Source organism: Anopheles merus, chromosome 2L (assembly GCF_017562075.2).
Source record: "Anopheles merus strain MAF chromosome 2L, AmerM5.1, whole genome shotgun sequence".
Lineage (NCBI taxonomy): Eukaryota > Metazoa > Arthropoda > Insecta > Diptera > Culicidae > Anopheles > Anopheles merus.
Window position 1 is genome coordinate 49,966,588 of NC_054083.1, and position 261,929 is coordinate 50,228,516.

Here is a 261,929-nt window from a genome sequence, read left to right on the forward strand (position 1 = left end):
TTAGATTCCCATTTTCCCTAAACCACCCTTTTCCGGCTCCGTCTGTGGCTGTGGCAGGTGGTAGTAAAAGCAATTCTGGGAAAGCTCCCGTTTTTACAACGGCACAGCTGACAGATTCCCACTCTCGGAAGCGGCAGCCAGCCAGAGACTGACGAAGAGAAATTGCATTACAACAAACAACGCAAAGCGGAGGGGAGGAAACCTTACGGGGATTACGGCTGGCAGGATGAGATTGAGCTTTGGGCGATGCTTTCGGGGGTCGTCGTCGTCGTCGTCGGTTCCAGGAATTAAATGCATAATTTCATAATCCATTGGATTGGATGCAGGCCTGTGAGAGCGAGCACAGGAAGAGCTTTGTGTCCGGTTTGTGCAATTACTGGAACAGATAAAATGCCTTTTAAGTTTTGTTTTGAATTAGAAGCTTTTGCAGAGAGTGGGATGGAATGGAAGGACTTTGGAGGATAAAAATAACCCGTACCATTGACGGTTTGCAGGTGGCCAAACGGGAAATGGGCTCTTAAATGAAATTTAGGCGAAATCTCATCACAATCTTCTTGTCGTCTTTTGTGGAGAAGAGACAGAGAGTGAGCAAAGGACAGGATAACAAGCGATGGGAGCTTCGTTTGATAGAAATACTTTTTGACTGTTTTATCGAGCCCCTTCTATCAAATCAACGAACGGAAGAGTTGATATAAAGTTTGCACTCTCTCTCCCTTTCTCTCTACAGCAAACATTGTTGTTTATTTTCATAATAGATAATTTGTGGCAAAGAATAATGAGAACTGCTAGCATCAGACTTCTGGCTCTCCTCCTTTTACCCTTGCGAAACGAGCCCGCAATGAGAATAGTTCCACCACTTCAGCAAAGCAAACGAAATCTCAAGAGTTGGGATCAAAATTCCATAAGTTTCATAAACAACAATGCGCGCTTCCTTCCATGTCTCCCACCGTGTCGTAGGCTTCCCAAGCCGCTGCCTCCATTGTACAGAAAAGTTGCGATGAAAAACGATGGAATATGAAAGTTTGCAGGAAACTTTTGCCACCGTGGAAGGGACCGATCCCTTTTTCCAGGCGGATACGGGATAGTTCTCCTTGGACGGGTAGATGGAGATGCATGATTTGCCAGGAGATTTAAAGCGATTGTACTCGCTGGAATGCTGGACGAAAAATATGTTGCTCCATGCAAAGGGATATCACAATGGCACTGCCACTATTCCGCTGGTAGGTAGTTGTTCCATTCCGTGGCATTCCTATTAAACAGCTTCTGAGATGGCTTGGTGGTGGAGTTGTTTTATGACTTGTCAGTCGCAGCGCACTCCGCTACTCTCGGGAGTATTCGGTGCATCAAAACTGCTGACAAGCGTGACAATCGTGGCTGCATTCCGAGCAGTTTTGATGCCGTTTGGTGCGGCGCTTCAGGCGACAACTATTATTAATACGATCAAGATGGTAAGCAAACCGGCAAACGTTTGCCTTCGTTCGCTGCTGACGAGATATTGAAGGTAGCATTTTTGAGGGCGACGAACGTCCTTTGTTTGTCGAGGGCGGTGACGATGCACCCTCGAACAGCAAACAGCTCCGAGAGGATGGTTCTCGGTGGATGGTTGGATCGTGCGGAAATTCAAAAGTTTAACTATCTGGTGGAGTGGTTTTCAGCTAGTGAAATGATAATGATTGGCAGGGAAGGGTGCCACGAGATTTAGAGCTGAACGGTGACGGTTTAAGAACATCTTCTTTCATTCACTTCAGTGACGGTGACGTTCAAGTGTTCGTTTGTTCGGATAAAACACGCTGATGTTCGCTTTGAAGAACTGCCAAACGACAGAGCTGCTAAACTTGGTTAACCCGTCTACAGTTTTCCAATTTTCTCCTTTTGCTTTTCTTTCTTAAAGCAATAAAGCGATATAAAACAGCTGGCAACAATAACCGGGGGTTTGATATTGTTAGTGGTAAATGATGAAAGTGTCCCTTTTTTCTCTCAAAGGGACGCTCCTTTTGCTCCTCTCATTGTGTCTGGTTTCGGTTGATTGATGCTCTACTGGCACACTGAATTCCTAATCAAGTGGATACATCGTTTTTTTGGTGTTGGGAAATCTCTTTTTTCCTTCGGAGCTTATCAGACGAGGCACATCGGGGCAGAGAGGACAGAGAGGATGAGGATTGTAATTTAACTTTTTTAAGTTCATCTCGATGAATGTGCCTAGAATTTGAGGATGCTGCCAACAAGACGACATCAACCTGTAGAATGTGATGTTTGGAGATTTTGTGGCTAGAGAGAGGACTTTCTTTTTTTTTTGCTGAAGCTAAAAAAGGGGCAATTTAAGTTTGCAGTAATATTCAATGGAGTTAATTTTAATTGCTTCAGAATATCTCAATAAGGTGTCCTTTTCTGTGTATTTTAGTAAAGGAAGGCATTTTATTATGTACAACCTTTTTTATTTATATGTATGAAATAACAAGATAAGACGATCAAGATTTTTTTAAATATTTCCATTATATTTTATGTATACTAAAGCCGAGAATATTGCAAAGTTACAATAACGAATGAATTGTTACGCGAATTGCATAAATTTAGGCGCATTGCTTGATTTATTTCATCAACACGATTGGTTAAGAGGTATCAGTAAGCGCAAACGCCTAAATGTATGCAATAAAATGCTCTTTTTTTAACAACGCTACTGAACAGCTTCTTCAGTTCACCACTAACTGTCAGCCTAGGTCATCATGCCTTCAAAAAACGTGACATTTTGATAATCTTCAAACTCACCAGTAAACTAGGTCATGCGAACGTTTGTACAAAATGATAAGAACCTATTGCCATCGCGAGCAAAAGTGAAAATTTATCCTCCCAAACAGCACCGACGGCACGTGAAAACGTGAAAATGAAGTAACAGATTAACAATGAGAGTGCCTCCATACCACTCCTGGACGCCGTGGCAAGGATAAATCCAAACCACCAAACCCCTAAAACCCCCTCCCCCCTCCCCACCTAGACCGCAGTCAGCAGGTGTTGTGTTAGTAAAATCAATAAAGACAGCAAAGCACTTTTAAATCCTGCCAACGTTGTGCTCTGTGGGATGTTGTTAACGCTTCCCCGCTTCTTTGTTGCTGCGGGAAAACGGACTCTCACCGCACGCTCGCTGCTACGTCATCATCGGGCTGACGAGCCCTTGCTCGTCGCTTAAAAGCATTGTTGCTTTTGCGAGGTGTGAGACGGTTTTACTTTGTTGTAAAGTTGCCGTTTTCTCGGTGTGTGTATGTGTTTATAGTGGATGTAAATGTGTGTCGCAAGCTTAGTGCCGTGGGAGACTCAAGGATGTTGAGCTATTGTAGTGTGCGTCCATGGTCAAGGTGTATGAATGTTTTATCCACATTTCCTTCAGACATACACACATATATCTTCAGTACGTTCCACTTCCTGTTCCAAAGCCGTTTTAACGTTTTAGATCATGCTTTTGAGGGTTCCATTCTAGCATCAGCTCTAGCAGTCGACTTCCCCATTCGAATATGCCCCATGTTTTCCGAAACGACTTCCCACCGTTTAGTAGCACATTATTTCCTCACCAAACAAGCGCCCGGAACGCTATCGTCAGAAATAGGGATCGGGAAGACAAAACACCTCACTCGGCAACGTCTTTCGATTGTTTGGTTGATTATTTATTTAAAGCATAATGATTTCCTGCGGTACAGCTGGCCACCGAGAGGGGGGGGCCAAGAAAGCAGAACTCTGGTGGATGATGATGAAGGTAACTTTTGTTATGAAGAATTAATCCCTCACAGTGCTTTGTTTCTCGGTGTCTTCCCTGTCCTGTGCTGCCTGTCTGTTTTTGTTTGAGTGTGGTGGCAAGAGCCAAGCATACCTGACGCTGAAGTGTTGGGTGTTAATGGGTGGAGGGAGGCATGCGGCTGCTGCCACCACCTTGTCAATCTTTGGTTGTGTAGGACACTCGCCAAGTTGATGACGTTTGTTTTGTCCTTGCTTACAGCTGACGGAATGTTTTGCAGAGCGAAGCCAGCAGATTAGCACAAGATATGGAGAATGGAGGATGGGTTTCTAGGTAACTGCGAATTCTCAGAACCAAAGTGGACAAGTGGTGAGGTGTGGTGTGTTACAATGAATACGGTGTACATAAGACAAGTATTGGATACAACTGTGTCTTGAAAGGAATTCTCAGTAAAAGCCCAAAACATGCTGTTTCCTTACTTAAAGCTTCATTTTGATTACCAATTAGATTCGAATTGGTACTTTACCTACAAACAATAATTGAATCCCCACATACACCTCAAAATCCATTTTGATTGCTACACCAAAAGCTAGGGAAACCGAGTACTCCAACTCTACGCCGTGCAGAAACGGGTTGAATGAGCTGGTTCGTGATGGATTTCACCTGTAGCTGGAGCCGGATGGTTCGCTCACGACCTAGAATTCTTCTTCGGGAGAGGCTACTGTGCCAGCATTACTTCAGCCACCGGTGGGAGAGTGAGTGTCATGTAATGAGTGTGCCTTCCGGAAGTAGACACAGAAGGATTCCTCAGGCACAGTGGTGCCGTCGAAAGTCAAATTAGAAATATAATTCAAAATTTTAAGCCACTTTTTCTTATATGAAGTAGGAAGTAATGGACTTCATTAAATGAACAGATTAAACTGGGTTTAAAGCTTTGCGAATTCTTTTAAGTCTTTTAAAGGGAATATTATGTTGCACAGATTGCATACTTTCAGGCAAATTTACTAAACAGGATTAGTTGACGAGATGTACTGCCTAAATTTATGCAAGTTATGATATATTCTTCAATTTCTTACGATTTTTTCGTATCAAATTTCTTTCCCAGGAACTTTAAAATATATTTCTCCCCTTCAGTTATCACTACTTTGTTATCAATCCTTGCTAGGCATTATAATCGCTTTCCCTCTCTAGACCAACATGTAAACTCCGCGCTCTCTCGCACGCAAGTCACTCACTCTCCCGCTAAGCACCAACTAGATCCCGTTTGCCCCCAAAAGCAAAGCGAACGCGCGTTCCAGACACGCTTTGTTTTGCAATCCTGTTGAATGTACGGCAGCCCCGTGCAGCCCCAGGAATCGTGCGGCAACCACTCGGGCAGCATCAGGGTTTCGCCAGTCCTTCACGTATCGGGATAAACCTTATCAAAAAGACGACCACGACGTCGTCTGCTTCGGGGCCTTCGGGTGTGCGCGCGCTCACGCTCGCTGGCGGAGCTTTTCGAAGCTCGCGCGACCCGAACGAATCCCGCGCCTACTGCGTGTTGCTGCAACCCGGGCGACGGTGGGTCCGGCTGGTTGCTGCTGCTGCTGCTGCTGCTGCTGCAGACGCTCGCAAGCTAGCAGCACCGTCACCTTGCTCTCAGTTGAATCTGAACGCGCGCCCGGTGCAGACCGATACGCGGGCCGCCCCAGAAAGCTTTGCGCTGCTCCGTTTGCTTCGGTTTGGCCCGTTACATTTGCGGTGCGTTACGGTGCGTTACTGGCGCGGGATCAGCAACTGCGGTGCTGTCCGTGCGGTACCTTGTGGGTGTTGAAATTCGTAGCAAACGTTTTTAACAGCTAGGTGAGTGTGTCGAGCTGGCGTGCTTTTGGTAATTTTAATGAAGTTTTAATTCGTTTCCGGGTGCACCGTAGCACCACTTCCGGCTACGTAGGGGTTTTGCGTGTGCGCTCCTGTGTCTGTGTTTGATTGTGAAGGTTGGTCAAACTTCCCCAGCATCTTGAACAGGAAAGGTCAGTTTTATGGTTAAACAGTGTTGTGCGTGCATGTGTGTGTTTGTGCGGGTGTGTGCGCTAACGACATCAATGCTCTCTCGCTTGGTCACCTTGCGTGGTGGTTAAGGTTAAACGATGGAGCGCCCGCGTGTCCCACCTTCCGTCCAGATCCGTGCGCGTACAACATTCGATCTAATTGAAGCAGTAAATCAAAGTTATTAAACGTAGCCTCAGACTTCGGGTGCAGGACACAAACACACACATACACAACATCGGTGTCAATGTTTGAAGTAGTGTCCGAGAGTAAAAGGGAGAAAATAGAAAGGATTGGTTCTTGCAGTGTTGGTGTTTGAACACAAACGCTCTGTTGTTCGTTTAGTGTTATCTGAGGTTCCGAAAAAAAAGAGTGTACAAAGTGTGTGCAAAAATATCAACCAAAAATGTGAAACAAATAATCAATTTGTGAGTTTTCCTGATAACCCGATAAAAAAAACAGCTCAATTTTATGCTAAACATTTTGGGTGACAAATCTTTCTTCTCCAACGAAAGAAACGGCCCATAAACCATTGCCCAAGCCTACTGCTTGCTTCTCGCAACACAGCGTTCGTTGACAGCGTGATTCATAATTAACACGCTGCTGCTTACCTGTTGTGTCCCTTTTTGTGCCATCGTCTGCCACGTGCCAACGAAAACGAGCCACCGCATTCCCCATCCGCACCTGTCCAGTGCAGGGATCGCTTCTTCGTTTCGGCGGCATTTCAACCATTTTTTGTTGATCCTGCATTTGTGTTTTGGGTAAGTTTGACGAAAAGTAGTTTCTTTCACCCTGGGTGGGTGTGTGTGTGTGTGCGTTTGTGTCTAAATTAGAGCGGCCCGAGCAGCATCAGATTCAGCTAGATTCCCATCCATATCAATTACCGTCCCCCTGGTTTAGCGGTGAATAATGTAGTAAAGCTCCAGTGGGGAAGTATCGCCTTTTTATCGTCATTTGTGGGCGACCATCATTCCAATTTAATAGCGTTTCCGTTTGCGTCTACGTGTTCTAGCGTGTGTGTGTGTGTTAAAAGGGTTCCCTGCTCTTGTGGAGCCATTTTTTGCATACTTTGCTTAAAGCAGCATAAAAGATATGGTAGGTGATATAAAATGCACCACCAGTTGGGTTTAAACCAAGAAAAAAGCGTCTCGTGTCTGTTTTGTGATCGAATCGATTTGTCTGACCGTCGGCTACGGTCGGAAGTTAATGCCAAGGTTCTTCTAGGTGTTCTGTACGCTCCGGCTTCATGCTGCGAACAACACGCCAGCAATACAAGTCACCAGAGCTGAGTGAGTAGGTGAACCTGTTTCAACCACATACCGTGTACCACGCTTTAATGCGTTCCGGTGCAACAGTGCCCACCCTGTACGAGCGGTTTGCATCCGGCGACGACACACGACACGGGGATTTGGGTTGCATTTTTGCAAGATTAAGAGCGATAAGAAGTTGTGGCACAGCATCTTAATTTTCGGATCAAGAAAGTAGAAATTTGTCCGTGGCAAAGGAACTTCGGTCCTTCTGTGCCTCCCTAAAGATGCTTCTGTTAGTATGCGGATGAGCTTAATGTGCACTGACTTCCACGAAGGACTGTGACTGGCTGGCTGTGGCTGTGTGCGTGAGAGAGCTTGGGCGACGTTTAATATTGATGAGATTGACTCGTATTTGGCAAGAGATTATTTAAAGCCTCGAGAACCAGCATCTCGAGCGAAGCCACACGACGTCACACGCCTGTTTGGGTGAGTCAACCAATGCAGAAAAACAGGAAGGCTAAGAAAAGGTTCCTTTATTTCCCCTGTTTGATTTGCCCATCGCCATTGGCCTTTTTGCTTTATGATGATAAATGAGCAGCGGTCAAAGCGGGGAAAAGGAAGAAGCTTTCGCTTGGGATACTTGGGGTTGCCTATGGTATTTTGAACCAAAGGTTCTTGTTCGATTAATAAATCAGATAAGAAGAAAGGTAAATCTGTTGATTTGATTGCAACAATAGAGTGAAAGTGATAAATGTATCAAAAAAAAAAAGATGAAGTAGTTAAACACCTCCATAAAAACGTCAGGTTTTAGCTCCAAAAATGTTTATGAATATAAAGAATGATTAGAACATCATTTCATTTTTTGGGCAGACTTTTTCGCTAGAACCCTACGCTGCTGCTTGCCGAGTTTTTCACTCACCTGTTTCTTTTTCCTTCCATCGTGTCCATAATTTATTCACCATCTGCCACGGTTCCTTTGCTTCAAGGCTTGTCCGCACTCCCGGTGAATATCTAATCATTACAGCTTACCTTTTTTTTTGTTTGTTTGGCCCACCATCTACCATTCTAAGATGGAAAAGCTCCTTTTCCTTTTGTTTGTTGTTTGTCGTTTTTCCCTTTTTCATTCCTATCTCTCTCTAGAGAAGGTTTAACGAAAGAGGAAAGAGTTTCATTTTCGCAGGGCAGTGCTTGCTCGTGATGAATAATTTGGACTCATTAATCTGAATCAAGAACTGGCGGTACAATTGCAATAAACGTTTTACACAATGTTAATTATTTCGACACCACAACTGGTCTGTTTGTGATCGTTTTTTTTAAGTTGAATTTGGCGTTGAAAATAATATTAAATTTGAATTAAAGTGGCTATAAAACACACGCACACCAAAATGCAAGGAAGTAAAGTGGTTAGGGAGAACAATAATTCCCACAAACCACTTGACCACGCTAAAATATTGGGAGACTAAATATTGATCTAACTACCATTTCTACACCTCTCTGATGGCAAAATCTTTAAATATTCGCTTTTGCTGCTTGTCCGTCGAGCCAACCCCCGGCAGGTCATTATCATAAAGAATCCAATCAAACGGCTTCGGCTGTGTTTCGCTACACTCGGAAACGCCAGAATCGGCCAGATAGAGACCCAAGCCGGTGAGGGAAGAAGCTGCGCTCACCGTTTTGTTGACAGTGTGTCGCGGTGTCGCGGTGCGGTTATGATGTCATTAAGGTCATCCGCGTTGGATTAACGCGCCACGGCACGGCACGCGCACAACCACCGCGTACACACAAACATCGAATGCTTCGGTTTATGAGATGCTTGCCGCCGTATGTTGCCTTCGATTCCACTGCGTGCGTGTGTGTGTGTGTGTGTGTGTGTGTGTGTGCTGAGCGCGGGGGTGTAAGCAGTCGAGCGGGTTCCATTCGCGAGCTGGTGACCCGCCTTCGCATAAAACAGCCTGAAAAAACCTGCTTTGCAAACAAAACTCTCCCCACGCGTTGTTGTTGTGGCTCTCTCGGCGCGCGGCTGAGATATGGGGTAAAATGCGTCCAACTTCCCGTTCTCGATGTGTAGTGTCTCGGTCAAACCCCCCAAGCGCCGATGGCCGTAGGTTGCATTGCGTAGCCGTCTCGCCGTGCGCGAACGTGTATGTGGTTCAAGAAATATTCACCAACTGTTACGAAAAACCACTTTTTCGACGCGGTCCAGCACTGGAAGGTTAGGTACAGTCTGTGCAAAACGTTCGGCAAAGCTAATAAAAAAAGGATGCAAACACCACTTGGTGGGTGAAAAATCCATCCGGAAAGTGCTGGCGCACGATATTTACCGTGGAAGATTGATTTTGAAGTGATTCTCGCCGGTCATTTTTTCTTCATTGACCCCTTTTTATCATCCTCTTGCTTGGAGGGATGAGTTTGGTGCGATTTAGGCACGGGCGTGAGATTACGACCGGGAAACGGGAAAGGAGTCAAGTTTGCATAGTGCTCCACGCACTCTGGCACGAGAAAATCACGCTTCACGCCAGCCAGCCAGCCAGCTCGAAGTTCAATGGCGACCATCACCCGTTTCATTAACTCGTTTAGCTTTAATTGCTTTCGCTTTAATTAAATTTTTGCGTCCAAAAGCCGTCCGAAGCGCGCTACCCTGTCAGCTGAAAGAGGGTGTCGGGTTGAGGGTGTGATTTTTTTGTTTTCCAGGAGACAGACCATTCCGGGAAAGCTGGCCAGGAGTCTGGCTTTTTTTCTTTTAATGAAGTGCTTTGGTGGTGAAGTTTTTGCTCCGATTCTGTTCACTATCGACGACGCCAAATGCCCCTTTTGATGGCTCGCTAACGGATGAACGATGGGGGCGAAAATGATGTTGCGGATAATTCATTTTCCCGCCTGATCCGGGCCAGAGCCTAATGAAATATGATCGTAAAATGTTACAAAAGAGCGTGCACTGAAGCGTGGCGATGAAGGTCAAAAGGAGAAAAGCAAAGGAAAGTAAGGGGATTAAGGTTGGTCAATTGTTTAAATAGGCAATAGATTGATGTGATTAAAAGAAAGGAGCGCTGTTTTATTAATAAATCGCCAGACAACTCGGCGGAATGATTTATTATCCACAAAAAAAAAAATACTTATTACCGAGGAATTGTCTCGCGGATTGCATATTTTAAGGCTGATAATTCAAAAACACGCAATCCTAGGAACAAATATTTCTAAAGCGTCTAAAAACGACCATGTTATGACTGGAAAACTGCAGTCCATCAGTGAATCTAAACATTGTTGCAAATGCCATTGTTATTGATTGACATTTTCACATCCATATTCATGCTCCATTAAACCCTCATGAATGGCAAATACTACTCCTACTACAAAATTATACGTCCTGTATGCGTCCTTAATTGATCTGACGTGGTGAATAAAAAATTCACCAGCCCCCTTCTCTTTGTCGGAAAAATGGCTTCTTACCTGTTGCATTCCGTAATCAAGAGTCTTCAGCACCATGGCCACCAACACGAACAAAACAAAAAGCTGCAAAAAAGCCAGAACTGTTTTCCCCTTGGGCGAATCCATTTCCATCCACTTTGCCTTGCACTGGCATTATCAGCATAGCGCACAGTGCTCGTATCGCCGCTTGCCTAAACGCGGGAATGCTATGCAAAATGGTTGCGCTGCTCCCATTTACAACTCGCTGCTCTACTACTTTTCCAACACTCTCAGTCCGTCCGTTTTCGCCTGCTCTTTCAAACCTGCTTCAAAAGGTGCACGAATGTGAGAGACAAAGAAAAAAGTGGTGGGCAAAGCCTCGGACGAGCCCGTCGATCGTATCATGGCATTAGTCTGTAGAATGGATGATTTTTCCACTGTACAATTAATTCACTGGCGCGTACTGGCGGCCCAGGGTGTCAGGAGAGATAAAAATAAAAGTGGAACGAAATAAAGCACAAATGGGAGAAAGGTTTTGTGCCATTTCTTTCATTCAGTATCCGTTTTCGGACTCAAAAGGGGTTTTTTGCCTGTTGCTTTTTGTTCCCGGAATGATATCGATTGCCGCCCCCGTGTGGCATAACGCCAGTGATGGAGTGCAGTTGTACTACCCCTTGGTTGAGTTTGTTCTGCCAGATTTGCACAAAAACTGTCATTGCCCATTGCGCTCGAACTGTCAAACGTGAACGCGCGCCCAAGCTGACATGATGCGCTTAATGCGAGCAAATTCAATCAACGAATCTCAACTCGGCGCTCGGGCTGTGATCGATCGTGGCATTGAGCATAGCTGACGATAGCTGACAGCCGGGTAATCGAGTGAAGTGAGCAATCGCAGCTTCACAGTTCAATGCAGAGTACCATTTTTGTGAATAAAAGCTGAAGCCTATGAAGCTTTACACGTGGGAGAGTTACTCGCTCAACCTAGAATTGAAGCGGGAACATTGTAATGTTTCCTTTCTCTTAACACACAAGCCGTTTTTCTATCACACAATTTCTATAATTTAGCTGTTTGGCTCAACAATACCGTTCTCTGCTTTATACCTTTGCAAAAAAAACCCACCTTTTAGTGGAAAAGCCTCCAAAAGTCCCGGAGCAAAATTGAATTAGCGTTACCCCTTGAGATTGGCTCAAATGCTGGGCTTTACCTCTGCCGGGCTTCATCAACGCCACCGCGTCTTTTGAGCCGCCGTCTTCTTTGATAGTGCCGGTAGGGCCAGCTTAGTGCCGCTATTAGGGGCCGCATTCTTTTGGCCACCCGAGTTTGCGTCGTCCGCCTTCCAAGAACTCATCTTCACTTGCTCGCACCATTTCCAAAAGGACATGATGATTCTTGGTCTTTTTGGATAAGAGCGGAAAGAGAATGAAGGGATGAAATTCCACACCAGTCGTGCGGGATGGGCGCCCGGGAAGGAATTCCGACGGCATCATGATGACGTTCGAAATTTTGGCCGGAAGTGAACGGTTTGGAGGGTGTTTGGTTGGGGTGTGAAGCATTTTGCAAACTGTTCCATGTTTTTTTTCCCTTAGTGGTCTGTGTGGCAAAGGGCCCAGATGCTCACCATTGACACCATCCTAGGGGGAGGGAGTTGGTTTGTGGCCAAATTATGGCATTTTGAGGGTAAATTGAGTTGAGCATGGAGTCGGAAAACGTGGCCAAAACGTCTAGATTGGATGTGAAAGGAAAGGATACGGTGATGAAGACATATCGACTCGGGACATTCATGGAATAGTTGTCGAATCGATGGCATGCATGCTTTTAATGTGCGACTAGACGCTTTTAGGTGGATCAGAGTGAGAATAAATGATTGAGATTGTAGAATTGTAAAATGAGAGGCAATTTCAACCTTAAATGTATGTCAAATGGATTTAAAACTCATCGTTTGCTATACCGATTGCATAATTTTAGGCGAAAATGTTGCACAGATCTTCCCAGTGATCTTACAAACAAAATTGAAGACTTTAATACGTACATGATTCGAACCTGAAACATCAAACCCGATTGAACAAGGCCAAAGCAAAGGTGTTCATGCTTTGAAAGCGAAAACGAATAATGAGACCAAAATAGAACTCTTCCGGTGTAAAGACCTCCAGGTGTGAGGCGAAAATAGGAGAAAAAAGGCGTCACCGAAAACCGAAACGAGCAAACGAACCACTCAAAATGAGGTAAGCAGACGGAAGCCAGCGTACTTTATACGTTTTTATTTTCGTCCGGATTCAAAGCTTTTCATCTCCAAACGCTCCTCTGTGTGTGTGTGTATATATGTGTGTGTGATGCGTAATATCGCCCGTTTGCCAGGACCGAATCAAAGCCGAAACGAAGTCAAATTTATTCAGGATTACGATGAAATTGAAAACGAACAAATGTAAATGGCTTTACCTTGCCCGGTTCCTTCCATTCATTCGTTCGCTTTTGGCCCTGTGAATTCCCTGTTTGATAAGAGTTGGGTAGTCGTTTTTTCTTCTTCTTATTTTCGATTTGTGCAACATCAAAACTATGAACCAGCAGCAGCGTGTGTAGAACTCTTGGGTTCATTAGAGTGGATGCCCCCCCCGCCGAAATCGAAGGGTCGTCCCCGAATGTGTACATTTTTATTTGGCCGGGCTGAAAATGAGCTTCGCAATGGGACCATTCTTATTCACTCTTAATACTGCAAGGAAGGGACAAACATCAGACACGGGGTAGGATGGCAGGATCAAGAAGCTTTTGTGCTGAGTTGGAAGGATGTGCACGCGCACACGTGGGATCCCCTTGCCGGATGGGACAATTCGATCGAGAAAAGGGTTGTGCGGTCTTTATTGCTTCCGTGTTGTTTCTTTTTTCCTCCATTTCGTCAGGTAATTGAGACCTTTACTGATTGTTAGTAGAAGCCATTGGTGGCGCTTTTGGTGACAATTAGGATTTGGAAAATGGAAAGTATTCCAATCTAGCTCGAGGGAAAGTGCCACACATAATTAAAGTAGGATTAAAAGGTAAAGGAAATGTGATTTCAAAAATGAATTGAAATGAAAAGAAACGAAAGCTTTTAGTGGTTATTTAAATGAATCTAAGCTTCTGCTTTACTAGCAACACACACCGGTGTGCAAAACAATTCTCCGAAAAAAACACTTCTACATTCCATTGCTTAAATAGCAAAACGAGTCAAACATCCTGCCCACTGGCCTCTGTGTGGCAAACTGTGTGTGTATCCTTACTCAAAAACAATTCTCCATGTCACATGCAGCGAAGATGATGAAAAAAGTTCCACTTTATATCCTGCCAGCTTTCCGGAAGCTTCGGGCCTCTCCCCCCTTTGCTCAAGCTCAATGTGTATTGCCGGAAATGTTGATCCAGGGACGGACTATAAATTTTAAATTTCTTTCCACCCTGCCGGACCCAGACCCGGCAATGCCAGGGATGAATAGGGCCCAAGCATACGCAAGCATGTAAGCATACGTTTAATGGGTCTCACCATGCTGCCCCTTCCCGGACGGTCCAGAGTGTGTGGATGTGGGGAGGGCTATCGTTTGTTTGGGTTCGGTTTTTTGACAGTTTAACATGCAAACGATACTGCGCCAGCCGGTGTACCTTTGCCGGGATATAAAGTTATAAATTTTGAAACCGTCAACCCCGAATGGAGGCACCTGGTGGTTTGTAGAAATGAAGTAACCGCAGGTGGTTGATTACGAAAACGGGATACTAATGGAACGTGGGAAGGGGCCGAAAGCAGTGGTTGATGGTGTTTACGATGTTCTGGGCAGCCCGAGGTAGATTCTGCATAGTAGGTAGGGAAGATAAAAAATGTATAAATTTATATTGCTTTCGATGCAACTTGCATCATTGCAGAACGCTTGCCTAAGGTCTGCATAATATCGCTTACTGCACTTGCTTGCTTCAAAGCGATCATCTAAATAGCAAAACAAGACGTCCGTGCCGTTTTCAAAACGGCAAACATCTTGTACGTTGACCTTTAACATATCGATCGTATAAGACCGTAAAAGGCTTCGAGTGCCTAATAGGATATGATAGCGCAAACAGGTAGTCCCCGAAGCACACGCCACATCTTACGTGTTCCGGGCAGAAGAAGTGAGCTCGATTTTTTCCCTCACACTCCCTCTCCAACTAAAAGACTTTAACCATTTTCGGCACACCGCCATCGTCCCGCAGCGGCTTTTGATGGACTTTATTTATGGACGGGCCTAACCCAATTTCAACTTTTCCCCGATGGAAGACAAACAAGTTTTCTCTCCCATTCGTCGACTCGCTTTGGCAGGACATTTTTAGGTGACGGTGAAGGTGCATCGTACGAAAAGGAAAGCAGACACCGGACACGGGCGAACGTTAACCCTGGGGGGAACTAACCGCCCCCATATGGTGACATTCTTGCAGCGCATCCCGAAAATAGCCATCGTTTTGCGAACCACAGCCCGGATATGGTTCCGGGAAGCGATTCATTACGGCTTGGGTCCTGGGGCGGGTCCTGTTTGTGACCAGCATGGGAGAGTAGTGGCCCGCAGGATACCCCGCAGCAGGATTGGATGGGCAAGGTTCATCAAGGTTTATTTGATACTTTTCTGCAAGTTTCATGGTCCCACCCAATGTCGAATTCGTTTAGCAGTGTGATGAGTGTGAAATTTAATAGGAGAAATTCCTAAAAAAAATCCTCAAAATATAGAGTAATTCAATGCTTCTCGAAGGTTTTGATGAACCAATTGAATAGTTTTCGAAAAAACTATCGTTTTTTTACTAATTTATGAAAGATTTTCAACAACGGAAAGTTCCACCAACACTGTAAAGCTACGAGATGTATTGCCCGCTTTCCACGTCGACTGGGTACACCTGCAACCACCGACGGGAGCGCTTCAATCAGCAGCAACGACCGCCTATTTCATCCGGAAGTTATGCCTCATAGGCTTCATTAGATACTGCCGCCCGCCCGAATCGCAAAGGAACGGGACGTTGAAATAGCCTCGTTCGCTTTCGGTACGACCGGCTCGGCCATAAAGATCGTTACATCGTATCGCGGGCTTGGGCCATCCGTGAACGTGCATGAAAAGCCTCGAAACCAGCGCGAACCGACGGCCAATGCAATGTGCAGCATATGTAGGTCGCAATGACTGCAGGTGACACTAACGCGGGTCCTGGGTATGCATGCATGCGATGGTGTGCCACTAGAACGTTGTAACCGTGCGGCATAGCATAAACATGAAAGTAGTCGCTGTGGTTGTGTGTGTATGTGTCTAATGGTACGTGAGGGAAACATATTTTTGAAGCTGGCTCGTTTGCATTATGCACATGTGGTGGCTGGCATGTTCGCGGTAATAATGTACTTTTGCCACTTTGTAGCGATTTTAACCGACATGCATATTTTGAAAAGACGCAGAGAGGGTGCACGATGTATTTTTTTTTAGGGAGACATGTTTATTTGCATGAGAAAGGAATAGTTTCCTCTTCACAGAGCATTTTTTTGTTGTTTATTGCTTCTAATGAAGGTAATTATGTCACAAAGGGTGCATAACTTTAGGCGCTTTGTGTTGGAAGTTGCATACACCGTGGGCTATTAGAACAAAATTTGCCTAAAAGTATGCAATTTGCGGGCAACAGAGAGAGTTTGCTTTAAAATTAGCGTCATTAAACTTTATGTTCTCAGCTTGAGGCTACGATTTTTATATTCTATAGAGTTTTTATCTGAATTTTTATTGACCCTTATTAACGTAAAGATAAGATGGGCGAAAGATAAAGCTTCATTGCTTCCCTGGGGCTAATCTATCTCCCGAATCAAATCTTAAAGCTTGATCCCAGCTGTCTTTTCCCAAATCAAACTTCCGTCAACAACTATTAAAACGCTTGTCGAGCGCTGGCTCTTAATTTTATCTCCACAATTAATTGCTATCGTGTTCTAATTAGTAATTTCATACCAAACTCGAGCACATATGGCCCTCGTCTTACGCGTAAGCGGAAATAATTATTTGACATTAGCTCACGCGAAACCGGCCTGTGAGAATGGGACTCGGTATTTCTCCCCCCAAAAACCAACCCCCAGTCAGCACCCCCGACGTCGACGTGTAATCACAGCATCATTAATTAATCTCTTCAAGCGATGAAATGACATTGGAACGAAACCAGCCCTCCCAAAAACCATCCCTCCATTTCCCGAAGGAGATCGTTTAATCTACGGTCTTGATTTGAGAGCGAACAGCGGTACAGCAACGGGTCAGGAAATGAAACAGTTATCGGATTGATGAGTCGCGGGCACTGCTGGGTCCTTCCTCTTCGTTGCTGGAAGGACAACACACTGCTGTGGTGGCGAACCGCAACATCATGCTGTTTGGATCCTTTCGTGGGCCATATCGTTATGGTCTAATAAAATCCAGCAAGACTTCATACTCCGTCAGCTGGAACGCAGCAGACCGTGGAGCGCAGGGAGTTGCAGACGAGTTCCTTTTTCATAAAGCTGCATGAAGATCGGCGGTGACCGGTGGGAGGATGTTTAATTAAGCAAGCGATCGATGTGACGTACCGTCGGTTTCGTTAACTCATTGGCCATCCCACCCAGACGTCGGATGGTTGTAGTATAATGAGATTGAATCATCGCCAGTTTTCATCCGGGCTGGTGAGTGGCAGTGACATTTTAATGGACGTTTCGTGCCATGTTTGTGTATCGCATGTAACATGAAACGAGAGACGTGTTTTATTTTTGCATATCATTCTAAAATACAGCGTGAATTCTCAAAACCCGATTTTTGATGTTAGCTTCTTTCTAACCATACATCAGAGAAGGTTCTTCAAAGCAAATGTTGTGTCTTGAAGACAATCTTGAATTCAAAATTCATTCGTTTGCTCTTCCGCGGTATACTCATGTCAAGCTCAAAAGCAGACGCATCAGCTTGTGGTCAGGAGAGCCGCCTCTTGCTCAGCCTATGCGAATGAAATATTCAACTCGACAGTAGACACGTTCTTCCCTGTGCCGTATGCTTGGAGCTTGGTTAAAGAGTTTGTATTTTTTTTTATTGAACAAGAAGAAACAGAACGAATGATAAAAAATAGACGCGCATGATGCGTGTTTGGCGAATATATCATGGCCTAATATTTAGCATACAAGCCGCCGTCTTCAAAACCGATCAACGTCAGACGATTAAGATGCGCCCGCACCTCAGTCTGCCGTTGTGTGTTAGGCGCCACCACTTAAATATTCAAAGCGGCCGTGAAGATTAATTTATGCAAATAAAAAGAACAGCCCGCAAAAAAAGAAGTATCAAGTTTGGTGCTTGGTTTTTAAGCGTAAAGTGCCATTCCCATCCCGTTACTCGTCATCGCCCACAGCAGAAATTATTATTTTTTTTTGTGAATGCTAAACAAAACACAACTTTCCAATACGGCAGTGTGTGCGTGTGTAAAGCTATTTTTGATGCAAGATTTATGGCCGGGGCTGGTCTCCTCAGTTGGTTGACGGTGCACTACTCCTCCACAAACCGGTACTGGCATGAATCTTTCCCATGTGTTCGATTATTCAATGCTGCAGTTTTGTGCTCAGCAGAGGATACCAGCAATATAAATCAATGGCTGTATGAGTTTGGGAATTTTGCGTTTTACAGAAATAGCTTTTAGCAACTCTTTACGCGAGCGTGTATTTTGCACATTGATAGCTGTTTCCTGAATGGTGGCGTTTTGTTTATTTCTGAGCATTTTAAAGCTCAAGTGTGAAGTTTGGAATTGCCATAATATTGTTGTGAAACAAATTATGCCAATTTTGAATTGCAAATTGCATAAATAGAGGCGGTTTGTGGTGAAAATGACCTTACCTTCATCCTTCATGGAAAATACGCGCCCAAAGGTATGCAATCCGCGTTTCAAAACTGTGGAAATGGGATTATTGTGAAGCGATATCGTTAATTAGGTTCCCTTTTTTCCCCCATAATAGCTTATAAAGCGTCTCTTCTCCGAACCAGAATGGCCATTAAATGATAGATAAAGATGGTTCAGTAATCCCAAAGCTCATTCCCACCGCCATGCGTGTGTAGTAATGATCCGTTTTCGTTTGATTATGCTGCGGAGCAGCTAATTGAATTAGTTGCGCTGGTGAAGAAATATCCCTAAAGAAAATGCCCCAAACGCGAACGGTTCGCAGGAGCAACAGCAGCGTTGCTCCCTTCTCAACGAAATGTCCATTCGGTTAAAGGTTGTGTGCTTTGTTTGGTTGTTGTTGCCGTTGCCGTGCGGCCTTTCCTCGGGGTGTGTTGCGAAAAAGGGCAGAAAGCAAGCAGCAATCCTAAACCCAACCGCCAGCACTGAGCAAATACGCTCCGTTTGCTGTTACACGTTTTGCGGTAAGAAAGCTGCAGCATCCAGGGGCATCGTCGACAAGGGTGCAGGAGGCGCGTTGGCAAACGAATGGCAGCATTCGGAATTGTTTTTCCACTGCTGTGTTTCCTTTTAATTTGGGCACCCCCGAGGGCACACCAGTTGATTAATCAGCGTCAGTATCAATGGCGTGAAAGGCACGAGATACAGCTCGTAAACAAGCGCGATGGCGATGTCAATGGGGACGACGGGAAAATGGGGGACGAATTGCAACAATTTTCCACTCACCAAACGCTTGTTTACCGTGTTTACTCACCGCCGAATGCAGGCGAGAGCTTTTGGGAGGAAGGGAAATCACTTGGCATGCTGAGTCGAACAAGTTTGCAATATTTTCTCGATTGAAAATGGATTTCTGGTACGAATTTGCTTTGTTAAATGTTAAGTTGTACTGAATGTTGTGAATATTGCGAAATTGTAGTGAAACAAGCTCGCTTCGTACCGTCACACAAGCAAAAGTTTTCCTCCCAACGATGCCAAACGCATCGTCAATAAATATTTAAGCTCAGCAGCAACAACAGCAGCACCATCAGCGTCAGCAACAGCTGACAACATCGCCGTACATCGTATACGGTTTTACGCTTAGCTTAAAAGCTTTCCAACTCCCCTCCCTCCCCGCCACCTACCCGAAAGTAGGATCAGTCCATTTTCTGCTACATCCTTACTACCTAAATGCGGTAATATGACGCTCAACACACACACACAGTGGCGGCGGTGGTTTGGAGTTGGCAAAGGTCGCGCACGTGGTTTTCGTTTGCTTTCAGCAGCTTTCGCGGCTTGCTGAACGCGCGTATCGATCCGGGTGACAGTGGTGTTGTGTGGCAGCCTGCTTGGATGGGAGTTTTCCACCTGCTTCTTCGAGGCTTCGACTACAACAACACCAACCGCGGCTGAGCTGGGGGTACGTGTGCATGGCATGTTGCCGGTGCCTTACAGCGAAGGTGCGTTCCTCAAGTCCAACAAGCGAGGGAAGAAAGTTTGCGTAAACTCCTCCAGGCAAAAAGACCGAGCCCCCGGCGTGTGTACGTGTGTGTATCCGCTTGTCTGCGTGTGCTTGTATTTCGTTGTGCAGCAGCCTTGCGGGGCAAATCCTGAGCGAAGGGTAGATATTCACGTAGTTTATTAAATTTTCTTTATTATTTATGGCTTTCCGTTTGCGCGCTTGCTTGCTTTCGGGCGAGAATGAAGAACGCTGCGCGTTACCACATCCTTCCTTCAATTTGTCCGCCCCGCAAAACGCGTGTCTGGAGGCAGCAGCAGCAGCAGGTGGGGCTGCATTGTATTGCCTCCCAGCTGGGTTGGTGCGTTTTCTTACGTGCCACAGCGGTGAATTAACCGTAAAACCGTGTTCACTTGTTTAACTTTTGCGTCCTGGTGCTCCTTCACCCCCTTGTTCCCGGGTGTGGTCATGATGATTCAAAGATCGCGAAGTTTAAGCATCGGAGCAACCTGGACCACCTTGGGACCTCTGGGAACTTCTAGGTCCGTGCCCCACTTCCCAGACAATTTTCACACTTCCGCAAAGAAACTTCCATTGTGTGCGCGAACCAGGCACATCCTTCGGCTGTCCCTGATCGGAAGATGTACGACCGTGGAGTTAGCGAGCGTTCTTGAAAATTCCTGGAAACTTAACTCCTCAAGCCACAGCCCCAAGAATCAGCTTGATCAGTCGCGGAGTGCCAGGCGCCACAGTCGTCGCCAGGGCTTTCGGAAAAAGCTTCCTCTCCGGACATCCACCGGATATAACTTTGGCTTTGTGGTGCAGGTTTGCACGGGCAGGTAGCGCGGTAGAAGTTTGCACGGAAATCAGGAGATCGAGTTTAAAATGGAAATCATAATGGAGCACCCAGCACACCCCTGTCCGAGAACGGGCACCCCAGCCCTAGGGTGTGGGAGTTTTCCCATTATTTATTCAATTTCAATTAGGCAATGGATCACGCGGAGAGCGGTCTCTGATGTGCCCGAGGGTTTTAAGTAAGATTGAGTCGAACGAGTCGAGTTGGACGCCGGGTTTTACATTCCTGCGGATCGCGTGCATTAACGAAAACTGCCACGACAAGGTACACGCTGATGATGGACAAAAGTCTTCAATGCTTCCATTGAACCTTCCCTTGTGGTGTGATCCCTGTGCGGTCAGTGACGCGTATCGAAAAACTGTGGAGGTGATGATTTTAAATCTCAAAGTAATATTTCCATCCGGTCAAACCACCGGGTTTTGGGTCCGGTGGATGAGATTGGTAGAATACTAATTTTGTGTTTGCATAAATTTCACTTGACACTTCATTTTTCCACTGACCCGGGGAACACTAGCTAAGCTAAGCTCCTCACTGCGTTACGCTTCGTTACAAATGAGAGGACAGGGACAGAGTTTTCCCTCGCCGCTGTTGAGGTCTCACACAGGTCTTGTCCTTTCACCTTACATTTTTTTATGGAATGCTCTACGTAGACATCGAGTCATACTTTCTCTCTTTTTGGAGAGAGTTCACACAGGTAGACAGGTTAGAACGTCCCGGCGTGCATACGAAATTCATCGGAGCTTTAAGAGCATTATAAGTATTTTGCCGCGGCTGTCGGGACAGCCGACGGCCCCGAGGGTTGGAACATTTTTCACATGCTGCTTTATCTGCTTAGCTAGCGAGTCCAAGCGAAGACCGTGCATGCTTGCGTCGGGGTTACAGAGAAGCGCCACGCTCGGTGCGATGAAGTATGCATGCGAGAGATGGCTCGCCGGCTGCCTTTCGTCCGCAAATCGTTACGGTTGACCATCCAGTGGAAAATAAAGTTCTTAACGTACTCGTCTGACCGTCATTCGTGCATGTGTGTCTGCATTGAAGATGAAGTATCATAAGGTCGCAGATTTTAACCTCTTTATTCTGGTTTTCTGACGCTTTTTGTTTTGCTGCTGGAACGTAAAGGTTTAAACGTAAAGCCCGATTTTTTACAGAGATTGAAGAATTCGCTCAAAAAGGTTCATTTGAACTTTGCTGTCTTCATAGTTAATTTGTCTCTGTTTATAGTACTTGATTATTCTTCATTATTTCCTTGTGAATGAAGTATGAATCCATTTGATGCGAACTTCGCCTAAATGAATGCAATCTGCTTAACAATTCATGTGTTTTAAACGAAACAAAAGCTCTTCAAAAGACCAAGTTCGATCTCAACGACCATTTCGCTGAATCATCACGGTTTTCCCGAACGTATCGCATTGCATTCTATCAAATTGAGCAATCTAATGATCTGAGACTTCTTGAACTACTTGAACCTCTGTGCTGACACAGCTCACTTTCTGCAGGAATAAATCTTCGCTGTAGATGACAGGGTGAAATGATTGAACTGTGACAAGGCTAACTAAAGAAATCCCACCCTCATCATCCTTTATCCTCCGAGATCGAGCTCCGTACCGCGCGGTGTGGAGTGTCAATTTTCATCCCTTCTCTTCCAGGAATGCCACATTGTCTTTTCCTTCCTTTTCCCGTCGCTCTTATCGCAGAGTCTCATCGGCCCAGAAGTTAGCAACTTATCTGGAAACCATAAATCATTAAGCACCATCACGCGACGCTCTAATGCATCGCCAGCCGAGCGCAACGGCAACGGGCTGAAGATATGCTTCAAAATGACTTGCTCTGGCAACAGCATCGTGACAGCTTCCTGTGAGGCGCTTCCGCACAGCGTTGTGTCATAAAGGATAATTAATATTTTGGCCATCAGCTCCGCGGGAAATATGAAGCAGTTTGCTCTCACACTCATCCTTGCTTAGTCTCTCGCTCTCGAGAGAAAACTGGCTTGTCGTTTGACAGCGTATCAGCAATTTTAGGGGGCAAAGTGTTTGGGAAAATGTTGAACCCTTCTTCCCTGCTCTAGATCGAGGATAAAAGGTCAGCGGCACTGTAATCGTTTGATTGGAGGATGATACCTGCCAATTTTGAAGCTAAGGATAGGCTTTAACTTTAGGAAAGAGGACACTTTCGAGTTTATTGGTGGTTGTGTAGCAAAATGTGTATGAAGAACAACAAATCGGAATTTTATTTGCATTTCGCAACACAAGGATGATGAGCTCTTGGGACCCCTTTTGTCACGGAGCAATTTATGGATTGCTCGTCCTGTCAGCGTAAAAGCGATTCGAATTGGAGCACGATTTAGTTGAGGCACAATCGGTCAATATTTGACGCACGATTTGTGCAGGTTATGATTAATGTGCTTACACATTTGCCATGACCATAGTATCAACCATTATTCGATCGCTTTCCTTTCACCAAGCGAATGTGCCTACTGCGCTCCCTCTTTCTATTCGTTGCTATTATTAAACGCACCTAACCTCACCAATGTGCGACAAACAGCCACACAAACACACACATTTTAGCACCGGCAAACATTGGGCACGCCACACTAAACGCTGTAAATAGACGCAGCACGCAACATTAGCTGACCAGCGTGTGGGCGGATGGGCTGTGCGTGGTGTACTGCGTGGTCCTTAAAACAAATCAATCATCCCGTAGCCGGAAGGCTTTGCCCTTTGATACGTCGGACAAATTGATGATGGTCATTGAGGCTTTCAGTGACCAAATAAATCAAACCTCAAAGACATTTGCACCTACCCTAGCAGGGCTGATCTGCCCCGGTCCTGTTCAACAAAACGCAAATGAATTGTTCGATGTTTTGCGAATGTGTTACATCAAGCGTCAAACGCTGTGGGCATCCCACGTGCGGGTTGCCCTGTGAAAGCTTTCGAAACTTTTCAACCCCTTCGATGTTCCGACGAGCATTTGGGGGTGGCACCAAAGAGCAGAGCCATTGCGGTGGAGTGGAAAATTGCTATTCAATTATCCCAGCAGGAGGAAGGAGGATAAGCGCAACTGGTTGAGCTACTGCTTATTGGTGGAATGAATTTACCCCACGCAGGGTAAATTGATTTACTTGTTATTTGGGGCGGTTGGTGGCGAGTCAATCTGAGCGAGGGAGATTTTGGTTGGATTTTGGGAGGGTTTATTGTAAAACGGTTGCTACTAATGCAAACCAAATGAAATCCGGCAACAGAATTGTAATTGATTCCGGAATCAAAGCTAGTTGGTATAAATGCTTTAGGTTATGTTGTGATTAAACCGTACTGAATTATTATTGTGCATAAATATTTATCGAAAATAATTGCTGAACACATCGTAAAATAATGGAATTAATTATTGTTGGTATTCACTGCAACCGTGCACATGTCGTATTGATTAATCATTCCCAAGCCAATTTTATCTACAGAATCTACCCCCCTTTGTAAAACCACACTGATCGCCATGAACTTTTTGCTATCACTATCAAAAGCTGAAATCGAACACCAACAACAGGTATTCCAAACTTACATTTGATTGCATCGAACTTTTATGACCGGAAAACAGCTTTAAGCGCTACCGGAAGCTAATTAATTGATGCTGCAAATTAATCATTTTCAATGTGGTCATTAAGGGAAATTATTTTCCAAACCTACCACTGCGCAGCAAAAAACCACAACCCGTCCAGAACAACCCGTGTTTGGCGCGGGGGTGAGTAATTGAAGGGAAAATAAATCATTGCAATCTGGTCGACTGTATGAATGCATGTTGGTAAAATCAATTTGGTTGCATTTCAACATGTTGGTTTTAAAACGTAATCTATAACACTAATATTTATTCTGAAATAAGTGTGGAATGTATGGGTAGAGGCATGGATTGCATACTTTAAGGCTCAGATGATTAAAGCAGCCTAAAAGTATGCAATTTTCTGTATACTTTTCACCATTTTAGAGCACAAAATGAGCCTTTTCGTTGTTTCTTCCTGCACATCTGCATTGCAAAATCTGCCTTCAAATCTATGTAAAATCAAAAACTCAATTTGTAGAATGAGCTTTGGCTGTTTTTGTACAGGATTTAATTCGTTTGATTAAAACGAACCACCAGCGTCAAACATGTTTATAATATTTATTGCGACGCTCATTCTAATCCCCTTTCAAAGACTTTCTGCGTACACTGAAAGAGATGGAGCACATGATAAGCTTCAGCTTCTTCCTCCGGGAGACGCCGCCAAGCATGTGTAAAAGTTGCTTAATTAATTCATCCAACTTCTATCCGGATAGTCGAAAAATAATTTCAACTCCGAATGCAAATGAAGACGAAATGTTTGGCAAAAGGCCAAGCCAAAGGACATCCTTCTCGATGTTGCTGGATGGGTGTTGCTGCTCGGCAATGGAGCAAAAAAAAAGGGCAAGCAATACCGTTTGTAATAATCATCACGCCACAGTACGGTTCGTGCATATATTTTGAGACTTTCATTTAGTGCCGGGTGCCCCTAATGCCTGTCAATACTGAACGCTCAGTGTGTGTGCGTGTGTGTGTGTGGGAGGAAGCTGTTTTCCGTGTACGGTAAGGCGACCGAGAGTTTGTTCATCTAAACCACAGAGGACGGCTCAGCAAAAAGTTGCTGTCTGCTTGGAATAAATAAAAAAGTACCTCCTCAAAAAAAAAAAAAAAGTAAAAGTACAAACGCCACACAAGCGTAACCGGAATTGAAACGAAATTTACTAATCAAACTTTTCTCTTTCGTTTCGTTGCAGGAAGGACGAGGGTTGAAATTACGAGCGGTTCTCTTTTTTCAGCCCCCGCTTAGCTCGATTCAATACACAGCTTGTAATAGGTTATGGGTCGGTTGGGCCGTCGGTGAGGAAAACAAACATTAAAAGAAATTTAATAACATTGAAAACCATTGCAACCACGATCCAATGCATGCCACGTGTTGGTGGAAAAAAATGGGAACGAACGACTGTTTGAATGTTTAGCTGAAGGCTGTAGGCACTGCCACCGCCCGGAAGTATGCAAACACGCGTATCACAAACAAAACCTCGCCATGGTGGTGTTTTCGGGTAATATGTGGCGTGCGGGTACGTGGAAAATTGTGATTTGGTGTTATCTCGAAGAAAAATACCCAAAATAGGAACGAAGCTTACAGTGTGTGTCTGATCATGTTCGCATTAATTTGTATTTATGTTTTTCATTTCAAATAGGTTATAAACACATTTCGTTATACGCTCATCATATTTACTGAATAATTGATGCACATTTTGATACTTTGCTGTTGTACACATTTTGTCACTCACTGTTATGTTGCTTGCTTTGAATCGCCCTTTGCCAACATATCCTTGTTTTACAACACTGTTTTCCTCCTTCCATTATTTCTGATTTAAAAAAAGCTTGCATACGCTTTTTCACACTTTTCATTTTCTTTTGAACCCGACAACAACAGTGTGTGTGTGTGTGTGTGCGTGTGCTAACGTCAACGTACAAACTGCGGCAACTGGTAGCGTGTGCCAGCCGCCAACATTCAGGGGAAACTCAGTTATCCTATCAAGACCGGGGCTATTGTTGATATTAGACGGTGACTGATTTTACACCAGAATGCGTTTGAAGTGAAATAAGAATATTGAGTCACTCGCAAGCGTTGAGATGGGTGAGAGTGTGCCTATTCCACCGTCATAAGATTTGTTTGAGACTGCTGCTGCTGCTGCTGCTGCTTGATGTTTACCTTTCCCTAACGCTTTTCACCTTCATCCCACAGTGAGCGCTTGAGAATCAAAGGTGGAGGAGTAAAAGCGAATGAAAACCTGTGTTGATTGGGTGTGTTTGTGTGTGTTTGTGATGTGAAAAAGTGTCAAAGAAAGTTTGCGGACTTGTTTTCAGCTTGGAAGCTTGGTGGGTAGTGTGCGACACAGGGTTTGGAGGCTATTGTAGCATTCATTCCTTTTGGCACGAGAATACAGCTTGTTTACTTGGTGAGGTGGCATTGTGACACATTCAGTGTGTGTGTGTGTGTAAAGTGGTGTTGAAGAGTATGCGAATCGGTATTAGTGCACGTTCGTGGTTTGTTTGTATTTGCTGCCCGCAGGTGAATGAAGGCGCTTAAGCCCGTTTAATAGGACCCTGACGCGACCGGCTCACACCATCAATAACGTCCTTCATCATGGCGATGGAATGGATTACGGCAATAGATAAACGGTAAGTCGCTGTTTGATTGATTAGCGTTATTTTTGAGGCATTAGGAGTGAGGGCGAGCGCAAACACTGTTCCTTCTGAGTGTTGAAGCATTTTTGTGAAACATTGAACTCGAACCATCTAGCTGTCTAAACGTTTTGGCCCCTAAATGTATGCTATACATGCTCAAGATTGACTGTGTAGACTATGACAAAATGAACGATGTTTATCTGATGATTATGTTACTGATTTTGATTATTTTATCATTATTTAACCCATTAAAGCTTGTTGTTAAAGCATACATTCAATTGAGATCCGTTTTAAAGCAAAAAAAAACATCAAGTTATTTGCCTAAAAGTATGCAATACTCCTGACAACACTGTTTTGTTACATCCACATGAAATAGTACTGCTAAAAAGCTAATCGAGCAAAACGCAACAGTGAGTTTATGGGTTTAATTTTCACATTCTACGAAATTAAATTAACAAAAGGGAACGAAAACAATACAACAGCAGTGCGGTATTAACATCGCCACACCGTTCTACTCAGCGGAAAAACAATCGAAACAAAAACAGCACACTGCGTATGCTCAATTCCCGTTCACTTTATGATTTAATTCAAACGCAACAAGGCAACGTTAAAGCAAATTCCGTGCCACTGCCTGGTTAGCACCGTTCGTTTTTCACCAAGCGCAAAAATGCATGCTTCCGAGGATTTCCTGAATTGACCGTAAATTAATGCGAAATGAATAAGTTATCTGCTGAATGTGCCAAACCGTATCGGGGTGTGCATGCATGTGCCGAAGGGTTTTTTTTTGTACTCAATGGTCAAGCTGTTAAGTTTATGGTGGTATAAAAAGTAAAATTTAAACGAAAACAAAAAAGCCCTAGCACCACAAAAAATGAATTTCATTCGTTCTTTGTTGGTTGCATGAAATTGGGCTTTTTGTTCCTCCCGTTCGGCACAGAAAGAGGCAGTGAAAGGGATATAATTTGATTTTCAGCTTCCGTTTTCTTCATGCCATTTGGATTTATGTTTTGTTCTCTTGAAGGCTGTTAGCTATATGCTGTCGGGTTTAAATCCCTTTTTCTGATTCATTTGCCTTTAATGTACTTTCTAGATGGGTTTAAAGTGTTATAATTATCACTGATTATGTGTTAACTTTCTTCGCCATTCCATTGTAGTAATGTTGAAGATTTATTTTACTCATAAATCACCACTAGAGTAAAACAGTCCTGCAACAGCCTGAAACTGTCACTAAATGGCTTCATTTGTGATCATTTGCCAGCTGGACGTTTTTCGCGGAAATATGGCACGCTCAAAAATCAATATCCGAATTGCTACTCTTTTCCACCCGCATCGCCCGAAAGTGTAAGTGAAAATAGACCACAATCAACGCAGTAATAAAAAAAAAGCAACATCTCAATCCGCAGCTGAATCAATATTGACTTTGCGGCAAAGTTAATCGAAATTTGTGGCTACACTCTCGACGATGTGTCTTCGCGTTGATTCCGGCGAAAAGATTTAAGCACACGATGGGCGTCGCATTTGATTGTCGAACTCCTCTCTATTGCTGGCTGTGATTGGGGAAGGCGGACGGAGAGGATTTAACACTGTTGCCGTTCAATTGGAGAACTGAACTGAAAAGTAAATGGCAAGAAGTAAAAAAAGGATACGTTTTTTCCTTGTGGTTCGATGACACAAAGCACACCCGTACCGGCAAGTACTCCCATCGAGCGGGCGCGCGTGTGTGAGTAAATACAAGTGAAAATCGATTTTAAATCCCAACTCAATCCCAACCGGCGTGCGCGCGCCTTTTGTTCGATTCGGTGCGGGCAGAAGCGTATTCTTTTAAATATACTTTTTAGCCGCCTGTGACAGCATAATCTTCTGATCGGTACGGTAGCATCACCCAGCAGCAGCAGCAGCAGCAGCATCATCAGCCTCATCGCAAGTAGCAATGAGCGTGTCGCGCGTATTTGCTGAACGATTTTTCAACCTGTTTGCCTAAACGATTGGCGTGTTTGTGGAGAGGAAGCGAGCGGGAGAACGAGACCAAGGTAAAAATAGCAAGAAATGGAAGCTTTACGGCGAGCGAAGGAAAACGGATAATATTGACTGTTTGCTAATTTCTTCGTCCCATCCGCCTATTATAGACGAGAATGGAGAGTGAAACTGCTGTGTGTAGCAAAAAGCTTTTCCGAGCTTTTTGTTTTTCCTGGAACTGACTTTTACTTTAAAGCTGGCGTAAAATTAAAAACAATTCGTAGAAAAAGTTGTAATGTTAAAGGAGAATCAAATAAACTAAATTGCTTCTCTCGAGTACAACCACTCTGCCAGAGTTCACTAAAAACATCGTCCCCTCTGTGGTTCTTGTTGTGTGATGCAGCCAATCAGGTTTGTTCATACTTTGTGGTAAATTGTGGTAAAAGATCTTCCAACTTCCTTGAGTGTTTTACACAACACTGGCAGCACGAAATGAAGAAGGTGCTCCAGTTTGGTACATTGTGTAGAGAGCCACAATCATCTGCACGAAGAAAGACAAACTGTGGACGGTTTCCTGGAAATAATAATATGATTGCAAAGTCTGGCTTATTGCTTATTCATTTTGTTGAAAAATTTCAATATAATTTCGATGTCGGAAAGCAAGGTTTGCCTGATTGCTGGCAGCAGGGGTTTCGCTGTTGTTCGAGCGAAAGGGGGAAAGGGTCACTTCAGTACCGTGACCATGGAAATTCTTAGCGAATCCGGTTGTGAATACTTAACGGTTGGAAATGGTTTCCTTGGCGGATGGCCAGAAATTGAATTTACAATTAGATGAATTTATTCGGTTGCGTTGATGCCGAAGCTTTGATTTTGTGTTTCATTTGATGTTTTGATGGAATGGATGATTGTTTCCCGCCTGAGCAGGGTTTGAGCTCTAAAAAGCTTTAAGAAGTGCCTTAAAACAATCACTTTGGTGTGTGTTGATTGCATACTTTACAGTGCGCGCTTGCAAAAGTGCCTAAAAGTATGCAATCGGTAGCAAGCGTGCCTGCATAAAGTCGTGTAAATAAAATCAAATTACCATGACGCTGTCGAACGCTTAATTATTTCTGTTTTAATTAAGCTACCAATGGCGATGATGTTGTTGAAATCCAGTTCACGTTGAAAAGAGCTTAAGAGCTCGCTTCTAAACAGTTAAAGCGAGCCTGCAGATGTGTGAAAATGTATGAAAAAACAGTAAAGGAACTTCATGCTACTCACATCCCCTTTCGGAACAGTATCATTCATTCGCCGTGCCTGGAAGTTCAATTTAACTCCGGATGCTGGCGGCATGCTACGACCATTTTGCTTCCATTTTTTTTTGTTCGTTCGTTGTCGCTTCCTCGCGTTCTCGCGCAAGCTGCGCCACACGCGACAGGGCCGAGGGAATTCAGTCGGAATTCACACAACATCGTTTTCCAATTTGCACCGTACCGTGACGTTCCGGGCACTGCGACAGATAACAACCACCGTGTGCCGCACCTGTCAAAACACTCCCGCACGCACCTACCTCTTCTATGGGGTGAAGTGGTGTTGGGGACGGGGGGGGGGGGGGGAGTGAAAAGGGGACATGTGAAGTGGGAACATCACGGCTGCTTTGCCAACAAGCCAGCGTGTCGATTTGTTTCTCGTGAGGCAAAACGGCAACGGCAAAAGTAGCAAGGCGACAAAAGCCGGGTGTTTGGGCGCTTGGGGACACGCGGAGTAGCGCCACCTGGCGGTGACAGCGAAACGGCAATCCATACTAGCCCCCCGTCGGAGGTCCGGAGTAAACACAGCTGTCGTAGGCGCGCTTAGCTTTTTTTGTTCCTCAACAGTCGCCCGCAGCGATCGAAGGGCGATCGATATGCTCCGGCTTGGTGCCGGAAATGGTTCAACGTTCGCGGCGTGCCGTTTGGCGTGTTCTGTAAGTACGCCGTGGTGCTTGTAAAGGAACGGTTGAATAGAAGTTTTTTTTTTCTGGCTGGATGCAGTGCATTATGGGTGATGTATTTCGGGCCGCGGTAGTTACAGGGAATTTTCTCTTGTTTGTGTCCCTATGCGTGTGAGACTTACAAGTTTTGAAAGAGTACATGTGCTGCTGTACTTCCAATAGTAGTTAAACGATTAAGTCATTTTAAGTAGAGTATGAGCTAAACAGTCTCAACTAACCAGTCGAAATTCTGTATGTTTTATCTGAAAAATAAATAGTCTCTAAAATCATGGACAAAGGTGGAAAAAGCTCCTGAAAAGAGTGCTTTAAAAAGTGAAATTAGCAAAACAACGTGCAACAACCCTGAAATGAGCTTTTATCTACTATAATTTGCTTGCTAAAGTCCCTCAAACTACAGAAAAAACAGCCCGCAGTTATACCTGTGACATCTTTTCAAAAACATTAACCTCTCTTCATCTTTCATCTCACACAAGCCTGATGTACTTACGACAAACACTCACACACATACAACGAACCAAATAGTAACTGTAGAGGTCATTACATCAAAGACTAAGCAGCAGCAGCAACAACAAAAAACACGCACACACAAATGCAAATGTACACCCACAAAATTAACAGCAAATACCGGGACAATGGGAGCGAAGGACAACACCAAACATGAGTGAAAGAAAACTTTACCCCTGGTAGTGCTTTACACGCCTCCCTGGTACGCATACCGAGAAAAAAACAACAGTCCCAAACCTCCAAACAACAACCGACACGAGAGACGAAAGGAAGAAACGAAAAAGAATCACAAAATAGCGCAACAGGGTTGTCTCGTTACAAAACGAGGACGAGCCGCTGCCATCGACGTCCAAAGTCCCGGCGTCAGCATTATCGTCACCATCATCATCGCCATTTATGGTACGACCGTGATGGGTGGGTTGGGTGGGTGAACTAAGCGCAGGACACATACACGCGTACCAAGCAGCGCCGAACGAATGGTCCTGGCTTTCGTCCGCCCCATTTGGCCGATGGATGGATGTATGGTTCGTTGGTGTTGGTTGGTTGGAGCTGGTAGTAGTGCCAAGGGTAATAAAAACACTGCCAGCAGCTGGGAGGCGAGAAGTTGCTAGATGGGGCACAATAATGGGGGGAAAGGGAAAAAAGCCGTGGAAAAATGACCCGACCCGTGTGTGCCGAAGTGAAGCAACATGTAGCTTGCAAATAAAACTTCTTGCTTCCTGATCTTGCTCTCTATGGGTGTGTGTGTGTGTCGTGATAGAGAGTGAGTGAGAGAGTGAGCACACTTACGAGTGAAAGCCGGAACGGGAAACGGGTAGCACCATTCGTCATGCCCGAATGTGAGTTGGCTGATGATGGGTGGGGACGATTATGATGGCGAATAAGGGTGTGTTCTGGGGTGAGCTTTTGCCGCATTGAGGAACGGTTTCTACAGCTGTGTGGGATTGGCGGTGACTAGAGGAGCAAGACGGTGCAGAAAGGGCAGCTGTAATGTTGAGACTGATCGATGGAGTCACAGGTTCATAAATAGTTATGTGCCTCCATCATATTTGTTCCCACGGAGCTAGCACCACACATCGTCAGCATCAGCAGCTTGCTAATGCATGAGAATAGATGTGTTTTTTATATGTGTATTGAGAGCAAACATACCCTTTGATGTACTGTAGGAAGCATGAAAAGATGGTTTAGAAGTTGATAAAATAGATTGAAAATTGAATGTTACTTGTAGGATTGTGGTGGTAGTGATTATAAGATTCGACAAATCACCAATAGAAGTATTAATCCTCAAAAGCTTTGCTACCATCATTCGCTGAAGATGCTAAAGCTTTTTAGTTTTTCTTCGCAACCAGGCAATAGCTACGTTGCAGAGGATCGTATCGCAGAGCCTTTTAAGAACAGTGACAACAGTTTCAAAAGCACACTCGTCGCTCCAATATCCAACGATTCCTTCAATGATTTCTATAAGCTGGATGTAGCTGGTTGTCAAGGCTACTGCTATGGTTTCCTCGATTTTTTACCGCTTTCCGTACACAGGATGTGAGCTTTTCCTGAAGGAAAGGTATGCCTTGAAGGACACACTTACACACCGACACAGCCACACATCCACACCATTGCTGGGTGACCGAACTTTGGAAGCCACAGAAGCATCTAACCTTTACTCCGCAGTGTGTGGTTGCCCGAGGTGTGTAAACTTCAACGTACGCCTCGTCGTTGTTGGTGTTGGAAGACCTCCACTGGCTTGGTGGTGGTTGTGGTAGGTCGTTCCCTTTACCCAGACGACCCAGCCAGCTCCCCCTGTTGTCTGTGTATGAATAGCCCCAACTTGTTCGGAAGACGCCGCTTTTCCAAAATGGACAGATATTCCTTATAAAAAGGTCCACCAGATCCTTCCGGGCATACAAGCGCTGTGCCAGTGGTTCCGTGAACCTTTGCCTCTGGAGGCAACATCTGGGGACCTGCTTAAGGGTGTAGGTTTATCTTTCAAGCAGACATAGCCCTCCGCTAGCCCCGCTCCTATGCTCTTCCAGTGGGCACGTTTTATCTGTTCGATTATTAATTTTTGTACCAAACCGTCATATTTTCATGCGCTTCCAACTTGCAATTCCTGTTCGGCACAGTCCAAGGTTTTCTTTCCAGCCGAGAGATGGCGCAAGAAAGAGAGAAAGATGGTTTTGTTCGATCAGTGGAGTGGTATCCCAGGGTCGAGCTCTGGAGCATTCAGTGGAAATGCCGGAAGGAAAAAGTATAATTTCGTTAACGAGAAAGGGGACGAGCTCTCTGGGCTGTTTGTCCCATCTTCGATGGGCTTCCGAGCTTGTGCGCCCCATTTAAAACATGTATGGGAAATGTTCTACAATATCCGTGTCGTCCAGTGGCTTCCAGGGAAACAATTTACCGCCCATAAGTATGGTCGGCAGATGGTCGATTAGTAAGCGATGCCCCTGTTCTTGGCAGTTTGCCATATTGCATGTTAGACCCGCCAGCGGTATTAACGTGGAGGAGGTTATTTAGAGATGAAATTTATTAAAGATGTTGTAATGAAAATATGTTGCACTTGGCTTGTTTTATTAGTAACTGGAAAGGTAATTTAATATAGCTCCAATTTTCAAAAACAAAACCACACCATAAGGTTCCTTGCTGTGTTTACCTTTCTGTACGAGGTGAGCTAGCTTATGGGACCAAACAAATGAGCTACCGTTTGATGTTCAGATCACTTTGGATGTTGTTGTTGGCGTTTGATGTTGCGACGAGCTGCAGCTGAGTGGAAAATGTGATTCTTCACTTTCCCGGAAGCTGTTACTTGTTTTTGAAGGTGTGCGTTACGCTGGCAACGAATCTACACAGTCATAACCTTTACGATGTTTACGGGAAAGGAATCAGCCGGAGGACCTAAGGAGTGTGCATTGGGTTAAAGCTTTGGGCAAAGCGCAATGAGTATGTTTTTCGCGATAGCTCTATGGAAGAAACAAGTGGAAAAATGTAGTAGATTTAAATTAATTTATCATTTCAGAAAGATATATTTCGATACACTAAACACACCGCCTAAAGTTATGCAAACCGCTAAACAAAATCTTTGTTTTATGGCACTTTTTGTTTATTTTCCACCGTTTGGTATAGCTGAAAAATCAATGAGGCAACAATAAGATAATCAATCCCCCTGATCAGTTGCGCTCATTTGTTCACTGTCACCTAGCCGAACCAAAACTGTCAGCGTAAAAATAACTGCTATCGATCAATAATGGCCATAATTGTAATGATCTAGATGAAAAATGTCTATTGTCTATTGTAACGGCATCAAATTTACGACCGATGCTTAACGAGCCGGGAGTGAAGAGGGAGGTAAAGAAAAAGTCAGAGCAAATGGCAGATGAACGTTAACTTTATTCCTTCCTTTTTTAACCAGAAAAACCAATTTATCACTTATCTGTATTTTAGGGAAGCTAAGGGTGCATCCGTCTGCAAAGAGAAACCGCACGAAACTTGCTAATAAATTGAGAATGATGAATTGTCTTCTTCGATGCTAAATTTTGTTCAAAATTGTTCTAACTAAGAAAACAAATCAGTAGAGTTGAAATACTTTTTGGAATGAAGAGTTTCAACCCCAAATGCCCCAAAAGCTGTCACCGGTGCAAATATGCTTTTGACTCGTCCTTACAAAACCAAACCCCGTGTGCTAATGAGCAGCAGCTCACCGACCAACCAACGTTACCACAAAGTCTAAGCAGGGCCCGGGTCCATTAACGCTCACCTTTGCGGGCCACCTTCATCCATTAGTTCCGCCTATCACGAACCTTTCACCGAATCAAACCAAAGGAAGAAAAAAAATGAACGAACCTTTTCCACCGTTGACTGAATAATCGATAATTTGTTGCATTCGGCGTAATGATGAAGCTCCATGGAGCCATGGCCGGAGACAGCGCGGTCAAGGTCCTCGTTCCACGTTCGTCCTTTCGGCATCGGTTTGATTGACAGATTGGTAGCATTCCTTCTGGCCGGGCTTTGTCAGTTGCGGTGTACGATCCTGTTAGCGGGAAAACCCCCGTTGCCGTGTTCGGGCGAAGGATCGAGCAAACTCGACCCTGAAACCGAAACATAATATTTATCAACCGGCGTTGACGTGGTCTCGTGGAAGGTTTTGCTACTCGCTCTTTGTTGCCTCTCCCTGCTACTCGGAAGGTAGTTGAGATTCATAGAAAAGGGTTTTGGCATAATGGATAGTTAGGTAGTAACAATGTATTTTGCTTCTCCACTCAATGCCTCGATGAACGTTAAGAAGATTTGCATAGAATAATGATAGACAAGACAAAAAACACACACCTCCGGTGACAGTCATTTGAAATGGATACGTTTATCGTTTACGCCGCAAAGTATGCTATGCGCATTACAAAACGCCACTAAACCAAAACGAAACCCGAAATGATAAAAAGCGCTCCTTTCAACACAATTAAATTTCTCCTCCGCCCTCTCTGCGTTTAAAACGTGCAACAACAAACTGTTTCCGATGGGCACAGTACGTTTACATAAAAATCACTCGACTTAACTACTTCCGATAAAGTGCGCACCTAACAAATGCTACCCACGGCTTGAAGCCAATGTCTGGCGGCAACATAAAAGCAGTACGTTTACAATCTTCCTTTCAACAGAGACAGTTACTACCTCCGTTTACTTGACACACACACACACGGTGGGAAATGGGCAATTTTCCGCACGGTTCGCATCAAAAGCATAATCATCATTTTGATCCTCTCGCTTGCTGGTGCTCCCGTCCCTCCCGGTCACCTTCCATCCAAACCCGTTCGATGATATTATTCTCAATCATGGTGATCACCTTCAACGATGATCCCAGAATCTGAGTGAGATCTTTCCCTCCCGCTTCGCATCTTCTCGGGTTGCGTAGCGAGCCTCTTTATTGAAGCTGTTCGGAGGGAAGGCTTCGATAGCATGACAATTTTTCCGGCCTTTCCTTCAAGTGAGTTTTCCGCAAAGCGCAAAGCATTCAAGTTGCGCTATAGTGGGATGGCGTAGTGGGTGTGTCGACGCTTGAAAGTGAAATGAAGCATTGATTGCATCGGGAAAACGGTACGAGCTTGCCGGGAAATTGGAAGCACTCTGTGCGTTGAGGGGAGAGAGAGTAAAAAAGGGGAAGGATCATCATTTCTTATGGTCGCCAATAATTTCCAATGCGCTCACAATAATCCACCTGAAACAACCGTTCCCTGCGCCCTTGTAATAACCAGGTCGTGTAACTCTTTCCCCATTCCACCTCGGAATGCTTTCCCAATTCCGATCCCGGCTGTGGGATTGCCACGAGAGGGTGAAAAATCTATTTCTTATGTACAGAGTTGCGATGGGAGGGTTGGGAAACTTTTCCCAACATTCCGGACCGTTGTTTCGGTGTTTTATCACTGCCGGGGTACGCAACACTTGACACAGCAGCAGGTCGGTGGAAAATTGAGATTTATTGTTATGTTTTCCCCACCCAGCACGAACTGCTGGGTGTCATTTTTTTCTTTACAGGAGAAAAAAAACCCTAACCGTTACAAGTTGCTGGTCCTTTCGTGGAGTGGCCGGGTGAACTGGCCCGGGAAGAAGCATAACAATTTCCCCACCGTTTTTCCGGCGTGAGTCAGCGGAATGTGAGGATTTGGGACTATGATTTCCGCATGGGTACGCGTTAGCCTGGGGGAGACCAGATGGCGTGCACAGGAAATTGTCCGCTTAGCAGTTTTCGTATTCCATAGCAACATACGCATACAAACACACATGGGTGTGTGTGTGTCTGTAATAATTCAGCTCTCCTAACCTATCCTAATGCGCCGGAACGCGACGGTCAAGGTGCCAACGCAAGCCTTGTTCGGTAGCTAAAGTTCACTTTCACCGTTGACCGGGAAGTTATCTGAAAGTAATTGACAATTTAGCACATAATTGTGATTTGTTTTCGGGCGTAATATTTCCGCCTTTGCAAATGTGGCTGGACAGTGTTGGGAAGTGGTTTCTTTGGGCATTAAAGTCCGAAGGATTAATGGAAAAGAGCTGTAAAAAGACGCTCTCATCACTAGGATATTTTTACTTTTTCAATAGTAACATAGTTGCAACGATGATTGTGATGAAAATGTAAAAACCTGACAAGATGGATGTTATAACATTAAGTTCACTAGCAAAAACCGTTGACAGCTTATTTCGCTAAACGGATTACATGCATTTGGGCGGTTTGTCATTTGTGTCATGCTAACGAAAACGCCAACAAGTATGCAACCTGCATGACAAATTGCCGTAAGTCATGCAAATAGTGTACAATAAATAGCTTTATAAGCTTTAGCTAATGCCGTTCCAGAAATTATTCCAGGGCTCACAGTTGTAGATAATTTATCAACGTGGCGACATTATTTACTTTTATTACCACTGTCCAAATTTAAGGACATTATCAGGTACCGCGAAAAAAGGATTACAACAAACGAGAACATTTCCCCTTGTAGTAGGCGCGTATCACGAATCAAACCGTGGGCGTGAGCAGCTTTCCCCAGACAATTGGTCAAACTTCTCGCTGAAAGTAAAGACACGATTGTTTGCGTAAATTGGCTCCTATTTTTAGAGCAACATTCGCCGGTCACTGCTGACAGCGTAAAGCCAGTCGAGTGAACCCTTGAGCACGGGACATGGTTTTGGAGGAGACAGAAAAACAGATACTATATATAACCTAAAATAAATACCACCAGCAGGCAGGAAAGACTTTCGGACGCAGGAACGGAATCTCGGACCGCATGTTACCATGCCCGGTGCCAACTGGTTGAAGCAGCTGAAATTGTTCCGGGACGGCACCCGTTACTAGGGGCTTAGGGAACGAGTTTTCGTTTTCCGCAACGAAGAGGCTTATGTCGTTGCTTTTTTTTCGTTTATGGATTACAAGATCGTTATGGACTTCGTTTTGGAGGATTCTTCGAGAGAAACAAAATGACAATAAAGTATTGCTTCTAAATTTGTCCCAAAAAAGGTTAGTTTCGGTAATAATATCATCGAACAGGCTTTGGCGTTTACATAGAAACGCCAAAATTGCTGCAATCCGCACTGCATTCCGCACAGTACACGAAATAGCGTTTGAATTATAACAACAGCCTCGTGAAGCAACATGTACCGTGTATGATTTAAAACATTGTTTTTGACGACTCACATGAATTTCCGCCTTTTCTTGGTACGATAAAAAAGAAAGAAAGAAAAGGGAAATACTATCTCATCCAAACTCCCCCGTGCCTGTCAATTGCTTGACACAAAATGAAGTTTATTAGATTACGTTCGCATGTGCTGCTTTTAGCTGTGTGGCCTTCAAGAGTCCTCTGCTTCCTATTGGTGCGGGAATGCGAGAATCTGTGTGGGAAAACAAAATTCGGTTTCCTGTGGGCGAGGAACTACTACTGCTGCTGCTGCTGCCTCTGCCGATGCTGCTTGCTTGCTGTACGTGGATCGATCGAGTGAAATGTGTTAGTTCAACCGACCGAAAAGTGATTATCCTTTCACATGAGTGCCCCACTCGGTATGTGAGCATCGGGCGTCTTTCAGCGGTGGCAGATTTTGAGTGGCACGAGTGTGGCACGTTTGAGCAAGAGATTCCTTGGCTAGGCTTATGCTGTTCTTATTTTTTTCCCTTTTTTTTTAGGGGGGGCACGATAAACTCTACAGAGACGACACATAGCTCATACGCCCAAACGGTGTGCCGCTGGTTGCGCAAATGATTGTGTTTCGCTTTGGAACATTCTTAGAATGATTGTTTGGAATTCCGAGCTCATTCCGTTCATTGAAGAGCCGAGAGTTGCGTTTCGTGAAAAAAAAAGAAGGTACGAGCCTCAAAGAAAGATTCTATTTCAAAGCAGACACAATAAGCGAAATTGGCTCTCTGGCGGAAATTAATTCAATAAACATACCATCAAAAAGCTTCGCCGCTAGAGCTGGGGGAGCTTATTTTAACGACAAAAACATTGCCAACGTGCCTTGGAAAGTAGAGCGATAGAACAAAATTTAAACACAGCCTCGTAGCGGCGGTGAAAGCGTTGTTTGACGGAGACGCGCTTCCTTTTCCAAACATTCATTATAGAGGAGATACTTTGCGGAGCAAAAAACGAAAGCTTTCTTGGCTAAGTCAAACCCACATCTGGGCATGTTTTAGGTGAGCAATAAAAGAAGGAAATGAAAACGCTCACATCGCTCGTATTCTTTGCTTTATGTGTAGGTTGGCTTTGTGCCACGGGGTTGATAAAAGATGTTTAGCTAGGGAAGTTTTCCCCTACAAAACCTGGAATGCATTGTCATGTCAATTTCAAGAAACGAATGAGCACTTTTTGTTTTCGTTTGAAATGTATTTTTTCATGACTGTGTGTACCACGAAACTGTCAGCTTTTTGAGAGTTATTTTGAACCTCAATACCTCATTGTTTTTCACGCCTGAATGTTTGCTTTCCACGATACGTATGCAGCTTAATATAATAGAAAGTATTAAGATTTTATGATTTCCAAAGTTTAAACTTGATAGACGCTTCTAAAGAATCTTGTCTTCTTGGGCATTTTAATGTAATTAAAAATATAAATACCAATAAAATCACTTCCCGTTAAATTACACGTTCAAGCAACATTTTATGACATTATTTTTCAATATGATACTCTCCTGAACTTTGAACTTTCTCTCGACCATCTTTCATCCACCATGCCATCACCTACCTTTAACCGCATGTTGCTGCAGACCGATTAAGAATTTAATAATGTGGTTAAACTCATAAAAAAGCCATCGACTTCATCAGTTAAGCTGATCAAACAGTCCATCAACAGCACCATCGCATCAAGCCCAAGCATCAAAAGTGTTCCGTTTTTTTTTTCAAGCTGTTCATTTTCCCCCCGCAATTTCCACTGATTTAGCCTGGCACGAAGCAAGACAGGGAAGCAATTTACCGCATTTCGCAAATGCGGCACAGGCACGCTTTACTTGAAGGCCGTGTTCGGGCCGTTCGGGGCCGTGTGGTAGCGTGTGAGTGGTTTTTTCGGCGTTCGTTTTAGGATAGTCAAACCGTGCCACACGGTTTGTGTACCGCACCGCAACGGCCTATGATGGTGTGCTGGTGTGAATGGACGTCATTAAAAATGGTGTGCCGTATGAGTGACAAAATTTTACGACTTTTTGAGTGTGCCAACATTACCGGGGCACAGCTGTTCGGTAGTTTGACACGACCATTTTCCATACCTTTTTAGGGAGAGGGCATTATAAATTGGTTGCTTTACGAGGTACTGGGCGTCGGTAGTCGGGCGATTTGTAGATTTGAAGTTAATCGCATTTACTCTTTACTCTCAATTCAATGCACGTGCCGTGCGTGTCAATTGAGCTTTACTGTTGTTTGTGATTTCAAAATTTAATTACCTTGTCGTATTGAATCAATAAATTTGTCAAACACAATTCTCCAGATTCGCGTGAAAAACCATCCCACAAAACACAATTAAGAATCTCAGCTGCTGCTGCCATGCAGAGATTGAAAACGGATCCTCCAAAAAGAAAAGCGTAAAAATAAATCCCTTCGCTATTCCGTAGCTTCAACTGGTGGTTTGTGTTCGCATTTTTTGCACTCTCAATATGAACTGCTTCCCTGCTCTATCTGTGTACGATCTGCATGCTACCGACGACGGAGTCTCATCGTGTGCATTGCATTCATTTCCGCTTCCAGTTTGGCGTATAAAAATATCCTGAATAGGTCCTTCCTAGACCCGCTGGTTGCTGCTTGCGAGCTTTTATGCGGAAAGTAGGAAGTTTTTCGTCGGCTTCCGGCTTTCGGTCGTTGCATGGCGATGGAGTTGGCCTCGATAGTGGATTTTCGCCTCCCACTATATCAGTGCAGAGTCCGGGGTTTTTTTGTGGGCTCTGCATCGTTGTGCATCCTTTTTTGCAGTGCCGGGGCTCAGGTCAAGCATAATTTTTATTCTTTCACCTCATCGCTGCCGGCACCGGCATCGCACGCCCGAGCTCTATTTCCGGGCGTGAGGAAAAGAAAAGCGTCATAAGTTGCTGTGAAATTGAAATAATGCTCATAATGGTGTCGGACAATAGGGAGAAGCTTTTTCCTATTTGAATGGTATAGAAATGCGCTCGGAGCGTCCCGGCATTGTGTGCTGTGAATGGGGAGTGGGTTTTTTTTTCTGTCTGCCAGTTTCTATGGGGGCGTGTTAATGGGCCATTGATGTTAATACGTTTATTTGATTATTGTTATTTCTCTTTACCCATTAGTACTTTAAACTAGCTCAAGGACTACTACCAGCAAATAAAGTTGCTTACATAATAAACAATGTTTTAATATTTTTGTATCATATTGGAAAATATTGGTATGTTTATTCCACAAAATTGTATATAAAATAAGAAATAAGGCGCCTAAAAGTATACTAATTCCCTTAAACAAGCCTTGAACAAGCCTAAATTTAGGCGCCTTTTATAAGAACCATATGACTCATTCAAAAACAGCTTTACAAAACGATACTAACCAGCTGTGAGCTGCTATTCCTCAAAAAGCACACTTCCATAAACTCTTTTGGCTTGTTTTTTCCAATGCCTGTAAGTAAAATTGAACACATTTCACACCATTAATCATGCACCAGCCGCTTCAAACTCTCCAACCCTCTTCCCACCGCTATCGGTAGCGAACCGATTGGCGTAAATAAAACTGATTTTTATCGTCTCACCTGTCGCCCCCGAAATTTGTCCACCATTTTTATCACCACACATTACTTACCCCGATTTTTGTTGTTGCTGGTATGCGCGCGAGGACAACCGATCCTGCCACTATAACGGGAAGCAAGTGTGGGGCACTGTTCTGCGATTGATCTCGGATTGGCTGCGTGGCCCGAGATTTTGCGACAGCTTCACGCCGTCGAAAAAGCAGCCACTGAACCGTCGCACGAAACACGCGTGCTGTGAAATATTCATTTATGATAATGCGAGGATACATTTCTTCCATAAAATCCTACCCCCCGTTGCCCGGTGCCTCCCTATCGTTCGCGGTGATACACGCACCGCCGCGCCCGCCGTTGTATCAAGAGTGGATTTGGGCTTTGAAAGTCAACCGTAGCGAAATGGTGGTGAATTTAACGGATCAGTTATACCTCCTTGCGAAGGCTTTGATGGGGAGCTTTTCTTTGTAGCGTACACACACTCGCACCCACGTAATGCGGCTTATACTGGCGAATGGTAGAGCTTCTTTCACCCGGTGAACGACTTCACAATCGATTAATGTGTACGATACCGCGACTGATGTGTACACATGTTCGATTAGCATACAAAATGGTCCCAACCCACTGTCTGTAAGCTGCTCTTTTCGTGAAAGCTTTTATGCATACGTGCGAGGGTATTGTGGGAGTAGTATGCCGCTGTCTGGTGGTGAGATGAATAATACGCTTTGGAAAACTTTTCAAACGTAATGGAATATTTTGACGAAAAGTAATCGGGGTAAGCCTCAAATTGCACAATATTGATAAATAACAAATTGGCAGGGAGTTCCTCTACAAAACGATACCTGGGGAGTCATTTCAAACAGGGAGAGAGAGAGAGAAAGGCAATTAGCCTTGCCTGTGCTTAGCGCGCTCGTTACTCATGTGTGGAGGGGAATGATAAATTTCAACCGATTCCGTTATCCCAGCTGGGGCGTGGGGCAAACTCATATTTCAATGTTTTCCCCTGCCGATCGTGTATTTATTGTTCCGATGGACGACCTGCTCCAACTCCCGGGGGAGCACTTGTTTAGTGAAAACAGAAACAAATCTCCCTATCTGCTCACCCCATCCTCTTTCCTGTTCCTGTTGATGCGTGGAAAACCTCGGCAAGAGGATATGCGGCGTTTATAATCGTGACAGGGAATCGTGGGCTTGGGAAATTTATGTTATGCTTCCTATTCCGCGTTTTCTGCCCCGGCAGTGGCGATTGATTGATTTCACGTGCTACCGAAAGCGATGGTGTAGAATGGTGGCTAGCGAGCGAAACAAGGAAGAAATATCGACTGGCTGATTGGGGTATCGGGTGATGGTAACGGACCACGCAATGCGGGCAGGCCACCCGGCACATGTGTGAAAGAGTAAATCTGAATTATGAGTTTCATAAATCATCGATGAACAGCGATACACTGGTAGGGGAGGAGAGGAGAGAGAGAGAGAGAGAGCGAAAATATTGAAATTGAAAAATAAGCTTCTAACACTATAAAACATTCTGAAGTGATGCAATCTGCAGCTCAAAGCGCCCGAAGTCATGCAATCCGCATATTAAAGCCATCCTTTCAAACCCCTTGTCTCTAGGGGAAACCGCGTCTGGGTAGATTGATACACTTTACACCCAGCACAGTGGACAGCTTTAAATTTAATTTTAATATCATCCCCAATGTCATTCTGGTAGGCGCCCTTTTCCACACAACCACCAATCCACCGTCTCACTCACACAAACACACATCAGCAGTAAGCTAGCTCAACCATAATTTCATCCGTCTCGGTCTCGGGTGCTCGGTTGAGCTCGTAAAAATAAACCCCCCCCCCCCCCCCTGAAAAGGTTGGCGGTGCCGTGTTCTAAGAACTTGCAACGTGCAAAACATCAACACACAGACGCCTTCGTCCCGAAGCTCGAAACTCACGTTACTCCTCCACGGCAAAAGAGCAATACATCACACGGAGGATGCCTGCCTGTTGACTTCAGCGACTGTCAAGCGTTATCCTTTGCACTGTGCCAGGGGAACGTTTCTCCCTCGCTCATGTTGCTCTGAAGGAGGGTTTTAGAGTTTGGAGCTTTTGCTGTGTTTTTTTTAGTTTGATTTTTGGAGAGAACACTTTACTGCGCTGGGAGCACCGAAATGAGCATATAAGAGTCTGTTTTAAGTCTTATTTTTTAATAATGTGATACGGGGCACTGCTGTCGAGTGCTGGTACTTGTCGAGCTTGTCTGTGAGAAGCTATTGCTTGTCCTGGGTCGTATGAAGTTCGAAGGAAAACAGATTTTATTTTGGGATTGAGTAAAGTTGGTTGTTATTGGTAAAAAGAACCGATCTGGGATTCAGCTCTGAAGCAAAATGGGCAAAAAAGCACAATTTGTAATGCGAGTTGCATAACTTTTGACATCAAAATATCAATACCACAGATCCTTCTTAAACTTCATACATAGCTAATGTTGAATTCATTCTTTCCTTCCACAGGCCTTGTGACCGGAATCTGCGCGACTGTGAGCTAATATCATGCCGTTTGCGACGAGTCGAGCCGCTGTGCCGACTGCCCGGCTCGGCGCTGCAGCAGTTGGCGATGTGCGGCTTCTACGAGGATCTGGAAAAGGGAGTCACGCGTAAGTTTCATTCTGCAGCATGCCTATGCCATATTTATTGAAATGTACAATGAGTTACGTTTTGCTGTTGTGTTTCAGTATTCCGTGCCGGTGAGCAGGGACGCTACTGGTACGCAGTGCTCGGTGGCCAGCTCGAGGTCCGATACCACGCGGCTGACACAAAAGATGGAAAGGTAGGTGGATCGTCACGTGGGGAAATGGGTTTATTTTTCAATAATATTTCAAATAGGACAACCTAATAAAGTATGAAGGTTCATAGACAAGCACGGGAATTGACCTTCTGCGCGATTAAGCCCTCTCATCAAAATATTTGGATTATCGGCATGGTATGATGCGTCAGTTTACATTTCCATTGTGAGGATGAAAGAATTGCAAACGCCCACGGGAGATTATGATCGAAAAATCCCGCAACACACAAAAGTCTGATAGGATTAGCGGGAGGACTAGCGATATATTTCATTTTATCCCCGGAACGGAACGAACCTACTTGCGACCTGATTTGAAATTCATGAGCTCATCCAGATTGCTTCCGGAGAGCATAGGTAATCTGAGCGATTTTTCTGCTTTGCAGCTTAAGTATTATGGATGTGGGGTGCTACTTTTGTATCCCTTCCAGAGCCGGAAGAAACAACAAAAACCCAGTAGCAGCTATCGCAACAATTCATTGCTGCTGTTTGATGGCTCTATTTAGCCCCCAAACCCAGCTACTACTTGTACGACGTCACTTGATGTCAAAGCATTATAGTTACCGAATGGCTGTATTTATTTCACTTGCGTTTCAATTTCAGCCTTTCACACATAATACACAAGCACACGTTCGGGCCGCCGTCAATCAATACGGCTTGTTTGTTTATGCTGAACCAGAGCGCAAGCATGAAACGAGCTGATTGTGGTTGTGTGCTGCTCCCGTCCCGTCTTCGGGTTGATGTAAAACAAACGACATCACAACAAAGGTATCGTCTTACAGTGTGCTGGCTGTGGAAGGACCAACGCACGTACACGACTCCACACGGCGTAGTGGCATATGTTTGTGTGTGAATAGCTGGTGCTGGAGCTGGCAAAGTGGTTACTTCGCCGGAGGATCCAATTTCACTTCACCGATACTGCCCATGATGTCATACGCTCGATGACGATGACACAATAAATGATGGTCGTGCTCGAAGAGCAACAAAGAGAAAGAGAGAGAAAGAAGAGAGGCGGCTGGTGGTTGTGGTCCGCTTTGTCGAGCAGGATGCCCCTCGAGAAGGCTCACAATTAATTAAGGTCTTAAAAACGCTTAAGCGAGAAGTGCCATTACATTCCATCGAAATACCACAAAGCATGCCAAACGCTCTCCATGTTTTGGATTCGATTGAAGTTTATTACCGTGCTTGGGTCACGCGTTCCAATTACATTGCCGTGGGGTCAACCAGTGTGGTGTCTGGGTGGTTGAATTGAAATGGTTAAGATACGGCGCAAAAATCCCTCCCAAGAAATGCACGCTAATCAAGCTCAATCAATAAACCCGCCGCACACATGGCACAGTGGGTCCGGCCACTTTAGTGAATGGGTCGATTGGAACACTCCATTCTGTTTGGAGCTAGGGGACTAATTGCAGACAGCGGAATTTGTCTGGGGAATCTTCATCCGCAAGGCCTCCGTTTTTTGGGGGACACATCTTTCGGTTGCCGTAAGAAACGAAACTAATGCGCACAAACTTTCCTTTTGGGCTAGCAGGTGAATTGTTCGTTCAGGAGAGCGCGTCTTCATAATACGCTGTCAGCTCCGGTAACACAACCGGAAAAAGAGATTACATACGGCCGGACGTGACCTCACGTAACCGAGGCACTTCCGATGGGCAGCGCAGAGCTGGTCTCCTGCTGCGTGCTGCATTGCTCTGCGCCGGTGAAAGAGAATGGCACGTGCCTGGATGAAGATGCGTGAAAGTGTTTGAAAGGGCGCCGCCTGGTGACTTTGATGTATGGATACTCGGTCCAGTTTTTTGGAGTGTGTTTTGATTGGCTTTCTTTGATTGAAATAAAACATTTCAAAGGGTGCTGGTGATCTTCACACATTTTCTAGGTATTGTCTGTAATAAAAGGAGGGATTGTTAAGTTGTTTGGGCACTGTTTGTTTAAAGTAGAACAAAAACATTGCCCTCCAGGAACGTATCTATTCCATTCGTCAACTTTTTGAGTTGAATTTATCGAAAACGTTTTCAAATGAACGAAAAGAGGGAAGCAAAACGCCTAAATGTATGCAAATTTCAAAACAAAACGTATTTTTTAAGCTACTTTTTAATGTATTTCTTCATTGTCGCCAGTTTTAATTGAAATTTTGATTACAGTTGAACAGAGGAGCAAACCGTTTAGTCATGTTTGCTTCAATTCGCATCAAGCTGCTACCATGATCTTCACACAACAATACATACACATTGCTCGAAACGTGTTAAAACACTGCATCAGCAACATTGTTTACACCACAGGAGGACATCCCTCTCTGTGAGCTGGACCTGACGAGCTGGTTGACTTCTTGCTATCCCCAAAAAAAAAAACCCAAAAACCCAAAGGCCACCATCCCGCACTGCCGACCGTTTTCGGTTATTACTGGCTTTGTTTATTTGTCAAACAACATTCTTCTCCCCGTTGGGCAGTGCACGTTCGCCCAGGCTGCTGTGCTGCACACACTGTTTCACGAGGTGTAATTTCCTTTTTCACTTCCGTAATTTCCTTCTCGTTCGTGCGCTGTTCCTCCGGGTGCCCCAGCGGAAGCAGGCGTCGGTTTTGGAGGTTGGAGGATGTGCGTCTTTTTTCTAATGCTGCTTCTGCTTCTGTGCTCTGTTCCTACCGTTAGGACGGAAAATTTTGGTCTTCGCTTGCAAATCCCGAAACGGTGCGCTGGAACAGCAAGGGGATTGGGGGAAAATCCCCCCGAGGAAGGTTCAAGATTTGAGCGTTTAATATTTTGTTGTTTACGCAAATGTATCACTTTACCGACCGTGGCCCGTCGTCAGCCGCTGTCGTCACGGTTGTCGTTACGACTTGGTGGTGTTTATATTGTGTGTACACGCTGGCAGAAGGAGACTGTGTTGCCTTCGCGTGGTGAGTGGTGACAGGGCAACAGGGGCGTGCTTTTAAAAATGTATTTGCCTCTGTCTGGCTCGTGGGCTGCTGGCACTGATTGAGTCATCCAGAAAGGCAAAGGACAATTTTAAGCGAGAAAAATAACCGTCATATTTTAAACTCTATCCACAACTCGCCAAATGATCCAAAATGGGGTGGGAAAAGTGGGCAATAATTTCTGTTTCCAAATGAAACATAACTTTTCTATCCAAACGGAGTGAAATGTGTTTGCCTTTTCTAAACAAACTGTTGCCCAGTTTTCGAAAGCGCGATTTATTTTACGTTCTTTCCCCCGAAGCGTGCATTGCTTCTCTGTCTGGTATGATGAATTTTATGTGCAATGAAGCAAAGGAATTCCCTATCGAACTATGTTGCACCTAGTTCTGGAGAATCGGTACGATTTTTTTATATTACACACACACACACTGCCAACCGTTACCGTACGCCAATGTTTGCACAACTCGCAGCGTGTAAATCTAGGAGCACACACAAACGCGGAAGGGAGAAGAATAAAGGTTGAAATTTAATGTAAACTTTGCAACTGCACCGTACACAAAGGAATCCGTTCGCGGTGGAACCTACGCAACGGTATGTCTGTGTGTGTGTGTCGAGTGTTTGAAATTGGATGCTCTCGGGTTAGTAAATTTCAATTTCAACCAAGTCTCTCCGGAGATCTCTTCTGGCCCGGCTTCTGCTGCAACAAAACATTTCCCATTTCCTTTACACCGAGTGTGTAAAATGTGTAAAATGTTGCACAAATCCTCGGCTGAGCTCTCCAGAGACACACTACCACCACCGTTCTATTTTCACGCCATTGATGGTTCAGTTAGCTAGCATCGATTGTAGCTTGTTCGGGCAATGTTGTGGCGTTCCGGTTTTCCAAACACCTTAACCACTGCTCGGTAGGAGGGAAGGATTGTACGCCCGACGCGGGTTGTATTGTCGAAGTATTGTACAATTTCTTCCACCTCGGTGAGTCGAGCCAATAATCGACATGATGAAAGTGGTAGCGACCATCCTTCCGTGTTCCGTACAGGTCCTCCTTGTACGGTTGATCATTACACCACAAACACACACCATGCCCGGGGAGTTCTATCAACAAGTTGCAAAACAGCTGAGATGGTGTGGTTGCTGGCAGGTTGATTTTAGCAGCGCCTGAACGTAGGCTACGCTTTCTCCATTATCACTCGTTTGCTCCGACCCGGTGAACGGTGATGTTTGTGCTGATATAAATTCAATTATGAAATTAATTCGTTCCTATTAAGTAATCAACAGTACATTATTTTCCTTTCGCCCTCGCAATTTCCTCAATGAGTTTGTGTGGATGGTGGGCGGTGGTTGCTGATGTGCGGTTTGTTGTACGGTCGATACACACAGGCATGAGGCCCTCAGAAGCTCGTGCTGCGTCGTAGCAGCGGTCCGGCACAATTGTCTCTGAATTATGCTGATTTGATTCAGTCTCCATGTTTCGGGCCGTTTTGCGGACTGATTTTGCTCCGGACGTTCGGTTGTTTTGTCAACGAGTTTGTTACGAGCTTTTGCACACCACAGCTCCCTAAATGGACCGACAATCTGCAGCATGAATAATGGAAAATTGCTACCCATGTTTTTGGAGGTTTTGCGCGCAATTTTCCCCGGCACTCCGCCCCATATGAAGCCACGTGTAACATTAGCTAACTATCGCAAGACCCCAGCATACGGCTGCCTGTTCGGATGTCGTTTATGTTTTGAAGCGAAAGCATATCTAATGCCATTTATGATGCGGTTGCTTTTCGATGCTAGCGACGATAATGATGATGATTATGATGATGCTCATGATGGTGGTGATGATGGTGGCAATGGTGTTGACTTTAGGCAGCCAAAGGTTTGAGATAATTTATTCCATTAAACATACTAAACGCTGCGAGGAGAGTCGCGAAACGGTTACAGTGATGTTTGAAGGTGGTTGCGGATTTCAATGGATCACATGTCGAAATGCTAATGTGTGGTATGCATGTGTGTGTAAGTGTGTGAATATTGAACAGCTTGACACGCGTGTCTACGTCTCGATCGAAAGGTGTGTGCCTCATGGCGAAGGATAATCTTGCGTCGATGTGAAAAATCAACCACAAATAATTAGAAATCATTTGCGTTTGATCTTGTGGGCTGAATGGCACATGAATGGTATACTTGGGAGTGTTATGACAGCATTGGAATGTATTTAATTGATTAAATGATCCACAATCAAAAGGTGTGCTCACGAAACAAAACGCTTATTATGGCAGATTTGCATCGCAAATTGCATGACTTTAGGCGTTCCATTAAACGTCTCTTTGTCATGTACCCATCGAACACATTTGTGCTTTATGGGTTTCGGTGCTTTTCATTAATTAGTGTAAATTAACCATCAAAGCACGAGCATAAATCATTAATCAATAACACATCGCCACATTAGATAACGCTTCACTAGAAACGATCGCAGAAATGAAAGGAATAAATACCAACCTGTTGTTACCTACACACGTCCGCTGTCGTCGTGCCTTACATCACACACCTGCAGAAACTGCAATGGTGCTGGGACATGCTGCCGTTCGCCAAAAACCGCATGTTGGTCTGTCAATTTATGCAACCATTTCCTCTCGAAACCGTTCCAAAACGGTTCGGCCATGTGCGGCTCTCCCCCGTGCATCGATACGATGTGCGTGTGTGCGAGATAAATCCCACCCAAACGTGGTAGGCTTGCAGTGGAATGTGCACACACACGCATGGGAGTATGTGAAAACAGCAGCAGCAGCAGCAGCAGCAACTTGCGAACGGCACCGGCTCAACGTCGCCTTCGTCACAGAGACACCCAGCGGAGGGCATCCAGGGGGAGCTGCTGTTTCGGTTGCGTTGACGCATTGGTTTGTTTGCCTGATGTGTTTGCCTGACGCGGTGGGTTGGTTTGGGGGTTGATGTGTTGTGGTCGTTTGCACTAAAGCACCAAGCGCGACGATCGACACAACGGACGGCAATGTTATGCTCTTGGGAGAGGAATTTTGTACTACCTTCCCGAATGAACATTTTAGATATTTTTACTTAACTTCTCTTTTTTAAATGTATTAGTTGCAACTCTAAATCCAATTATTACTTTTTAAATTATTAGCACAAAATTGCGGTAAACCCCTATCATTATAAAGCTGTGTCGCGCAACTGCGCCACTTTCCACATTCCAACCTCAACGCGCTGCATCCGCACCACGCAACGGGGTGGTGCTTTCCTCTAATTACCCTATTTAGCTCACCAGCGCCGCCACTCGCGTCTCGGGTGCCCTGCGGACAAATGTTGTCCTCTTCTCTTCTGCTTCTTTCCGGTCCAAACAGCGCTCCAGCGGCAGTTTGTTTGCTTTGCGTATCTTTGTGTGTCTTTCCGCGTGTCTGTAACACTGGGCCGCGCGTGGTGCAGGCCGCCTTTCAACACATTCCAGCGATCGTCAGTGTTTCGTTCCGAGTCGCACGTAGGAGTGCTGTTCGTCGATGATCGTTCTACCCCAGCCACCGTTGTCTTAGGTCATCTTGGCCGGTCTGGGGGGAAAGGGATTCCCGGTGCGGCAAGGGAAAAAGCCAAAACAAAAGATTTCACCAATGAAGATGTCTTTTCTGTAGTGAGAGCTCTTTGTGTTACTGGTTAATGCATGTTTGTAAATAAATTGAGTAAATTTCCTAGCAATGGGTCTTGCTAGGAGTTGCTTAGCAGTGAAAAGATAGATGAAAAAAAAGTGTCTTAAAGTACCTTACCAAATTCAAAATAAACCTGCTCATATAAGTCAAAGCTTATCGAAGGCATTAAATAATAAAAAATAATTATGGCTGTCATCAAACATAGCTCCCCAACCGTATAAGCCAAAGCTAATTCCCGTTTCCAAACGCATTAAAAGCCATTCCAAAAGCCCAGCTGGTCGTGATTTCCTACTGTTTGTTTTCGGTGGCTCCAACTGTTACGGTCAGCGTTCCACTTGCACTAATTTCATCGTGATAGGCCTTCTGTAATCGATTACGATCAGCTAAAGCGTGCTCGGCGGAGCGCGGTTTCCTTCGCGCTCATTTATTTCATCTTTGCCGCATGCTGTCTCCATTTTAACGCTTTCCCCCAGTCCATCAATGATCGTTGCTGTCTTTGGAAAGAGATAGAAGGATTGAGAGCCATAAAGAGAGAGCAAGAGTAAAGGGCCAGCGATCGCAAATCGCCAGGCAAAAGGGAACGTGTCTCGCTCATGTAAATGCATCTCGTCGGCATGGCCTGACACAGAGAGAGAGAGTCAGCATCTCTACTCACGCTCGCCGTGTTAATAACGCGCGTTTATCTTGCTCCCTCACTCGTTGGCTCTCTACCGCTGTCTCTCTTTCTTGCCTTTGGCTGCGTAGAAGGCTGTGCTTTTTTTTCGGGGGGAACCAACCATGCGCGATGAAGGTTGTACGCACGGCGCTAGCGCCGTCAGTTCAACCGTAGATGCCGTGTTGACAGTGTGTGCGAGCGCGCTCGTTTGCCCTTTTTTCACCTTTGCAGCACAATCGAAAACGCGTACCGGTGTGTTTATTTTCTGCTCCGTTCACAATCGTCCACGCGTCCACGTGCGTTGTTTGTGTTGCGTATCTATTATTGCGCGAATGCATTTCGGTGTGTTTGCATGATCGATTTGTGTCCATCGACCCGAGTGTACTTGCTGGCCGGCCAAACACACAAGTGCGCTGTTTGAATTTATATTTGTCCCAGTTGGATTGCAATACATCGACTGTACAAATATCTGTTGCATCGACTAGTGTGGGCCGTACGGTGGTGAGTGTGCTTCTACCGTTTATTGTGACCTCTGTGGTTTGGTTTGCTGGTACAAAACCCCCTCCTACCGTATGGTAATAAAGCGTTGGTGGCGAAAGAAAAAAGATCCAGTGCAATCGATATCAGCTGCCGTTTGGCGTTTGCTCTTGCGTGTAATTTCCGCGTGTGCAATTTTCTGACGCGCGGTCGCGCGCCTGTGTGTGTGTTTGTGTCAATAGTGTTGCCGGTAGAAAGGTTGCACGCAGGAAGCGGAAAGGGGGCTTTCGGGAGGGGTAAATAGTGTTTGCATAGTCACCATCAAATCAGCTAAACAGCTGGCCCGTTGGGCGTTCAACCCACGCCCGAAAGGTGATAAGCTGCGCGCTGGGGGAGGTTGTTTACATACACCGGTTGCCACTAATAAATCCGGCAGCGTGATAAGATAAGGCGTGCGCGGGAGGAGCGAGCATCCAACCGGTGTGCACTGTGATAAAACTATATGCTCGCTGTCCGGTTGGCGACATTTGGCCCTTCAGTGTGTGTAAGCTCGCGGTGACTTTTGGGGCGTATTAAGTGCTGCTTGATTGGTGGAAAGAGTTGGAACTGTAGAAATATTCAGCTGAAGAGATCGGCAGAACTCCCTCAAGGATATATTGGTGATCTTTCAACCGTGAGTATAAACTAAGAAGTAGTTGTAACGAATCATTCCAACACTAAAACAAACACCAGACATGTATTAGCTCAGCGTCAAAATCCATTTCTTGGGCAAACAATCGATCGCAATGTTTACATCTCTTCGACGGCTTCTGAGTTGAACCTTGAAGCTTGATCATTCAAACCCCCCCCCCCCACACCCCCCCTTTCTTACTCGAATTCGGTAGCAAACGATTTGTTTCACTATTGATCAACTTCCTCCAAACCCCTCGTGCCGAATCGGAACCGATCACCGTATCGATTCGAAACGGAAAGTGATCATTCGCTACCGTGAGAGATTGAAACCCTCGTCCAACTTGGTCGCAATGGCCGAACTGGTACTGGTTGCGGTGTGATTAAAATGTGCACCAGCACAACGACACTACGCAATACGGTGACGGATACGGTGAAGGTTTAAGGTGGTCACTGCTGCACAATTGCTGCCAACAACACCCCTCCCAGTCCCATAAAGGGCAAACGTCAAGGTGTATCGAGTGTTTGCGGAGGGGGAAGGGATATTTTGAGGAAGCGACAACGTGAATAAATTAGTGAAAATAAACGACTCCGCGCGTGTATGCGCACAAGTGTGTGTACGTGTGCGTGTGTATGTACGCATCGCCATCAATTGTGTTGATATTGGGTTGCAATAAACAAATGTGACATTGATCGAAAAGCGGGTCAAGTTTCACAACTTTTCCCAGGGGGAGGGGGAAAAGAGGGGCGCATAGAGTGTCCTTTGTTGGCGTGGGTTGTGCCGGCAAGTGTCGTCGCAGCGGTACCAATTACCCGCTCGGCGGTGGCATTGCGAATTAGCGGTTCAATTGCATGTGGTCATCTCGTAGCTCGTAGACCATGCTCGTAGACAAATGATACACTCAGTTGGGGGTAAAAATGAAGTAGAACGCAAACACGATCACACTGCTCATCATAGTTTGTAGATTTGTTTTAGACTGCGACTCCTCCGCACATCAGACATCATCGGACCGTGTATGGTAGCAACTGCTATTGATTGTTAGGACTGTGGCATGAGCATTGTGATCGCACAGGCCTTCAAGACGCCTACACAACCCCCAGAATGTCTCCAGAGCACCAGCAGGCAATCGCAATTAGCGGCCAATGCCAATCGATTGGTTTGATTTAATGTAATTCTAATATCAGTCCACCGATCGTGAGAAATTGGAAGCAATGATCTTCTTGTAAGCTCCCCGCCACATTCTGTACAGTTTCCAAAGAAATTTGCATTAACGATCTTATGATTTGCTACTTCGGGTGGGTGATCTAAAGCCTCCACCCCATATCCCTCACCGATCGTTGGGACCTATTAGTGTGGGTAGTGCGGTGATCACCACCCGAAATTCATTGTTTCGTTGTTTTTTTTTTTGCGGAGAAAAAAAAACAAACAAATCCAACAGCGAGCAAACCCACCCTACCCAACGCATGTGTGGCCATAAAACATGGCCAACTCGGTGGTGCCTAATTTGGCGACCAACTGCAACCCACGGTGGTGAAATCCAGCCAACAACCCACCTACACACTGCTGCGCCGCCAGGTTGTGTTGGCGGCTCGCTGTTTTTGGGATAATCCCCGTTTGTACGGGAACATGGACCCCTGTGTGCGGGTTGGTGGTCAGCCTGACCCTAAGCCGCAAACAAACGGTGACATTTATCGTGCAAGTGTCGCATATCGTTTTGGGGGAGGGTATGTTGGGGGTTTGGTTTTTGTTGAAAGTGAAACCATATCTTAAGCGGTTCCAACTGGACGCTTTCATACGGTGGGGAGTTAACCTTGTTTTGTTTTTTTTTTTTTTTTTGGGGGTTTAATGCGACAGTTTCAAGATCGAAACAGTTAATTTTTATGCTCTCGTTTGCCTTATGCGCTATCGGCAGGAATAACTACGTCTTAGCGTCATGCGTCTCGATATCATCAACATTGGCACATCGATCGGATCGGGAGAAGGTTTCACTTTGCAAAAGCGCCCCGTCATGAAGTGGTGAACAAAATCTTCGAGATATTATTCCCCAACCGTTCTTTTTGCCTTCCGACGTACGCAATGATCACCGGATCGGATGGTAATGTTTACATCATTAGCCCGACGGGTCGGGCAAGAAGGTCGTTCGCACGACTAGTGCAGAAATGTCAATAGCTTAATTCGACGTAATTACATTACGGCGTGACTGCAGACTGCAGTGCCTGAGCTCCAATAATTTCAAGTCATGATCGATCGTCCTCTCGTCCGCTGGTGGATATTGTAATAAGCAAATTCTTTCCTACTGCCTGCTGGCTTGTCGGGTTGTGGGAGTTATTGAATATCAGAGAATATCATGACTTGCAATATACGAGCGATTCTTTAGAAACGGTGACCTCTGCCAATAGCAGGTCCGAGACGAGACACCTTTTGAAGTTCGAAGCAATAACACTTAATTGAACCGTAATGAGCTATTGTCTGATCGGTGAGGCTTTGCAAAAGGTTGATAAAAAGGCGATCAATTACATCTGATATTATAATGAAGGGTATAATTCCTTCTGCTTTTCTTTATCGATTCAGAGGATTCTAGCAGTTTTTTCTAGTACAGGATACAAGTCTTAAAAACAAGTAATCTATCCTCAGACAGATACTCTTTCGATTACATCAGACGTAGATCATTACGTTAAAAGTTTCAATCAAACCCCTAGCAAGATAAAAATGCTTTCTCGCTAAAGACGCACACCAATCACCGCGAAACAGTCCAGTGTTTTGCTTCGGTAGCATCCACACATTCCCACCGGAAGTAATGTTTGCGTTCTTTCTTTTTTTGCATATCTAGGCCGCATATCTTAACGAGTGCTGTCGTTGAGTGTTAAAGTCCCATCAATCAAGATACACTCTCCTTCGAAGACGGGAGCACGGTGGTGGTGGTGGTGTGTGGCGTGGCCTCCAAGTCTTTCTCCATGAATCGCTAGACAGATGAAGATGACGACGATGTGGATGATGATGATGAGAAACGTTTAGCCGGAGCATAAGACGCATCGGTGAATGATTGTGTGCTTTTTCTTATTTGTTTGGCTCTACTCGCGGGCAAGTGCGTGTACACTTCGGCAAACAGCAGCAACTACAACAAAGCCCCATTAGAAGGCACTCGGCTCAAAGCTTCCATAGGCCCTCGACTATGGAGACAAACTGTAGTTTTTTGAGGTGGTCGCAGCAGAAGCCGGAATGTTGACGTCTATGTTATATCTAATTAATCGCGCCCACCTCTTCAACCCAACCCACAAACATCGCTACGATCTCACTCCAGCTGGTTCAGCAGCATCTGTTTCAGCTGAGCCACTTCCGCTTCGCCGACTCCAAAACAACTGCGCTGTTATATGCAAACCGATAAGTGTGTGTGTATGTGTGTGTGTGGGTTCCATTCCCGGCAAGAATGTAGAAGGTGCAAAAACGTTCCCCTGCCCTTTCTCAATGCCACGGTCCATGGCAGGCGCAGCGATAACGACCTAAACCGGCTTCAGCAAGAAGCCTGAGCTTTGGATTCTTGAGCGCTTGTGGCACCCAGTCCCCCCACTACTCCCGCATTTCCGAGTGATTTCTTGCTCTACTCTCTGATGTACGTGCGAAAACTGACTTCGGGCGGTGGGCACGACGTTCATAAACATAGCGGTACCGTGGAGCAACGAAAGAAAAAAATAAGCTTCTGTGCCGTTGCACTCACCTGAGGTTTGTTGAGGATCTTTTTGCTCTGCTTTCCTGCGCTGGTTATGCTTTATTATTGCCCCATTGCGTACCTCTGCCCCACTGTCTGCGGCAGCCCTTCCGCCGAAGGTCAACCGAGGTGTAGCCGGTCAAGGTGCCGGCCTGGGTGGTTGTGTGTTTTTGATAGAGAGGTTGGAATTCGTCTTCGCGATGAATTATTTAACACCGTTGCTAATTTTGAGCAGTTTTTTTCTTCTCTCCCCCCCAATGCCCGACCTTTCTAGTGTGGGGCTCTTAACTTCTCGCGGGAATGCTGCTTCGCGCGAGCCGTGGTCATAATTCATAATTTCCGAGCCTCTTTCCTCGCTCGATCCAATCTTATCGCGCATTAGAAACACGCAAGTACCATTGGCGAGTGTTCTAATTTCGATCGCGAAACAAGCGCACAAACGGCAGAAGATGCCAGTGCTTGGCGTAGCTGGTGCTCTCGTTCCATTGGAATCGTCGCTTTAGAGAATCCCCAGATTGCAGATGAAAGCCACGCCATGCTTTGGTTCCCAATAAAAAGCGACTCTTTTGTGACAGAACCGCTCGCTCACCGCCTCATTAGAAGCGCTTCTCGGGCGTTGTACAAATTGGCTTCCGGGGGTTCATGAAGGTAGCTCACACAAATACACACAAAAAAAAGTTACATTGCGGAATGTTAATTCAATTTGATATTAAAGCGGAATGGAATGGCAAGAATGGAATGCAAAACTGGCGCGTATGAATGCGAATGCGTTCCCTTTGTGTCGGCGCTTTGCACACAATGTTGGTGGTAATGGGCAGCAATACTGCTGGGCTTGTAAGAGATGGGTCATAAAATTGAGTGAAATTTGTGTCAGGCGGGCACATTAGCTGTGTGTTTTCTACGTTCTACTGCTCTGAAGTTAGTAAAACGCCCAAGAGATTATTTATGCAATTTTCCCCGAGGTTTGATGGCATGCCATCCTATGATTTCGCTCTAAAAATGAGGATGAACAAAGCAAATAAATGTTAATTAAGCCAATTAAGTCATACACATTGCATAACTGTAGGCGTTTTGTGTGTGTGCTGATTGATAACTGTGTGGTAATTAAACAGCTTTCGTCGTTGATGAAAGCTTAATTCTAATATGTACTCCATCTTCTATTTTAAATTCAAAAGGGCAACAAATCCCCCGGTTTTCCGCAGTTTGAAATATATTGACTCCAATGGTTTTTTTGTGTGCCTCAGTGTCCACAAATCACTAGCCGAAATGTGCTAATTAAATCACGACCCTTCATCATTATGAACACACAAACACAGTACTGCGACAATATTTATTCTGCGGTAGGTTTATTTGCTCGCCAAATTATCATCGACAGTCAATCGATGTTTACCAGAATCCTTTAATCATCCCATCTCGGGTCGCTCGTGCATAATGTACTCGTGGAGCTGTCTACAGTTTCGCAGAGCTATGTAAATGTATCTGTTTGAGTGCATCGAAAATGCCGGTCACAGCTGTTGGTTGGAAAATAGAAACATTAAGATGGTGCTGTGGAAAATTTCTATGACGAGGTGGTGATATGAATAAATAAACATTTCGAGCACACCAGCTCTCACGCCAAATCCAAGCAATGGACATTGGGATGTAACTTAAACCGGAAATGTACTTAAAAAGTAAACATAAACTTAACGTTGCGATACAGAGTTGAAGTTAAGGCAATTGATAATCTTAAATAATCGTTAAAGTATCTTCATTTCTCTGCCTGATGATTTTGAGACATTGAACGTATCATCATCGTAAGGCCATGGTTACTATTAAAGCGATTGGTTGACAATAGTTCTGAAAGTATGATTAGTTTCTCTTTTGTTCATGACCATGTTTTACTATCTCCGGCTCTACGTATAGAGCATTATTCGCATCTGCATGTGAACTCTAACTTGACCATGCCCCATGAGGATTTGTGTGTCTTCCGTAGTTAGCCACCGTTGAAGCAACATTATTCCTGCCCTTATTTACACTTTATCGTGTGCTGTTGGCTTTCATCGAATCCCCTTCCCACACTTCCATGGTGGTCGTGTTCAGCAGGACACGGCCGAGTATGTGCGTGTTTGTGTGCATTGATTGACTCCTGTGAGTGGGAAATTGCATTGCCATTTACATGCATGACCGGCATCGGTTGACAGACGTGCAGTGGCTACGCGGCACTCGCCACAAAACCGTCCCAAAGCCAAGGGAAACAAACGTCCCTGCTAGCACTAACAACAACACTAACGCGACCCTCCCCGTCATTAGGGCTTTGGACGTTGCGTGCTCTGGTCGATCGATTTATTCATTTAAGTTAAGCAAGTACAAATGCCTCGGTGACAATCATGAAGAGCATGGTGGTGGTTTCGGTGGTTGGTGGCTGGCAGGGAAGTGTACTTCAGGGCATTTGTAGCTGGTTCGGACAACATGAGTAAATGTCCACCAAAGGATAATTTCATGGCGCTCGCGTGCGTTTTGCCGCTGGGAAGGATTAAGACGGACAGTAATACATTGTGCAACATCAATCTGAGACGGTAATGATGTTATTTGGTGAGGGAATTTATGAACGGCACTGGAAGGCTGCCCAGATAATGAGCTTTTGAATAATGAAGTGTGTTGCTTGCGCAGATTAAATTGAGCTTATTGTAAGGATTTAATTATATTATTTGCACAACACTGTACACCTGTAATATCCGTGACTCGTTTGATCATTAACCGGGCTCTGTACCATGTTTTGATAAGGTGATATTGTCATTTTGATTAATTAACTTGGTTTTGCACTGCGTATTGCATACTGTAAGGCGAATCAAACTCATCAAATTTACCCTAGCCATCAGCTATTTAGCATGTATTGTTTAATGTAGCAAAAAACAACACAGCTAACTGTTCACTTTTGTGTTAATTCCAGACATTCAAGAGTGAACTGAGCACATTCACCGATTTCCACAAAATTGCAACCAACTGCACTTTGGCGTTCCATTCATCGCTCGACAATTTCTCAACTTTTGTCTCGCTCGTGTCTGCCCCAAAGCTCGTTGCGACCAAGCCCGTAAGTGGCTCATACAATGCAGCACATTTCATCCATCGATGGGTACCATTTTCGCTTCCCAATGCACCCGGCAAGCGGTAGAGACAAACAATAGAGGCAGCTCTGGCTGCTGGGCAGGCGGATAAACTGTCACGGCGGGTTTCTGTGCTGTGTAATGACGGGTCGAGACAGTTTACGAATAAACAACGACTGCTCACGATTAGTCCCGTCTCGATTGCTAAGAACAACGCGGGAAGCATTCCTTTCAAACGACACGATGCAATTCCGCAATCAAAAAAGCTTTGTTTGTCGCGGGCTTTTGTCACAAAAACCGTTTGCCCGCGCGGTGTGATGGGGAAAGATTTCAATTGATAAAAATCGTATTTCTATTAATCTGAATTACTTTTTTCAACTTTATGTAATTGAATGTTGAAATCTTATAAGTTTTGGAGTTATCAAAGTTGTACTGAATAGTTATGCAAAAGTATACCAAAAAAGCTTTTAAAAACTCGAATGGCGTTTTCGAACGCTGGTAGTTGATATCTTTTTACTTATATGATATTATCAACCTTTTTTTTTGCTCTCACAGTGTTTTCAACATTCTCAGTCGAGCATGTAAGCTTTATAAAGCAAACAAAGCCACAATCAAGGGACCCATTCTGCACGCAACGTCGAGCAGTATGCCCATGCAAAGAGGCGGAGAGAAAAAAGAGTAACGCTAAACTGAAAAGCAGGTAGCATAATTTTTCAATGCATCATTTTCTGAAAGCCTCCATTTCCACAGCCTCCCGCACATCTTTGCAACAATCTCCCGGTGTGGAAGATTGCAGAAAAATTGCAACAAATTTTCCACCCGTCTGCACGCGTCTGAAAAGCGGGAAAGAAGAAAAAAAGGGAAACAGTAGGCTCACTCGCCCCGTTTTTTCTGGTGCATTCAGGTGATTACCCCCGCGAGCGCCCTACCGTTGACAGTTGCCTCTCGGTGGTGGGATGAGTTCTTTGCCGTCGTGCCATCGCTGCCGGTGGGCTTGTACTTTGTAGTGTGAGCATTAGGCGTGAGATCGTCGCCAGTCCAGTACAGAAGATCCGTTTGTTGTTTTATTTTCATTTTAAATCCGTGCTTCTTTTTCTTCTGTTGCGGATGGCGAACAGTGGTTCTGCAGCTTTGAGCATAAATCTCAACACCCCCACACAGCCAGACACACACACACATGAACACACGAACGGTACAGTGACTGTTGTTGGCGTGTTTGTGGGTGGTTATGATGATTGTTTTATGATTTTCTCATCGCTCATGGCTTGCTGTGATTTTGTGCAGAGCGTCGCGCGTTGAGTGTCGTCGATGCGATAATTGTGTGTGTGGTTGTGTTGCCGTCGAAACCAATTAGAGACGTCAAGATTGAGGTGGGGGGGGGGGCAGGGTGCCGCGTGGGTGAGTTGACGCGTCGCTCGTACAACGGCAATGACCTCACGACCAAAAACATAAACCACTCGGTTGCGCATGGTTTATTGCAGCATCAGCCACAGCACTTCGATCACGACCTGCCGACGCATTTCCTCCCAAAAAAAAACATTAACCAAAGAGCATCGTCCCGGGACTTTTTGCTGTGAAGAGGAATAATTTAACCATTACTTCTGTGGGCGTATGTTTTCTTGTCTTTACTTACATTATCTTCTATTTTGCCTTATTTGTGTGTGTGTCTGTGCAAACCGTCTAATTAGCGGAAACTGCTTTGATGGCGCCGTTTTCGAACGTTGTTGTAGCTTGCTTGCTGTGGTTTTTATCGTCTTTATTGACAGCACTTCTCTAAACCCCGTCGAAAGCGACCGCAAAGTTCACGGACACTCAAGTGCGCACAGTAAGATATATGGGGGGGGGGGGGGGAAACGGTGCATCGTGTTGGCATGAACTACTCACCCCGGCCGCGGTTCGATGAGCCGGAAAACAGTGCTGCGAATCGGTTTTTCTTTATCGCGCTTTTTACTTTCAGAAAATTTGTGTTCAATTGTTTGAGCGAGTTTGTGAGCATCAAATGGCCGCTGCGAGATGATTGTTTTGCACGCTTTGGCGCAGGAGGAAAGTGGATTGTTGTTTGTGCATTTCGAGGCTGTGTTTGGGTAAGGGATGATTTCTCACGGGTTTATCAACCTCCCAGAGGCTTCTGGGAGGTATTAAAAGTGCATTCCGGTTTTTAGTAAATGTGGCGTTTAGATGATGGGTTCATAATTGAATAAGTGTTGTTTAGAAATTTGAGTGATTTGGTAACAATTAAGTTAATTTTGTAGTGGTTGTATAGTAACGCTTTATTGAGCAATTCATAAAAAAAGCAAGTAGATCAACTAAATGATCATTCTGTTCATCGATAACTGTGTTTTATCATAACAAATAAATAGAGAGTTGGAGAAAAACAAACACAAAATTATGACAAAATAAGCTTAAATAGATATACATCACTAATAAGTTATTTGTCTTTTCGTTACAGGTAATACGTTAAAATACGGCAACGTAAGTAGCCTCAACAAATTATGAAATCCTGCAACGTGTTGCATAAAATACATTACTGTTGCCAAAATAATGAAACTTTCATTTCTAACGATAAGTTGCGTAAAATCTGGCAATGCTTAATTTTGAGTTTTGAGACCTTATTCCACAATTTCAACTCATTTTTATCTACAATCTCAATCTAATCTTTCAATCATCACTACCAAAAATGGCATACGAAGACAATCACATAAATCTGTCACCGTCATGTTGCCTCACTTTTAGCCTCCGGCGGCCTGTGCCTTGCAGCGTGCAGATGATCAACGCTGTAAAGATCTTGATTAGCTCTCTCGGCCGGCTTATCAGCCTGCTTTCCCGCGATTCTCCCATCCCCCATCACTGATGTCACACAAAGCCTTTTGGGGCCCGGGGGACCAAAAACCGAGGACCATCGGTCAATCTACTGAACTTTCGCTGAATTCGAAACGAACTCTCCCCCATTGGACAGGTCGTCACTTTCCCGCTTAATCTTCTGCTAATTAGTGAACGTAAAAGCGTCGACCAGGTCGTTAGATATTGGCGGCCTGTTTTTTTTTTTTTTTTGGCGGGGACGGCCGTCGTTTGGGAGATAATCCAGTGACCAGTTAGGTGGAGCTTTGCCATTTTTAGTGTGGTGGCGCAGCGTTGTGAATGCGAAGCGAAGAGCATTCACTTCGCATGCTGGCGCACTACTACTGTGCAAACGACAGCCCGCGGAAGGCACAGGAAGGCTTTACCGATCGAGAGAGGTTCGTTAATTATTTATCAAACGAACCTTTGTGCCTGGTGGTACCGGGCGGAAAGGCGTTAGTAGGTTCCCGTTGCGTTTTGCTCGCTGCGGTAGCTCCCGGTAGCGTTTCCGGTTCCCGTTGACGGGGCGCAACGGAGGGCAATGAAGAAGATTAGCTTTATCACAACGACAGCCACTAGATGTGTTCTTGGCCGTCCCCGGGAGTGGTCCGGAAAACGGAAGTGTGCGTCTTAAGAATCAACACACACACACACACACACACTACCACACTTGGTTGATGATGTGACGGGCATGTCGGTACCGTTGAAGGAAGCCAATTACGCAAACGGTAAACAAGGGCAAATACTTGTTGATTGTTCGCGATCGGGCAGAAGGAACTGACAACAGCCAGCGTTCAGGTAGAACGGCATGTGATAGTTGTACCGACCGTTAAGAAGGAGGACTTGAGATATAGAGCGTTTCTAGTATAACGAGCGCATCGATTGGCTGTTTTATTGGCAGCCGTCTTGTTATCGGTGTTGGTATGCATGTAATATTTGTGCTTTCCGTTCGGTATCGGTGCAGGCGGTCAGGAAATGATTATCGAGCTGAAATATGCCAATCTACCGCCAACAACAGCCAACAACGCCTGCGGGAGAAGCCAATGACTGGGGAGTTTGTTGGGCGTTTGTTGGGATGTAATTTATTGCTTCCTGAGATTCTGACCGGGGGGTGGTGGTCGTAAATGATGGGCATCTCGGTGCGCTTTTACAACGGTTGAAAACGATAGCATTAAAGAGAATTCAAAAACATCTTTTAGAGCAGAAAGCAATACAATAGCTTTAGATTCAAACTTAATATAATAGACTATTATTAAACCATGCACAATCTTGCTTTCATAGGATTCGTATGTGTTTTGTAAGGCCTGGCGCTTTCTTAGTATCGGAACAACACGCTCGTATTTACCAACCTATTTCCAACAAATTTGTTTGCACAGCAAGTCATCTTTCGATGCACAGTTTCTACGAATCAACCATTGCAAACAACAGCATCGAACGTTCATGCTCTTGCAAGACAGTTTTCATTGCAATGTCATTGCTGGTTGAATGTTGACCAGCTGAATGTGTGCACGCAAAGCACAGCATAAAGTTCAGCATTCAACTTTCCGAACGATGATGCACTTCGGTCAGCTTTCAGTGTGTAGTCAGGATGTGCTGCAAAACATCCTTGCATCATTTCAGCGCCCGAGCGGACATTCTATTATCGAGACTACAACTGTTGTACGTGTGCCTATGCAGCTCTGAGCAGTGCAAGCAGTGGAGCTTAATCACAGAGGTATAGAAAGGCTGATTCTATTCAAAACCGTCCAAGCGGCGAAAGCTGGATGGACATCGGTATTTATGAGACACACATCGAGGTACACACATCCTGCCCTCCCGAGAGAGATTGTGAGAGATGACCTGTTGGCTCGTGTATTTGCCAGGAAAGCGCATGCAAACCGGGCTGCAGGTGCATGTGTGCGCTACCAGTTGCACGTAGTTGCCTTTCACCCAACGCAAGTCACGAAGGCTGAACTTTCCCACCAGTGAGTGCAGTTGGTAGTGCAAAATGGAGCATTGGAGATGGAAGCAAATAAAAGGTAATCGATTTGTATATCGGTGCCGTATCTCGGATCGAGTGCAAATTTGATGCAAAATGTGAAGCTTTAGCATTTAGTAGATGTGGCTGTGTGAGTGAAACCATTCAAGCGCAAAAAGGCTCATCGTCAACACCTCATTATGGCACCATGGCACCTTCGATGGTGCGATATGCAGGTGAAGCGGTGCACCGGAACACAGGTGTGCTATAGAAAGGACCTTTTTGTCCACGGGGCAGTAAAAAGAGCTACGAATGAAGTTTAGGTCCCGTCCCCGAATGAAGCAGAAATGAAACTAATCTTCCCACGGATGTGGCATTGCTTAGTTCATCCATGCTTTACTTACATCCCTTTTTGGGGCGATGAGTTTGAAGGCATCGTTTCTGTATGCATTGAAGCGCCCACTATTTCGTCCCAAAAATAGTCTAGAAATGTAGACGACACCCAGTGGAGGGGAGGTTTCCAGGTTGGCAGGACCCGCAGTTGCACGTTTATTTGAGCAGTGAAGTGAAGTTTGTGAAGAGCTACGCAAACTCATAATGAATGCAGGCGCAGTACGAAGTAATGATATTTTGGGGAGGCACTAGGAATCATCCAGCACTGTCCGGAAGCGTTGGAAATGATGGGGTTTTCGTCGGTGGGGAACGATGCAGCAGCTTGTTGAGTTTGGATGAATGCCAGTAGCTGCAGGGGAGATGTTCTCGTTTGGCCGAAGGGAGTAGGAAACGATTCGGAAAGGCTTTGTCAGATTCAGAACTTGGACAGATGACAAATTTGTGAATTGCACCCAAGGGAAATGAGCCTTTCTATATACGATGCGCAGAATAAGTGCAGGCTTTTGATAGGAGTTCCCTTAGATCCCTTGGAGACCTTTGATTTTGTGAGAAATGTTCAGAGTATAGATGATAAGCTTTTGGATCAATAGGCAAGGATTGCTTGGATGAGTTTTTTGGCTTAAAGTTTAATGTCAGAATATGCAAAGCTTTCATGTCTAACTTCACCAATGACAGGTCCAAATGATGGACCAAACTACCAAACACAAGCTTGAATATTCCCATTCCCAATAGCCCCCAACGCCCAATCTTGCCTCCATTATCATCGTCCACCATTTGTTCCATCTATCTTCTCCGTTTTGGTAATCGTTTTTTGCGTTTTTTGTTATTATTTCTCCCACGCTGTCTCGTGCAGGCATATAATCTGCTTACATACCTGTAGCTTAGTCACCATACCGCATGCTAAGGTATCGTCGCGCTCGCCTCCTGCAGGTGTAGGGTTTCATGTTGTTATTTGTACTTTTTTGTTGTTGCTGTTATCATCCGCTTTGCCCCCCAAAAACCCTCGATCTCATGTGCGTCACCCAACGCAGACAGGCCCACGGTGCTGCACGGCGATGAAAAGTTTGTGTTTGAAAATATAAAAAAGGCGCAGTAACAAAACACACAAACCATCATTGTTTAATGCAGCATAATGAAGGTATTATGAAGGGATTAATGATGCCTGGATGCTTTTGATCGGATCGGGTGGAGCTGTTGTTTTTTTTTTTTGTATATTTTGTGAGCACAAAATTGTGACAAAATAATCGCTTAAATTTGAATGATGTCATTTCATCTTTACATTGTTTGATGGACGCAGTTTGCGTTTCATAATCGGGTGGGTAAATCTAAATCATTCGTCTCGCGTGTCTTATTCATCACGATGTTTCGTTGCTGGAAGAGTGTGCGCTTGCTGCATGCTGGAGATTTGCTCTTTCTCTCTTATTTCCTCATCCCACATCACCACCAGCATACCCGCACATACACACGAACACAAATGCGACCCTCAACCACAGCGCAGCAAAGCACCTTTCCGGATGCAAAATTGCCCGGCCTTGGTGCGCTACAATTTCCGCTGCTCTCGAAAGCGATGAATAATTTATAATTACTTATCCTCCCCGTTTGCCTCGTGCGTCGGATCGTAAACCATACGCGCGGCACCCGCAGCCCGAGGCTTTTGCATCCCATATTTACATAACAATCGATTGCAGCTCGCGCGCACCCGAATTGTCACCCCGCGAATCACAATTCTCGCCTTGGTTGCGTTCATTTGCGCGGCTTAACCAACTGAGGCCCCGAAGGCGTGGAATAGGGAATGCGCCGCTTGCGACGAGATTTGCATACGCGCGCCCGTCCACCAAGCGACCATTCCGCTTTTGTTGCAATTTTGCATTGTTTGCAATACGTCCGTTGTTATGGTCGAAAAATAGCACCGGAGAGCGGTATTTGGGGAGCGCGTGTGTGTGATGTTTCCAGCACCCAAATTAATAATGCACACTCACGCACACGCCATGTTTCTGTTTTGGCAAGCTTATTCAAAATGTTGTGCAAAGAAAAGTAATGGATGTGTAATTAATAGCTGGTTGGTACAGTTGCGGAGGGAAATTTGTTAAACTGGATTAAGTTTATCACTCTTCGTGCGGTTTCCAAACGCTACCGTTTAGTGCGCGGTAATCGTTTACCCAAACCGCTTAAATCACGTGCGAAACTATCTGTTTGCGCAACACACAACACGGTGCGCAAATGCGTAGCGTAGCGATCGAAACAAGATCAACGTGAGGACGCGGTTGTGGCAGTTTCCTTCCGTTCAGCTTCTCGGGCAGGTCCTGCAAACAACACTCCACTAAACCACAACAAACAGCGCACCGCTCTAATGTGCTCGCCCTGTAAGATAAGGTGTATCTCTACAGGTCGCCACACAAACTCTCGCAGGTGTTGATGTGTGTGTTAAGGGAGAGAGTAGTAAAAAAAACTCACCCTGAACGAGATGTGAAACGCGTGCGAGAGGTGTGGAGATCCACGAGCTTAGGGGCAATGATAACGCGACACTGTCACGTCACGCCATTAGTCAGTGTCAACTGTGCGATCCGGTCGGTGTAACGTTGGCTAGCGTGCGCGCGTTGTTTCAGGTGTTTCGCTCGAAGCTCGGAATTGCGTCCGATGCGGTACTGTCTGCGTTGTGTACGTTCTAACGCCGATGTAGAAGCGCTTGTTTTTTTGCGAATGGGATTAGATATTTATTTGTAAACGAAACCTGAAGACAATTCCCGTTGACAGGTTGGCACGCAAAAGTGAAGACAAAAACACCCAAACGCTGGTACAATAACGGTTCAGTGTATTGGAAAAAACCTGGCCAGATTAAACTGCCAGAATTGTCGTGTTCCCAACATGGCACCAACATGGCAATCAAAGTTCCGTCGTCGTCCAGTCCGTTTTACAGCGTTGCTGGACAGAGCAGAGCACGAGGCGCTAATAAAAAATGAAAGTGTCTAGGCTTGGCGTGTAAAATGTGATTGTGATTCTGTGCCGGGCCATTTTTTTTCTTCTCCTTGCGCGTGAACAGTGAAGGTGAAGGCCAATTGTCCAGTACAGCAGCACACACCGTCAACCTGTTTTCGTTGCAAATCGTAGCTGTCAGGCCATCCTGTCTGTTGTCACCAGCGCGGCGTGACATCGAGTGACCAACCTAAGCCTCGTTGTAATTTTCCCACATCTTTGGCCTCTGCATCTCTTCAACCAGCTTCAGGCTCAGGGCGCGTACTTGAATCTGTGGCCCCCGCGTACTGTTACTTCTATTGCGGAAGGTTTCCTCTCCCAGTGTGGTACTACTACTCCGAGGGGGCGCTTATCTGTAGCGCACGTGTGCGTACGGTAGTGTGTTTGGTTGTATTTGTGTGATGTGATGGAACGTGCGGGCGACACAACAAAACGTGCTAATTATTCGTGCGCCTCTCGCGTGGGTCGTGTTGATGAAAACCTGTGTGGATGCTACTATTCGTTTTCTGTGTATTTCTCTAATGTTTTTGTGCCCTGCCGGAGTACGATTCTGTGTTCGACAAGCCGAAGAGTTTGTACCAAAGTGCAGTTGTTCAGTTCGAGGTGTGGAAAGTTTGTGATTAGTGTTCTAAATTCATTGGATTTTCTAGTTTTTACATATTTTGAGTGACGTTTCTTATTAAAGCTCATATTTTTTAGAGATCTGTAACCATTAACTAAATAAAGCATTATTTTTACAAGGATTTTTATATGATTTGAAGAAGTTGGTATATAGCTTTCTGGGCTCTGTAGGACATCAAGTGATACATTACTCCATTATTTGTGATGTGACAGACGTCACGAAGTGTTCAGAAAGTATGCGTTAAGTATCAGAACTGCTGGAAACCCCTGTATCAACAGTATTAATACAACGCTATCTAAATTCTTAGTAATATAACACTACTTCCCTTTTGCAAGAGTAACTCGAGCGACAAACTGATATGAAGCTCGTAAATGAACACTATCACTATGCTAGAAATATTCATACCTTTCCTAGAAGCTCCCGGAGCTTTATGAATGCAACTTTTAAGCCACTAATAACTCACAAAATAGGGGTAGAAACTTTCCCAGCGCCCTCGGTGCTGGCACACTCGGTACTTCCAACTTAAATTGGCATCAGCAGCCCGTCCGACAACTCCGGACCGGGATGCTGTAAAAATGTCAAGTTCTAACCCCACTTTTTGCAACCCAACAGAACGCACACCGCACAGCTGACCCTACTGACGCACTCGCTACACAGGGGGCGCCACTTTACATTATCATTCCCTGTCCATGGGGTTGTGTCCCGAAAGCTTGTAGCCTTTGTATGCTGGTTTTATCGATATTCTCTGCGGACCAGCAAGCACAATGAAAGCTACGGAAAAAATAATCACCCAGGTGGACGGTTTCCGGGAAGGGCTGTGTGTTCTAACTTTTTCGCCTAGGTAAGGCTAAGTCCGGCGAGCTTTGTGTTCGGTTTCAATTTCCCTTTAATGTTTCCTTGCATGCCAGTGTCTATTTTGCAAATGGACCGGTGGGCAGCGTAGAGAAGGACAACAGCAATAACACAGCAACAAAAAAACACCATTCCCATAAAAGTAATGGATGGGTGAACATTATAAACACCATCAATTTTGTCTTTCGGTTTGCCGGGAAGGAAAATAATATCCTGCCGTTTTCCATTTTTCGGAAATCATGAAGACTTGGCGCTTGGACACTCGGTACCTAGAGTGGGAACTCTGTGGATCTTGCGTTTCATTTCCAAAGAAAAGACGAGAAGACGACAGTGAGGAATCACTTTATTGAGGTAACGATGAACCTGACCCAGTGGGAAACAGAACTCTCACCTCCATCTCAGCCATGTAAATTGATGGAATTCGTAGAATCACCGGAAGGAATGGCTGCTGGAAAGATGAGAATATTTTAAATCTCCCCCCCCCCCCCCCCACTTCAGCTAACCTGCTGTGACGTGATACGCTTCCGAGTGCAAGCAAGAGAGACGCGCAATCCAAATGCAAACACCGTTAATCAGTCATGAAGGAAAGCAGTAGTACGCAAGGTGGGAGTAGGGGGAATACCTTGCCAACTAGCTTTGGAAGCTTTTCCATCTCCATCCGCAGATGGATGTGGAAAGATCACCCCGAATGCCGGCACGTCCCCAACCCCATCAGTTTCTGTGCGCTTATTGGGGTTGCGTTACACTTGTGGCGCTTGATTGATTCTGATTGAAGTTGCCGGGCGAAGTGCATCGGGCGTCGTGAAGTGCATGCACATCGGCACCGTGCAGCTTTGCTGGCTTCGTTAAAGGAGGGTGCACGCTTCGAGCTAACGGCAAAAGGCACCGACTTTAATATGTCCACTCGTATCATCTTTCCATCCTACACACGTTTTGCATTGCCTGCCGCTGATTGAATCGTTAAAAACGCCATGTGAATTTGTGTTATCCAGGGTAATCCCGTTCTTATTACACACTCCGCAGTACGTTTCGCAGAAGATTCACTCCTACTGTTGGGCAGATGTAGAGCGGGCACCAAATGACAAAACCACTGCATAATCACAGCAGTCCACCCGGAGTTTTGGCTGCCCGTTGCAGTACAATAATCTGCTTCGCTACGATCCTTGCAGGGTCCAGCGAAAGTAACAGGCTGGTCGAAAGCACTCGTGCCCGGCCCGGGAAAGCCCATCAATATAATGTCCGGCCCGGTGACGGTGCCGCCTGTTGACGGTGACATAATGCCATTTTATGTAGATCGGCCTGGGTGCTTTTTTATGGAACCATCATTCGGTACTAAGTGACTCTCTGCTTTCTAAGTATCGAGCAGAAGCCCAGCCTTGTCGGGGGACGTATGGGCAACGCTGAAGCTATCCACCTATTTGACCGGCCAAGGGAAAAAGCTGCAAAATGGATGGATGGATCGTATTTTACGATAAAAATCTTGATGTCTGCTGCTGTCGTCATGCTGCTGGTGACGGCACGACTGGTGCTCGACGCGACGCTTGGACTGTCAGGCATGTCTCAACGTTTTCACTGACCTGGGGAGAGCTTTCTGGGCTACGCTTGTTGCTTCACTCGATTCGCCGTCGGTTCTCGGTTTCCCAACCGAACGTAACGGGTGAGAATTAATCAGTAGGTTTCACAGCAGCTCCTTCTGGGATATTGAGCTTCGCACTTGCTTGCCATTCCCTTGCCATTGGGGAGAGGAGAGAAGGGATCATTGGAGGATGGTGCAGAATTAATCCATTTCATCTTCGTCGTGGGTCGTGCTGGGCGATCCTTTGTGAGTTCGTTTTGCACTGCGGTATTACTATCGCCATCGGCAAAGGTGTTTGATCTTACCTGCTTTACTGTGGCCCCTGGCCCAGTGTCCCTGAAGCACTCTCCCTTTCCAAGTAGCTCTCCAGGGTGTGGGTATGGTTGGGTGCTGTATCATACTGTTGCTTGGTTCTGAGGATGAGATTAAAATGATATACACTTACGAACGACGTCGCTATTTCTGTCCCACTTGTTCCGTGTGGGACGATCGTATTAGATTGGAAATAGGAAGTTGATGAGCGTATTTTGGGCCACCGTTTCCATTGATCAGTGCAAAATCATGAATGAAGCTGTGGGTTGCATGCTTTGCTGTGGAATACAGGAATAGCGACAACGTCATCGCAAAACTGTCGATGGCTTCATCAAATTTCAAACCTAGCGACTATATTTAGACATTCTCAAGAAGTCTGGAGCCGGCTGACTGAAATCTGTGAAGGTGCAGCTATTTTCAGCAGCATTTGTAGCAGTGCGGATTGTATAAATTCAGGCTTTTGCAGAGTGTTAATCCCAAGGCTTTAGCAATATATTTCCTTTTTGTATTTCGAAAAGAAAGAGTCTTCAAATAATTATTAAAACGATTCAGTAGTCATACAAAATCATCTCACACAACTAGTTCGATCAGATTTTTCAGCGCAGTCAATCCGCCCATCCTTTCAACTTCATTTCCACGCACGACCTAGCAACAAGTATGCAAAAATCGCCCCAAAACCTTTGCACAACTTTACCTTGGCCTTGCATCCCGACCATACCTGTAGCTATAAAGTGGCAAGAAAAACTTTTTCCGAAGCTTTTTTTCCCCTACGGCGGCGCCAATGAAGGATGAAGAATGAAGCATTTGTTTGGGAGTGAGATAGAGAAGAATGGAAACGCAGCCTCTCGTAGCTTTTGTGTTTCGTTGCACGCAAAGTGTTTTAAGGCAGAGAGAAAAGAATTGAGCGAAAAGAAAAGTGGAGATGAAAAACAACAAATATTTAAACTTTTGACAACTTTACCTCCCCCCCCTCCCCGGTGGCAATGGTATGGTGTTGGCTGCAGCACGGTGCGTCGTCATCGTTGGCTTTCAGCAAGATTAACGGTGTGCGCGAAGGAAAATAAAGAAAAGATACACAGAACAAGATAAGGATGCCGACAGGAGCATAAAAAGGAACGACAGCGGAAAACCTGGAGCTGGAAAGCCTTCCCAAAAGCAGCGCGACTTTCGAGCATATTTTTTGTTGTTTCCCATCTGTTGTGCGGATGCAGATAAAAGGAGACAGAGAGAGAGAGAGAGAGTGAGAAAAGTGCCCCCCCGAAACGATGGAGTGGAAAATTATCTTCCGACGCCGGAGGTGTAGCAGAGCAGGACGATGCCGGTTTGTCTCGATTTTGAAGTGCAGAACACAAATGAGCGTTTTTCGTCCGCAGGGAGGAGGACGCACTTTTCCTCACCGTTCATCATGCGGTGCGTATCTGGTTGTGCTCGGAGGAAGAGAGAGCATATTGTGCCGGCGGTTCCAACCATTCCCTCAAATCGTTATCGAACCGATCTGGCGAAACTTACGGTACGGTTGGAAGTTTTTGAACCGATCGACAATCGTACCGCGGTCGAGGGTTGGCGGGAAAATTGTTTTCTTTTTTGTTGCGTTTTTGTGTTTTTTAGCTTGGGTTGTTGGTCAGTCGGGTCTTGTTTTCCCACCTGGCCCGAACGCACCGGAAACTTTTGCATTAACGATAATTTCACCTTTCACGATAACTGCCGCTGGGAGTGAGCAGGTTGATGGACGGACGAACGGGACCAGCCGACCTTGGTGCCGTTGGCTATCTTGGAAGTAAGCGAACACTGGCCGAACACACATACACACAAAAAACAACATGAATACATAAAAATTGTCAGTTTCAATGGCTTCAGGAGCTGCGCAAGGATGGGTTTGATGGGTTCGTCCTGTTGGAAAGAAATGCAAAATATCTTGTAGAATCTGTCAGACAAAACTGAACAGAAGTTTTATCAACCATATTACACACTTTTTCTAGCTGGGTTTGTGTTTATGTTTGAAATTCTACATCTTCCAAAGACGTTGTGCAACATACAATGTGTTACAAAATGTCACAAAAACGTCCGCAGTGATATACCCTGTACCCTAGTTCATATTCATCGTAGAGTTCTATTCTTACGGCTCAGCTGAACGAACGAAGGCTGAAAACCAGCTGCTTACCGACATGATACCGCGAATATAACCACCAAGCGCGATTGGACCTAACAAACACTCGACATTCGCGCCTTGTGGGACACCAGGAATGTCCTTATTGTTAAGCATTCCTGCACGGTGCCCGATATATGTGCACACGTCTGTGTCAGATAAGATGATATTTTTGATCGCCCTCAACGCGTATCGCTTCCTTCCGGACAGGTTGGGCGGGAGTATTTTCTCCGGCTTTTCGTAGCGCTCGTTGCTGCTTGTGGAAGGATGCTACTACTACTACCGCCACACGAGAGCTGAGGGCAAAAGAATGAAGCACAGAAAAAGTACGTGACAATGGTGCGATATTTTTACGAGTGTTCGCATGTGTTGCACACTGAATACAAGAGGGCGGGGGCTGTGTCCCTGCGGGAGTCCGCGAAGGGAGATGAAGTCTCCGGGTATCGATTTTCTGTCCCCCGCGCGGGGTATCTCTTTGCTATGGTCTGAAGGTCTTTTGTGTTCTTGTTGTTGTTGTCGCTCACTGGGCCAGCTGGGACCCGGCTGCTGGGTTGCTGCTGCTGCTGCTATTTTGGGTGAAGTTTATCAAAGCAGAGAATTGGGCAGCCCGATCCGATGGTGTGCTGGTACCACTCGAGAGTTGGAATGGCAACTCGTGCTTCTTTTGCTGTGTGTGGTTCAAGGTGTCGGTCTTTGTGGGAAGTTTTGGTTGTTGGGCAAAGTTGACACAATTTTTGGTATAGGGTGAGGGGCAAGAGCGATTGGCTCTTTTATTGGTACAATATGATGCACTTTAGTTTTTGTTCCGATTGTAAGTGGCTACCTCGAATTTCGATGGGTTTTGGAGACGAGAAAGCTTGGAGAAGGGAGTTTTGAGGAAATAGAAGAAGCATAAAATGAATAAAATAAACAGATGAATTCGCTTTTTAAGGACCTATTTTTGAGCTAATATATTCTGAGATAAAATTCAATTCAACTATCATAAAAGTTTTGCTGGGCACATCAAGATATTCAATTATTAGTACATCACAATTCCATCAGAGGGCGCCACTGTAAATCTTAGTATACCATGCTTGATAAGGCTAAAAAGCGCCCTTAAAGCATCTAGGTATTTCAAATTGTTCCAGTGTAGTTCACAGATGATTCTCAAAACATTTCATCGACCGTATGGTAAAAGTGATAAGAAAACTGGTAAAAAGTGGCATCAGAAAAGCACAAACGCACAATAACAATTCAAGCTGTACGTGAAAGGTGTGTCGCGAAAGTGAAGACAGTAGCAGAAACAAAAACTCTTTTCCAAAAGCCTCAAGGATGTGGCTCAAGCGACACCGGCGGTACAGCGTCACATCGAACCGGCGTCGCCGTAATAAGGTAAATTCCACTTCACTACCAGTTCTCCTAGTACACGTGCAGGCGCACCAAAACGGGCAGAAAGGCAGCACAGCAAAAAAGAGCCCCCCGAAGGCGACAACTCGTCCTGCTATCTGTTGTAACTTTCCCGAAATTCAGTGGGTACGCTTCAAGGGCAAAATGTGATTGATTTTGGCGCCCGTCACCGTTCCCCGTTCTCGCTCGCTGGCAGCAGCAGCAAAACTTCCCCGTGGCCAAAGGGGCCGAGTGGAAGCTGCCACCGATAGAGGCGGATGGGAATGCCGACGCGCAGAGTGGCTGCCGCCGGGCGAGGGAAAATGGAAATTGTTTTACAGATGAGTGGAACAAATTGTGCCGGAAAACCACACGGAAAGTGGGCAAACACCAAAACGGCGGGTTGGTCTGTGTTTGTGTGTGTGTGTGTTAGAAGGGGCATGGTTCGAGAAAGGGAGACTTGAATTGAAGGGGACCCTGTCAAAGCGCATGGGCGACCGTGAGCGAGATACAAGTCAGCGAAGAGCGGGGATCAATTTTATGCCGGGGATTTGGCTGAGAATCGTCGGCACAGGAGTGTTGAACCCCGGCGCCCCTGCCCCCAAAAACAATCCCGACAGCCCCGATGGATTTGTTCAGTCTTCAGTCGGAATTGATTTGCGGCCGTTTCGTCCTGCCTCGTTGTCGATCCGTTCCGTTCGATGCTGAGCGCCGATCACCCGAAGTGCCGGTGACGAAAAGTGCATTTCTGCCTTTGCAAGTTTTCAATCCGATTGAATCGGAGAGCGTTCTGGAACTGTTTTATATTTGCGCTCCTCCCATCCTCGCCGCTGTTGTGTTGGGTTGGTTAGATTTTTGCATTTTCTTTGCAATTTCCTGCAGGATCAAACGAAACAGACGTTTACAATGGGACAATGGCGGGTAGTAGCAGACAACAGAGAACAAAAACCCCCAAATGCAACTGTAACCCAAAATCAATTGTGAACGTCGGTCGATTTGGTTGTGTTGTGCACAATTACTTTGTCAATTTCGTTCCATCCCGTGCGCCTTCGTGGTGAGGGTGGGTGAGTGATTGGGTTATTTTTTCTTGTTGGTGGTGTATCGGCAAATTGTGTTTTCCCAACTAACGAAAGCAAATCGTAAAACAATTGCGACGAAAATGGATTGTTGAAAAACTTCTGATCTGTGGATGTATTGTGTGCAATTAGACGGATTGGAAGGGTTAAAATTGGATTAGATTGGTTGTTTTTTTGTACATTTTTTCGAATATTAATAGTTTTAATAGAGCCACTCTGGAGTAGACAGTTTGAAAACATTTAATTGTATACTTTAAATATACTGTCTCTTGAAACAGAAAAGGTTGTAAAGATTGGCAAACGATGCATTAGCATGCTCACCCTACCATCAACCTTTCCAAGATGGTAATGTACTTCGTTAAGAGCAAAGTAAATTTAGTTCCAACACGCAAAGAATGGAACAAACTATTTTCATCATTTTACGTTTTTGTCCACGCTGCATCCCGCATACTGTACACCATTTTACGGAAATGAATTCCTCTTCATTATTGCCACCATTTCTGCTCACCGCTACGAAAGTGAAAGCAAAGAATAGCGAAAGAATGAGACTCTCTGCGCAGCACTAATAAGACTTCCGCCGAAAAGGGGCTTTTCACGGTGCTGCAACCCAAGAGCTGCATCCCGCCGCTGCACTTAAATGTGCACAGAGCTAAGTTTGTCGCTAAATGAACGCAAAACATTTACAGTTCCTCCGGAGCGTAACGACGGAAAAGAAGAGGAAGAACTTGGCAGCATCGCGGCGGTAAAAGCGTCACCAAACGGGTTTCCAAACGAGTAAATGAGCGACCCCACTTTTGGTCCGTCCGCTTGGCTCTGAAACAGGCACCAAGTTTTTTTTTTTCGGTGCTCTGCCATCCCACCAAGAAGCATAATTTTGCGTTGTTCTGGCGGTGCTGCTTGCATGGAGCAAGTTAAAATGAGTACGGGCCACTGGGAAAACCGTCACATGCAGCCACGTCCATAATCCTTTTCCATGACGTGACGCTGCAACAAACGGCACTTTGCTAACGAACGTGTGGAGCAACTTTTCCTCGTTCCCAGGCGGTTATACGCCTCTATGAAATGAGTGGAAACCTGTGTTAATAAGGTCATTTAATGGCAATTTTGCATAACTTTAGGCGGGTGCGTTACATGTATTGCATACAGTTTGTGTACTGGCTGAAATTCTGCCTAAAAGTATGCAATCCGCATAACTTAACGTGGGCTATGCTTCTCGAGCTACAAAATCGTGTTTTTCATGTATAATTACAATAGTACAACGGTCTACAGGGAATATTTGTTCGTTGTTTAGACAGAAGAGTCCATATTGAAACGTCAAGTTGAAGTTGTGTGTTTTTGGCCGCCCTAAAGTATCTGCTCGCCCAAGCAGATGATCCTATAATCACCGCTGTTAAGCGATACCCTTGTTCTACTTTAATTCTATCCCGATGGTCTCATAAATCTGTACCCGGCAGGGTATGCCAGAAATAATTGGTTTCGAGCCCTGCGTGTATGATGGCCTTTCCCTTCGGGCTAATCGTATCGGATCTCACCGCTCGTAGGTCATCCATTCAAGCAAGCAGCCGACATCGATACCTGTGCTTCGTTTTTCTTACACTCCCTCTGTGTTCTTTTCTTTCTCGGTTTCATTTACAGCTGTCAGTAACACTATGTAATTTGGGCGTCGGGGCCACCTTCGGCGAGTCCATCCTGCACGATCTGCCCCGGGACAGTACGGTAGTGACGAAAACAACCTGCGAGCTGCTGCGCGTGGAGCAGCAAGATTTCAGACTGATTTTTGAGGTAAGTGTAAGTGTGTAAGAGCGTGGTTGCGCAGCCATTAATGAGTTTGGGGGAGCGGATGTCCTGGGGGGTGATGTTGTAATGAGAAGAGATCATGCTGCTGCAGTGGAATTCTTTCGGTCATTCGGTACGGAAAGAAAACACCAAAACAAAGTACATGGTTTGGGGGATTTCTGTTATTTCGGTTGGATTTGGCAGCTATTAATAATGGACCGCTGGTGTCAGATTACGTGTTCTGGTAATTATGGTTTAGTTTCACCTGAATGAAATCTTCATTGAAGAGGACTTTCGGCTTCCTTTCAGCTCATAATGTAGCGAGAATGCCATCTCAAGGGAAATCATTAGCGTTAGTAAGCAGAAAAAATGCTTCTCCTGGTTGCAAATTGCAATTATTATTACTGTGAGGAATTTAAAGCTCGCTCGCGATATAAATAGTCTTAGTATTTCTACTTACGCACGCTCCACATTCTTCCCCAAAACTTTGTTGTCCCTTACAAAAGCTACTTTTTTCCATAAAACCAAATTACCGCTTCTGCCGCTAAAGATAGCGCCAATAAGCCCCGGGGCTAAAAATAACTCACTATCATCACCATCGCGTTCCCCTTCGGGGCGGTAGTTGATAAGAATGTTTTGATATCACTCACCGGCGGATACTACGTCATTGCCTTCCATGTTGTTGTCACCGTCGCCAAGGCAAAAAGCCAGCGTAAATAAATACCAATTAATGGATGAGCTGCTCGGATGCTGTATTCACGCCCGGTTCCATCATTAGGCCGATCATAAATAGTGCCGACACACGGTCGTTACGTGCTTTGCGTGGACTCGTTTCCCCGTTGAAATGTAATTATTTTTACCACTCTCTCTCTGTGACCTAGTGTCGCTACATTAGCAACAGTGGATTGATACTGGCAAAGATCATTAAACGAATGACGTAGTTTGACGAAACTTTTGCTGTGGCATTATTTCAATTGAGAGAAGTCGTTCTCTGCTATAACGATTCACTTTCACGGGAAATATTATGACCAAAAAAGGGCGAGCGAAATTTAAATCCTTTTCGATTTAAATATTATTTGCTCCACTACGTGGAACGATAGAAAACTGGACAAACAATTCCAAGCCAGTTGCAAAGCATCTACACTTTCCATTTATGGTTGAAATAAAAATATCTCTTTTCGTGGAAAATGAAGAAATAATCTTTTACATTTCACAAGTGCCTAAAAACAAGAGAAATCGTAATAATACTGAAAGCTGTACTTTGGAACTTTTAAATTGTGTGGAGGTGTTTAAGCCTACGTTAGATTGCATGGAAACAGTGCCTATGCCACTTTAATCCCCAACAACTGTCATACTCTCCAAAGCATCGGAACACAATGGAGCAGCCTGGTGTTTGGTACCGGTCCAATTGGAAAATGAAAAATTTCTCCACATTTCCACCAAACTTGAGGTTAAATTTGGAACGGTTTCGCAGTAACATTTCATCTTCATCTTCCTCCCGGGTGTCTCTTTCTCTCTCTCTCTCTCTCTCTCTCTCGTACAACCACGACACACATTGTTTGTGGTTTTGTCTGCGGATGAACCATTCACAGGTTGAAAAGGCGCAAATTGACGTCACCGGCAAACGAACCCACAAAATGGCCGAGAGCCCTTGACCATTGGTCTCTGGCCGGGCAGGCCAGTTTTGTGGTTTTGGCTTTGGTTGTACCAAACCTGACGTTCGGCTAACAGTGGCGAGAGATGGTTGGTGAAGAACATTCTGCCTCAACGGTTGAGTTAGGAGCCGTTGAATGGTAGTGACAACAGTTCTACGCGGGCTGCGGTGTAAGATGCCAGAAGGGTGTAAAAGCTATTTATAGCATCCAGCTACTAATGGTACGATGGGAAATAGTGACGCTGAACAGATTAGTAGTAGTAGTGCTGGCACAGCAGGATACCAGAGCTCGACGGTGTTAGCCCGTTGATTAACGGAAGGTCGTGTGCTGCATCCCTGATTGGTCGTTGATGTGGAGATGTAAACAGAGCGTGTTTGTGATTTGAGATTTTGCTCTATTCAATGAAAGAAAGATAGAAAGTACCATTGAAATATGTTTAAATGAAAAATCCCTGAAATTATGGAGTAATTTAATGGTGCTATGGAAATATGGAGCCTAAAAGTATGCAATCTACAATACAAAAAAGTCAAATTTTGAAGGAAAATTGCTTAATTGAGCGCAAATCGCAACAATGTTGTTCCAGTGTGAAGCACTCCGTCTTGATTGTACTTAATGAGCGAGAACAGCCACGGCAAAGCGTTGCTGAAGCAATTTATGACAGATTGCATACCGAAAGCAGCCGCTTGCTGTCGCATTCGCAAATAGTAGCTGTCTTTAATTCAACCCATCCAATGTACTTCTGCTTCTTGGGGTAGTCGTCTGCTTCATTTTAATCTCGCTCCCAGCATCAACCCAAGTGTCGCTCTTACGCGCTTCCATCTGAAGCGCTTCAATTCATTTCAACATCCCTGGGATCCCGGGGAGAAAACGGCGAAAGAACGCCACCCGCCATCACGACACCCTGACTGTCGATTGTTTTCAAAGTAACATCCTCGAACAGAAGCTTGATTTCATGTTTGCACAGAATCAAACAGCTCACCTTACACACACATACACACTGCCAACATTTACGCGCACGCATTCAACACGGCTGCTTAGGCAGTCGTCGCTTTCTCAGGGCAACAGTTGATGATGGATTATTCTTCCCGCGGGCGCTTTAGCATGCACTCGGTTTCGGCGTTTTGTCCGTTTGCTTTGCGTTTATCTCCGGCCCGTGCCACAAACCGCCCCCTCGCTGCCAAGACAGCTTTCCATCCCATTCAAATGTGTGGAAGTAATCCGACGGGTAAACTGTGCTGCCTCTCCTTCCCCTGGATGTGTCTGGAGTGTTTTCGCCGTCGAGAACTAGATTGAATGCAAAAATGCCTTCCGTACTGTTTGTGCTTCTGCTTCTCCCCCACGGGCTAAGAATAGACTGTGCGCCCGGTTGCAGTTGCTTCTCGGTTTTCGCTCTTGAAACCATTGAAAATGCGAAATGGAGTTGCAATGGCGGCATGGAGTGGAAATGTGATATAAAATACAAGAGCAAATGATTTATATGTATCGCCCGAACCTTCATCATTTGCTTGGTGTTTTATCGTACCTTTTTCTTCTTTTCTGCTTGCTGGTTTAGGTATAAAATCACTTATCTGTTCGTTCGTGCAAAGCCATACAGAAAACGGGTGCGTACACCCGTCATTGTTCCTTCTGCCAGTGTGATATTTCCAGCAGATTGATTCTATATTTTGTTCCGTCTGATTGCTTGCATCATACACTAGACGCCCTCCTTCGCCGCATTCCGTGTCAAGTGTTCTATTTTCGTACAATATTTGCACAGCCCTAGCTGTGTGGCAGCGCTAGGATCGAATGGCACTCTTGCTGATTTATTCATGACCATGTACGATCCTCATGAAGCTCATGATGCTCCACTATTCTGCTGCTGCTGCTGCCAAAGATGAGTGCTTCCCTGTTTGTCGCTTATCTTCATGACTGGCTGTCTAGCATTCGGACTGATCGAATTAGGAGTAGATTTATGAGCGCACAGCATGAGTTTACTTCCAAACGGTGTGTAATTGCAGCTCGCTCGATGTTGCAGAGCTTTCTCCGGGTACACGGGAGCACAGTTCCGGGACAAGTTATCGTTTGCCAATTGGGTGTCTTTTATGCTTGACATTTGTTTACACATGTCGCAGCTCATGTTCATTGGAGGGGAGCAACACGGGCTGCTCCATTGGCCGGTACACGTTCGAGGTACTTATTTCGAGCAAAAATAGTAAACTCGTCCAACATGAAACGAGCTCAGCTGATATGTGAAACTGGTATCAATTTTTCACAATTCCTTGCAATCAATCTCGTCCCCGGACGGGACGGTAGTCATGTCTGTGTGTGTGTGGGATGGAGTTTCGATTGGATCTGAATGTGATTGAATTATGTGACATCAGCTCATTGCGCCGCTGGGAGGGGAATTTGTGCTCCCATTCGAATGTCAGGTTATTTCGGGCTATGGGAGGTTACATTCTCGGAAGGTTTTTTTTTATTGCGAGCTCATCAATTTACCACTTCATTGAAGCAACAGTACAACTGCAGTGGGTTCAGCTTACTGGGCACGTGTGGCTTGTAGGCTAAAAAAAACACCCGGACCCTGGTATAAATATTGACATCAACCTTCAGCAAGAAAAATGTGTTCATGTATTGCTTACACAAAAATGTAAAAAAGAAGCACCGACTCCTGTATGTCGTAATTAAATATATGCTCATTGGGGGTTATTATATTTCCACTACTGTGTCCTGATGAAAGGGCACATCCGACGAAGCAGATGAAGCAAATAAGGTTGTGGCGCTGTGTCAGCAAATACATTTCTTGTAATTAAATTGCCCTTCGAGCCGCTTTTGCTACACTGGAAGAGTTCAAGTTGTACACGCTGGTGGATAAATTAAAAGTAAACATTCAATGTTTCTCTCTGCTTTTATTCTCGTTACAGAAAAATAAAGAATTAATGAACGACATAATCACAAACTGTAGGCTAAAAAATGGTAAGTATGCAATCTGCTGCACAACAGCGCCTGTAGCTATGCAGCACGCGCATCAAAATTGTTCTTGTGTCGTTTAAAAATCGACCCAATCGACCTGTGCTGCAGCTTCGTTTGTAATCATTTTCGACCCGTTAATGGAATTCCAATTTTCGACAGCCCGAGTCAATCTGCGTAATTACGTACGTACGATTTTGTAAACCGCGGCTGCATTTCCGAACGCTAATGACGTTTCCACCCCCCCAAAAGCTAATGCTTTCGCCTCATAGTGCGCTCAGAGATGCAAACCAACTAATATGGGTCGAGTGTAGGCTAAAGCGGGATTAGCGTCGTTGTTTAGGCAATCTCATTTGCGGGTGCGAGAAAACTCATTTCCCGTACCATTTGTGCCAAGCGTGTGGCTAGATTGGATGAGCAGCGGTTGCGATTTGAGCGTGACAGGAAATAAAGTGACATTTATTGAAAATGATGGACAAGTTCAGCAAAATTTGAAATGCACCAGATTGATTGGGTTTTAGATTTTGAAGCATGTTATTTAAAGATTTTAAATTAATTTAAGTCATCTCTAAAAAAAAGTGTACCATTATTCTTGAAAAGTGTATCTCCAACGTAATCAAACCGTTACATGAGCATACCGGAAGCAAGATCCGCAACGCAGAGGAGCACACATTTATTAATCCTACGGGAGCACTATTTTTCTACCACATGCTTTTATTCGCTTTATTTTACTCGCTTTTTTTCTTCTCTCCCTCTCTTTCGCAAACAGGATTTGGTCAGAGCATGCAGACGACCAGCACGGTACAGACGAACGTGCAGCAGCAACCGTCGCCAACGAAAAAGCAGCTCAGCCCGGATCATCCAAATCCTGCCGCACCAATTACGGAGGTAAGCTTGTACGTGCGTTCACTTGTGCGATTGTCCCTGCGCTTGGGTACACCGTGCTGCAAATGGCGTTTTGCGGCCATTAAAAAAGCACGTTGTGCCGCAGCAACAGTTGTTACGCGGGATTGAAGGATTTCTATCCATCCAGGAAGGAGAACGGTTGGGAGAAAGTAATGCAATGGATAAACAAACAACTTGTGAATGGCAAAAACAAGAGTTTACTCACAGCATGCACCTGTTATATGCGTTTCTAATGCGTCTAATGGGGTCTACAGTTTGCTGTGGCCGTTAGGTTAGGATTAGGAATTGCACGTGGAAGAACCACTCGAGTCGCTATTTCATCAGATGTTCAAACTATTCTTTTGATTTCAAATCAAAATGACAATTAATATTGATTAAAGCACTTTTAATCAAGCTAATTGCATAATTTAAGGCGCTTCATCGCCTAAATGTATGCTATTGACAGAGCAAAAAGCACTTAAACTGTGTCCGTGTCTTAACCTTGTTCAAACCCATTTTGAGCTGTTCATTTGCCTTGCTTAGCCGCAATCATAAGACGCAGCATAATAATCCTCCGAGCACTCAAATGCTTACCGCGCGAACTGAAACGATTCCGCAAATGGGCACAACGAAATCGCATAAATTCCATCGATTGCCGCCGCCGCCGCCGCCGTTGTTCAACGTGACGTAAAACACAATCCGCACACACGCACACCTGGCCGAAAGCTGTTGCCCGTTTTAGGCGCGGAAAACCGTTATCCACAACGCGCACACCGTTCCAGCCATAATGGTGCCATAAATCTTGGTTACACGGATTACGCTGATACGGGGTGTGTGCGTTTTAAGAAAGAGAACCACGGTGACGCGATGGTGGCCGAAAGCATTTGCAAGGCAAAAACAAACGCTTCCACTCCGGTGTTCATTTTAAATGCGGTTGGCTCCCTATCGGTGGAAATCAAATCATCCCCTTCCCTACTACACGGAAAAACATCATCCAGCCAGATAAGCCCCTGACGAACCGCAATCATTGTCAACTGCAGGTTTGGGCCAAAGTTTCCAAAACCGTCGCCCCATCCCGTTATCCGTCGGACCGATCGAAGCTATTAAAGGGCGAAGGACCATTCCTCATCGTTTTCCCCCACCAACCAACCACCGCAGTGGGCGTTGCTGTGGGTGTGGACAATGAAATCAACGAAGCAGCTTAGGATTTGCTTTACAGACAGGCTTCCAGAGGGTGTTTTTTGTGTGTGTGTGTTGTTGCCTCTTCTGAATTGTTCGTTTATCTTCAATTTCCTTGCCCAGACGCCTTATCCGGCCGTTAAACGTGGCACATCGCTTGTCTGCCTTTCTCGCCATCCGGAAGCCTTAGGCAACGGCCAAAAATACAGTCAGCCCGGAACAAGCTTCGCAGGAGCAGCTCTTAACGCCAATAAAACCAAAACACCAGAGCGTAGAGCGGATACGTACGAATGCTAATTATTGTTCCCAGCGTCCGTTATCGTCGTCGGATTGTTTTATTGGTTCCCTTTGCCCGAAGCCGTCGCTGTCGTCTTCAGCGTCGGCTGCGGTGGGCGAAGAGGACCTCCATCCGCCCACATTATTATCATCATCATCATCAGCGTCATGATTCGCTGCGCTGCGGCGAGACGTCGCTTGGTTGCCGATGAAAACCTTCGTGTGGCCATTTGCGCCCGCCGGACACGCCATTTAAGCCACGGTTGCAATTTTGCAAAACCAACGCCGCCACACCGCTACGGTGGTTTGCGGTTTGTTGCTTTCTGCTAAACCGTCTCACCTCACTTTTCACTGTCCGGTTTTTGTTCCTCTGTGCTCTGTGCGTGTGCTCGATTTTACAATTTGACGCTATATTACATCGGAATAAAATCCCTCCCGAGCTTTCAGAGCGTTGGAGTTTGGGGAGATTTGGGTGCGCCAATAAGTGGGAGAGCATACGAAATGGGAAACGTTTAGTTCGCGTTCGTGCGGGTCACGTTCTGCTCATTGGGGTGAACGAAATGTGTCACGTAATTATCACTTTGTCATTAAGCAAAACCACTGCGAGGCTTTAATTATTTTTACAAATTTGTATTAGCGTGATAGAGACGAGGTGCAGGTACACCGTCGCGGGTGTGGAACAGCGAAACCGCGAAGCACAATTCAGCAGCGTCCAGCTTTGTTTGCGTGGTGGTAGATTAGATTGGCGATGAGATTAATCACAGCTGAACGTTTTGGATTGACCTTAAGGATGACTTTAAACTGAGCCATAAACATTGTGCAGAAATGATTATTTTCAATCTGGCTCAGGTCTAATCTCTTTTTTATTGTTATGAGCAAGAAAAGGAGCTAGACAAAACTAAGGTTCCGTCACTCGTGGTTAATTAAAATATGGACACGCTGTTGATGAACTTGTTGGCAGAGTTTTTTTTCCATATTAGCTATATAATTATTATTCTTGATTTTGAAAATCAATATCATCTTGTTTTGCACTGTGGATGCTACTCGCTTAATGTAGTATTTTTGTCATGCAGATTGCATAAATTTAGGCTATTTTAATTCCAGCATTGAGCTTTGAATAGGTGCCTTTCCAATCGTGTTGCTAATAACCAATATTCCATATGATCCTTTTTTATCCAAATACACTAAATATGTAATGCTACGGTGATTCAAACCCAATTAGAGATCGTACACTCAAACTCTTTTCCCTCTGTCTTAATCCTGCTCTGCGCTAGAGACGGTGCTCCGGAATGGTATGGCATAAATAAACGATGCAGCTCCTTTTCCTCCACACCCATGAAAATTCCATCGGACGAAGAATTCTTCTCCCGAATGCAGTTATCAATTGAGTGCAATCGAAAACCAATTAAAATGATAAAATCTCATCGACCACAACGCAGCAGCATCAGCAGGCAAGGGTGGCGATGGGTTTTTCTTTGCTTGGGGAAAGGTTTACGAGGTGCTGCTGATGGGTTCATCCGAGCTGTAGGAATGAAAAACGCACTACCGAGGAGGATGTTATTACAGACAGTGTGCTTTGGTAGCAGCCGGTATTATTATCCGTCGCTCTATCCGAGCTTTCTCCCAGTGACATGTTGCGACTAGCATAACGAGCATGCAGCATGGAGGACACTGCAAGAACGAGCCAACCACAAATACCCGTTCCGGAGGTTTTCCGATCGAGTGGACTGATTGACAGAGCGAAAGGTAAAAAAGCGTTCGTTTGGAGTTAGTAAGGTTGGTAGCGCACATCTCACGGCTGGCGGTTGTGTGACCGAGGAGAAGAGGTCCTTAAGGACATTCTACCGTGATTGTGGACGGGTTTGCACATTGCTGCACCGCTCACTGCAGGACGGTTCTACTCAAAACTGCCCCGTAATGGATGTAGATCAATATTTAATCGTTTAGATTTGCATTTTACCCAGCATATCCCGGGCAGGATGTGTCGGCTAGGAATGAAGAAATCTTCATGCAGAGATAGCATCCAATCAACGATGCTTGCTGGGAAGCCAAACCCGGATGTGGAGTGGATGTGAAGCGAGGGACCAAAGTTTGTCTTCACCCAGTACGCAATCGCCCCGTGAGTGCCATATTCCTAGGAAAAAGCTGAGCCAAATCCTCGGATAAACGCTGGGCAAATATTCGCATCATAAAGGAAAGGAAATTGATAAAATATAGCTTTCCTCGCGCGCTCGCGCTCCAACTTTTACTTCATTTCATTGACGCTGCGTGATTGAAATTTCAATTAATCCACTTCACAAACGGGCTTCCGCGGGCGGCCGCTAAGGTGCATTGTGCGTGTATTAATCCTCTCCACTGAAGCCTCCATTAAATACCGCAAAAAGGCGCCGATGAAGGAGATTGTGAAGGAGCAGCAGAGTGCGAAGCGTAAGCGTGTTCTAGCGAAAGACTCTTTGCCGAAAGTTATCGAAGGGAAAGTTTTCCCCTTTATCAAGCCTTGGCTTACTCGTGAGCGTAAGCATGTGAGGAGGGTGGGCCATTGACTTGTTGCCGGAAAGTTAGCAACCAACCGCAGACCCCCGGGCCCCGTCGGCGCTTGGTCAAACTTTCCCGTGCGCGCTACGAAGCCCGTTCGTAACAAAGACCGAGTCGGCGATTTCCCTGCCACTGGTGTCACTGGCCGGAACGTGATTTTGAGGAAAAGGCAAAAGTTTAAAACCAACGCGTCAGCTTTAAGCGTGAGCCTGTGTGGTGATTCTTGTCTCGCATTAGCGATAGCATAATTCAATTTTTAGTTTTATCTTTGGTGTAGAATGGGATGTATTGAAATACTCAGATATTCTAGTGAGATTGATGTTTTAATTAAAATTTAAAATTGTATCAACTAATTGCTTAGTTTATTTCCTATTTTTGAGCAAACATTGAATAATCGCTTTTTAATCTACTTTTAGTACACAAATTGTTACCAAATTGCATACTATTAGGCGTTTAGAAGCTCATGCTGAAATAAACACAAAAGCTCTTGTTTAAAGTTGTGCTTGTTTGATGTGAATCCACGTGCGTTTGATTTGGGTTTTGGTTCTGCAAACCAGTTCGTCTGACCACTTGGGTTGACCAACAAATCCGGCCCCTATCTCACATACCACCGCAATCCAGTCTCCCTTCCCCTCCAGAAATCCTTCAAATTGTTTTCCAAATCTCAAAGTAAATTATGGGCTTTGTTGTACGGAAAAACTCTCCCATCTCCAAAAAAAAAAACCACAGAGTGTGTGGCCTGTACCTTCTCAATCCTCACAAACCAACCCAACCCGCAGCAACAAAAACGCAGACCAGAGCGTCCCATAAAACAAAACTTGGTGGTAAAACTTTTGCACACCACATTAAACACAATTAACGTTCATTTCGGTCCTTTTATGGCCGTCTCGTAAAAACCGTAACGATCAGCCGGGTTGCCGTTGCAGCGGGCCGGAAGTAAGCAAACCCCTTTTGTTGTGGTGGGGTGTTTGGGGCGGTAAGCGAGTTGCCCTGCTTTGAGGGGGAGATGTTTCCTTTGGATCACTTCAGTTGCGGTTTTGATTGCTTACCCGTTTCCATCCCATATCGCTCTAGTGCACTCTAGTGTGCCGTATGCATTTGTTTGTACGCTTGTTTAAACACACATTTACCTCCATTCCGACCTTAAAATATGCAAATGTATTTCCCTGCTGGCTTCTTCAGAAAAACAGTAGATAACAACGGCATTCCCATCTCAATCATATGGGTGAAGCAAAATGTAAACGATATTGTTTTAGCGATCGTTGTGGAATGTCTTTCTCCAATTCGAAATGGGGTAGCAGTAACTTCTTCCCCAACCACGGCACGGATCCTTTTGGTCTACTAAAATGGGCTTCAAACCGTCCCACAGAGTCCAGTTAGGCCGGTAATAAAAGGTCCCAGCTCTCTCCCAGTCTTTGGAAGGCATTCAGAGATAGGGATTTGAAAAAGCATAAAATGAAAAATATTCATCGATATGATTAATTTTACTCACACATTCTATTGCAAAATAGAGTGATAGAAGATAAACTTAAATAGCTTTTCGTCAAGCAATGCCTATACTCAAGGGGTAATAAATGCCCTTAGGAGGGATTAAACTTCGATCAACAATACGTAATTTGACGTAATATTGTATGCGGAAATGTCCTGCGCCCGAATGTATGCAATTTGCGACACTTTATCCTCTCATGTCGTCAGATGCTTTGTTCCCAACAAACGTTATTGAGGCGTGTCAAACTGATTGCATACATGCGTTTTGTGTAAACATCATTCTTATTCCAAATGAACGTTTCTGTTAAATGTTACCAAACATCCTTAATAAATTACCACCTTCCTTCCACCCCATTGCAGATACCAAGCCCCGCAATGTCCCGCATGGGCTGGGCCCTCCGTACTCTCCTAGTGTCAGACAATACAAGCTGTTTAAAGGACCGAAAGGTAAGTAAGGCGCAAAACCCTCACCACTGCCGGCCACATTCACCTCCCAAAATAACATACATACACACATCCCAGGAGGCCAATCTGTTATGCCGTTGTGGTGGTGCTGTGTTGCTGTGTGATATGATCCAAACACGCAACACACTTAACGGCCCCCAACACCTCGGTCAAAAACAAAAAAAAAACACGCTCCCAAACACTTGTGGCATTCGGTGTGTAATGAAGAACAGAAAAACAAAACAAAACCGACAACACAACCGAATTCGTTATCGTTACTTATGGCACCTCGGTTTGTTGTTGTTTTCTCGCTCCTTAGGTGGGTGGAAAATTCATAAGGAAATGCGCTCCCGGCACGGAGCTGGTCGAATGGTTGCTGAATCTCTCGCCGATCGTGCACACGCGAACGCAGGCCGCCGGCATGTGGCAGGCGCTGCTGGAGGAAGGCGTCCTGTGTCACGGTAAGCATTTCCTTGCGGTTACGTTAAACTGTCCCTGCGCGGCAAAACGCGGCTCCTTTGTGCTCCTGCCCTAACCTACTTACCATCCCCAAAAAAGCAAAAAAGCACACGAAATCCTCATTACTGTGCATTACCTGCATGCTCGTTCGTGGATAGCGATATCCGGTATCCGTTGCAAAAAGGGGGTTTTGTTGAACATCCACTTCCGGTCCGTTCCGATCCAACGATGTCAGCAAGCGCCATGCTCAAGCATTCCGCTCGTCCACTTTTCTGTTACTTCAGCAGTTTTCGTATGCTTTTTGTTGCTGTTGGTGCGCTCCCGAGCGGTGTCCTTTTTTGTGAGCTTTCCTCTTCATTTTACGGGCGATTTCTGTGAACCTGCGAGCTGAAGTGTAGTCTATTTTACCTATTTCTTTCACTCACTGCTGGCTCTTCTTTTTTTTTTCCTCCCCTACTTCTACTACAACAGTGGCAAAAGAGCAACCGTTCAAAGACAAGTGCTTTCTGTATCGCTTCAAGTCGGACGAGGACGGTACGGCCGGCGGTGCGCCCACGTCCGACGATGTTAACCACGCGAACGAACACATCCGGGAGGCACTTCCGGCGCTGCTGCATCGCGGCCCGGATGCAACGCTCCGTATGATCCTGCGGAAACCGTAAGTACCTTTATCCTTTCCCCCCCCCCCCCCCCCTGTATGTGTAAGTGTTCACAGTCCCTCAGCTGCTGCTGTTTACCATACTTTTCGGACATTTTAACACCATTGCAGCAGTTTTATCGCCGTGTCCAACGAACATGGGTCCGTTGTTTATTGTTGCATTTGAAATTATAATGTAGCACTTTGTGTGTGTGTGTGTGTACAGAAGATCGCTTCGGTTTTCCTTTAACCTAACCAAACTGTTTATTTATTTACGTATATTTATCCACTCAATCGTGTTTGATACTTCCGGAAAAAAGTAAATGGGAGCAACTGACTCCAACGCTGACTTTAACATCTCGCCTGGCGCGCATTTTCGGTGTTACTTTATCGCGCTGTTGATGGCAATTTTATTACAGCACGTACGACTGGCGACCAAACCGTGTAAAACTAGTCTCCTTTCCGGGTTTCATCCTTTTGAGTTTTATAACTCAATTTTCGACCACTACTTTTGCACCGTAAACTCTTCCGGGAATGCATTTTCACTTCCCCCCCTGCCAAACGACGGCCACCGGGCGTGGGAAAATGCGCGTAAAATGGCGAATGGTGCAAGACTCAATTTAGCCGCCCCGTGTTTTGTATGGGGTCGATTGAGAAATGGATCTGCTAGCTGAGTGTGTGCAAGGGAGAAGCCTGGTGGATAGTGTTTTTACAACGCTCCGCTTCCTGATAGCTTTATCGAACGTTATATTATGTTATGCCATCGAGGGATGAGCTGCCATGACGTTAGACTGTAGCGAAGTGTATATTTCTTCCGCTGAAGCACCATCGTAAAGGGTCCAAGTGGAGCAGTGCTGAGAGCAGAGAGAGAGAGAGCGAGATATGGTGTGTACGGTTTAATGCATCACTGGAAATATGTGCCATCATTTCGTTTGCAAAAAGATATGGCTTCTTGTTGGAGTTATAGTTTCTACTGGCTGTAAATTATGAGCATGAGCTCTTCTAGCAAAAGAGGTTTTAACAGACTACGTGAAGAACTTCTAAGAATATTTTATGGTAAAATGTCTGAAGAAGAATAAGAATATTTTATGGTAAAATGTCTGAAAGGACGACGCATTATACTTAAATTGTCAAATATTGTTGCAAGTGTCGTTTTGCCATGCACATTGCATAACGAAAGGCGTTCAATAATTTTATTTTATTTTTAAAGTGCCAGTAAATAAAACTCCCAACAAAGCTAGCCAATTAGGAAATGAAATTTCAGCATGAAATGCACACCCACTTTCATGCTCTTTGCTTTCAGTGTAATTTAAAAATAATTTCCTACGAAAACTTGCCCTACCGTTCATCCACCGAACGCGTCCAATTAAATTTAATAAATTGCCTTCCCGCTTTGATTTCAAACTTTTGCTCGCACACAAATCGCTAATTGGCACGAGTTGAATGTTGACCCAAAGTTTGCTGCCTGTTTACCTTTCATTCGCCCGTTCCCTCCTCCTCCGTTGATCGTGTGACCAGACCAACCGACCGACCAGAGCTGTAAGTGCGAACCGGTGTTAATAGTGCAAATATTGTATTGAAATTAAAACTCCCACTTTGAGAGCAAGTGGCTTAGCATGCGGGAACAAGATGCCTTTGATTTTGCAAAGTAAAGTGCCCGCCTTCGCATTCCGGGAACAATTTAGCTGGCGAGACCTGTTGGCGTGAATCCTTTTGAAGAGTTTGAGGGCACTAGAAGATTGACATGTGGGACGCTTGTGGGACGGAGCGGGGCGGCCTGAAAGGTGCTCGAATAAATTTGTTGAATTGTTAATGGCAGCTGTCCTTAATTAGAGAATTATACATCTTCACTGTTCCCTGTTGAGCGCGTGTGAGTCAGCTCTCTCTCTCTCCCTGCTTCCTAGGATAGTGCCTTCGGTAGACATCGGCGCTCGTATGCGTAAATTACACTTTCAAATGAACCAAACGTTTACACATTCTTTGTTACATTTCGGCACACATAATCAAGCCCACTTCAGCTTTCAAAACTAACTTCCTCCCGTCCGCAGATCGCACGAACGAACGCAGGAAGAGCTGGAGCTCGTGTACGAGGAGCTGCTACATATCGCCGCCCTATCGCACCTGTCAACCTCCATCAAGCGTGAGCTGGCCTCCATTATCGTCTTCGAAGCGCACGCACATGCCGGCACCGTATGTAAGTATTAGTACCTGTGTATAAGTTTAGCTTCCGAGAAACTTTTGCTTCCTTCTTCCAAAAAGGAGCAGGCCCCGTGTTCGTTCGTCTGCAGTTATTTGCGCTCGACTAATGACATTGTTCTATGCTGCCGGTTCGTAAGACACTAAAGACCGTCTTCCGTCTGTTCGTTTGCTACACCCCAAATCAGACACACACACGCGCGCGCAAACGTGACACATCTACCCGTGGTGGGACTGATATTTTAATTTTCCACCTCATTAGATGGCCCATTCGGGTTGTTCGCCAATTTTCCAGAAGTGTTCCGTTACGTGCGGAGACGATACTATTGACATCGGGAGTTCTTTTGCGACGTTTATTCGCCTTTCCTATCCACATATGCCTCAAATACGATCAAAACAAAGCAACAAAAAAGCAGCCTATAGCATACAACCTGTGTTTCTAGATAATTGACAATTCTGATTAACACACGACCCCGTACAAGCTAACGAACGCGCGGTGCAGGGCAGATTCAACCTTTTTGGACAAAACATATCACCATTTTAAAAAAAAAAAAACCGGTTTAAAAAAAAACCGGCTTTTACTTCTACAACATCCATCAATCATCATGCCGGCGTATCCGATCTCTTCCCCATTTCGACCCCCCCAAGGGACCGTGTTTGACTTGTAACCCCCGGGTAGGCAACGAAGCGGTTTAACGTTTTTACACGACGCAAGCAAGGATCTAGAAGATCGGGAATAGGTCGCCCGTGAGGTTAAGGGTAGCGGAGAGCGCTCATCATTATTCATTGGCTGTTTTTCTAGGGTTCGACCTTGTTAAAACTTTCACACTGCTGCAGGAAAACTCCTGGACACGTACATGTAGATTGGACAAACCCAAAAAAACGATCGTAGGGATCAAACTCACAGCTGCAGGTTGCTAGACACACTGCTGACTGTAGCTAGAAACTAATAGAGGCCGACAAAAAGTGCTTTCCATACTGTTTTATTTGTTCTTTTGGTTCATTTTTTGCTTTCCGAGTGAAATTTGTTCAAAAATAGAATGAGAAAAAGTGGAAGTAACGTTCAAATTAGCATCGAAGGCTGGGAAGGTTGCTTTGTAACATGTTTTGCAGGCTGTTTTCCTTACAAACATCAAGACCATATGTGTAGACGTTCATAAACAAGAACTTTTAGCCGGAATATTCACATAAATCCTTTTGCGTTTTTTGAAGTTAAATTTAGTGCCTGAAAACTAATAAAAACTGTTTGTAGCGATACCAACAAGCTCATAATAAACAGGGTTTGCCATGCAACATTGCCATGCAGTGTTGCATACATTTAGGCGCTTCTTTTAAAGATACTATGCTGAAGAACGTTTGATCTCATCAACCATACTACATATTTCTTCAACCTGTTTCGAAATATAAGCTACTACCTAGTATTCTCTCCACCGGAAAGCCGGAATCTCCACGGCAAAAGTCACACATCAGAGTCTGCACGTGCGAGGCAAGTGAATAAATTTAATAGTTCACATGAAAACATTCCCCATTAATTAAAACCTCCCGACGTGTACGCATTCGTCCCCGGGTTGGCACAGATCGCTCAACGAAGGAAACTCGAGCAGCATTTATTATCGCTCTCGTGTCCCGTTGCTCGTTTCCCTCTTTTGCACCGGAAGCTCGGGCCTGACGATCCCCCACTTTTGCCGGGCTTATGAAACTATAAATTATTCTACTCCAAGGAATGTCATAAATTTCTTCTTGCTTCGCCAAACTCAACCACGGTTCTTGGCAACTGCAACCGTCAACGCGACCAGTGCCCCGTCAATCAGTTGAGGGCGCACACGGAAAGGAAAGCAATGATGATGGTCTTTCCTTGCATGTTGAAATGAACGTATGATATTTGAGATATCATATGGAGGTAGCTGAATTGCATGAAATGGAGAGCCAAGTTTAACTAAAGTTACAGAGACAACAGACCACAAAGAACTGTTCTTATTGCAGAAACATACAAATGGAAGGTTAATGATGTTGACTTGTGGCTATTTGCATCATTAGCTAGGCATTTAGTGTAAAGCAATATGAGATCATTAGTAGAAACACATCCCGTTCTTATTGAGCATTAACTCAATTAGGAAGAATCCGTTTGCGTACATTCCACACATCGGGAAACACTTATCACCTTCCGGTGATCACCTCACGGTGGCCAATGTCTTGAGTGTGAGCCGGCAAGAATTCGACACCTTTTCCTATGACTTATTGCTTTGCTGTTCCACATTTCAGTATTCAACCAAGGTGATGAGGGACGATCGTGGTACATCCTGCTGAAAGGTTCCGTTGACGTAGTTATCCACGGCAAGGGCACGGTCGCGACGCTCAAGGAAGGGGACGACTTTGGCAAGCTGGCCCTCATCAACGATGCACCCAGGTGAGTGGAAATTGATGACCATTCCTTATTTAGCCCTTCTTCTTGATTGTAGGCGCGTAACAGCACTCTCCTTTGCCTCTCGGAAAGACATAAAAGCTAACCTTCGCTAATCGTACCGGTTCTCCACACCACATAACCTTAGCATTAACGCCACTAATTCGCATTGCTAATGATGTTGACGCAATACTTTATCTCTTATCTTTCTACCGCTTTCCCCTTACGGCTGGAATTCGCAATAAAACACACACACATATATACTTACCACCACTGTGGCGGAAACACGGCTCGGCAACCTTAATATTTATCGGCACCTCACGCAAACAACAAAAAAAAACCATGGGTCTAATTACTTTGGGTGCACACGTGTAAAAACCAACTACCAACCAACCTAGGGCGGCCACGATCGTGCTGAAGGAGAACAACTGTCATCTGCTGCGCGTGGACAAGGAGCACTTCAATCGCATCTTGCGCGATGTGGAAGCGAACACGCTGCGGCTGCAGGAGCACGGCAAGGACGTACTAATACTGGAGCGGGTTGCCAAACAGCGCGGATATTCGGCATTCAAGTATGGCTTTTATGTTTTTCTAGGTTTTAATTGTTTTTTTCCGGCATTTCAAAAGGGTTATTATATACTAAAAACTTGTAAAAAATCGGAAAACCGATGATTGTTAGGTAAATTGCACAACTTTAGGCGCATCTAAATAAGGTGTATGACTTTTTGCCTAAAAGTATGCAATCATCTTGACAAGACATGATCTTTTTATGGCTTTTTAACGATACAGTAGCTGTGTTAAGGGCTAAAAATAACGATAACATAAGCTGGTAGTAGATATTTTAAAGTGTATTTAGCGGGAGTAGAGTTGAAATGATGTCAAAATTGCACAAATCTAACTTCATGCCAAAATGCTTTACTGTAGGAAGAAGTATTGGGCATTTCAATACATACAGTTTTTATCAAGAGAAGGCAAACATATCGCTATAATCTCATAACGGGAGACTGTTTGCCAAATATTGACACAACCCCAAAAAGATCCTTTACACCTTAACTATGGCTAGCCATCTGCTCATTTCCTTCACTTGTTGGTCCCAAAACATAACAAAAAACCCAACAAAAATGTACATAGATCCCAACCCTACTGTAAAATGAACCCCCGGACAAAAAAAAACGCAAGAGATGAGTCTTGGGTTCTTGTGAATGGCCACAATCCTTGGGGAACTAATTATCCTTTTACCGAGTAGCCTTCCATCTTTTTTTTACCGAAGCGTAGATAGCACACAGAGCAAACATTTAGCTAATTAAGCTTTTTAGAGAAGGGCGGCCTTGGCTCTCTATCGCTCCACTTAACTACAGCTCGTTTGCCAGCAATCTGGTTTATCTTGAAGCTACAGCTTCTTGTCGGGTGACGCTTGCTATTTCCACAAACTCGCGCAGCGAAACTCTGCGAAGGTCCCTTGCAGCCAAAAAGAAACTCGATTTTTGGCATCTTGCTTTACGTCTGGCTTTGCTTAACCCGGTGCTCTAGTTTAAACATCCTCGTCCATGGTGCCTCGATCGCCCCGCGCCCACCATGGACATGTTTAATTAAGAAAATTTGTTTACTGCCAAGACTGCTAGTGCTTTTTTTCGTATCGCTTCCGGTGCCAGCGGCGATAACCGTGCCGGGGGGGACGGAAACAAATCGAATACAATTTAGACAACGGTCACATCCGATCCGGTATGTTGATGGTGCATGTTTTCTGTCCTTCCATGTCTTCGTGCCGCGCCTCAGATACACGGTCATGTCCGGCACGCCCCAGAAAATGCTCGAGCACCTGCTGGAAACGCGGCTCGGCGGGCAGGCGGGACCGAACGATCCGTTCCTGGACGATTTCCTGCTCACGCACATCGTCTTCATGCCGACGCCGCTGCTAATCGACGAGCTGGCCGCCAACTACCATGCCGATGCGGACATTGACCTGCGGCAGGCGAGCGAGGAGGACCAGGAGTACTTCCTGACCAGCAAGCGGCGCGTGGTGCAGTTCATACAGCGATGGGTGCTGGCCGTCCGGCACGCCGTGTTCGACGACCCGCTAGCAGTGGAGTTTATTGAGGTGAGTGTGTAGTGCGCGTTGCATAGCTTTAGGCGTTTTTTTCATCGTTTCACCACAAGGTGCTACCACACTACCAATTTTTCTTATGATATTTTCCACCACAATTCACACACAATCAAACCTAATGAACAGTATAATCTACCTGATTGATTGACACTTTATCCCGCAACGAGTCTCATACGTAACGAACCCAATCACGTATCACACCGACCGGCTTTGATACTTTAACAAGGCATAGCTAAAGAACAACAAATATTTCACGCTCCAATAATGTGCCGGGTAGAAAGACTTTCCCCGAAGGACAAAAAGCAACACGATGAAGCTCGAGGAACTCCGGGTTCGCTTCGAACGCTCCGGGCCATCAGGAGGTTGGTCGCTGATGGATTGCCCGGAAGTGCTGTCATCTCCCGTAGCATGAGCCATGTCCGGTTGGCGACGATCGTCTCCCCATGTCTGTGAGGCCTGTGACATACCGCCTTGCTTCTAATTTCCTATCATTCTTCCCTTCCTGACTCTTACCTCTTCCCTCGTACGCTCTCGGTGGATAAAATTGCATTATTTTCTCATCATTACGATGGCACTGATTTGCCTTACCGTTTTTTACCCCCCTGTGTTGTTGTTGTCGCGTTTGACGCTTTGCAGGAGCTGGCGACGGACGTTGAGGCGGAACCGGCACTGCAAGAGGAGGCGAGCATCATACATCACGTGCTAACGCAATTATCCCGATATCAGGTAAGAACGTGTGTGGGTGTGAGAGACCTTGTACGAGTCAGGAGGACATACCGCTTTAAAATAAATCTTCATCTTCATGTCGCATTTTCCCTTCTTTCGTCCTTCTTTTTTTCGCCCGGTTCCCTTGCATATGTGGATAAATCGATGCCGCCTTCGAACAGGAGGACCGCCAGATGAACGCGACCCAGAAATGGAAACTTCCACCGAACGGACAGCCGATCTGCCTGTTCAGTGGCAACACACACTCAAAGACTGTTATACGCCCGGATGACGATAGTAATTAATTTTCTTACCTTTAACCCTTCTCCAAACACATGCAATTATTTCCTTTCCACTGCCCATTTTCCCTTACCTGTCAAGTAGCTAAATCCAAATCCCTCAAAAAAATGGTTGAAAATGATCAATCGCTCCTAGTGATTTTCCCATCCAACTAATGCGCGTTTCCTTCTTCATCGCAGTAATTTTCCGTGTGTACTGCGCCGATCATACGTACTGCACGCTGCGCTTCCCGATGGCCACCACGGCCGAGGTTATTAAAGCGTGTGCCGCCGACAAGCTGCAGATCGCCCGGCTACCCGAAGATCTGCTCCTGGTGGAGGTTAAATCGAGCGGCGAGCGCGTCGTGTTCAAGGACAACGACGTGAGCGTACCGACGGCGCTCAGCCTGAATGGACGGATCTTTGTCTCGCCCAAGGACCATCTGGACGCGCTGGTAATGGCACGGCTCATCATTAGCTAGAACTCGTTAGAACCTCATTTAATTGTCATTGTCTTATGCTCGTTGCTTTTTGCGACTTGGCAGACCCCCCTGCCCGAGCAGGAAGTACCGACGGAGGCACCGGACGTGGACTTTGAAGCACTGTCGACCAAGGACGTCGCCTATCACATGACACTGTTCGACTGGGATCTGTTCTGGGCTGTGCACGAGTACGAGCTGCTATACCATACCTTTGGAAGACATCATTTCAATAAGGTAAGGTTACACTACCTGCTCATCAGGCTGTTCTACTCTGCCACTGGCCTGAACTCGATAGTAGTAGGATATCATTTTTCAAACAGTTTCCGTTAGTGGTGCGCTTCCATTGCGCTTCTCAGTTCTCACACTCACAAGATCTCTCGCAGACAGCTTAACCTACTTCTGTTCGTACGGCGAGCAGAGCATGAGTTGGAGCTTGAAAAATGATACCCGGAGAAGAAAATCATGCAGTGCAGCAGTGGGAGAGGGGGAGAGTTGCTCTTGCTTGGCTTTCGGTTAAGCTGCAAATAAATGTACAGATATATGTTTTAGTCCGAGTTGTACTCCAGAAGAATTCTTCCTGGTTGTTTTTTTTCCTTCTCTCCTGTTGCGCAAAAAGCAAACATGACTCTTGCTGGGGCTGCATCGTATGCACACACTGCCACTGACAGACGGGCGTGAATTGCACTTGGAGGTGAATTATTGCTTTTCTTTTACCGTGCTGCCTAATGCACACACGACGAATGAAGGAACATTTGCATGGTTTGAAGGAGAAAGGGGCATGTGAACGTTACCACTTTTGAATTTATTGCTTTTGCTTTAGTGACGTGAAGGCATTAAGGCAATCAAACCAAAACGATAGAGAAGCAGTCGATTGAACCTCAAGTTGTCCTTTCTTAAAGTCTTACTCTGGAAACCAGAGAATTGAACGTAGAAATTGCAAATAGAATAGCAAAGCGTCATTGCTTTTCTATGTATGCACGAGTCCGCAATGCATTACATTGAGTGCACCAATAACCGTTCTGTGCTCTAAGAGAGCACAAAAAAGCTTTCACAGCACAATATGGAAACACTCCGTACCTATTAAGCTAATGAAAATGACCGTACAGAACCTTCTAAGGAGGAAAGCCGGCTGAAGGGCGTGTCGGTTGTATCACTAATTGTATCCTTTCCATTTGAAGTTGCTTTCGTGTCAGTACAAAGGATTTGTGAACAGCTGTTGCACGAGACGGATTAAAGCGGTTAAGACATTTCTCTGCTGCTGCTGCATTCCATACCGAGCGGCGGCTAATTTAAGCTTCCATTCATCATTTGCACTTGGAGCTCTTGTTGGGGGACTTATGACGCTCTTTTGAACGCTGTTTTTCATCATTTTGATTACTCTCAATACCTCAGAAGAAAGAAATCGTTGCGTCTGAGCTATACAATATAATCTGCAATTTAAAAAAACGCCTAACAGTATGCAATACGAATGTCACAACTGTCTTCATAACCTTTCGAATGTAACACCTCAGTAACGCACTCAATAACGGGCCTTGTTCTTTATCAATATTTATTATTTAAGTGTTGTACCCACAATGTTAAAAAAAACAACAACAGCAACATAGAACGCATTAACATCTATCATAGCAAAAAACGGGTGTATAAATTAAGAATGAGATTCTGTTCCCAACTTCCTACAAAACGATGCCTTATTGTACCGTGGTAATGCCTGCAGCTGTGTCTTACATATCGAACCTTTTTTTATTTTTGCCTGTTCACCTGTGTTTCTAACTGTTATTGCTGGCATGCAATTGGATAAGCGGAATTGCAAAAGGGAATTGCCGAACGGGTTGCGTGTGTAGGAAAGGGTAGGATGAAGGTGCGTATTAGGTAGAATAATGTTAAAAACTAACGTCATAAGTGCGTTTTGTGGGTGTGTGTTTTTCTTCTTCTCTGTTGTTCTGGATATTTCCTATCTGCCTAAATACCATATGCCCTGGTGGTGGTGGCGCTCATCTTCAAAAGATGGCGCACCAGTGGAATGATTAAACTACTAAAGCGCATTCAAACTGGTAACACGGATGCGTTCACTCGCTTCACACACAGTGTATGCTGGGTGGTACGACAACAAAATGATTCCAACGTCGAACGCCGGGGGCCTTTCCCCACCCCCGTCCTGGAAGGCTACATTGGGACGGAATTCGGCTATTCGGTGGGGTCGTTAAGTGGGGTGCGGGATGGGGAAGGGAAAGGCCTGGGTGGATGCGTAGCAGCAGAGGAAGTCACTCAAACATCACATTTCACATTTCACGGTTGCTTGCAATGGCCAAGTGGTGGCGGTTGGGGCCCAGCGGGAAAATTCCCAAAAGCACAGGCGCACAAGTTGGAAAATTCAGCGTTCAGCCGAGCGAAATGAGCATATTCGCCGAATTGATTGCTCGTGGAGTAGGAAGCTTCACTCAGCTCGTCTTACCCCCGGAAACTCCGTCAGGGAAGTCAGCCGGACGTCTACGGTTCATGTAATCGGTGTCTCGTCGCTGGACGTCGTTGAACTTGACACTGGCAGAAGCGAAAGCAATATAAGAACCGCACGCGCAAGAGCTTTACATCCAATAAGGTAAATTTGGTAATGTAAGGAGAGCAAAAACACACACATACACTTTCAACCACTCCGTGCCGTTTCAACACACTTCAGACGAGCTCTCTGTTCTGTGATGCCCTTTCGTTGGAAGTCCGAAAAACGATCCTTTGATTGTGTGCCGTCACTAGCTTTTTACTGGTGCGCTTTTGTTGTATATACCTGTGTCCTTTCTTGCTTCCTTGGGACAATAATCTGGTTACGTCTGGTCTTCCGCCGTTCTCTCCCCCCTTTTTGTGCTAGCCTCTTGTATCAGCAACGACGAGGATTAAAGGATTACACTCGCTAGAGCCTCGTACAAGCGAACCTATATTAAACATCCATCAATCGCTTTTCCTCCTTGACACACACTACTTGTCGGTAATCTGCATCAGTGCGATGTACTTGTTGTACTTGGTGTAGTTCCTTCGCCCCGTCTCGTCGTTCATCAGGACGCCCGCATTCTTGTGGCTTGGGTCGCGTATCGTCTTCAGGCGGATGTGCTTCGTAATGTCCCAGCGCCAGTTCGACCGGTACGCGCACAGCGAACACTCGAACGGCTTCTTGTTCAGGTGGCCGACGATGTGCACGTGAAAGCGGGACGCCGTCGACGCCCAGAACGAGCAGTGCGGACACTTGAAGACTTTCTTCATCAGTCCGGAACCACCGGAGCTGCCGCCGGAGCCAGCCCTACCGACGGCTGCTGGATCGATCGTTGGCAGCCGGTTCGTCACCTCACCGTACCCGGGTGCCGTCTCGACCCCGCAAAATGTCTGCGACTGATGCGACTCCTCCCGGTTGTCATCGTCCGTGTCCGTGTCGTTCGAGAGGTCTTTTGCACTACCACTGCTACCGCCTGCTTCGTACTTCCGCGGCGTTTGTACCGCAGATTCGGCACTGCGCTCCAGCAAACGTTTCCATATTTCGTTGACCGTGGTGCGTTCCGTGGGCTCAGCTGGCTGCTGTAGGACCGGTTTGTCCGCTGCGTCCGTTGCGCTGTCGAAGGAGTTGGCGAGCAGGAACGCTATCAGGTCATTCTTGTGCGCTAGCTTGATGTGATTGGCCAGCGCTTCGACCGGCTTGAACGACAGCTCGCAGTACATACACTTGGTCATGATGTCGTCGGGGTGGGTGGCCACGGGTTGCTGGTGCTTGGTCAGGCTGAGCGGGTAATCTTCCGGCGTTCGATCACTTTCGCCATTCTCTGCCTTTAGGGCGGCGATTGGAATTGGTTTGACGAACTTTTGGGGCGTCGTCTTGGGTGTCCCCGATGACCCGGACGTGGACATGTTCAGTGGGATAAGATTAGGCACTGGGCGGGATCGCTTTTTAGGCTCTTCCGAAGGTTTGCTGTCTATTCTGTCACCTTCGCTAGCCTCTTGGACGGTCTAGGAAATGAAAGGAAATGTTTCAGAATTGAGCAAAGAGAACTTCTTGCAAGAACTCATCTTACCTCATCCGCTGAATATGGCATTGATTGTTTTAGTTGATCCAATTCCACCTTGATCGTGGAGGCTTCCCGGGCAAAGTTAGCTGTCAAAGAAAGACACATCATCATACACCAGCATATCTAGGAAGATCCACACATTCGCGTTCCAACTCACCCGCCAGTGCTGCTCCAGACTTTTCCATCTCCTCCAGCAACTTCGGCAACCCGGACGCCACCAACTGCTGCACGTACGCCGTCGTCAGTGCCTCACTGTCCGACAGCTTGGGCACCGCAGCCGGCATAACCTGCCCCAGATGCATCTGCCCCGCGTAGCTCTTCTGCACCCGGCGCCGGCTCGCACCGAACGCCGACTTCCGAATGCCATCCACCGACCCGTGCACCATCTTCATGTGCCGTACCAGCTTCTGGTAGTGGCGCGACGCGTACAGACACCGTTTGCACTCATTGATCACGATCTTTTCGCCGTGCGTGTCCCGCAGATGGGTTAGATATTTGCGCGGGTTCTGCGTGAAGTAAGTACAGCGGCCGCACGAGTAGTTGCGCTTGATTTTGCACTGCGGCAGCTGCTGCTGCTGCTGCTGCTGTTGATCGTGATCGTTCGCCCCTTGGGACGATGGCCCCGGTTGGGTTCCTTCCCCATCGGTTAGCGGCTCGTCGTAGTTGGCCGACGCGTCGGTGGAAAAGCGTCGCCAACGGTCGAGCAGCAGCTGCTGGTCGGTGGACTCCCCATCGTCCGACTGGACGGGCGGGTTCTGGTCGCTCAGGTGTACCTGCTCGCCGCTTACCACCCGGCGCACTATCAGCTTGTCGCCGGACCGTTGCACCATCGACGGTGCCACATCCATAGTTGGTGGTTGTGGGTTAGAGAAGAGAAAAAATAGCAACTGTCACAGTAGCTTGGGCCGGTTGTTCTAGATCGAGCATGGAAACATTACACCTAGAAAAGGAGAGCTTTAGCTGACACACACACACATGGAAAAGGATGATCTAGATCACGGCTACACACGAAAGGATGTTCCACTTTCTTCTTCGCTTCCTTCAGCGGGCCAATGCTGCCGGAGTCGGAGTCACTTAGTATTCTTCGATCATTCACTATCTCGCGCCAATGATCATGCGCTGCGGCGGCGGCGGCGGCAGCGGTGATCGGTACGCGCAAGTGTTGTACGCACAGAGCGCACCGACACGCGCTCACACACTCGCGGCACTGTACGCGTTGGCTTCACCATTTGCGGCCGAAAGAATGCCTTGACATAGTTCTTGGCTAGCAAACTAAGCACCGACACACAAGCGGCTCGCCTGTTCTGTCATCGCAAGTTGTCGCCTTCGTCGTCGTCGTCGTCGCCATCGCCGTCGGTAAACCAGAAAGAGGAGGCTGTGTTGTGGTGCGGTTTTGTCGCGGCTACCGCGCTACCATGTCGAGAACAAGAACAAGAACGCTGCTTCCATGCGCTCGTCTTGACCGTGAGGAGAAGTGGAGGGGGAGGGGTGGGGGAAGGGTGGCTTATGTAATCGGCGCTCTCGCAGCGTTCGGCTCCGCGGGAATGAAATTGCTCGAATCGAAGGGAGGGGGAGGGGAATTGGAGGTTGCGCACACCCGTACCCGCTTCTTATCAGATAGTGCACATCTCAAGAAGCCACCTCTTAACCTAACACGCACACGCGAATGGGGCGAAACGCGCCACACAGGCAGGGCGGAAAAGGGCGCATCAAATGGATTGTGTTAGCGTTTCCCCCCTTCTCTCTCTCTCTCCTCTCCCTATTGGGAAGCTCCACAAAGCTCCAGTAACCGATATCTTGGGAAAAGTCACATGGTCACGCACACACACACACAAAGAAAGACTGCACACAGCGGCAGGTATCGATGGGAACAAAAGTGCAACAACAAACAAAAAAAAAGCTCGCTGCTATGGGAAGGTTCTAAGTTCCCCGTGGCAAAACATGGGAGAGGGGGGTTGGGGGAAGCGCTACAACGCAGGGACACGTGCCATTTTTACCTTCGCATTCGCGCCCTTCTTGCCTTGCGTCTTCTGTGTGCACTGTGTTGCGGGTGAGGGCGAGGGCTAATTATTCTTACAAGATTCTCTTTGCGGCGCGTTAGAATCGAATTGAATTCCAAACGAGATGAGACCTCTAATGGGGCAAGGGAGAGTGGGGGGAGGAGCCTGCGGTTGGTAGGTTCGTGCAGCAGTTTAGTAGTTTGCGTAGAGAATTGATGACGGCGACGACGGCGACGGCAACGACGAAGAGCTTCTGCACCCGAACGACCATATGTGCCGTTCAGCCTTGATCGCTTTCGCGATTGATTTTGCACTCTTCAACGCGAAGAATAGCTTGTTGCTTTTCTTGTCAAACTTGTCAACCGTGTGTTCAACCGCGGAACTGCTGATAAGGGGCTCCCTGGGCTCCCTAAGAACACTCACTAGCACACAGGCGCAACACGCGCAGCTTGCAGCAACTGCACTCCCGTTCGCGCACTGCACTGACCTTGCCAAAGGGAGGGAGGGGAGCTGCACATGCAAGCCAAGTGCACAGCCTTGAACGGAACCTAAATTACACAAATTCTTCTTTCTTCCACACACACACACACTGGATCACTCACACATTTTCGGGGGCTCGCAATACCCGCTCTGTGCGTTTGGAGCCACCCGGATCGTTATAATATTATCGCTTTGCAGAATTCTTTCTTCACACACGCACGCACACACACACACACGTGTACACACGCACGGAGTGTCCTCTTCTTCTTCGCAGCGAGTCGTGCACAATAATGGGGCAAGTGATTCGCGGCGACCAACGCTAAACACTAACTCCAGCAGCACCAGCCATCCATCCATCCACACACACGATAGTCGGAATCGATCATCTCATCATCTCTCCGGCGCACTACAGAGCCAGAGAGAGAGAGAGAGAGCGAGAGAGCGTTGCGTGCTTAGGAGAGCTTCGCGGGTGCAGTTTGCGCATGCAGTGCACGAGAATGTGTGTGTGTGTGCGCGTTCTAAGCACACTGCGATGCGATATCTTCTCCAGCGAGTGGTGTGCACTAGTAGATGATTACTACCACCACCACTACCACGAAACGAGGGTCTAATACACGGTGATGCATCGCACTAGAATCAACTAGCATCTCACACACACACCTTTAAGGGAGTGGGATGGAGATTAGAAGAAGGGTGAGGAGGGTGTGTGCCTGTGTGAGTGTGTGTGTGTGTGCAACTAAACATCTCATCGGTGCCGTGACACTGCAACAAACTCACCACCAGCACCGCACCGTAACGGGCTGACCTTGACAGAGTGCACCAGTGCACACTACACCGCCCACTTCTCCCCCCCCCCCTCCCCGCTCCCATTCTGTGTGCGTGTTTGTGTGTGTGCTGCGCAGCCCCTTTTCTTACATGGAAATGTCGGTGCTGAGATGCTGCGCGATGCGACGAGCGCGCCAGCGCGAAACGTGTTCTGTGTGATGCATTTCCCACCCCACAATCTCGCTCTGCCACAAACCACCTCCCGCCCCACGAATTGTTTTTTGCATCCAATTTTGGGGTGGCGCGGTGACGCTGAGTCACGCTCGGCGGTAAGCGGTAACGCGCTGCGGGGCCGGCGGGTGCATCGTTTTGTGTGCTCGGGCAACGTGACCGCGCGCGGACCCGTTTGCCGTTTGGGGCGGTTCGGCCATGTTTGAAAAGCTCGCGCGGGTGCGATCGTCAAGGGGGGAATCGTGTGCAGCAGCAGCAGCAAAGCTCTTGTGCACGAGATCGAGATAAGAAGTCGGCGCGGGAATGAGCGGGTTTTTAATTGTGAAAATTTTGCTATGGATTTGAAGTGAGGATGAGAGTGAGACCTTTCGTGCTGCAGCTTTTTTCTTTATTTATTTTTTTTTTTTATTTTTTGTGCTCATTCTATGACATTAGTCATCTAATTATATACTCCTTTGAGAGGTATTTCCTCTAGCAGTGAGTCATTCTCAGCCATGTAGGAAGCAATAAGGTAATTGTAACAATTTGCACCTCTCTTTCAACTCATCTCAGCGCCACCAGGCGCACCCTTTAACTTGTTTTTATTTATTATTTCTTTTCCTTAGAACTTTGCAATGATTTCAAATCACAATCTACAAGAAGCGCTTGCAAAAAAAACACAAAACAATTCCTATGAAAAGTCAACTTTACGACTTCCAGATGCGTTTTGGGCATCCTTTTCATCAACTTTTGTGCTTGGCTTGGTTGCTTGGCGATAAATTTGTTTATCTTTTCGCTTCCCCTCTCTCTCTCACACACACACACACACATGCGCTCGGTATTCTGTGGAAAAGAGGGTAAGAGGGTGTATAAATTCCTTCATACCCTTCCCCAGCACCAGTGCAAAAGGCGTGAAAATAAGCGGCTTTACCGACAAAACTTTGCCATTTATATTAACTCTCGAAATTCCACTCGCGGAGGAAACGGAACCAACACACACACATATACACTCAGAGGTGGGCTCAGAACGCCCCGGACGAAAAGCAGGTTGATAAAAAAAAGAAGGGATAAGCTTTTCGCGGTGGTTTTCCACCGAGTCGAGTACGAGTCGAAGAAGAAGACTTCTTTTGGGATCGTTTTGCAAACGCCACAAGTGTTAGCAGCAGAAGCTGGTGGGTTTTGGGTGGCTTTTGTTGTTGTGTTTTGTGGTTTTAAGCGAAAAAGCTTCGGGTGAATGAGAGCAAGAACGTGCAGAACTGTTTGGCATATGAAACAATTCAAGTTATCTACAACCATCCTCTGATGGAATCTTGTGGTTGTGAGTGTGGATGATTATGCTGACGGGGTAAATTACTTACAGTAATTATTATGTGGTTCTTCTTGGCGGTGGCTGTAAGCTTCGTTTTTGCAAGTTTGTGGTGCAAGAAATCGATTGAATGATTATCACTTCTTTCTAAATTAATTTGATTAAAATAAACGACTAATGTTTTCTCTTTAAAAACATTCACACGTTGATGCACACGCAATCATCTGCAGTTAGGTGTCGAAAAATACCGAGTCCTATCATTTAGTAGAGATCGCGAGCCTTCTCGGTACAGCTACAACATTGACGGAATTAGCATTGAAACTGTTTATCTCATTAGGGATCTTGGAATCATCCTTGAAGCGAAACTAACCTTTAACCAATACGCAGAGGAAATTATAAACCGTGATGGCAACCAACTTCTTGGATTGGTTCAACGTGTGGTTAGAGATTTTGGGGACCCAATATGTGTGTAAAGGCTGTGTATTGCAGTATCCGTCCGTTCAGTGATTGAACCTGCGCATAGTTGTTTGGAAGCCATCTTCTCAGCGCTTATCTGACCACATCGCGTCAATGCAGCGCAAGCTCACCCGTCATGCTTTGCGTCTGCTCCCATGGCAACCAGGCAGTCAATATCCATCCTAACGAAGCACGCCGAAAGCTTCTTGGGTTGCGACAAATGTTTGTTGGAGGTCTCCTAACGGGGAACATCGACTGTCCATCCCTACTCCAACGACTGGAATATCTATGTTCCAACGGCCCTCCTCTACGCACGCGACCTCTGTTTGATGTCCTTCGTCGTCCAACGAATTATGGCTCAGGAGACCTTATAATCTCTATATGTGCAGGGCTTTTAACGAAGTCTACCAATTTTCCGATTTTTATACGTCCCTAAAGCCGTTTAAAGACTACATTTACGCCAGGATGTAGTCGATCAGTAAAGTTCGTAACCTAAGTTAAGTCGACGCCTAAGAAAATTCATCAGGACTGTAACTGTCCATTGCATAAAGATTTAAAAATAATAATAATAATAATAACAATAATAATAATAATAATAATAATAATAATAATAATAATAATAATAATAATAATAATAATAATAATAATAATAATAATAATAATAATAATAATAATAATAATAATAATAATAATAATAATAATAATAATAATAATAATAATAATAATAATAATAATAATAAAAAAATAATAATAATAATAATTATGATAATGATCCATTTTTTCACACAATAACAAAACATTAAGATTGGTTCCCACATCCCACAACATGTTGTCACTGTTCAATCGACTTATCAAATTCCAATGCTACTAACGCCCCCCAACGCCCTTCATCCTTAACCTAATGAAGCCAATAAAAGCATCATTACAATCATTATTGCGCTTTTCGATTCGCGTGTAATAAGCAGACGGTTTTGTTGCGATTTTTCCCTACAATTCAGCACTTTCCCGAAAAGCTGACTTGTAGCGCGTAGCATTCTTTTAGAAGAAAGCCTGAAGTCGAACGGCCCGTTTTTCTCCCCCCCAATTCTCTTCTTGTTGGCTTCCGAATTTAATTGGACCAAAGCTCAATGACCTTCCTCACCGGTGGTCGTGTTTACAATCGCTGAAGAAACAGATTTACTTCCTACGTCCTTCGGCGAAGGGACGGCCTGAAGAACCACCCAGCACACAATGCAGGATTGGAAAAATTGACTGCGAATCGAAATACGTGGAAGGACTTGGCTTGGAATGGGAACAAAATGGCAATTGTTAGTTTGGGCGTTCGTCACTGATTGGGAGCCGATCGTTGGGTGACTTCCCGATCCGGGGCTTCCCTGCGGGCGGACTTCTAATTGGAAGTGGGCGTGAGTGATTGAGAAATCGATTCCTGACCCACAAGAAAACCCCTGCGTAATATAAATTTGTTTATTTATTAGTTTAATTTACAATTTCTCTCGCTCTCTCTCTCTTTCTTTGCAGATCACTTCAAATTTGGACGTTTTTATCAGACGGTTTAACGAAATACAGTATTGGGTAGTGACGGAGATCGTCTCGACGACGAATCTCACCAAGCGGATGTCACTGGTGAAAAAGTTCATCAAGCTGGCCGCATTGTAAGTAGCTCCCCGTTTGGTATTGCTAAATAAAACCTCACCTCTTAACGCCCCTCTCTCCTTTTCCCGGCAGCTGCAAAGAGTACCAGAACCTGAACGCATTCTTTGCCATCGTGATGGGACTGTCGAACACGGCCGTCTCGCGGCTATCGATGACGTGGGACAAACTGCCGTCCAAGTTCCGGAAGCTGTTCACCGAGTACGAGGCACTGATTGATCCGAGCCGGAACCATCGCGCCTATCGGTAAGTGCCCACCGGCTTGGTAAGAATCATGCCCACATCACATGGCCCACGCTTTCCAACTTAAATTCCCACGCACGCACGCACGTGGGTTGATTGGGATTGATTTAAGCATTGCGTTGCTTGGGCCTCCTCCGTCGAAGTGTCTCTAAACTGTCTTAGTTCAAATTAGTTTAATTCCGATAGCGATCTCTGTTTCTGGTCCCGAAGATACGTCCTTGAAAGTTCAAACCCTAACCCTTACCCAACAAACATCCATCTCAAATGACCGGAATCGGAAGGATTTCGTTGGACGTCCTCCACGGAGCCTGACACGGAGCGACCTTGGCGATGTTGCGTGGCGTTGGAAATCAATTCAATCTTGTTTACGTGCTTTTTTTCGCACAACAAGCTATCACCGCCATCAATCTCGCCCACCGAACGCCGCGCTTCCTTCAGCTGGCTGCTTTTACCCAACAGAGTGTCAGTTTGATGAATTGAACCGCCAGCTCGAAGCTGTGGGACATGTCTTCTTTCCGATGGAGACGTGCCCGGCACGTGTGTGTGTGTGTGGCATGTGAAGACATATTTGAATCGTCTCTGGAGTTCCTACTAGCGAGAGCGAGAGAGAGAGAGAGAGAGAGCGCGCGCGCACGAGAACTTTCTTCTTAGAAGCCCCCTAGCATGGGTGGAAGTGAAAGATTGAAAATCAAATTAAATCCTCCAGTTAAATCCCCCCCCCCCCCACTCTCCTGCTGCTATTCTGTGCTGCATTCGACTGGACTGGTAAAGAATGTATCGCGAAACATCCCAGAAGAGAGGAAGGTTTAGAAGCTCGCTGTGCTTCGAAAGGAAGGGCACACCTGACACCACGACGGGGACCAGATCATGCGATAATAGCTTAATCTTGCCGACCGAACTCGTCTCGTAAAAAGGTGTCTCATCAGAAGTTTAAATAACACTTCGGTTAGGAGGGGGGATTTACAGCTCCTTCTTCCTTTCCCTCAGGCTGACAGTGACAGGCAGTTTCGAGTGTGGAGTGGAAGTTTGAACCATATCCACCAGACCGTAGCACACACGCCTTCTTTTCAGCACCCAGAGTGGGAAATTGATCACAATCATCACACTCCATTACAGGGAACCGGGAGGGGGTGGGGGGGAAAATAGAGAGCTCTGCAAAAGTTAAGCTCCTCAAGCACAAGACAGCCGCTTGCAGGAAAGCAGAAGCTCTACTGCCTGGACGGATTGACTTCCGATGGTTATTAAAGCACCACACACACACACACTGTTTCGTGTAGGAAGGAGGGAAAGAGGGAGAATTCTCGGTACAATCGATACCTTCATTTTTTTTGGAGGATTGGAAATTGGAAAAAGTTCGTTAAGGCAAAAGTTTCGGCCGCCTGCACGCGTGACACGCGCTGTTTGACTTTGAAGCTTAAAATAAGCGAAGGAAGATGAATTGGTCGTCGATCGGCAAGAGGAAAGAGCGCAAAAAAAAGTCATCAAAATCATCGTAAGACTCGTCAAACAGGTTAACACACAGTGGCCAGGGTTACCGTTATTTGGGAATTGGTTCTTGGTACTCGTTTGGAAAGCGAGTACGTGTGGTGAACACATAATAAAATCAAACGCCTTTTTCTGCTCCCTCGCTTTGTCTCACTTTGCCAGGATGTCAGTGGGCAAGCTACAGCCTCCAGTGATTCCCTTCATGCCGCTGCTGCTCAAGGACATGACGTTCGCCCACGAGGGCAACAAGACCAGCCTGGACGGGTTGGTAAACTTCGAGAAGATGCACATGATGGCGCAAACGATGCGTGCGGTACGCTTCTGTCGATCACGCCATCTTGGTAAGGGCCGCTTTGTTGTAGTATTTCCTTTAAAAAACACACACACACGCACATTCTTACGCACGTTTTGTTTCCTCTTTTTGTTTTTAGTACTTGATCCTCCCTCGCCGAAGAACGAGAACGAAATCCGCAACTACATCCGCTGCTTCCGGACGATCGATAACCAAAGAGTGCTCAACTCGATGTCGCAGAAGGTGGAACCGCGTCGATCTTAAGGATGCTTCACAGCGCAAAAAAAAAACGCATCGCAACACCACCCCACCAATTCCGACCACCAGTTGCGCATATGAAAGGTCAAGCTGGTACCGAGAGACCAAAAACCCGCCCAATCCTACAATTGCCCGGTTGTTCCGGGTAACGTTTTTTTTTTCTTTTCGTGAGAACAGAATCCCAGCGCGCACACGGTACTTTTGATGGTTTTTACCATTTACAAACCGAACATACCTTTGTTGTAAGATAACATTTTTTGAAAAGGTAAGCACAGCCACTGACACACAGAGTCCGATAGTGCTTGGTACTTTGTCTCTTGTTGTGAGAGTATTTATTAACGTCATTCCCAACCCTGTGTGTGGTTTACTTCTCATCGATTTTGTCCACGGTTTGTTTGTGATGTTAAGATCTGGATCAGTTATACAGCAGCAACCCTTCTCAGTTTCGTTTCCTCTTTTAATCCTACAAATATTGAATAACTTCTATCACCCTTTACCTTTCCACTGTTGGTTTTGTAAATTAGTTTGTATGAACATATTTAAGTTGTATTTTGTTCTAAGCACTTTGGTCTTGAATAAACAGCTCGACGATTAAAGTACTGTAATCTTTGTTTTTTTTTATCTTTTTTTTCCACAAAAATACACTCAGAAGTTTTATACAAAACCTTGCACTTATTAAACTCGAAGCACCATCACAAAAACTTCCCTCAGTAAGAGAAATAACTGCTTCATCTTTCTAGCGTTTATTTCGTTCGCCTTTTTAGAACATTGCTTTACCCCTGAAGGTATGCAATGTTTTAAAGCGTCTCTCCTTTTGAGAAGGATGCGAACGCTTTCTTGTACTAACAATGAAACAAATACGACCACCGAATGGTTTATTGCTTGTTTTGAGTGAAAATTTTGTTTTTATATTAAAAGGTCCCTAGTTTTTACCATATTTTTTTTGAGAATTTGCTAAACCTGCAAGTATAGAAAAGCAGACAAAACATAAAATACACACTCATAAACACAAAATGTTCGCCAATGTCAATATCAAGTGCATGTTAAACTAAGTCACAAGACAAAACGCTATCAAGCTAAGCATATTTTTCAAACTAACCAAACAAACAGAACAAACAATACGCTATTTACAAACAGAGGTGCATAACGGCAAACTTATACGTATATTTACACAGCGCTATAGCAACGTTTATCAAAACAAAAGCATAATAAACCCAATTCCTTATTGCTCCTGTTCACATTCTTCACTCACTCATCCAATGGATATCTTTGGCTGGACCAAAGCTGGAAATCCATTTTCCTTTCTATTATCCTTTCCTTAATCACTCTACCTTTCGCAACCGCTTCTGCTCCGATCTGTTCTTCTGTCCAACTGCTCCGGCATAAAAGGGAGACTTTTAATCCGCACATAGTTGTTATGTTATATGCTACAGCAACAAAGTCCCCATATCATTGTTCCCATTGTTAGCGTAAATGTGTTGTTTAGCGTGTAAGAGAATGCGATAAAAAAAACGATCATACGGACAGCTACGGTGTACGCAGTCGTTTTAGTTTGAAACCAAAGGAAAAACCACACACGCATGTCAATGTGATTAGCCGACAATCTTTCCATCAAACCAAATATACCTAACATAGGACAACCGTATTAACCATTAAACACAAACATTACTCCGTCGATGTGCAACAAAATAGAAACAAGGAGGTAAAAATAACAGTAAAATGAAATCGTAGATCGTTTACCTCTCTTTCTCTCACACCTTACCGTCTGGGTTTCAGCTACTTCACCAACACTTCACCGAAAACCTCTCTCTCTGGGTCCTTTTTGATAAAAATCTGTCTATTTCGTCTATGCCCATTTTAAACGGCAGAAGCGCCAATCAAGATCGTTTCAAATGTGAATGTGATCCTGCGCAACAAGCTATAGTGTAGTGTAGAGAGAAAAAAAGATAACTGATCGTTGAAAGTGTAATAATAAAAAAAGGTACTAAAACACTGGTTAGATGTAAAGATATGTAAAGAGAGATGATAAGAAATGAAAGAAAAGGAGAGTGAGAAAGAGAGACCTAATAAAGTAAATATAACAAAAAAGAAAGCCAGTTTAAACGTTCTAAAGTAAAAGTGGAACTCAAATATCATAGGAATTTCCTTACAACCCTAGACAAAAACAGTATTTTGTAAGCAAAAACTGATCACTTTCGTTTGATGTTGTTTAGTACAGCCATAAAAAGACAATCATGTGTATGATGAAGCATTGTATCCCAATTTTGGTTCCATTTCACTTCACAAGAAAGTGAACCTCCCCCCCCCCCCCCCCCCCCTCGCAAAGTAGGTGTAAGAAAATGGGTGGACCATCGATGTACACGATCAATGTTTGTCGATGAATGTTTCTTCTGAGCATACACCACTGATCATCGTTGCACGTTCGCCTGCACCTTTTAAAGTAAGGCCCTTGATCGCGATATCTTAAAGACTAAGCTTAGCATAACTCCCTTAATTTCCCCACAACTCGTGAACCGCCACACATACGCAACGTACGTTTCACTCTTGTACCTTGACTGGAGACTTCTTCGATGCTTCGATTGATAGAGCAGACAGATAGATAGGACACGTAGAATGTGGTAAGCATGGTAAACAGAGTTGAACAAAGCATTAAAGATGAGTGTTGTTGAGCAAAACAGCAGAAATGCCACAAATGTTAGCGTCTTTATCGACAATCATTCAAACGGGGGATCTAACTAGATACATCCCTGGTTACAAACACACACATACTGACACACTAAACATCCACGTTGATCGAACGTTCGTTTTCGGTTTAGTAGCATAGTCGTTGGTGTAGTATAACAGTGAGCGTCGTTACAGTGACGAACACAATGATATCTTTACCTACTAAAGTAACACTATTTGTTTGGTATTTCTTGGAGAGCAAAAAAACATGAGCTATTTGCAGAAATTTGTTACAATTCATTTAACGCAAACACTTTACACACATACACACCCATACCTATGCTCACACTAATGTGTAAAAATCAAGACGAAATCAAACGAATGGCAAGACACTGTAAGGTTAACTCCAATTTGAAAGCCAACGTGAATTAGCAGAATGAGTAGTGTGCATGCACAGAATATTACATTTGTAGAGCAAGAAGGAAGAGAAGAAGAAGAGGAAGAGAGAGAGAGAGAGAGAGAGAAGGGGAAGGAGAGTACCGACAATGAACGAATTAAAAGGATCGTTAAGTTTCCAAGCAACTGCTTTAAACGATAATAGTAAATAGAATGGACACACATCAGCTTACTTGCGTTTTGGGTTTGACTGCACTTCTCTGACATTCCCATGCACGGTTAGCATGTAGTGGTAACTCTCTTTTACCCCACTTCCACCGTATATTTTACGGTTACACTTTTCGGGATGGCGGCAGCTATCTCTAACACGTTAGAGATCAATTTCTCGAAAGCAGTGTGCGTAGTGTAAACATAGTAGCAAACAAAGAAGAGGGAAAAAAATCAAAACAAACAAAAGAAATAAATGTAATTTAATGTGTATGTGTTATAATGCTGTACATTTGGAAATCATACGAAAAAAAGACACATTCTAAAAATACACACACGCACACACATACTGTCTCCTCTCTTTTTATCTCTCTCTCTCTCCCTCTGTCTGTACGACACGGACATGAAGAAATAGTAACAGACGAGAAAGAGGTATCGAGGAGAGAGCGTGAAGGAAGCAGGCGCAATCACACTGAATCACTTAAGAATATATACACCTAACAGTAACAGTAGCAGTGCATGTTCCAATTTACCTAGAGAGTAAGACTTCCCGCTGGGAGGGGGAAAATGGGAGAAAATGATCACAAAAATGATCATGATTGTCACGAGTCCTTTTTCTACGCCCGTAGATCATCTGTTTGTTGGAAACGTTTACTAGAGTGTATGTATTTTGTAAACCCACCTCCAAGTAAATTGTGTAGAGGGAACAGCAATAGGGCTTCGATGGAATTGTATCTGGAGTCTTTTCTGTCTCTCTCGAAGTATGTGGTAGATTGTTCTTATAAAAAAAGGGAATTGGTAGCGAGAAGAAACAACTAGGACTAGCAACTAACACCGTTCTGCGATGGTGAAGAATGGCCAAACTCTTTTTCATATTCAGAAACTAGGCTAACAAAACTATTGACTAATGCATTTTGTTTTTGTGCTGCTATCGGATAGAGAGAAAAAGAGAATGAGAGTTAAGAGATGATACTGGAGGCAGCTGTCAAAACAGCTAATCAATGACCCCTTTAAAACCATCTATTTCTGTACCATACTTAGTAGCTATGAATTTAACAATTTAAAGATTCTATCGGCTTTAAAAAAAAGCCATTCTAACTCTTCAACACTGCTCGTGTAACGGTGCGAGGACATAACAAGCTAGCGAACATTGAAAACATACCGAAACAGTAGCAAGTAGAAAGCATTACTCTATAACGGTAGATGGGAAATAAAAACTGTCCAGCACTGTACGAGCGTCGCATGCCCACGTGCCCAAACGCGTGTTGAGTGAATCGCAAAGACTAGTAGAGATACATGGAAGCTAGTTGGACAGGAAAGTAATAAAGTATTTTCAAATATTTTCTCTTTTCACGTGACGTGTGTATCGCTTTGTAGTGCTGTAGTCCGAAAATGTTCACTTTTTATGCGTAAAGTTGGCAGCATGCCCACGAGCGACCACCGACCGGTACACTTTTGAACGTTCAATTTGAAATGCGAGCTTTCGTGCAAAGCTTTCGGTGGCAAAGCTTCCCCTTTCAACGACACAAACGTCACTCGGCCGCTCCGCCACTGAACGAAGCAACTGTCAAGCAGGCTGAGCGCTGAACGAAAACACATAAAAAAAAATCGCGATTTGTTTCATTTTTTTTCTTTGCTCGTCTCTCTTATTTCACAAATTTGGGCAACGCGCACATATCGGCCAGGACCTCACGCCTCGTCGCTAGCCAGCGGAAAATCGACTCGCTCGTGGGAATCAAAACAATCTTCGACCGTTCGTCCGAAGCCTAGTGTGTTGTTCCTAGTGTGTGGTGTTGTTGGCGAAAAAGTAAACCTCGCAATGGCCGTGATTGCTGCGGATCTCAAGTTGCTGCTGGCCTGCCGTGGCACGTTTGGCCAGGTAATACGAACGCACGGTGGGGCAGGTTCGTGTGCGTGTGTGTGTGTTGGCACACTCTTTTCCTTCCAGAACAATCCAGCGCGCGTGCTGGGCGGAAGGATTGTGATGTGACGTCCTCGCGAGGAAAAGCTTGCCATGCTGACGCACGAAACAAAACCCACCATCCCATGGTACATTGTCTCGAGTTATGGTAGAATGGTCATTATATAACTTCTGCCGTGCAAAAAGTGATAATTTCGTAAAACCACGAGATGGGTTGTTAATGCGGCCGAGAAATCGATCCAGAAGGCCAGCCCAATCTGTCGACCCCCCATTTCCAGTGGGCAAACCATAGACACAACCTTGTGCAATCTTATCGCCAGGGCCCCTGGAGAGACGCCTATCGAAAGCCCGGGGCAGGGTGAAAGGTGGTCACGGGTCAACACGTACCACGGCTAATTGCTCGGGCGGCTGCTGCTGCTCGTGTGGAATCTGGAATGCGATGAACCCGTTTTTTTTTTGCGCGTTTTGCTGCTTCTGCTCTTTCGCCAATCCACGGTTTGGCCTGCAAATTATCACGATTGGCACGCGGCTCCCGTGTCGCGGCGAGGAGAGTGTGACGCAAATTAATTCAGTAAATTTTATTGCATTGCTCGCCAATTGACTTTGCCCTCCCCGTCTGTCACCTGCTTCGCGTATGTGCTGGTGTACAGGTCAACAAGGCCAACGAGAACAAGTTAGCACTGGAATCGGTTTCCAGTTCATTCTTTCGTGGCGGTGACATCGTTTAACGCTTTTTTCTCGTTTTTTTTTTATTTTGCTTTCAGATCAGAAACATTCACCTCGCGGCTGCCAACAATGCCGCGGCCAAGAAAGTTAAAAAGTTCCAGATCTACCGCTGGAATCCGGATAAGCCGGAGGAGAAACCGTACAACCAGGTAAGGGCGCGCGAGAGTTATGCAATGGTGAAGTAATTTGTTGTAATTGTTTAATACGTTTCTTTTTGTTCCACTTCCTAAACAGACGTACGAAGTCGACCTGAGCGCCTGCGGCCCGATGGTGCTGGACGCGCTGATCAAGATCAAGAACGAAATGGACCCCACGCTGACGTTCCGCCGGTCGTGCCGCGAAGGCATCTGTGGCTCGTGCGCCATGAACATTGGCGGCACGAACACGCTCGCCTGCATCAGCAAGATCGATGCGGACAACTTGGACAAACCGACCAAGATCTACCCCCTACCGCACATGTACGTGGTAAAGGATCTGGTGCCGGACATGAACAACTTCTACAACCAGTACCGCTCGATTCAGCCCTGGCTACAGCGCAAGTAAGTGTGGTGTGGTGTTGCTAGCCGTGCCTACTAGATTTGGCACGCGCCACCGAGGCTTATCAGCACCGGCCGGTTGCTTCGTTGGTAACTGACCTGACTCATCCAACCTTCTCCCTATCTGCTGCAGGAACGAGAGCACCGAAAAGAAGGGCGATGCCCAGTACCTCCAGTCGGTGGATGATCGCGCCAAGCTGGACGGTCTGTACGAGTGCATTCTGTGTGCGTGCTGCTCCACGTCCTGCCCGTCCTACTGGTGGAACGGCGACAAGTACCTCGGGCCGGCGGTGCTGATGCAGGCGTACCGCTGGATTATCGATTCGCGCGACGAAAGCACTGCCGCCCGGTTGGACAAGCTGAAGGATCCGTTCAGCGTGTACCGGTGCCACACGATCATGAACTGCACGCGCACCTGCCCGAAGGGGTTGAACCCGGGCAAGGCGATTGCGGAGATCAAGAAGCTGCTGTCGGGCATTGCCAAGAAGGACGCACCCGGTCTGGAGACGGCCGCCCTGCACAACAAGTAAAGTGTTCGAAGGCCCCGGGGATAGAAAGACCTCCTAGTGTACGACTGCACTGCTACACTGCCTCCCGAACCGCTGCCCGCCCCCGCTCCCAGTGCAAATGGCTTTAGTATGTGAGATGGCACGGAACACGGCCAAAAAAGGCAAATTAGATCACCAACAACCTGAACAAAAGCGGTGCGTGACTGTGTGTGTAAGTGTGTGTGTGCATGTGCGAGAGTGTACGAGGAATTTGTTGAGTAGAAAGGAAAGTATTTCGATACCAAAAAATGTCGCGAAAAAGAGGCACTAGAAACAAGCTTCAACTTAAAATACGAAATGTTTAAATTCAACATTATAATTGGTTACTTAAAAAAATGAAAACCACCGACAGCAGCAAGAAACTCGGCAGTATTGCGTGTACAACGTCGTTTTACTCTTTGTTTTGGTGCAAAATATCCTACGGTGCAAACAAAATGGAAACCAAAAAGACCATCATCATCCACCCTTAGTTGTCCTCCTGTCGAACGGTTCAAGTTTAGTTTAGTTTAGGAATGAAGTAGGCTTAGTGTTTCGTTCCGGTTTCCTAAATGAATTCACAGCTACAAACGGCTCCCCATCATCCTGGCTTCGAACGCGCAACAGCCATCAGCAGAATACGAATAATCCCCACAACGACATTTATTTATTTTCGATTCCGTAGCCGCATGGATGTGTAATGAATTGAAGGGTAAAATAAAAATGAATACCTACACAACAACAAACCAGGCTGGTGGTGTCGTGCGTAAATGAAACGATAAGATATGAGAAAAAGGTTCACATTGTGAAGAAAGCAATACGTAACAAAACAGAGCTACGAACTGTCTTTAAGGCAATGAATTGATAAATTTGAAATAAAATAAGAAATTGATTGAGCAACTGTAAAGCTTTGATTAAATTCGGGTAAATTTCTCCTACCCAAGTCTTTCAATATGTAATTTATTAAGAACGATTTTCATTTCGTAAATATTAGTTGAATTTGTTTGAATCTTTATTGTGCCGCATCCCCAACCGACCACAAACCGGTCCAACGAACCCTGCAACTCTTGATGGTGATGGGCTCTCGCTCTATCTCCATCTCCGTCGACACGGCCGCTCCGAGAACGAACCGATCCCATCCGCAGCGAGCGCGACAGTTCTGTTCGGTCACTGTGTGCGTCCTGTTCGGGTAGCAGAAAGATGGACTAATTTCTCCCGTAAAAATACTTCCCCAGGCGGTAGAAATAGTGAAAAAGTGTTGCCTAAACACTACTGCAGGTACGTACAATGGAGGAGTATTGTTTTAGTGATTGGTTTCCAGTGAAATCGTGATTGTTTTACCGAGCGCGGTCGGTCGGTCTGTGTGTGTGCGGGATGACGCGTACCGTCAGCGAGCGCGTCCCCTGCATATTGGGGTGCTACCGCCGTCGCCGCTGACTGCTTCGTTATGGTTTTGTTTCTATTGCATGGCTTGCTTTTCTCCTTGGCTTCGCGGTGGAAATTACCCACCACGCGGAAATGGAGAGAGCCCCCAGAAGGCTCCCCCCGGGGGCAGGCTTTACCGAATAGAAAGTGATCTTTCCGGGATGCGTGCATGGTGCGGATGAAGGGGGTCAATTGAGTTTGTTTATTTTTAACCACACTCCAAGCTCTTGATGTCTTCCAATTTAACACCAAGCGCGCGGTTTGCTGGCGGCAATCTGATACATGCTACTTTGATTGCAAGCCTCCGAATGTTTCTGAAGTGTCTGCTGCTGATCCAAGCCGAGCATAGATTGTTGAAACACGCGACGATTGAGCGCAGCTGTGTGATTGGTCGGCGGCAAACACGCACGCACCCCGGAGCGAGCTCGAATGATGATTGATACGCGCTTCGTTTCTAAATTTCAAGAGCACGCACACACAGTGTTTTATCATCGTTTTAGCCCCCGCAAGATAACCACCACAGACGCATCGTTCAATTCGCTATGCTTTAATATTTCCCCTCTCATGCAGCCAAGAATTGCCCGCTTCTTCGAACGCCCTAATCCGGCCTTTCCACTTCTTCGCAGTTGCGATCTTCGCCACGGTCTGAAGAAACCGATAGCAGATAGGGTGGGGCAGCACGTTGTGTATATGTGTGTAGAGAACGCGAGCGAATAATCAAAAATTCAAAAACCTCTTCCAACCGCCAGTACCGGCGCTGCTATATGGCGAGCGCGCGCGACCAACGGCGGGGTTTTTAAAAATGAAAGCAATCGTCACCCGCGATCGAGCCACAACGGCCGGTTGTGGAAGAAGTGGAAGAAGAAGTTTTCGTCCCGGTTTCTATGCTGTTTCTCTACACCGCCCGAGAGACACAGAGAAGAATAGGCGGCGACCGACGGTTAGGGCGCGTTATGGGTGTACCGATCGATGGTGACGCACTTGTTTACGGGGTACCTATTTTTAACCGATTTTTTCATTTGCTTCTTCCTTCTCTCTTTCGCTTACGTATAATGTGTGCGTGTGTGTGAGTGTGTTGAGGCGTAAGAATTGAGAATAAAGTTAAGAATGGATGATGATGATGATGCTATGCTGCTGCACGCCGCTGCCGTTTGTGGTTTGAAAGAGAGAGAGAAGCCATGTAGAGAAGCCATTCCCTTTAAACTGCAGCTGTATTTTAATTCGCATAAAATCGGCCGCTCTTAAGAAGAGGGGGTAGTGTTTGTGGCAAACGAAGCGGAAAGTAAAGAGGGATTTTTAAAAGCAGACCAACCACCAACCGTGTTTGTTGCATGCGGCCATCATATGATCGCATTCTTCAGGGCATTATTTTTTCGGATCAAATTGTTTGGCCATTGGGTTGGAAAATTATTTCATTTTTTTGATGGTTTTTAAATCAAATTGTTATTAAATTATTTAATGGAAGGGCTGCTTGCTGTAGCACCAGCAGCAGCATATGTAATCGAAACAAGGTACAATTGTTTACATTAAACGCCCCTCCAAACGGCATCCAAAGGCATGAATGGTTGAGGGCAACGCATGTGAAGTGTTAATTACACATCGCCTGCTTTGGTGTGGCGATTGTGTTTTGGCGGACTGTGCGGCGGGATGGTATGGTGCGAGATCCACACGTTTGGAAACCACCGAAAGCGCTCGTCGGTTATCGGATTTCAATGTCAATATTCTAGTATTTCTTGTTTGCAGGCGAACAGCGGTGTGAAGCGGAAACACGCCTTCTTAGATCGTAGTCGTGTAGGATGATCGAAGCATATATGCGCCTCCTACCACATCAAATCATTTGTGTAGGTGTGTGCGTGCTTGGGTTGTTAAGGCAGCCATGGGCTACTGTGAGCAAACCGTACCAACGTGATCATACGTGTTGTGTTGAATTATTTATCTATGCTTTTATGCGTGCTCGCAAAAGGTCACTTATGAGCTTATCTTTATGGTTTCTTCTTTTTATCTTCCTTTTCAGATGAAACTGAAGGACAGGTAGAGTTAGAGCAAGAAACAGAAACCTTCCCAAAACCTCTCCCGGAGAATAGTTGTGAAATAGAAGAACAACCAGTGCGCGATCATGTCTCAACCACAGAACATTGGCGATGTAATAGAGACGCGGCGGCGGTCGCGCTCGAAAACTCCCGGCACGATGAACCTGCGCGTCAGCTCCGACCGTGAGTTGAACGGTTCGGAAACGTCCCCTGGGCGAAAGGTACGCAAAGCGCCCACGGTCGGTATGATCGAGGAGGAGGCAGCACCATCACCCGTTGTCGCCGCCAGTCAAGGACGCTCCACACCGGTGCGTAAAACGCGCGTCGTCACATCCGACTACTCATCCGAGGATGTATCGCCGGACCGAGCCCGCCAGGCGGCAACGGCGGTGGCCGCCAATGCACAGCTCGCCAAATCGATGGGCCAGCTGACGCAATCGTCCGTCACTACTACCACCACCACAACGACCAGCACGGAACAGACCACGGTCGTGCTGGACGGTGGTAAGGAGAAGGTAACCAAGACGCAGACAGTCACACAGACAAGCAGTGGAAGTGCCGGCAAGGAAGCCCTTTCGACTTCACCGCCAAAGAAAGAACCCGCCAGTGCTCAGAAGTCTCAGATGAGCACAACAACAACTACAACCACCACCAGCAGCAGCAGTAACAGTGCGGCCAGTACCACTACCCGTAGCGGTAAACTGGTCGGTGCCGCCGCGACGGCGGCCGCAGTTATCCGCACCAGCACGCCCAAGAATGCCGCCCAAAAGATGGCCCCGGCGAAGGTGATCCTGACGCCGGAGGAGCTGCAGCAGCACGCCGCTTACAAGGAGTACCTGGAGGCGGGCGAGTACTGGAACAAGTACCCGAAGACGGACTACACGTACTCGGAGCTGTCGCCGCATCGGCGCGAGGTAGCGCCCGGGCTCGTGGCCATGCCGAACATGTCGCGCCCCAGCCTGAACAAGCACGCCGAGCGGGTGCAGACGATGATCCAGCGCAATCCCGAGCAGGAAGCGTTCATACGCGAGCGCTACACCTCGGCACGCTCCCGGCTGGTGCGGTCGAACCCGTACGACTCGCACGACGAGACGGATGAGCTGATGCAGAGCGGCAAGAGCATCGGCGTCCATCGGCAGCAGCGGGTAACGATCGAGCAGCGCTCGATCGTGAGCCGGTTCTTCCTGTCGATCGTAACGTTCTTCTTCACGTGCGTCGATTCCGTGCGCAGCGTGTTCCGCCGGCAGGACGAGCAGCAGCTGTACTACACGAGGATCGAGGACGAGCGAGGTACGTGTTGGCAGAGAGGGAGATTGAAGCTTTTCGAAGCGGAAATGCTTACTGTTTCTTTCTTCGTTTTAGGCTTCTTCAGTCGTGTGTACGGTTTTGTGACGTCATTCTTCGTTAACGTATTCAAACGCATCTATTTGCTGATCTCTTCCGTGCTGTTTCTGGACGCCTGGTTGCTGCAGACGTCGGCCGCTAACGCGGAACAGCAGAAAATTGGCCAAAGGAAGCGTCGGTTTTTGCTTTTCCTGTTGGTTCTGTTGCCATTTTTGCTGATTGGAGGTAAGTTCGATTGAAAAAGGTTCCTTTTTTCTTTGAAAAGTGTCCGGCTCATCCAGCAAATAACATGACTACAACTTTGCACTAGTCTTGAATGCTGTTAATCATACGAGTTTGATTGTGTTGCACACATTTGATTCGATTTTTTGATAATTCATCAATTTGTCTCATTGATTTGGATGAAAGCTGTAATTTGTTTGTCAAGTAATTTTTCTAACCAAATTCTTTCTGTCGTCCTCCCCCTTGCCCTTCTTTTCTTACACACACACACACACACACACACACACATCTCCCTCGTACAAATCCCCCCCTCCTCTCTATACAGGTACGCTTCTCTATCTAGATCCTTCCGCGTTGGATGCGATTCGCGCAAGCCTTCCGTCTGAATTCCCAGACCTACCGGAACTGAAGCTTCCGAATCTTCCAAGCCTTCCGAGCCTTCCGAGCCTTCCGAGCCTTCCGGAACTGCCGGAACTGCCGAGCGTGCCGCTTCCCGACGTCGAGTCGGTGAAGCAGTACGTGGGCGACCGGTGGACCGATTTGTCCGATCTGACCGGAACCTATTTCGATCAGCTGAAGCTTGTGTCTCAGAATTCGGTCGATGCGGTGCGCGAGCTGTGGGGAGAAGGCGGGGCCGCAGAAGAACCAAGTGCCTAAAACAACAGTGGTCGTGTGTTAGGTCGTGTAGTTGCATTTCTTTTTCTCTCTCTCATGTTTCGTATTTGTTTTTGCCATTTAATGCTTTGTTTTTTCTTGGCTTAATTATTTAAGGATAAATGTACGGTTTACAAGCGAATTAGGGCCAGTAGCTTCGACATATCCACCCTATACACCACACGTATGCCATACTGTTTTAATGCGAGCAAAATAGAGTAATCCCGAATTCTTCATCATCACGCCACGACTCAAGCAGATGAAGCATTATCTCTCTTTTTATAAGTATTGTTCTTGTTTTTTGAAATGCGATTAGATATCGTTTTATTGTATTACTGCAAACACAATATCATTTTTGCCGTTTTAATTAAAGTATATTGGGGAAAGTATAAATCAACAAGAAATGGAAAGTCCAAACGCACTTAAACCCCATATTTTCTCACGTAAGAGAATGGATAGAGGAACAGGATACGTAAAAAATCACCCCACAGGAATAAAGCACTGCAGTGCACTTTTTTTTGTTTTTCTTTGTCGAATCTAGTTAGTGTATTTTTTTCTTCTAAACAATGCTTTGTTTGTCCATGAATATTAGGCCATTGTTTAAGATGCACGTCAATTAATTATAATCCTTCACCACGGAACGGATAGAAAGTACAGCTGTAGTAATGTTAAAATAAAGAGCTTCTTACGGACGGAACTTTTTTCCCTGTCTGTCCAGAGTTTAACAAACAAACAAAAAGCCGTTTTCGTGTTACTTCATTTAGCAGAGTTTAGCAAAGAAAGTTTGAGTAAAAACAAAAGGACAACAGGGAAGTTATAACACAATGGACAGGTAAGCATTAGCATTTCCTTATTTGTTTGTCTGTTTGTATTCTTTTTGCACTTTCCTTTTTCACTTATTTGTTTTGTTCTGTTTTTAGAAAGTATTTGTACTGTTTCTTTCTTTTTTTTTTCATTTGTATTTGTTACGCGATGAATGTCCGTCCTCTATCCTTCTCAATTTGTATCTAATTTATGGGTGATGAATAATTTTAAATGTGGAGTTTAATAAGAGAACGTTTGTAGGTGTTTTTGATGTTTTTGCGGTCATGCTGGTTGTTTTTGGGATAATTAATGTTGACTATTGAATAACAATTAGGCTCGAATGAACGTGAGAAGGCTCTAGAGGGCGACATCCATCTTTTCTAAAACTCCTATTCCACTTCTCCTACACCTCTCTGTATCTAAAATAAAAAAAATCTTCAATTAAACGGTATCTAACGAACTATTTACTCTCATTCCAGCCTACCTATTAGCGGACGAGGATCAAACGATCGTTCTGCCCGCATCGTCCCGTGCCACGCTCGCACTCTCCTCACTGTCCCACATCCTTCCATCAAACATTAAACACTCGGAGCTGGATATGGAATCGCTTTACCGATACGTCAACGAAAGGAATGCAAACTTCCGTGAAAAGATTCTATCAGCGTCATCGTTCTTATCCGCATTATCTCTACCCTTCGGTTGGCTCTCGACCAGCATCACCTTCTCGTGGCCATGGTCGTGGACGGGAGGCAGAAGCGATAGCACCTCCCGTGAAACAATCCGCAACACCCTTCAGCGTACGCTTAGCAAGGAGGAGTTTGAAGAGCTGATGCGCCATATCGATGCGTACATTGATGGCATGATGGAACAAAAGTTTGCCTCCAAGGTGGATGAATCGGAGCGGCTGCGGAAGGCGGCTGAACCGCCTCAAAGGGAAGCAATTACTCCAGAAATTACCGTACATGTAGCGCAGGTTATTGAGGAAAGCTTAAAATCGTATAATTATCATTTAACGGACAGCGATGTTGATGCGGTGGTGGAAAGGGTACGACAGATGCTGCAAGCGTCATATCCTCAGTTGTTTGAAGAGGCGTCAAAGAAAGCAGATTCAAATGATACCCCGGAAGGTGGTAAAGTTGTGCTGTCGAGCGAATACCTTACCGAGATCCAGCGTCTAGTCGAGCAGCACATGACGACGGTGCACAACCATCACTACGCCGTCATCAGTGGATCGCAGCTGGAAGATATTTTAGCGCGTATACTCTCCTCCGACAAGCTGAGCGCACTAATCGATCAGCGCATCGTAGCCAGCAGTGTGGCAGAGGCGCAAGATCGTGCCACTGTCGAACAGCGTCAGCGCGAAGCCCTGGTGGACGATTTGCGCAAAGAGCTGAACGATATTAAGGCCCACTTTAGCGAGCAGCTGCTGAGCAGCAGCGCGCAGTGGGAAGAACGCCTGCAGCTGGTGAAGCAAAACCACAAGCAGCTCGAGCAGCAGCTAAAAGCGTACCGATTGGAGAGCAACGAGCTTTACCAGAAACTGCTGGCCGATATTGACGGTCGATTAAATGCGCACAGAGAGGAACGGTACGAAGGTGTGAATAAGGTGATACGCGAGAATATTATCACAATTTTGGGACTCAACGTAAAGCAGGACATTGCCGACGGAGATCTGCGCGCGTGGATAAACGGACTGTTCGTAGCGCGTGAACATCTCGAGCAGCGGCTGGAGGAGATTCAGGCGAAGGTGAATGTGGACGTTCGGGAGGAAATCGATCGATCGGCGGGCCGATTAATGCTGGAGATAGGTGAACAGATACGGGCCGAGATGATGGTTCGCTTGAGGGAAGAAATGATGGCACGGGAAGCGGAACTCGCTGCCAGCCATAGCACTGTTACTACTTCTACTACTACTACCTCAGAGAGTAAAGCATCTTCCGCTGGAGGACCGGATGATCCGGATCCAGCCCGCTCCTCCACCTCGTCCAATCTGACCGAGGACGATGTGAAGCGTATCGTGCGTGATGCGCTGATCGTGTACGATGCGGACAAGACGGGCCGGGTGGACTATGCGCTCGAATCGGCCGGCGGACAGGTGCTGTCGACACGCTGCACAGAAAGCTATCAGGCCAACTCGGCCGAGTTTCGCATATTCGGCATCATCCCGATCCCGTACTCATCGAACACGCCGCGCACGGTCATTTCGCCTACGATGGAACCGGGCCAGTGCTGGGCGTTCCAAGGTTTCCCCGGCTATCTGGGTGAGTTGGCGGAGAATGTCTATTATACTCACAGCTATTAGTTCCTTTTGATTTAGCGTGTACAGGTCGATAATTGTGTTAGTTCATTGTTTGTTTCCCTTTTTTATGTTCCGTTTCATTGTTTCATCTTTCTATCTTATTTTGCTTTTGTTCTTTCTATTTTTATGTTTTTGTTTTGTTTTTGTTTGTTTGTTGTGGCTCTTTCGTTCTCATTCACGTCTTGTTTTCTTATTAAAATTTTCCTAATTTGTCACGCATTATTTCTCAAAAATTCATTTCACACTTTCCCCTATCCAATCGCTCTTCCACCTTTTGCTCATTTCTTCTCTTCTATTTCTAGTCATACAATTAAATACCGAGATAATCGTGACTGGCTTCACGCTGGAGCACATTTCCAAACTGCTTGTATCGAACGGATCAATTAGCTCAGCCCCGAAGCACTTCACTGTTTGGGTAGGTTTTTACTAGTGTGTTTCGATATTCGAATCGATGTTTCGGTAGTGTTGTGCGCTTGGTTTAGAGTTGTTTCTTTGCCGAAGAAGATTGCATGATTCCAAATTTTCAAAAACGTTGTTCCATAATTTGTGAAGCTTTCGTCGACCGTCTGCCGTTACTAAACGCTTGCATGCCGTGTAGTGCGTACTCGAATTTAGTGTATCATTTATTTAATAATTATTTTTGTGTCTTTTCCTCGCAACCGAAAATAGGGCCTGAGGGCACTGAACGATCCCGAACCTGTCCCGCTAGGCAGCTACGAGTATCTGGACCAGATGGGCAGCAGCGTCCAGTACTTCCCGGTGGCGAATAAGGACTGGGTCCAGCCGTTGCAGATTGTCGAGCTGCGCATTGAATCGAACCACGGCAACATACACTACACCTGCCTGTACCGGTTCCGGGTGCACGGTGATAAGGTGTAATCGACGGTTGTACGAAAGGAAAGGGAAAGGGAAGCTAGAAATGCAGCTAATTGCTAGAAACGCAGGAAGGAAGCGTGGGGCGGCAATACTTTTGCAATTGTTTTACCATATTTATTTCTCCGTGAAGGGGAGGATGAACGCTGTTTTTAGTGTGTTTGTGTGTCCACGTCCGTGTGTTGATTTGTACATAGTTTTGTTTGATTGTTTCTAGTTAGTGAATAATTCTTACGTCCTTTTTTACAATTACATCCTCTTTAAGCTACACGCTTGGAAGGGGAGAAATTATACCATTGATTAAAGTTTAGAACACACCGTTCTCCCGTTTGAGTTTTGTATCGTAAAGAATAGCTTTAGTTTAGGTGAAACAAAAGGGAAAGCGTTTGTTTATTTTTTTATGATTGCGATATTGTTTAATTACACTTTGTACAACACCAAAAACTTAATCCAGCAGCGATAGCTGCACTCATATATTACAATTTAACACATTGCTTATTGCTTCTTGTTCCACTCTAACTGTTACACTTCCGTGTTTGTCTTAGAAACGCCATTTCCACGCCATTCTTCCTTTCGAATAGCGAGTGGAAACGAGTTTTACTGACCTTTAACCTTTAACTGTTTTCAACTAATGAACTTCTAAGTGTTTCCATTTAGTTTCTATTAGTTTTTCCCTAACCAAAGGTATTTTTTTCTCTCAATTAATAGTGCTCTGAAATCGTCTTTTATTTGTTCTGTTCTTGTTCTTCATTTCCTACCATTTTGTGTCCGTCAGCAATTTCATTACTTAATTAGAGGTATTGTTGTATTCAGTATAGGCGCTTTCGTTTTTTTTTTAGTTTTGTTCGTGCGTTGCCTATTGTACTAAAAACTGTTTATTGTACTAATGCCTTTTTTGTTTTGATATTTAGAGGGTAAGAAAATCGTTAGCAGGGGAGAAAAATCAAACTACCATAGCTTAAGCTCTAGTCTTTAGTAAGAAGAGTGTGTACATCCAATTACTAATGAACCAAATTGCAAATTCAATTTAGAATAGAACCCACCACCAGCTGCCTTATGATAGAAGCTAACCAATAGAAGGAAGAGAGTTGAATGTTTGGAGAAAGAGAGAGAGAGGGTCCAAATGCTTCATAGAAAGGAGGGAAACAAACAGTCGTTTCGAAAACCAATTCATTCCAAATTAAGAAAATGGTTCGTTTTGATCACACTAGAATGTTCTTTTAAGCCAATCATCATCACATACGTACGTACATTGAAAATGCAACAAACAAATGGAGGAAAACATTCGGTTAATAGAATTTTTCAGTACAAATCAAAAACAAACGCCTATAGGGAACAAGGAACGTTTTTCGTTGTTTAGCTGCTTGCCTCGCGCGTGATCAATCATTAGTATTTCAAGCATAATTTTGAACGCAAATCCCGTTAGTCAGACTGTCTGAAAGTGTAGGAGACTGTAATCGTAGCGAGAGAGAGAGAGAGAGTAAGTGGAACACTTTAGAAACTAAAAATCGCCATCACTAAAAATAATAATAAAAAAAAAAACGAAAGAGCATTGTCGTCAGAATTGCGACTGGGAGGACAATTCTGCATAAGAAAACAGTTTGAAGTTCACCTTCCGTTTTATGCTTTTTTGAGAAATTATCTTCTATCTACCCTACCTACCCTCTTTTAAACAATTCCTCCTTAATGCAGCTCCTTTTTCTTCTGTTCTATTTGCAGCAATTTTCTTCTTCTACATTTACAAAATCAATGCTCCCCGCTAATGGAGGGAAAAAAACGCTCGTGGCTATAAGCTGAGAAACAAAACAAAACAGCAAAAGAGTACGCAAATTAAACGGAGCTGCGGCGGTGTCTTGCTCTGCGAAACAAACAAACAAAACTAACTACACGCGTCACCGTCGCCGCCGCTCGAAAGCTTGTGCAGTAGTAGTGCTCGGTTCGCGCGTTTTACCCGTCCAAGGGTATAATCCTCGAGGGCACTTGAAGAAGAATAATTGCGATGCGGAACAGAACGGGCAATCCGAAGCAGAAGTAGCAGTAGCAGCAGCAGCACCAGCGGTGGCATTTTCCTCCAGTGGTTACATAGCTGTTACTGCCCGCCCTTTTTGTAAGCGTGGAATGCACTTTTACCCAGGAAAAAAAACACACACACACACACACGCACAGAGAGTGCACAGTTAATTCCTAGAGCTTTCCTTTTAGCTCGTTTGGCTTGTGCTTTGAGCTTACAAAACGGTTTTCCCTATTTTTGGTATTTTTTTCCACTAACGCTTTTTGGTGAAAAAGAAAGAGTAATGAAAAGTGAGCTTTAACCCACCCTTCCCATACGTGCGGCGAAATTGAACGCTACTCTATTAACGGGCTTGCTGCTGCTGCTGCACGATAATGCACGACCGGATACGCGAAGAAGATGGTTTTGGGAGTGTAGAATGAATATTTAATTATTCAAATGCTTCAAACGATTAGCTCGGCTGAATCCGGGGCCGCGCAAGGCCAACGAAAGGAACGAGTTATGCAGCTGCTTTCCCTTTCCGTTTGCTTTGCGGAAAAGATCGCTGAATAAATTTTAATTATGGCTTCCCATCATTCCGGGAACATCTCCGGGATGCTGTTGGAGGAGATTCATTGCTTCGGAGTGCGGGATAGTGCATGCAACTGGAATGCCATTCTAAGAAGCTTAGTGAACTTACAGTACTACTTAGAAATTTAAGGGAATTCGCAGAATTTGAGGGGGAAAATGCCTTTAAAAAATGCCCACAATGAGGATAAAAGATTAGATTTTTCTATTCCAGTTCAGTTGTTTTGGTGTGTGTGCCTCGGCACTCCACTATAATGACGGTAGAGACTGATCCGGCCGAATTCCGCAATCCTTTACATCGGCATCCCTCTATCCCGGTCTGGGAACGGGGAAGATAAAAGAGCGCACAAAAGTGCCCAAAGTGGAAGAGAAGGGGAGTCACAGTTTGTGTTGGAACGATAATTTTCCATTCGACGGACGGACGGCCATCGATAAGTGGACGCAAAGTGGAAGGAAATATGCATCAAAATCAAATGAAATATTCATTACGGGAAGAGTCGAAACGAGACGAGGAGAAGTTACCGTCCAAACCGACATCAAGGCTTTGAGATGATGATGATGAGGGAGGATGATGAAGGCCGGCTGACGTTAAGAACCTGTTCGTCAGAAGAGGATCGGCCTGTGTGTGTTTTTTTGGGGGGATTGTAAAGTTTGACCGCGAACGCGCCACTGTTTTGTATTGATGAGATTGGCTTTTATGTGTGTTGAACAAAAGCCACGACAACGGATGCGGATTTTCGATCCCTGGGCCTTGTTTTCCCACGCACACACCGAATTCCTGAGAACATTGGAGCGGGGAAAAAAGGACTCAAGAGAGAGAGAGAGAGAGAGTGGGTTGGCGTTCCGCGATTGAACAATCAATATACATAGTAACTTGGCTTATCATCGTTTTAGGATCGGCGCCATCATCATCATCATCATGTTGGTGGGTGCAATGAAGCGTTTCGAGCGAATCGAGCCACACAGCTGATCGTTACGCGGAAACGACGAGCGCGGTCCACGTCGGGTAGAAGGACACGGACTATTAACTCGCTGAAAGGATTATGCCATGCACACACACACACACACACAGATGGGTTCGGATCCCATCGGAGATACCGATAGATGATTAGATCGAAACACAGGCGGACGCGCAAGGACATCCTACCCAAGCGCTTTAAAATATTGTCGATGCTGTACTGAAAACGGAACGGAAAAAAACAAGGATATAGCGGTAAAATTAACGCAGAAGAGAGAATCATCCTTCTTCATCGCTTCCTTCCACTGCTTCAGGTGCTGGTCTCGCTGCACAGCAGACTGATGTTATTATTTCGGAAATTCAAATTAGCTTCGCTCCCGGCTCGACACCTTTAAAGCACAACGCTCGCAATGTGAGCGACAGCTGGTGCGAGGGGCTCGGTGTCGGGGGGGGGGACGGGCGGTAGTGAGCGACAGCATAACATCAATTAATGCTAATATAATTGGTCCGGAAGGAGGACGACGTGCTGCTGCTGGCAGGTTCACCGTGTCGGGTGTTGGTTGGAGCTCCCCACCCCAGGAGCACTGAAGAAGCGCACACCGCAGGGGGAGAGGGATGGGGGGAGGGGGAAATTCCTTTACGCATTTATTATGAGGTGCCTTTTTACACCACCCGGTCTGCTGTTGTGTTCCCATTGCCCGTGCTGCGGTGCGAGAGTGGTTTTATTTTCAGCTTCTCTCGTGGGTTATTTGATTTTAACGACCGGAAGGACCTGGCTTGGTGGCTGCCCAGGGGGTGAGTGCTTTTGGATAGTGTAAATGGATTGAAAATGGATTGAAAATGCACCCAAGGATGAAGGTGGGCCATTTTCTTGGAAGAAGTTTAATTTTATATTATTTTCAATATTTTGTTATTTTATACCAATATCGGTTTTAGTTTCACTCCCGTGACGAAAGGTAGCATAGTGACGCAAGAAACATAAAATAAGCTTATAATAATAACATTTTCCTCTTTTTCCGCTTCCAATCCAATGCCGTTGCTGGTGTAGTGGATGGTTGAGCGATAGTTAGCAAATAAGATTCTGCTGATGCTTTGATAGCGAATGTGGAAAAACAGCGGAAGAGAGAGAGAGAGAGAGAGAGAGAGAGAGAGAGAGAGAGAGAGAGAGAGAGAGAGAGAGAGAGAGAGAGAGAGAGAGCAAGGATATGTCAGGTGGAAATGCTTTTTTCCCCTTTTTTCGGTGATATCATTCTCGAGCAAGAGCCTGTGAGAGTGAAAGAGAGCGAGAGAGCGCGAGAGGAGTGAACATTTTCTCATTTAATGAAAGAAGAGTTAGCCCGCGACCGACTCTGACACTCTTCTCTCAGGATGTTGTGGAAAGCGCGAGAACAGGTATGCGTGCGGTGTGCGTTTGTTTTGTATCGATTTTTCCTCCATGTCTCTGAGAGAGAGAGAGAGAGAGAGAGAGAGAGAGAGAGAGAGAGAGAGAGAGAGAGAGAGAGAGAGAGAGAGAGAGAGCGAGTGAGTGAGGGAAGTTCCGTTGGAGTGAAAGTGTCGGAGCGCATGGTGGGGAAGGGTAAGCAAGCGCCTGCTGCGATGCGTTTGTATGTGTACGGTGGAAAACAGAGGCATCACTATTCCAAGTAAACGTCGTAGTAATGGCATGAAAAGGAGACAGTGTAATATGGGAGGGAGTTAAATGGACAAAAATTTCGTCCTTTTATAATTGTGAAAAGGTTTAAGAAGGGTTTGCAAGTAATGAAAATAACAGCAGAAAATAGATTTATTCACTTTTAATATTTAAAAAAAATGGGAACATCTTTCATAGGGTCATTTGACCCCCAAAGACGGCGTGAACTGCGTAGTGTCGGCTACGAGATCTAACCTTCTCCCTCTCTTTCATAACGCTTTCTTTTCGCAGTCCTATCCACAAACACACACACATAGATATACGCATTGTGTTGGTGTTGGTGCATTTCCATACCTGCTATGTAAACAGCGCGCGCGACCGCCGGCCAAGGAAAAATAGATTTCCTCACCGATCAACACTTCTCCAGGTGAGAACACGCGCGTTTTCACTCTCCCCATCTCACTCTCACTCCCTTCACTTTCCTAATCGCTATATCTCGTTCTATCTGTCGCACAGGTATGGGCGGCTATCTCTCGCAGCACGATAAAAACGGATACAAACGCGTGTTGCGTCACGCGCACCCGCTCTTGCTTTCTCTCGCTCGCTCTCGCGCTCTCCGTTCTAAACCGCGCGTTGCGTCGCGCCTTGACAAAATACATCCCCGACGGAAGCCAGACGACGACGACGACGACGGAGATTGTTAGGCAGGCCAGGCAGACCCCAAACGCATTAGCTAAGCAACCTTCCGCGCGCGTGTGTTCTCAGTGTACGTTTTCGCGTCCGTATCGCAGGAAGCACAGCAGCAGCAGCAGCGCAGCTCTCATCATCATCACACAGTCGGCTTTGCTGTATTTTTTGTTGTTGTATTGGCGTCTGTGTGCGTGCGTGTGTGTGGTCCCCAACGTCGTCGTGGTTTGTCGTTGTCAAAGGGTGGTGGGTTGCACTGGTAGGGGAGGGGGAGAAGTGGGTTGGACACGCAGTTCAAACATCCGGGCGGGTGGACGGGGCGTTACGCTCTTCCCGTCGCTCAGCGCTGTTTTCGTCCTTCAGACTTGTAGACGGTGTGCGTGCGTGTGTGTGTGTGCGGTGTACATGCGTACAAGCTGGTGCGGTGCTGTGTGAATGTGTTGTGCGTGCGCGTGTGTGTGCGCGGTGGAGCCGTCGCCGTCGTTTGTCGTCGCCTGCCGTGTTTTTCCACTCCAACTCCCATCTCCGGTCCTGCGTGCAGTCGCCTCGTTGAGGCGTAGTAGAAGCCAGAGCCAGTGAAAAACAAACAAGCATAAAAAGTAGGTAAGAAATGTGTGTGCGTGCGTGTGGAAAGCGTGAAAGCGGGAAAGGGAGCAAGTACAGGCCACAGACGGCCGTTTTTTTGTGTGAGTCCTGTCGCTCCTACAAGAGCTGTTATTCATGCAAGAAGGCATTAGAAGGATTTAAAACCGACGCCTGCTTTGATGATTGTCACGATCTTCTTGACTTCAAAATAGCGTTTGACCTGCAATGTCCTTTTTTAGCTTCAAATGTTCATTAAAAAAAGGGAAACATTCCTTTACACACTCAACGCACACCGACCAGCACGCCAGCTGCGTGTGTGTGTCCGTTGTCCACTGAAGTGAAACGAAAAAGGGGGGAGAGGGGACGCTTTCTGTGTGCGTTCACTTCATTAGTCCAGTACACCCTCGGGCCCGGGCCGTTGCAAACGTCCAAAGCGAACAAAACACAATCCACATTCATCCAAGAAGCCTCTGACCTCAAACGCAGAGTGCTGCCGGCGTGTGTGTGTGTTTTTTGTTACTTCTCGTTCAACCCATCAAGCGAAACCAGCTTTCAAGAGGGCGGAGACGTTGGAGGAGAGGGAGAGGGTTACTCCGGGTCAAAAACGGTTAGGACAGGGCGGCGGTGTAAGGATGCTCGCGCAAGGATCGTAATCAAACAGCCGCGGGCCGTTCAAGCAGTGGAGTGACCAGTGCTGCGTGTGTGGTTGTGCTTGTTGTGCAGTGTTGGAATTCTGTGTCTTTTTTTGTAAAGAAGGTGTCCTTTGAGTGTGTGCGTGTGTGTGTGAAAAAGAAGTCCGTCTGCTGTGAGTCGCTGGAAAGTGTAATTTGGGAAAGAAAAACGGCATCCTTTTTCAACAAAGCTTTTGCTCTCAAGAGTGCAATGTGTACGCGGGTGTGTGTGTGTGTATGTGTGTGTTCGTAAAAAAAGCCCAAAAGCCCCAAACAGTTCTCGTGAACACAGGGCAGGGAGACGCGTCTTCCTTCCATTCCATTTTTCAGGCTAATCGTAGTTGACGTGTGTGTGTGTGCGTTGCCAGGGGATGGGAAAATGGGTTTAGAGTTATCCTTTTTGTTGTTTTTTTTTTACGGAAAGTGACAATCACGCGAACAACAGCGCTCACACAAACACACACACACACAAACACACAATTTGTAAAGGAGAAGGATACGCGCATCCTTTTTTCCTGGAAAAAGGGGGCCAATTTTCCGATGATTCCGACTCGTTCAAACTTTGGTCCTTTGGGCGCACTCTCTCGCTCTCTCTCTCTCTCTCTCTCTCCCTCTTGGCTTGAGAAGATTGCATGAAAAAAAGAGAGAGAGCGAGAGCAAAGTGTTGTGCTCCTTTTTCACAGACAAGAAAGAGAGTAAATGTGTAAAACGGGTGTCTGTATGTGTGTGTGTGTGTTGATGTGGGAAAATTGTGAACCGAGCGCAGCACCACCGAGCGTTTTCGAGGTTGATCGAGCATGAAAAGAAAAGCCTACTGCGATGAGCGATGGGGCAGGAAGGGAAGCGAAAAGTATGAAGGTGGCTCATCCTCCCTCCTACCCCGACCGGGGGAAGGGATGGTAGGGAGGGGAAAGCCCGTCCCCCGTTTCCTTTTGCCCGTATGCATGTGTGCGTGTAAGTGCGTGTCGGGACGAACAAACACACACGTGAAAGTGAAGGTGAAACGCAATCCAACCGGAAAAACAGCGTTCGAGGAAAAATGGAAAATGGGAAAAGTGGAAAAATGAAACGAGTGCAACTTTTACCTTAGTGTGTGTGTACGTGTTGGTGTGTATAGGAACACAAAAAAAAAACGGGATACGAGTTTAAGCACTGAAAAAATTGAGTGCATGGGAGAGACGGTCAGAAAAGAGGATGGAAAAAGCCAACCCTACTGCTACTGTAGGCTTTTCATTTCGGGGCCCGGTGAAAATCCTTGCGCGCAGCCAAGTGTAAATATTGTGAACCCCGGAGGATGCCTGTGAACGGTCGGGAGTGTCGTCAGCCGTTGCGGCAATCGCTTGGCACTTCGTTTTTGTGTGGTTTTTACTTAGTGTCGTCGTTTTTGTTCCATAATTAACACATATTTTGCACAGTGAGAGAGCCAGAAAGATGAATAGAAGGGGGTGATTAAGAGGAAGTTATCGTTCCCAGTCTCTGCAAACAGGTCCACTAATCCGTTCCAAGTCAACAGCGTGTGTTTAAGAGCGTTACTCGAGTGCTTCAGTTGCCAAGGTTGAATTGTGGGTACCACTTTTAGGGCTCCAGTTTTTGGTATCGTGTGATAACAAACCCACTCGGGTGTTTCCTGGAAGTAACCATCATCGGCTCAGAAAAGCAGGAGCATTGAAAAGGGGTAGTAGCCACGCACAAGCACTAACCACAAAGCCACAATCTCTGACAGTCGTGTTTGGGTCCTCCTCTCACACACACTCTGCCGTACTCAGCCTACCCCGAACGTGATAGTACAGCTGAGTTTTCACTCAGGTTGGCAACCTCAATCCGTACTGCTCTTCTATCAGAAAAATGCATCTGCTTCTTGCTCAACAACTTCCCCGGAATGGCATTCGGGCCTTCGGGATTGGTTCTGCGGTCCCTGCAGAAAGGTGTGAACTGTTTGTCTCCCGTTGTCAACTGGTGTGCGTGCAGTTTATTTTATCGACACGGCTATTGCTTTTGCGCGTTCGTGTGATAAGACCAACACGTGCTAAATCGAACCCAGCGTTTGTGTGTGTGTGTGTGTGTGTAAGTGTTTGTCGACGGTTGGTTGGCAGCTGTCTTTACCGCAGAGCGTACCAGCGTCACTCTTAATCAGCGTGGAAGTCACATTCCCTGCTGCATTTGTGGGATTGCCTCGCTTGCTGTACTAACTGCTGCTCCCCTTTTCTTTCCCTTTGCTTTTTGGTCGTGGACGTCAACGGGAGAAGGTGCGCTTAGCTATCGTTATCAGTTCAAACATACACACACAAGCACACAGATACACACACACATCATTCAAACAGCATAACGGCACTTCAGGGAGCCACAGCCGAACGACCAAATCCGTCATGCCGACGTGCCGATAAGCTGCGCCCAAGATTTGAAAAGGGATTTTCAGACCTTCGCACAGGGTGCCGGGGGGTGTCTGTCTAGGTTTTCTTGTTTTTCTTTTTGGTCGGAACGTCCGCATTTGGATGTCTAGCCCGCACAGCGTCGTTGGGAGTGCCGAGGAATTCCTAATCCGTTGACGGTAGAGCTGTGTATTGGTGTGTTTCTGGCAAACTGCTAAAGCTGTTTTGATGTTTAACGCACGCGGAGAGAATACGGCAAAAAGCCCACGAAGGGCTTATGACATTTGTATTCACGGGAAGGCTTACGCTGCCGTCACTGATGGTACGCTACTGATTCACGTTCCGAAAATGTGACTTTTTTGTGAAGATTCAAGTACCTGGAGTAAATGGTTTTGATGAAATACGCGCTACTGCATCACTAGTGGTGTTATATTTACATCAATTATGTGACCCACTGCCTATCAGAAGAAGCATAACGGGTGCAGAAATGCTCATGACTAATTTGGGAAGGTGTTTGAATTAGCTGGAACAAAAAGACTTTGATGTTCAGGAGTTACTCAACCAAGGGAGGAATGAACGGCATCTACTCTTTTGACATTTCTAACAACATAATGAAAATAATGATTCCGAAAGCATGTCGTAATACGAGATTTGTAGGGGCTTTGACAGCTGCTAGGAACTTAATATTGACGCCACTCGCTGCCTAGCAATCCAACAGTTAACACCGCACGAGACGAACCCACTGAACCCTGGCCTCAGGGCAGTCATCTATCCTGAAATACACCGAAGCAAAGGCTCTAATGAAAGGCTCGGATATTATGTATCACAGAGAGGAGGGAATCCAATTTGCGGTGTACATATCTGGTTCCTTTTTTGCTCACATACCGCCTGGTTTGCATTCGCCATATGTCCCGGAGCAGCCTATCAGAGGTTGGTGGAGGTCAGTAGGATCAAATCAAATCTATATTTTTATCCTCTTTACGACTTCTCGCTTCCCTGTGTGTGGAGCAGAGTAGCCTAGTGTGGTCCTCCACACCCGGTTAGTTTTGTTGTAAATAATCTCCACTCAGTCGCACTGTGGGCTGCAGTTAGCACGTACCGATCCGATTTGCCAAAGGATCGAATCCCCGGCGTGAAAAGGGGTTGAATTTCGCCACTCCCAATCGCGCACTCCCCAAAGTGTGTCCCCTCCGTTTGTAAAAAGAGCCATACGGATGGGTTGGAACTGTCGGTGTATGTGCTGTATGGCTGGGATGTCTCACATGGCGTTAGCAAATGCAAATCTCCTCATTTCGGGCTTTAATGCTAGCTCCAACCCCTTTTTTCGTGGCGACCTTTACCCAGCAGTGCCCACTCCTCTGCATGCATAATTGAATTATGGCAGCAGTAACGCTATCCGGTTGACACTCTGCATAGGAGCTCCGGTGTCTTTGAGTGTGTCCCGGTTGCTATACTACCGAAACTATTACCAGCAGGGGCTCTGCCACACGACCTTACTTTGCGAGCGGAGGGCCGGTGTTGTGGACGAATAAGCACCAGGATTGAAGTGATATATCTGTCCATCCCTCCAACGAGGGGGGCGAGAAGATGGCTGGAGGCTTCCGAGCAAAGGCACAGCAGTGTGTATAGCAGCAGGTCTTTTGGGTTATATACGCTCTAATTAAGTTATTGGATTTTCCTCCGAACTCCGAAGGGCAGAGCAGGTATGTGGCTCGGTTGTGGGTGTGTGTGGGTGTGTGCGTATCAAACCTACGCTGGATCTTTGTGGCCAATGCGACACGAGCCGAGAAGCTTTCTCAACCGTATGGACCAAATTGTGTGATTTCTGGTTCGATAAATCTTGCTGAGAGATGGATGGATATGGGACAGGACTGGGGCAGGAGTAGCACGTCACGATGGACAAATTAGAATAACTGGATCATCTGCATAGCTGATTGCAGATGGCCGCAACCGAAGATGTGTTGTGGTGTATCTGGAATATCTTCAGTGTAGATCACAGTCGACGTGCGTCAGAATGTCGGTGAAGAAATTTCACAAACTTTAGGTTAGAGTTTAGCTCCCTTTGCTTTATTAACAACATTTTGTCGTGCACATTGCATAACACTAGGCGCTTTGGTAAGGCTTTTTCGTAATCTCAGTTGAAAGTAGGTAAGCCGCTTGTTGAAACGTTTAGCATTTTTTTTTGCCTTTCTTCTTGATGTCTGTTGTCTGATGGATGATTATCCGCTTAACAGTGCTTACGATCGATGTACACAGTTGAACATGATTTTTTGCTGTATGCAGTTCAGGTGCTGTGCCACCTTGACACAATATCCATGCCCCACAAATCGCACCGACACACCCATGCTGCTGTTTTGTTGGCAATATGGACCATAAAACACAACCGAATGTTCTGTGACAGTGGCAAAGAAAACCTGTGTTCCCTATTGCGCTGTTAACCTATTTTGCCCCGTAGTGTTGCACTACTCAAAAAAGGGACAGTTTCGCCCGTTTTGTTGTTCCAGAGACCCTGTTTCCTAACGAAATGTCAACCAGGCAAGTCCTGCAAGTCGCTATTCATATTGCGATCAAACAATGATGCCTTTTTCCCTCCCCTTCTTTTTGCGCAACAATTGCGCACACTGTAAGACCGCCGTGAGGTGTACGAAAGTGTTGCTGCCCTCTGTCGTGCAAGTATAATCTCCCCCGTCATCAAGAACCTTTCCTTATTATGGAGTCGCCCAAAAATAGAAGAAAACACTCACCCCCTCGTGTGTGTGTGTCGGTGTCGGTCGGAGGGTGGCCTTTTCAAAAGGGAAGTGCTGCTTACTTCGCAACACCTTCGCACACCACACCGACGGACCGGCAGCCGAAGCTCAAGGATGTTTATTATTTATCGAGAAACACTTTCCGCACTCCTCACTCCCGGTTGGGAGCGATTCTCACTAGCCACTTGCGCGGAAGAGCTTTCACGACCCTTCGTCCGCTGCTCAATGAATCATTGGCCGTGGGGAAGCCGGGCAGGAAGACGTTCCAGCACAATCCTTCGCCGTGCGGTTGCTGACAGCGCACAAGCAGTCGCGAACAGTGCAACATGTGACGGCGAAAATGGTCTGGTGGGGCACCGTCCGCTCATTTGTCTTCCGTCCGGGGAGCGCTCCACTTACGATTGTGCTGTGGAGCTCCTTCATTTCCTGGCACCGTGTTTTGCCGCTCGGGACCGAAAACTTTCCTTCCCTTGCTTGCTCGGTCCCTCCGTATTGAGCTTCTTTGTCGCTGTTTGTCGGTGTGTGTGTGTGTGTGTGTGTGTGTGTGTGTGTGTGTGTGTGTGTGTGTGTGTGTGTGTGTGTGTGTGGTGTGTGTGTGTGTGTGTGTGTGTGTGTGTGTGTGTGTGTGTGGTGTGTGTGTGTGTGTGTGTGTGTGTGGTGTGGTGTGTGTGTGTGTGTGTGTGTTGTGTGTGTGTGTGTGTGTGTGTGTGTGTGTTGTGTGTGTGTGTGTGTGGTGTGTGTGTGTGTGTGTTGTGTGTGTGTGTGTGTGTGTGTGTGTTGTGTGTGTGTGTGTGTGTGTGTTGTGTGTGTGTGTGTGTGTGTGTGTGTGTGTGGTGTGTGTGTGTGTGTGTGTGTGTGTGTTGCGCGTAATCAGTGCAGATGGGTCGAGAGGAGGAAGATTGCCCTTGGTCCGGAGACGTGCCGGCAGCCATTGTCATAGGACCACCAACGTTTGCCACCCGATTGCGTGTCTATCTATGCGGCCCCTGGCGGGAAACGGCTGTGCTCTTCGTTAGCACTCCATTTGGGTCATTTGTGTGGTGGTGGTGGCACTGTATATAATGTCGCTCCAGCACCAGCACTCAGCGACACTTAATAGGCTCAACAGAGAATGGAGCAAGACGCACGTACATATACAAATAGTGTGGCATTGCTGTGGAAAAGCGCGCACACACACTGTAGATACAGTATCAAGTCAAAGTTTTAGGTTTAATACACTTCTAAATGCATATAAAGAGGATGTTTTTGCTTATCATACCCTAAAAAAGTGGCGTTTGTAATGTACATTGCATAATGTTAGGCGTTTTGAAGCAAACATTGAGCTCTTTACGGTTGAAAACGCTTTTATTAATTTAAAACAATGTAATTGCATTCAACAGAAACAATCGCCCGTTAAAACGGTGGCAAATGGATTCGCTGAAATGTGAGAGCCGGGTTTTATTGCTTCAGATGAACCGGGTATAGCGTAATTTGACGAAGAGCGCATCAGCGCTAGCACAAATCAAACCTTCATATATATGTGTATGTATGTATGTATGTATATTGTGGCGATTTAGTTCTGGCCCCCCGGGCAGCGCATTTGCTTTGCATTTTCTCTGCGCGTACAATTGAATCCATCCAACCCTCCAGCGCCGCCCTCTCCAGGAAAATCGGGGAATGCCTGGAGGGTTTCGAACCCCCGTGTCTTGCCTTGTCCTGTCCGTTCTTGACAGATCTCTCTCTTTCTCGGTGTGTTTGGTTCACTCTTCAGCACACACACTGTCCATCTACTACTCCTCCCCTCCCCCTTCTCCTCCCCCTGCCATCCATCCGTGACCTACACTAGCGAAAGTAGGCCGTGCGCTGGCCCGCGCACGGTGGTCGTATGTCATAGCGAGTGGTACAAAATCTAATTATACCTAGTGCACTAAAAATAGCTCCCAACACCGTCCGTCCACCACACTCGGCACCGTATCTTATCCGGGGTCGTACGCCAGGGTGGAGAGATAGTGCTCGGGAGAGTGGGTGGGTGGGAAGAAGGTGTTAGGAAGTGCACCGTGCGTGCACCATAACCTCGGGCACGAGTGGCGCACGAGTTTGCCACCATCGCCACACCATCGGCCCCACGTATCGCGTTTTATTGATTCGTGGTCGCTCTTCTTTCGTCTATCTCTCGCTCCCGGGGGGAGTTGTTTCATTTTGTTTCTTTTTTTTTGGTGGTTGGCTGGTCGTGATCTACATTTTCCGCCGAAAGATGGCCATTGGCTCACCACCAAGTGTGCAGTGTGCAGAGCGCGGAAAGAGAGCGAGCAGGTGATGGTGGCGAGCACTTTGCACTCAATTTCGAAGCAGTCGAGACACTCAACACTTGACGCATGTTCGACCCCATTGGAAAGCGCGAGAGAGAGTGAGATGAGTGTGAAAAAGGAAGGGGAGAAAAAACACACCTTCACACACACACACACACACACACACACACACACACACACACACACACACACACACCGCTTCAGCCGCTTCCGTTAATGGGGTGTTGTTTGCACAAAAACCGGATGGTTTGCGTTAGATTTCACGTACGCTCGCGGCCGTGTCTGTGTTGCCTCTGGTGTGCGTGTGTGTTTGGTGGACCGTAAGAAGGGGGGGGGGGGGGTAAGACGCGTAAAAATGGTTTACCACTTCCAATCAGGGTACGCTACGCACACCCAACACATGCGCCACAAACACACATGATGCAAAAAAAAAAAAAGATGCCGAATCGGTGATGATGTCCCGAAAATAACATTAAAGTGCTCATCTTTCCCGCCATTTGTTTTCCTCTTTTGTGCTTGCATCGGCACGGCCACCTGCTCCCCATCAAAACGGTGCCTGTTTTTATCAGCTTGAGCGGTTAACACCGTGCTGGGTAACGCTCTATCAGTGTATCTACCGCGTGCAAGGGTTGTGATGGCGATGGGACTCGGTTTGGATATCGATTACCTTGGCCATGTGGCCAGGTGTACCAGTGCTGGCTGAAGGTTTGTAGGCAGGCAAAACAGCAGCACAAAACCACCAGCGATTTGTGTCGGCAAAAAGTTGTTAAGTTCAGCTAGCTTGCCCATTCATCCCGACGTTTGAAATGGAACACACTTCGATGGAACTGGGTTGAAGTTATCGTTAAAAACGAAGCATCTTCCTGGAATTGGAACTGCTGCTTCCTTATTATGCTGGCAACTTTTGGGCTTTGATTTATCTCGTGTTTTTTGTTGGGATGGTCCTGTATTCAAACATTTCCCGGAAGTCGTCACAAGCCGTTCCCAGGAGCTTTTCTTTCACGATGCAAACGTCAGGGGCTTGTGTGAGAGGCAACCATGTGCTTAATAAGATAATATTGTACAGCGGAAAGCATAACTTTAGGCGTTTTTTTTATTCTAACAGCATTTAGCTGGACGCAAATAGGCTTGTGGTGCTATTTTTTACATCTTTTTAGTTTTCTTGCAAGCAGCTGTCACTGCGGGCGAAACATTTGGGATGGAAAACACAAACCTCAACATTTTACCAAACGTCAGAATGCGTTTTTCGTGCCTCCGTGAGCATTTGTATAAGCATGGATTCTCTTTTTTCTTTTTAAGGCCTTCTTTCCTTTACCCTATCCCTATCTCTTGTGCGGTTGAGCTAGGACTGAAGCTTTCTTTCTGTCCATACTTCACGCCAGTGTGACGTTCGGGGATGCATCAGGCTCACCCCGACTGTACCAAACGCTTCCCAGGAATTCCGTTTGTCGGCTGACGTAAGGGTGCAAACCCCTTTCCGACTGACGTGTAGCAGGGCGCGCACAGACACACACGTCATCGTTCGGAGATGATAAATATTTAAAGAATGTGCTCCTCTGCCGCACTCCGTTTCCGTTGTTGCGGGTTTTTTGATCCTTTCCTTGGAAAAGAAACACAGTAGTGTACCGCATTCATGCGGGGAGGTTTGGATTATTTCGTTCGTGTTTTTTGCTTCACTCTTTTGCTGCAGCGCTGTCGTGCTCTGGGTGCTGTCGCCCACAACCCGTAGCCCTTGTTGGGGTTCGTTGACCTTTTGCTGTGTGTGTGTGTGTGCAATGTATTTCCCTGTGCTTAGTAGAAGCCATTTTCATGATTTGCTTTTGCGCTTGAAGAGCAGGTGGAAGCAGTTTCATTCGCAGAATGAACTTTACCAATTGCAAGAAAGCATGTTTTTGCGCCACTCTCAACAAAAGGGGGGACTTCATTTTTCACCAGGCTGGTTTGTTTTTCGCTGTAGTTTAATGACGCTGAAAAGCAAAGAAAACGGGTGTCCTCTGTGATGCCCTTATCGTGTGTACGCCCACAAGAACAGCGAATGGAAAAGAAAGATGATGAAAAATGCTTTCCCCATCGGTGGTCGTCCAGCCTATCCGACCCACACAGCAAACGGAAGGAAGTTATCACTCCCGATACAGAAACAACAACGGCTGGGTTGGCTTCCTTTGTGTACTGGCCGTTTGCAGCAGCTGGGAGGAAGCCGAGGAAAGCCTTTTTTTAATCCAACATGCTCGCTCCACCCGGCCCAGCCCAACCATAACTTCTTATCAAAGCCGCGTGTGTCGCGCGCGCGTCCGGGGAATACAACGGCCCTGGGTCGGGTTGCTGGTACCATTGCGTGCGCTACCCCCAACTTACCACTGGCACTCCTCTCCCCTTTTTTTGCCATGCATCCTTTTCCAACCACCAGCATGCAAAGGCACGTGCGCGCACACTGAAGTGGGAAAATCATCAAGAAGAGAAAGGCAAAGAAATTACACGGAAAAAGAGCATTCCACGGGTGTTGCTGTGGCGGCCATCGGATTGTGTCGCTTTTGCTGCGAGTTCGAGGAAGCTATTTTTCTTTCCTCTTACACCCCGAATGATCCTTTCGGCTTTTCCACCGTCACACCGGAGAGACGTTCACAATCTCGGCATGACTTTATCTTCCTGGTGGATGATAAATTATGAATCCATTCGAGGGGTGTTGGGATGTTGTTGGCACCACCCCCCTATACCACCACCCCGCGCTAAGCTGAAATTATTAGTACCGGCGGGGTCATTTCCACCCAATTGGCCCCTGCCGCCCGCCCCCTTAGGCTCCGATTGTCGCTTCATCGCCGAAGCTTAACGATCTTTCTGCTGTGCCCGTGGTGCCGTGAAGCGTGAAGGCGATCGTTTGCCCACGTACCGATTAAAATGTGCAGCTTTCAAAGCGCTCTAGGCGGGATTGGGGGGGGGGGGGGGCTAGGAATGTAATCGATTTGAAGCCGAGACGCGCTGGCTTTTGTTACGCTTTGCTGGAGAGCGAAGTAATCTTACGCGTTTGTAAAATAATTGATGATGTTTTGCGTGGGGAGCTTTAACAGCCGTGCTGAAATTAATGCGAGCAAAGCAGGAAGTAGTAACAGTTGGAAAAGTGGTGCTTTCGTTCGAGACTTTGAAGCAAAATCGTGAAGTACCATGCGTCTCCATCATGCGGCACACGTGGTAAAATTGATTAAATTGATATAAATTAATGCTTCTTTACTCGTGGAACGGTATAAAACCTATGTTAAACAGAAAAAGAACCTACATTTTTTTACACAAACATAAATTGAGAGTTTTGTGGAAATTTCGTGATTAAAAGTGTACGACATGGCAATCGTAAACGACAACCAATTCAATCAACCTGACGAGACACGAGCCACAGTCGTATTGATTTTTCCGAGTGTGTACGTATTCACACACACACACACACACACACACACACCGTTGGTGCCATTTCAATGGCTATTGTGCGTTGTGTTTGTGCGCCTCATCTCGTTGCGATCTTATAAAAGTGCTGCGTGACCTCCTTTTTTTCCTCCTGGTACTTTCGCCCCTTTTGCAATGCGCGTTCCATCATCATCACCCTGCTTCTCCCTTCCTACAATCCACACCTTTACCACACCGATCGGTTCTGGCTGCCCTTTCTCTCACACCCATCAATCACCCTGACCCCCGGAGACAGGGGAGGGTGGACAGAAAATTCAATTAAATTATCGCAACGCAATGATTAATTAATTTTCCGGGCAACGCACGTTCGGCATTTTGACGGTGCCGCGCTGCTATTTTCCCCGTTGTGGGTGTGTGTGTTTGTGTGTGTCAACCAGAACCATTGCTGCAATCCTGGTACATGAGGCCGCCAGAAAACATCATCATCATCATCATCATCATCCGCTCTGTGAGCAGTGACGCTTGAGGCTTCTTTTTTCATCCCGTGACCGGATGGTGACTGTGTTGTGACGAGTTTATTGCAGCAGCAGCAGCAGCAGCAGATTGCATTAGGTGAAATGAAGGCCGGCGTGTGGAGTTCGCTTAGTCCCGGAAATGGGAATAACAGCTACTAAAATGCGGCGGGGCAACAACACTGGTCCGTGGGCGCTGAGGTGCGTTTTGGGGGGGGGGGGGGGTCGACGAAAAGGGTGCGGAGGCAACCATTTCCCACCGCTTGCGCTGGACAATAATTTCCCCCGAGTGCTCTCGCAAGCAACGACGGTCGACGCGGGAGCAACATGCGCTCGAACGCGTCACCCCTTTCCTCCTCCACCGCACCGTTGGGTTGGGTTGATGGAACAGCGAGCATAAAAATGCTTACGCAAACAGGCCCCGGGGCGTTTGACGGACGGTGTGTGTGTGTGTCTGTGGCACGTGTGAACAGGGCCAACCCATCCCGTCCCTGTAGTGGCTGTGTTAAAAGCTTCGGTTTATCCTTTTTACCCGTGTGCTAGAGCGGTAAAGGGTGATAGAGGAGGGAAGGGGCGCCATGGGAGGAAACGGTGGAAGCTGTGGATGGAAATTGATCCACGATCCATTACTCCATTAGCTTATAATTTTCTCTACTCTCTTTTTGTGTGGGTCCGGTTGTCCTGTGCTGCGGGCGGCGTTTGGTCGCCTTCCGGCGGTGGAAAGATGCACCACCGATACTAATAGCTTTATGTGTGTGTGTGGCTGTGTGGCAATTATTTCAGCTGCCGCTGTGCCCCACACGTTGCTTACTGGTGCTGGATGCAAGCTGTTCCTTTTTCCATTACTATAATTAAGTAATTTAAGTGTATTAAAGTCAGTGGTGTGATTGTGACAAGTGACGTATGTAAAAATTTGATTGATTTGATTGAGAACAAATAACACAAAGTATATACAATAGCAAATACATCAAATAATCGGAACAATTTCACAAAATAATGGCGCTTTTTCTTGTCATTTGTGACACATTTCTTTTCTTATTTCTTGATTCATTTCCTCGTCTTTTCTTCTCACTTAAAAGTAATATTATAAATGTATCTATTAAATGTTCTCTATATTCCTTCGACTATAATTAGATCATTTGAAATGATAAATAACTAAACTAGTTTTTCTTCTTTTTCCATTTCAGGGTTGTTAAAATGGCTCAAACAACATCTTCTCGGCTTCCCTGTCTGAGCGATTTTTGTGACTTACTCACTTGAAGTCTCTCGATACAATAAAGCCGGATTATCTTACGTGCCTGTGTGGCTGTGTTGAAAGTGTGTGAGAGTGACAACTGAGTGAATTTCATATATTTTATTGTGTGTGTGTTTTCCTAATGAAATCGTCAGTACTAAAAATGTTTAATGGTTCTACAACTGTGTGAAAAGTGCTTTTAAATTATAGTTTTCCTCCTTCTTTTTCATTCCCTCCCTTGTGTGCGCGTGTGTGCGTGACAGGTGGTCAAACCTCAGTGCTAGGTGTGCCGTACAGCCTGCCAAGTGTGCGTGTGTGTGCCTGTACCAGTATGAGTGTGACGAAATATGCGGCGGAAATATGAGGTGGCGCTGCGTGACGAGCCGTGCTGAATCCGGTGCGCACCACCGTTGCGTGTAGCGCTTTTCCCTCCCGATGGGCGGTAAACTGGCCCCGGGCAGTCTCGACTGGTAGTCCCTGCTAAGTTCCGGGGCGTGTGTGTGCGTGTGCTGTGTGCTGTGTGTGCTGTGTAGTGTGAAGAGTATCCCGCTTTAGACAACCTTCTGCAAGTGCCACCAGAATGGGCTGCGGACAGAGCAAGATCCATCTCTACCCGAGGAAGAACAAAAGTAAATCGAACGGAAAGAAAAGCGGCCACAGTAAGTAGCGCTGTCTGTTTTGTACGCGCAAAGGCGTTAGTAATTCGATTGAAGTGTGTGTACTGTTGTTTTCGGTGGTAAAACGAAGGTCCAACATGCTCTTCCAATTCGCTCGTTGAATGATGTGAAGTAGAAATGATTTGAATATACATTTAAGGTGTTTAAATGGTTTAAGGGACTCCTCCTGGAGGCCCTGGACGATCAAACGCTGCCAATTAAAGGGAAATTGGGAGGCACCCACACAGATCAAACAGAATGCTCGAAGCCCGTTCCAACGCGTCGCCGTGTCCATCATCTTCCCAGCGTGGGCGCGGGCGTGGCGCTGAAACCTTCACCGAAACCTGACTGACGCCCAAATTGGTCGATAAAAGATCGCTCTATTTTTGGGGCCCGTTTTTACACCCGCCTAGCTATACATGGGGCATCGGGGTTAGGAAATCAATTTTATTAAAAAAAGAAGAAATAGAGAGAGGAAAAAGCAGGTATAAAACGAGCATCTGCTCGAATCGAAGCATGGTTTTTTAGCTTTGTTTGTGCGCCGTGCTTCTTTTATGGCTACTTTTAAGCTCCGGTCGGCTCCAGGCCTGGGGCTTCGGTCTGCAAATCAATTTCGGACCCAACGTGCGATGGAGGCATTTGCGGCCATAAAAGCGGCAAAAATATGAACAGTTAAGGTCGGAGCAAAAAGCCAACGGCAGCGCAAAACCGGCCAAACTGTTGAACCTGTGGGGCTGTGTGGAATTTGGCACAGAGAATAGCTGTGCAGAAGAGGCTCAAAAACTTTTCCTCTGTGGGCCATTTAAGGGGGTTTTTTTTCTATCGTAAACGAAATATGCTTTAGAACAAAAGCTTCTGGATTAGGGTTTAAAATTTCCCCCCAAGCATCGTGACTATCTCTTTTGCTACAAGTATTTTGAACTATCCAAAATAGAGAGGTGACAATACAGCTATTTCCCGGTAGAAAGAATGAAAATGACTTTAATGCTTTTATTACTATTTCTTGCAATTCGCTTGCTTTTTCGAAATCATTTCACATGCACGAGTGAACAGGAAATAGCTTTTCCAGCTCGGTTCGTTTGATTTTCCCCGCGGGGGAATTTTGTCCACCGCCTCTGCCGCCGTGGCGTGTTTCAACTTCTCCGAATTTTGATTGAGAGGTTATTATCAAAATAACTGTCCTTGGGAGAGAGAGAGAGAGCCCCCGTTTTATGTCCTTGCGCAGACACTAATTCCATCAAAATGAACCTGACTGTAATTGAACGACACTCCAGCCGCACCTGGGAAGAAGAAAACCGGCACAACAAATCCGTTCACCGCGCTCGCACGTCCCCGTCCTTCGCCGAACGGGTCGTCGTCGCCGTCGCCGCTGCCTCCGAAAACGGCAACAGACTTGTGGAGAGTGTAAAACCGGACGTAAGAAGCTAAATTGTGTGAAAATTGCTTTATTGATCGGATATTCTTGGTCAGGGTTCACACACACACAGGTGGTCAGGTGTGTATCGTGAACGGTCAATTCAGCCGCACAGGTTCTCAGGGTGTTTTTTTTATTTAATTTAGTCAACTTTCAGTCAAAAGTGGTGGTTTTGCGGTTCTTTTTTTATTGTTAGCTGTCCGGCTGGTGTAGCGGAACATAATGACCGCCGCACATAAATGTCCGTCCCAGGTGAGCCTTTTCCCCCCCGATCGATAGAGCATCGTGTTGTGCCCTTTTTCCTTGCCTGCTTTGTGCGCTTTTGTCGCTCGCCAATACACACTCGCCTTGGCAGCCATTTTGCGCGCGGATAATGGATAATGGTGATAGAAAAGTATGGCGGGGTGGGGAGGTTCGGGTTGTGTTTACATCGAACAATAATCATTATTTTTGTTTCTCCGACAGTGGGAAAAGGAGTTCGCCCTGGGAATGGAGTGAAAAGTGCAAATTAAGCTCGTTAGCATTGATGGGCGTTGGTTTTTTTGTGTTGCTTTTGTTTGTGTCGGCGGTTATGGTTCTGCCCTTTCCGCTTAAAACGGGTAAATGATACTTTACTAGAGCCTCCCCCATCCTATCCAATGACAAATCAATGTGAAATGATAATACCTGTTGAAATTTTTGGCGCACGTTTCTCGTTCGGGGCACAGACATTCTGGGAAGGTCGTTTTGTCTGCCTTGAAAGTGAGCGTTTTCTTTTTAATTTAAAAAAAAATTGATACTATTTCTCGTGCCCAATGGAGCATAAATTTAAATGATAAGTTGTTTGTAATATGCAAAACTTAAAATATTACAACAAATTGCATGCTGCATTTGATCGCCAATATCCTCCTTAAACTTTGCTCCAGATATTACAGACTCGTTCATTCTTTCTCTCTCTCTCTCTCTCCCTTCGCTTGCATTGGTTTAGTGGATGGTCGCGAACAGCCAGCCATAAATCAATGGCACTGGCCATAAATCAGTTCGTTAGGTGAAGTTTCGCTTCTCCCGGGACGCAGAATCCGATCCGAAAGGATGTGGCGAAGCAAGAAAAAACAGAAAAGGAAAAAAAATGGCATGTCGTAAAGCGGGAATTGATTTTTCTTGTTCCCTCGCTGTGGTCGTAAACCGAGTAGCCAAGCGGGTTGGAAATTTGCCATGCAACAAAAGCATAACACGTGTACATGTGGATGTGCGGGTCGGTAGTGGCAGCAGCAGCATTCACTGCTTAGATGTCACCCGGGGGGGAAAAGGCGAGTTAACTTTCTTAGGAGAGAATGTTTCATATTTTTATTTTTGCATCTGTTTTCCCCGCCCTTGCAGCGGAAAGCCACAATGGAGTGCAAAGAAGCTTTTATAGCACGATTTATGCAGCACGCGCCCAGCCGCAAAGTGATAAGTTTTGAGCGTTGGTAATTTCATTGCCAGTGTTTTGCATCTCGTCGCTTCGTTTCTGTTGCTGTTGCCCCAATCCGCGCGCTCGGATAAAGTCCGCAACAGCAGCTGACAGTTCCCATTGGTGGTAAATTTGCAAATCGGTCATCGGTCACAAACAAAAGGGCAAGGAGGAGGTGTGCGGCAGCCTAATTTGTCTTTTTGCGGCCGCGTTCCACGCCCGGCTCCGTGGGTTGGCAGAGTAAAAGAAGATTAATGAGGTTCGTTTTTGGCCCCTCCGAAAAAAGCTTGCTGCTGTGGTGTGGTGGTCGATGACTGGCGTCTGGTGTAGATTGCGTTCTTTTGTGCTGGTCAACATGCTGGTCAATCCTGCCCTCTTATTTGTGCTGTTTTTTTTCTCCCAAAGGGGGAGAGAGAGAATCCAGCTATCTCCTGCTATTGGATGAAAATGGTTTAAATTGCTCCCGACGTACACCAGACGATTATTCTTCTGTTTGATAGGATTTAAGAACGTTCGAGTTCCCCACACTGTGTTGGCAGAGTGTCAATGTTATGCTGCAAAACAGATGTTTGTAATAAAAGCGACTAATAAATAATGTAATTGGAAGCACAAATCGCCTAGATTTATGCAATGCTCATCACAGAACAGCTTTTTTTACAGCGGAGGCCCTGAAAAGACTTGTTGTTAATCGTTTGCCCTGTCCTGCAAGCGCTCCAAGCAGTGCTAGCTTGATGATGAAGCTTTGCGGCACCCGATACACCCTTACTTTGCACGATTAATTACCCTTACCCATCACGCCTTTATTAATGGGTACGGTTGATGTATTTTGTAAATATCTTACCCATCCTGCGTCACTTGAATGTATACTCTTTCCCCATTTGCGAGGCGCTCTGCATCAAGAATCTATAAATCATAGCGCAGGGAAGCTCGAGGAGCGGCATCTTAAAAATGCCATTTTATACCTTCATCCCCCCGTGGTCGTGCTTTGAGTGCTGAAAAATGAATGAATCCATTCCGATGGCCGGCGCCTTCCCATCGATCCGGGCCGGGTTGTAGTACATTTTAATGAAATCGTACCCCCCAAAATGCTTGTCCATCGAACCTTCAGGCAATCTTCGCACTTTATCGCAAGGGTCACGAGGCAGAACACAAACATTGGCTTCCGCTACGTTGTTGTCTCTTTTGCCGATCAGTTTTAGAAATTTATGATATTTTTAGGAAACACCGATACCCCTCTGTTTCTCTCGCGCTCCGCTTCCACACAGCGTTCCGAACGCTCGAGATGGTTGAAAAGTTATAATGATCTTTTCGCCCAAACCAACCGCCCCCACCGTTCTTGCTGCTTGTCGTAAACTGTGGCTAGTGGTATGATGTGGAGCCTAAGAGTGGCATCAGTTTTGGGTTTCGGAACGGCATGTGCCGCTGCGAAAAAGGACGAACAGAGGACACACGCACACAAACAGAGCGTACCCAGAGCATTCCGAGCAGTCGGCTGGAACCGTTCGTTGTTCACTGGTTCACTGTTGCCATGTCGGAAATGTTAACCACCACTCAGACCCGCACACACACACACACAAGTACCGAGTGGAGCGCTCAGGAATGTTGCACGCATGTGTGTATGTCTCTGCAGGGCGATGATACACGTATGTTGAATAATCTTGCGTATGTTAAATAATTCACCAAACTAGCCGGCTCGTTTCGTGTCTGCTTGCAGGCGTCCCTTTTCTCTTGCATACATTGCTTTTTGAGGGTTACTGTGCGAATTAAGATTTCGCCATCGATTTAAATGTACCAAATTTGATTTCCAAATTCCGCTTGCAAAACCGCCTTAAAGTATGCAATACGCGGCACCAAAACTGCCTAACCGACCAACGCTCGCTTGAAGCGAACCTGCTTGCTTACTGGGAGCTTTCGGTAAAACCGGTTTCAAAGGGCAATCGGGCGCTGTACAATCCTTTGCCACCGGGGTAGACAACCCGGCCACAAAGAACAAAGGCGCACACACACACACACGGCGCGATACCTTACGCCGTTTGGTTTCGGTTGCGCACTGCCGAATCCGTACAACGGACCGTGCCGGGGAGTGGAGGAAAGGGGTTTAGACTTCACAGATTGTTGTTATTAAGTTGTTAGGATGAAACCGGGTTTTATATGTATACCATAGTGCCGGTGTGTGTGTGTGCTCGAGCTGAAACAAAACCACAGCACATAGCAAAGGCATTAACCGGCGGCGGCGGGGTTTCTTGCTGACGTCAGTGACAAAGTGACGCGTGAGTTTTGGCCGGAGGGTGTAGTAGGTCCTCAAAGCGGAAGGAAGAGGAACTCCTTTGGGAGTGCAAAAGTTTGCATTGAACTGATTGGTGGTGAGTTAGGAGAACGGAGAAAAGGAGCGTGAGCGAGAGGGAAGGCATAAAAATGTCCCAAGTCATCGGAAAAACGGAAAAGCGTGTGGACGTGATTTAACGAGCACACTTTTAAGCATCGTTTGGGAATTGAAACCGCACGAGGACGAGGGCCAAAAAAACTGAAATAATCATCTCGTCCTGGGTCAAGCCAAGGTAGAGTAAAGAGAGGGAAAGACCATTCGTATTTGTGGCCATTCGTATTAGGGAAAGACCTTTTTACAGTGTCTCAAGTGAGATCGATCGAGATGCTGGAGGAATATCATTATTTTTCGCGTTATTTTAATCCATTCCAAGTGGCTCTTTATCATGTGCCAAAGTGTGTCGCGTGAAAACTTTTGTCGCATTAAATCTTACTCCAAGACGTGCGGGCGATAAATTAACAGCTTCTCTCAGGTGTGCTTTTCATTGTTTTCCAGTTTTCGCCTGTCATCTTTTTGTGTCACCGCTACCGTCGTGGTACAGCAATTAAAATCAAATTTCTGTTTTATAGCGCTGCGTGTGTGTGTGTGTTTTGGGTGGGTTGAAAAAGGCGCCTGCCAACAGTAAGATAATGAAATCGATTTTCTACCTAACAGGATGTGTTTTTTTGTTTTTTTTTCTTCCCTACACAGCGAGTCGCAGTTTTCTTTTGATTAAACAATGTTTCTCTTTCTTTCTTTCGTTTCGCCGTTTCTTGTGGCCTTGTGGCTAGAGCGAGGAACTGGGAAAACTTTGTCACTTTTGCGAAAATGAGTTTCATTCAAGAAAGAAGGGAGCAAGTTGTTTTTTTGTTTCATTGCACTCATTTCGATTTCTAGCGAACAGAATACATCTCTTTTATTTACCATTCCGAGCTTGTTTTCATTCCGCATTTTTCCCCCCGTATGCTGGGAAGGAAATGTGTAAAAGAAAAACTACACCGAGAAACGTGTAAAGTTATAAAAAGAACGATAATTTGCTGCAGAAAAGCATCGCCGCGGTGCGCCATGCCGGTCTGGTCCGGTGCACGACTTTGCGCTTATCTTTGAAGCGTGTGGCACACGCTCTCCCAGCAGCAGCCTGAACAAACTTAGATGAAAACAAACACTTTCCGAGACAACAGCAGCAGCAGCAATAGCAAGAGCACAACACGCAAAAAGCTGCAAGTTGGCTGTGGCTTTTTTTTCACGCTGGCCGCTTTTGATTCGTGTTCTATTTCCGTGCCGACGTTTTAGTTTTCTGCAAGTTCGACCGATTCTGCCCACGTTGCTGGAGGGGGAGGCTAGAATATCCTTATTCCTTTTTTCTTGGCAAAACTTCGATCTTTTAACGGGGGAGCGAGAGAGGGGCCTTCGAAGACGGTGGCAGTGGTTTGCTGCAAGTGGGGAGTGGAAAATAACTCGACCACGGCACCACCGGCTATTGAGGCAGGACGATTTCACAGTTGGGTTGGGGTGTATGGTTGTTGCGGGGCCCACGTCCTACCCCATCAGGCACACCAACACACAGCAAGGTACGGCAACGTGAAAGCACGCTTTGGGCAGACATTTATTTCTGAGCTAGTAAAAAATTATTGCAAATGAGCATAACGAGCAATGAGCTATATTTAGCTTTACCAGCACAAAGCGCAGCTAAAGGAAAGTGGTGGCATTCTGGTAAGAACCAGGCAGAGCCCACAGGCAGCAGTAGAACCGTGCAGTGATTCGATTACCCATTCAAGAGCGTGTGAGAGAGAGAGGAAGGTGCTTAGCAAACGAACATAATGTGTGCCGCGATGTTTTTTCTTCTCTTTTTTTTTCGGGTGATGCCACTCGGTTGAAGCCGGCAGCTCATCTCCATTTCGTCTCCGGGCAGGGCAAGTTGGTATACGAGGGGCGTGAAACGGTGAGTTATAATACACCAGCACAGCAGCACGAGCACCGATTCAGAACGATGGGTTTCCCCGAAATGAGCCACATGAGGTGTGTGTGTGTTTCTTCAGCTCTTTGCGGGTTGCTCGCCCGTCTTACCGTGGAGGGCCCATCAAGCGGTGGCGCAAAGGTAAAATTGCGAGCATTTGTTTCCATTCCATTTCCATTTCGAGTGGCTTCAGCGGCGAAAAGACTTGGAGCCTTCGCCTGCTGAGTAACACACACAGGAAATCCGCGATACACTACCCATATCTTAATATACACTCGCATGATGGTGATGGTTTACCGCGCCAACATGTAACCGTGTCGCGTAGCACTGCTGTCTTTTTCCCCCCTACATTACATGCTACCTTGAGCCGTGTGTTTAACAGCCAATCTCGACTGGCATATTACATTCTGTGCGTGTGTGTGTCGCAAGTAAATTGTTATTGGAAGCCAGTAAGAGACCGGCGGCTGGTAATGAACGGTTTTGCAGCAGAAGTTTACATTTCCATCACGCCCAAAATCCGCACACGACGACGAGGACGAGGAGGGAAATTTATCCAATATTTCAACCTGCAGGAAAATAGATTGAATAATGTGCGTTTGCAGATCGTTTCTTTCACACGGGGTCTGTCGTTGCTGCAGTAAATCCCCATGTTAGTGGATGGATTTCGGTGCCTCGGTCTCGAAGGAAAATGCCGATTTGTGTGGACCAGGCACTTGGAAAGTGTAATTTAAAGCCGTGAAATCGAACGGTTTAATGTGACAGGAGCAGTTTTAAAAGAAAGATATTGGTGTGAACTTTACTTTAACATGATTGGTAGCATGCAAATAAGGAATGAAATCATACTTTAAATAAATAAATGTCGCCTTTTTATAAAACACCAGGCTGCTCCATCATGCGCAATCAGGGTTGAAAATTAAAGTCATAAATATACTCAACATTCACACTCAATGATACTGCAACGACTTAGGTCAACTGTAAGTAATAAAATGAACAAACGAGCTACCGTTAATTAATCTATTTGCCCTCGGCTTGTTTACAAAAATGAGCGTTCCATTTGCACACCACTGGAATGGACGAGTTTGCTGGTACATTATCGTAAAAAAACGGTTCGTGGAAATTCATTACTACGCCGCCCGGTTTCTTCGCCCCTTTGAGGAAAGTTCATTCGGGTTTGATTGCCATTTAAAATCGATTTGCCAATTCATTTGCGTTAAACACGTTGTCAAAATGTGTTTCCTCGCCCTTCGCCCTGCAAAGGAATCAGCCGCTCCCATTCTCGCTGATATACTGATTTTCATTTCCTCTGCCGGAGCTATTTCCTCCAACCCCCCCCCCCCCTTCCCCCTTCTTTTTTGTGCCATTCAGCCTCGGGTCGAATCTATATCGAACGCGTTGAGTGTGAAGATTTTGCGCTTGCGAAATGATTCGCCTACCACCATTCGTGCGCCCTAATTATCATCTGTTTATGTTACGTTTTGGCGCTGCTCGATCGTTTGTTTGCCCATTGAAATTTATGTGTGTGTGTGTGTGTGTGTGTGTGTGTGTGTGTGTGTGTGTGTGTGTGTGTGTGTGTGTGTGTGTGTGTGTGTGTGTGTGTGTGTGTGTGTGTGTGTGTGTGTGTGTGTGTGTGTGTGTGTGTGTGTGTGTGTGTGTGTGTGTGTGTGTTGTGTGTGTGTGTGTGTGTGTGTGTGTGTGTGTGTGTGTGTGTGTGTGTGTGTGTGTGTGTGTGTGTGTGTGTGTGTGTGTGTGTGTGTGTGTGTGTGTGTGTGTGTGTGTGTGTGTGTGTGTGTGTGTGTGTGCGTTGGGAGGGAGGTAGCAGGGTGGTGGTTTGCTAAATGGATCTTTACTTTACTCGAGTGACTCAAGCGAACGAGGATGGGGGATAATGTGCGAACGGTGCCACGCTTCCATCATTTTTAAGCCAATCAGCTCAGACGAAAAGTTACTTTCACGCTTCCACTCCGCTCCGCTAAAGCGGCTCTATTTCACCGTCGAATGGCGTCGTGAAAGAAACAGATTATGTGCTTCCTGCCGGCGCCGACAGTGAGGGCCTTTTACCTCCATCGCCCCACGCACGGCTGTGTGTTCTCGCTCGCAACGCACACGCCCATCGGAAACAATCTCGGCGTGGATTATTAATCCGACGACACTTCGACTTGACGTTTGACTCGCTCTCGAGCGTTTTGAATTATTTACACACAGCGTCCTCTGAATAGGCACCTCAAGGTTTCGCTTCAAGGCATGTCCGTCGTTTTGCTAGGCTCGGGAGGAAGGGGAGTAAGCGTCTCTCAAACGAAACTGATGCCGTTTCTGTTTCAAACAGCGCCACAAAAGGTTCATCATCCACTTTCTTCAACACCACTCCCCTCTGTGCGTCGTCGATCCGTTGTTTGGAGAGGAAATCAATTTTGAATGGCAAAATTTGCGCCAACCGCCAGAGCGGTGAGTGAGCAGCAAAACAACCCACTGGGGAGCACCGGTCAAGGACGCGAAGGGTGGAATCTGTCTCACGCCAAACGATGCTCTTTCGGTCACCGCCACTCAGTGTCTGCACAAAAAAAAAAAAAATGGGGGAGAAAAAAGGGTTCACAAAGTGGAAAGTGCTGGATGGGGGCCACACACACACACACACACACAAATACAGGCGCTACTCCGGTCGCTTCCTGACCTAGGCGACCGGAAATCCATTAACATTTTCATATCCTTTTTACGGGCGCTTACGCGCAACGTCCATTTCCTCCCAAATTGCTCTGGGTTGATATTTTATTCGTTTTTTCCCTCTTTTGTTTTCTCTAAAAGCGCGTGCCTGTGGCTGTGTGTGTGTGTGTGTGTGTGTGTGTGTGTGTGTGTGTGTGTGTGTGTGTGTGTGTGTGTGTGTGTGTTTCGCGCCTTCAAACCGATTAGCAAATGTTTCTTCTATTTTCACACAAATACAACCAAACACACACACACACACACACACACACATGCGTGTAAGCGAAAATCAACAAATCGTAAGGATTCCGACATCAAAGTAAATGAAAAAAAAACAGCGCCACGCAGCGGCTTCGCAGAAAGGTAATGACAACGTGATCATCAAAGCTTTCCGGCGCCCTCATAAAGGATACCTATTTCCACATAGCCTTGAATACTGTTTCTTCTACACACACACGCACACACACACCATCCGCCCCTTTCTGTACACATCCGTCGTCGTCGTCGTCGGCGGCCATTGCTCGAGTTAAAATCAGTCGACGCTTGAGCAGATCAGTTAGGAGCAGGGCGAAAGGAGAGAAAATTAAATTTCATTTCCAATATCCTCCTACATATTTTAAGAAATAAAACACCCACCAGACACGCCCAGCGGCGATGGCGGCCCATTCCCAGGTAGCAGGCCGAGCACTTGCAGCGATAGGGGTAGCTGATTAGATTTTGCCATCCCCAGGTTGGTTGTCTTGGAGGCACATTTTCTTCACCCGCTCTGGGATTGTCTTGTGAAAAATGCACGCACTTGGGCGGGTTTTTGTAGGCGTGACGGGAGCACCCCGATGCATTCGGAAAGGTATTTAAGACGGTGTTGAAACCCACTTTAGTAGGGCTTCTTCTGAAAAGGGTGTTTAATTTGGAATTTTACCAGGTGACAGCAGCCAAAGCACCGCCAATCGCGATCGTATTTCATTGCGTATTTTGCGTGACTTTATTGCTTTAACAGAGACATTTATAGGCTGCCTTTGTTGCGTGCTTTGCATACTTTAAGGCGCTCTCTACAAGTAACGCCAAAAGCATAGCATTTAGGCGTATTTTTCTCATACTCAAGTTCCCAATTGCTCGAAATCTCAATAAATTTTAAATCTAATCTAAAATTGGAAGCAAAAAATCTTATCACGTATCTAGTGCTATCTTTACACCTCGTCGGTAGTTCGCTGGTATTTTATCTTCCTGCCTTTCAATCTCATCGCAAACCACGTCCAACGAACAAAGCGATAATCAAAAAAGCGATTGATGATGTAATCGGTATCTCGTTGATGTTTTTGACAATAAAAACACTCACACACAGACACACATACAATTGCATTCTTGCTCATCTCTGCCGCAATGGAAACCTGCATGGTGACCCAAATTTAATTTATCCTTTCGTTTCGAAGAATGATGTAGAGAAGCGGCACACAGCAGGAGAAGAAGTGGGAGCAGCAGCAAAAAAAACTGCCAAACTCCAAGCCCGTGCTAAGCGATGGTGGGACAAAAATCAATCGACATTGCAGCATCGGTACGGAACAGTCGCTCGTTCCTTTTTCATAACATTCGATCATAGCTGCTCGGCAGTAGTGCGCGCTGTACCTTCCCACTTTTGAAAAGCATCAGACGAATCCAGGCGCTGGCGCGAGGCACGGCAGTGCGCGAGAGCGTGGCTAGTCGAAAAACGATTCAATTTAATTCTGGAAACCGACATCCGGATGACATCCTTTAGTGTCAGCCGTGCATTAGTGGGCATGTGGGTCGATATGTGTGCTTCGTTTCGGTTTCGGTTTTTGTCCACCGTCCACTGCCAGCTCCGTCGGTATTTTACAACCGATGCGGGTGAATGAAAGGTACAGAGGGAGAGAGAGGCATGCCATCGTCGTGAACGTGATGTTTTATGTTGGGCAGCAGTTTTATAATAGTGAGCAAAACTTGTAATCTGATATGGCTTTATGGCTGGCGGAGAGCGCAGAGTCATCCGGCTCGGAAATAATCGGATTACTTGACAACTTTGCCGTCTCGACAAAACTTTTCTTTCAAAAACAATGCTGCAATAAATGTAATGTTTTTCTTTTCCTTTTTAATTCTACAGTCATGCTCGTTTCAAGCATGTCCGATGTATATAGGAAGCTATGCACATAGCGCCTCGTACAACTAATGACGATGCTTCTCGCTCTCGTAGAACTCGTTCTCATCTCACCGGAACTGGCCGACGGTGCTTGTGGTCGTGGCGATGAAATTAATTTGCAACCACCATAATGATTATCTCGGACTGCCTCGCACAGACAAAAGGACTATACCGAAATCTGTCCCAACATGTGTGTGTGTGTGTGAGTGTATTAGAATTGATCGTAAAGGTGGGCACTTCATCGCAGAAATTAGTTGCTGTGTGTGGGCTCGTGTTTGCACCCCAAATTGAGCCGTAATCAAAGCGAGGAGGATCGGAACGTGGTCAAACAGCCAAAGCAAACCCGGCGACTAATTTAGTTTTTGCGACACACGCACACACACTCCCACAAACACGTAATAAAGGATAAGTAGGAGGGAAAGGGGCTGGCTCACATTTATGGTTTGTCCGACAATAGTAAAACATTTCATGACGGTCGGCCGTTTGATTTTGGGGCCACCCAGCGTGCTAACAGGGCATTAATGCGAGTGAGTTTGGGTTTCAAATCGTGCCTTTCGATGGCATGTGAACGGTGTGGCAGGTTGGTTATGCTGGCAACGAACAGTTCCACTCCACCAAAGGATGTTCCGTGGGTCAGCTTGCGTGCAATGTACGGGGCCGGTAGTTTAATATTATCGCACTACACATCTTTTAAGTAGAAGTGCTTGATTGATTGTTAGGTGTCGTTTTGGAAAGTTAGACTTGCACGAATGCTTTATTGAATTAAAAAAACGACCCAAGCGTACATGAGATAAATAACCTTTTTTTTATTAATAATGTTCTATGACATGATGAACGAGCTCTGTTAGCAAAAATGTCATTTTTACTAGCAAAAATTGCGGTGAAGAGTGACAAAAAGAAGATTTTGTTGCGTCAATTGCATGGATTTTGGCGGTTCGTGTCATATAGATTGCATACTTTCAGGCTGCGTAGAATAAACTTGGTCCATTTGTGTTACATATTGTTCGGCAGTCGTTGTCGTCGTGGCTTGCGATACAGGGTTTCGAATCATATAAGGGAATAGTTCAATCACTTACGGGAATGTTGCAAATCGGTAGGGGAATGTTGCAAGCAAGCTGTGGATGTTTGCAATCACTTAGGGGAGTTTTGCAATCGATTAGGGGAATGTTGCAATCGTACTGTGGAGCTGTCATCAGACTGTGGGTGCCGATGTAAAAAGCTACGAATTGGTACCGATGATGTTTTTTTTTATAAAACATCGTTTGGAGTTGTTTTCGTGTGGGATTCTGCTGTACATATGATAAACTAAATAAATCCTGCTGCAAAGCCATAATTAAACATGATAAGTTAGTAAGATTGACGAAAATATTTTAAGGTATTTACAGCGGTACCCACAGTCTGATGACAGCTCCACAGTACGCTTGCAACATTCCCCTAATCGATTGCAAAACTCCCCTAAGTGATTGCAAACATCCACAGCTTGCATGCAATATTCCCCTACCGATTTGCAACATTCCCCTAAGTGATTGAACTATTCCCTTATATGATTCGAAACCCTGTAAACAAACTCAATTTCGTAAACACCTATTCCGTCAAGCTCAGTGCGCGTCCCTCAAAAGCAACTTTCCATTTAGGTAGCAACCTTGTGATCACATTGTATTGCGCTGCCGGGCCGATAAAATTAATCGCCTCAAAAATCCCACCTCCGCCACTCGCAGCAATGGTGGACAATGTTGTTTCGACAATCTTACATTGTACCGCCAGCCAGCCAGCCAGGAACACTGAGCAGAAACCACGACCACAAAACTTTGACGATACCAAGAATCTGCGTAAAACCGTAAAACCTCCGATCAAGTTGAAACTTACCCGTAGGCCATTGGACGGCCACTCTGCGCCACCGTGCGAACTATGAGCGCCAACTTTCGCTCACGCTTCCGACGCAAGTTTTGTGCCAGGGGAAGGAGGCGATTGTACATGCGCATTTTCGCGTCAACGCCTCGAGACGTCGCGGCGAGCGTCGATCACGAAACCACCGGTGCCGGTAAGACACCGCAAGGCCACAGTTTTGCAAAATGTAAAGACACGTAAGGAACACATTCTGTACGCGGGGATCGGTCCAGTTCCCATCGTCCCATGTTCCCCCGGAGCTCTTGACCCTTGAGAAGCGTCGGAGGGAAGATGTGCTTGTTACACGCTTCTACATCTCGCGTGTGTGTGTGTGTGTGTATGTCTGTGAGGAGCTGGACATGCTGCGAACGTCGGCTGCTCGGCGTATTAATTTCTGGTGCGCGCTGTCATGTAATGAAATTATTTTACATGTTTTCTAATTATAGAGTCAGGCCGCACCGAGTGGTGTTGTAGTTCCTCGTTCGGGCGTGCTGCGTGGCAACCTTCCCCACACGAAGAATGGTATCACCATGACGTCGTTCGAGCTTTATAGGGTACCAACCCCTAGGGGAGGAAGCGGGCGTACGAGCGTGCAAAGGTTGGATTGTTTCCTCCACGGTGACACGGGGGCCCGAGCCGTAGACTAAATTCATTAAATTCCGGTGACATTTAGAAGGCGGCCGTCAGTTCCAGGAATACCTGTGTGTGTGTGTATACCAGGCTTTAGAGGAGTCCTCCCCGCCCGCTTTGGAATGTCAACATTGAGCTGCCCATTAATGATTATGCAAACGAGCGCCACGTAGAAGGTGAATTGTGGAATGGGCACAAATGTTGGAAAATATGTCCAATGAGCAGTCAAAACAATTTATTCCTTGCCTTCATACAATGACTGTTGAGCGGACTAATTGTGACGGCACATGACTTCTTTATTAGAGTGATTGTGTGATAGAACACAACGTTTGTGTTTCATTTAATTACTTTTAATGCTTTCAATACAATCACTGGTCTAAATCTCTAGAAATGCAGCTTTTATCTAAAACAAATCGCTTAGACAAGACGAAAGACACTTAATCTGTGTCCTCAAGGATAGGAATAGACGATACATTCCTAGCTCGTTTGATACTGTAACGAGTCCCAGTCATTAAGCCACGCTCAACCTTCAGCACAAATCTCGGCCACCGCCAATGCAACCTCGTTTATTGGTGAGAAAATCGGAAGTGGTCCAATTTGTACGAGAAGAGTAGCTTTTGGATGGAAGCACTTGAAATTAAATTCCGTTCTAGCGTGCCTGAAGTAGGAAGTAGACGGCGAACCCGAAGCTGGAAGAAAATGAAAACCCTTCCCTCGATTCGGCTTCCGGTGTCCGGCTCGTCGGTTAAGTCCCACTCTCCCTCTCTCTCTCTAATGCGGTGTTGTGCAGCAGTGCTAAAAACGTCGAAAGCAGTGCCTAAAACAAATAAAAAGCTGTCCCAACCCAGCTCGCCATTAACCGGTAGTGGTAGAAGGAGTGCTGTGTAATAATAAGCACACTAATTGAGCCGTTAAATGAACGACGGCGACGAAATGGCATTTTCTCGCCCGCTGCGCCCCACACAATCGTCCTTGCGCGCGCTCCCGTCGTCGGTGGATGATAAACGCGGCCGCTTGCGGCGCTCCATTTTGCTCTGCCAATGATTGTGTGTGTGTGTGTATGTGCAGTGAAAAAATAAAACGCAATACACATACAGACACACACGAACAACAGCAAATGCTGGCGATAACCGTAGGGAGCGCACCTCCGCATGTCCTTGATTAAAAAGTGACCTTTTTTTGTGTAGCCGCCACCGGTGCTCTCTCCTTCCCCGTGCGGCTCACGCAATGGGTAATTGCTTTTTCTTTTTTTTACGACGAATCCCATTAAGTGGCAAAGTAGTACAGTCCAGCCCGCGGAGGGAGGGAGCAGTGGGGTACAATGAAAAGAAAACTGGGCAAGTAGAAAGGCACGAGCGGCCGATTGTCCCGTGGACATTTGTTTGGTGGATTTGTGTACGAGATCCACTCATCCGCATGGTGCTGCCCGGGCAGAGAAAGGCCAAGAAAAGGCAGAGTTGCAGCCGATGTGGTATGTGTGCTGCTAATCCGCTCATGGGACTTTGAATGGTTTCGAAAATGATGGGGCCGCCATTGCGAACCAAACGAGGGACGCGGAGAATATCCTTGAAAGCAATGCATAAACTAATCGACGGAACAGTGTGATAGTTACACAGGTGTGTTGGCTGCACTTGCCCGACTACCCGTGCTTCACACGTCAGTCAACTGCACGGGGGTGACACGTTGACCGTGCTGTGCACACCACAAGCGCCATGTAGTTTCTGTTTTGCATGCACCCGCGCTCTTATTCTTAGCCTCGCTTCAACACAGCTTTTCAAGAGATTTGTGAAGAAGCGACCCCGTAGGATGTCGCTTATCATCTTTAGCAAAAGGAGGATAAACACGGATTCAAGAAGAAAGAACACACACACACACATGTCTCTTGTCCTTCCTGGCTTCTCTGTCTGCAGACCTCGAGTATCGTATTCCTCCGTGCTGCCCAAGAATACTGGCACGGGAAGGCAACGAGTTTGATTAAAGTTTCCATCGTGCACCAACCTCGCCGTCACGGAAAAAGCCACTGGATGGATGTGGGCATTGTTCGGTGTAGAAAATTTGAGTTCTTTAAAACGTCGTTGTGCAACGATGGGAGAGAGGATGAGATGATGGTGGCAAGCTACTTCCTTCTTCAGATGGAGTAGCAACAACAAAAAAGGAAGAGAAAAAGAAATGGAACGGAAGTGCGAACTGACTTGAGCAGAAACCCTTTTCCCCACTCACACACACACACATACACCCCCTTTTTGGTGTGCAAGAAGACCCGTTTGTGCTGTATCCACGAAGACAAGAACAGGAAACGCTATTATCGCACGATGTATGCACACACGCGGGGGTTAATGTTGTGAGGGAACACAGAGCGGGAAGAAGGAAGAGAAAAAAACACGAACCCAACACACACACACACTTGGAAGGAAGACGACTCTCGCTTCCTGAGTGGAAGGCATGGCACTCAACCAAAGGGTGAAGCACGTTTTTGCATGTGTGTCTGCGTATGCATAGTTTATGGGCGAGCAAGAAGATGCATCCTGGAGCACTTGACAGCGCCGCTGACGGCTACGGGGAGGGACCGTCGGGAAGGAAATCTTCTGGAATGAACTGTGGCCACTGCGAAGGTGCTGGCCGATGGTCCGAGACGGGGAGCTGGGGGAGAATCCGCCACGTTACGAATCGTCACGAACTCGCCGACGCGTCACGCCTCTTGTGCAGCCCGTTCTGGGGAATGGTTATAGTGGCGCCATCTGGGTCCATCATCATCACATTCTTGGCAATTCATTGTGGGAATTTTGGTAGCCTTTGGAGCGAGGGTTACATCACAAACCACATCCACTTTTTGGTTGGCGTTTTTCGTCAATTTTTGAGCGCTTCATGCAAACCCCTGACAAGCGGTTCTATTTTTAGCAAAAAAGGATGTTAAATTGCGCACCCCAATTTTATAGCACCACCACCAGGGTCAATGGGAAAGCGGGCTCATAAATCATGCCCCAATGCAACCAAGCCTCGTAGGTTCGGTATCGACCGAGTGAACGGTCGGTGTGGTTACAGTTCCGCTTGCGGCAAGAAGAGTCGTCCCGTATCGATAAATATGATATACGATTCGAATCGGTCCGCTGTCTCCTGCCCTGGCTGGTGCTGCGGTGGTTCGTAAGTAATCCCGCAACGTAATCATACATAATGGTACTTAACGCAGCACCAAAGCAGCCCCGCCAAGGCGTCTCGGGAAGCGCGCGTGTGCGTTCTTACGCTCCAAACACAGCGACCGGGTAAGAGTGGCCCGGATAGACTTTTCAAGTGATGACCACATTTGAAGCAGTTGGGCTTGTGTCAGGAATGGTGTCGGGTTACGGTAACATACAAACACTTACACCATGGTCACGTTTCAAGTTTACATCACCACTGAGGCAAAGATATTTGAAAATGGCTGTCGGAAAAGCTGCTACTGCTGCTGCTGCTTCCGAACATACCGACACACCATTCCTCTCGACAGTTGAGAGTGTTTGAGTTCATTTGGAATTCCTCAAGCTTCCTTTACAGGCTTCGTGCTTTGAGAGTGCATGCACGATGTGTTCAATACAAGCCAGTTCCTTTTGCATGCTAGTGATGACTTGATTAGGATGATTAAATTTCCAACACATCGTTGACTGGTAGGGCACTGTGATGAAATGTTGATGGAAGACTCCTGCTGACCGCTTTCCTCGTCAACTTTTACCGACTTCTCTTTGGTATTACTTACGAATTTCTTCCTTGCTGTTTTCAATCCCGGTGTATCGCATTTTAGATGTCTGGACGTATGAAAGGTCAAATGTTAGTGTTTAGAAAAAAGGAAAACGTCTCAGAATGCGACACTGTCCCTCGAAAAATGCATAATTTATGCAATAGCATTAAACCAATATTATGCGATACAACCTCTCGTTTTCGTTTGATCGATCCTCAAGACTCAACTGTCTTGCGGGCATTAACCCAACACAGAAACATTCAGAACCTCAAAACAGAAAGAAATGGAATTCTGCAACAACTTTATAGGTATCTCTGGAACGTCCTTCGTGGAAGTAGCGTTTTTATCTTCGCTCTACCTTGCCAGACACATGCAACGATTGATAGCGAACTACCAAGGTACATGGAAATTGGATGTTTTTACATCGTTCAATAAACTGACCATTTGCTAAGGTTTACGATGGGATTAGAGACGTGCGGGGTTTGATTTTGGGAAAAATACAACATGCGAACAGATGCGAAGGATGGTGGTGGGATTAACAAACTAAAACATAGAATTGACCTGGTTCAACTCATTGTTCAAAGCTGATGTGAAGTACCCACCTGCAGGGTAAACGGTAGTAGAGATAGTTTTAGCTTAAAAAGTCAAATGAATGAGACGAACTTCAGAAACTGTTCAGCGCTCCATCCATTCCGTAGTCCAACAAGTACGGGCAGAAGGAATAGCATCGCTTTGTTCTGTCGTCTGCTCCACTATGCTCCATTGTACAGCAATGAAACCTGCATTAATAATTCCTCCCCGAACGCGCGCCTGTTCTATTGAATCTAATCATTAACCAGAATCACATTGACGCGCTACATCTCACTACCCACTACCGCACAGCAAACAAGCTTAGGCGCGCACTTAATTTCTACTTATTTTCTTTCTCCTCCACTTTCTATTTGGAATCGTGCACAACCCCGATTAGTAATGCAAATGTTTCTTATCACCATCAAACATCTAATTTCATGGGAGCTTTGTAGTTCCGACTCATTCCACCAAGACGCACGGCAGTGTGCGTGATGTGTATGAGCCGGAAATGAAGCATGATACCAACAGGTGTCTGTGGTAGTGGTGGTGACTATGAGCGTGAAATTATGGCGCCCCCTGTGTGCAAGCAATTTCCTAGGAGGTGCTCAAAAATCCTTTCTCCCTGTTGGAGTCAGGTAGCAATGGTCGTAATTCTCTCACCGTCGTACAGAGGGGTGATTTACATATCTTAAGCGACGGTTTCGTAGGTAACTAATTAAGCAGTGGTGACATTGTTTCACACAGCGTAGCCTTTACAGCCACTTAACAGGGTTATTTATTTATATCTTTATACCACAAACTACACAAACTCAAGCGTAGTGCTAAAATGATAATGATAGACACTCAATCTGCAATCAAAGGTTTCGAATAAATGTTACTTGTCTAACGCGTACCTATTCCTAGAACCGTGGGAGAGTGTCTCTGATAGCAAGATGGTCGAGAAAGTCTATAAAAACCCCTTTTTATGTTGGTGGCGGATAAGTACAGCTACTGCATTACCGATCTGTGCGCTCATATCGCGAGGCTGTTCTTCCGCTTTCTCGGTCAAGATCAGCGCAACGGACGCGCTTTCGCCCACCAGATGCCCTGCAGCCCAGTGCCGAACAGCCCCCGACCAGTGCCGATCTCCAGCGCCTTATCAGCAGGCCTGACCTCCGTACTCTGGCTGCCGATCTCCCATAGGCGGTGCTGCGCCCTGGCGATCACCACGAAGCCAAACATTTTTCGTCAGTCATTCCGCCACCAGCGCACAGTGTTAGACGCGCTTCTGATTAGCTCCTCGTCGCCATCAAACAGCCCAGTTTTGCGTGTTAATTTGAGTGACATTTGCACAAAGACACAGCAGTATGGAGCGCTACCTACGGTTTTACATAAAATTCCAAGGATACATGATCGGCGGGTTTACGCTGCTGCTGTCCATCCTGATGACGCTGGTGATTTTCCAATCGAACGATCCGTACTATCCGATGGAGTTTTGTAAGTTGTACCGCTTGCCGTGTTACGCATCGTTCGCGAATCCAAATCCCTACTTACTGTCCTAACCGTTCAACGGCCGCATAGATTATAACTACCGCTTCATGGGCACGACGGCACTGGTGCTGGGCATATTCTGGTTCTTCGCTGGCTGTACCTTTCTGTACGGAGTGCACTGTGAGATCAAGCAGTGTCTGCTGCCGTTCGCGCTGCTCTATCTGGTGGATTTGGCGTTGCTAGCCATCCGGGATATCGTGATGATATGGCACGATCGACGCTGGTACTCGATGGTGTTTGTGAACATTCCCACGCTGCTGGCCGTGCTGTGTAAGTGTTGTCTCCCCAGAGGGAAAAAACAGCATCCCCCTTCAAACGGCATCATTAACGCAAAACGTTAACTTTCCAGACATTACTTGCTATCTGTTCATGACGCTGGTCGCGCTGGGCCGGCTGTTCAGCACCGATCCGAAACCACAGACGGGTGACAATTTTGTACGGTTCAGCAACGGCATCACCAATCCGGTTGCACTCGCCGAGGAGGAGGAGGCGGCACTCGTGGCGGAATAGGTGCGATCCTCTTACCCTACCATAAGCTCCCTTCTATCTAAGCATCCCTGCTGCGTCTCTGCTGTGTGGTCTTGTGTGTGCTATCAGTTTGTGTATGTTTGGACTGTTTCTGTGTGTGTGTGTGTTCCTGTGTGTATTTCCTAAGCTTGCTTGCATGTCTCATCAACAGCGCTTGCCCGAATGAACTAATCGTTCATGCTTTTACGTTATCGCTTCCCAAGGGTTTGCGTGTGTGTGTGTGTATCCTTACAAATGGTGTAGAACTGTTAGCAAACACAGTGCGCTTCCCAACATCCCATAACAATCACATTCCATTCGATCTGTTAATAATAACCGTGTTAATAAAATGCTAAGTACTTTAAAAGGGCATGATTTTGTTTTTAACCTAAGCTGACAGCGTTTATTGGTAACTTGACCATTAAAAAGGTATCTTGACGATTTCTCGTTTATTAATCATACACCCACACAGGGCACTCGAGCAATGGCAATGGCGTTGATGGTGTCACAGCGCAACGTTAAACCTTGGTTAGTGTGTCCACCTTACCATAGTTTTATCCTTCTACTACACCACCTGCGGTGTATTATGAGTGGGCACGGGGCTGATGGTTGAGGAGCTAATTTGGCTTTCCGCGACGGCCGCCATCTCGTTGCGATCGAAGCGCACAAATCCCTCGTCAAGCCGCGTTTCGATCGGGTCCACCGTGAACAGCCGGTGCAGTGCAAACAGGCTTCCACAAACATACGGTACAACTGGAAAGAGTTTCAACAACCAGTAGGAAATGAAGCACAGGGCAGGTTACGGGAGTGTGAAAATGCCACTTACCTAGCGCTGCGACGTACATTTTGATTGTAAAAACTTCGATAAAAAACCCATGGACTGCAATGACGTAAAATTCGCGCAGTACTAGTAGCAGAAGCTCAAACCCAAACACGCACGCGTACGGATAGATGAGTCGTTTGTCTTCCTGTGAGGAAAGGGAAGAGAGAGAGAGAGAGAGAGAGAAAAATAACAATATGATCAATAACAATCCTTATGTTGTGGTGTGTTCCGCTCCCCATGCTTACCTTATGTATCGCCGCGATCAGCGATACCACAGCGAGGATCCAGCTGAAGCCGAATACTACTGCCACCTTGCCTCCGAAGCGTAGATTTTCGACTGAAATAGAACAAGGGTGCGTGTTGTCACTCGACGAGCGGTTGATTCCGGCGAAATACTTACTTCCGTCCGGTTCAGTCTGTGCCATCGCCGGTGTAAGCACCGCCACCATCTGCAGCGTAAACAAGACGATCATGAACGGCTGATATTTGATGAAGTTTCGCAGGTATTTGTCCATTGTGTATCTGGTGAAAGCGCACTAACGCTGCCAGTCCGAAGGAGCTGCCTTAAATACTCCAGCTAGCGGTCGTTTTTCCGTTTTACCGGCACTTCTCGGAGCTGAAACAGCTCATCGCATTTGCAGCTCACGATCATCTGCATTCGTACGCACTGTTTACAAGGTCGATCTTCTAAATTCTTTCGCACTGTTTACACGTGCCAATCGCCAGTAGCGAACCGTAGGTGCCTTTAACCGTAGAGTTGGCAACCAAATTTACACACGTAAGGGAACGGTCGGAACCACGCCGTCATGTTCAGAATGGTCTTCTTGTTCACCCTGCAGATGGTGGTGGTGCTTACACCGGCGATGGCACAGACTGAAACGGACGGTAGTAAGTATTTCGCCGGAATCATTGCTTGCTTTCGGCATTATAGGATAGAAACTATTGTTTACATATGAAAACCGGTAATTTTTGCGTCAAAACGTGTGCCATCTTACGTGTGTAAATTTGGTTGCTAACTCTACGGTTAAAGCTACCTTCGGTTCGCTACTGGCGATTGGCATGTGTAAACAGTGCGTAAGAATACAAAAGATCGTCCTTGTAAACAGTGCGTAAGCATGCAGAAGATCGCGATCTTCTGCATTGTTACGCACTGTTTACACATGCTAAACGCCAGTGGCGAATCCAAGTTACCTTTTAACCGTAGAGTTGGCAACCAAATGTACACACGTAAGTTAGCAACCCGCACGCTCGGGTATCCCACATGTTTTGACGCAAAAAATTAACCGTCATGTGTACGACCGCCTACCCGGGCTATGTTTAAAATCTTTAATCCCAAATAACTTTGGATTAAGAAGTCGTAGCAACTTCATATTTTGAAAATGCCGTTCGGAAAAGGTGTTTTCTAACAATGTGCTGGTGTTTTCTAAAAAAAAATATCAAAACATATTACATTTTTAAAACATTTAATTTTACATACCCCTCACATGTACAACCGCCTAACCAGGCAGGTCATACGTTTTGTATAAAAGAAAGATTATTGTTGTGGTGAAAACTGTATATGTTTTGAATGTTTTGTTAGATTTGCATGAAATCTTGCGTATAGGTGCTTAGTATTGTTGGTTAACATATCAATGTAAAACTTGAATATAAAAAAATCTATGATTTTTTTTTCAACGAAAAATGTGTTACAACTTCAACCGCAGTCAACCAGGCCATAACTTTGACGTGAATGTTGATGTCTCTTTCTAGTTTTGACGTGCGTTTCTTTCAAAAGTTAGATAGCTTTTTCAATAAATTTTAATCGCTTGTCGCAATGAGCATAATTAATACAATATAAAATGCTTATATATTTATACACCATATATTAAATAATTTTTCTTCTACTTTTGTTTGGTGAAACGTCCTACTTGATCATTATTTCATGAGAATCCTGCTCAAAATATTCGAAAAACATCCAATGAAACCACCACTTTATATTATTTTTTACAATTGATACGATCGTATTAGAATTCCTTAGAGTTCGGGAAAGCAGCCTGAGTATCACGTAGCCAGATAGTCCGTGCTTGCGACGGGGGGAGGGGGGGCGGTGGGAGCTTCCATTCTAGGCTTGAACCCATGACAGGCATGTAATTGAGTCATTCGAGTTGACGACTGTACCATAGGACTGGCCCAATATTTATATATATATAGCGCCCCATAAATAGACAGTTTAGATAAATTGAAACTTAGCGTAAGAAGTATATGTTTATTTTTATGTATAAATATATACTAATAGTTTTATATAAAATTAGTTGTTATTAATATAAGCTCAACATAAAAGTAATGAAACTAAGTAATTTTTCAAAGAAATGTTTGAGAGAAACGTACTTAAACAAACGTGTGCGTGTGTATGGTGCCGGCTCGAGAGATTGAGATCGAGCTCAAGATCATGACGGCGTTGCGGGTTGAAACGGTGTTGAAAGATTTGAAAGATCGTTTGAAATATTTCAACGATGGTGCGACTGTATCAATACGGTCAAAATGGAACAGATTTCTTTGTTTTTTTGATGATTTAAATGGGATTAAATATTCATAGTACAAAATATTACACTGATAAATGAGAATTTCGACAGTTAGTCAATCAACGTGGTTAAAACTATTCTCATTGTTCGTAGGTTTTCTTTCTTAACATTCAAAACGTTGCAAGCGCTACGAATGTTTTGTACAGTCCACTTCTCAAAATGCGATGCAAAGTTTTGTTTCCTATTGTAACGAGTAAAGAGGTGTCGAAACACACTCATCGATGTTGTACGTAACAAACGTTTTAACGACTTTGGCAATGACGCTTTTAAATAGAACACTTTGTCTGGTGTCTCGATCTGTTGAGGCCAAATCGTTGTCGAACTTTATAGGATTGTAGCATGACCCTGACTTGGTTCTTATCACTTATCTTGATGATATAGCATTTCGTTTAGAGGTTCCTAATAACAAAAAATGTTCTAATTTACATAGCGCAGACAAGAAACACTGAACACATGACGAAAATTTTGCTTTAAAACTCATACGCCTGATGCACCCAACGAACTCAAAATAAAGTGCGGGTAGAAAGCATGAAAACACATCTCACCTTCCCTCTCCGAGCCCCCCCTTCCCCCTAAAACTTGCTTCCCTATCAAAACGGTCGCACCATACGCATGATCCCGCAACGAACTCGGGTTCGTCGAATTAGACGCATGTGTTTTTTCTTCTCTGTCTCTGTCCCACTCTCGTCTTATCTCATCGCCACCGTCTACCGTTACATTCCCGCGGGTTCCCTCAAGCATCGCCCATGCTGCGATGGTGGTGATCAGGTTTCCCGATCACACCTTCTGGTGGTGGTGTTTGTGTGTGCGCGCGCGCGCACATTTCGCCCAGTTCTAACAGTGACGTGAGCACGGTATCCCAAGATTCACGCACGGCAGCAGAGGCCAATCCACTTGTGGGGTGAGGTTGTTTGCGTCGTCACCATTTCTCTCTCTCTCTCTCTCTCCCTGGTGTTGGCGACTGCACCCGGTCTCTCCGAGCCGGATTATCGCGCACGCCGACGGGCCGTTATGTTGATCATGCCCCGACCGGGCCAGTACGCAGCTAGCGCTTGACCGCCTCAAACGAGTTTCCCGACATAACTCCCCCCTCGGGTGTGTGTGTGTGTGTGCATACGTGCGTTTATGCAGAGCAGCTTGATCGCATCGGAGTGTATCGTATCGCGGGGATTCAATCGGAGAGGTCCCAATCCCATCTGACGCACGTTGCCGCAGTCATTCGCCAGTTCCCAGCCGGAGGAGAACAATCGACCGTCCTGGAGTGGGTTTCGACTGAACGGGCGCGCGCGCGTGTGTTTGTGTGGTAGTGTGTGGGCTCAAGGGCTCTTCCAACGGTGCTTTAACCCACGGCAGCAGCAGCAGCAGCAACATGGAGCGCCCACTGCGGCGGTACGTGAAAGCCCACGGGTACGCGATCGCCATCTCTGCCCTATTTTTCGGCTGCATCTTTGTCGCCAGTATTCTCAACGAAGATCAGCTGAGCCGTTCAGCAAGCGAATGTAAGTGAAGGAAGGAAAAGCGGCGACACGCGCACACGACGCAATCCCCGTTTAAACAAGTGTCACGAGCGTTTGAGACGAATTGTTAGTTATTTTTAGTGATAATACTTTTGGGGGATCTTTTTTTCTTCTTTTCGGTGACTGTGTGTGTGTGTGTGTAATTTGTGTGTTTTGTTGTTTTTCGGTTCCGCCTGATGATATGCCACGCTGATGATGTCCTCGAACAGACGCTTTCTTTCGCTCGAGGCCGCTCGAGCAGCTCATCTTCTCGATTGCGTGGATCGCGGCAGGGCTGATCTTCCTGCTCGGGTTGATCTGCGAACGGAAGGAGGCCATCTTTCCGTTCGCCACCATCTTTCTGGTCGAATGGAGCCTGGTGCTGGTGCAGCTGGTAAGCAAGCTCGAGCATCGCGACCTGGTTGAGGTGGTCCTGTCGGCCGAGGCAGCCGTGTTTCTACGTAAGATATCGTTGGCCGTTATTTAATCACACATATACACACATCTTCTGACTTGTTTCGTACGTTCCCTCCGTGCTTCCGACAGTGGTGCCGCTGTACGTGGGATACACGCTGGTCATACTGTACCGGGCGTTCGACAGCCAGTACAAGGACGAGGCGGTGGAGGACATCGAGCAGGCACGCAGGCCGGTGAAGTTCTTTTTCGGCGAAGATCCGGACGACACTTACAGCTAGAGAGAGCAAGAGGACGAGAGAAAGCGATTGTTACTGTTAAGCTTACAGCGATAAGATTTAGGACCTACTTTTATTTAAACATGAGTATTTTAAGTGTGATTTTGAAACAAGCAAAACAAAAAAAAACCCCGAGATATTAAAACAGTCCAACATGTCAAGAATCCAAGATGCCTTTCTTCAATCATTGAATCCAGTAACTTCTGGCACGCTCGCTATCTCGGAGCAGCAGCAGGCAGCATCAGAATCCTTCGCCCAATCACCCTGCTCAGCGCAACCGATTTCCGATGACGTAAATCGATTGCTGCAACAGTCACGCTTTACTTGGTCCTTCGTTAGCGATTAATCATCATGTTGTTGCCGTTGCCGAGCAGACGGCAAAACCGGCGTGGCGGCGGTCCTGGTCGCGCCCAAACCCAGGGAAAATGAACTCACAGGCCGTAAACAAGCGATAAGGCCCGGGGTTCTGATGGGACTGGTTGAAAGAAACATTATCTGTACGCTGCTGCTGCCGCTCATCATACGGCCGTAAACGAAATACCGAGCCGGGTACGGTATCAGTTTCCCGCCGAGTGTCATCACGCGCACGTTAGTGAGAAGCAGAAGTGACGCTACTACAGCCATGCTGCAGTCCAAGTTCGTTCTGTATATCAAATTTAACGGCTGCCTTATAGTGCTGCTGGTGGGGTTCTTTGTAGTCGTAAGCGCACACCGATGGCTCATGCAAATGCAGAACTGGAGCGCGTATCCTTTCGTTGCGGGTGAGCAGCTAATTTGCCATGAAACGTATACGTGGCGCATCGAGTGCTCACCACGACGTCTGTTTTGCTTTTCAATTCAGGGCTTGAACTGCGCAATCATCCCGTCGTCGATGGAGTGTTTCAGATTGTGTGGATTACGGCGGTAGCTTCGCTCTATCAGGCACTCTGGTTGGTACGTAGCGCCGGTTCGTTCGTGTACGAATCTGTCAATCCCCGCTGGAGGGTCGTATGGAGTTCTTATGCCACGGTTTATGATTGACAGGAAGTGGAACTGTTGCTGTACCCGATCGGGTTCATGCTCGGGCTGGAAGTGCTGCTAGTGGCCGCTGGGGACGTGATCAAGCGCTGGAACGATGAGGCGGATGATTGTTTCCTGCGCAGGGGTCAAGATGGGGTCGTGTGGATCGGTAAGGCTGATGGTGATCCATTGGAAAACGCAACGAACGATCGTTTTGTGTGGTGTCTTACCGACGTTCCTTTCTTCATTCCTTCCAAATCCAGCACTATTAGCGTACTTTTACTACACGCTGTACATCTTGAAGCAGCTGTTTCGAACGAAGTATCGCAAATCAACTGTCCCACCTGGAGCTACCGGTTACCCATTAGTCAGCGTACAGTAAGATGGAAAGAAACAGCGCGAGGGAGTTCCTTTACTGTACAGTGTAGTCGACACCTAGCCGTATCTAGTCGTAATGGCAAATTCGTGTAAGTTGCGAACGATCTTTATCGCAAATATTCTTGTGCAGGGTGCACCTTTCGGGCGGGACCTTGGGCCTGGAGCGTGGTTTCAGTTTATGTAGGGAAGTCACCATAGTAGTGACCGGCCACCTTCCAGAATGGACCCCAAATTTGTGTACTTTATCAAGTTAAACAGCTACATTGTAGTGAGCATGATAGTGATACACGTACGGGACGTTGTGCAGAGGCAGAGTGGCCACCAGTACCCTTTAGCCGAATGTAAGATCTTCGCGAACCGGATATTCGCCTTACAACACGCAACTGACCTGACATTTTCTATTCAGGGCTTGAAGTGCGTAATCATCCGCTCGTAGAGGATGTGTTTAACAGATATTGGAAGTTGGCCGAATTTACTCATCTGTTGGGTGTCCTGTTGGTACGTAGTTGGTGTAGGAATATCAGAACAATTGCACTGAGTTCTGTGTCGTATACATTTCTCATGCTTTGGATTACGATCGACAGGAAATTGAACATTTTCTTATCCCGATCGGGTTTATATTTGGCCTGGAAGTGCTCACTGTTGCTGCTGGAGACGTGATCTGGAACGATATAGGGGAGAATTATAAATTCCTCCTAGCTCTAATCATTTGGTTCGGTAAGGCCCATAGACACACGTCATCTGACGTTTGCTTGCGTGCGATCTTAACGCGGTATTTGTTCTTTGTTCCTCCCAACTACCGCTATGTAAAAGTGTACTTTTACTACATCATGTACATCCTCCGGAAGTTGTTCCGAGCGAGGAATTGCAACGTTTCCGGGTCAGAATCACCTGCAAACGCCATCAGACGCATTATGAGGGAGTTTACTCAAACGAAAGATCGTACCGCTTCCCAGGATCCAGAATCAGATGTTGGCAACCCATTGGTCAAGGTGTAAGTGCTGTCTTTCCTGTTCTATACAATTGATAAACTTTCTTCTGACTACTACAAGTTCTTGGATTTTCTCCAAGTTCTCTAATTGTCAAAAATTACTTAAGGTTTAAGCTTGAAATGGTAGCTCTCGAGCGAGCGGCTTGCATGAGTCACTGAGAGGGAAGGTCACATATCGCTCCCCAAACCAATGTTTGCCTGATGTACGTACGACGTTTCGTAGTTATCGCATAAAAGCATCAAACATTGAAAACGCACCAAAACTGACGCCGGCGCACTACCCATTGATGCGACATTGACGATTTGAAAGAACTGTTGTTGTGATTGTGGAGTTGGCCGTTACCTTTATCTTGCAGTTGACTGTTTGAAGCACACGGAGCAGTTGTTGCCCGTCATGTGTACAGACGCGTGTGATTGACTTGAGTGTGTCAAGGCATGTCAAATTCAAGCCACTGCTCCCGAATAGTGTTAGGTAAGGGTCCGTTGAAGTTATGTTTCGCCAAACAGCATTGGCATTTGGTTCCTACTTAAGTGTGTAGAGAGGACTGAATTTATCGAATAAAAGACGTCATATTGTTTTCTAACATCAGAACTTTCATACCTTCATTGCATGATGACAATCGATTTCGTGTTTCAACATCTTTCCCGAACCGTATTGTGTCGTAGTACAATTCGATGAACAAATCTCTTCTGGAAAGCAGATTTCATGCCTCAAGAACTTGCTCTCGAACGTGTTTATCTGCTTCACTGGATCGTGATGCCTGGCAACAGGCAGTTTTGGCACAGAATTTGCATGAGATTTGAGGTGTGAATTTTGACATTTTCCCATACTGATTTAACGCATCCCAGCAAGTGGATCCAAGGGACCAGTGGGGAAGTCTGGAGCGTGAAGTACAACGCAAATTCCATTACAAGCCCAGTGCCAAAGGTCAACAGGACAACAATGTGTGTGTGTGTGTGTGTGTGGGAGAGTGCGTCGGTCCAAAAATCGATCGACTCAACGAGCCATCGGAAACTACTGTGACCTTTATTCTGTTTTTACCACCCGAAATACATTCCACACAACTGGGGCTAGAGCAATACAGGGTTTTCCATTCCAATTAACAACTGTCCACAGTCAACTAGCAATCCTCGATTTGAAAAACACGATTGTCTACCACTTACAAACAAGTCAAGCCGTTTTTGGTACACTGTCCATTTCAATTTCACAATTGTCGTCTTCGAAAACACACGTCAGATGCGGCACGGGTTGTTTTGGTTTTGGCTGGAACGTGTATCACTTGAAGTTGGGAAAGCTGAGCAACATGGACATGTTAGGCAGTTTTATCTATATTTTAATTTTTAATACAATGCAAAAATTTGTACATTAATCAGTGCTTTTACTGGTAGCAAATGAAAAAAAAATTACAACGTCCCAAAATAACTTAAAAACTGTAACGCTCCAATAATAACTAAAACCAAATGATAAAACTGCTTAGCATGTCCATATTGCTCAACTTTTTCATAATCTCATATTCAATCAAGACCTGTTTACAGCATGGTTCAATTCTTATACACAAGTGATACACGTTCCAGCCAAAACCAAAACAACCCGTGCCGCATCTGACGTGTGTTTTCGAAGACGACAATTGTGAAATTGAAATGGACAGTGTACCAAAAACGGCTTGACTTGTTTGTAAGTGGTAGACAATCGTGTTTTTCAAATCGAGGATTGCTAGTTGACTGTGGACAGTTGTTAATTGGAATGGAAAACCCTGTAATTTATATTGTTTTCTGCATCCGCCCTTCCGGTTGTCACACCGTGACTTTTTGTTTCACTTTCTGCTTGCTCTTAAATTAATCTTTACTTTTCCGTGTTTTTTTTTCCCCGCACACCAAGTAGAGGATGCAGAAGCGGACGAGGAGGACGGACAGAACGGTCGGAGCGACGAGCGGGGCGACCGAGGCGATCGGGGCGACCTCAACGGCGAGAAGGAGAAGCTGGACGAGGAGCATTCGCTGCGGGACGACGGTTCGCCGGAACCACCCAACGGCGAGATCGTGTCCATACTACGGAAAAATGGCTCGCTGCTTCAGAGTCAGTAAGTATGCCACCGGACAGTGGGAGTGTGGTTGGGTGCTGAATCATTCGGGGGATACAGGGAGGGAGAGATTTTCCAGAGACAGCAATCGTCAAACGGTGTTTTTTCTTCTTCTTTTTTCCATCCTTTTCCGAATGCTTTGCTGCCGATGCTGCTGCGGCCAATCACTTCCTCTCGTCCTCGTTCAATCCTGGGTGGTGGCGCTCCTCCTCCGCAGGGAAATATCCTCCAGCCAACAGAATTTCTTCCGCATGCTGGATCAGAAGATCGAAGAGGTAAGTTACTTGCGTTTTTTTCGCTGGGAGGAGAAAAATTGAATTGTTTTCTGTTTCGGTGTGGGTGTGTGTGTGTGTGTGTGTGTGTGTGTCTTTTGTTTGTGTTTCATTTTTCCGGCCGACGCAACATGTGTGCCGAAAGCCTGTTCGTTCGTTTGGAGAGTTGGGAGGCTCACATGGCCCTACAGGGTGTTGAGAGGGTAATTGAGTTTCGAATCCAATCAATTCTGTTTATCGACGGTTGTATGTGTGTGTACGCAACGTTGGATGAAAGTGTGTGTGCTTGTGAGTGGTGTGATTGAGTTTTTGGGAGACATCCTTATGGATTCCAGGAATGCCGATGAATCATGTAGTCCAAAAAAGCGTTAAGAGCACTTTAAGAGAAAGTACTCGCTAGGAGGAGTAGGCTAACGAACTCAATGTAATGTGAAGCTAACCCTTGCAACTCCTCGCACTCCCAAAAACAGGGCCCGGACTATGATTCGAGCAGCGAGACGGAGCAAGCGCTGGAAGAGGCCCGCCTGAACGCGCTGGTGCAGCACTGGGAGTCGGCCAGCCTGACCACGTCGATGTGTTCTTCCACCAGTCGGTCCCTGCAGGGGACGCCGGTCCGACAGGTACCGCTCAGGTAAGTGTGGCCCCCCCGTACTCGAGCGAATCCCTGCGAAGTGGAAGGCTCTAACACTCACCATTGCACTTGCAGACAGCCTCCGCTGAGGCCACCGTTCCAGCAACCGCTCAGTGCCGAGCTGCTGTCCCAGCAGCAGCTGCTGCTCAAGCAACAGCACCACCATCTGCAGCAGCAGCACCAGCAGCAGCAGCATCTCCAGCAGCAGCAGCAGCTGATACAGCACCAGCAGCAGCAACTGCACAACCTTCAGCAGCAACAGCAGCAGCACGGACTCCACCAACAGGCCCAGGGTTCCCAGTCGCAACAGCCAATGCACCACCCGAACCTTAGCATCGGCATGAACAGTCCGAAGCGGATAATCGCCTCCGGGAATGCGGTAAGCATGGGTGGTGGTGGTGGTGTTGATGGGGGCCCGCCCAGTCAGCGGCAGCTGCTGTCGCAATCGATCATCCATCAGAACTACGGGGTGATACAGCCGTCCCAGACGACGCCGCAGCTGCGTCCCAGCTCCGGTCGCACACTGCCCTCGCCGGTGCAGTGCCTGCAGATGTCCTACTACCAGCAACAGCAGCAACAGCAGCAACAAAGCCAACAGCAGCAGCAGCAACAGGCCCAATCACTCAGCCAACAATTCCAGCAGCAGCAATCGTTACCTCCACATTCGACGACGTCCTACTACAATGACATTCTGCGGCATCCAATGCAGGTTAGTGTTGGGGAAGCGGGAGGAGATCACAACGACCTCCAGCTTTTAAGACAAATTATCAGCATTTGCTCCTCGGGGGCACGCTGGCACAAAGTTTGTGCCAAATTTTCAAACAATTTGTGCATGATAGACACTATTGTGTCTCCCACAAAGGGGGGGTTAACGAGACCCCGCCGTGCCGGTTGACATGACAGCACAATACCTCCAACTATGACACGGATAAGGCTCTCTTTGCATATATGCCATGCCAGCTCCAAAGTGATGGGTGGAATGTGATGAGAAATTCCAAAAACAACACATTTCAGACACTTCTTGCGCGCGCAACCTTGCGAACCTTGCGAACCAGTCAATATCCAAGAAAGAAGTTGGTATTTAAACAGCAGTCATCAGGCACCTTGAAGTTGTTCAAGGAATTCGTTAAAATGTTCGCAGGCAAAAACACTTACCTGGAAGACTTATTTATGGGTGTATTTGCAGCGTTGTAATGCGCAACAGTGGAGGTTGGGCGGCTCCAAGAATATTAGATGCTCACAGGAAGCGACCATTCCCGTTCCATTACTGGGATACTGGGCGCTTCGTTTTGCTTCGGTTTTACTTAGGTGTGCTCTCAGCAGTCTTACAGAGTTCCATTTATCGCGTTTTTACCGACCTTCGCCCAAAAAAAAAACTCTCCCACGCCGGGGTAGCAGTAGGGAGGGATGAGCGGCAAACTTTCGCTTATCCGCCATTTTTCATCACAACCCCCTGGTACGCGCGCGTGACGTTGCTTTTTGCGGCGCTACCTTTATCCCCCCCTCCGTTGAAGAAACCTCGTTCACACGGTCGAGGCACAGTGTGCGATGGGTTTCCTATGGCGCTGTTGGCGTACTCTGGGAGGCGTACTGCCGCGTATATCAGTTGGCGCGCATCAAGCGCGCTGTGGTGCACGCAAACGGTTTTCGGTTTGCACCGCAGGTGGCGTGCGGTCGGTGGGGCATTAGGAGGAAATTAGACTAACATGGGAGGAGACGGTGGCGTGGCATTGGCGTGTGTCTGAAGGCAACCTTGAAACGGTGGGCCCGATTACGGACATTAGAGAGCATCACGGCACTTGATGATGATGCTGGGGCATTACAGGAGTCGCCCATTTCGCCCCAACTACTTCCCAACGCAAAGTGCCGCTCTCTCGATCATAAATCGCTTTTTTGTTTTTGTTGGTATTTGTGCCAACAGCTGTGAGACTGCTCGAATTTCCAACCCTGTAACTGTAAGCCCACCCTGGGAGGCATTCTTCAATTACCTCGCAATAAGCCGCATTGACCCCGCTTTCTTTCTCCGGCTAAGCCTCCATCTCACTCAGCCCGGATGTGCAATGCAATAATTCTTTTCGTGGGGGCAGCTCCATGCTTTGCGTACTTTTCTACGTTGGCGCGGCGGTAGCGGACAGATACACAAACAAACTTTGAAAAGGAATTGAAAAAAAAAGCTGAGAGCAGAATTTAAAACCTCCTACACAAGCCCCCAATCCACGGTGCTGCCATTTGGGAATACGTTTCATTTTTCATGTGGCGTTTGTTAATGTGCGCGCGGCAAACGAGTAATCGGATGAGAGCCAACCAGCAACACAACAAGGAACCTAACGTATCGTTTGTTTTCAACTCTCCGATTGTATGCTATATTTTCTACACGTCCTGCGTCTCTCGCGTGCCCCCGCGGGGGGTCTCTGTGCCCTTTTCCGCGCAGTCTAGTTGCGCTATTGCCTGTACATGCTGTTTGTAGCAAAACGCGGTCCGGCGGCGGGGTCGCTGTCTCTCGCTTTCATCGTTTATTTATCTATTTCATTATTTGGCTTCGGTGGTGCACTTTATGTGTTTGTGTGCATGACCTTTAGCGTTCTAAACTACTCCTCCGGCTCGAATTACCCGGCCGTCGCCTGCCTGGGGATTAGCGCAAAAACCCCTGTGCGGGAAAGTTACGCTGTTACAAGAGCTTAGATAGCAGGAGCAGCAGCGACCATGTGTGCTTTGTTAACCCTGTTCGAAGAAGGAAAGTCGTCGGTCTCGGCTTATCCTCTCGGCACGGCACGCACCTACCCTACTAACTGGCCATAGTGAGATTGGGGTGGGGATTATCATACTTGTGTACGTGACGTGTCCTCTCTCTCTCTCTCTCTGTCTGGCGTTCTACAACTCTCCTGCCATATTTCACGTCACACACTGTCCACCGATTAATAATAACATAATACACATATATTTACTTGTGCGTATCGCGTCCTACGCTAGCTACCCTTTAAGCTAAACACTAAATAAAATAATAACGTAACGCTAAAGACAAACAAACAAAAATGGTGGCCGATCGTTTTAAGCTCATCTCTGCTGCCGTCCACGTGCGAGGATACTTCGTATCAAAACTTTCGGCTTTCTTAAACGCTCCGACTCCGGTAGACGATTAGCTGGGCCAGCAACAGCAACAACAACAACAACAACAACCACACGCAGCTTCGGTGGTGACATGATGGTTGGAAATGGGTTGTGTCTCTCGGAGAGGATCATTTTCCATTCGAATGTGTGGTTGCATTACACGCGAACACGATCTCACGCTAAAACCACGCACTGGATAACCCAACTGTGGACACACGAACTGTGTCTTTCCCGTGCGTGATCGGTGGCGGTGTCTGTGCGATGAGCGGAGTTTCTCATGCAGTTGCCCTAATTGGCCAATTGTGGTAAAGCACGTGAGTGAGTTTCTGCACCGACGTGTGGCTGCAGTCGCTTGTGTGTATGTGTGTTTGTGTGTACTTAGATCAGTTTCCTTTTAGTGATGATGATGCTCATTTAGATAATGCTGGCTATTTGGAGGAACCTCATTCGCGTTCGTGTTTGTGGCAAGGTGAAAGGGATAGTACAATCGCTCCAATATTCATCGATCGGGTGGTTATGTTGATGCTGCAAAGAAAGGGTGGAAGGAGGAGAGAGAGATCTTAATTAGAGGAAGCAATTATTAGATGAATAGATTGGTTAACGAGGCCATGTTGACGAAACAATCTCTCCAACGCTCGGATCGCAGCTACCAATTTTTTTTTCGTTAGGCTTTTTTGGGGTAAAAAGTTACTGATTTTGAAGCATTTAGGCTCCACCGCACATTTTGATGACTCGTCGGTTCAGGTTTGATGATTGGATTTTTAAAATAAAAGATGTTTTGTTAGAATTGTGGAGTTGGGTTCTTCAAGTTCTTGATATGGAGCCTAAAAGCCTCGATGTCGTCTTAACTCCATGACGTCTATGATGTTATCTTTTACTAACAAAGAGTTTACATATTCTTGTTCAAAATACATATCTAATTTAACAGTGTTTGAGGCCTGTGAATACTAACTCTACAACATCACTATCACTACAGAAACTAAAATCGGTTCATTTGTTTTCATCTGCCACATGCTCGATGCACCGGTTCCTTCAGCAAATGATTCCAACTTTTACTTCGATTAGCATCTTCCTCTTTCAACAGCGCTCAGAGTAAATGAGTTGCTCAGAAAAATAAGCAACTACCAAACGAAACAAATTAACACAAACCCTCACCAACACACAGCTCAATCAAACCCGGGCCGGGGGAACGTAGCGTCGGCGTACCAATTCATCAACGCTTCTCTGCACACATTTCCTGAAGATCATGCATGCAGCAAGCCGACGATATCGTTCGTTTCGCTGTCTTTCCCAAACAAACTGCTTCCTTCTGCGAGAGATAGGGCTTGGAAAGCGGCGGGAACGATACGCGCCCGGCCGCAGAGTGTAATCCAGGATGATAAGAATTAATTTCGGGTAGTCCTGTCTTGTAATCAGTCCACATTGGAGAGTAAGATTCCTGAAGAGATCTTCCGACTTCTTGCAGTGTCTTGTTTATTTGCTTATCATGGACAGCACGGAATGTATTATTTTTCTCGGAATGAAAGTGTTTTAAGGACGTAACGTTGTCACTAAGGCTCTTCTCCATATCACCATTATTATGGCAGATTTCACCTCCCGCGGGGTATGTTGGATAAGTATCGTGTTATTTTCCTCTTTTCTAGTTGCTACAATGAGGCTCACATCCGGCAAAAGGCGTGACTAAATTTCAAAAAACTGCTACCATGTAGCATTCATCCATGACAAATCAAAAGATAGGCACGAAACCTCGCTAAATTACCGTAATCACGCGGCCCACAATAACGAAAGTCATGTTTATTTGAGACTCGGTAAAAAAAAAACAAAAAACAAAAAAAGAAGCACTAGACAGAACACAATCGAAAGCCATGCAACAAGAAAGGTTAAATCGCTCACCCATTTCCAATGCTTGGGTAGGTCATTGTGGATCACTGTTTTCCTCTCCACGTTTTTTTTTTTTTTTTGGCTTACAACAGTTTAGTTACTCGCGATACGTACGCACCGGAGCGATGTGTGTGTGGGTCTATCGTGATTGCTCAAAACGCTTTAAACCCCCTTCGGATCGGAACACAATGCGTGTAACAGTGGAGTGGTGGGAGGAGGGTAACAACAACAACAACTACAAAAAAGCCAACATTACTGTCGGACGAACACACAAAGACGCTACACAGAGTGGAGCGCTAAACGGTGCAGCAAGTCGCGGTTGCGTGATACGCAATAAAGGGCGAGAAGGGTCTACGGGGTGGACGCGACCGAGTGATGTAGATATTCGAGCGCCAACAATGCGCCTGGAGATAATTACAATTTGTGAACGAATTAAAATTTTGTACCCAGAGGGAATGAGAGAGAGAGAGAGCTATGCAAACTGCTCTAGCACTGACCCTGCCCCTGGAGCCTGACCGAGTCACCGGGGACACACGAACATCCTACACAGCGTGAGCCGCACGCAAACAGTGCTTCTGTTTGTGTAACCAGCCTCGCGAAGTACGCAAATCAGAGATGACCATAAATAATAACCGCAGTTAGTGTGGCTGCGTGGAGAGATGGTCGCACAGGTAAGCTTAGACCACACGCGGGGCTATCACTATCACTCAGACGAGGGGTTGTGCGGTTGCTGTCCGCATGTCTTCCGGGTTACACTAGCCCGGCACACATTGGTTCGCGACCGGAAACCGTAAAGCTGCCGTCATTGCAGCGGTACAGCTGCACTACCGGGAGCTTATTTAGAGCAGATCAAGCCCCTCCTACCAGTGTGACACTCATAAACTGTTTATTATTGCTGTGTTTATGACAGAGCACACAGCTGTTACGTATGGCTTGATTACTAATTTGGTTTCACAAAAGATGGCGCTACAGTTCATTGTCAAGGGAAATTGATTGCTATTAAGAGATCTTACAGCATCTTATCATGAGAAATTTCTAGAAAGGGGAATTTCTACAGTTAATTGTCACGAGAGATTGATTGATCATAAGAGATCTTCTAAAGTCTTATCGTAAGACGTTTGGCGTAATTACTTATTTGGTTTTTGAATAGATGGCGCTACAGTAAATTCTCTAGAGAAATTATTGGTACTAAGAGATTTTCTAGCGTCTTTTAACGTCTTATCTTAAGAAGTTTGGTGTAAGTATTGACTTAGTTTGATTATTGATGGCGCTACAGTAAATTGTAAATAATAATGATTGCTACTAAGATATCTTCTAACATCTTGTAACGTCTTATAATAAGACGTTTGAAATGATTACTTCATCCTGACTTGAAATTCCTGTTTCTTCTTCCTTCTTTTCCCCTATCCCATGGCAAAAGTGATTCATGCTTCCGGATATTCCTAGCCTTGATTGGACTGCACCTTTCTACGAACCAATTGTTTGGCCGTTTTCTAAACGGTATTGGCGGCATTGGGGAAGCTAACTGTTGTGTTTAATTTTCCAAACAGTTAACCTCCCCAATACCGTCATGGTACATCATTCTTCTCCATCCTCTAATCTACCGTTCCAAACACCTTCCACTTTCACACCATCTGGACGAGCGGAACGAAATAGTTACCATCACCACCCGCCCCCAAAAATGCCCCTTCGGGCAATAAATATTCATGTGCTAATTAAAAAGCCCAATAGCGCCCTGCCAATAGCGAGAAATTTGCGTGAAATATTTAGCTCCCCCTTTTGGCACGGGGTTACATGCAGAGAGTTTCACTGCCCGCCTCGAAGGTGAATCGATTTTGCGTCCTTTACCGGATCATTAACGTGAAATGAAGTTGCAATATTTTCGGAATTAGCTTCCATCCTCGCCCATCCATCGCCGTTCGTTTGACTTATCTCGATGCCTTGCTGTGTATGCCTAGCTTAATGAAAGACAGCAAGGGAGCTGTAAAAACAGGGCAACCGAGTAGGAAGAGACGGCAAGCATGCGAAGATGTGCGACTCTTCACTGCAAACTTTCTCTCCGGGCTGTACTCAGGCGTACTTTAATGGCTTTTGTGTTAAGATATACCCTTATGTTTAAATGTCATACGTCAAGGATTTCGCCTCAGTCTGTTTCAAACATTTACACGACAATGCAACACTTACACAAAAGACTGCGCTGGAATTTCAGGCTGCGGCATTTCTGGCTGCTCTCGTCGGGCTGCTGGCAGCTTCACATCACCTCATCACCATTCCACTGGCAAAAAAAAAAAACACATTCCATCGCTGCCATATTGATCACACACACACGGGCGTGCGGATGGCACGACCAAAACCGCACCGCTGACACTTACAAAACGAGTATGTACATCACTTTCACTAGCGCATATTACTAACATATGCACGCCGTGGGACTGGCCGGCTTTCGCTCCCTTGCTTGCTGCTTCTGGGGGGGCGCTCCCTTAGGTCGCGTGCTGTGCCGTGACACCGTTCCCGGCGAAACTGGGCGAGTTCAACGAACCGTTGACATTGGCCGGACCGGCAGGTGGTGGCGCCGTGACCGGACCCATCCCGTGGCCCGTCTCCACGTCCTGCTCGTTGTCGAAGCGCACGAAGTTGTTCTGCGTCGCTGGCAGTGGCTCCTTGCCAAACATCCGGTAGAGCACGATCAGGCTAACGAGTACGTACACGTTTGCCACTGGAGTGTAGGGAACGGAAGAGATATTGGATGAGGGTCAGTTTAATCCCCGATGGTTAGAGGGTTGTTGGGCGTGTACTTACGTATCATTACTACCAGCTGGCGCGTGTCGATCGTGCCCAGCTCGGAAATGCGCCCGGTGCAGAGGTTGATCGTTTCCTGCACGATCACCACCACACCGTCCGCGATGAAGAGCGCCAGGAAGGGGGTGATGTAATTCTTGCTTTCCTGTTGGGGTATTTTCCAAAGGTAGGAAAGATAAGCGACAACCGAACAAGGTCGAGGCCACACTTCCGCTCTCTTACCTTGTACAGTCCGGCCAGCAGCATTACGGATGCCGTCAGCCACAGGACCGATTCCAGCTGAATGAGCACGGGAAACTTTAGCACCGGCTCGTCTGTGCGTTGTCCCCCGAAATGGTTGAGGAAAGGAATGAGAGAGAGAGAGAGATGGGAAGGTAAATTCATTACTCGAAAGTTTGTCTTCGGGGGCAGCCCGCAGGAAGTACATCCCGTTGCAGTGGCAATATGTTTGACGGCGATATCATCGCTTCTTGCAGTTCCTCCGCTCCCATTGGCATTGAGTGCACACAGAGTGCCAGCGATGACGTATTATTCGCGTTGGCAAAACGGGAGCAACTCGGAATATGGAGCACGGTTGGGTTACGCGGTTCGGGAAAGTTTGCTAATTGGACCAAACTCTATTTGGCACTATTGACACTTGATGCGTTGTGTTGCTACGTTGGCAGCTGCCAACAATTGGCGGAAGCGCAAAATAGTGATGGGTAAAGTTGGCAAAAATCCGGAGTCGACTCCGATCCGACTCCGATAAATTCGGAATCGACTCCGGAAATTAGGTACGCCTTGCATTATTCGGAGTCGTTCGGAGTAGTTCGGAGTCGTCCGGAGTCTTCCGGAGTCGTCCGGAGTCGCCAGGAGTCACTCGGAGTCATTTGAAGGCAGAGTCCTACGGAGTCGTCTGGAGTCGTTCGGAATCGTTCGGAGTCTTCCGGAGTCTTGCCCGGATTCATTAGAGGTCGGAGTCGTCCGGAGTTATTGGGGGTCGGAGTCATCCGGAGTCGTTCAGAGTCGCGTGGAGTCGCTCGTAGTTTTTCGGAGTCATTCGGAGTCGTCCGGAGTCGTCCAGAGTCGTTTGGAATCGTCAAGAATCGTCCAGAATCCTTCGAAGTCGGCCTTGGAAACAAAAGCCTGTATACGAAGTGCACGCGCAAAGTGAAAGACAAAAACACATCGAAATGAAATGCCTGAGCACAAGCACATTAAACCACACGGTTCGATTCCGATTGACGCTAGACGACTCCGAATTACTCCGATTCCGATCGTCTTCGGCCGACTCCGGCCGACTCTGGACGACTCCGGACGACTCCGGACGACTCAGGACGACTCTGGACGACTCTAGGCTATTCCGACTCCGCGCGGATCTAATGAATTCATTTCTTCGGAGTCTGATCGGACTCGTGGGTGCGCTCCAGAGAGCACCTCACTAGCGCAAAACCGCAAAACTTTGCGCTTCACCTTCACGAATCTCAATCTCAAGTGTTTGAAAGTAGCAAAATCAATCCGCCGAGCAACATCCGCACGGCAAAGTTCGCAAACCCCTTGTGCACAAGGCTAATACATATTAATTTGCCGCTTTTCGTTTAGTGTAGCACAACGCCGGGGCAAGACACACCAAACAAAAAATCCCTCACCGAATCATGGCCCGGGGGATGGGGGATGTTTTTTTTTTTTTGCAAAGGCACCACCAACAAACTGTGCTAGAAAAGTGTGTGCTCCAAATAATAAGCTCGCCCCAACAACAAGTTGTTGTTGTTTGTTGGCAGGCAGTCTTATTATACCTTCTCGCTTCAACAAGATAAGCAAAAACAACAACAAAAAAACAGCAGCAGAATAAACAATGGTCAACTTGTGGCCAGCCGGAAATGAAACTCATGCGCAAAAGGGAGAGAGAGAGAGAGAGAGAGAGAGAGAGAGAGAGACGGAGTGAAATCTACCGCCACCGTCGAAAAAAAAGAAGATTAACCGCAATTGGGAAAAATAATGCAGAATTGAAGTGAACCGTTTTCCAATTATTTTGCCATTTAGTTCGGTTCGGTTGCCCCAATCCCTTTGTACCACACTAATGCCGCGCACTTCGGGAGCACTTTGGCTGGAGCGAGAATCGATGTTGTTTTGCACGCCACAACAACACAACCTCCAAGCTGAATAAATATTGCACACGGCTTACAACATTCAAAACGGGGGTGTGTATGCGCGCGCGCGCCTTCTTACTTTCCCAAAGCCGCAGCAGAATTGTGTCATACTTGCTCACTGGAGTGTAAGTCCCTTTGGATGACCTTTTCTAGCTCGCTGCTGCTGCTGCTGCTGCTGCACAAAAATGCCCTTTTTCTTTGTGATTGGTGATCGTTTGAAAGAAAAAACCCCCTTCAACGCTCATCTCCCCGCCATGTCCCCCGGTTACTTACACTCTTCCTCCACGAACAGGGGTTCGTCGTGCATGTCCCGGCCCATGAACGAGCTCACGATGATGACGGAGGTGAAGAAGATCGTGCAGATCGCGATGAAGTATCCGTGAAACTTCATGAAATACCGAAAGATTCGGTTCATGATAATTGATTCCGGCATTTTCGGATATGGTTGGGGGTGCGTCTAGTTTACCGAAAGGAGGGTGTCCTCTCAACCACAATGAGGCTACAAATGAAAACTGAGTTTCGAACGGTAGAAAGAGTGCCGCCAGCAACGTTCTGCATACGCAACACGGCGGCGCGGTTTTGTTTCGTTCTTCTACTTTGAACACACTTCACACAAATTGCACACACTCGTGCGCCGTGTTCTGCCTGTTCCACACCCTAGGCGCCCTCCTCCAAGGTGGCGCAATAGAAGGCAGCAACACTGCACGATCGTTTTGTTCCAACCTCAACACGGAACCACTTTAAGGCAAGCATTAAACCACCAGCGGGCAGCTAAAGCGCGGATGACTTCGTTCGTTTTGAGGCGTGCGGCACCGACGAGCCCTTCAGCGCGCGCTCTCTTTCGACATCAACGCATCAACGAAACGAAACGCGCCGCAAAACCGCCCGAGCACGCGCGACTCCGATCCACCACAACATTCAATGAGCGTTTATTTCCGTATAAGCTGTCAAGTGTGTTGCTGCTCCCTTGATCTCACACTCTCTCCCTTTAACACACACACACACTCTTTCTCCGGCGTACGAGATCGAGATGATGATGATCTCTCCTCCTCTGCACCAAAACACTGACGCGGTGCGCGAAATCCGGATGAAAGCACTTCGGGAATTTACGGCAAACCGCGCGGTTCAGGCAAAACACACCAGAACACGAAACACAACGAGACAACAACAACAACGAAGACGACGTGTGATGATGGTGTGTTGCGTTAGATCGATTGGAACGAAGTACGAAAGCACACAACCGCGCGTCACACACTACGCAACCTTGTGCTGACCGCGATTGTAGGGCTCAGCGATGTCAGCAGTTATACCACGCAGCCACATGTGCACAGGGGAGCTACCAGTGCGCTGAAAAGACGATGGATTGCACGAACCGAAGGGCAGGGGGCTGCGGCACTTTTTCTTTTTTTGGAGCGTTTGGACGGAGCGCGAACCACGACCGTCCGATCGACCGACTGACTGAGTTATGTGCGTGTACCTTTTTCACGGGGGAGAACGCGACGATAAACACAGCGTGTCGGCCTGTCGGTGTAGGGTACGGTGGGGCACTAGTGTGTGCCCATTAGAAACGTGTAACAAAATTTGATGATGGGGAGTAATGTTTGTTGGGGAAATCTCACCGATCAGTCCACTGAACTGGATAGTCGGATGAATTGTTTTTAGGAAAAAATCGTTTTTATAAAAATGTGGAATTTTTCATAATTTGGTCTACATTTCTAAAATAATGTTTAGTGGCTTGACAGTCTTCACAGCTTTTCTCATGGTATATTGGTTTATTCCCAGTTTTTTTTTTTGGCTTGTTCCCACGATTTATTGGTATCACCCATTCGACATGAATACAACTGAACTAACAAAATCTGACCAACCTCTAAAAAATCATGCGAACACACCAAAAAAACATTGGGAAACCCTTTAATATTAACATAACTGTAAGTTGAGCACGGTTTGGGGTAGTTTTATACTGATCGGACACATCATTGGCTTAATGCATTGGAAACATTTAAATAAACCAAAAACCAGTTAAAAAAGACTAATATGTCAATGTATCGATGAATTCTGCTGGAAAATGTAACTAGAAGCTAAAACAGTCCGAATGCAGTTTTTGCTATTTCTTTCAATTTCTGTTACTATTTTTTCTGTTATTGAAACCATCATTATCTGGGGGGTACTGCAGTCGTAACGTATGTTATCACGAGGCAAAAATGACATAAAAGCACAATTATCTAAAAATGAGCGTAACAAAAATACAACAAAACAATTCAATATTTACTAAAGTGCTCCTCGTGCCCCATCATACACTATGTGGCATTAGACACACGTCGCCATCACCACTACGAGTATGTTATTTGTACTTCTCTTTGAGCCATTAATTCTCCACATTACAGGGTTGCTCAACTTATGTGAAGAGTGCGAAACTCTTTTCCATTTTGTTTGCTCGAGAATGCCGAGGACATCCGAGTAATGGTCAAGATTTCCTTCTTTTTTTACCGAATAAAGATAATGTTTTCAAGCATCGTGATACTGTATGAGCATTCGGGAAATACTCTAACAGTTATGGGATCATGTGAGAAACCCTGTAAAGAAGGTTGTACATTGCCACTCACACGATTACACACAACCACCTTTTGCTGTCTGATTTGAGCGTGTTTCTTAAATGCATTTCCCTTGCATACGCCTCGCTTCATTCATAAACCGTAGAGATATGTTCTTCTCTCCTTGTGGCGCTTCTTCTAATGCTAAATATTGTCGCCCCTCTCGCCCTCTCTAAACGCTTCTTAGTGCTGTTGGAGCGGTGTTAGCATAGCAAAGCAACTGGGTCGTTAGTAACTCGATAAGAAAAAAAAAACACAATAAATAACTCTTCCTACTCGTACAACTTTGTTCCAACTCTTTTTAATGGAGCTAGGACGCATATTGGCGTCTGATGACTCATTCATTAGCACATGTCAGGTTTACACCATTATTGAACTGTATTATTTATTGTACGTAATACGTCTGGACTTATCAACCAGCGAGTTTAATTGAGGAAAAAAAAACTATAACCACCCGACAAACTCACCCAATCCCACTGTACGTGAACCAATGCCCCGGGGGCTGCATTTGTTGCGCACACCGTCTGTGCATATTTTGTGCAGCTGACTCACCCCTCCACACAAGACGTGAGAGTGCTCTTGCCGGCTTCGCTTGGCTCCCGATTGTTCGTTTCCGAACGACGGCATCGGAATGAGGCATTAGATCTGAGGCTTTTATTGAGAATAGAGCCACAAAATGCGAAACGAAAGAAAAACAATTGTTTGCAAAGGGTCATCGCTCATCTACGCATCCATTTTTATTCTCTTCAATAGCTCACGATAAAGGACAATCTTCCATTAGTTCGGTCTATGTCAGTTTCTGAACTTTGGCCTTTTCATAAATGAACAATAAACAAGATTATATTAAACGAAAAACGGCTAATGAGTGTGTTGAAAGGCAACAAAAATTTTGTGGATAACACAAGTTTGACAACGCTGGCTTATGGGTGGACATGCTGTACTACAACGATCGCCTCACGGGGAAACAAACACACACTCTTAGACTCCTTTATCCTTGCTGTCGCGTGGTAAATATGAATTTTGATTTATGCAGTTGCAGCGCCACCACCAGCATGTACACGTTGACGGCTAAGGGAGGAGAGAAAAGAATTGCAGTATGCGTCACCGCGGTAATTCAAACCAAAATTTCACATTCATTTAACGGTTTACTTACGGAGACCGAACATCACTACGCACGCTAACACGAATTTCAGCTTCAGCCCCGCGGCTACCATCCCGATGATGTTAAGCGTGATAATTATGACCAAAAGTCCGATAAACACTGCGAGGAGCAACCGTTGACGCTGGCGGTAGAGAACATGGGCATGGAAAGTGGCTGATTGAACTGGTTTCAACAGTCGAGTAGAGAGACAGGAGACAGGAGACTTACCATGAGGTATGTGATCCAGTACAGTACTGCAAGGATCGCGAACCCAATGCCCATGACGAGGAAGCCTTCCTTCTCCCAAAAGCCGGCCGTCCTCGGGTTGATTGTTCGGATTCCGGTTAAGTCCACGCGAAAATCTAACTTGTACAGGCTGGCCTGCTCTTTGATCTCAATTAACCACGCCACTCCGATAAGCAGAGTGAAGATCGTGTAAAGCGTCAATATTACACCCACGGTCTTGGCGTGTTTTTGGATGTTTTTGTTAAAATTTAAAAACGTCGGCAATCCCATCTTTTGTGACTGCTAAGATTATAATGCGAAGAGTGGTGACTGGCTACTACCGCCACGATCGGGTGCTAGCTGTAAACGGTTGGTGGCCATTCGTAATTCGGGTGCTGCGCAACTGCTGCATATAGCAGCTGCAGATGCAGCTGCCGATTGCTGATTTAGTGGGGCTGTTTCCTGACCAATGCCGCTGTGTTATCCTAATCTTGGCGACAACCAGCTAGTCGCTGGGATGATGAATCACCTCGAAACGATGGAATGTAGCTAATTCGAGAGCTGTAGCTAATCACCTCGATACAATGAAATGGGGATAACTTGGGAACGGATGGTGCATAAGCTAACCGAAACACTGGAGTTTTGTGCGCTGCTGAATGGTCTTTAGCTCAGTATGTTTTTTCATCCGGACGTTCACAACTTTGTGTTCTGTGGGACTACAATGATGAAGGATGAAACAATTTTTGCGCTTACGCATAAACCCTCTACAAATTCGCATTCAAGTAGTTACATTCAATAATCTAATGTTTCTCAAGAGATTCTGAATGCAGAACCTAGGAGCAGGTTCGTCGCATCGCCAGCACCGCTACGATATGTCCCGCTTCTCGGGGTCATAAATTCTCCACTTTACACTCCGGTGCCGTGTACTTTGCCGGCTACACCAATACACAACAACCTTTTTTCTGTCTACTTGGAACGTGTTTTGACATGCATTTCCCTTGCATGTGCATAGCTCCATCCATACACCGTAGAGATGTTCTCTCCGGGTGACGCTTAGTGCAATGTCAATTCGTGTTAAGTTTATAGATTAAATGTTGTGAGCAAAATCGTGTATATTATATGCAAACAAAAATCGTGTGTGGTTTTCTGTTTCCTTTCGAAATGAAAGAATTGTAACGTGCTCTCACAATGGAAGCATCGCGTTTAGAATATCAAATACATCTACCGAACATACTAGCCCGATCTCACTTGGTACGTTGGTTTTATATTGCTAAAACGATGCGTTTTTCGTACGATGATCAATAGAGGACTGATCAGAATCACCAAGACGCAGTTGCACCACGGTGTGTCGATCGTTTGCATTTTTTGCAAATAATTCACCTTCCCACACTGTACCTGCTACTAGTGATTGCCGGCTTCGCTTGGTGGCCGAACAACACGGCATCGCATTGAGCTATCCTCTCCCAACAAAACGCAACATAAAAAACTATCAAATTATACAAAAATGGTCCAACCAAACATCCATTTTTATGTTTTTATTCTCATTAATGGCTCATAATCTGATCAGTTTTAGTAAATCAATAAATCAGTAAATAGGTTGAAAATCATTTAGAAACCCTAAACCGAATCAAACATTACTAAACATCTGCAATGCAGGCACGCGAAACCGTCCAAGACTTTGGAAGTAGTTTAAATGAACCAGAAACAATAGTATATTCAATGAAATATTAGCGTGAGGATTTAATTTGGTTAATAAGCCACAATAGTTATATGAAACAAAACGTAGCAATTAAGATTGGTTAGTAAGCGGTTAGTAAGCCACAAAGAATATTGTGGATATAAGAAAATAGATAATATTCATAGCAGCTTCGAAAAAGCCAACTGTATAATCAAAAAAGCAAAAAAAAATCGCTTTTCTTAGAACCATTGCTGAATTTAATTGAGTTTGTTACGGGTACAGCTAATACATACTGCCAATTTCAAAATAGGTTTGGTATTGGTTGATGTATTGAGTGGATTTCTGGTTGATGTCCTGATTGATAGCCTGCTTTATCTCGTGGCTGATGGCTTCTCTGACTCCATCAAAGTCCAATAGCGAGAACATGTGGTGCTGGCTCATTTTTCATGTATTCAAGAATAGCGTTGCAAATCTGTTACCATTACTTCAAGGGAAGCACACACACCTCAGTGCCGTATCCGTGTTGTCGCCGGGTAAATTTAAAATTGGAATGCAGTTGCAGCGCCACCGTCAGCACATATCCGTTCACGACTGTAGTGGTGAGAAAGGGAATGCAGTTTACATCGTCACCAAGGTTCAGAAAATCTACTTGAGGATCGACTCATTATTTACTTACGGAATCCTAATAGCATTGCACACGCCCAGATGAATTTCTGCTGCTGTATCATGACGAACATCCCGATGAATAGAGCCACAAAAGCAAAGGTCATAAGCACGATAAATATTACGAGAAACAACGGATGACGCTGGCGGTAGCAAACACGGACACGAAAATCACAGTTTGAACTTTTCCTTAGGGACAAGTAGACTGATAAGCAGGCCGACTTACCTTGAGATACGCGATCCAGTACATAATTGTAGTGAACGAACTCACAATGCTCATGATGAGGGAGCCTACCTTGATGTACATGATCTCCGTGTAGATCTCCTGGTTGATCTCCTGAATGATATCTTGGCTGATCCCCTGGATGGTGTATTGAGTGGACTGCTGGTTGATCTCCTGGTTGCCCTGGTTGATTTCGTGGCTGATGGCTTCTCTGATTCTGTTAAAGTCCAATAGCGAGGACATGCTGTGCTTGCTCATGGCTTCTTTGATTTCGTCAATTTCCAATAGCGAGAACATTGCATTAACCATTTTATTTTTACTCTTCGAAGACAACGGCTTGTCTGATAAAGATTTGCCATTGAATGACCACCACGCATCAATTGATCTCTTGCTCTTAGGACTGAATGCGTCAGCTTTCACTTCATAATCTATTTCATCCGATCCGGTCTGCACTTTTAGCTCCAACCACCAAGCCACTCCAGTAAGGATAGAGAATATCGCATATAGAATCAGTATCACACCGACGAACGCTGCGTGTGTTCGGATATTCTTTCTAAAGTTCAAAAATGCCGGCCATCCCATCTTGTACGTCAGAGCGATGGCCGGATAGTACTGACACGATTAGGCGCTTGCAGTTAACTGTTGGCGGCCACCCATAACGAAACGGAACGGCTACACCGATTCGGCTGAAGTTGCTGCACTCCAACACCAATACTGCTATGATATGCAAAATCGTAAGATATTGGAAGGAGGATGTAAAGTAGTCCGAAACACATTAGTGATGGGCCTTAATCAGAAACGGAGTCCAACCTATAGGTGCAAAAAGTTTGCTTCCTTACGTCTACCGGAATCGTTGCACCTTCTGAACTTATTTGTACCTATCAAGTTGACATAGGGGCGGTCCCATGGTGTAGTCGTCAGCTAGCACTAGCATGGGCTGTGTCCCCCTTAGCTAGGACTGACTAAGTATCGAAAGCCTGTACAGGCCGGCATGAAGGTCGTTACGGCAAATAGAAGAAGGTTTGACCTACTGTTCATTCGGATATTCATGTCTTCGAGCCCTTCGACAATTTTTACTCTAATAACATCAATGCTCAACTAGTTTGTGTAAAAGAAAACAATACATAACAACCCAATAATATGTTCTACAGTATAGATTGCAATATCCGCTTACTCAAATCTGAATGCAGAGCCCGAATGTGCTGCAGCAGAAACATGCAGGTTCGTCACGTTGCCATCACTACTACGAGCTCTTCTTGGGATCATAAATTCTGAACTTTATATTCAGACGCCGGTGTATTGCCGGTTACACCAATGCGGTTACAACCACGAATGGTGCACGATGTTCTCTTCGGCGGGACTTCTTCTCATGCGAATAAATTCGACCTTGCATACGCGCAATTCCCCGAAAACCTAGGATTAGTTCTAAACAGGTTTTTTGGATGCAAAATCACGTAGATGTGTAGTAAGAAAATCGTCGCCTGCAGAAAGCTTGCGTAGAGTTGTCTCTGTTCTGCCGAAGTTTAAGATTGGAAAGTGTTCACAAATCGAAGTGTTCCGTTTTGAATATCAAATGAGCAATACAGTCATACGCTTAAACAATCCTTTGCGTTGGGCAAGAGAGAGAGAGAGAGAGAGAGAGAGAGACAGAGAGAGAGAGAGAGGGAGAGAGAGAGAGGGAGAGAGAGAGAGATATGATCATTACCACCGATTGCACCACGCTGTTGATCGTTTGCATTTTTTGCAAATGATTCACATTTCCAGGACAGGTACGGCGCCTGTGTGCATGCTGGTGATGGGTATCGTTCTGAACGATAACCGTTAAAGGTGGGTAACGGAACGAACCGAGCAGATTGAAAAACATTGATCGCGCTACGCAGGTCCAAGAAAACATGCGTGACCATAGATAACTTTATATACATATCGCGAATGGCGAAACGCAATATTTCTGCCGATCTTGGAACCTGTTCTGGAACTGATGCTCACAGCATATCGATCTTGGAATTGATTCCGAACTCTTCTCGTTCTTGAATCGGACATTTAGCATATACCGGTACTGTTAATAATTCTATACCTTTTTATGTATTCATTCATTGATGATTAATTATTTATTTTATTATTGGTACTAAACCTGAATCCATATCCATCCTGGAACTGATCTTGATCCAATACTGTTCCTAGAACTAGTCCAGATCCATTCCCAGTATTGAAACCAATACTGATGTCATACGAGGACTGATACACTTATGACACGTTCCACAGAACACTACACAGAACAACTTTTTCCATACAAAACGGGCAAAATTTGATTCCAATCATGATTCCCACCTTGTGAGGCAGAACAGGAGTGGAACAAGGGAACTCAGCTGAGAGTCACTCACTTTTCATGAGTGCCCCTATCATTTTCAGTGAGAGCAAATGCAGTAGAGCACATTCATATCGATTTGCTCTGCCCCTTCTGCTAATGTAGGTATAAACGTTCTGTGTAGGGAATGTGTTACTATCAATTCTGGAAGAGGTAAGAGACATCCAGTTATACTAGTTTTCGACGTGATTCAAAACTGATATTGATTCTGGCAGGGATCTGAAACGCATACCAGTCCTGGAAGTGGCACTGAACTTGTATTGAAAATGAGTCCAAATCTTTAATGGTACTAGAACTGATACTAGTTCCATAACGATCCTGAAACTGGTTCTGTTGACATACTTGTCCTGAACCCATATCAGCACTGAAATTGATCCTGAACTTGCTTACTTACTTACTTATCCGGCGCTACAACCGCTTTGCGGTCTTGGCCTGCCTCACGGTCTCGCGCCTTCGTCTGCCAGTCCGTTATCGCGGCCTTAATGGCGGACGCCTTCTTGCCACCTCAATTTGGGTCTACCACGCCTCCTCTGTCCTTCTGGACGGCCTAATAAGACTTTACGGCCTGAGTTGTCCGTTTCCATGCGTACAACATGGCCAGCCCACCGGAGCCGCGCGAGCTTGATACGCTGCACGACAGTGAGGTCGCCGTACATCTCGTACAGCTCGTCATTATAGCGGCTCCTCCATTGACCTTCCACATATACGGGGCCAAGTATCCTTCTGAGCATCTTCCTCTCGAAAGCGGCTAAGAGGTTTTCGTCAGATTTGGACAGTGTCCATGTCTCAGAGGCGTATGTGAGTACCGGTACTATAAAGGTACTATATAGTCCCAGCTTCGTCCGTCGCGACAGGTTCTTTGGGGTGAACTGATACTACCGGTAGCAGTTGTTTGAATAATTCGGCTTAGTAACAAAGATCTTTCACGATTGAATTTTAATATACAGCACCAAAAAACAAAAGCATCTTCAAATTGTCATCGCTTAGATTATGCTCAGAAGCAGTACTGTGTGTGTGTGAGTATGTTTGTACTTTACGTTTTTTTTTATTCTCATTAATCGCTCATCTAGATGATGTTTAAGGACAGATTATCGTTAGTTTTTGCTTAAAAAATCATTTTACAGCAGCTTTCTTTATCGCTAATAATTGGTTTCGTTTCGCGTTGAGATTAATATTTGGCTATGGTGGGTAAATTGGATTGGATGTCTGGATGATTGGATGCAAAAGCAAAACTAAAGCGTTCATTATGATGTCAATCATTGACGCACGTGCCTAATTAGCCCCTATTTCGTTTGATTCATTCTAAACGAGACCGTTCATTCTTTGCACATTCTCGGCGGCTCGGTCTCGGCGCAGAACGAATCCCATCAGTAATAGTTGATTAGCAGCTTATCGCCGTGCTAGCCGAAGGTAAAAATAAAAGAACGGTTCCCGCATGATAAGCGCGAAAGCCCCAGTGCATTTGGTTTGAATGGAATTTTTGGTTTTGCGTAGCTTTACGTCAACTTCAAAGCAGCATCTCTTTGACTCCTTTTTTTTTGTTTGGATTGGCTTGATTGCGATTGAAATGTGCGACCGAGATGAGCCGATAAGAAGCCCCCCCTCCCCCTGCTCCCGGATGCGTCATCCCAGCAACAGGAACAAGAACCTTATTAAACGCTTATTTCGTTGGGCTAGGCTCTGCTTGCTAGACGAACTCAACTGTTGTATTAATTCGTAGTTACACGCTGTCTTATCGACGATACGCCTACGGTGCTACGTCTCTACAAGCTGCAACACTATAACAATCGCTTCACGGGACAGGCACACACATTCAGACACCGTATACACCTTGTTGCGGCATGGTAAACTCAGCATTGGCTTTACGCAGTTGCAGCACCACCAGCAGCACGTACCCGTTAATGGCTGTAGTGGTGGTGAGAAGAGAGATCGCGTACGGCATTACACCAACGTTAAACGAAACCTAGAGCTCGCCACATTCGCCTAATTATTCACTTACCGAGCACGATCAGCATTACGCACGCACTAACGAAGTTCAGCTGCAGCATCGCGCCAAGCAGCCCGATGAACTGAAGCGTGATCGCAATGGCCATAAATCCGATAAACACTGTCAGGCACCACCGTTGACGCTGGAAGTGTAGAACACAGGTCAAGAAACTCGGTGATTGGATTGTTTCTTTTTTTTTTTTTTTGGGGACAAGTAGACTTACCTTGAGATATCCGATCCAGTACAGGAGTGCAAAGAGTGAGTTCACAATGCCCATAACAAGGATGCCCTCCTTCAGGCTGGTCATCTGTTTGACTAGAAGCAGAGCGTTAGTAGGCCGTGGAAAGGCCGTGGGACGATAATGAGCGGCCTACTATACTGATACTTACTATTGTCTGGCAGCTTGTCTTCCTCTAGCGACCACGCCAAGCTGAGCAGCAGTGTGACGACCGCATCCAGAGACAGCATCACACCCACGAACGTGGCGTGCGTCCGGATGTTGTTGGAAAAGTTCAAAAACGCCGGCAGTCCCATCTTTGGTGGCTTCGGTGCTTCTACTGTTGGCAGAGTGTTGGCCTGGATAGTACCGACACGATCGGGCGCTAGCTGTCAACTGTTGGTGGCCACCCGAAACGGCACACAACGGTGGTTCTGATTCAGTGATGCTGCTGCTGCCGCCGCCGCAGCTCACCGATTATTGTTTTTGTGGGACCGGCCTACTCTCTCACCAATACTTGCTGCTGCTGCTGCGCTGCTGTGTATAATGCAAAATCTTTGTTCGCTAGACGGGGGGGGGATTGTGGTGAAGTAACTAGATGAGAGATAGAGGTGGAGAGGTACCAAACACACACACGCACTACTGTGTAGCATACAATCAACTCCGGTGGCTTTCTATCCCGGTCGCTCGTGGGACGCGATTTTTGTTTGTTTTGCTTAATGCAAACGTAATCGAATTCTGAGAGTAGATGCTAAACCCAATGGCGTATGGTAGGTATTTGATTATTGAAAATATTGTTTAACTATGCTTTTCTAGTGATCCCTGGTACTTGCATAGATAATTTGTATACGTTGATCGCTTTGGTTAAAACCTTGATCCAGATGATCATTTATTTGGGTCAGGATCTTAACGGCGGAGTGTGTCAAATCCATCCTTTTTTTCTCTAAAAACGCAACGAACGATTAACGCTGCCTATAAAATGTTCGATGCTAAAAGAAAAAAGCACGAGAAAGAGTGAGTGAGAGTGTTAAAAGTAAAAAAGAGTATACTGTTTTTTTAAAGAGACTGTGAGCCCAATAACTTTATTCGTCTTTTGAAATCTAAAATTAAATTAAATTTAAAATTTTCTTTGAAAGACATTTCCTGCGTGTAAATACCTTATCCTAGCTGTATTCTCGGCAGAAAAGATTATACTGATCATGGTTGTCTGGTTGCAGGGTTTCTCTCCAGGTAACGCTCATCGTTGCTATGCTGGAAAAAAGCGTCCTAAGCCCTATAGTGAGAACTACAAAAGAGTTGGCGCTCACAATACATTAAGTACGGGAGAAATATTGCTCAGCTCATGCTCAGCTTTAAAAATTGTCTCACTATATCTCACACAACTATCTTCCAATAGTCAGCATTAACACTACGCTCGACTATTAATGACTCCATAACGTAATAGGATGTTTGCAATGCTCTTTATTTTATTATTATCAAGCGCTCTTCTAGAAGATTTCTTACACAGAACATCATGTTAAAGTCACATTTGTTAAGATTAATCTTTGCTGCGATCTCTGTCCCTTAAATTGGATTAAAAATCACTTTGAAAATGCTGCTTACCAAAGCGTACTGCATTGTGGCAATCATAATTAGACGTTATTTGCTTGATTTTTCTTGAGTAACCGTTCGTTTACTTTGCACATTCACATAGTATTCCCGCGCGAAACGAATCCATTGCAACAGTTGATTAGCTTATCGCCGACCCAGAAAACGAAAGTCCTACACTACAGATGAAGGTTCCCGCATGATAACGGTGAGAAATCAGTGCAGTTGGTTAGAATGCAATTTGGATTATGCGTGTTGCTTCACGGTCACTTCAAAGCAGCATTGGGTTTAGGCTCTGATCGGGTTTGTGCGGGAGAGAGAGGATGGAACGATCGCGTCCTCTGTCTTATCAACAATATGGTGCGTTCGATACATATAAATGCATTACTATAATGATCTCTTCACGAGAAGACACATTTAGACACAGTTCGCTAGTTGCGGCTTCGTAGGTTCAAAATTGGTTCTACGTAATTCCAGTGTCACCAGAAGGACATATCCGTTGATGGCTATTGATGATCAGAAAAGAAATGCAGCAATGTTAAAAGAATGCCTGAAGTTTACTTATTATTCACTTACACAGCACTGTCAGTATTGTGCAGGCGGTGAGAAGGTACAACTTTACTATCGCACCGACCAGCCCGATACACTAAATCGTGATCGCTACGGATATGAATCCGATAAACACTGAGATACACCATCGTTTACGCTGAGGGCCGAGAGTAGAAGATTATTCTTACTTACTTGGGGAGAACAAGATGGAAATACTAACCCAAGTTCAATGTGTAGAAACGAGGTGGTCTTGTTTCTACACCGACCCAGGACTTGCCTTAAGATATCCAATCCAGTACAGAAGTGCAAACAGCGTATTCACAATACCCACGACAAAGACGCTGCCTTTGAAGCTTGGCTTCACTGGAAATAATGCATTAGGTGGATGTAGAAAGTTAGGACGCTAAGCGTCATAATTTTGATGCTTACTATCATCGGGAAAGTTGTCTGCCTCCAGGAACCAAGCCACACTAACAATCAGTGTCAAGATCGCGTCCCGGGACAGCATCACACCCACGAACATGGCGTGCGTCCGGATGTTCTCGGTTAAGTTGAAATACTCTGGCAATCCCATCTCTGCTGCTTAGCAGTACCGAAATGCTGGTGGCCACCCGTAACGACACACAACGACTGCATTGATTCTGTGATGCTGCAGTAGCCGCATGTTGCTATAGCCGGGACAAGCTTACTCACTGTATCACCAATACTGGTGTTGTATTATGCAAAATCTCTGAACCCTAGACACCGGTGATGTTGAATCATTTCTAGAAACTAGATCAAGAGCAAAAGACACACACGCACTGTAGCATAATCAACGCTCCAGTGACTGCCTAGCCCTCGCTCGTGAGACGCTTTCGGTTTGGAGTTTGCACCAGTGAGTGGAACGTGAGAAGATCATCGACTCTTCTCACTATGTACATTCTTGTCAGGGATCATCAAAACATTCGATTTGTCTATTTTTATCCATTGACTGGACAAAAGCACACAAACGAAACGAAAGTTTGATCGCTCTTTTACTGCCAACCTCACAATCCTTGGGTTTCAAATCCGCTCACCATAGGAAACTGTGAGCGGTTGATGTGTACAGCGCCCTCTTGTGGTGGGACACTGTAACTACGAAATAATCTCAAATTAGTTGGCCATGTTTTGCTCTTGCGCTTGTTAACTTCGTTATGTTACTCTTTATTATTTGGCTTTTGGTTTTTTGAAACCCTGTTTGAAACGCGAGAATATTTCTTGCTAGCTATTGCCGCTTTTCCACATATTCAGTCATTCCGCCCGTTACAAAAAATGTTAAAGAAAAAACTCACACATTGTAGCCAGTGGCTGATAAGGCTAAAAGAAAGAGTGACACTCTTCGGGTTTGAAATACGCCACATTCATCCATCGTTCTAAGGAAGGCAGCCTCGTGTATGCTTTTTTAGAAAGATCATCATCATCATCAAGAATCGTTTGAGGAAGATTTAGTGCTGAGTAATCAATTGGCCGATGCTTGATACACAAATTTCAAACCTCCACCAAGTTCTTATATTGGGGAACGAGCCTATTTTAAACAATTCTGTCATCAAGCCACGCTATAAGCCAAGCCAAATGTGATACACTTTTTTATTAGGTTCTACCTTCAAGACACTTCTTACTTCCAGCTAATTATAGTAGCACACCAATCCGAACCGTCGAACTCAAAGCTCCTATCGCACTAAACAGGTGGGCTAGCCGAAGAGGGTTTCGCTGTTTTATATTCCATAATTAATACAACACTCTAACTAAACAACTAAACAAACAATGGCGTGTTATCGGTTTTTTTTTTGGGTAGGATTGGAATGTGAGTTATCATAATGACACTGGTGTGAATTGGTTGGAATGTTTGAAACATTTCCCCTCTCTCTCTCTCGGCACACACTTAATAATAACAATACAGTTACTCGCTTGATGCTCTATAAACACTACACTCGATACTGTCTAGGGCGTGCGCTTTTCTTCCTCCTCCGAATCACATCTCTATGTGCTCCGTGCTGCTGCTCAAGCTGCGGTAGCCGCGCAAACGTTCCTCCTGCATGTGCCGATTGCGCTGCAGATCCCGGAACAGGCAGAACACCGTCACAAACATGTAACCGAAAACAGCTACGATGGAAAAAAAGCACAAGTGAGATTAAAGAATCTAAACCAAAGATGGTTTTTTGTCCACCAGAAAGCATACCGATTTCGAATACGGTTCCTGCCGCTCGGCCCTGGAACAGTTCGGGCTTGTCGCTGTTGAGCGTTGTTGCCATCTCCGTTGCAACGTAACCCATGAAGTCTAGCAGGAGCAGTATCCCGAACGGGATGATGTAGTACTCGTTCACCTGCAACGAGAGCGAGAGAGAAAGAAGACAATATTTAAACCAATATTTGTACGATTCCGGTCACGTGCCGTACTTACGCTCATGATTCCGATGAAGTATGCAATCACAACCAGCAGTACAATCGCCACGAATATAATATCAATCGTTGCGTACCGATAGTACAGCGACACTGGTATGGAAAGAAACAGAGCACGCGTTAGAACATCCAAAGAAAGTGGTCACAAAAAGAGGTCACAGAAAGCCACACACTCACGCTCATCCGGAACCTTCCGGAAGTCGTCAAACTTCACTTGAAGGTAGGCCGATGCCATGATGGAGGAAATGGCATTGACGAGCACTAGCAGCCCCACCAGCACACCGTGAAACCGGGGGCTCCACAGCCATCCACAGGTGCGTCCTTTGGCCATTGTGTTTGACAGTTTGCAAGTAACACTTTTCCCTCCTTCTTGACAAACACTTTTGGGGGGAATATTTTCAACAAGATCACCACCACCTCCGTACGGTAGAAGCCGAACGAATGAACTGTTCGAACCGCTGTGACTGGTGACTGGTGTACAGCGCCTCGGCATCACAATCTTGTGATAATGCTGAGCCTAGAATTCGGGACTTGGGCTTATCATGCGGGGCGTTATTGGGTTTTTTGTTGCCTTCAATCTGGGCGCAAGATTACGTAGATGATCGTGGCGCGATCGGGAGGCGAGTACAATGTGGGTCGGGACCAAAGCATACTTGGATTTTTGTAGAGGTTTCTTACCCGCAATTTCGTAACATTGAATTAGCGCGGGACTGGGACAATGTCGCTTGCTGGGAAGGCACCACAAAGGACACGCTGTTTTGAGGCTCGTTTGTAATCTATTCCACCAAAACTATGGCGTGTGTTGTAAAAACTAACTATGGGGTAAAATAAAACAATCACAAAACTCCAAAACCATCTCTCTGCCATCCCTATCACAATCACGTTTAAAAAGGCGTCGTGGAAAAAATCAGCTTCCTGTTCAGCTTTTTGATAGTTCGATTTTTTGGTTTTGCTTTTCCAAATCGAACCGCTGTCCACAGGCCACAGCAGCGTCACAGGCACATCGTTTTGTTAAACTCGTCCGACCGGTCGGTGCCTTCCTTAAGCTTCATTTGAAACAGCTTGTACAGCCCAATCAGTGTGACAAACACGTACAGGAATAGAGCTGGAGAGGAGAAATAGAGAGAGAGAGATGTTTTTTTTTAGAGGGAACTGAATCGAGATTGGACCGATTATTGGTGAAAATCACCGACCTGTTGTCACCAACCACACTTGATAGGGCATTGCGGAACCGTTGCGTGTGTTGGCGATCAGATACGCAATCCAGTCGAACACGATCGACAGCATGAACGGGATGAGACAGAAGCGATTTTCCTGCAAAACACAACAACACTTGAATTGAGCAAGGCTTTTGGATCGGAAACATTTGGAAATATTTACCTTTCTAATGCCATAGCAGAGAACTCCGATCGAGATCAGATGCACAACATCGCCGGTAAAGTCGAACCATCCATAATCGATCAGATCTTGAACTGGAAGGATCCAATAAAACACACACACACACGCTTTAGAGCCCAAAAATGTACTGCAGCACTCGCTCATCACTCTTACAATCGTTTGGAATATCCACATCCTGACGGTTCGGGTAGAGCAGCTTCAGCGTCACCGAGCTAATCAGAACGCTGACCGTGAGCAGCGCCGAAAACACCACGATCAAGTAGCCGTGGAACTTGATGTTTGAGCAGAGCTTCATGTTGCCCATGGTTCTGGCGATCCTTCTCACAGCACCACCGAAACGTTACTGAAAAACCATCGGAATTCGATCAAAGAAGGCGATGATGCTGCTCCGAACATCACCTGCTCGCTCGTAGGCACGAACGAACGCACCAAAGCAATTATCCGATAAACAGACAATAAACAACACACGCACCAAATCTGAGAGATGGAAATTCCAAAGCCAAAGGTTTCCCCCGGGGCGGAGGGTTCGTCGTCGCTCGTTGCGTAGGTGCGGGGAAGTGTGTTTCTGTGCTGTTGTAAAGCAATCATCAGGATCATCATTGATGGATGCTGCGGGATGGAATGGAGAAGGAGCATAAAATCCTGAAAGCAGAGCAAGGACACACACACACACACACCCGTCCACCCGGTGCGATTCCGAAAGGAAATGGGATGACAACCAGCAACCAGCTGTTTTGCTCAGCGGGTTTTGCTGCTCAACGTCTTCCTTTTTCCTCTCACTCTCTCCTTCTCTTTTCTTACAATGATGGCGAATGATGGCAAGTATAGGAGGCAAGTGGTCCAGGTAGGCTTTGCTCGGTTTTTTGGTGTTGTGTTGCTGCATATCCTTCGTGCCTAGCGCGCGTGCACACACATGCTGTTCTACGGAAACCCAAACCAGACTACAATCCGGGTCGGTTTTTTTTGTTCTTCTTTGTTACCAGAATGAATCAACATGTAAAAGGGAATGGGGGAAGGTTAAAAAAGCAGTCCTATCCCCTCGAGGGAGAATGCAAAACAGAGGACTTCTCCTTTTTTTACAGCTGTCACAAAGATGAGACGTTGTTTCATTGGCCTTTTGGGGCGGATATGCAAAACCCGAAACCCCGAAATCCGATTGACTGTTGCACTTGTGCAGCTAGACACATCCGGGGAAAACCTCCACCAATGCATGAATGATGAGTCGTCTCGTCTCGTCTCTGGTCCCAATTGACAATGGTCGTCTATAAAGCAAGACATAAATCCCTTTCTGCATCATAACATCGGTCCCAGGGCATGCGGAACGTATCCTTCTCCAGGGAGACACATCGTTCGTAATCGCTCGCCTTGCTCTAGATGAATAATTTATATTCCCTTTCTCTCTCTCTCTCCATAGCTTCCACCTGTAACGCAACTGCAACTGCAGCAACAGCAACAGCTACAATCCCAAGCCCAACAGCAGCCAGTCCAGCAGCAGTCGCCAATGCCGGCGGGAATCTCGAACGTATCGTCCTCGGTGGCGGCCTCCCTGGCCTCCGCCTCGGTCGCCGTCGCGTCCGCCAGTGGCCCGAGCGGTGGCCCCAGCGGTGCCGTCGGTGGCCCCCTCTCCATGTCCTCTGCGGAGCCTCGCTTCCCGCCGGCCATCGCGGTACAACGGCTGGCGCCGCAGGTACAGCGGCAGCTGCGCGAAACCCAGGAACTGATCAAGGACTCGTGCGTGCAGCTGTACGGCTCGGCGTACGGTACCGGGCCGGGGCCACCGACTGGGGGCGGCGGCGGCAGTGGTGGTGTTGGTGGTGGGGGAGGAGTTGGTGGCCCAGTAGGTTCGGTTCTGGCCCGGGCCACTGCCCGCCGCCCAACGCTCGAGACTCAGTATTCGCAGGAACTTTCGTGATATCTAGACAAGTAGTGAAACACATCTCTCCCTTTGCAAACGGTGCGTACCACCACATCCACACGGCAGTTCTTCGTCTTCGGTGCCAGCCAAAATCCGAACCAATCGTGCGCACGCACGCGTGTGTTTGTGTGTTCCTCTCCGATTTGTTAATCGTTGCTGTTGTGTGCTCTGCTAGTGGTTGTCGTGGCGTAGCCGGGAGATCACCTCTTCCGAAGCAAGGGTGATCTTTTCAGAGCCTTGAAAGCTCCCTTCAGACTAGTCCGATTCGCTCTGTAGCCCTCCATTTCTTCCAGCAGGACACACACACACACACGCATACAAACACAGACTCCTGAGAACTAGTCATTGCCAAGGCTCGCGTGTAACGCGTCACAAACGAGGGCACAACTGCTGACCGTTGCGTCCATTCGCGGGCAAACTGTACATATACATATTAACTTATTAACTCTCGCCCCCCATAAAACATTCTCCCGAAACAGGCCACAGGAGCCTTTTTGGGGATGAACACCGGAAGTACACCCACCCAACACACTCCTCCCCATTAGAAACAGAAGAACAAACACACACACACATACATTGAAATAAATATATAGAGAGTTCACTATAGAAAAAAATGAGTAAAACAGACGACGAACCCTCCCGCCACCGGGACGAACAGCCGGTTTTAGATGACTCTTTGGCAGGGGCGGAGGGGCTTGGAGCTTACTTCTTCCCACCTTCCCCAGTACCACCACACACACAGACACACACGGACACATAGTTTGGCAACAATTAAATAGCGCTGTAGAAGTGGATAGGAAAGAAGGATGAGCAAAAGCGGACATTAGCGATGTTCGTTTTTTTGCAATCTGCGAAACAGAACAGAACAAAGACACACTGGAGAACACAATATGGAGTAACAGTAATCGGGGGGAGTGAACAGTAAACGAGCGGAAGAAAAGCGTGGCAAAAACGCAGTGAAACTATTCACCCTTAGCTAGTGTTGACGTTTTAGTGGGCGTGCGCGTTTCGTAACACGACGGGAAACTGTGTTTTTTTTTTACCCAATTAAAAGCGTAAGAAAAGGTGACAAAAAAAAAACACAATCCTTCAAATATTATATAGACAAGCCAAAACAAAGGGGTAAGAGGACAGTGGGGGGAAGAAGAAATAGTAAAAGCGAAGGCATATATAAACAAAATAGAAGAAAACAGAAGAAACTAATACTAATAGAAAGATAAAAGAGCAACAAAAAACGTGAACGAAATAAAAACAGAAGGAGAAACACACTAGAGAAGAGAACAAAATATGAAAGAACAACATACAAACACACACACACAGACGGGGTAGCAAAGCAAACAGCGTGGAAGAGAGCTTGGGTGGATTGGTTTTGTGCCTGGGGGAGGATTTTTTGTTGTAAAAGAATTAGAAAACTTTCGTTTTCACACTGTCAGTGCGTTCAAAATTGCAGAACAAGAAACGGATCTAGATATAGAAGCCATGATTCTAAGCAGACTTAAATAGAGTGTAGAAAGAACAAACAGGAAGAAGAAGAAAAAAAAAAACAAACCATGAACAGAAACAGTTAGAAGATTATTCTATATCATTTTGATTTGATTTTGGTTGAAAATTACTTAAAAGCGTATTAAGTGAAAGAGAGAGGAAGAGGTCTCCGAGTAAGACCACAGAAGAAGAAGAAAAAACAGGAACTAGTCTAAAAGCACAGCAAGAGGAAGAGAGAAGGAGAGAAGATAAAAGATAAAAAAGAAAGAACAAAGGCATAGCTAATAGTGTGAAGCAATCTTTTCACTTCTAAATTTTACCTTGTTATGTTAAACAACATGCTGCGGGGCATGTGACCGGCCCCACAAAGCGAATGTGGCGTCAGAGGCAAACGCAAAGGGCAAAACTTTCGAAATGCACTTAAACAATTCGACTTGAACTTGAACCTAAAAGGAACGAACAACATGACATGCACACCACCACACGCCGGGTGATGATGATGATGAGCCAGTTAAGTTAAAGTTAAGGGAGAAGCGCAACAGCGATCGATGTGGTGTGTATGTGTACTTTGTACAAAAGCAGAGGCAGTGGAAAACAGTCGATAATTCCCGATTCCCAATGTACTCCAATGTCCTGTTGGGGCGTTGGATTTGGTCGTGATGTTCTTAAAATAGGAGAGGGTCCGTGAGTTGAGGAGCGTAAGCATCATCGCGTATGAATATGTGTTTTTTGTGTTTTATCTATTTGACCACCGCCTTTAATACCGTTTGTTGTAGCCAGTGTAGCCAAATTTTAACCTCAGTTCAGAAGGTCAACACGTGACCGAAGCTAAATCGTAAGCTCCAGCTATCCAGTAAGGATGTGCGCGCAAGGATCGTGGTCAGAATCCGTGTGGCATGATAATTAGCAATAGAGGCATACAATTTGGAGCGCGAGAAAGGAAAAGAAAAGCAAAAGAAACAAATGCTCCAACATTAGAATTAACACGGTACACCACCACGGTGTGAGTGCAAAGTTTCTTCAGCATTTCCAGCATCCCCTCCGGTCACGAAGCGATTAAAAGATGTTTGAAATGCGTGTGAAAATGTTTGTGTTTACCATTGAATACAGCACACAAGGAAACGATTTTTTGTACACCTTCCTCAACTAAGGCGCGCCCTCGGAGTACTTTCCTTGGTAGATGTGCCCTTTTCCTGAACATTCTTAGGATTACGAGTAAAACAAGATCACGATCACGGACAACCACCAGATTAAAATAAAATAAAATAAAAAATCATGCACCATCATCAACCTCTTCTTCAACAGTGTGTGTGTGAGTGTGTCTGTAAGTGTATGTGTTACCCGTGTGTGACCAAACACGTAGCACGCGGTCGTATCTGTTTCGTACGATAAGGAAATGTTCAAGCAAAGAAATAAAAAGCAACCAACACAACCCTTTTAGTGTGTAAGATGTTCAGTGTAAAACAAGAGATGAAAAGCAGAAGATGAAAAAAACACAGCAATTCACACCCACATTCACTACAGCGCATCCAAAAGGAAGAAAGAGAAGAAGCGTAAAACACACAAAACACACAAAAAAAGATATGAAAAGTATTTCCAATTTTGTCAAAGTCCCCTCTTTATAAAGTGCACGTGTAAAAGAACGGAAAATATTAAAGAAAGAAAGAAAAACACATTATAGAAATATAAGGACAACCCACATACACACACACAAACGGTGAAGGAAAAGTGTAACCATGCCAACTAAGCCGGTTAAAGTAAGAAGAAGAAGAAGAAGAAGAAGAAAAATCATTCTAATGAACAGCAAATGTAATTGAGGAAACGCGGAAAGCGTACAGAGGAGAAGGCGCGCGAAGGTATGTCATGTATGTTTTATTTTCTCGTTTTCCCTTTTGTTTTTGTTTTAAAATTATAAAATCCGACTATGTACAAAGACGTGAAGAAAATCGATAGAGAAAAGTAATTGAAAAATTATATAAATTCAATAATAAAAATGAAAAAAAACTGGATAAATAATTTATCGAAGTGTTTGTGAGTGTGTTTGCTTTTCGGTGGCTAAATTTTTGAATCTTTCAGCATGGTTCGTTGCAGCGTTGCAACGGTTTCAGGGTTACGATTCAACCCTGCGCATACGTCACACCTTTGATTAGCGTCTTACTAACCTTGGTCGAAGCTGTCAAATCGCATGATGGACGCGCTGCGGTCAATTTGTTCCAAAAACATGATAAAATTCCGTATTTACATCTCATACGAATTTTGTTGGTGTTAATGATTTGAATTGAAATCAACGTCCTAATAAGATATAGCACGAATAAATTAGAACTATTTTAACCATTCTAAGTGGCCGATTCACCCAAAACAATCGGCTGTCAAATGTCACCATCAGAAACGTAAACAAACTTGTCTGGCGTGAAACAAAGCTTCCACCGCTTGGTCGGCATTTTCATGCTGATCCTAATATATTCGCACAATAAACGCGTATTTACTAAATAAAACACTTACCGAGAGCGGCAAGCAGCGAAACAATCACACGACAAAAGGGTTCAGTGTAGGACTGTCGATAAAGGTTTGATACTTCCACAATGATTCCGTTCTACCCTTCGCTGCAACCGTCTGCGGCGTACAACTTTTGGTTTTCCGTTGATGAGTCGTACGACGATGATGCCGAAGTGAATAACCTGGAAACAGAACACACGGAATGGGTAAGTGAGGATTAGAATGCATGCAATACCACTAAGCACGAGCGCAATAATACTGTGATGCATCTTTCCAGCTAAACCGAATCACCCTAATCGGACAGGAACTGACGCCAATTGGCAAAAGTTCCAACGAGCAGCACATGGAAAACATGGACACGGAGGATGAAGATGGTAAGCGCGGTGTCGATAGGAACGATAGGGGATTGTGGATTATGATTTAATGAAGTTTCATTTACCTTTTGCAGCGAACGACGAAAGCGACGATTCGGACAATTCGGACGACGACGATGACGATATGGATGATATGAACAATACGCGGAACCTGCCGGATGAAATTACCGTCGTTACCGGTGGATACATGGGGGATGACACGCACGCAGAGACGCTGTAGAAAGGAGTCGCACGATTAACAATGTCCTGGCCACTCCCTTTACTGTATGTCATTATATTAAGCTTGAGTTGCGTTACCTTATCGGTACTGGTACATTGTAAAAACTTACTTTAAATTAGATCATACGGCCAGTTCAATTCAAAATGCGTCGTCTGGAGAGTGTATCTGCATCATTCCACGCCATTGTTGCTGGCAGCTAATGAGATGCTTCATCTTGGTTGTAGCTTTGCGACTTATTCGGATGCATTCCGTCAGAAGAAAGAACTGGCAATCCGTCATCATGCTTCATACTACTAGAGAGAACTGACGCTCTCTTCTTGCACTGCTTCCCCATTCCGAGGACGTTCTGTAGAGGCGTTCCGATCGAATAAATATTGTGATATTAAAAGCAAACCATATTAAACAACCAACACCTTCCCTGTGTACTTCGCGCACCGTCGTCGACTGCTTCATTTATTATTCGTTATATACTTTAAGATTCTATTCACTAAGTATGTATTACTTTAAGGAGGAAAACAAAAAGAAGATGCTACACGCAGCAGCATAATACACGCACGCGTTTTGGCAAAGAAAAGCGCCCCAAAGAAGCTTACCTAAGATATGGGAGGGTGAGAGTCACCTTCTTTATAATACAAAACCGAGAGACAGACATACACGCAAACTTCCGCGCTACAACAGTCCAAGTCGCAATCCCTCAGCGCGCGCGCGGCTGGGCAAACATCCCCTAGCTACACTGGGGAGGGCGCAAAGCTGTGCGCTGAAGGGCTGCGCACTACACTACTGCTGCACCGCAAATAAAACCATATTTGGGTGAAGGGGAGGGGGAGAGAGAGAAAATACTCAAACCGAAAGTTACTACGATGATAGTGCAAAGCACGTGTGCGCCACCATCATTTCCTAGCCTGCTTTGATGTCTTACTCTACACTTAAAGGATTTGAGAGGAAACGGCAAGTGTATAAGAGAGGGCAACAAGACGTTTAAAATGTGTACGTGTGTGTGTGAAATATGGAGAAAACAAATATACGTCCACAATTGACGATAGCGAGCTTTTTTCGCTTGACTATTGCAGCAAAGCAAAAGAAAGTTGATTACATTGGAGAAAATATACAAAAACGTTTCGAGATTTAACGTATCACTCGCGCGCACACACTCACACACCCACGGGAGTGTGGTAAAACGGGGAGGGGTGAAATTGTATCAAATACTTTTTGTGGTTCACTCGTATGTACTGTCGCCACTCACAACTTTGCTGTCGTTGAAAGGTAGGCCCCCCTTGGCCTTCTCTGATCCGCGCGCCCTACTGCGTGTTTGTGTAGTCGAATACTCTTCTCTTACCTTCATCAAAAAGGTATTTGCTCCTTCTCTCTCTCATTTTGCCATGCAATTGTTTGTATGTCCTTCTCTCCTCTGTTCGATCGATGTCGATATACGTTTTTGTGTGTGTAAAACTATTCATAATTCAAATTCATTTCCTCAGCAAGTTTCTCGGGTAGTCTATTGTAAAATTCTTATAGTCTGCTTACCAGCTAATACAGATTACTTAATAAAAGTAATGAAAACAAGAGAACACTCACGCGTGCAGCCACATGTGTTTTGTAGTCCATTTCTTGTTTGGGGGGTTGTTTGGTTCTGGGATGATGGTGGTGGTGTAGGGGGTGGCTGGGGGGCAGTTCTGCACGCGGTCGTTGAGGGCTCTCTCGTTGGGTTGAGTGTGTGTGTGTGTTTTAATCCTATTCAAAAACACCACTTTCATTTGCATTTTGCATTTTACACACATACGCACACACACACACGTTTGCTCTCTGGATCTTCTTGGTTATTTCCTGTCCTGGGTGCTGATCTCATTCGTTTGCGTGTCTCACATCCCCCAAAAAAGCGTCCCTCTCCTTCCCGTGCTTAGCGCCGGTCGCGAGATCCACTGCGGCTGCGACGGTCGCGATCGCGCTCACGGCTCATGCTGCGGCTGCGTGATCTGGAACGACGTGGTGATCGAGATCTGAATAGAAAGAAGAGGAAAATGAAGCCGGAAGGGACGGTGTGCGTGTGTGTGTGTGTGTGTATGTATGTTTGTGTGTGACGGTGGCGGGATGCGGAACGGTTTTGATGCAGAGAGATGTGAGAGTTTGGTTTGTTTGGTGGTAGTGGTGTGAGGGGGTGGGGAGAACGGACAGTTGATGTTTCGAGAAACAGAGAGACGCGAATTATTGGCTGGTTCCAACTAGTTTTATGCGAAATTTCGATAACAAGCTGTTAATAAATATATTCAATCAGTGTGTTTGGTATATGAAGTAGAAGCGCACATTCTTTATCGTCTTTTTTTGGTGTAAAATTGGCTAGACTTGCACTATCGAACTATCGACACTAAGATTAGACAACAGAATAGAATTAAATCAACAAAACCGTCACTACATAGAACGCACTAATAACAACACACAGCAACACTACATCGATGCCTGAGACGGTGGACGGACGACGGGTGGTGTTAATAGCATAATATACACTTCCGGCACCAACTGTTTCTTAAGGAGATAAGCGCTTCGGGGAAATACTGTCCTGCTAGTAAAGAACCACTCCACCATGCGCACGCCAACAACCCACTACAACCCCTAAGAGCACATGTACTGCGCGGGAAGACGCACTAATAACAACACTACTGATTCCTGCTGGTTGCACGCGGTACCAATTATGGTGGAATATCTCTCCTTCGTGTTCAGATGCGATCATTCGGTGTAGAGAGAAGCACTTTGGTTTTAATGAACGTGGAAATGCGTGTGAATGGAAGCGAGCATATGTTTGCAGCTCGTCTTAAAATTCACATCACACTGGAATAGTGTTGTCCTGTCTTGGCTCCTTTCTACGAGAAGGATGCGATTCGTACTTTTTTTTATATAAAAGCCATTAACACGAGAGCCGTTGCGATGTATAAATGAAGATGCTTGGGGATTTGGTTGAGAAGTAGTCGTAATTGTAGCCAGCTGATAAGTAGTTGAGCAATGACAGTCTGCAAATGTTTTACAAACGAATTGAAAAGATTCTACTGCACATAGCTACAACATAAAGAAAAGACAGTTAATTGAGGGAGAGAGAGAGAGAGACGAAGGCACGATCACACACACACACTATTGATGTGTATTTTTCTGCAAACAAAAAAAGTAACGATGAAGGAAACGGTACCACTAATAGGCTAAAACACAAACAAGGGTTTACTTTTACACAGAAAAAAACAAAACAAAAAAACGTACAAAAAGCCAGCCGGTGGTGAAAACTAAAATAAAATAAAATGAAGTTTATTCCCTTTTTGCTGTAAATCGAAAAAAAAACAATAGGAAACGTTTCGTTTTGCGGGATACAAAAAAGAAAATTAGGAGAAAAAGCGTAAAGGAAAAGGAAAAAATCATACATACACATCCTACCTTTTCCGGAAACGGAAGAAGAGATGAGAAGAGAAAGCGAGCGAGCGATCGAGCGCAAACACACACACACACGTTGTGGAGCATTTTAAGATGGTGGTGGTGGTGGATGTGGTTTCTTTGGTGGTTGGTGTTGTAGTAGTAGTAGTTGTAGTGGTGGTGGTGGTGGTGGTGGTGAAGAGGAAGAAGCTTTGATTTTTTATTTTCGATCCAATTTTAAGAACTGTTGGGCGTGATCTTCTCGGTTGCGTTTGGATTTCACTCTGTTGCGCATGTGTGCTGCGTACAGCCACCGTTGAGAAAGAAGAGGCGAAGAGTTCACGTGGGCTGGTGGTGGTGGGCTGAAGACAGTGTAAAGATGCCACACACGAGCAGCGTACGGGGAGAGGGTGGTGGTAGATGATTTTACCGAAGGTGTGTTGGCCACGTGTTGTTTCTTTGTGTGTTGGAACGCGGATCGCACGATTGTTGTTTGTTGATTTTTATAGAGAGATTTTTGAAGCCACGACGAGTAAGAGAAGATCCTTTCCCATAGGGATGTCCATTTGTTCAAGGTCGGTCAAGTCGGTAGAGAGAATTGCTTGTCGCTTAGTACAGCCAGTCGAATGAAGATGGATGAAGATGATGTTATGTTGTCGTTGTAGTAATAATAGTAGCACAGTCAACGTGGCAGATGGTGAAAGAGGCAAAGAGAGAGTGATGCTTGATTGGGTCGTATGTTGGCTGGTTGGTTGGTTGGGTGGTGACGTTGTATCGAAGGGAAGAAGAGCTTGAACGAGAGTAGTGGGCAAACCACAGTAGCGATGGGTTCTTCCGCCTAAGATCTAAAGATACATTATTTACGCACATCACACAGTAATGAATTCTGGAGTTTTTAAAAAGGAATAATGGTTTCAGTTCACTTACAGTTGCGATGGTTCAATAGCGTTAAAACTAGCGGAGTGGGAACTATTACTATGGGGCCTGTTTGCTATCGCTGCTGTTGCTGCTCGCCGTTGGGGAATTAACTGCACACAAAACGGTGATGTGATGCACGACGACGAAGCTCACCGAGCGATGCGCAAAGCCGTATCATGCCAAGAAGTGGTTGGATGGTGGCAACAAGAAGAGCCCGAGGGAGAATAAAGTCCATCCCGGTGGTGTTGTTGGTGGTGGTATGATGGTTCATAAAATACACCAAAATAGGCAGCACAGCACCGTAGCAATTATGGTGAGCTAGCAGTAGAAGAAAGCAGCCCTTACGGCGTGAAGAGGTTGCGCTGGAAGAGGTTGAGCAGCACGGCAGAAACCGCGACGAACAACATCGTCAAGAACGTGTTCTCTGCGGCTTTAACCCGTTTTGCAAAAGGACGTCGCCCATTTGATGACGATGATGGTGGTGCAGGACAAGCAGCAGTAGTGGTGGTAGTAGTAGTAGTAGCAAAGAAGTGTTGGCAGTAGTAGTAGGTAGTAAACAGAAGTACAGTAGAGAAGAGGATCGGTGAAGTATGGTCGGTGGTGATGATAAAGTTGGCAGGCGGCGGTGCAAAAGGATCGGCGCAGTAAAGCTCCCCACACCCCGTAGCATAGTAGCGCGGCCGAAGCTCAAGGATGAGATGATGGCAAGTTGTGTGTGTGTTCGCGTGGGTTGATGGGCGCCCCACCCCAACGAGGGGGACAGAGCGACGACAGGTTGGTTCTTTGGCAGTGCGCACAGCAATGCAAGCTGCGCCGAAAAACAGCGTGATGGCCGAAGCACAAACGCGAACTGAAGCGATCTCACTGGGAAAGAGATACAGAAAAAAAAGAAAAGAAAACAAAAACAGAGAAAGAATCCGGAGACTCGCGCCAAGCTTGGCCGGAGCGGGAGGGGATGAGCGGAAGCCATCGGCGGGGTGGTTTGGCTGGCTGGTTGGTTGGCGGTTTGTTGCGATGACTTCGCGTTGGCTTCATCCACTCCTGCTCCGGTGACCTTCGGCTTACCAGAAGAGTCGCAGGATGCAGGGAGAACGAGAGGACAGACGCGCGATTCGAGCAAGCGGCCCATCATACTGTGCGTGTCTGTGTGTCAATGTGTGTGAGATGGCGCTGAAGATCGAGGACCTCCATGTTACGTTGAGCGCACTGTTCCCCCTCCCAAGAACACCGCATCAAACGGCGGAGAAGAAGGTATTTGGATGTGTGTCGGAACGGGAGACCTGAGTGTGTGATCTGCTGATCCGTTCTTCTGCAAGCAGCCAGTTAGAGGCGCATCATACTCAACGTCCACAGTTTTGGGCACGGGGCAGCAGTCGGTGGGGGGAAATCAAGACACCAACTGGTCGGCCACAGGTGGCAAAGAGTGTGTATGTTCGATGGTGCCTTCTGCTCGTCAAGGGTTGACGATACCAGAGTGGGGCCTGTGTTCACCACGGGGGACGAGGCGCGGGCACTGGATGAAGGCGGCACGTGTCGCGGCGAAGAAGAACGGGGCTGTGCGTGGTGGTGCTGCTCAGGCGACCGTCGCTACTGTCCAGCCGATGATGGAGAGGATGTGGAGGAAGATGATGAGCTAGTAGCAGTAGTAGTAGTAGTTGTTGTTGTGGTGGTGGTGGTAGTAGCAGTGGTAGTAGTAGTAGCAGTAGAAGGGGAAGCAAACTGCAGAACTGTAGGCCGTCGGATTGGAGGGCCGCTGCCGTTGCTGAAGCCCGCTGCAAGAGGAAGCGCAGTGCTGTCGCTGCCGCTGTTGTTGCTGCTGCTGCTTCTGCTGTTGCTGCTGCTGCCACTGCTGCCAGTAGTGGTGTTGCGGCGACGGGCGCTTGCGGAAGTACGGGAAGAAGCACGTGCGCATGCACGCAGTAGCAGCAGGAGTGGTAGCAGTAGTAGTAATGGTAGAAGTAGTAGCAGTAGTAATGGTGGTGGTGGTGGTGTTGGTCGCCGGAAAACGAATGATCGGGTCTAGAAGAGATTGAGCCGCACCGGCCGGGGCTCTTGCTCGCAGTAGAAGTATTGTTGGTGGTGGAAGTAGTAGTAGTAGAAGTAGTAGTGGTGGTGGTGGTGGTTGTATTTTTGGTGGTTGTGATGGTGGTGGTAAAATTGGTGGAATTGATGGTGGTGGTGGTGGTGGTGGTGGTGGTTGCGGTAGTAGACTTAACACTAGTAGCGCTACTAGCAAAATTTGGACAAGATGATGTTCTGTGGCGGAAGACGCTGTCGTGGAGTAGTAGTAGTAGTAGTAGTATCATAGAAGAGTTTGCCCTGAAATATTGTTTGATCAACCATTGGTTAGATTGTTTTCTTCTACTATACACATACAATTATCTGTTTTTTTTTCGAAAGGGAAAAGGGGTTTTTCAGACACGAGCACGCGCTCTGGTACGCTTAAGGTATTGTGTTTTTTTTTCTTCTTCTCTGGTATAACCGTTACTAGTGAATGTGTTATCAGTCCAACAAACCCGCTATCATCTTCGCTCCTTGTAATGCGTTTGTTTGATTTTATCAGTGTTAATAATCTCATCCTGCCAAACAAATACTCCAAACCGTATTATTACATGCTCTTTCTCTACTAGGTAATGGGGGGGGGGGAGGGGTATGGATTGTGTTTTTAAGAGGAGATAAGAGAACTTTCTTTTTCAAGCCACCCTTCTTTTAATAGCTTTAGGTTAAACCTCATTTTTTTGCTTATTTGGCTTCCACACACGCTCAAACACACACGCAAAACAAAAACACAATCAACAACACGAGAGGCGGCTTCATAGAAATCCGAAACATGATTATACATATCGAGCGGGTAAATGTTCTACAACGGTTCCGAAATGAAAAACACACACGCACACACAAAGATACCGGGTGCATGTTTCGCAACGAGGGCCATTATTTAACTCTAGATATTTGGCTTCTTTTAGCGTTTGTTTGTTTGGTGGGTAAATACTCTAAATTCGCTATGATATTATGGCATATAAATATCAGAACTAACGCAGTACGTCTAAAACAACACAACACACTGTCCCCCAAAATATTGACTCACCTGTACGAGCGGCGGGGTCGGCGGGTGCGTTCGTCGCGTCGCGAGCGGCCAGAAGACATCTCCACCCGGATACGCGTTCCGCAGCATCGTCTACAAGGTGGGGGGACGAGAAACATTTGAAAATGAGCCAGAGATCTCCAGCGTGACAAAGCGAACACACTTACGTTCCATCCAGCGAGCGAACTGCGTCCTCCGCATCACGCTTATCCTCGAACTCTACGAAGGCGAAACCGGGAGGATTGCGTGCCACCCAGACGTTCCGCAGCGGGCCATACTTGCCGAACGCACTTTCGATCTCGTGCTTCGACGCCGACGAGCCCAAATTGCCCACGTAAACCTTGCACTGCAGGTCCCACTCACGGTAACGCGCCATCTTATCCAGCGTGACGGATTTTATATTATACAACAGCTAGCCGCGAAAAGTGGGTTTTGTGGGAGGGTGTGGTGTTGGTGCGGATGCGTTCACCTGTCGCGAGGAAGGCCAAAGAGAGAAGCGTATTAGCATGAGCTCCATCCACGCACAGCGCGATAAGCGATAGTGAAGACAGCGACATTTTGGGTGCAATTGTTCACTCATTGCATTTTCCTTTCAGCAGCCGAAATATTCATTTTCGTCCGCCTCGCAAAAGGGCTAGGGTCAAATTTTCGCTTGCACCGTTTTTTTTTTTTTCTTCGCTTTTGCACCCTTCGCAAGATGGCCGCCGTGTGCTCATCTTCGTCGAGGCATTGCGTCGTCACCAGCCTATTTTCGTTCGCCTTTTTCTCGCTGAAAAACATCGCACCGGTGCCAACAATACAAACCTGATGTAGTGCGTGACGTGAGTTTTCAAAATGTGGAATATTTTTAACCAAATGGTGCGTTTTTAATAACTTTTTGGTAGGAAAATGCACAGCACGACGCACTATCACACGCAGCAAGGCCGAAGAGAAAATATGGTGTATGTGGTCGGGAAGGTTGGATCGGGTAGTGTCATTTTGACAGCGGAATCGACGAACGATTTTGTACCTTCGAAAAGATGTCAATAAAACCAGTTTTGGGTAGCTTTCTTGTGCTTCAATACTTTGTTTAAATATTGCAAGTAGTTTTGAGATGATTTAATATAGTCGTTTAGGTCAAATAAAGTGTAAACGACTGCATGAAAAACACGCAGGTCAGCAACTGTCAAGCGTGTCTGCAACATTGGATGCTGGTCAACCTTCCCTTTCTGCACTGTCAAAAGACGGTGGTTGACGTTTTGGGTTTAAAGCTGAAACAAGGTTTATATAGGAAAAAAGACCGTTAAATATCGTGTGCCAAAATGAGGATTCTCATTTTTTCTCAAAAATTAAGCAAAAGATAGTTAGGTTTAGTCTATAATTGTTACATTTCAGAGGGATTTTTATGAAGGGAATGTTATTTTAATTATTATCTGTAGTATTGTGCTTTTCAACCACGAACAAATAGGTGTTCGGGTTGTCTTGTTAAAACATAACGATACAATTAAATAAGTTATTGTAAACTGTGTTTCAGTTAATTATTAAAACATCTACCATGTCTCACAATCATTCCCGTGTCGCCTCTCTACCATTTATGAACACTTCTAGATAATGCAGTCCGGCTCACTTTCGGTATCGCATCGTGCATCATGCTGACAACGACGAAGCAGTTTATTTATAAACTTGATGCGAGATTTCACTTGACCTATCCCAACATTAAATTAGGAATCGTAGATCAATTCTTCCTCTGCCCGTCGCAGCCAAACGCTCAGCCAGCAGACGATGTCAAGGCGCGCAACGCGCTTCTATCTCCTCGCCCCTCGCGCTGCACAGCATACAATCACGATGCACTTCAGTAGACCGTGTGCATCGTGTCGCTGCTCGCATGCTCGCAAAACCTCCGGGATCATCTTTGCCCGTCCACGGGATAAGCTCGCCCCTCTTCTTATACACCCCACTTTCTTATCGCTCGTCCACGCCACACCAGTGAGTGCCAGTGGTCACGCGGCAAAACCAACGCAAATGGTCCACTGCGAATGCTCCGATGCTCCAAAGAACGCAAGAACGCGCATCCTCTATACCTTAACCTACCACAATGCGCACGGCAGAACCGGGCAAAGACGCAACCAAATGAAACAAATGGTCACAGGCCTTGGGTGTGTGTGTGTGTTTAACTATTTTCGATGCGTTCGTTTCGTTTTATGCTAATGTGAAGGCAGGTGTGTGAGAGAGAGAGAGAGAGAGAGAGAAAGAGAGGGAGAACAGTCTACCCCTAAATCGGACCCACCGGGATCGGTATGTGCATGTTGGATGCATTGAATGCGTCGATCTATTTTTAGCCATCGACACACGTCTGGCCCCTTTGCCGCCAAGGGCCCGTGGGGCATCGTGCATTTCCCCGACCGTTTTTGGAGCAGTTCGGCACAGCGGTCGCAAATTTAGACACAAGACGCTCCAACACACGCACGCACGCACAGAAACGCCCAAGTTTGGTGCGTATGTGACGCAACGGTAGCATCAAGCGCAGAACGCTTATTAGCAAACGCTAGCAACGCGAACGGTGTAACAGAATCACTTTCAAATCTTCATCAGCACTGTCATCTGTGAGGAGTTCGTTCCCTATTTTGTTGTTTTGCTGATTTGCAAAAATACCTCCACCACCATATTGTTCGCGGTGCGTACCGAGCCAGTACCGAAAACTGCATTTCACCGCTCATTAGATCTCGTCTGTCAGTCGCGGCAAGGCGGCTTTTGCGGCGGAAGATATAACAAACAGCCGGCACGTGTGTGCGCGAGCCGGTCCAATCTGCCGCCGAAGATCGATGACCCAGTCGCACGGTACACTCAGGGAGCGCAGGGCGATGACAGAGGCTTGACGATGGACGCTGCTGCGTGTCCGGTTACTGCAAAACGGCTACACGGCCATGGGTGGTGAGGTTCGACATGTCCTCAATGTGTCCAACAGTAGTTGCCGGGCTGGCCGGGTCGTTGGGATTAGTGTTTCAATATCTATGCAGGAAGTACACACGCACCCATAACTGATTTTATCAAGTCGACGATGCTGCCATCTATTGGGTAATGCTGGGGATGATACTAGGAAGGCGACGTGGGGAGTTGGGTATAGACTCAGAATCTTTGACTAATGTTATTTGATGCATCTTGGTCCTTCACTGCATACAATTCCTCAATTTTATTTGGAATCGCCAAAAAATTATTGTACTCTTTATTTTTATGTTATTAATTCTTAGTGAGGACACCCCTGACCATCTTTAAAAGTAGAAAATTGACCTATAAAACCAAGTAGTATTCCGGGAAGTAATGATCATATCAAAAGAATAAAGTACTTCACTACGTTGATCACTTCCGATCTACCATCAGCGGTCTTTTCTCCCCGATCGGATCTTCTGGAATGGCCTCAGATCCGAGTCTGTTCCCTTTCCCTACATCATGTCACTGAAGTATGAATTATATCTACCTCTAAGACAGCGCTCCAGTCGGTTCAAACGATGCACAACCGAACGCATCGCCAGCCAAATCCCACGCATTTGGCGTGGAAAAAAACGGGGCAATGTGTCTCCTTGCGTTGGAAGTCACAATCTATCGTCCGTTGGAGTTGCCTGCACCGATCGAACGGCATACAGAGAAGGTTTGCAATCTTTGGTGGACAGTTTTGGGGGACACACGCTGCATGGGACTGCATGTTTGAGAAAGTTTCGAAACATTTACCTCTCTGCCTAATGCCTCCGTTTTCGTACTTCCGCCACGACGCCCTTCAAAGACGTGTGGGGTTGCAATTTTCAAAACCCATCACCGACCGATCATTACACTCCCTATTGTGTTGGAGGTCATTTTCCTTACCGCATTGAAAGACCCTCTTCCCTCCATTTTCTACCCTTTTTCCCAAACGCCACCACCGTTTGTGGCAAGTAACAGTTCAATCAACTCACAGACACAGACGACGAAAACGCGATGCACGCGGAGATCGCTTCTAACGCACGGTGGAGGAAGGTGCAGCAGCAGCGGCGGTGACGGCGGCACTGCAGCGGGCAATTTTCCGATGTTAATTAAACATGTTCATTGCACCCTTTCTTCGTCGTCGTCGTCGTCGTGGTTGTGTTGCGAGTGAAAAACCGGTCAAGAAACTAGCCAGAAACTCCCGAACGAACCTACCAGAGCTTGCCCCGAACATGTCCAAGCAGGCTCGGGGTTCGGAGGAGGGTTGGGAAAAGTGCATCGGTGCAGTGTGCGGAGATGCACACGGCGAAGAAAGTACCGCACTCTCTCACACACTTAAATGTAACGAATCAAGTCGTATAGGCAGCAAGGTATCGCCCAAGTCACCCTCACCGCCGGGCCAGTCACTGTCACTTTCGATTGTCAGCTGCCGCGCGGCGTTTTCTTCTGGTTTGCGCTGCAACGACGACGGCGGACAACAGCCGTGCACGGCCGTCCGTCCATCCGTCCAACCAGAACCACGTCCATAATGAGCCGCGAAACCCCCGGGCAAGCCGGGAGGGGGGGGGGAGGCGGGGAGGTGGCCAGCGAACTTATTGAGCGGGCATAAGTCTCCTGCCCGCGGAGGTGCGTTGTGCGGACGATGAGTCAGCTAAACCTCGGGAGAAGTTTCGTTCCTAATCTTTTGCCACAAAACACAAGTTGATCGTTATTCTCTCTCCTCCTCCTTCAGGCAGATCGACCGGGTTGACAATAGGGCCACTGTGTGACCCGCATTTGCGTTGCGCTCGCTGCCCTAACGCTTCTCGCATAAACGCATAAGAGTGAAAGTTTTTGGGGGGCGCACACGAGCAATTGCAGCGCAAAACTACTCGGCCCCTTGCCTTAATTTACCATTCAGCGCGTGCATTATTACCCACCCCGACCGATCCGTCCTTTCAAATCCCTTCCCCTTCTTCTCCCGTTTTTTATGATGCTTTCGGTCTGGTTTTACTACTCTCGTAGCCCGCGTTTACTATTATTATTGTTTTTTTCCACCAGTGTTTGCTATCGATTATATATCCCGCTGGCGAAGGCGGTGGTGATTTTATGCTTGCACCCCTTTTTCTGGCGCATAAAACAGAGACCGTGGTCCGATGGCGTAGGGTTCGATGGGAGGATTGTGCTGATTGTGGATGAGTGCATAAAAGGGGGGTGGAAATGGTCCCGATTTGATAGCCGAATGCGTTTCGAATGCGTGGCCTGGAAGGACAACGACCGCTTGCAGTTGCAGTTGAATGGGGGGAAGAAAAAGGGAGGGGTGAAAAAGTTTTCCTCCAGCTAGTAGTATATTGAGCTTTTCATGTGGGATTGACAATGCATCCCTGGAAACGGATACGACTCAAAGACAATAATAAGATGTTATTGTGTGTTCGGCAGTCAAGTGGAGATGAACTCATTCGTAACATCATTTTTTATTGATTGAACAAAGAAAATGTTACTTCTTTGAAAAGAAGTAAAAATTCATAGAAGTAAAAAGAGAACATTTGTAATGCGTTTTGGATATCTTGAGGGGTTTTGGGGTTAAATGAATTACAGACTAGCGCAAACAACAGATTATTGGCATCGTTTGTTTGAAGTTACCGCGCTTTTTTCTCCAATAGCGTTATTTTGTAGTGCATTTTGCATACTTTTTCGGGATTTTAGTGAAATGAGGGATAACTGCATGAAAGATACGAACAATGCTGCAAAAAATCTGAAACAAAATCCATATCAGCGTCACGTACTCAATTGTGATAAACAGTGGCGATACTCTGAACGGTTGGTGTGACCAATACATGCTTCATGACATTTTTGCGACCATCGCTTGGTCAGTCATTATGTCATGACTTTTTTTACTATGATCAGTTTTGCAAAATGTCACTGATGTAGTCATGACGAATTCCAGCTGAAACAAAATCATGTCAGCGTCACGAGCTCTACTGTAACGGTCAGAGGTGAGCCTCAAACAGACCATCACATGCTTGTGTGCTACCAACTCTTGGCCAGTCACTTGGTCGCGACATTTTCAGTCGGTGATCGTCGCGATGGTCATGGGAGATATGCGGTGCTTGCGAGTGATTCCAAAGAAAAATAATGACCAGAAGGAGAAAGTATGCTGATTTTGGTGCTTGAGCTCTCCGGTCAAGTATATTCCAAGAATGTCGTGATTATCGCCGACAAAAATGTCGTGACCAAGTGAGTGAGCAAGAGTTGGGTGCTAATCAAAATGTCACCAAGCATGTGATTGATCCCACAGCTGTTTGAGTATCGTCACTGATCATCATTGTCACTGTACGTGAGCTGATTTGAGCTTCGTTTCAGTCATGAGTGTTGGTGGGTACAGCAAGAAAATGATCATGATAATGCTTGTGCTGGCATTTAGAGTATCGCGTTGGACTCAAGAATTCGCCTTTCACGTTCGTCATGTCATGACACACTTTTATTGAGTATCAGCAATGAGCATCAATCTACTAGGGACATGTTTATTGTTTTCGTTGGTGTGAATCTCGTGATGCTCATGATATTTTTTGCAGCACTGGATATGAATAACTTGACTTGAGGGGTTCCAGGGTAAATTGATTTATAGATAAAGCGTGCCAAGATATAATAAAAGAGAGTAAGTGGAATAATTTGTCTTAAAACCATGCGCTTCATCCTCCAAAAGTGTTATTTTGTAGTGCGTTTTGCATACTTTTAGGGGTATTCAGAAACTACCACGATATCTAGTAGAAAGAAATGAATGAATCATCGTTTCCATTTGTCCTCGTAAAGCACACACACACACACACACGATCACTTAGTAACAGCGACAAGTATTTCGAATTTTAATGCCTCCAGTACTATTTCCATCAAAACCACTTTGCCGCATACCATTCGTAGGTGCTTCCATCGACACCATCGGCACAGGGTCATTATTATCTTGCTCCAGAATGCAGCAACAGATTGCCCATCGCCCGAATGGCTGCAAACGCCCTTTAGCAAGTCATTGCCTACCACACCCCCTAAACTCCTCCAGCTGCACCACCCGCAACTCTAAAAGCAAACCTTTTCTATCGATCGACCCAGAAAAGTGCATATCCGTTTTCCCGGCCCGGTACGGCCTGGCGGCGGTGGTCGGATTGACCGCTGACAGGTCGGCGATTGACTCTTCAAGCCATTTGCGTTTTTCTCGAAGCACTTCAATGCACTTCATCTCCTCCTCCTCCCTCTCCAACGCAATCCTGCCGATCGGAGCAATCGAATTTTCACTTTCAATCAGCCGCTGATTTTCACTTTCCAACTGGTGCTGCAGTTCCGCCTGCGCTGATAATGGACCTCCAAGGCGCTCTCCGCCTACGCTCGGGAAGGGAGATGATTTAATTTCGGCTGCGCGCAATTTTCTCCCCATTTTGCTCTCGTTGCAGCGTGATGTGAGTGTAATTGCGGGCAGAAGATGCGATGATTGGCTGCCCCCTGCCTCCTCCCAAATTGGGTCTGTCTCTCTCCGCCATCTCTGTCTGCTGCCGGGATGGAAAATGAAAGTGATCTTATGTGGGCATTATTGTTTCACGTTGGTTTTTACTACGTGTGTAGTTGACTCGAGTAACTCCGAGTGTGCAAAAATGACACATACTTGTGTCGAGGCGACCGGTCTACCAAATACAATGTTTGGCTGTCCGAGCGAGCTTCGAACGAGCGAGTCGATACCGGTCTTCTGCACGACCTGCAGCTGAAGCTGGCTGCGGGAGACATGGACAAATTTGCATTGGAAATTCGTATCGGTTCCCTCTGTCTCTCTCTCTCCCCCCTCCCTGTCACCTCCAATGCATTGTACGGGTGGTGATGCATCGAGTTGTTCGATGTTCGCGGCGATCGAAAAGCGTGTCAATCTGGAGCATTGAACTCTGGAGCGGAGCAGAGAAGGAACACAACGACCGGAACCCACACCCACGTCCACTCCTCTCCCGCTGGATGCAGCAGCAAACACCAATGCCATGCAACCGGTGGTCGGAATGTCGTTCACCGTCCGCCCCGGCATGCCCGGCACCCATGGCGTACGTGGTTTCGTGGATGGCTCGTGTTTTTTTGCTCGTGTACTCGCGCTTCACCGAAGCAAAGGCCATCGCTCGGGGTGGGAATAGTGGCAAGAAAGTGGAGTTTAGGGAGTGAAACTGCAAGCAAACGAACGAACGATGCAACGTGAAGCGAGGCCGCATCATGTGTCGCTGTGGGAATTGTGAAAGATTGAGATGCTTGTTGAATAATTTCCTTCCCGAGGACATAATGTTTGAAGATGCGAGTAAATTGAGACCGTTTTAAACGATTTAGCGACTAAGCTGGGAATTAAGCTTCATTTTTAGCACTAAATTCTTCATCAACAGTTCGCCCAGTTTGCCCATCATCGTCGATGCGATGACATCCTCAATTTCCGCCATAACTCGCCCAGAACAGGCAGACATTCCAATTCCATCTCATTACACTGCGCAGCGAGCGCTTGAAATTACCCAGTTTGCTAAAAAAAAAAAACACCCGTTCGAGGACAGTTGCCACTACTAATCGACCATGGTGCGGAAAGAAAGCAAAAAAGAACACAAAACGCTCCCGCTTTACACCCCAAAACGAATCGAAAACGAATGCCGTTGGCCGGCAAAAATCGGTGCCGATGCACTTGTACACACTTGCACTTGTACGTGCGGGGCCAGTGGACAGTCGACGGTGCTACAGGGGTTAATGAACCCCTGCCAGCCTTCCCTGCGAGCTAATGGGGAGGGGGAGTTTTCCTTTAGCGGTAGCGAAGCCGGTTTTATTCGGTTGTTTGAATTTGGTGTGCTTTGCTTTAAACCTTTAATTTGTGCCGTTTTGCTGCGACTAATGCATCGTTCGGCAATGTGGAAACATGACACAACCCAATTGCTTACGTTTCAATGTTTAGAGGAAATGATAAAGAAATATTGGAGTAGGAACAAAATGTATAGAAGAAAGCAAATTGAATAATTTAAAAGAAAAATGCATAAACGGACGAAGCAAAATGCAACAATGGAATAGAATAAATGCAGAAAGTAATGAAGATCAATAAAAAAAACTTAAAACTTGATTAATATTCTACACAATTAAACGAAAACATAGAAGAAAAGAATAAAAAAGAATAAAATGAGTTTTAAATTCATTAATAAGTAAATATAGAAATAAATAATTAAAAAGTAAAAGAAAGTAATTAAATAAAAAATAAAAACAGAAAAATATATAAAATATAACTATGAAAAATGAAAGAGTTTATAAATCAAAAGTAATGAGAAGTCTTATAAATATTTGAAAAAAATCAATAAAATACACAAAGAAACAAAAATGGATAGCAAAGCTACATCCATCAAAATGAACAATACAACCATTAGAATATAAAAGCAACGGAGGCACGTTGGTGAGCCGCTGCACGTTTTTATTTGTGATTCGGAATCTAACAAATTCGTCATGCTAACGTGAGCGATCTAAAGTGTCCCGTACCTGCACGTGAGTTACTCTCAGCCACAGAAAGAAAAAGAGAGAGAGAGAGAGAGCGAGAGCATAAATGTTGAGATAGATCAGTGATCGGAGTTATAATCTCACCCAGCGGACGGCGGACTTTTCCTGCTCAAATGCTCCTCTCGTCGCCGGCCACCAGCTCGCGCTGGTTCCGCGTGAAATCTAACCTCTTGCCTTTCGTCGGCCCCAACCCTCGGCGGTGTTTAGATTGGTGCAGATTTTCTCCGGGTCCACCGATTGGGCGGCACAAGGCTCCGTCATCATCATCATCATCGCCGCATCACCTTCGTCAGTCACTCGGCCGTCGTCTCCAGTCCGCTGGCGTATGTGTGAGTGTGGAGTGCATTGAACCGATCCATGCTGCTGCTGATCCAATCTGCAAGTCCAAACCGATTTTATTATACGGTTCCCCTTTACCATTTCCTCCCACCGTCGCTATCGTCGCTGCTAAGCCAGCACACGTTCAAATTGCAGTGTGCCGCTTTTCTTCAGTGCCGCAGCCCCTACCCTCTAGCGCACGGCCAAGCGTTTGTGCAGCATCGTGCCAAACCGCTCTAACGCTCTCTAACGAATCCACCGAACCATCCCGCGGTGTACTACAACTGCCGTCAACTGTTTGATGTGTTCGGGTGCAGCCGCTGCAGCGGTCCCACAGGGCTCTCATGGAGGGAAGGGGATCAAGCGGGCTGAAGATCATCAGCGTTGCCGATCGTGGAAAGAGAGAGCACGATCTGATCGTTGCAAAGGTTTTCATTTTCACTCGCTGCCGGTTAGATGCATCTCAACGCAGGGTGTACCCCAATGCAGTTGGGGGGGGGGGGGGGGGTTCGCGGGATGGGAAGAAGTGCAGCTTGGTGTTGTTTGATGGATTATTCGGTGCCAGGTTTGCTGACCTTTTTGCAGCGAATCTGTGGCGATGAATTGGAAAGTGTTTTTCGCACTGTGTTACGGTGAAGATTGCTCTACATTGCTGTGCTTTGTTTGAAATCGTTTAAAAAAACGGTTTTGTAATGCACATTGCATAATTTTAGGAGGTTTATCAATGTGTCAAAAATTCAAATGTCAATAACAATCAATCGCACGAGCTGTCGTGTACCCTTCAATTATATACTCAAATAAATCTTATGTCACTTTCCCTGCCCCTTCGCCTTCTCCGCGGCTTGGAATGCTCTTCAGAATTTCTTCGAAATATTACACCATTCACCCACCGAGTGCAAAACAATTCAAGAGTATTTCACCCTTCCCGCCACTGGCGATCGAACACATCGATTACAATGTAATTATCTAATTGCATCAAGACACCGCTCCACACACACACACACACACACCCCTCCTTCGAGCGTCGATAATCCGCTCCCGAGGGCCACACGGGCAGGGCTGTTCAACCCTGCAGCAGGGATTGGATCGACCATCCTTCACCCCGTATCAAGTGCCGGCGCTGCTGGTCAGCCCTGCCACGATAGTGGCAACTGTCCCATTGTGGGATGGGTGGAGCGGGCAGCGACGAGAACAAGACGAGGGCCAGGCGGGTGTGCGATTGAAGGGCCGCCTCGACTCCTTCGCTCGAGATAAGATTGAAATGCGCTGTGAACCGAGGCGGCGACGCCATCCAAGGCGAATGCCAACCACTCGAATGGGCGTCGCTGCGGGTGGTGTTGGTGTTGAAGTTGAAGTTCACGATCGTGCACAGTCGCAATGGCAGCTGTAATTGTACGTGTTTTAGTTGGTTTCGCTTGAAATTGAAGCTTTGTTTAATGTAAATTTAATTTGTAACGATTTTGGTAACACCACCATGCGTCTCCATTGGCTGGATGTTGGTGGGCGCTTTTTTACCAATTCTTATCACATTGGGTAATGCAACAGGCCAAAATCCCTTCGATTGTCAAGGACACACTGATATGAAGCGCATACATACAAAAGCACACTATTACTGCCTTCGGTTCGGTGGATTTTGCGACCTTCTATGCGCAAGGGAACGGCGTACAAAAAAGGGAACTTCGGATGGCCATATCAGTTTACCGTGCCATTGGGTTGGCCATTGTCACCATAACAATCGCTATCGGGTGCGTCTGTGTGTGTGTGTGTGTCGGTATATGCATGTTTACTAAGCGCTTTGCGACTTGTACTTGTGCGCGTGTGAGCGTATGAGCGTAAAGTGAGCTCGTACGCGTAATAAAGGCCGAAGGACATCTTCGTTAAACGGAAGGGAACACGATTCAATCTCACTTCATTGAAAGACCGGTACCGAACGGGTGGAAGCATGTAATTGAATAAATAAAACATTTTGCACCATTACACGAAGCCGTTAAGAGCGATAAGTTTGCAAAGAAATGAAGAAAATGCACTTTCAAAAACTGATGTCTTTCTTCCAAGTGCATCCAAAGGGATTCAATTGATAGGGAGCGAAGAGTGCGTCATGCACCCTCTCTCTCCCCAATTCCGTCGACCAAGCGCCAGTGGACCAGTGCGCACTGTTGCTGTCGGTGGCATTGATAGAATTTAACGCAATTTAAATATAATAATAGTATGGCAAACGATCACGGCGGCGACTGCCGACCGGCCGGCTGGTCTGGCCTTTTCTTCTTGTTCGTGTACGCTCCCCGGTTTGCTGCAGAGAGTGGATCGTGAAAGTACGCCTACGGTAATAGAGAGATAGATGGCGAGAGAAAGACACAATCCACGAAAAACGGGATGAAATTGAAGGTCCACCATATGGCAAAAAGGGACCGAACATGTCCAGTGGGAGCAAAAGATGACCGAGCTGGCTTGTCTGGACGGTTTGTGTTTGTAGGCGAGAGGCTCATGATGATTCTTAGCGCGCGTTGCTGGACAGATAACCCCCGAGGGGGACGGCCACACAGACCACTTGCAGCCACGTAAATAAAGGACAGGAAAGGGACGCTCCGAATCCGGCACGGCGTTGCAATGAGAAAATCCCTTCAGTGATGCTTCCAACACACCAGCGTTTGGTTGGCCTTTGTTGAGCGGGTGGTTGAGCGGGTGCCTCCCAAGCACACCACACCACCACGACGCTGCCTCAAGTGGCGACTGCTATTGATAATGAATATCGTTGGCGGGGCAATTTCACTCGCACGAATCCAAGGACAGACGGAGCTGAGGCGGATTTGCTGATATTTGTTGTTTACCATTTGCGGTGCGGACCGTCGGATGGGGCAGGCGGCTTGCCCAACGTTGCAGAAGCGGCCGCAGAAGAACGATGCACATTCGACAGGGAGACGGGGAGCTATGTATGATTGTGTGTGAGTTGTTGTTGAAGCTAAGCGAGACGCTTTGGTTGCAATCTGCAGCTGCAGAGGAGCGTGTGTGACGTCATTTGGTGTGCGAACCTGGATGGATGGAATCGGTTTAACTTGAATGGTCGGCGAGGGGATAAGTAGTATAAGCGGTGGCTTACACAGTATATCGTAAGTACCCGATGTAAATTAATGCTTTCTACATGGCAAAGGACTTGGACGGCGGGGGGTATAATCTCATAGCTCGTGCGATTGCTGTTAGTGGAGGAATCTTCTACAATCGTTAATGTTTTATGACATGCTCTTGTTTTCGCGATTGATGTACCGCGAGAGTGTAGGCTCTTGGCTGATCTTTGTAACCTTCAGAACACTTCGAAAGGCAGGTTTTACTCGTTTATGTAGACTTGTTTGTTGTAAGTCAAATTATACTGGTCATTTAAACTAATTGTGTATAGACTCCGAGGATTTCATCACTTAAATAGGGCCTTAATATAATTGACCTGGAATATCTGAATATCTGAGGACATTAAAACAGTTGCTCCACAGCCAAGATCTACTAGTTTCTTAATGATTGACTCGGGGACTGTTGAGCAAGTCATATTAAAACGGTTCAGGATTTTCGGTTGATAGGAGCGCATTTCCATTCTTGTTCTGTACTCAAACTACAATAAATTCTATAACTTCAAGAACCTATAACTTCTCCAGGCTAAGACTCTAGGACACAAATCTCAAGAATACCTTCAGTTATATACATCTGTGATGTATCAATCATTTAGTTACTTCTGCAAAGTGAGTTGATATATCAGGTGGGCTTATCCAGTGCAATTTGACGTCTAAAAACGAAAATAGGAAGAGACCCTGGTTTGACAGTTAGATCCAAAATTCTATGTAATCCAGCAATCTTCATCATTTTAATCCAAGAACTGGCCGTCACGTACGTTTTTTTGGCTTCTTTCTTTCTGCGAGATACAGTTTAAACTACAAGGCATACTAGATTTTGTTATGGAACAATCTGTCTAATTGTGTGTCAATACCAAGGTCCTTGAAAGAGAACAGGTCGAAGCGCTTAGAGTAAATTGACAGAAAGCCATGGGAAAATTTTGACAAATAAAGTGAACATTGTTTATGTTTAGCGATGGACGTTGCTATGGAGAGAATGAGAGTTTTGTTCAGCATTTTACATTCAATTCCTGGTAGAATATTTGAAGAATTAGAATCCAATTAGAATATTACATGACTGATACAATCCAAGGATCTCATTTATCATTCGTAGCCGGATTATAAGTAAATGACCGTATGCATATTGTACCAGTGTGTGTCGATTGGATGTTTCATTTTACTCACAGTGTTCAATTGAAAGTAAAAAGGACTTCTTTAACCTAGTTGAACATGTTAAACATTTCGTTTTTCCAGCAGGACCGTTGCAAACGGTAGTGGTTTGTGGTCACGGAATGGCAAACAATGAAAAAGGTTATCAATGTTTCTGAATACAGAGTAAACTGCAATTACTTCTCCTTTATTGTCCAGAAGTGATTGACCGCAAGAAATTTAACCAATATAACCTTCCTAATAGTAAATTCGTCCACTTTTGCGCGTTAACTATTAGCCGTTTGTTTGTAAACACTTTTTCATGAAACTGTCAAAAGCGTGCTAAAAATGGCAACCTAGCAACGGGCTTTGCATCGACCTGTTCTCCTTAATAGATCTTGGTCAATACATCGAGGAAGAACACCATAATCTGGATCTCATGAAGTTCGTGAACTCCAAAGCAGACACGATTGATCTAGTTGCTGATGTCTTAGTCTGTAACCATGGCCATTCCAAGGAGGTAGAACTCCTCTAATACCTGGAAGTTCATCACTATCCACTCCGATCAGATCGTCCTACAAGTCAATTATTGGTAATGTCCGTTTCTGTGAAGCTAGCTGTGTAGTATCTCAAATACCAAACAAAAACAACTCAGACATCAGAGATATGATACGATCATTTAAATAAAAGATGAATTAGATTCAAAATCTCCCAGATAAATCCCCACCAACAATACCCAATGAAACCGCCCCATGATGCCCGGTCTCTCTTATGGACACAGCAAAACTTTTGGACACACCCAAACCAAACACTCAGAAAAGGTGTTGTGCTATTTTATTTCTTTATTGTGCACGACCCATATTCCACCGGTCGAGTGGTTTACGGTCCTGTGTGATGTACCGATGTACTGTTTGTTACTATTTTCAAACATTGCCATTGCCAATCCCCATATCAATAACAACATTCGATTCATCCACCATGATTTAAAAGTGGGTCATAAATTGGCTCGTGCAGCAGTTTGTACGTACACAAATATTTCAAATTCCACGTAAAACGCGACCGGTAGGTAAGCAGCCTCACCTCAGTGTTGTTGTTTTGCCAATTCCCATTCGTAATCAGCGCTTGGTAGTGAATCAGATTTGCAAATCATAGCGAATCGTATGCACCATTGATAGTAGCGAGCAGAGATTCCGTGCGCTCTTCTGTTACCGAATGATCCAATTTGCACCGATTGGCTGACACCGATCGGAAGGATGTGCTGACGTGCGTTGAAAACAAAACCCTCCCCTCACCGCAACCAAAAGGAGGACACACTGAAACCGTTTAGTAAGCCAATCTGATAACGACGCGATTCCTCTGCTCTGAAACTATCCTCATCCACCAGAGCACTCGATGCCATCGCGGTGACCTAATTTTCTGCCTCCCAATGCCAATGTCGGCTGTCCCGCAGGTATGCGAGCTGCGAGTGCATTTTCATCCTTTCCCACTCGCCCTCTCCCAACTGTGTGTGTGTGTGTGTGACTGTGAGGGTGTCAGTGCAATCTGCTGATTAATGGCGCATGCACTATTCCATCCCGCTGGGGCGTGCAGCCACTTCCTCTGTTTGCCCGTGCTCATCGCACGGTTAAACTACAGACGACAACACGCTGATAAGAACGCAGATAGGGCGCGAGTTTTTGAGCCGTTATAGCGGTGGGTGTGATGATGATCAACCCAAACAACGCAAGAACAAAAGTGAAATGCAGTAATGCATCGTGGCGGGTGAAGCTTAAAAAAAACAAAGCAAAATCGAAAACGCAACTTTGCTCGTTCGTTCGCTCGGCCGGGCGGTTGTTCGCTCCCGGGCTCGAGGTGATTGAAACGGTGGTGCATAACTTAAGGAAAGTGTGGAAAATAGTGCAAAAGTTTATTGCACCTGGCTCGAGTGAATGCAGCGCGTGAAGGTGCACTTGCACCCGGGGGGCGGCGGCGGGACGAAGCAGGTTCCGTTTTTGTTTGTTTGTGTGGTTGGTTTGTGTGGCCGATGTCAACGAACCTTTGGGGTTTGTAGAGCTTGAGGTTGTTGCTGGTCTGAGCTTTAATGGGGTTTTGGCGGATCGTGGTTCCGATCAAACGCGGATTAGATAGGAACAAGCAAATGGATTGAAGAAGTAGTTGGTTTTTTTCTTATCATTATTGTGATTAATAAATAGAGAATTAAATTTAAAACAATAAAACAATTAAAAATGATCTATTTCTCTAGCTGTCTCTAAAAGCTTTATCAAGTTCCTTAACATTCGCCCAACCAATTTATATTATCCTGTGGGGGTTGATTGCCTTACTTTCACTCCCAGTTCGATCGCAGCTTAAACAAAACTGCTTAAATTAATTATCAACTATGTTGCTGCACCGCTCCGCATGTCAGGGCAGCTTGCGTATGTTTAATTTTCCGACAGATTTATGCTCGCGTGCCTCTTGCTCGGCAACGTCCACCCACCAGATTTATTTGCCCCCTTCCCCGTTCGCTTTCCTTTATCACGTGGGTGTTTTGAGCAAAAAAGCCTCCTCCCCCCCGGGTGGATGAGATGCACGGCCCTGCAGTGCCGCGATCATTTGTGATCATTTGCGAACGGGTTTTCGCGTTCGGGGATCGGGAAACTATTGTCCCGTCCCGCTGTGGTCGCTCCGCGGTCCCTCCGTGCGCCTTTCTAATGCTTTTTTCTCGAAATCGAAAAGGAATTTCTAACCGCTGCATTGCATAGCTGTGCTGTGAGACTATTTTTAGCTCCACTCCTACACCAATAAGCGCAGATTGGAGGATTATCCCACCTCCACGACCCCCCCCAAAAACATCGGTTATCAATGCCATCGAACCAGGCGTAAGTTCGCGCAGTTCAAAGCAAAAGGGGGGAGAAAAGCAACAGGAAAAACCAAAACACACCACAACACGCTGCTCCACTGTGACGTCGTGTGCAAAATGCAAATGCCTTCCAGTTTTACTGTTGCCATTTTCTTACCCCCCCCCCCTCCCTCCCTCTCCCCCCACTTCAGCGCTTTCGGCCACATTGGCCATTGGCCCCAAAACTGCCCCCCCCCCCCCTTCACCCTTCCAACATCGTGTCCGTTCGTTGTTGGGTTCGTCGTCTGCATCGCTATTTTTCCAACGGAGCACTGCTCGAAGGCTGGGCCGCGCGCGCGTTCGAACGAGATTACACACTGCCGCCGCAGCCATGGTTTATTGGCACGAGAGTGAAATAATTTCACTTTTCTCCAGCATGTTTTCTTCATGGCTTTCTCTCCCACCGGGTAGGCGCGCGTACCGGCTCCTCTCCTGCTTATGTTTTGCTTCTCCTCACCCCCCCCCCCCTCCCCCTTTTCCTCCTATTCGCGTACAGTGCAGTGCAGTGGCCTCTTGGAGAAGTGCACCGGTTTTGAGTGCAGTTCTTTGGTGGTTTTGTTTTTTTGTTTGTTTGTTTGTGTGTCCCTTCAAGCTGCAGCGTGGTTGCAGTTTGATTTATCTCTCTCTCTCTCTCTCTCTCTCTCTCTCTCTCTCTCTCTCTCTCTCTCTCTCTCTCTCTCTCCCTCTTGCCTATTCGATTGCACATCTTTACACCGACAATTTGCTTAACCACGCTATAGATTCATCCAGCAACGCGGGTGTCGGTCGCTTTGTCTATTGTTGTGCACTTTTCGTAATATAATAGATCCCGTTGCGTCCCCCTCTCGGATGTTTTGTGCCACCCCACTGTGCCACCCCTTCCTAAGACAGGAGGTGGGGGGGGGGGTGTTTCTGTGGTTGTGGAGTAACAGCGAGCGATCACACTTTGGCCGGAGAGCAACGATTTGCCGCTAACGGCGTGGTGCGATGCGATGCTCATCGAAGGTAAGAGTGTTGCTGCATGGTGAAGATGCTATACACTCCCCACGCGGGGGGGGGGGGGGGGAGAGGGATTGCAATAGAGCAGCACTCGGGAGGGAAGACGAAGAGGAGGAAAAAAATAAACGCTCAAAGTGAGTAACCGGAGGCCTGGCCCGGGTAACCGCAGCTTGCCGCAGCGAGAAAGTTGTTTGGGGTTTAACGAGAGTTCAGCACAGCGCTTATGCTGGGGCATTGAACTTGAAGCTTAAACTGTAACGGCATCGGCATCGAGTTGCAGCACGGGTGCGGGAGTTGTGTGTCCGAGGGCTTTGGAAGGCTTCAAATTTGCGCGAAGGAAAAAAGGGTAGCATTTTTGCCACCGAAATGTACCGCACCCCCAGGGGAGTATTGGGCGAGCCGGAAGTAAAGAGATAAAAACCCGTATCAAGGACGTTCGATGTATTTGTTATGTATTTTTATGCAACGAATACAAGAGGAAGGAATAAAAAAGAAAAATTACAAAACACCAAAACACACATTAAGATAAATTTGTATTTTTTTAACCAATGTTTCCAACACCGTCACATCTTACTGGACCATAACCAGCGTCGGACACGGAGGTCGGAAACGATTGTCATTTACTTCCTGCACCCAGCGCCCCCGCATATTGATATGATAATACTAGACACCGTTATGATGACCACCAAAAACTGTACTGTGCAATGCTTCACCTGCTGTGTGCCCCCCCGCTTCGCGGTCAGGGCAATTATGCAAGATCAACCTTTACGAGGGAGCATCCTTTAACGGTTCGCTGACGCTGGCCTTCAAGAAAAGCCTACGTGCGTGCGCGTTGGTGGCGGGGTTTTGTCGGTGGCGTAGGCTTCATCACCTGTGGCCGCGAACGGTAGCGATTTATTTATTTCCGGTTTTAAATTGAAGGCTGTGCTGCTGATGCGGCTCGTTAGACAAACGATGCGGTTTTTGTCAGCTTTGTTGCCAGCCAATTACTCGCCACGAAGGATGTGTTGAGTAGATGCTACTAATGGGTTTTTTGGGAATTGCTATTACTTTTAGACTGTAGCTCAGATATTCAAAAGGGAGCTATCGTGCAAAAGTAGGTCAACAGTAACTGTTACGTCTGGAGATGCGTCCTCCCCACCCTCCCCCGTCTATAAACAACGCTCAACAAGGGAGATGTTCTTCGGGGCAAACACACACAAAATAAAAAACGAACAGCTTAAGGAAGAAGGAGACACGAAAACGAACGCTTCTGCCAATTGCCAATTGCTTCGTGAAGTCGCACGGACAGTTGAAGCACCCCCATGCTGTAAGTGAGAGATCATTAGCACCCTCTCTTCTCGCTGCTTCGTCCTTTCTCCCTGTTTTTTTGTTGCCATTTTGCTGCAGCACCGGCTTCACTCTCGTTTGCGTTTGCGGGTTTGAATGAAGAAATGAAGGAAAGTTCAATAACATTTCCCTTTCTCCGCGCAATGCGTCCCGTTTCGTTGAACTCTTTTCCTCCCCACCCATCCCCCCCCAATAGTCCCCCAGCACCGATCGGGTTCAATGGCGGAAAAATTGCAACCATCAAACTGCAGCAGCAGCAGCAGCAGCGGCAACAGCAGGCAACGTAAAATGAACCTTTTTCCCACCCGTTGGGCGCTCTCTGAGATTGATTTTCCAACCCCGCAGTGAGTTACTCACTCACTACGCCACTCTGGGGTGGTGGTGGTGGTGGTGGTGGTAGCTCGTGAAGGGAGCATCCGCGAGCGTGAATTCATTTTGCGCGCGAGAGAGCGTGATTTTATGCTCGTGCAGGGAACATGGAAGGGAACAGACGGTGGGTTGGTTTTATTAATTTTTATCGCTTGTTTATGATTAGGAATGTGTGTATTTGAAATTTTTAAAGTTTATAGCGCCTGTCGAATTAAATGGTCGAATATCATACATAACAACGACTGGATTTTGTTTTTTAAGTGATGATTTGTGTTTACTTCCTTATACACAAAAAATTGATCTCCGCTCGGTGAGGTGTGATAAAAACGGATAAAAAATACATTTATAAGCCCTAAATTTTGAAAAAATACATATTTCACGATGCAATGAACCGTTCGTTTCGAAGGGAGAGCGTGTGTTCTTTGCAAAAAAAATAGCCCTTGCAAGTCATCTATCTCACGTTTAGCCGCGAGAGCCGCAGCAACACGGTGAGAGTGAGAAACGAACTTCGCGGTATCGCACTATGGGTTGCGGGGCAAATTAAAATTTAAAAATGCGTTTTCAATATTATTGCGAAGGTTTACGAAGCAAAAACAAGACTTTATTATTTGAAATAATCGGTTGATAATAGGAGCAAACTTAAGAAGGATATGAAGGGTTAACTGTAAGCATTAAAAAGCAAGCTAAAAAAAGGTAAAAACTGTCCATTATTTAACTAGTTTCCTTTGCTTATTGACTCTGGAAATTTAAACCAAATATTTGAATTCCTGATATAAATATTTCAAAATAATATATACTGATAAATGTGTCCTCTAGCTTCTACACGTTTGCCCATTTTCTAACCAAACCGAACGGTCTCGCGGGCCCATAGTGTGGTGGGGGTAAATGCCGACGCAGCGCGCTCGGCCGCCCAGCGACGCACTCACGATCCCAAGCACTTCTTTTGTGACTTTCCGTTCGCGTTGACGCGTATCTCCCGTGTGTGTGCCGGTGCTTCGAAAGGCGGAAAACCCGCGTGCTCTGGCGCTGCCTTGCGCTCGCTTTAGTTTGTTTTTGTGCTTTTCCCGTTTTTGCTGAACGCGCGGTGCCGTTTTGTGCTGCAATTTTGTTCTGTTTCTCGCGTTTGCTCAGGATCGTTTTGTGTTAATTTTTGGGTTCGAACGTTTTCGACCCTCCGCACAGCTCCGTCCCCTATCGTTGTCCTGCCCGCGAGGACACGATCTGGTGCAGGACGAAGGGGGAGCGCTTCTTGTGATTCGTTTCGGTACGCTTCGCGTTGCATGCAAAACAAGCGATGGGCGCTAAACTTTAGTGATCTTTAGCGGTACGATCATCCGGGCGCGTGCGCATTGGATGGAAGAATACAATTCAATCAATACGTTCTGCTGTCCATCGAAAGTGCACAGTGAAAGTGCACAGTGAAAAAGTGACCCCGAAGAAAGGCCCAGCAAAAACGGGTCGTTCGGCAGTGCCACCACAGTGGGTGGTGACAACTTTTGCCCGCGCAAAGATAATACGCAGTGATACCGATAGTGTCGCGTGCCTGTGTGTGTGTGTGTGTGTGTTTAGATATTGTTAGCAAGCAGAGAGAGATAGAGGGAAAAGAAATACTAAATGTGAGTGCTCTACACGTGCAAGTTGGTGGTTGATATCGAAGACATCGATGTGCCTTACACAGCCTGTGATGTTCAAAGTGACGCACAGCGGCTTTTTTGAAAAATAATAACGGCAAGTGTTCTTAAAACCTTCAAAAAAGCAAAAAAGTGATTTTGTGTGTGTGTGAGTGTGTGGTTCATAACAACATAAGAAATATACAACAAAGGCCTTTACGCGTGCAATTGTGCTCCATTACCAGCGGAATCTTCTCAAGATCCGTTCCTCGCCTCGTCGCATCAGATTTTGGTTTGGCGGACGTCTGTGATCGCCGAGGCTTTCCACCGACCGTATTGTTTCGTTCCACGACAAGACCGAACACCCCTAGACAGCAACATCAGCATCTGCCGCAGCATAATTGTGGATGTTCATAATTGTCGTATAATAAAATTTCGCCTTCGACAATCTCGATCGAGCTCGCGCGCGCGCGTTTGTGTGTTTTGTGTGAAAATATTGAAAATCGAGAGTGAAAAGCAAACAGCCAACATCAAGTGGCAAAAGTAATAATATACGAAAAAAAAAAAACGAAGAAAGGAGAGAAAAACCCCAAGTGTGTTCGGGTGGTGAGTAGTGTGGCGATTGTGCCGCCGTTCACATTGGCGCCAGACCGACGCCACCGACGGGTGGTTTTTGGGGGTTGCCGATGGTGGCTAATGAAAAGGAAAATAATGATAATCATCGAATGAGCAATAATAATAGCGCTGCGATACAAGCGATACGCCGATAAGCGCGGGCCGTTTTCCAGCGGGTGCCCCCTTCAAGTTCAGTGCCGCTCAAGTGCATCTTGCTTGATAGTTTTTGTGTGTGTGTGTGCGTCCGTAAGTGTGTGTGTGTGTGAGTGTTTGGAGCTTATTAGTGGAGGAAAAGAAAAGATTTCCCTCTCAAATAAAGCTACTCCCAAGTGTGCTTAACGAATTTCCGTGATCAGGCCGAGGGAAAATGGTGTTGTGCTTAAAGTGCCGTTGAAGTTGGTCGCTTACGGTACGCAAACGAAAGTCACCACTTGAAGACGCAAACGGTTGTGCAAAAAATAGAGCATCCGAAGGACGAGACTGTTTGGGGAGACATATTGACAGGATTACAATCTCACACATCTCTCCCGAAGGGGAAAAAACGAACGAAGGATTAGAAAACCGGAACGGATCGGATTACCATGCGGAAGCAGAGACTTCGGTATCAGCCATCGAATGGATTCAAGGTGAGTGTTACAGCATCGTACTGGGCTGGCCTGATCGAGATATCACGAGAGTGAAGGACGGCACGACAACACGTTACTTAACCCATATTCGGAACTTGGATGACGGGGGAAAACCCCCCCCGCTCGGCACAACGGTGGAATAATTTTGAATGTGATTTGCGACCGCGAATCCTTAGGCTTCGAGGCGGTGGTGGTGCTTAGATTCCGTACCGTTGCCTAAGCCTAGAGGGAAGCGCAACCCCGCTTGCCAGAGGGGAGGAGATGGGAAAGAAGCGTATTCAAATGTATGGCAGCGCTCGGTAGTCACGTGTTGGATGCTTTTGTGTCCGGCTGCTGGCACATCCGGATATTTTTGTGCTCGTGGTATAGGTTTATCTTCCGTTTTAGAAACGAACAACCGAACGATCTCTCAATAGAACGAAACCACATTGAAGCGTTGCTTTGAAGGCTTCCACTTGGCGATCGGATGCATCCATTAATTGATAAGTCTGAATGGACGACACGCACGCCATTCGGAAGCTTGTGAAGGTGAGAAGCGTCATCAAAACCCCTTCGAATTTTGCACATCTTTCCGCCGTTTGGCTTTGTTTTAACCCTAAAAAAAAGGAAGTACCATGCGCACTTCGCGTGCAAGGTTTGCGGAAGCGAAGGAGCATATATCCTGCGGACATGTCTTTGTATGTGTGTCTTTGTGCGTCTGTTGGGAAAGGAGTCTTAGCCTGCTTTCTGCGTGGCTGACCATGGTGACCATTTATTTGACGTTTCATGCAATTTTAATTATCAACCCGTAGCTAGTTGACCGTGAAATATTTTTATTGTTCAGCATATGCACAAGGCGGTGTAGTTTCGATTAGCCCGCAGGGCAGAAACACCTTTTGCAATGTGAAATATAATTTATTAAAATAATAAAACTTTTAAGCAAAAAAGTGAGCTGATTTACGGGCACGACGCTACGGCTTGCGTTAACCTTTTTCTTTCGCACCGATCGCGCACTGTTGCTCGCAACACACGCGACACGAGTGTGCGAGCCCTCCGTCCATGCATGCGAAAAGGTGCGCGTTGGCCACGAGCATGGTCGCATCACGGTCGAAGGTCAGGGTGTTCCGTACACGTTTTAGCCTTCCCCGCGAGTTAGCGCTTAGCCGTATCGCGCCTAGCAAACACGCTTTTTTATCCAACCGGCCTCTGAATAGCTGTTGCCCCGGAGCAGGTGGAGTTTTGGAAAGGAATCAGATTGTTCGATCGCAAAACTGATTGGGGTTGCCGATTGGCCGTCAGCTTCCTGGTGGCAGGTAGCTAACGATCCTTTATTTCAAAAGCGTTGAAAACACGTTGGCATCTTGATAAAACAGAATTACGGTAAAGCTCCGGAATGTTTGCGAGCAACAAAGCTCTATCAGGTTGCATCATCTAAAACCTTCTTAATGACAAATTGGCCAAACAGGTTAGGTTTCGCATGCGTTAAGCGATCCTATCGCCTGGCAGCGACCAAACGCACGGGACAATTAGCTAAAGCGTATCCTTCACAACAACAACAAAAAAACCTCCACAACAACCGCCACCGGCAACCAATGTCACCAACCCATTACCAAAAGGCGTGACGGTCGGGTGAGACGGTCGGAAGATGTGTATCAATAAATGTGTTTAGCGTTTGACAGCTGATTGACAGTCAGCGCGGACCAGCTTTTGCGAGAGAGAGAGCGCGACACCCGTCCTACTCTCGCGCCTGCTGCGATCGTGACCTCGGGGCACTTTAGTAAACGCCAAAACGTGTGCCGAAAAGCAAGAGCAAGCCAAAAACCTGAAACTAAAATCGAAGTTCGACCAACAATCCTCCACTAGCGTAGCCTTGAGCGTTTGCAAGATCGTCACGGCTCGCGCGTGTGTGTGTGTGTGGCGTGTACGAATCGAAGTCATAATACGCACTCGTAGCAAACGCACCGACGAGTAGCAGTAGTAGTAGTAGTAATAGTAGTTTAGTGAATAAAACCGCCACGGTGTGATGAATTTTTCGTCAAACGGATTTCCTTTTCCTGCCTTCTCGTAGGCGCGCGCGCGCGTTTGGCTTCGAAATACGCCAGCCTCGGGTGCCTCTTGGGGTGCGCTGCGGCATTGGAAATCTGCATTTTTATGTTCCGTTGCTTCCCGCCCGTTGACCTTGAAGTGGTGTGGGAAGGGAATGGATGGTAGCAATATGCTAAATGTTGCTTTTTTGTTTGCTGCTCTGTCCTGAGCTCCTCCTTCCCGCTCCCAAAAACTGGAAACAACACACACACAAAATGGTCAAAATAAATGTCCAATTGAATATTTCCATAAATTTCGGGGACGATCAAAGAGGCTGAAGCGAGGTATGGTGGATCAGCTGGAAGTTGAGTGTATTGTTTTGTTTACTTGATGCGTGAGAATGTTTGCAGTTTGGTTCGGTGGTTCGGTGCGAGCCGCCAGATGAGCCAGCCAAAATCGGTACTAATTTCAAGGTTTTGGTATCGAGAGCTCTACCACCACCGGCGAAAACAAAAGGCTGTATTAATTATTTTGGCGTTAAGCCGGTCGTGAAGAAGTGCGAGGTTAGTAGCGCATCCTCTACCTAGATGGCGCGCTTCCGTTCCCAGCGGAGTTAATCATTTCACACAAAACGCGTCTTAAATCAGTGCAGAAAAGAATGAAAATCGCGACCACGGGGAGGGAAGCTCAGCTTTTGCAGCGCTGACCAAATATGGTGTGTTGTGTGTGTGTGTGAGTGTGTTGTGTGCGAACCATATTTCGTTCAACCCCTCGCTCCCTCAAAAGCCTTTGTGCGTTTGTGCACAAGTGTTACCCAGGGGCTTGTGCAGCTGTACCTAAAGCAAATAGATCGTGCTTCGGCAAAGGCGCAGACGACGAACCGGCAGAACCGTTCCCAAATTTAGACCCAGTCTACGATCGCTGGGAAGATTATTATCGCATCGCTCGTTCCTGTTTCAATGTCAAAACCTCAATGTGTGTCTGTGTGTGTGGTTGGAAATAACGGCGATCATGCGACACATAACAAAACACTGGCAACACTGCAGCCAGGAAGTGGGAAGAGGAGCTGTTTGTATCAATATTGAACAACGCGAAACACGTCAGCGAGCCGTTCGGGACGCTGAGGAGAGAACCTCATCACACAGAAATAGTATTACACGTGGGAGTTTAAAAAAAAAACAACTAATTTATGCTCGTGCCATTAACGGAGGGGTTAGAAACTGTGCAACACACTTTCGCTATTGAGTAATGGGCTGGATTTTACCGCCCGCTCCGGAAACTGCACACTATGCGTAGCAGGATTTTTTCCTTCGTTTTGTTGCATTCATTACAGAGCACCTCGTAAATTGCACACACGAACCATTCGCTGAAAATCGCTCACTGGCACGATCTGCAATTCCCGGAAGCGATCAAAGTTCTGAACGATGCTGCGCGCGTACCCGCGAGTGGAGGTGATCGTGGTAAACGGCAAGTCACCACATCACCGAAAAGACGGGGGCAGGAACTCCCGTCTCCTTTTTAGAGCCACGTGCTGCTATAAAATGGAAGGGAAAGAGGAGAAAGGACAGGCAAATAGTAAACGTGACGGCGAAGAAAAGTTGCATATTTGTACGGCGTAAAGAAAATAAAACGAGCCCCAGTTTTCACAGCGCACACGTTAAAAACGCAACAAAAAACGCAGTGAAAAGGGCCGCGTTTTGTTTAGCAAAAATGGAGTGCGCAAAGGGTGAGACACGACGGAGTGGTATTACGTTGGCAAAATGTAAAATTTCGCTCTCGGTCCAGTGTGGCACGCGGCTTCTGTTTATGTGGAAAAGGCACGTCGTCGTCGGGTGTTACACGAGTGACCCCTCGAAAGAAGTAAAAACTTCGGAACGTTTGTTGTTGTTGCTTGGCTAACAAACAGAGAGGAGCAAGCAAAGAGAAGGGAAAGGTGAAAGAAGCGAGATGGACGAGAGAGTTTTGCATTTCGTAATGTGCATAACATTTAGAATAAATTGTATAACATTAAAGCCCGACGACAGACACATCACACTTCAACAGGCGAGATTCGAACCCAAGCACGCTTCATATTTCCATAACGTGCGCTATCATCTTAGCAACTAGCATACGAAGCGTCCCGCTCATTCCAGCGCTTATTGTTTACTTTATTCTAGACAAGATTTAATGCACACTTCATCACTCAGGAAGTGAATCGAAACGGATTGCATAATGTTGATACAATTCCTTCAGAAATGCATCATAAACAACTTATAGTCTCCTACTCTCTGCTCCCTCCCTCCCCCCCCCCTCCCTCTCCCCTTTAAACCATGTGCAGTCAGGGCTGCACGTGGGGTGCAAGGTTCGAGTTTCGGGTTGCAATACAGCAGTCGGCACAAGCCGGGGGTCATTCGACGAGGGCGTCAAGTACTGTGCGAGTGCCCGCTCGTTGCCCTCACGCCGCCAGTGTCGCCCGGTTCGTGAGTGACCGCGGAAGGCTAGGCCGAAGGTTAGTGAGTGTGTTTAATGAATCGATGAGCCTTTTTTGCATAACGGCCGTAAAGGACATGCAACGTGCACACACGTGTACACTCGCACGAAATCAAATTCTGCTGAGATCATCCTGGCACGCACGGCCTGACAACAGCTTGGTACTGTTGGTACAAGCACACTATTTACACATTCGTACAACATTTACTGATTGCGCTTGCTATCATAACAGGAGCGGGTGGTCGATCATAACCATCTGCCCCCGCGCGCCACTACTCGGTGCGTTATCGGCTTTATCAATCGCCACAATTGTTTCGGTTCAAGTGTACTGTTTGACTACTGTGTTATTGTATAGCTTAGCTACGATGCGAGCTACCGATCGTGAGCGGACGGTTTTATATTTCTAAACGAGCACTGAGTCATGTGCACGGCTTCTAAGACCTTCCGCGTCCGATGCCATGTACCGAGCGAGTACGGCGCTCAATGCAATCGCGTTCAGAATGCACCCCGGCCACGCACAACGCCAGCGGGATTAGCATAATCGAACGGGCTATTGCCGCACGGTGCTGGGTGTTGGGGCTAGAGCGCCAGCAGTGCGGGGGTCTACGGCTTGCAAACAGAGCGTCCGCATTGGGATAGGTTGTGAACCTCGCCGTGAGATGCAAGGCGACCTCGCGGGTGCGAGCGCGCGCTCGCGCCCGAGCTGGTTGAGCTTTAGAAGGCTTGGCGCGAGGGATGGGGTGTGTGTGTGTAGGGTAGCACTGTTTGTATTCTGCCCGTAGGAAATTATAGACAAACGTGCATGCGATTAGCCAGCTTGCCCAGCAGGGCGAGTGTCGGGGAGGGCGTTCTCCGAGTGTCGCCGAAGCTGTCATATTAATTAAGCTATTAATTGATTGCATCGAGACAATGGAGGGGAGTTGGTGAAGGAAGCGGTAGGCCAAAATTACTTCCACCTTAGAGGGCCGATTTGCATACGAGTGATCTTAATCTCAGTTTAATCGTTCGTACGGCACCGGGCACCGGCAGGTGCCTCGAGAGCACTCTAGAGCGACGTGGAATAAATTAGCTCGAAAAGCACACAAAGTCGCACAAGAGTAGTAAGTTGTGCGGCTTTATGTGTTACATTGACTGCATCTCTCTGTGCATGGGCGAAGGTAGCGAAGGTGTCTGGTGCTGATGGAAGATCGTCTGACATCTCCGATGCCTGATTGCTCCAAAACTGTACTTCCTGCACTATCCAATGCACGGCACCACTCGAAAACTGCTCGAACCGAGTCTTGTTGGACCGCGTCCAAGCAGTATTTTATCGAATTTCATTATAGATCCAGCCAATGCAGACCGGGCCTGCATCGCCGACACACTGCACCACAGTTGCAGATGCGCACATTCTGGGCCCCCCCCCGCCTACCCCATTAGTTGAAGAAGGCCTCTTTGCACGCGCGTCGGCTCTTTGTTTCCTTCCTGGTGTCGGGTTTTGTGCGAGTGCGAGTCGAACACACCAAACACACTTGTGCATCGCCGGCAGAAATCGTGCCCGACCTTCAAATCGATAGACTATTGCCACTATTGCACATCTCCTTCTCCCCCAGTAGTTTCTATGACCGCGTCCCCGCCCTGCATGCTGGTTAGTGTTGGCTGCAACGCATCCGCGCAGTGACGCAGCAGTGATGAGTGAAATGACTGTATGTGTGTGTTTGCGCATTTGGCCTTGAGACCTAACGCCCTCCTTTCTTTCTACTAATATATGTCTGTGTGCACCGGGTTGTAAGATGTAAAAGATCGCCTAAATATTGTCCGGCAGCAGATCGGGAATGGGATGAGTTTGTGCATTATTGCTGGCGTCACCATTACTCGCCAACTACTACTACTACTGCTAGACATTTCACATTCCCTCCCGGTTCACTCGCAATCCCTCTGAGGTGACGGGCGTTAGCGAGGAAGGACCACCAGTCGCAGTAATAGCTGTGAAGGTTCCGGTACAGTCCGTGGCAGATTGGCGCAATTTGTTGGGTCGTAAAACACGCACATCCCTCTCACACACGTTGCGCTTCTAGTAAGACATAAAACTAGCCCTCGTACGTTCGTTCGTTCTGGCGGTAGGGGACGCGCGGATGCATATCGGTGGATCGGTGCAACGCGTGCGAAATGCATCACCGCGAAAGGCGGACCCCGCACGGAACAAAACAAACGCCCCACGGTCGTGAAGATAAACGAATAAATAACGATATCTTGTGCCCGGCTCGGTTTGCCTCGGTTGTTGTTCTGTTGTTAGAGCACAAAGAGCTCTACTTGAGGACTTTCGCGGCGGATCGCCGGGGGCGGGGGTTGCTTGCTGGTGGCCAGAAGTCACAGTAAATAGCTGTACTGCGGATGTATTGCAGCTGCCCGGTGCACGCATACCTGCATTCGAGGGGCGTCGGCGTCTGTAAGCAATCTGTCGGATGAGTACTATAATCACCCTGCAGAAGGATGTGGACTTTTCGGTTGAGGACATGGTGCATTCTAGCCACCAGCTCTATGGGAAATAGTTGGTGCGATAGATGCAGGCTTTAGCCTTGGAGCGTAATAGGAACTTTGAGAGTAAACTGCGGCACAGAAATATGAGCTATTGAACCATTCAGCTCCAGCACATCGACTCCACAGTATCGACAAGCTGCGTTACTGAGCTACTCCAATAGCGCCCACCACTAATTGTCTCAAACTCAAATCCATTTATCCTAATTGATGTTAGACTGAGACACACTCGGTCTCCTTCTCGCCGTGCCGTCCCAAGTGCAACCAATTAACCGTGAAGTGCATGAACGTGTTCTAGCTGCGTGTGTATCGGCCCTACGCATTGGGGCACCGTTCTGTGTGCTGTGTGCGATCGCGTTAATCATACTTTTATCACCCCTTCTCGGCCCGTACTTCCGGGGGGCTCCCTGGGGTGACCCTGGAGCGCCTGCACTGCACTGGGGATTGCATGCGTGCCGAGAGACGGAAAGCGGAAGCGGTAATGCCGTTAGAGTGCACGGCTGATAACCTCGGCCGATGCGCGTATTGTGTGCGCTGCCGCAACTGGATGCAACTGGTGTGTGCAAATCGTGGCGGGGCGTAGTAGATCGCATGCGATACAATGCCTAAACGTGCTCTAGTTCTAATTTCGAGCAACAGCTCTATACATCTTCGCACTGTCGGTGTGAGCGCAAACTAATTACTGCTCGCTGGGGAGGAGGAGCAGATCTAGGCTTCTGAATAAAGTGATTTTGTGCGGCGATATTGGATTGCCGTTGGGGGAAATGAAATCGATCCATTAGCAGCTAATTTAAAATCATTGAGCACCCCGCTTCCGAGCTAATATAGATTCCTCCCCATTCAAACAGTTCTTCGATCCTACCGTTGGATGCCTCGTACCGGCACGCTCCGGGCATGTCTAATCTTATCGGATAGTTGCCAAGGTGAAGCACCACACACCCCTACCATTCATCCACTCCACTCCCCTACCCCCCCGGGGGGGGGGGGCCCTCTCCAACTATTGGAAATTGATCGTCTCGCGCACTCGCGCTAAGTGGAGGACGACCTTCGCGCGACGAACCCGGACCGAGCATGGGAAGCCACCTTCCAAACAACTTCGCCCGTTGTATTGATAAGGCCGTTCGATGAGTGACCGTGAATTCCGTGGTGCGCCGTTCCGTGGTGTGCTAATCAGAATGAGCGAGCGCGCGAGCGAGCGCACCACCAAACTGTGCAGCCGAGTAGACAGTGTGGCTCAGCTAGTGTTTTTTTTCGGAAGTGGAATTGGTTTTAGAAGTATTTTTGTCTCTGAGATGCGTTGAATGATAAGGACTTTGTGCGAGATACAGCGAGTTGTTGCAGTTGTTACGTGTGATGATGAAATTAGGTAAAAGGGTGAAGTTCTTCATGAGTTCCTACTAACCACAAATCTAGATCACCAACCTCCTTTAAGCCAACAGCTTTGACACTTCCGAGACTTTTGCCATGACCGGTTGGACACCACTGGAACTCAAACAGCTTTTAGAACAATAACAAAACAATTGCTCAGTACCAGCACAACCTGTACTCGTACCCGTCGGTTTTCCATAAACTAGCACAAAACCCAACCGCATTCGATGAAGGTAACAAGAAAAAGGTGCCTCTTTTTGCAGAACTCAGCACAAATTCTTCGATCGATGGGTCTTTGCTCAGCACCGAGGCGGACCCGCTTGACCGACATGTCCCCGACGACATGTTGGCAAAGCGAATCGGTGACAATTGCTTCCAATTTGCTGGGCCGTTTTGCAGGAGGTTTGAGACGGGTGGGACTCTGTTCCAGTAGCATAATTACCGGCGCAAAAACAAATCACAATCCAACTCGATTTGCTCAATCGACGGCGGGCGGTTTTTGTTTGCATAACCTTATTTCTTATTTTAATGAGGCGATAGAAAAATGGAAATTCAATGCTGAGACTGCAGGCAAATAGACCTTCTAGCCAGCGCTTCAGAAGGTACGTGATCGTTGACGTCACGTGAAAGGATTAATGGCAGAGCAGGCAATAGCAACAAAAAACTGGCAAAATAGGATCATCGTCTCGGTCGGTGATAAACAGTCCTGCTACAAACCCACCACATTCGGCTCTTGCGCGATGGTGGTGTTCGTGCGCACTTAACCAGGTGACCGCATTTGGCCTTTTTACCGCTGACCGGCTTCTACGATGACGATGATTGATCTTCTCTTTGTTTGACAGTGCCATGCAACGGGCAACGCGGCTTCTCATCTTCATCAGAACAAAATATCGCTCGCGTCCTTTCGCGGGGATATGCTTGGGAGAATGGAACGGCTTCTGGTGTTGACCCATTTAACTGAACCAGTGGGTTAATTGGTTTTCATCCCATTTCGGTACAGGGGTTTTTTTTTGGTAATGATGTTTTCAAAATTGTGATGATCTAGATTTGTCGACAATTTGTCAGCGATTAGTCAGCTAAATGAAGCGTCACCAGTATTGAGATGTGAGTAATGATCATATGCTGAAGATCTCATTAGTCATCGATCAGGCTTTTCGATAATGTTGAAATTCCTTCTTGACCAGTCCTAAAGCGTGGTATTTGGCAACCAAACAGCATGTACTTGCCTCAAATAAGCCTAAATTTCATTCAAACATTGCGCAAAACTGCGCACCCTTTCTGTGGATCTTGTGGCAGCGACATTAGCCACTAGGAAGCACAATAAACGGAAACAAACCACAGCTCTAGTGCCGTTGATCTAGTCTTTCACTTCTTCCGACTCCCAGCAGCTAATTACACCGTACTGCAGCCACGCATTTGCGATAATTGGCGGTTTCGCTGGGGGTGATATGTTTAAAAATAACATCAAACCAGATGATCGCGCTACGCGAGATGGCGTACGCGGGCGGGACCGTTTGTGCGAAACAGATGTTGCAGATGGCCTTGGGTGAGGCAAAGGTTTCCGTCGCGGCCAGTGATTTGTTTCAATGATGGTGTGCGTGTGTGTGTAGCGAGAAATCAAAATATTATTATTCAATTACCGAGTTTTGGGGGCGGTAAGCGTGTAGCGCTTTACGAGCGGAATGTGAGGAGCTGAATGTTGAAGAATTCATGTGTCGGCACACTTGTCAATTGCCAAAGTCGTAACAGACACTCGGTATAGCCTCTTCTCCTTTCTCTTTCATCTACGTCTTCCGTTTGAGCCCACCCAGTCGGCCACGGCCTTCCAATGGTTGTCTGGGCCTTTTCGCATCACTCCAAAGTCCCAAGGCTCCAGCCAAACTTTCGGCTGAACTTGACCCAAAAACCACAAACCCCCTTGGGCGGCATTGTGTGAGTGTTTAGTGTGTCACCAAGTACGCCAAAATTCCCACTACAAACACACTATCGTCATCATCATGATCATCATCACGGTCAAATGATTAGCAATTGACAGTTTAGGCTGACAGAAAGAGAAAGAAGACAACCCTAACCCACTCCATGCCGCCGCGACAGTCAGGGGAGAGTTTTCTTCACGCAGGAGGGGACGCCAAATGGTTCAATTGTTTCCATTTCGTTTTGTTGCCCCATGCGCCCCAAAACCGTCGGGTGGATGAGTTCCGTTGGTTCAGTTTCACTGCTGGTTGGATTCGTCCCACCGGCCCAACCGCCAGGGTCGACCGTGCCCGCCCGCCTGCGAGTGTCACGTGAGTTTGACGTTTCCTTGATTGTGTCTGGCACAGTGTGGCGTTGGCAGTGTAGGCTGGAGTCATGCTCGAACGGTGCGCTACCAAGGACCTTCCACCATTCCACGCTAATAGGCGAAATAGGCTTAGACAGCGGAGCAGCACCGACGACCATGAAAAGCGGCTCACTCGTTAGCGTTCAAGTTCACGTTGCGAATCTGAGTCATAAAGAGACACAACTGTCCAAACCGATTCCACCTGCGACACCTGGGTCTGGGCCGTGTGTCGCAGGTGTTTTGTAGGCAAGAAAGACACCAAAATCAAATCATACCCCGCTGCCTGCAAAAGGTGCGCGCCGGAGTTTTGGAACTCGTTTGATGGTGACCCTCCCCCGGGGGGTTTAGGAAACCTGATCTGCGAACTGTGCGAAAGTCCACGCAGCGAGAACTCTGGAACACTCGCACCCAACAGCTGATAGAGAAAGCTATACTGCCCGCAAGAACGTGGGGTCGGAAGCTGTTCCAAAAGTTGCAGCTACTGCTGATAGGCCAAACGCAACGCCAAACACAACCTTGACCTAATTTTGCAAAGAACAGTCTGTACGAAGAGAGATAGAAGGAGAAGGAATGCTCCACATACACACGCAAATTGCAAATGCAGGAGTGGATTGTTTTTTTTTATTTTCTGGCGAGCGTGTTGCGTGTCAGCCGTACAAATAGACGAACCTCCATCTTCCATCTTCTCCTCAGGGCACTCCTCTATCAGTGGCGACAGATTGTTGACGTTTGTTTTGGCTTTGCGGGAGCGGGATGTTCCTGTGGGGCGGGGTGAGGATCAGGGAAATTGGTTGTTTGCTTTGCTCCAGGGTGTTTGAGGTGAATGTCAATGTTTGCAGTAGCAGCAAGGAGAGTTGTGCTGAGCAGATGCAGAGATTACCCTTGAACAGATTGGGCGCACAGCGTCTGGTATCAGTGTATGATTGGAGATTGGTGATTTCGGGCTTATTGGGTAACTTGCAGTGTGTAACGAGATGGCTTTGAGTTGACTGAAAAACTCCCGCTTTTGAGGACAAGATCATCATCTACGCTACTCATCGTGCTGGAATGTCAATGATGCACATGTCCGCGAGTATCATACATCTGCGCCAAATGTCCCCAAACCCCCAACATCTTACAGCCTAAGCATTGTAAAACCTTCTAAATTACTGCCGCAATTATTGCGATTTATGTGCCCTGTACAGCACCCCAAGACGCTAATGATTTGCACATTTTCCTGGAGCAAGCCGGCAAATAGTTTTGCGCCATTAGGCCCAGCGCCCCGCCGCGTGTAGTTCATAGTGCAACGGCGTACAGCTCCCCTACCAGAACAACCCGCAAACCCGCTACACTAACACAAAACGAACCGACCAAACGAACAGTCGATTAAAATTAGAACACACACAGTTCGGTGTGTGTAGAGGAAAGAGTGTCCTCCTCTTTCTCCTTCTTCTTGGGCTGGGAGACAGGGGTTGGAGAGACGCTAACCGGCTAAACGGTACATTCGGCGAGCCTTTACATGTGTGTGCGGCTCGAACAGCGGGGAAAGTTTATTTTTGTGATTCGCAACTAATTTGCTCAACAGATGAGCGAGTGCGGCTTGGCTTGCAAACGAAACGGAGGAGGAGGTTTTGCAAAAAGGGACGATTAAGGATGGTATTTATTTCCCTTTCGGCTTTCAGCGCGCGGTGACTTTTGTTGCAAATAAACATATCGAGGTCACCGCACATCCTATCCGGTTGTGGCTGCGTTACATACACAGCCGTACGCGGAGTCGTGTCTTATGTCTTGTAATAATCGTACATTACGCTACGCTCGAGGTGAGCCATCAATGACGGTGGGGGCATGGGAAGGATGCGAAGCAGCTGTTGGCGAAACCAAAAAGCAGAATCATCTGATTAAAGATTCAAGTGTTATGATCTTCCTATTTAGAGGCGGTAGTTGTGCTAAACGCAAGCAGAATGGAAGATACATTCTATTTCACTATCTTGTTGGGCAATAAAACTGTGCAACGATTAACAGACACACCAGGAAAGCGAAGAGTCCGGATGTGGTAGTGGATCTGCTGTTGTACAGGGCAGAGGACGCTTGTGTGCTTTGTCTAGTTCGACGCCGGTTGCCTGTTAACACGAACGGGAGTGCTAAAGGGAGCGGAATCTGGGGCGGTTTTATTTTTAGCAAACTCAAAAATGGGTCAATGTATTTTTAACTTATGATACAGTGCGCCATCATACGGGTTTGGAATGGGTCTGCGAACGAGGCAGATGCTCTCCCGAAGTGCGCGACGCGCTAGCCGAATTTCCAGACACGCCGAACTTTTTGTTGGAGTTCACACGCAGACATCGAGGAAACTAATCCAGCTTTTCTCTCCTTCTCTCTCTCTCTCTCTTTCTCTTGCAGGTATGTAAGCTGCGAAATCTGGACTGGAGGATCTCTATCCAGTCTGTGGTAAAATATTGCTCATCGTAACTGCTTCATTATCACATCTTTACGTGCCCGCCACGAGTGTGATGGTAGGGAATTTATGTAACTTTTGATTAATGTCCAGGCACCATTATCTATTAGCGCGTCCGTCTGGTAGCAGTGTGTCCGTGGTGCTTCTTTACTTCTTGTACGACACGTACAATACACACACAGACACACACACACACACCGACTCGGCCCATAATTATGCAATCGAAGACGATGAGACTTTGCAAATGGTCTACACCACACCGGTCCCCTACTGCCGGTTATAGGACCTTGGAAGCATTTTTGTCGTCCGTCAACTTGCGCAAAGCGACCTGAACTTGACTAATCGTTCCGTAGGCCCCAGTCCGTACACCGGTCCGTTCGGCCATCAGCGAGACCTTCAGGCGTTTTGGAGTGCGGGCGGCCCGCATCCGGAGGGTCCGGTTTGGTCCGCTATCTGCTAGCAGAAATCTGGAATCGATGTGAAGTCGATTGTCCACTTCTGCAAAAATGGTTCGTGCTGTACGCACTTAAGAACTTACATGTGCATGCGGTCGCATTAGTTGGACGCTCTCTACCCGGAGGCGATAGTGCTTCCAAATAAGGAGTCAATCCTAGGCAATCGCTCGGGTGTGTGTGTGTGTGTGAAGGTGCGTACACGTTCACCCTGAAGTGCGGATACGCGTGTTTGCAAACGATCGCGTTGCGATTTTGAGATGGTGATCGTGGAGCGGGGGAAATGGACGTCTAGTGACTTGGGGCTCGAAGCATCAGCGCTTGTCATTATCGCAATCAGACAGATTGATCGGAGCTGCGTGATGACTGTAGCAGAGAAGGGATTAAACGACAAGTACTAAAGTTGACATTTCACTTATGTCATACCTCATTTGATAGATCTCATAACTCACACCCTGAGCTCTGTCGCTCTGCTCGTGTGATCTTGTGTGGAGTGTCTGTCTGCATAAATATTCCGTGTCTACTGCTCAAAAATACATCTGATTACGTACAGACTGTCTACACACACACACACACACCTCCTCATCCCTTCTCCGGCCACAGTGTGCGCGTACGATCTTGCATATCTCATAAAGTACGCCACCATCCATTCATGCCTTGGCGATCGGAAACTCGAAATCGATCGCCCGCCCGTGTGTGTGTGTGTGCTCGACGACAAATCGTCCTACGATCGGCACTGCAAAGGTGCAAGCGAAATAGCTAGCAAGCGCGACCGCGAAATCACCCTCACCACCTCTACCAGCACGCGTCTCGCTTTGTGTCTTGCGCATCGCTGCGCCAACCTTTACCAATGCAAAACCTCCCTCTCTGCTGTGCCCGCCTTCGCTGCGATACCGAACCACACCAACCGAACGTGTTCGCCCTACGCTCTCGAGCTCGCTCTCGCTCACTCTGGCTCACGCTCTAACTACAACCAACGAGCCAACGTGCGAGCGAGCGAGCGAGAGCTGTGTGCGGCCGGTTGGTATGAATTTTATTTTTCAATGTAAGGTAACCCTGGCCTGCTATTGAAATTTAAAAGTGTGTTAAGTTTAAATTTTCCGCCACCACCGCGCACCACCACTGTATCGCTGTATGGCGGAGGCTACCACCTCTCCCTCAACACCCCATCAACGCCAATGATGATCGTCATCATCGCCATCATCGCGGCACACTTTGACGGTCTTCCTCGAGAGGGGCCTGCTTTTGGTTGGATTGGTTGGGTCTGAGAGTGATCGTGTGCGTTTGTGTCTCTGCCGTGGCACAACGCGCGTGGCGGCAAAAAGATCGCGTTTCATTGTGACGCTCACCAACACACCGATGCACAGCGTCGTGGCGAGGGTTTTTGTTTTCGGTTGGCGGCTTTTGGCGCCGATGCCCTTCGCCGTTTTGGCGCTCGGACCGTGCACATGGCGAGGCGGTTTTTATGGACCGCCGCCACCTTCAAGCCCCTCTCGGCTGTGCTGTGCATACGTCATCGTTTCAGCGCGGTGTGCGAGAGAGAGAGAGAGCACGAGAGCGTCTGTGTGCTGGATGAGATCCGAGCAAACGTTTAATACGAACGCGAAGAGGTGTTTTTAATTACGGCATGAACATGAGGCTGGAATTTGATTCTTCTCGTGTCCGAAGCGATGTTTCACTGCGTGCGAATGTTCCGCAATGATCGATGATACCTGCCTGCGTGCCCTTCCTCGCATAAAAAAAACCGATTGCTAACCTGGTCGATTGTTTCCAAACACTGTGGTGTGGAGTTGTCTTTGGCGCTGCTGAGCCGCTTCCACGCTGCCTAGCTACGCACCTCAAGGCTGATCGAAGCTGGACGACCTTCGCACAGTGGCGCTGTGTGTGCTGCCGTGGAGCATCGTGACCTTGGCTGGTGCTGCTAGTGAGACTTGCGGCTTGTGAGAGGGTTTTGCCTCTGATGTGATCAGTAGGTTACGCGTCCGAATGGTTCGAGCCACCTTGACCGATTGGTTTAGATGCTTAGCTTGGTTGTGTTTACCTTGGAGCGCGGTTCGATCGCTACTTCCTACATGTAACGAGCTTCCTCAAGAAGTGGCGGCTAATTTTCAGCACCAGTGTGAAGGCTTCATTAAGAGAATTGAGCCAAATGGGGGTACTTCATGGCAGTCAGAGCATGTCTAGTATTCTAAAAATAAACTCTTAAATGGTTATTGCAATAGGTCCATAACTGAAAAGTCAGTGTGATCTCCTGCTTAAGTCGAAGAGCGAACACTTATTTTCATTTCCAAAATTCCAATAGAGCCTAACGATATCTTTGACCCCTGGCAGACTGTTCAAGAGCACCTGGATGATACAAAAAAAAAAAAATGCAAACAAAATTCCATTCGGCTGAACGTATCAACCTGTTTCGCTTGATTTCACCACGATGATGATCCACCACCACTTCCGCCACAGTCGATAGATACGCGATGGCCGTCCACCACTCAATGAGACAGATTTGGATGCTTTTTTTTCGCTAAAGAAAGCTAAACAAATCCTCTTCACCTTTAAAAGTCACACTTCAGCCAAAGAAAAGGCTTTCGACGCCTTCGAGAGTTCGATGCTCCGAGACGATCGTTTCTTGAGCAAAAAAAAAAAAAACAACAACAGCCAAACTCCACATATTTCTATATCCAGCACACACACTCCTGGCACACCTGTGCTCATGAAAATGAAAGGAAAATCACACACACACAAACATACTCCGAGGCCACATCTCGAAACCGGTCAAAAATGGTCGATAGCGATGATTTTACTTTCTTCCCCGCTCATCAGCCCGCTCGCGATCAGGGTGAAATGGAAATTATTATATTTTGTGCACAAGGGGTAGAAGAAAGCAGCAAAGAAGAAGAGGAAACAACAGTCTAACGGATCTATTTTAAGCCTGTTTTTTTTGCAACCACCCTAATCCACCACTCATCTTCACCATCGTGCGCTAATGCTTCAGCTCGAAAGCGATATGACGGCTCAATTCGAACGAAAGTGAGTTTTGAGTAGTTGATTGACTGCTGAAGAGAGAGAGAGAGAGAGAGAGAGAGAGAGAGGGAGACATGCGAAGTGATTAGTGGGGCCATTGTTGGTTTAATTAATCAAAATCTATTCATCACCGAGTGGCATGGATGGGAGTGGTAGCAGATGGAGTAGACGCTATTATGCTGCTTTTTACTTTCGTTTGCTATTTTGGTTCCTATTCATTGGAAAAAAAGAAATAATTTGTTCATAATTCAATGCAATTCAAACGTTTGCATGTAAATACATTGAGAAGTAATCAAATTTCAAATTGAAATGTTATACAGCAAGCCTCGAGCACTCTCGGAAGGTGGCGTTGAAGCGACCAGGTCCGAAAAGCCAAGGTTTCATCCACGCACTTTTGACCAAACGCACGACGGGCCCTGCCCCAAATCAACCTAATGCTTTTGCCTTCCAAAAACTAACCACCGACTGCCAAGAAGGGTGGAACAAAGCGAGAGGGAAAGACAAGAGAGACAGTGAAACCTCAGTGCAATGTAAAAAGCACGAGCGTTTGTTGAGCTGGTTTGTGGTGAGGGAAGGTGAGTAAAAGAAAAGAACACACACCTTAATTGACACCACAAGTACCGCCGCCTTTGACATTAAACGCGACGAAGCGAGACAGCCAAGAGTGCGTAAAGTGCGTAAAGATGGGTCCAAGAAGGGTATAAAGAGAGAGAGATAGAGAGAGAGAGAGCGATGAACGAGGACGGCAAATAGCAAAAACCAGGGCGGGGAGTTGTCGATTGGGGATGCAAAGGCAAATGCGGGCCAAACCAATGCGCCCAAAGTCCCCAACAAAAACTCGAACGCGCACAACTTTCGCGTCTGTGTGTTTGTGGCATTGTGTGTTCGAGATTTCGCTTTCGGAAATTTTATAGTCAAATTCGCCTGGGCCCGACTTCAGGTTCGCTCGTTTGAAAATCAAACTTTTCCATCCAATCTATCAGGGCCCGCCCTGTCTATCCTCCTTCCCAAACACTAAACTACTTTCATCTTCAGTTTTTTTTTCTTGGCTTCTTTCTACTCATTGTGCGTCAGTTTTGAGGTTGGTACTTTTAGTGAGGTAATGTTTGCATTGGCTTTGCGGCTACGGATACCTTTCCTTATTCCGATTTACGAGGCGCTCGGTTCGTTATGCGCTCGGTTCCCCCATCGCTATACGCAGGGGATCGTGTTTAACCACTCAGTCCGGTTTTTTGCTGTTGCTGTTGTTATCTTCACTCACCTCTTAAGCTGCCCTCGGCCACTCCGGACGCACTGTGAGCAGCATCGCCACATAAATGGCATTAACCATGGCCTACATATTTTGCGGCTGGGGTTATCCCGCTGCGTTTTTGTATGCGCGCTTCTCCTCTTCCGCAACTGCGCGCCCGCACTGGAGTTGGGCAGCTTTTGTACCGCACTTCACATACCTTCAGGCGTTTTATTGTTCATTTTCTTTTTCATCTTATCGCGTTATCCTTTCCGAAATAAATTATCCTTACAACGCGATCACCAAATTAAGATGATCTCTCGATCCAACCACAACCATGACCATGACGATCACCGCACATCGAACCAAAAAAACCCGTCCGACCTTCCACACCGATTCCACTCGAACGACTCCGATTTTAACGTTGATTTGCATTCCGGTTCCTGTCTTGTGTATGTATGTGTGTATGTGTCTTCCTCTTCCATTCCTGCCAAGGACGAACGGAAATGGCTTCGCGCAAGAAACGGAATCCGGCGAGCAAGATAACAAGCCGATCGC

At 46.2% G+C, this 261,929-nt stretch overlaps 18 protein-coding genes across 47 annotated transcripts; 9 read left to right on the forward strand and 9 right to left on the reverse strand.

Annotated features, from left to right (window-relative positions):
- The first annotated feature begins 5,357 nt into the window (after positions 1–5,357).
- LOC121591809 (rap guanine nucleotide exchange factor 4) lies at positions 5,358–116,275 on the forward strand. Of its 10 annotated transcripts, XM_041912785.1 has the most exons (24): positions 5,358–5,566; positions 12,374–12,630; positions 25,377–25,479; positions 26,375–26,811; positions 44,439–44,581; positions 44,660–44,754; positions 77,657–77,803; positions 82,353–82,404; positions 83,168–83,286; positions 89,122–89,208; positions 89,525–89,666; positions 90,136–90,322; positions 92,350–92,495; positions 94,760–94,904; positions 95,297–95,470; positions 96,675–96,996; positions 97,639–97,728; positions 97,890–98,004; positions 98,187–98,440; positions 98,531–98,701; positions 109,246–109,379; positions 109,453–109,623; positions 111,268–111,446; positions 111,537–116,275. In XM_041912785.1, exons 4-24 carry the CDS (start codon positions 26,777–26,779, stop codon positions 111,659–111,661), a joined length of 3,033 nt encoding a protein of 1,010 aa, XP_041768719.1. In that variant the 5' UTR covers positions 5,358–5,566; positions 12,374–12,630; positions 25,377–25,479; positions 26,375–26,776; the 3' UTR covers positions 111,662–116,275. The 10 variants fall into 10 exon arrangements, with proteins under 10 accessions (XP_041768719.1, XP_041768721.1, XP_041768718.1 ...); XM_041912787.1 differs by lacking the exons at positions 12,374–12,630; positions 25,377–25,479 and having other exon boundaries at positions 5,358–5,594; XM_041912784.1 differs by lacking the exons at positions 12,374–12,630; positions 25,377–25,479.
- On the reverse strand, positions 99,999–105,367 carry LOC121591810 (zinc finger protein Helios). 3 transcript variants are annotated; one of them, XM_041912796.1, is made up of 4 exons: positions 105,113–105,367; positions 102,668–103,450; positions 102,517–102,596; positions 99,999–102,451 (listed from the first exon to the last, which is right to left on the reverse strand). In XM_041912796.1, exons 2-4 carry the CDS (start codon positions 103,356–103,358, stop codon positions 101,435–101,437), a joined length of 1,788 nt encoding a protein of 595 aa, XP_041768730.1. In that variant the 5' UTR covers positions 103,359–103,450; positions 105,113–105,367; the 3' UTR covers positions 99,999–101,434. The 3 variants fall into 3 exon arrangements, with proteins under 3 accessions (XP_041768730.1, XP_041768731.1, XP_041768729.1); XM_041912797.1 differs by having other exon boundaries at positions 104,998–105,367; XM_041912795.1 differs by having other exon boundaries at positions 104,934–105,367.
- Positions 116,276–116,512: 237 nt separating the features above from the next.
- Positions 116,513–119,375, forward strand: LOC121591722 (succinate dehydrogenase [ubiquinone] iron-sulfur subunit, mitochondrial). The gene is made up of 4 exons (XM_041912576.1): positions 116,513–116,801; positions 117,608–117,718; positions 117,804–118,108; positions 118,239–119,375. Exons 1-4 carry the CDS (start codon positions 116,742–116,744, stop codon positions 118,633–118,635), a joined length of 873 nt encoding a protein of 290 aa, XP_041768510.1. The 5' UTR covers positions 116,513–116,741; the 3' UTR covers positions 118,636–119,375.
- A 391-nt stretch (positions 119,376–119,766) lies between these two features.
- LOC121591721 lies at positions 119,767–129,807 on the forward strand. Its single transcript, XM_041912575.1, has 6 exons — positions 119,767–119,907; positions 122,069–123,374; positions 123,447–123,653; positions 125,588–127,369; positions 127,710–127,822; positions 128,077–129,807. Exons 2-6 carry the CDS (start codon positions 122,171–122,173, stop codon positions 128,284–128,286), a joined length of 3,516 nt encoding a protein of 1,171 aa, XP_041768509.1. The 5' UTR covers positions 119,767–119,907; positions 122,069–122,170; the 3' UTR covers positions 128,287–129,807.
- A 4,292-nt stretch (positions 129,808–134,099) lies between these two features.
- On the forward strand, positions 134,100–210,728 carry LOC121591759 (putative cyclin-dependent serine/threonine-protein kinase DDB_G0272797/DDB_G0274007). Of its 12 annotated transcripts, none has more exons than XM_041912674.1 (8): positions 134,100–134,379; positions 147,886–148,082; positions 148,196–148,591; positions 179,198–179,399; positions 179,617–179,674; positions 180,142–180,302; positions 180,378–181,011; positions 208,676–210,728. In XM_041912674.1, exons 3-8 carry the CDS (start codon positions 148,513–148,515, stop codon positions 209,171–209,173), a joined length of 1,632 nt encoding a protein of 543 aa, XP_041768608.1. In that variant the 5' UTR covers positions 134,100–134,379; positions 147,886–148,082; positions 148,196–148,512; the 3' UTR covers positions 209,174–210,728. The 12 variants fall into 12 exon arrangements, with proteins under 12 accessions (XP_041768608.1, XP_041768611.1, XP_041768610.1 ...); XM_041912677.1 differs by having other exon boundaries at positions 147,886–148,057; XM_041912676.1 differs by lacking the exon at positions 147,886–148,082.
- Positions 168,076–170,993, reverse strand: LOC121591766. The gene is made up of 4 exons (XM_041912691.1): positions 170,602–170,993; positions 170,447–170,538; positions 170,205–170,346; positions 168,076–170,131 (listed from the first exon to the last, which is right to left on the reverse strand). The coding sequence occupies exons 1-4, from the start codon at positions 170,714–170,716 to the stop codon at positions 169,944–169,946; spliced, it is 537 nt and encodes a 178-aa protein (XP_041768625.1). The 5' UTR covers positions 170,717–170,993; the 3' UTR covers positions 168,076–169,943.
- LOC121591767 lies at positions 168,688–170,409 on the forward strand. Its single transcript, XM_041912692.1, has 4 exons — positions 168,688–168,817; positions 168,902–169,141; positions 169,221–169,381; positions 169,851–170,409. The coding sequence occupies exons 1-3, from the start codon at positions 168,688–168,690 to the stop codon at positions 169,379–169,381; spliced, it is 531 nt and encodes a 176-aa protein (XP_041768626.1). The 3' UTR covers positions 169,851–170,409.
- Positions 173,518–175,114, forward strand: LOC121591769. Its single transcript, XM_041912693.1, has 3 exons — positions 173,518–174,261; positions 174,489–174,719; positions 174,805–175,114. The coding sequence occupies exons 1-3, from the start codon at positions 174,132–174,134 to the stop codon at positions 174,951–174,953; spliced, it is 510 nt and encodes a 169-aa protein (XP_041768627.1). The 5' UTR covers positions 173,518–174,131; the 3' UTR covers positions 174,954–175,114.
- LOC121591771 lies at positions 175,505–177,902 on the forward strand. The gene is made up of 4 exons (XM_041912695.1): positions 175,505–175,711; positions 175,792–175,883; positions 175,974–176,118; positions 176,213–177,902. The coding sequence occupies exons 1-4, from the start codon at positions 175,573–175,575 to the stop codon at positions 176,329–176,331; spliced, it is 495 nt and encodes a 164-aa protein (XP_041768629.1). The 5' UTR covers positions 175,505–175,572; the 3' UTR covers positions 176,332–177,902.
- Positions 176,548–177,902, forward strand: LOC121591765. Of its 2 annotated transcripts, XM_041912690.1 has the most exons (4): positions 176,548–176,668; positions 176,734–176,825; positions 176,912–177,044; positions 177,141–177,902. In XM_041912690.1, the coding sequence occupies exons 1-4, from the start codon at positions 176,548–176,550 to the stop codon at positions 177,323–177,325; spliced, it is 531 nt and encodes a 176-aa protein (XP_041768624.1). In that variant the 3' UTR covers positions 177,326–177,902. The 2 variants fall into 2 exon arrangements, with proteins under 2 accessions (XP_041768624.1, XP_041768623.1); XM_041912689.1 differs by having other exon boundaries at positions 176,912–177,902.
- Positions 182,635–191,698, reverse strand: LOC121591764. 2 transcript variants are annotated; one of them, XM_041912688.1, is made up of 6 exons: positions 190,493–191,698; positions 188,313–188,404; positions 188,091–188,235; positions 187,664–188,007; positions 187,476–187,566; positions 182,635–183,935 (listed from the first exon to the last, which is right to left on the reverse strand). In XM_041912688.1, the coding sequence occupies exons 1-4, from the start codon at positions 190,650–190,652 to the stop codon at positions 187,772–187,774; spliced, it is 633 nt and encodes a 210-aa protein (XP_041768622.1). In that variant the 5' UTR covers positions 190,653–191,698; the 3' UTR covers positions 182,635–183,935; positions 187,476–187,566; positions 187,664–187,771. The 2 variants fall into 2 exon arrangements, with proteins under 2 accessions (XP_041768622.1, XP_041768621.1); XM_041912687.1 differs by having other exon boundaries at positions 187,476–188,007.
- On the reverse strand, positions 193,161–194,900 carry LOC121591770. Its single transcript, XM_041912694.1, has 3 exons — positions 194,180–194,900; positions 193,964–194,093; positions 193,161–193,878 (listed from the first exon to the last, which is right to left on the reverse strand). The coding sequence occupies exons 1-3, from the start codon at positions 194,465–194,467 to the stop codon at positions 193,799–193,801; spliced, it is 498 nt and encodes a 165-aa protein (XP_041768628.1). The 5' UTR covers positions 194,468–194,900; the 3' UTR covers positions 193,161–193,798.
- Positions 195,497–197,440, reverse strand: LOC121591762. Its single transcript, XM_041912685.1, has 3 exons — positions 196,744–197,440; positions 196,531–196,660; positions 195,497–196,445 (listed from the first exon to the last, which is right to left on the reverse strand). Exons 1-3 carry the CDS (start codon positions 197,320–197,322, stop codon positions 196,336–196,338), a joined length of 819 nt encoding a protein of 272 aa, XP_041768619.1. The 5' UTR covers positions 197,323–197,440; the 3' UTR covers positions 195,497–196,335.
- LOC121591773 lies at positions 200,127–201,854 on the reverse strand. Its single transcript, XM_041912698.1, has 4 exons — positions 201,482–201,854; positions 201,316–201,407; positions 201,105–201,234; positions 200,127–201,010 (listed from the first exon to the last, which is right to left on the reverse strand). The coding sequence occupies exons 1-4, from the start codon at positions 201,624–201,626 to the stop codon at positions 200,919–200,921; spliced, it is 459 nt and encodes a 152-aa protein (XP_041768632.1). The 5' UTR covers positions 201,627–201,854; the 3' UTR covers positions 200,127–200,918.
- On the reverse strand, positions 205,037–206,484 carry LOC121591763. Its single transcript, XM_041912686.1, has 4 exons — positions 206,041–206,484; positions 205,865–205,956; positions 205,643–205,787; positions 205,037–205,566 (listed from the first exon to the last, which is right to left on the reverse strand). Exons 1-4 carry the CDS (start codon positions 206,354–206,356, stop codon positions 205,436–205,438), a joined length of 684 nt encoding a protein of 227 aa, XP_041768620.1. The 5' UTR covers positions 206,357–206,484; the 3' UTR covers positions 205,037–205,435.
- On the reverse strand, positions 206,631–207,917 carry LOC121591772. The gene is made up of 5 exons (XM_041912697.1): positions 207,734–207,917; positions 207,415–207,604; positions 207,244–207,335; positions 207,057–207,177; positions 206,631–206,968 (listed from the first exon to the last, which is right to left on the reverse strand). The coding sequence occupies exons 2-5, from the start codon at positions 207,563–207,565 to the stop codon at positions 206,856–206,858; spliced, it is 477 nt and encodes a 158-aa protein (XP_041768631.1). The 5' UTR covers positions 207,566–207,604; positions 207,734–207,917; the 3' UTR covers positions 206,631–206,855.
- A 2,137-nt stretch (positions 210,729–212,865) lies between the features above and the next one.
- On the forward strand, positions 212,866–214,173 carry LOC121591774 (anaphase-promoting complex subunit 15). 2 transcript variants are annotated; one of them, XM_041912700.1, is made up of 4 exons: positions 212,866–213,360; positions 213,432–213,528; positions 213,603–213,792; positions 213,868–214,173. In XM_041912700.1, the coding sequence occupies exons 1-3, from the start codon at positions 213,241–213,243 to the stop codon at positions 213,746–213,748; spliced, it is 363 nt and encodes a 120-aa protein (XP_041768634.1). In that variant the 5' UTR covers positions 212,866–213,240; the 3' UTR covers positions 213,749–213,792; positions 213,868–214,173. The 2 variants fall into 2 exon arrangements, with proteins under 2 accessions (XP_041768634.1, XP_041768633.1); XM_041912699.1 differs by having other exon boundaries at positions 212,867–213,360; positions 213,603–214,173.
- On the reverse strand, positions 214,170–222,107 carry LOC121591761 (RNA-binding protein 1-like). 5 transcript variants are annotated; one of them, XR_006004559.1, is made up of 5 exons: positions 221,946–222,107; positions 221,309–221,610; positions 221,145–221,234; positions 219,122–220,375; positions 217,163–218,920 (listed from the first exon to the last, which is right to left on the reverse strand). XR_006004559.1 is itself a non-coding variant. In XM_041912683.1 (4 exons), the coding sequence occupies exons 2-4, from the start codon at positions 221,515–221,517 to the stop codon at positions 215,646–215,648; spliced, it is 375 nt and encodes a 124-aa protein (XP_041768617.1). In that variant the 5' UTR covers positions 221,518–221,610; positions 221,946–222,100; the 3' UTR covers positions 214,170–215,645. The 5 variants fall into 5 exon arrangements, 3 of the variants coding, with proteins under 3 accessions (XP_041768617.1, XP_041768616.1, XP_041768615.1); XR_006004558.1 differs by having other exon boundaries at positions 217,163–217,983; positions 218,066–220,375; XM_041912683.1 differs by lacking the exons at positions 217,163–218,920; positions 219,122–220,375 and adding an exon at positions 214,170–215,721 and having other exon boundaries at positions 221,946–222,100.
- Positions 222,108–261,929: the final 39,822 nt, after the last annotated feature.

Bases quoted from the DNA above. Each gene is read 5' to 3' on its own strand.
- LOC121591809 (XM_041912787.1), top strand. From the start codon at position 26,777: ATGGCGATGGAATGGATTACGGCAATAGATAAACG. The intron at 44,582-44,659 runs GTAAGTTTCATT...GTTGTGTTTCAG, and splicing joins TCTGGAAAAGGGAGTCACGC to TATTCCGTGCCGGTGAGCAG. The intron at 109,624-111,267 runs GTAAGTGCCCAC...TCACTTTGCCAG, and splicing joins CGGAACCATCGCGCCTATCG to GATGTCAGTGGGCAAGCTAC.
- LOC121591722 (XM_041912576.1), top strand. From the start codon at position 116,742: ATGGCCGTGATTGCTGCGGATCTCAAGTTGCTGCTGGCCTGCCGTGGC. The intron at 117,719-117,803 runs GTAAGGGCGCGC...CTTCCTAAACAG, and splicing joins AGGAGAAACCGTACAACCAG to ACGTACGAAGTCGACCTGAG. The intron at 118,109-118,238 runs GTAAGTGTGGTG...TATCTGCTGCAG, and splicing joins CAGCCCTGGCTACAGCGCAA to GAACGAGAGCACCGAAAAGA.
- LOC121591771 (XM_041912695.1), top strand. From the start codon at position 175,573: ATGCTGCAGTCCAAGTTCGTTCTGTATATCAAATTTAACGGCTGCCTT. The intron at 175,884-175,973 runs GTACGTAGCGCC...TATGATTGACAG, and splicing joins TCTATCAGGCACTCTGGTTG to GAAGTGGAACTGTTGCTGTA. The intron at 176,119-176,212 runs GTAAGGCTGATG...TTCCAAATCCAG, and splicing joins AGATGGGGTCGTGTGGATCG to CACTATTAGCGTACTTTTAC.
- LOC121591763 (XM_041912686.1), bottom strand. From the start codon at position 206,356: ATGCCGAGGCGCTGTACACCAGTCACCAGTCACAGCGGTTCGAACAGT. The intron at 205,957-206,040 runs GTGAGTGTGTGG...TTTCCATACCAG, and splicing joins CCGGAAGGTTCCGGATGAGC to TGTCGCTGTACTATCGGTAC. The intron at 205,788-205,864 runs GTAAGTACGGCA...CTCTCGTTGCAG, and splicing joins ACTTCATCGGAATCATGAGC to GTGAACGAGTACTACATCAT.
- LOC121591762 (XM_041912685.1), bottom strand. From the start codon at position 197,322: ATGGGATGGCCGGCATTTTTGAACTTTAGAAAGAATATCCGAACACAC. The intron at 196,661-196,743 runs GTAAGTCGGCCT...TGCTACCGCCAG, and splicing joins ACTGGATCGCGTATCTCAAG to CGTCATCCGTTGTTTCTCGT. The intron at 196,446-196,530 runs GTAAGTAAATAA...TCACCACTACAG, and splicing joins TGCAATGCTATTAGGATTCC to TCGTGAACGGATATGTGCTG.
- LOC121591761 (XM_041912681.1), bottom strand. From the start codon at position 221,517: ATGGCGCGTTACCGTGAGTGGGACCTGCAGTGCAAGGTTTACGTGGGC. The intron at 221,235-221,308 runs GTAAGTGTGTTC...CCCACCTTGTAG, and splicing joins GTTCGCTCGCTGGATGGAAC to ACGATGCTGCGGAACGCGTA. The intron at 220,376-221,144 runs GTGAGTCAATAT...ACAATATTTCAG, and splicing joins CGACCCCGCCGCTCGTACAG to GGCAAACTCTTCTATGATAC.
- LOC121591769 (XM_041912693.1), top strand. From the start codon at position 174,132: ATGGAGCGCCCACTGCGGCGGTACGTGAAAGCCCACGGGTACGCGATC. The intron at 174,262-174,488 runs GTAAGTGAAGGA...GTCCTCGAACAG, and splicing joins GAGCCGTTCAGCAAGCGAAT to ACGCTTTCTTTCGCTCGAGG. The intron at 174,720-174,804 runs GTAAGATATCGT...TGCTTCCGACAG, and splicing joins CGAGGCAGCCGTGTTTCTAC to TGGTGCCGCTGTACGTGGGA.
- LOC121591759 (XM_041912674.1), top strand. From the start codon at position 148,513: ATGGGCTGCGGACAGAGCAAGATCCATCTCTACCCGAGGAAGAACAAA. The intron at 148,592-179,197 runs GTAAGTAGCGCT...CCGCACACCAAG, and splicing joins CGGAAAGAAAAGCGGCCACA to TAGAGGATGCAGAAGCGGAC. The intron at 180,303-180,377 runs GTAAGTGTGGCC...TTGCACTTGCAG, and splicing joins GTCCGACAGGTACCGCTCAG to ACAGCCTCCGCTGAGGCCAC.
- LOC121591810 (XM_041912796.1), bottom strand. From the start codon at position 103,358: ATGGATGTGGCACCGTCGATGGTGCAACGGTCCGGCGACAAGCTGATA. The intron at 102,597-102,667 runs GTGAGTTGGAAC...TTTCTTTGACAG, and splicing joins GTCTGGAGCAGCACTGGCGG to CTAACTTTGCCCGGGAAGCC. The intron at 102,452-102,516 runs GTAAGATGAGTT...TTCATTTCCTAG, and splicing joins TGCCATATTCAGCGGATGAG to ACCGTCCAAGAGGCTAGCGA.
- LOC121591770 (XM_041912694.1), bottom strand. From the start codon at position 194,467: ATGGGATTGCCGACGTTTTTAAATTTTAACAAAAACATCCAAAAACAC. The intron at 194,094-194,179 runs GTAAGTCTCCTG...CTCTACCGCCAG, and splicing joins ACTGGATCACATACCTCATG to CGTCAACGGTTGCTCCTCGC. The intron at 193,879-193,963 runs GTAAGTAAACCG...CTCCTCCCTTAG, and splicing joins CGTAGTGATGTTCGGTCTCC to CCGTCAACGTGTACATGCTG.
- LOC121591773 (XM_041912698.1), bottom strand. From the start codon at position 201,626: ATGGGACTGCCGGCGTTTTTGAACTTTTCCAACAACATCCGGACGCAC. The intron at 201,408-201,481 runs GTAAGTATCAGT...CTCTGCTTCTAG, and splicing joins AGACAAGCTGCCAGACAATA to TCAAACAGATGACCAGCCTG. The intron at 201,011-201,104 runs GTAAGTGAATAA...CCACCACTACAG, and splicing joins CGTAATGCTGATCGTGCTCG to CCATTAACGGGTACGTGCTG.
- LOC121591766 (XM_041912691.1), bottom strand. From the start codon at position 170,716: ATGGACAAATACCTGCGAAACTTCATCAAATATCAGCCGTTCATGATC. The intron at 170,539-170,601 runs GTAAGTATTTCG...GTTCTATTTCAG, and splicing joins ACAGACTGAACCGGACGGAA to TCGAAAATCTACGCTTCGGA. The intron at 170,347-170,446 runs GTAAGCATGGGG...CTTTCCTCACAG, and splicing joins TGATCGCGGCGATACATAAG to GAAGACAAACGACTCATCTA.
- LOC121591772 (XM_041912697.1), bottom strand. From the start codon at position 207,565: ATGGGCAACATGAAGCTCTGCTCAAACATCAAGTTCCACGGCTACTTG. The intron at 207,336-207,414 runs GTAAGAGTGATG...GGATCCTTCCAG, and splicing joins TGTGGATATTCCAAACGATT to TTCAAGATCTGATCGATTAT. The intron at 206,969-207,056 runs GTCGGTGATTTT...TCTCCTCTCCAG, and splicing joins AGTGTGGTTGGTGACAACAG to CTCTATTCCTGTACGTGTTT.
- LOC121591765 (XM_041912689.1), top strand. From the start codon at position 176,548: ATGGACCCCAAATTTGTGTACTTTATCAAGTTAAACAGCTACATTGTA. The intron at 176,669-176,733 runs GTAAGATCTTCG...TTTTCTATTCAG, and splicing joins CCAGTACCCTTTAGCCGAAT to GGCTTGAAGTGCGTAATCAT. The intron at 176,826-176,911 runs GTACGTAGTTGG...TACGATCGACAG, and splicing joins ATCTGTTGGGTGTCCTGTTG to GAAATTGAACATTTTCTTAT.
- LOC121591767 (XM_041912692.1), top strand. From the start codon at position 168,688: ATGGAGCGCTACCTACGGTTTTACATAAAATTCCAAGGATACATGATC. The intron at 168,818-168,901 runs GTAAGTTGTACC...ACGGCCGCATAG, and splicing joins GTACTATCCGATGGAGTTTT to ATTATAACTACCGCTTCATG. The intron at 169,142-169,220 runs GTAAGTGTTGTC...TTAACTTTCCAG, and splicing joins CACGCTGCTGGCCGTGCTGT to ACATTACTTGCTATCTGTTC.
- LOC121591721 (XM_041912575.1), top strand. From the start codon at position 122,171: ATGTCTCAACCACAGAACATTGGCGATGTAATAGAGACGCGGCGGCGG. The intron at 123,654-125,587 runs GTAAGTTCGATT...CTCTCATTCCAG, and splicing joins GCCATTTTTGCTGATTGGAG to CCTACCTATTAGCGGACGAG. The intron at 127,370-127,709 runs GTGAGTTGGCGG...TTCTATTTCTAG, and splicing joins AGGTTTCCCCGGCTATCTGG to TCATACAATTAAATACCGAG.
- LOC121591774 (XM_041912700.1), top strand. From the start codon at position 213,241: ATGATTCCGTTCTACCCTTCGCTGCAACCGTCTGCGGCGTACAACTTT. The intron at 213,361-213,431 runs GTAAGTGAGGAT...GCATCTTTCCAG, and splicing joins AAACAGAACACACGGAATGG to CTAAACCGAATCACCCTAAT. The intron at 213,529-213,602 runs GTAAGCGCGGTG...TACCTTTTGCAG, and splicing joins GGACACGGAGGATGAAGATG to CGAACGACGAAAGCGACGAT.
- LOC121591764 (XM_041912688.1), bottom strand. From the start codon at position 190,652: ATGCCGGAATCAATTATCATGAACCGAATCTTTCGGTATTTCATGAAG. The intron at 188,405-190,492 runs GTAAGTAACCGG...GACAACGCACAG, and splicing joins CCTGTTCGTGGAGGAAGAGT to ACGAGCCGGTGCTAAAGTTT. The intron at 188,008-188,090 runs GTAAGTACACGC...CCTACACTCCAG, and splicing joins CCAGCTGGTAGTAATGATAC to TGGCAAACGTGTACGTACTC.